This window comes from Bufo bufo, chromosome 2 (genome assembly GCF_905171765.1).
Source record: "Bufo bufo chromosome 2, aBufBuf1.1, whole genome shotgun sequence".
Lineage (NCBI taxonomy): Eukaryota > Metazoa > Chordata > Amphibia > Anura > Bufonidae > Bufo > Bufo bufo.
Genome location: NC_053390.1, coordinates 680,854,553 through 681,142,910, shown reverse-complemented (window position 1 = coordinate 681,142,910; position 288,358 = coordinate 680,854,553). Strand labels below are relative to the sequence as shown.

The 288,358-nt window shown below is 45.7% G+C and overlaps 2 protein-coding genes and 1 long non-coding RNA gene across 7 annotated transcripts; 1 reads left to right on the top strand and 2 right to left on the bottom strand.

Annotated features, from left to right (window-relative positions):
• The first annotated feature begins 93,600 nt into the window (after window positions 1-93,600).
• LOC120990107 (histone PARylation factor 1) lies at window positions 93,601-141,594 on the top strand. Of its 2 annotated transcripts, none has more exons than XM_040418660.1 (8): window positions 93,601-93,828; window positions 97,010-97,175; window positions 106,986-107,175; window positions 118,458-118,556; window positions 124,552-124,702; window positions 135,023-135,113; window positions 136,605-136,777; window positions 141,355-141,594. In XM_040418660.1, the coding sequence occupies exons 1-8, from the start codon at window positions 93,745-93,747 to the stop codon at window positions 141,484-141,486; spliced, it is 1,086 nt and encodes a 361-aa protein (XP_040274594.1). In that variant the 5' UTR covers window positions 93,601-93,744; the 3' UTR covers window positions 141,487-141,594. The 2 variants fall into 2 exon arrangements, with proteins under 2 accessions (XP_040274594.1, XP_040274595.1); XM_040418661.1 differs by having other exon boundaries at window positions 93,673-93,828; window positions 97,015-97,175.
• On the bottom strand, window positions 129,286-142,803 carry LOC120990108. Its single transcript, XR_005776371.1, has 3 exons — window positions 142,627-142,803; window positions 137,572-137,582; window positions 129,286-129,297 (listed from the first exon to the last, which is right to left on the bottom strand). It is a non-coding gene; the product is annotated as an uncharacterized LOC120990108 (long non-coding RNA).
• A 23,696-nt stretch (window positions 142,804-166,499) lies between these two features.
• Window positions 166,500-273,410, bottom strand: CLCN3 (chloride voltage-gated channel 3). 4 transcript variants are annotated; one of them, XM_040418658.1, is made up of 13 exons: window positions 273,236-273,410; window positions 228,276-228,433; window positions 223,440-223,539; window positions 220,086-220,273; window positions 219,877-219,999; window positions 195,802-196,008; window positions 195,546-195,626; window positions 191,962-192,507; window positions 190,513-190,699; window positions 187,052-187,450; window positions 184,033-184,249; window positions 175,820-175,895; window positions 166,500-168,002 (listed from the first exon to the last, which is right to left on the bottom strand). In XM_040418658.1, the coding sequence occupies exons 1-13, from the start codon at window positions 273,393-273,395 to the stop codon at window positions 167,841-167,843; spliced, it is 2,604 nt and encodes an 867-aa protein (XP_040274592.1). In that variant the 5' UTR covers window positions 273,396-273,410; the 3' UTR covers window positions 166,500-167,840. The 4 variants fall into 4 exon arrangements, with proteins under 4 accessions (XP_040274592.1, XP_040274590.1, XP_040274593.1 ...); XM_040418656.1 differs by lacking the exon at window positions 273,236-273,410 and adding an exon at window positions 248,106-248,305; XM_040418659.1 differs by lacking the exon at window positions 175,820-175,895.
• Window positions 273,411-288,358: the final 14,948 nt, after the last annotated feature.

The following is a 288,358-nucleotide window of genomic DNA, read 5'->3' as shown; positions in this document are numbered from 1 at the left end:
TCTGGACCATACAGATTGCTGTGACTGATACAGCAGCTCAGTCTGGTTCAGTTGAATGGAGCTCAACTGCATTAGCGGCCACAGCCATACTGGTACATAACGTTCAATGCTGTGCTGCAGCCCCTTCAGTATGGAGACTGAACCCTCATCTACCAAATCGCACAGTGATAGCCTACACTAGGCCATCAATATTTATGTTCCAAAAACTTCCTTAAAGAAAAACATATTACCCAAAATGTAGATTCACCCACAAAGATAGGCTATCAATGTTTAAGTTCTGGAAAACACTTTTAAAGGGAGTCTATTAAATCAATTATGCAGCCCAGGGGGGTACTGGCTTTCCTTAAGGAGACCAGCTGTGTATAAACACTTAGTGGCAATGCTCCATGGGAAATAATCTCCCAGAAAAAAAGAACCATCTCGCTAGTGCCACCTTATGGAAGTGGCTCCCTGTAAGTCAGTCTAACTTTTTTTTTTGAATCAAATCGTTTTTATGATATAATCATTTTCTGTAAACACTTATACATTTTACCATGGAACATACACAAATAAAATACAAAATACAATAATAAATTGCATCATCAGGCAAAATGCCAACTACAGCAGTAAGGAATAATCAATCATGGGTACCTGAAAATGTATACAATATACACCATCAATACAAGACATATCTCCAAACACTTTTTATGGCACAAAGCATATCCAATTAACGCTCTTCCCCCCCCCCTTCCCACCCCCTCCCCCCCTCCCCCCCATGAAAAGGAGTAAGAAAACTTCTGTCATAATTTATAACACAATATGAGTATGAGACATCCAATCATTCCACAATTTCTCAAACTTCTGAGGACAACCTCTCTTAACAAACACACTTTTTTCCATAATCAACATGTCATTCACCCTCCTTTCAAACTCTTCGATCGTTGGCGGACTCCCCTGGATCCACCTCTGCGCCACCAGTTTCCTGGCCACATATAACAGTCTTCCCACCGCCACCTTGACCAATTCACTTCCTCCTATCTCCGACACATATCCCAGCACACACACCTTAGGATCCTTTTGCAATCTCAGCTCCAATTTGCGATTGATCATGTTCAGCACCTCATCCCAATATCTTCCTATCACAGAACACGACCATAACATATGTATCAAATCCGCTCCTTCCTCCATGCACTTCGGACACCTATCATCATTCCTAACCCCGATTTTTTGTAAAAATACTGGTGTTTTGTATACTCTGTGAATAATAAACAGCTGAGACAATTTAGCCTGCTCGCTTAAAGACACTCTAGGAACTGCCTCTAATATATCCTCCCACTGATCCTTGGAAACTGCACCCAAATCGCCATCCCACTTCGTCATCCGCGACAGAGGAAACCCATCTAGAAACTTATCTAATAATAGTGTATACACCTGTGAAATCAATCCTCTTTTCCCCCCCTTGGGCAGAATAAGTTTCTGTACCACATCCATTTTAGCTATAGTACACCCTTTCCTTGCCGTGGCCTCAAAGGCATGCCTCAATTGCAAATACTGATAAAACAATCTCTTGGGGACCTTAAACTCTTGTTGTATTCCCTGGAAAGATTTAAAAACATTACCCTCGATTAGTTGACCTATCCTCAGTACCTCATAAGATTCCCAACTCCTAAATCCTGACAAGGACGTGAATTCTGGCAATAGATTATTATTCCATATTGGGGAAATCTCACCAACTCCTCCCACACCTCTGAACTGCTTCACCTTCGCCCATACTTTCTTCATAAGCTCAATAAGTAAAACTTTCTCTCTCCCTCCATGCATTCCCGCCCCCTCCAGAATACACATAAGGTCTCGACTGCCCAACCAATGCTGCAGTATCTTGCCTGTCACATCTGGAACCTGAAAATCCATCCAGCCCTTAAAGTGCTGGCACTGAGATGCCAGAAAATAAATCCAAGCATTAGGGACTGCCAAACCCCCTTCTGTCTTAGGGTATTGCAGCGTCTCTAATTTGATCCTTGCTTGACCATACTTCCATATAAGATCTCTAAATATGGAATGTATTTTCTTGAATCTGTCTAGCGGGATCCAGACAGGAGCATTATTAAGTACATACAGCAGCTGAGGCATTACTACCATTTTTAAAAGGTTCACTCTTCCCACTACTGACAGAAATAGTCTACACCAAGTTCTCACCTTGAGTCTGAAAGTAGCAAGCATGGGGGTCAGATTTAGTTCTTCAAAGTCCAGCAATCTAGGCATCATGTATATCCCTAAATATTTGAACTTGTTCACCCAGGGAATTCTATCATCCACTCTCTCCACTGAGACATCCTGTCCATCCACCGGCATCAAAGCAGATTTTTGCCAATTAATCCTTAGTCCAGAGAAATTCCCAAATCTATCTATAAGTGACATGGCAGCATCCAAGGATGACCCAGTATCGCCCAAGAAAAGCAAGGTATCGTCAGCATACATAGCCACCTTGTTCTGAACCTCACCATATCTGAACCCCACAATATGAGGCGACAGGCGTATTAGGGCTGCTAATGGCTCGATGGCCAATGCAAACAATAAGGGCGACAGTGGGAATCCCTGCCTGGTACCTCTGGCCAAATTAAAATTGTCTGACAATCCCCCATTGGCTCTAATGCGGGCTCTGGGACTTGAATATAATACCTGTACCCACTGTATGAACCGAGCTCCAAAACCCATAGCTCTCAAAACTCCCCACAAATAGGACCATTCTACACTATCGAATGCCTTAGCGGCATCCATAGAAAGCAAAGCCCTGTCTCCACCATTGTCTGCCGGGATATTCAAACTAGCATATATCCTTCTAATGTTTATAGCAGTCGACTTCCCAGGCATAAAGCCCGTCTGATCAGAATGCACAATAGTCAGAATCATCCTGGACAACCTGTTCGCCAGCACCTTTGCTAGGAGCTTTACATCAGCTGTTAAAAGCGAAATCGGCCTATATGAGTCAGGAAACTTGGGATCTTTCCCAGGTTTGGGAATGACTACAATTATAGCCTCCTGCATCGAGTGTGGTAGCGAACCCGTCTCCAGTGAGTGTTCCAGTACCTTAAGCAGTTCAGGAAGAAGCACCCCCTGTAATTTCTTATATATCTCTACAGGTAATCCATCAGCCCCAGGGGCCTTACCATTCGCCATACCACCCAGTGCAGCTTCCAGTTCCTCAAGTGTAATGGCTCTTCCAGTCTCTCTCTGTCCTCATCAGACAATACCGGCAGCTGCGCCCCTTCTAAAAAGATAGACAGAGCATCCCCAGAACTAGGGACAGTAGATTCATACAAGGATACATAGAAACCCTTCAATATATCAAGTATTCCTTTTGTATCTTGCCTACTATTTCCGATTCCATCCCTCAGTTCCTGTATGCAGGAGGAACCCCGCTGAGCCTGGGATACTACAGACAGCAGATGACCTACCTTCTCACCCTCCTCAAAAGGATCTTTGGCGGTAAAAACTACGCTTCCACTCCGCGGCCTGAATTAAGTGACATCTCAACTGCTCCTGAGCAACCGCCAATATCTCACTATTAACCATGGAGGGCCACCTACCAAACACCCTTTCAGCTTCAGCAACTTGTAAATGCGCCTTAACATCCGCTTCTCTAGACTTGGATTTGTGTTTACTGATTTCCTTTATTAATACTCCCCTCAAGAACGCTTTCATAGCATCCCAGACACCATGGATTGAGGCTGTCCCTGCATGTCAGTCTAACTTTTTAACAAGTCTTGGCTATTTTCCCTTGTTATATTCCAAGGCAAGTTCTTTTTCTCCAGAAGACTATTTTATAATAGATCTAATAGATTTCCTTCAAAGGGGTTCTCTGAGAATAAAACACTGATGGTCCATCCTTTTTGAAAAGCTCCCCAAAGCCCCTACATGTGTTAAGATAAAAAAATAAAGTCATATACTCACTACTTAATCACCTGCAGTTTCCAGTGCTGACTATCCCCCTCTCGTATGTGTTTACATGGCACGTGACCACTGCAGCCAGTCACTGGCCTTATACTGCTGAGGCCAGCCACTTTTGCAGCCTGTAAACAGGCCGGAGGTGAGAACCATAGATTCAGCGCGGTAAACTGGGGGGAATTAAGTGCTGATTATCCAATCTTTTTATCATTTTAACAAATTTAGGGGCTTTGTAGAGATTTTCAATAAGTCGGACAACTCCTTTAGCTCCAATGGTTAGCTCCAGTATTGTGCTACATTATAGCGTGGGGCACTGTAAAAAGGGAAAAATTTTGTTTTCTCTGAAAGTCTAAATTTACCAAAGGTAAGTTTTTACATGTGTTTAAATCCCCTAACTGGCACTATAATTGCCTATTTGCATAATCGATAAGACAGACTCCCTTTAAGGAATCTTACCCATTTTTAAAATGTAGTGTATATTTCATTTTAGTAACTCTGCTAGTCATCTAATTAATTTCAACACAATAAACCTTGACATCCTAAAACCTCTCGTCTTAAAAGTAGGAATTCCAGTGCATAGTGTGTATTAGTTTCTTGTAAATTGAAGCTGCTTGTAGATAGGAAGCTGCCCGGATATTAATGAAACGCAGCATATATCAAAGTCAGATTACTAAAACAGGAAAGCGCTAGTTCACTCCAAGCCGATCATTAAATATGAGATTTTAAAGGCAAAGTACAGATCTCATCTCTGTTATAATGATGCTGTACAACATTGTATGGGCATTTATCCTTTAAGGTCCCTTTAGGGTACTTTCACACTAGCGTTATTCTTTTCCGGTATTGAAATCCGGTAAAGGGGCTCAATACCGGGAAAAAACGCATCAGTTTTGTCCTAATGTATTCTGAACGGAAAGCAATCCGTTCAGTATGCATCAGGATCTCTTCCGTTCCGCCCTTGTACGGTATTTGACCGGACAAAATACCACAGCATGCTGCAGTATTTTTTTTGGCCCAAATCCCGGAACAATACCGCACTTGCCGGATCCGGTACCAAGTGTTCTGGAAATTTATGCGTTGCCGGATCCGGTTTTCCGGTCTGTGCATGTGCCGGGACATAGGAGGAGCTATTTTTGCTTTTGATCTTTGAAAAAAAATTAAATACCGGATCCGTTATTCCGGATGATACCAGATGAGACAGATCCAGCAGGGGTGTGGAATTCCTATCGCCCGACGCCCGGGACATGATGCAGTTCCGGGCGCCGGGCAAGTAGTTTGAACAGTTGTTTAGCCCTGTGCGGGCAAGTAGCAGGGACATGTCGGTTGGGCAGTAATAGGAGCGGTCATATGCTAGCCGCGAGCTGACCGCTCCTACATCTATGTCAGCCTGCCCCTGCATCGTGCATATGAGTACCGTACATACAGGGGCGGACTGACCGGTCGGGCACTTTGGACATGGTCCGAGGGCCCGGCCGGGATGGGGGCCCGCCCCAGAATAACATAACATCGGGCCCCGCTCACTGTAATACTAATATTCCGATGTGAGCAACTTGAAATCCCCTGCGATCCTCTCCCTCTCTGTACTCACAACCTCAGTAGCATAGAGGCAGCAGCAGGCTGTGTAATAGGAGCCGACAGTGGAAGCTAGCCCCGCCCCTCCCCGCCCTCCAACCAATTAGAGGCAGCCAGCACTGACTCACAGCACAGGGGGAGTCGCAGGGACTCAGAGAATCGTCTGAGAGTTTATTAGTTAAAAGAATCGAATGAGTCACAGACCGTGTCATCGAGTCCCTGCCAGGCTCCCTGCTCTGCGGCTCCCTGTCTCCTGACAAGTCCGTCCGGGTGGGGTGGTATAGTATTGCATGTAGCAGAGCTGTGTGTGTACAGGGTGCTTGCAGCAATGTAGCAGAGCTGTGTGTGTACAGGGTGCTTGCAGCAATGTAGCAGAGCTGTGTGTGTACAGGGTGCATGCAGCAATGTAGCAGAGCTGTGTGTGTACAGGGTGCTTGCAGCAATGTAGCAGAGCAGGAAGCCTGGCAGGGACTCGGTCACAGGATTATTTTAACTCAAAGAATCAAATGAGTCTCTGACTCATTTGATTCTTTTAACTAATAAACTCTTAGACCATTATCTAAATCCCTGCAATAACTATACAGTGTAATTACATCAGTCTGCTCCACTGCAGCAGAGCTGTGTTTGCCAGGAGCGAGTCCCTCCAGACCATCGGTTCACTTGAGAGCCGACTCAGCAAGTGAACCGAAGATTCGATGAGCTGAGCATGCGCATTGATCTTCAGTTCACTTGCTTCTGCCGGCTCAGGAAGTGAACCGAAGATCCGATTCATGAAAAAGATCCGAACTTCCCATCTCTAAAACTCAGTAGCAGGCCGGGCGACAGCGCAACTCACTGACGTCACGCCTGCTTCATTCATAAAGTGGGAGGAGCAGGCGCGTGACGTCAGTGAGTTGCGCTGCCGCCCGGCCTGCTACTGAGTTTGTGAGTACAGAGAGGGAGAGGATCGCAGGGGATTTCAAGTTGTTCACATCGGAATATTAGTATTACAGTGAGCGGGGCCCGGTGTAATAGAATACAGTGACTGCACCGGGCCCCGCTGCCATTACAGCACCAGATGCCGGTGTTCCGTTTACTTGACAGTATTATGTCAGTGTTATCCAATACATTCCAGAACTGTAAGGGTTACATAGCATCATAAATCAGTATAATGCAATGTGACCCCCGCTTGCAGGTCAGGCCGGGAGCTGCGATGTGGACAGGCTCCGGGAGGAACACTCATCTGCAGGGGTGTCAGAAATAAAGGTTGTGCTGTCTGTCTTCTGAGGCTCTGGCCCTGCCTGCAATCTGCACTGCACGTGGCACTTGATAAACTATAACGTCACCCTGTGGCCCCCGCCGCCATACAATATAACGTCTCCCTGTGGCCCCCACCCCCATACAGTATAACATCTCCCTGTGGCCCCCTCCCCCATACAGCATAACGTCTCCTTGTGGCCCCCGCCCCATACAGCATGACATCTCCTTGTGGCCCTGCCCCCATACAGCATAACGTCACCTTGTGGCCCTGCCCCCATACAGCATAACGTCTCCTTGTGGCCCTGCCCCCATACAGCATAACGTCTCCTTGTGGCCCCCGCCCCATACAGCATAACATCGCCTTGTGGCCCCCGCCCCCATACAGTATAACGTTAGTATAAGTTCAGGACAAGTAGATGGTCATGAGGGACAAGTAGATTGAGCCCCCACTTTAGTCCTTCGACAAGTATTTTTTTTTTTTATTTCCACACCCCTGTCCAGTATTTCAGAAATATGAATCAAAGCTCTAAATCTGTTCAGGCTTTACTAGCACTCCAATGATAAATAGGCAAAGAAGGGGCCCCCAAAGGGGGGGAGTGTAATTATATTTGTGGTCGGATCGGCTATCAGCAAGGTGAACCTAACCTATCTACAACAAGCAGTAGAGTTATGCCATAACTGCTGTGGTAGGGCAGCCTAAAGGGAGCCACCCTAATGTGAAGTGACTGTAAAAAGGTGTGGGTGGGTGGGTGAAATCAGCTGAATCGGCGTCAGCCTGGGCCCACAGGTGCCTATAAATAGCCTAGTAATCAGCCAGCCTGGGCCCACAGGTACGTATGAATAGCCTTGTGATCAGCCTCCCCTCCCACAAATGCAGCAATATCTTGCTTATACTTGTGGTCGGATCGGCTATCAGCAAGGTGAACCTAACCTATCTACAACAAGCAGTAGAGTTATGCCATAACTGCTGTGGTAGGGCAGCCTAAAGGGGCCAAAAAGAGCAGACCTTACTTTAGAGTAAATATATACATACCGTTATGACACCCAATTTTGAACAGAAAAGACCTTTCACGATGAAGGTGCGGAATATACCGTATACAGTCATGTGAAAAAATTAGGACACCCTTTGAAAGCATGTGGTTTTTTGTAACATTTTTAATAAATGGTTATTTCATCTCCGTTTCAACAATACAGAGAGATTAAAGTAATCTGACTAAACAAAGAAAACTGAAGAAAAGTCTTTTCAAGATCTTCTGTAAATGTCATTCTACAAAAATGCCTATTCTAACTGAGGAAAAAGATAGGACACCCTTGCCCCTAATAGCGAGTGTTACCTCCTTTGGCTGAAATAACTGCAGTGAGACGGTTCTTGTAGCCATCTACCAGTCTTCGACATCGGTCTGAGGAAATTTTACCCCACTCCTCAATGCAGAACTTTTTCAGCTGTGAGATGTTTGAGGGGTTTCTTGCACGTACAGCCCTTTTCAAGTCACCCCACAGCATCTCAATGGGATTCAAATCTGGACTTTGACTTGGCCATTCCAGGACTCTCCATTTCTTCTTTTTCAGCCAATCTTTGGTTGATTTACTAGTATGTTTTGGGTCATTGTCATGTTGCATGGTCCAGTTCCGCTTCAGCTTTAATTTTCTAACTGATGGTCTCACATGTTCTTCAAGCACCTTCTGATACACAGTAGAATTCATCGTGGATTCTATGATGGTGAGCTGACCAGGTCCTGCTGCAGCAAAGCAGCCCCAAACCATGACACTTCCACCTCCATGCTTCACAGTTGGTATGAGGTTCTTTTCTTGGAATGCTGTGTTTGGTTTACGCCAAACATGTCCTCTGCTGTTGTGTCCAAATAATTCAATTTTGGACTCATCTGTCCAAAGAACATTATTCCAGAAGTCCTGGTCTTTGTCAACTTTATCTCTGGCAAATGTCAGTCTGGCCTCGATGTTTCTCTTGGAAAGCAAAGGTTTCCTCCTTGCACACCTCCCATGCAAGTTAAACTTGTACAGTCTCTTTCTGATTGTAGAGGCATGTACTTCTACATCAACAGTAGCCAGAGCCTGCTGTAGTTCTCGAGATGACACTTTAGGGTTTTTGGAGACCTCTTTTAGCATCTTGCGGTCTGCTCTTGGGGTGAACTTGCTGGGGCGACCAGTCCTGGGCATGTTGGCAGTTGTTTTGAAAGCCCTCCACTTGTAGACTATCTTCCGGACAGTGGAATGGCTGATTTCAAAATCTTTTGAGATCTTTTTAAATCCCTTCCCAGACTCATAGGCTGCTACAATCTTTTTTCTGAAGTCCTCTGACAGCTCTTTTGCTCTCACCATGGTGCTCACTCTCACTTCAACAGTCAGGAGCACACCAAACTAAATGTCTGAGGTTTAAATAGGGCAAGCCTCATTCAACATGCAGAGTAACGATCTACTAATTATGTGCACCTGGTGTGATATACCTGTGTGAGATCTGAGCCAATTTAAGAGGGAATACATGTGAGGGTGTCCTATCTTTTTCCTCAGTTAGAATAGGCATTTTTGTAGAATGACATTTACAGAAGATCTTGAAAAGACTTTTCTTCAGTTTTCTTTGTTTAGTTGGATTACTTTAATCTCTCTGTATTGTTGAAACGGAGATGAAATAACCATTTATTAAAAATGTTACAAAAAACCACATGCTTTCAAAGGGTGTCCTAATTTTTTCACATGACTGTATATCACAGTGACTTCCATCTACCTTACCTCTTTGTCATGTGCACCGGCACATCGTTCTTGGAGATGGTTAATGCTGATGCGATTGAAAGTGGCCGGTAACCAGAAACAATTTACTCCTATGTTGACTAACATATGACCATATAACGAAAAGGTCTGAATCCTGAGAGCTGCAGACTGAAACAAACAATGGTGAATCTGTTGGAAGGGCCTAAATGAACTCCAACCATCCACCAAGGGCCCTGATCGGGCACCGACTGTTACTGGTGGCAAAATACTTCACCTCTACTTATTCCCCAGGCTAAATTTTTTTAAATTAATTTTTATTAAGGACCCAAAGGTTAGCACATGGCATATGCCGTTTTACTGTAATAGTAGATTAAGTGAAATGTGTAAACTCACCAGGCCTGGGGAACCATACACAGGAATACATGGCTATTTCGATTAACGAGCTAATGTTACCTGTAATGAGGACGGAACGTACACATAACACCTGCAGTTGTGACAGAAAATAAGCTTAAGGTCGTGATAAACTATGTATGCTGCGCCTGTAGTCGTGATAGGACTTGTCGTGTCTGTAGTCACGACAGACTTCGTAAACTGCGCCTTATTACTGTACCTCCTACTGGAAGACGGACCGATACCCAGGACTTAGGCCGGACACCAACACCCTCAGCCCAAGTTTGTAGATGAAGTAAGCATGCCTGGGAGAAGATGATGTCCGCCAAGGCAGGCTTGGGATGACTGCTTATAAAGAAAACAATGAAGACCCAACAACCTAGAAAATAAAAGTCAGAAAACAATAACGTGAGTGAGACTCTAATGGCACAAGCCACGCGTGCGAGCCACAGATGACCGAGCCATGCGAGCGGGTCTGAAGGCAGAAAAGACATGGAACCTACTTGTTGTGGGACCACGCAGCCGGCCTCAAATGGCGGAGTTATGTGTGTAAAATTTAAACAGAGAAGCCATGCGTGAGAGACTCTAATGGCGGAGCCATGCGTGAGAGACTCTAATGGCGGAGTCATATGTATAAAACTAAAACGGAGGAGCCATGCGTGAGAGACTCTAATGGCGGAGCCATGCGTGAGAGACTCTAATGGCGGAGCCATGCGTGAGAGACTCTAATGGCGGAGTCACATGTATAAAACTAAAACGGAGGAGCCATGCGTTTTTGTTTTTTTTCTACAACGATGGTCACCACAGCACCACCTCGTCATTGGCCTAAGAAAGACATAACATGGTTGAACATAAACCCTGATGCAACGCCAATTGATAGACATATAGTGCACCTATAAACATAGCACGGAACCGCTGACACATGCTTGCCCATAAAATAATGTTTATAGATTAAACACACTTACATACAAGAACATCGGAACTCAATTACAGATGCCTTGACCAAATCTGCTTGTGCCCCTATACACAGACCACTGATACACATTTACCGACACCTTGCATGTCCGGCGCTAACTGCGGACGTGCACCCCACATGTAAAACAGGTGACAGTTAAACATGCAATTTTTTTATTTTATTTTTTTTCCGCTCATTCCTGCCTAATTTTAGGCACCTATCATACCAATACCTATATATACCGTAGACCCCCCCCCCCCCAAGCCCCGAAACGGCCGGGCAACTATACTAGCCACCAACATCCGACTATTTGCGCCCAACCCCCCTTCATCCCAGAACACTGCAAATCGTGGACTGCAGTGCGAGTCCTGTGCAGCAAGTTTGATCCTACCGTGAGCGCCAGCATTCGCCTGGCACCTTTTGCTGTTTACCCAGGCGTGAACGTGCTGCTTTTTTTTTTTTTTAATCGACCATTGATCCACATTTACCATCACTTAAACACAGCATGCATAGCTTGAGCCAACTGCAGACACTCGCCCCGCATGTAAACCAGGTATCAGAAAACATACAATCATACCTGCTCTAAGCACGTGCTACCCCAATAACTGTATGCAATGGCCCCACCAGGCCTCTGAATAGCCGTTTTTTTTATTTATTTATTATTATTTTTTTATCTCGTCTGTAGTCGTGACAGACTAATGCCTGCAGTCGTGGCAGGGCTTTATAACGAGTCTGTAGTCATGACAGACTAATGCCTGCAGTCGTGGCAGGGCTTTATAACGAGTCTGTAGACGTGACAGACCTGGCAGTACCTGCCTAGAAAAAAAAAAAAATATATATATATATATATATATTTTTTTTTTACAAAACCCCCCCCAGTGGCCACAACAGTAGGCGCCACCACGCGGAACTAGCAAAAGTGGGGCTGCATGCCCATATGCCCAGGACGGTGGCCTCAACCACCCCTGCCAACCCCAAGAAGCACAAAAGGTAGCCCATACGTGAGAATCGCGCCTAACTCACCTGGCGGCCATGTCAGCAACCTACCCCGGCAGTGTCACAGCAGAGTAGCTGGCCGAACTGAAACCTAAACAAGTAATAACAAATAGGTGACCAAACGTATCCCTGCTGCGGCACCCCTACCCTAACCTAATAGCGCTCCTCACAACCCCTGCCGACGCTGCATGACGAAAGTAACCCACTGAACCACGCGTGTGTAAGCACCGACTGACGCCAACGCTAAGTGGCTTGTCTTAACACCCCAGATACTACTTAAAGAGGACCTTTCACCGATTCTTACCCTATGAACTAACTATACAGACATGTAGAGCGGCGCCCGGGGATCTCACTGCACTTACTATTATCTCCAGGCGCCGCTCCGTTCTCCCGTTATGCCCTCCGGTATCTCCGCTCACTAAGTTATAGTAGGCGGAGATTCCAGTCCCTAAGTTATGGTAGGCGGAGTCTGCCCTTGTTCTGCTCTAGCGCTGGCCAATCGCAGCGCAGAGCTCACAGCCTGGGAGGTTATTTTCTCCCAGGCTGTGAGCTCTGCAATGCAATTTGCCAGCGCTACAGAAGAACAAGGGCAGACTCCGCCTACCATAACTTAGGGAACGGAGATACCGGAGGACATAGCAGGAGAACGGAGCGGCGCCCAGGGATAATAGTAAGTGCAGTGAGATCCCCGGGCGCCGCTCCACATGTCTGTATAGTTAGTTCATAGGGTAAGAATCGGTGAAAGGTCCTCTTTAAGTACACGGAGGCTGCACTCACCAACAAAAGCCCAAGTATAAGTATGGCTAAACGCTGTTTTTTTTTTTTTTAAACATATGTCAATGCATTTATTTTTCCTGCTGGACAACTACCTCCCCCAAACACCCTACCACCCCAGCAACCCTAAACTGGATTTTTCTTTCTTCTTCTTTTACAACGTGAGCCAGACCTAAAGGAAAATGCATAGACATTAGTGATCCGAACCACGTGCATAAAAGAAACCTTAAACCAACCGCGAAATTGAAACAGATGGGAGAAAAACAAGAGCCAGAGGCATTGCAGTTCGCCAAGAGAAGACCCCCGTCGTGACAAACGAACGAACTACTGCGAAAACATAGTAGGAACTTACTCCTATTGGCCCACTGACCGCTAGGGAGCTATCTGGCTAACTGGGGCAGGGGACCAATCCGAGTGAACGCGAACCAGAAGCAAAGGAGACCAGTCTAAGTGAATGCATAGCAGGACTAAAGAACACCACAAAAAAAAAAAAAAAAGTTTTTTTTTTTTTTTTTCCTTTCTCTCCTTTTCGAAGTGAACAGAAAAGTAGACCTATGGAAGGCAAAAAACCACTGAGGAAAGAAACGCAAGCCTGAAAAGAAAGCAGCCATGCCTATAGGAAGAGCAGCACCAGAGCGGTGTGCTGGTTGCCCTAGTAAGAATACTGAGTAATCATAATGTAGCAATGAAAAGAAATGCAGCTTTAAGTGGAAGCAGAGTACAACACATAATGCAAGAACAAGTGGGTGCATGCAGCTCTGGATGCGAGTGGCGCCCAAAAACATGGCATGGGCACTTCTCTGAGTATGAGCATGAAGAGCATGGTATAAAGCAGATCACCTGCATGGACTAACTAACACCCTGTGCCTAAATAACCCCCTTGGAAACCTTATGTACGGCCGGCAGAAGGAAGCCAGCCACCGCCTATGATCTGCTCCCCCTGACCGAGCCTAGTACTCCTTCCCCTGATCCCTGCCTAACTAACGGCACGGCGGCCCGTGCCAGACTTTATTGAAGATGAGGAGCGGGGACACGGTGTCCCCTGCACCTTCACACACAGCCGCGTGGGAAGCTCACGCTGCTCCCTGGCAGAGTTCACCAGTGCGGGGGAGCCCCCCCCCCCTCAGCCAGGGGCCGACCCACCGCCGGCTGGACACTAGTACCGCGTGGGGAGCAGCGCAGCTCCCTGGCAATGTGCTCCGGGGCAGGGGGAGCCCTTCCTTTACCATGGGCCCCGCCCCCCGCCGGTTTGAATCGTGTGCCGACCCCCCCGCCGGCTGGGCACCCATACCGCGTGGGGAGCCGCACAGCTCCCTGGCATTGTGCTCCGGTGCAGGGGTGCCCCCCCGCCGGCCGGACTCTAATACTGCATGCTGCGGAGAAGCAGCTTCTTACCCTTGCCGACCCCAGGATCTCAAACTCTGCTTCATCCCAGAGCGCTACATGTCGCTGACCACAGCGTGGGTCCCGTGCAAACAACTCCGATCCTACCATGAATACCAGCGCCCTCCTGAGACATTCTGCCGTCGCCCAGCTGTAAGGAGCCTCCACACCATGCTGCTGTATCCTAGAGCTGACTCAGAGGTAGTGAAATCAGCTGAATCGGCGTCAGCCTGGGCCCACAGGTGCCTATAAATAGCCTAGTAATCAGCCAGCCTGAGCCCACAGGTACGTATGAATAGCCTTGTGATCAGCCTCCCCTCCCACAAATGCAGCAATATCTTGCTTATACTAAAGCAAAACTTTTAATGTGGTCTAGAAATGAAAGAATAGTATGACTCACTATAATACACAAACATACATACATTGAGGGACCAAACTTATGGTACCCTGGTTGCTGGTAGAGGAAACAAATCTGCTTCACCTAATGAAAGGTGTGAGCAGTCTTACCAGACCCTTGTAGACAATGGGGACAGTCAGGGGGGTTTCCATGAAGCGATGGATGTACACCACATGGGAAGTTGCGATCTTGCTTGGTTTCTGTATAGTAGACGCAGAACTTGCCCTGTAAAGCCCTGCCAGTTGGGAAGGGGGCTATTTTACTTCTACCTACCTATACAGAGCACCCGCCCCAAAAGGGGCGACCCCGTCCGGATACCTGCCCCTATCTTGGACCTGAGTCTAAAAAATTGCCACGTTTCTGTCCGTGTCGACTCTTCACGGGAGTAAATACAGAAGATGGAAAAAGGGATAAATAACCGCAGGTATGTAGCCTGCGGCTAGAAAAGCACTGGAAAAAACAAAAAAGCTTATGTCCGCTATCCCAAGATGGTGGGATGCGGTGTTGCAGAGGAGGGGTGGTCCTATGCTGGACGGTCAGGGGGATACAATGATCCAGTATATAGTGGATCCCCTATGGTTGGGGGAAACAACGATATCAACCAACCGCAGTTGTGTACCTGATTAGTGGACTTTAAATCGCTGCGTCTTTCCTTTGTCACGCCCCCTCTCCACATACGCCATCGGCATGCGACGCCTGGCAGGAGCGACGCGAGTCTCCCAAGCACGAAGCCCACACATGGGATCAGGCGCGCGTCACCCAGGCACAAGCATCGCGCCCGAGATCCAGCGCAGGCGCAGCCATGACATCATCAGCCGGTGACGAAGTCACGTGGGAGGGGCGGTACTGGAGGCAGTGTGGGGAGGCGGAACAAAAGATTGCCCAGCCATATAGGCAGGCCGGCAATAACGTGGGATGCATAGTGTATGCATCTCTATGGTAACAATTAAAATACATTGCCGTGACAGGCTAATGGCATTTCATGCAGGGGAGGAGACAACAGGCCATAAGTGATGCATATATGATAGGAGCAATGCGCAATCCTAGCACTCCATGGACAATATTCAATAGAACGATGCACAGTTTAAGGTGTAAATGTGCAGTTTGGAATAGAGACAGTGCGCAGATGGGGGTACATGCGCAGTTTTAGGTAGAAGCATTGCGCAATTTTGATAATCAACCCACAGTATTGGATAGAATAAATGCAAAGTTCTGAGGATATGTGCGCAGTTTTTTAAATTAAGCAAGTATAGTTTAATCTTTCATTCATGCCACATGGGGCTGACGTTTTTAGATTAAAGATCCAGCGTGCTTCACGCTGGAGGAGATTCCAGTCCCAGTTACCCCCTCTCGGAGGAGGTTTTACAAGGTCAATGCGCATGAATTTTAACTGGGCTCTGCCATTGTGTTCAGTGTGCACATGTTTGGCTACCGGGGTGTCTCTCTTGTGAGTGACGTCCCCAAGTGCTCACCGATCCTCCTCCGGAATTTACGTATGGTCTTGCCAACGTATTCCAGACCACATTCACAGAGGATGCGATATATCACTCCCCTGGATCTACAGTTGATAAAATGTGGAATGGGGTACGTCCTGCCCGTAACTGAGCTAGTGAAAGATTTCGTGGTCATAATGTTCTTACATGCTACGCAATTGCCACATTTATGGCTACCTACTAAGTTTGACCGCAGCCATGTTGAGTGTGTCTTAGTGGAGGAAAAATGGCTGTGGACCAACTTGTCACGTAGGTTAGGGCCACATCTGTACGTGATCTGTGGATAGTCCCCCAGTACATCCTCAAGGTCGGGGTCCATTTTAAGGATCCCCCAATGGCGTTGCAGAATCTTTTTGATTTGGTTAGATCCTCTGTCAAAAGTAGTAATTACTCGCAACAATTTAGTAACAGGATTACTGGGCTGCTTAGGGGTAAGTAGAGTAGATCTTTGTCGAGTCAAGGCTGCCTTGTAAGCGGATCTGAGGGCATAATCGGGGTAACCCCTCTGTAAGAATCTTGCCCTTAGGTCAGTTGCTTGTGCCACAAAATCTTTTTTGTTTGAGCAGTTTCTACGAAATCGAAGATACTGACCTCTGGGTATCCCTCTCCTGAGTGGGAGGGGATGACTACTCTCCCATCTCAGAAGAGAGTTTGTGGCATTAGGTTTTCAATGGATAGAGGTATCCAATTCCTCTCTGTCGTTTTTGGTCATTTTGATATCCAAAAATGGCAGACTGGTGGAATGTGTCTCACAAGTGAACTTCATACCTATCTCGTTCTGATTCAGATAGGGATACAAAGGACTCAAATTGAGTAGGGCTGCCATTCCATGTGATGAAAATGTCATCAATATATCGCGCCCACAGCCCAATTCTAGATAGATCATCCGGATTTCTGTCTCCGAATACCAGGGTCTCCTCCCACCAGCCCAGGAATAAATTAGCATACTATAGGGCACAAGGGCTCCCCATCGCGGTACCCCTGAGCTGGTGGTAGATTTTGTTATCAAAGGAGAAAAAATTCCTGTTGAGGGTAAATTCGAGGATTCGGACAATAAATTGGCTGTGGGCGCGATATTGACAACCACGAGATCTCTAAAAGAATTCCACTGCTGCTAACCCCAATTGATACGGTATAGAGGAGTACAACGCCTCTACATGAATACTTGACAGGAGACAATCGTTCTCAAGTGTCAGACTCTCCAATTGTTTTAAGAGGTCCGTGGTATCCTTTAGATGGGATGGCAACATGGTGACAAATGGGGCCAGGACTCGATCAATATAGATCCCCAAGTTTTGATTTAGATTATCAACCCCCAATACTATAGGTCTCTCTTTCAATGGGGATGTCCCCTTGTGGACTTTGGGGAGACAATAGAATGTGGATCTACGGGGATGTTCAGGCAACAAAAAGGTATACTCGTCTGGTGAAATGACTTTAGAGGCTTTGGCTTCATCAAGAATGGACTTTAATTCTCGTTTATAACCGTCCGTGCGGTCTCTCTCAAGGATCTCATAGGTCTCCTTATCGAACAGGAGGCTCCGACATATATTCCTGTAGTGCACCGAGTCCATGACCACAATGTTACCCCCCTTATCAGCAGGTTTAATGATGATTTGAGGGTTATTAGCTAAGGAGGAAATAGCAGTGGTCACAGACTCAGCGCAGTTGGAATAGTGTGAAGAGATCCGGAGGTCTTCCAGGTCGTTAGTGACCATATTCAGGAAGACATCTATACAGATTTCACTCGAACTAGGTGGCATTTTGTTACTTTTACATTTTAGGTCTGTAAAGGGACCAAGGCCTGAAGTCGAGTTGTCTAACACAGTGAGGGATTGCAGCAACTGTACATCCCCTAATAACTCCACCGGGATCCCTAACTCCAGGCATTGGCGTCTGTCCATATGTTTAAAATGCTTATGCCACCTTCATTTATGGATGAATAGATTCAGATCTTTAACAGCAGTGAATCTATCAAACTTAGGGGTAGGCACAAAAGAGAGTCCTAGTTCTAGAGTGTTAATTTCGTCCTGATTGAGAGGGCGTGAAGACAAGTTAATTACCTCTGGTCCTGAAGTTGAGTTGATGGTTGTTGTGTGCGACTGCGAAGAGGGTAGTCCAGAGTCCGGCTGGGTTGCCCTAAAAAATCGTTCTCACGTTCAGCCCCGAGGCCGACCTCTTCTCGGTATGCCCCTATTGGGATATTTGTTTGTCTTAGGGCCTGTTTCACGTTCTTATTCAGAGAAATCTGTTTATTATCCCTTTTGACGTTGCTCAAGGAAGAATAAATGCGATTCTCCTTGAAATCAGATAGGTCTCTTATAAACTGACAATGTTTTCTTTCCTTAAGGTGGTACTGGTACTTCTCAAGGGTAAGTTGTAACTGTTTTTCTCTGTTGGAGAACTCTGTCTCCTGTGAGAAGGTCCGTACCACCTCAATTTGTTCAGTCAGTTTTTGATTCAGAGTGTTTAATGTGCCCTTTTCCTCTTCCACCAGCAGCTTCATGAGTCTCAGGGAACTATTTGTGGCCTCCTGTTCCCATTTGGTCATGAAGCCAGGATTACGTGAACGAGCTGCTGGAAGAAGGGAAATACGGAGGCCTCGAGGGACTATACTATTTTTAATATAGTTATCCAGACTCTGGACTTCCCACCACGAAGTGATTTGTTCCTTATATACCTGTGTCAAATCAGTGAAAGCAGTATGAAAAGAGGGCAAATATTTTTTCTGGTAGAATTGTTTGTCAGAAAATATATCTTTAGCTTCATGTAGCCAGTTCTCTGCATCAAAGCCTGTTGCCAAGAACCCTGCCATGCCACAATGGAAGGAAAATAACGGAAATATTAATCAAAGCTCTAAATCTGTTCAGGCTTTACTAGCACTCCAATGATAAATAGGCAAAGAAGGGGCCCCCAAAGGGGGGGGGGGGAGTGTAATTATATTAAAACATAACTTTTAATGTGGTCTAGAAATGAAAGAATAATATGACTCACTATAATACACAAACATACATACATTGAGGGACCAAACTTATGGTACCCTGGTTGCTGGTAGAGGAAACAAATCTGCTCCACCTAATGAAAGGTGTGAGCAGTCTTACCAGACCCTTGTAGACAATGGGATCAGTCAGGGGGGGTTTTCATGAAGCGATGGATGTACACCACACGGGAAGTTGCGATCTTGCTTGGTTTCTGTATAGTAGATGCAGAACTTGCCCTGTATAGCCCTGCCAGTTGGGAAGGGGGCTATTTTACTTCTACCTACCTTTACAGAGCACCCGCCCCGAAAGGGGCGACCCCATCCGGATACCTGCCCCTATCTTGGACCTGATCCCTGAGTTGCCAGTGAAAAAATTGCCAGTGAAAAAATGCTTCCAATGACCTCCCGACGTGGCACGTTTCTGTCCGTGTCGAATCTTCAGGGGAGTAAATACAGAAGATGGAAAAAGACGGATAAATAACCGCAGGTATGTAGCCTGCGGCTAGAAAAGCACTGGAAAAAGCAAAAAAGCTTATGTCCGCTATCCCAAGATGGTGGGATGCGGTGTTGCAGAGGAGGGGTGGTCCTATGCTGGATGGTCAGGGGGATACAATGATCTAGTTTCTAGTGGATCCCCTATGGTTGGGGGAAACAACAATATCAACCAGCCGCAGTTGTGTACCTGATTAGTGGACTTTAAATCGTCGCGCCTTTCCTTTGTCACGCCCTCTCTCCACATACATCATCGGCATGCGACGCCAGGCAGGAGCGCCGCGAGTCTCCCAAGCACGCAGCGCATAACGTCATCAGCCGGCGACGAAGTCACGTGGGAGGGGCGGTACTGGAGGCAGTGTGGAGAGGCGGAACAAAAGATTGCCCAGCCATACAGGCAGGCCGGCAATCACGTGGGATGCATAGTGTATGCATCTCTATGGTAACAATTAAAATACATTGCCGTGACAGGCTAATGGCATTTCATGCAGGGGAGGAGACAACAGGCCATAAGTGATGCATATATGATAGGAGCAATGCGTAATCCTAGCACTCCATTGACAATATTCAATAGAATGATGCGCAGTAGGCAGTTCCGTTGCCGGAACTGCCTGCCGTATTCTAACAACGCCAGTATGAAAGTACCCTTAGATGGGACAATTCAGCAGGCGGGATAGAAGCGTTTCTTCCCTGCAGACGACTGCTCGTCAGTGGAGGAGACCATTGCATTTTCAAGCAACTAGCAGCCCTAATGGCTCTCATAAGGCTCTTTCAGTCTGATATATATATATATATATATATATATAGTGGAGAGATTACCAATACATTATTATTATTAAAGTGGGGAATGATCCCCTTATATACCACTCTCAGAGCTATTACACCTATAGTACTTGACTATGAGTCTTGGCCACAAATCAAATACCTTACTCAATTGTACAAATATAATTTCTGGCCATTTGTAGATCTTAGGCAGTAATTTAAGCTTTCACAAACCAGTCTTTTCAGGTATTTCTAACTTTGACATGTCTGTACTGAACAGTTTGGTATGAGTCCTGTAAGACTAGAATGTGAGTTGCTGGAATTAAGTCCAATTATGCAGTTTGTATCTGCATACTAACATTCTGCATTCTGACTCAAGAGAGCAGTAAAATGCACTGAAAGGACTCCTCTTATTATGTAATTATAATCCACGTTATTTACACTATACAGTGCTTACTCTAGTTTAGGGGGGGTTCAGAGCTGACAGATTCCCTTTAAAATCAATAGATATTGGTGTGAGTCACCAGTACTCATCCTCAAGACTGCGGCAAGCTATATCGACAGCTCGAGGCGCCATGGTTTATTCGGCTTGATGGGAATACCTGATTGATGTATTTATAGTAAGGACATTTAATGGTATAAGGAGACGGCAAAAGTGCAGTTGGTAGCTGTAATATTCCAAGATACCAAATGAATATAAAAATTGTCATACTGGTTTGTACTATGACGTGTAGCAGACATGTACAGTATATGTCAATGTACTTTTTTTTCTTCTGTTAATAAACGAGTTTCAAAAAAATCAATAGATATGTGTGCCGTCTGGATAATCACATCACACGTCCATGATTTACTCACATGTGAATAAGCCATTAAATACAAATTTTAGTTTTCCCTGGAGTCTGTTCCCCAAGGATTAATCTTCTGGGTCCAGTAAATGACTTGCTTCCCACTAAAGATAGGAGAATATCATTCTTTACAGAATTCTGCTAAATTGGAAACCCTCCAAGACACATTCTGTCTCCCACATGGGGTGCAATTAGGTGACAATGCATTAACCTTGTATAGACTGACAGGCTCGGACTGGGGTACAGGTGAATTCTCCAGAGGGCCCCTGAGCAAGGTGGGCCCCTAGTCCCTCACTCCCTGCACAAGAAGCACATAACACAGCAGACTTGCTGCAGTATATATAGGTACAGCGTCTCAACCAGACTATGTTCATTAAAAAAAACTGGGTAGAATATTTAACGGTTTATTATTATAGATGCATCAGGCGGCTGAGATGACGTCTAGACACTGAGGCAGGTCAATCAGCATCCTCGTTTCCTAGGCACCTTCCTTCTTGAAGAAGCTGCAGGGATCCTTGTAATCAATCATCTTGTGACATCTTGCTGCTGTCTGCCGCTGTGTGAACAGTTAATATTTGCATGTATCTGTGTAGTGGGCCCCCAGAAAGAATTTTACTGATGGGCTCTAGGCTCCCCTGTCCAACACTGCAACTGATGTACTCAGGTAGAGCCACCTGACTGTTGTTGTTTTTTTTTTTCTCTTTAAATTTGGGACCCTTTGCTTGAAGAGATTGTTCACCTTTCTGCACGTTTTCTACAGAAACCACAGCGTGGCTGGACCCACAGTGGTAGTTATAATAATCTGATCCCCACCATTGGGTTCCAGCTTCATCACTGCCCCACTGGCTCTGCAAGTCCCAGGTTAATGACTGGCTGTAGCGGTGAGGCCTCACCCATGTGGCACGTTGCAAAAGTACTGCCGAATATCTGATGAATGAGAGCAAAGGGATCATTTGTGTGGACACAAAAATCATTGTTTGCCGGCGGCTGATTATGCTGTGTAATCACGCTCTGCTGCCATTAAACAATGAGTCAGTATGGGACAAGCGATGACATTAGTGATTGCTCCTCCCCATATAGTGGAGGAGATCCCTGCATAGTAAATAAAGCGCTCTCCTCCTTTGACGAGCATGCGATTACCGAAAATGAATGCTTCCTTCCCAACAATCACCTGCTGTATTGTCTTGTCTAAAGGGACCTTTAGCCTCTGGTTTGATAACGCCTGTAGGTACCTCTGCATTGAATTGTTCCTCACACCTGCCTTTGGTGGCCATAAACTTCTTTGCAAAACTTACTTTGTTTACACTACAGTTATGGAGGCGTATCTGATTTAAATACAAACTGCAGAACACAGTTTTATTCCCCATTTTTTAACCCCCCTTCCCTTTTCCCCCTGGCTTGTCACCAACTGAGAGAATACCTGGTGTACAGTCACTGTACTGGTGGAAGCATACCACACTTTGCTCACTTGGTGACTAGAGTCTACTTTTCCTCCCGTTTTTCTCTCCCACTCTCTGAAACCTTCAGGGCTAATGAGATCTTTCATTTCCTGGCATCTTACATTACCAAAGACATGAATGGTTGGGTCATTTTAGGGCCTCGGATAAAGGTTTCATGTAACAGTCCTACAGGCTCACCTGAGTCAGAGGACCGCTGGCTGGAGGTAGGAGTGGAGCCCAGTGGCAAGGACCGCAGGCAGGTAGTAAGCGTGGTCAGACAATCCGGATGGCAACGGTGGTAGCAGTTCAGTAGGTAGGGATAAGGCAGAAGAGTAGTCGGTAGGCAATTCCTGGTCAGCAGTGGACTTCCAGCAGTAGCAGGAGCAACAGATGAGGAGAAGCTTGATCAAGGCTCAGGAGCTCAATAATCAGCAAGCTGGAGTGCAAGGGGCTGGACTATATAGGGAAGTACCAGGTGTGGGGAATCAAGGGTAATGAGCAAGGCTAGGCAAGACTGAGGTTAACTAATAGGCTTCAGGGAGGAATGTCCAGAGAGGACGGTAGCCTAGTAAGCAGGGCTACCGCCTGGGATGTGGCTGGTCACGGGTTCGAATCCCGACAGTACTCCCCCCCCTTCCAAGGTGACCTCCGGGCACCGCAGGGGCAGGCTTACCGGGGTGCCGTTGGTGGAACTCTTTTACCAGTCTGGGGGCGTGGACATTTTCTTCTCGCTCCCAGGAGTTATCCTCGGGAGGGTAACCCTCCCACCCAATTAGGTATTGTAGTCTTCCTCGGTGGATCCTGGAGTCGAGAATCTTTGCGACAACGTATTCTTCTTCACCCTGTACCCTCACAGGTGGTGGAGGGGGCGAGTGGCGGCCTGTGAAGGTGTTCTCCACGTATGGCTTGAGGAGAGAGCAATGGAAGACAGGGTGCACTCTAATGGAGTCCGGGAGGTCGAGCCGGAACGTGACCTCGTTGATTTGTGCGGTGATCCGGAACGGACCCATGTATCTTTGGGCAAATTTTTTGGAGGGGACCTTCAATCTGAGGTTCCTGGTGGACAGCCACACCTTGTCTCCCACATGGAAGCCCGGGGTGGGTTTGCGACGTCTGTCTGCTCCCTGTTTAAAGCGCCTCTGGGCAAGCTGGAGGTTGTCTATAATGTTCTCTTGTGCCTCCTGTAGGGTTGTTAGGCGTTCGGCCACTGCTGGGAGGGTGGAGGCAACGGGTAGGTGGGGAATGAACACCGGGTGCGAGCCTGTGTTAGCAAAGAAGGGGCTGTGCTTGGTTGAGCTGTGCTCAGCATTGTTGTAGGCGAACTCGGCCGTGGGGAGATGATCAAGCCAGTCATCCTGCAGGTGGGAGCTGAAACAGCGTAGGTATTGCTCTAGGGTCTGATTAGTTCTCTCCGTCTGCCCGTTTGACTGAGGGTGGAAAGCAGAGGACAGGTTCACTTTAACCCCGAGCGCCAGGCAGAAGTTCTTCCAGAACTTTGAGGCAAATTGTACGCCTCGGTCGGAGACCACGTCGTCCGGGATCCCATGCAGCCTGAAGACCTCTCTGAGAATAAGATCGGCCGTCTGTTTGGCTGTGGGTAGGCCTTTGTAGGGGATGAAATGGGCCATCTTGGTGAGACGGTCGACCACGACCAGGATGGTGTTCATACCTTTTGAAGGAGGAAGGTCTACCACAAAGTCCATGGAGAGCGAGCCCCAGGGGCGGGAGGGAATCGGGAGGGGTTGTAACAGACCCACTGGAGAGGAACGAGGAGTCTTATTGCGGGCACAGACAGTGCACGAGGAGATGTACCTCTTGATGTCCTCCTTGTATGTTGGCCACCAGAAGGAGCGGGAGAGAAGTTCCTGGGTCTTTCTTGTGCCAAAATGGCCGGCCACCTTGGAGTCATGAGTTTGAGCACTTCGAGCCTTGCGATTTCTGGTACATATAGTTGTAGGTCCTGATGAAACCAATGACCGTTCTTAAACGTAAGGCTGAAATTGCCTGTGGGGTGGGAGAGGAAGGGGTCATTTTCATATCCTTCTTTGATTGTGCCCAGGAGTTCTTTAGAGTAGGTGGCCCCTACGACCCTTCTCTCGGGTAAGATGTTATTTTGGCCCTTGTTACTCTGTGAGGGCTCGGAAAACATTCTGGAGAGGGCGTCAGCCTTGCCGTTTTTTGATCCAGGGCGATAGGTGATGAGATAGTTGAAGCGGGAAAAGAATAGGCTCCATCTGGCCTGTCTGGCTGAGAGTCTCTTAGCGCTGCGGATGAACTCGAGGTTCTTGTGGTCAGTTAGTACGATTATGGGGTTGGTGGCTCCCTCCAGCAGGTGTCTCCACTCGGAGAAGGCATCCTTGATCGCCAGTAGTTCTTTGTTCCCGATGTCATAGTTCTTCTCGGAGGGGGACATCTGGCGGGAGAAATATGCGCACGGGTGTAATAGCATCCTCTCCCCTGTCCGTTGTGACAAAACTGCCCCCACCGCAGAGTCTGATGCATCCACTTCGACTGTAAATGGGAGCTCGGGGTTCGGGTGGATTAGGATTGGGGCAGAAGTGAAGAGGAGTTTCAACTTGGTGAAGGCCTCCTGGGCCTCGGGTGTCCAGGAGAAGGGGACTGCCTTCTTGGTGAGTTGGGTGATTGGTGCTATGACCTTGGAGAAGTTCCGGATAAACTTCCGATAGAAGTTGGCGAAGCCAATGAATCTTTGTATCTCCTTCTCGTTTTTCGGAACGGGCCAGTTCATCACAGCTTGGACCTTCCCCGGGTCCATACTTAGGCCCGCTGGGGAGATGATGTATCCGAGGAACTGAGTGGTGGTTCGCTCAAACTCGCATTTCTCTAGCTTAATATAGAGAGAGTTCTGTCTGAGCCTCTGCAGTACCCTGCGGACGTGTTCGCGGTGCTGCTCGAGGTCTTCAGAGAAGATCAAGATGTCGTCCAGGTAAACGACTACAAACAGATCCAGCATGTCCCTGAGGACGTCGTTAATGAAGTGCTGGAAGGTGGCGGGAGCATTGCAGAGTCCGAAAGGCATGACCAGGTACTCGAAATGACCATAACGTGTCCGGAAGGCGGTCTTCCATTTGTCCCCAGGGCGGATTCGGACGAAGGTCGAGTTTGGTGAAGATCTTCGCTTCCCGGAGTCTCTCAAGGAGTTCGGAAATCAGTGGGAGCGGGTACCGGTTTTTTACGGTTATGTCATTAAGCTTTCTGTAGTCTATGCAGGGACGCAAGGAGGAGTCTTTTTTCTCTACGAAGAAAAAGGGGGCTCCCGCGGGGGAGGTGGAGGGCCGGATGAACCCCTTCCTCAGGTCCTCGTCCAGGTACTCTTTCAGAGCCTTGAGTTCAGGCTCTGAGAGGGAGTGGATACTGCCAAAGGGTATTTCGGCCCCGGGCAACAGTTCTATAGGGCAGTCGTAGGGTCGGTGTGGTGGCAGCTTGTCTGCGTTTTTCTTGTCGCAGACATCCTGGAACTCGCTGTATTGAGGGGGTAGCAGATCCTTGACGGATAGCTTTGAGATGGTGGTGTCTTCGGGTGGAAGGACGGGTCTGTGGGAGCAATTTAGCGAGCAGAACTCGGACGGGAATCGTATGCAGCGGGTTTCCCAGTCTACCGAGGGGTTGTGGGTGGCCAACCAAGGGATGCCCAAGATCACAGGGAACTTTGGGGAAGCGATCAGCGAGAAGTGGATCTTTTCGCGGTGATCGGGTTCTATGAGGAGTTGTAGTTCGGTGGTCTCGTGAGTGGCCGGCCCCGAGGAGAGTGGGGATCCGTCGACGGTTTCCAGGTCAACGGGGGCTGCCTTGATTGTCAGTGGAATGTTCTTTTCGCGGGCGAAGGTTAAGTCCATGAAGTTGCCTCCCGCCCCGGAGTCTAACATCGCTGAACAGGGGAGTTGTCGCCCCTCAATGTCGATGAGGATGGGAATGATGAAATGGGATCCATGAGCCGCCGTATTGTTATTTTCCGGGGCTGCTGACGGGGTTGGAGTCTGTGGTTGCTCCTTTAGTTCCGTGACGGCAATAGTCTTTCGGATCTTATGAGGACATTTGATGGCAAAATGACCCGGCTCCCCACAGTAGAGGCAGAGGTTTTCGGCCAGCCGTCTCTCCTTCTCAGCTGTAGATAGAGACCTACGTAGAGCGTCGACCTGCATAGGTTCAGTTGCTGATTGGGGGTCGCGCTGGGCGTTGGAAGAGAAGGAGTAAGTGGGTCTGTGGTCCGAGGACCAGAGTCTTTCTCTCTTCCTCTCGGAGAGTCTTTGATCTATCCGGATGCATAACTGAATGAAGTCATCCAGATCGTCCGGGGCCTCAACTCTGGCGAGTTCGTCCTTTATTAATTCTGACAGGCCTCGTCGGAATTGGCTCCTCTGTGCCGATGGGTTCCAGGTGGTGTCCGTGACCCAACGGCGAAACTCGGCGGTGTATTCGGCGACAGAGCGTCTCCCTTGCAGCAGACCATGAAGTCGCGCCTCAGCTGTCGCACAGCGGTTGGGGTCGTCGAAGACTTGGCTCATGGCGGTGATGAAGTTGTTTAGGTCGTCCAGGAGCTGACTGTTAGTCTCCACGTAAGGTGATGCCCATGCTAATGCTTCTTCCGTCAGGAGATTGACCATGAATAGCACCTTCTTTTTCTCGGTGGTGAAGGGGGCCGGGTACATCTGAAAATAGATGCGGCATTGGTTTAGAAACCCCCAATACTGGCGTCTGTCGCCGACGAATCTTGATGGGAGTGGCATGCGGGTGTCTGCGGCCGCGGACGTCCAGGTGTTGCCTCTGTAGTTCAATAATCTCCCTTTGCTGGCTTTGGACTACGCCTTGGAGCTGGGCAAATTTCTCCTGATATGTAGTACCAAATTTTAGAAGTTCGGAGACCTGCTTACGCAGAGTGGCCATTGCGGACTCCATAGTGTGGCTGATTATTCTGTAACAGTCCTACAGGCTCACCTGAGTCAGAGGACCGCTGGCTGGAGGTAGGAGTGGAGCCCAGTGGCAAGGACCGCAGGCAGGTAGTAAGCATGGTCAGACAATCCGGATGTCAACGGTGGTAGCAGTTCAGTAGGTAGGGATAAGGCAGAAGAGTAGTCGGTAGGCAATTCCTGGTTAGCAGTGGACTTCCAGCAGTAGCAGGAGCAACAGATGAGGAGAAGCTTGATCAAGGCTCAGGAGCTCAATAATCAGCAAACTGGAGTGCAAGGGGCTGGACTATATAGGGAAGTACCAGGTGTGGGGAATCAAGGGTAATGAGCAAGGCTAGGCAAGACTGAGGTTAACTAATAGGCTTCAGGGAGGAATGTCCAGAGAGGACGGTAGCCTAGTAAGCAGGGCTACCGCCTGGGATGTGGCTGGTCACGGGTTCCCGACATTTCATTTCATTCATCTATAGTCTTTTAAACTCCGCTCTCTCTGCCTCTAGACTCGCCTTTATGTATGGTCGGGAGGCAGATCTAGTGGAGACCCTGTAACTTGAACAGTGGCATGATTGTTGTGCTATGATTAGTAAGGGTTGTTGGCAAGTGACGTTAACGGAATCATCTTTGAAGATATTGAATAGGGTGTAATTAGTACTGTCCAAGCTACATCGTATATAACCTACAGCCTCGCCATTGTGTTTCCAGGGTTGCCAGGTGGTAGGAATGACACTCCATATTTGGTGGACCTGTCCTAAAGTCCAACAGTTCTGGACTAACATTAGGAAAGGGCTGTATGAAGTTTTTGGTAAGGATCTCCCTCTGTCGGGCAACTATATATCTGCTTGCCATTAAACCTCCTACGTTCACTCATGCATCTTATAAACTCCTCCTCTATATATTCTTATGGCAGCCAGAATCTATATTGCTTCCAGTTGGAGATCACCTTCCTAATCTGTATCTTTTTTTTTTGAATCAGATCTTTTTTATTAAACATTTTACAGTGTAAATACACATTTTAACACATTGTAAACAAGGATGACATAGAAATATACTGTCCATAAGGCTAAAAACAAAAAGGATATCAGCCTATGTGTAGTAATTAAGTACCCAACCGACCCCCCCCCCTCCCTCCCTAACCTGCAAAGTACAAAGGCACATTTTTAAACATTTCCATTCAGACGTCGAAAGGACAGCCATAAATCCCATAATTTTCCAAATTTTGCTGGGCATCCACGCTTCTGATATACCATCCGTTCATAACTCAGCATCGTGTCAACCGCGCTTAGGAATTCGCCTAGGATTGGCGGCGCTGTCTGTATCCAATGCAGAGCGATTAACTTTCTAGCAACATATAACATTCTACCTATAGCTATTTTATGTACCTGACCTGTAGCCAGTTCAGAGACATATCCCAACACACACACTTTAGGGTCAGAGGGTACTCGTACCTTGTAAACGTCCTGTATTGTCTGACGTACCAACTCCCAGTATCTCCCTAACCTCTCGCACGTCCACATCATATGCAACAAATCTGCAGAAACCACAGAGCATCTTGGACATTCATCCGTGGGCCTGAACCCTATACGGAACAAAAAAAACGGAGTTTTGTAGACTCTATGGACAATAAACAGCTGCGAGAGTTTACGTCCTTCACTCAGGGAAGAGAGAGGTATCGCCTCCAGTATATCAGACCATTGGTCATCAGTTAATTTGCCAACATCTTTTTCCCATTTACTTTTAGCCACCAGTGGATGGGACACTAGGAACTTATCAAGCAATAGCTTATATATACAGGATATCATACCTCTCCTCGCCCCTCTAGACAAAATCTGGTGCAGTGCAGCATCTCTCCCTGCCACCTCATTCGTACCTTTAAATGTGGCGTTGTATGCATGTCTCACCTGAAGGTACTTATAAAAGTGAGTTCTAGGCAGTTCATACTTCTCCTGAAATCTGGTAAATGACATGAACTTCCTTTCCTCCAAAAGGTGGCTCAACCTCAGAATACCCTTTCTTTTCCATGCCCCAAACTCAGACAAGGAGAGGAATTCCGGCAGCACGGGGTTGTCCCACAGTGGAGTGTATTCAGTATTGCCGAAAACCCCCCTCAGGAGCTTGACCTTATTCCATACGGACTGCATCAAGTGTCCCAAATCGCCCATCGGACCACTCTTTCCAGCCCCCTTAGTCTCAAGGATCAGCAGTAAGTCATTAGAGGACAAGCAATGTTTAAACAACTGACACGACATCTCACTCGACTCCAGTTCCATCCACCCCTTAAAATGTTGGCATTGTGCAGCCAGGAAGTACACCCAGGGGTTTGGCACTGCAAGGCCCCCTTCTGTTTTAGGATATTGTAACGTTTCAAGCTTAATTCTCGGTTGCCCCTTACGCCATATGAGCTCCCTGAAGATAGCATTGATTGGAACAAATTTGGACTTTGACAGCCAGACCGGGGAGTTATGTAGAACATAAAGTAGCTGAGGCATCAACACCATTTTAATGAGGTTAGCTCTTCCCGCCACTGACAGGTATAGTTTACACCATGCCTTAGTTTTATTACGAAATTTAATAACCAGCGGGTCAAAGTTAAGGCGCCCAAAGTCTCGGATTCTCGGGGATATATGGATACCCAAATACTTAAAGGTCGCTACACATGGAATACTTCTGTCTCGCACTGTCTGTGATTGTACTTGCCCGTCAAGCAGCATAATCGCCGACTTACTCCAGTTAATAGTCAGACCCGACAGGTCCCTGAAGCAATCAATGATTTTCATAGCCGCTTCCAAGGATGGACCAGTATCCCCCAGAAAAAGCAAAGTGTCATCTGCATACATCGCCACTTTATTATTAACTGTCCCGTATTGAAACCCCTTAATGTCCGTTGACTTACGAATCGCTGCAGCTAATGGCTCAATCGCAACTGCAAATAGCAGAGGCGACAACGGGCACCCCTGTCTAGTACTCCGGCCCAGACAGAACTTAGGGCGAATGGAGGGGTGTCCCCCGACACATGCTTTGGGTTTAGAGTATAGCACCCGAACCCAGGATATATACTCATCTCCAAATCCCATATACTTTATAACTCTCCACAGGAATCGCCACTCAATGCTGTCAAAGGCCTTGGCCGCGTCTAAAGAAAGAATAGCCCTATCTCCAACATTGTCAGCTGGAAGTTGAATACTGGCAAACACTCTTCTAATATTAATTGACGTTGATTTCTGAGGCATGAAGCCAGTCTGGTCAGAGTGTATGATAGACAGAATCACTTTAGACAGACGCATGGCCAAGACCTTTGCAAGCAACTTAACATCGGTGGAGAGTAACGATATCGGTCTATATGAGTCAGGGAGAGAGTGATCCTTGTCCGGCTTAGGAATGACTACTATTACCGCCTCCTGCATAGACGGAGGAAGCTCCCCCCTTTCCCTGGAATAATTGAATACCTTCAGAAGTTCCGGGAGCAACACTTCCGCGAAGGACTTATATACTTCCGCCGGAAGCCCATCCAAACCTGGAGCCTTGTCATTAGCCATAGCAGCCAATGCCGCCCTCAATTCTTCTAGCTCAATCGGCTCCTCTAACCGCATACTGTCTTCCCTGGAAAGCTTAGGAAGATCTAATGTGGCCAAAAAGGCGTCAATCTCTTCATCCGAGCATGTCACCTTGGAAGCATACAGAGAGGAATAAAAATTATTCAGTATATTCAAAATTCTATCAGTATCGCGCCTGAGGACGCCGCCAGCATCTAACAGGCCAGATATACATTGTGATCCTTGCTACGCTTTTGCGATAACTGAGAGCATATGGCCTACACTCTCACCTTCAGTAAAAAATTGCTGCTTATAAAACAGTCGTTTCCTCTCTGCTACCTCCAAGAGGTGACACCTCAACTCCTCCTGCCTAGTCTTCAAGGTATTGCTTGTTATGCTAGAAGGATTTAACACAAAAGCCTCCTCCGCTAGCTTCATGTTATCATGTTTCTGCCGATCAAGCTCTCTAGATTTAGATTTAATCCGACTGACTGTTTTAATAAAGGATCCCCTAAGGAAGGCATTCATCGCTTCCCAAACGACTAACGGAGACGCAGTCCCTTCGTTTATACAAAAATATTCCCTAAGGGATTGAAGCATATCGGACGGGTCACCCATCAGTTTTAACCAAAAGGCATTAAGTCGCCAGTATCTAACCCCCGGCCTGGCTGTCACAGAGATATCAAGGGCGATGCTAAATAAGGAATGGTCAGATAGGGTCCTAGAAAGATATTCTGAGGTCTGTACAAACGGGAACATATGAGCATTTACCAGACCCAGATCTATACGCGACAGGGAGCCATATGTCGAGGAGCAACACGAGTACTTCCTGTCCAGGGGGTGGGTCTCTCTCCATACATCCATCAGACCTACTTCCCTCAGTATTCTTGCAAACGAGGTTTCACCTGTATTGCTACCGCTAGGTGTGATCTGGCATCTATCAAGCGAACTGTCAAGTACATTATTGAAATCTCCCACTATCAACATTGGAAGTTCAGAAAATTCTGCCATAAACTCTATGAGCCTCCTTAAAGGCACCGAGGAAAATGGTGGGGGTATATAGATTGTCGCCAACACCATTCTCATCCCTTGGACCACACAATGCACTCCTATAAACCTTCCCTCTTCATCCACACATTCCCTGAGACATTCAAATATGATATTCTTATGAACTAGGATACTAACCCCCCTGGAATACGAGGAGAAGACGGAATGCGCCGAATACCCCAGCCACGGCTTTTGCATGACATGTATAGATTGTTTGGTCATATGCGTTTCTTGCAAGCATATTATTGCCGGCTGATATGTAGATAGGTAACGGAACAGACCGCGTCTCTTCGTAGCATCCGCCATTCCCCTCACATTCCAGCTAAGTATTCTCGTAACAGGTCCCATAACAATGCATAACAATGCATACATATATAAAAGTACATTTGAGATCTACACCTTTCCACCTCCCAACAGCTGCGAGGAAAAATAATGTTAATCACCAGATTGCAGACTCCCATCTCTTCTCTATTGCCCACGACAAAATATACAAGGACTGTACGTTTCAGCATTTTAGAATTGCCATCAATAGCACCTTTGACAGTATTAACCCCAGCTAAACCCTTCCCCCCCCTTTCAAGGTGGGCTCAGGGGCATTAATCACTTGCAGGCTAGAACTCGCCCCCCCCCCTCATGCAGGACTGGGGAATGCTGGTCATCATTACAGGGGCCGTCTTGCTCCCTTACTCCTTCCTCCACTTGTGCCAGGGTGCCCTCTTCTTCTCCCCATACATGGCTGGGGGACTGGTGCGATTTATGAGTGAAGCGCTCTAGCCGCGCTGCCGCTCCCTGACTCACCGCCGCTCTCAGGTCAGGCCACTCTTCCTCCTCAGCGCCATCTTGGGATCTTGCCTCCCTGTCCTGCCGGCTCGGCGTTTTGCCTCTTTTCGCAGGCATATTGTTGTCACTTGTACCGGACCGCTTCCTAACTGTGTCCCCCGCTCCTTCAGAAGTTTTAATAGTATTTCGCCACCGTTTGCGGTATTAAAGACAGGATAATCGCCGGAGCTAGTGCGGCGTGCGTCCTACTCCATGCGCCGCTAGGCTCCGCCCCCCTCCTAATCTGTATCTATGGTAATCCAAATCCTTCTCTATAAAAAGATTAATTCTACCCTCTCTGAAACCAGAGAACAATTTACTAAAATCTGGACCCGCTGGAGGAGGTGTGCTGTCTTCCAATCTGGATTCCTTTTTATCTTTATAAGGGTGCAATAGAATATCCCTTCCCTTCTTCTTCTGCCTCTATAAATAATCAATGCATCAGATGTAATTTTCTTTGTCTTTTATACAATGTCAATACACAATGCTTTATCTACACAACCTGATGATGTTGATGAAAAAAATCCTTTTGATAAGTGATTATTTATTTTTATCTTTACTGTTCATTTGGTTTGTGGTTGTTTATCTTTCAATAATACCTTTTAAAATATAAAGTGTAGGTTCACCTTTGTTACTGGGATTTCATATGCAGCAATCCCATAGAATATGGTATTACTATTACCTGAATTGCTCTCTTAATAGGGCCTCATGCTCATTTCTTGCGGATAGCACGTTGATCTATTGATTTATACAGGGAGATCTGTATTTTTGCAGATCCATGTGGCTGTCCTGCAAATTATAGAACATGTCCTATTCTGATCCGTATTGTGGACAAGAATAGCCATATCTATTGATGGGAGTGAGAAAAATTCAGAATGCACACGAAAAGTATCAGTATTTTGTGGATCTGTTGTTTGCAAACTGAAATACAATATCGGAATGTGCAACAAGCCCCTGTGGAAGCCGGTGTAGAAGATGGCAGTGGCTCTGATGTAGTGTTGTTGTGTCATGGTGTCCTACCTCAGGCTGTCACTCCCTGGGGATCGGTGCAGTGGAATTATAGTACTGAAGAAAGAGGCCAGAGTTAAACGTAACAAAGTCATTTTGAACTTGAAATACATACAGTAGCAGCAGGCTTGAAGTGCAATTCTTCTCTCACAGCTGCTGAGGAGGTATAGTGGTTGGTTGGTTGCATGGCTGCAGTTCTGCACTTAGACGATGATGGCCTAATGGCCGAGGCTTTACTCGTGGCTGTCCTTAGGGTACCTGGTTCCCGAACTTCCCTCAAAGGGGGAAATAAACGATTCATGGGAGTGCATGCTCTACGAGCTGCTTCACAACTCCCCCACTATCAGAACAGAACCCCTCTCCTCTTAGCACTACTTAGCTCACTCTCTCTACTCTGGGTTGCTTCCTCCGGGCAGGAAGTAGAAACAGCCCACTCCTACTAAGAGGAGCCGAACAGGTTGGTTAACCCTATTACAGCCATCCATTGCCAACCATTACCTCCCCTGTTGGTACATGTGAAATACATAACGTTTCATATAAAACATATAAAAAGCTGCAATTCAAGAGCACAATAGCAGTACCCCCATGTCTGGGATACTATACATGGCCGCGTGCATGAAGCCTAAGCTGGAAAGATGTGACAATGGTGAAGGAAGGGTAGGGATACAAATGAGCTCTTAACAAGCTCTGCCTCTAATGAACAAGCTCTGCCTCTAATGGCACCAGATGTAAGGCAGCTATCATATAAGTCAATGTTCAGCTCTTAAAATAAGCCTTGAGACATGACTTGGATATTAAATAAGCCAGCACCTCATCTGCAGACAGCTGTTTCAGGGTGATTGCCCCTCATCAGTGCAGAGCACAGAGTACTGGCTTAACTGGGTAAGAGTCCTGTGTCCGGGTCAGCGGGGAACTAACTCTCCTTAGGGAGAGAGTACCTTAGTCAATGTGAAGAGCTTTATAGGCCATACATGCTCCTCTGGAATTCTAGGAGAGAAGGGATGAAAATGAGCTCTTAACAAGCTCTGCCTCTAATGCCACCATATGTAAGGCAGCTGTCCTATAAGTCAGTGTTCAGCTCTTAAAACAAGCCTTGAGACATGACTTGGATATTAAATAAGCCAGCACCTCATCTGCAGACAGCTGTTTTGTTTTAAGAGCTGAAAATTGACTTATAGGATACGTGTGATGCCCGTTGCCGTATTGCGGACCGCATTTGCGGATCCACAATACACGGGCACCGTTCTGTGGCCATTCCGCATCACGGAACAGAACACTACGGAAGCACTACGGAGTGCTTTCTGGGGTTCCATCCCGTGCTTCTGCACCGCAAGAAGATAGAACTTGCTCTATCTTTTTGCGGAACGGAAGGATCGCGGAACCATTCAAGTGAATGGGTCTGCGATCCCCATGCGCGTGTCCCATGGACAGTGCCTGTGCATTGCAGACTGCAATTTGCGATCCACAGCACGGGCTTCACACGTTCGTGTGAATGAGCCCTGACTGAGAGTTAAAACCAGGAATGGATACACAGAGATAAAGTATAATAGAAAGATCTGCACCTGTGGTTTTGGCTCACAATGACTGATGGAAATCACTGACCGAACACTGACCAAATTACTAAAGTGTGAACCACACCCAATGCTTTGTCTCTTGTGTTCTCCTGATGCCAATTTACATCTGCCAGCTGCATGTACTCAGCACAAATTAATAGAAATTCTTGAAAAATACTGTGTGTCTGCTGATTCACCACCTTCTACAGAACTTAATTACGGTTAAGGATTGGGTCATTAATTCTGACACAGCAAAGTACTACTCTCAGCTGCAATGTATATGCTTATATTCCGTTGCTATTAAAAGAAACTGAACATTCTCACTTTCATCTTAAAAAATAGTAAATATACACAGTCGAGTCACATTATTCTGACCACCAGCTAATATCCAGATTATACGCTGTGTGCAGCACGGACAGTAGGTAGACGGGCTGGGAGTGACTCAATAAGGTCCTGGTAGGTTGTCACAGGTATCTGGAGCCATGACTGCAGTGCGTCCCACAGCTGCTGGAAGGTGTGTGGGAGGATCCATAGAGCAAAAATGATGATCAAGGTTGTCCCACAGATACTCAATTGGGTTAAAGTTTAACAGGTTGCTGACCTAGGACGCGAATGCTCGTCCTAACTGGCCGGTACTTAATGCCTTAGGACGAGCATCTCGTCCCAGGGTTATCCGGCTGCCCCACATGCGCCATTGCGATCATCAGCAGGGGCCCGGCTGATACTGACACTCTGACCTCGGCATACAGTGGGTTTGCAGCAGCTTGTACATCCCCATCGGGGTCCCCGTGCTGCGGTGATGGGGACCCGATAGTTGCTATGGCAGCCCCGATGCCTTGCACAGGCATTGGGACTGCCAGCTACGGAAGCCCAGGAGATCCAGCCCCAGGGCTATCAGAAAAAGGAGACACAAAAACATGATTTTTTTCAAAAATGCTTTATTATGTAAAACTGAAACATAAAAAAAGTTAAAGTAGACATATCTGATATTGTCACCTCCATAACAACCTGCTCTATAAAAATAACACATGATCTAACCTTTCAGGTGAACACCGTGAAAAAAAATAAAAAAAATAAAAACTGTGCCAGAACAGCCATTTTTTATTACCTTGCCTCACAAAAAGTGTAATATAGAGAAATTAAAAGTCATATATACCACAAAATAGTACCAATAAAAGTGTCAGCTTATCCTATAATTTCCAAAATAGGGTCACTTTTTTGGAGTTTCTCCTTAGGGATGCATTAGCAATATGGATTACCAATATGAAAGTACAACTATTGCCATGTAGAAAAAAATACCTTATTTCTTGATGTACCTGTCATTCTGTTTTCTGGCTTTCATTTTTGCGTAAATCCAAATGTTGTATTATGAAAATTAGGGAGTAAGGTGGCTGTCCTGCAAATTATAGAACATGTCCTATTCTGATCCGTATTGTGGACGAGAATAGCCATATCTATTGATGGGAGTGAGAAAAATGCAGAATGCACATGAAGAGTATCAGTATTTTGTGGATCCGTTGTTTGCAAACTGAAATACAATATTGGAATGTGCAATGAGCCCCTGTGGAAGCCGGGGTAGAAGATGGCAGTGGCTCTGATGAAGTGTTGTTCTGTCATGGTGTCCTACCTCAGGCTGTCACTCCCTGGGGATCGGTGGAGTGGAATTATAGTACTGAAAGAGGCCAGAGTTAAACATAATAAAGTCTTTTTTAACTTGAAATATATACAGCAGCAGCAGCCTTGAAGTTCAATTCTTCTCTGACACCTGCTGAGGAGGTATAGTGGTTGGTTGGATGGCTATAGTTCTGCACTTAGACGATGCTGGCCTAGTGGCCGAGGCTTTACTCGTGGCTGTCCTTAGTGTATTTGGTTCCCGAACTTCCCTCACAGGGGGAAATAAACGATTCATGGGAGTGCATGCTCTACTAGCTGCTTCACAACTCCCCCACTATCAGAACAGGACCCCTCTCCTCTTAGCACTACTTAGCTCACTATCTTTCTGGGTTGCTCCCTCCGGGCAGGAAGCAGGAACAGCCCACTCCTACTAAGAGGAGCCGAACAGGTTGGTTAACCCTATTACAGCCAGCCATTGCCGACCATTACCTCCCCTGTTGGTACATGTGAAATACATAATGTTTCATATAAAACATATAAAAAGCTGAAATTCAAAAACACAATAGCAGTACCCCCAGGTCTGGGGTACTACACATGGCCGCATGCATGAAGCCTAAGCTGGAAAGATGTGACAATGGTGAAAGAAAGCATGAAGAGGCTTATTTCCTACAGCTTCCCTGCTCTGTTCTTATTAGCAGATTGCTCCCACTCCTAGGAGTGATTCTGCTAATATGTTTAATGTGTTATTCTATTATGCTTCATTGTGTTATTAGCCAAGTCATGCCCTTATTTTCATCATAGAACAAAAACAATTTTGCTTCTCTTTTAACTTTCTTTTTAAGCTATGTCTTTAGCTGAACCATAGCAGGACAGGTTGTTCTGCTCCAGGAATACTGCAAGCTCCTGCACTATGCTGACACTTAGGCCTCATGCACACAGCCATTGTTTTGGTCCGCATCCGAGCCGTAGTTTTCACGACTCGGATGCGGACCCATTCACTTCAATGGGGCCACAAAAGATGCGGACAGCACTCCATGTGCTGTCCGCATCCGTTGCTCCGTTCCGTGGTCCCGCAAAAAAATATAACATGTCCTATTCTTGCCTGCGCTTTGCGGACAAGAATAGGCAGTTATATTAAAGGCTGTCCGTGCCGTTCCGCAAATTGCGGAACGCACACGGACACCATCCGTGTTTTGCGGATCCGCGGTTTGCGGACAGCAAAACACTCAACGGTCGTGTGCATGTAGCCTAAATCAGAAGAATCTAGCTGTAGTAATACAGTATGACAATGACAGCATGCACTCAGATACTAGGACAGTATATTTTGGTCCATGTATCTATTTTTATCCTAGTTGGTTCCAGGGCATTTAAAATCAAATGTTATTCTTCTGTTATTATTACCATTATTGCTGGAGAATATGAATCATAGAAATATGGTAACCAGGCAACATTATCTTCTGGAGACGCTAGATAATTCTGTATATTCTAAATGCAAAATCAATCTGCTATAAGCTAATGTACTTAACAGCTGTGGGCATGCTGTTCAGAGGTATGAACTATGCATATGTATGATTTTTTTTAGCAAGGTAAGACCAATTTCACACAGTCATTGTTTGGTCAGTGTGTGATCAGTTTTTTTCAATCAGTGAGAGCTCGTTCACATGAACGTGTGATGCCCGTTGCCATATTGCGGGCCGCATTTGCGGATCCGCAATACACGGACACCGTTCCATGGCCATTCCGCATCACGGATACGGACCTATTCATTTCAATGGGTCCGCAAATCCTGAGATGCGGAATGGTGCAGAACGGAACACTACGGAAGCACTACGGAGTGCTTTCTGGGGTTCCGTCCCATGCTTCCGCACCGCACCGCAAAAAGATAGAGCAAATTCTATCTTTTTGCGGAACGGAAGGATCGCGGACCCATTGAAGTGAATGGGTCTGCGTTCCCCATGCGCCTGCCCCACGGACGGTGCCCGTGCATTGCGGACCGCAATTTGTGGTCCACAGCACGGGCTTCACACGTTCGTGTGAACGAGCCGTGACTGAGAGTTAAAACCAAGAATGGATACACAGAGATAAAGTATAATGGAAAGGTCTGCATCTGTGGTTTTGACCCACACCTGGTTTTGGCTCACAATGACTGATGGAAATCACTGACCGAACACTGACCAAATTACTAAAGTGTGAACCAGGCCTAATGCTTTGTCTCTTGTGTTCTCCTGATGCCAATTTACGTCTGCCAGCTGCATGTACTCAGCACAAATTAATAGAAATTATTGGACAATACTGTGTGTCTGCTGATTCACCACCTTCTACAGAACTTAATTACGGTTAAGGATTGGGACATTAATTCTGGCACAGCAAAGTACTACTCTCAGCTGCAATGTATATGCTTATATTCCGTTGTTATTAAAAGAAACTGAACATTCTCACTTTCATCTTAAAAAAGAGTAAATATACACAGTCGAGTCACATTATTCTGACCACCAGCTAATATCCAGATTATACACTGTGTGCAGCACGGACAGTAGGTAGACGGGCAGGGAGTGACTCAATAAGGTCCTGGTAGGTTGTCACAGGTATCTGGAGCCATGACTGCAGTGCATCCCACAGCTGCTGGAAGGTGTGTGGGAGGATCCATAGAGCGAAAATGATGATCAAGGTGGTCCCACAGATACTCAATTGGGTTAAAGTTTAACAGGTTGCTGACCTAGGACGCGAATGCTCGTCCTAACTGGCCGGTACTTAATGCCTTAGGACGAGCATCTCGTCCCAGGGTTATCCGGCTGCCCCACATGCGCCATTGTGATCATCAGCAGGGGCCCGGCTGATACTGACACTCTGACCTCGGCATACAGTGGGTTTGCAGCAGCTTGTACATCCCCATCGGGTTCCCGTTCTGCGGTGATGGGGACCCGATGGTTGCCCCGATGCCTTGCACAGGTATTGGGACTGCCAGCTACGGAAGCCCAGGAGATCCAGCCCCAGGGCTAGGTCTCCTAGGCAACTGTTATCATCTTACAGTGTAAAGCACTGACAGTTCAATACAGCACAATACAGATGTATTGTGCTGTATTGAAACAGGGATCAGACCCTGAAATGTGGAAGTCCCATAGTAGGACAAAAATAAAAAATAATAAAAGTGAAATAAAAGTGTTTTTAACAATAAAAAATAAATAAATAAAGTTTCAATTAAAAAAAAGCCCCTTCGTCATAAAAAGAGACATATAAAATTGTAAAATAAAACAAACAAAAAAAAACACATTATGTATCATCGCGTCCGTAACAACCTGCTCTATAAAAATATCCCATGATCTACTCCGTCCGGTCAACACCCTAGAAAAATAAAAATAAAAACTTTGCTAAAAATAGCCATTTTAGTCACCTTACATCACAAAAAGTGTAATACCAAGCGATCACAAAGTCCTATGTACCCAAAAATAATACCAATCAAACCGTCATCTCATCCTGCAAAAAATTAGTCCCTACATAAGATAATCGCCCGAAAAATAAAAATAATATGGCTTTCAGAAAAAGTAGACACAAAAACATGATTTTTTTCCCAAAAAATGCTTTATTATGTAAAACTGAAACATAAAAAAAGTTAAAGTAGACATATCTGATATTGTCGTCTCCATAACAACCTGTTCAGATGAACACCGGAAAAAAAAATATATATATAAACTGTGCCCAGGACAGCCATTTTTGGTTACCTTGCCTCAGAAAAAGTATAACATAGAGCAATCAAAAGTCATATATACCACAAAATAGTACCAATAAAAGTGTCAGCTTATCCTATAATTTCCAAAATAGGGTCACTTTTTTGGAGTTTCTACCTAGGGATGTATCAGCAATAATGGATTAGCAATATGAAAGTACAACTATTGCCATGTAGAGTAAAATACCTTATTTCTTGATGTACCTGTCATTCTGTTCTTCTGGCTTTCATTTTTGCGTAAATCCAAATGTTGTATTATGCAAATTAGGAAGTAAGGTGCCCAGAGGGGCGTTATTATGGTTCAAAAGTGCCCAGGAACGCCCCCCTCCAGTGCCCAACCTGCCCTCCTTACGAGCCCAAGCACGCCTCTTCAGGGCTGAAACTAAACGCCCACACCAGCACTGTTTGCTACTGAAACCCCTCCCCCCGCTACATCATAGAGGCGATGTAACTCCGCCCACATGTGCCTTCTACAACGCCCCACATATCACGCATCCAGTGCCGAGATATGTCGCACAGGCAGTCCGGAGTACTGCGCCTGCGCAAGATTTCTCGGCGCTGGATTCGCGATATGTGGGGCGTTGTAGAAGGCACATGTCGGCGGAGTTACATCGCCTCTATGATGTAGCAGGGGGAGCGGCAGCAAACAGTGCTGGTGTGGGCGTTTAGTTTCAGCCCTGAAGAGGCGTGCTTGGGCTCTAAAGGAGGGCAGGCTGGGCACTGGAGGGGAGTGTTCCTGGCCACTTTTGAACGATAATAACGCCCCTCTGGGCACCTTACTCCATAATTTGCATAATACAAATTAAATCCTTATAGGATTCTAAAAAATAAACTTACATTTACAAAATGATGCAAATATGAAAGTGGACATATGGGGAATGTAAGGTAATAACTCTCTTATGATGTATCACTATCTGCCTAAGGGCTCGTTCACACAAACGTATTTAGCGTTCTGTATATGGCCCGTTTTCTGCGTTCCCTATACGGAACCATACATTTCAGGTGGTCCGCAAAAGATGCTGTCCGCAACCGTTGCTTCGTTCCGTGGCCCCGCAAAAATGACTAGTCCTGTCCTATTCTTGTCCGTTTTGCGGACAAGAATAGGCATTTCTATAATAGGCCTCCTGTTACGTTCCGCAAATTGCGGAAGGCACACGGGTGCCATCAGTGTTTTGCGGATCCTCAATTTGCAGACTGAAAAAAAGGCACGGTCGTGTGAACGAGCCCTAAGGCTTCTTGCACATGAACGTTTTTTTTTTTCGTTTACGTTCCGTTTTTTTTGCGTTCCATATACGGACCGTATACGGAACCATTCATTTCAATGGATCCGCAAAAAAAACGAAATTCAAAGATAGAACATGTCCTATTATTGTCCACATAACGGACAAGGGTAGTACTGTTCTATCAGGGGCCAGCTGTTCCGTTCCGCAAAAAAACGGAACGCACACAGACATCATCCGTATTTTTTGCGGATCCGCAAAATACTAAAAAAGCCATACAGTCGTGTGCAAGATGCTTAAGGCTGGGTTCACACGGGTGTTGCGGGCAGGGGCGTAGCTAAAAGCTCATGAGCCCTGGTGCAAGAGTTCAGCTTGGGCCCCCGTCCCTCAGTGCTTGTTGGCAAGGGGCAGGGGAGCACATATCCTTCCTGCTGCCTGAGGCAAACATTGAAAGGGCACCCCCTCATGCCAAATTCCTAACCTAACCCCTTCCCTCCAGCCAGAGGTGTAAATTGACCAGTATGCACTTTCTATAATGCCAGTGTCTTATGTGGCACAAGGGTCTTTGGGCCCCCTCAGGCTCCTGGGCCAGGTAGCAACTGCTACCTCTGCACCCCTATAGCTACGCCCCTGACCTGATACCACTAATGATTGTTAGCATTATTGCACACAAGGCTCACAGTCACTGCCTACCCCAGGGCCAGTGCCCGTGCCTGGCGCAGGCACACACACTGCCTGCCTGTGGCCTGCCCCCTGGCACACACACACTGTCATTAATTTAAGTGCCCAGCGCCAGTCAGCAACAGACAGTGGGCATCACGCTGGGGGCCTGGGCACAGTGGCATGCACCCACACTTGCTTGCAGTGCACTGCTTCTCCTGGCTCACAGTAACGGCAGTCACTGCCTGGCCTGCCCAGGCCAGGGGCCAGTGCCCCTGCCTGGTGCAGGCCCACACACTGCCTGCCTGCGGCCTGAGTCTGACCCTTGGGCCTGGCACACACACACCGTAAGTAGTGTGCCCAGTAACCACTTCAGCCACAGAGACAGATTCCCACAGAATTCAGAGTCCCAGACTCCCACTGTTCCACTCACTCCATGATCCCATCCCATTCCATTCCCATCCCATCATCAAGCTGGGCTGGGCTCTGCTCTGCGCTGCCGCCGCCTGCCACTCAGAGTAGAGACTAGTCAAAACTCACCTCGCCGCCAGCCACCGCACGTCCGCACTGCCGCCTGCTTCTGAGTGTCTGACTGGGAGCCGGAGATGCGCGGAAACCACGCTTCCGACTCCTCCTCACTCAGTCAGACCTCACTCAATGTTGCGGCCGCCCCCTCTGACACGTGAGCTGCCAACAGCCTGCGCTGCGCCATGCGCACTGCCCCCGGGGCCGGGCCCTATTAGATCACAACTTAGTGGCCTGGATTTTGAATAGGAGGCGGTGGGGGGGCCGTGGGCCCCCCTGGCTCAGGGGCCCGGTTGCAATTGCGACCGCTGCGACCCCTGTAGCTACACCACTGGTTGCGGGTGACGTGTGGGAAAATGCACGATTTTTCCCCGCGAGTGCATAGCGTTTTAATTCGTTTTGCGAGTGCGTGAGAAAAATCGGCATGTTTGGTATCCAAACCCGAACCCGGACTTCTTCACAGAAGTTCGGGTTTGGGTTAGGTGTTTTGTAGATTTTATTTTTTTCCCTTATAACATGGTTATAAGGGAAAACAATAGCATTCTTAATACAGAATGCTTAGTAAAATAGGGATGGAGGGGTTTAAAAAAAATTTAAATAATTTTACTCACCTTAATCCACTTGTTTGCGCAGCCCGGCTTCTCTTCTGTCTTCTTCTTTGATGACAGGAGGAAAAGGACCTATGGTGACGTCATTGCGCTCATCACATGGTCCATCACATGATCCATCACCATAATTGTGCTAATCTGATACTGTGCCAAGGTGCCCCCACAGTAATAGTGCTCCCAAAAGTCCCACCAGTAGGAATAATTCTCTGCTAGAGCATACATGGTAGCAATAGTGCTCCTACAGTGACCCCAACATGTCCCCACTGTGCCCCAGAAGTAATAATGTTCCCATAGTGCCCATACTAGTAATCATGTTCCCCATAGACCCCCAGTAGTAATAAAGCCCATCATAATGCCCCCCCATCGATTAGCCCATAGTACTCCTCTCTCCCCTTCCCCATAGTACCCACCATAATGTGCCCCAGTATAAAATGCCCCTATACAGAGGCCCCCATATAAAATACCCCTTCTTTGTGGCCTCAGTAGAAGTCCCCATAGTGTTCCTTTCCCCCTTCCCCTATATAAAATACCCCTACTTTGTGGCCTCAGTAGATGCCCCAAATAATGTGCCAGTAAAAGTGCTCCCATAGTGCCACCCAATAATGTGCCAGTAAAAAGTGCCCCCACAGTGCCCCCAATAATGTGCCAGTAAGATGTGTCCCATAGATGTCCCCAATCATGTGCCAGTAACAAGTGCCCCCATAGATGCCCCCAATCATGTGCCAGCAACAAGTGCCCCATAGATGCCCCCCCAATCATGTGCCAGTAACAAGTGCCCCCATAGATGCCCCCCCAATCATGTGCCAGTAACAAGTGCCCCCATAGATGCCCCCACAATCATGTGCCAGTAACAAGTGCCCCCATAGATGCCCCCCAATCATGTGCCAGTAAGTAGTACCATATAAAAAAAATAAACACTTATACTTGCCTCCATCAGGCTGGTAGCGATGCGATGCAGGCCTCTTCCGGCCTGTGTCCCGCGCTGTACGGCTCAGGCGGCACGATGATATCATTGCGCCGCCTGCACCGTCCTCTGAATGTCTCTCCCTCCCCTGCCCCGCCGCAGCACATCTATCTGTATCGCTGTCCTGAGGACCAGGGCCGCGCCGCCTGGGGCCATCGCCTCACTTTGCCTAATTGGCGGTGCGGCCCTGCTAGCACCCCCTGGAATTTTGTGCCCGGGGCAAGGCCCCCCTCCCACGCTATGCCACTGACCAGCAGGGCTCAAGAGGCAGCTGTCTTGGGCCCCCCAGGATCAACTGGGCCCGGGGCAGCTGCCCCTTTTGCCCCGCGTTAAAGACGGCCCTGGGTAGGATCTACTGGTAAGACAAACAATATGGGTATCGCCTGCAACCCATTCTTTGAGCTACACAGAGACATGATTCTCCCTACTTAGGGCTCATGCCCACGAACATAAGGGCTCCGTGCCCGTGCTGCGTACCGCATATGGCGGTTCCGCAATACACGGGTCACCATTCCGCACGGAGCCCTTAAGTTTGTGGGCATGAGCCCCTAATTGTGCTAAATTCTTGGTGAAATCGTGGCCATGGTGTGACCTCAATTGTTTGCTGTGGGAAAGAAAATTGTCAGCATGATTATTGCTAAAATTCTGACCTGATGACTATATAACCCCAGCCGTAGGCTTCATAAATGGCCACCACAAAATGGTTAATTGTTAGTTTCATGAAAACACTTCCAGGAGATGAAAAATTAATTATATGAGCTCCCTAGGGCACCAGGATGTCACGCTGTTCGGTGTTCTTCCTATACAGCCAGCTTACAGGATCTTACTACCTACTGACATTTGGACATAAATTCCATATCTAAACTGAGGAGAAAGCGAGAAGAGAGAATGAAAATAGGTAAAGGGGATCTGACTGAGCAAAGAAAAATACAACTAGACCCTGAAAACAAATCAAGTTTGCCATCATTTACCAACCCTTTCCTGACCTCTAATGATAATGTACTTCACTTACATTTTCATCATGGTGATCTTACAGGTGCTGTCAGTGCACCCACAATATCAGCAGCAGGGCAGTTTAACTCCTTAGAAGTGGCGGCCAATAGTGAGCGTGGCATCTAAGTGGTTTGACTGAATGGCTCCCAGATCAGCCATATAAACATGGCTATCAAGACCCCCATGCATGACGCCAAAGGTCTGCCATATAAACGTATCTATCAAGACCATAATACACATTATACTATTGTCAACCAAACCTCCCGACCCTCTGCTGTCAGATGAGGCAGAGCAGAAGGGTTACGTTTCAGGTGACCCAGTTGGACAGAAGATAATAGATCAATTTGCAGCATTAATTGGCACTCAGACTCCCCAGGGACACATGCTGCTGTGTCCACATGCAGCCAAAACCCTGCTCACAAGGGCAAGTACAGTAGCTGCACGAATTTGCTGACAAAATGTCTCAGCGGCACCCAGACCCTGCGATGTGCGTTGTGCGTCCCTACCTGGATGTCTTCCATTATACCGATCCGCAGCTTATGTTGCAAACAATATTGAGCCATTGACATTGCACACACATCAGGCAGCAGTAGTTTATGGTTGCGGTCTAGAAAGTTACAAACAATGTGGAGCCATTGTCACTGCACTTTCATCAGGCTACTGGAGGCTATCGTTATACTTCCTGAAGGGCTTTAAAGGGGTTGTCTTACTTTAGCAAGTGGTATTTATCAGAGAAAGTTTATACAAGGCACTTACTAATGTATTGTGACTGGCTGGATTAATTTTTCCATCACATTATACACTGCTCGTTTCCATGGTTATGACCACCCTGCAGTCCATCTGCCGTGGCTGTGCTTGCACACTATAAGAAAACGAGCCAGCCTCTCTGGTGGCCGGGAGCGTAGGAGCTTCCATAGGCTGGTGCTTTTTTCCATAGTATGCAAGCACGGCCACCACTGCTAGATTGCAGGGTGGTCGTAACCATGGAAACGAGCAGTGTGTAATGTGATAGAAAAATGAATCCAGCCAGTAAAGGAAGCAATATGGATAATAGCAATATATTAGTTAAGTGGCTTGTATTACGGTAACTTTCTCTACATGATAAATGTCATTTGCTGAAGTGAGACAACCCCTGTTTTTCTAATGGTGCCCTCAGACTGGCAGCTTACTTTGCAACCATAGTGTGTTCCCGCTTCTAGCTGCTAAAAGTCTCTCCTCTTTGTGCAGTGTCCTACTTGTGATCGTGGGCACCGCAAACTTGTTTTATTGTCCTATATTATGCCTGCATGCTGTAGTTCATCTCATGTCATATTCTCCCATGTCACTATGTGGTTCTATGTGTAAGATCCTTTATACAGGCCTAGTTAGGGTGCACTGCACTAGTTTCTCCACTAGATGGGGCAGTGTTACAGTGTGTGTATATATAGCTTAGCTCAGGCCCAGTTAGACGAGTTTAGACTAGTTTAGTCAGTGAGCAGCCATGATGTAGCTGCCTGCTGGAGGGAGGCCTCCTGCCTCTCTGCTCTCTCCCTGTTGGCTCCACAGTCCAGGCCTACAAGATTCAGCCCAGAGGTGAGAAATCCACTTCTACAGCTCGCTCCTCCGGGGTGACCAGTGACAAGTGTAACATCCCAGAGTTATGTTACGAAACTCTTTTACCCCGCTACAACCTGTTAAGTGTATTTACATTGTCATCCTGTGTAATTTTACATCACATTCTCTCAAATGTGCATTCAAATCCTTGTTACATACAGGGAGTGCAGAATTATTAGGCAAGTTGTATTTTTGAGGATTAATTTTATTATTGAACAATAACTATGTTCTCAATGAACCCAAAAAACTCATTAATATCAAAGCTGAATATTTTTGGAAGTAGTTTTTAGTTTGTTTTTAGTTTTAGCTATTTTAGGGGGATATCTGTGTGTGCAGGTGACTATTACTGTGCATAATTATTAGGCAACTTAACAAAAAACAAATATATACCCATTTCAATTATTTATTTTTACCAGTGAAACCAATATAACATCTCAACATTCACAAATATACATTTCTGACATTCAAAAACAAAACAAAAACAAATCAGTGACCAATATAGCCACCTTTCTTTGCAAGGACACTAAAAAGCCTGCCATCCATGGATTCTGTCAGTGTTTTGATCTGTTCACCATCAACATTGCGTGCAGCAGCAACCACAGCCTCCCAGACACTGTTCAGAGAGGTGTACTGTTTTCCCTCCTTGTAAATCTCACATTTGATGATGGACCACAGGTTCTCAATGGGGTTCAGATCAGGTGAACAAGGAGGCCATGTCATTAGATTTTCTTCTTTTATACCCTTTCTTGCCAGCCACGCTGTGGAGTACTTGGACGCGTGTGATGGAGCATTGTCCTGCATGAAAATCATGTTTTTCTTGAAGGATGCAGACTTCTTCCTGTACCACTGCTTGAAGAAGGTGTCTTCCAGAAACTGGCAGTAGGACTGGGAGTTGAGCTTGACTCCATCCTCAACCCGAAAAGGCCCCACAAGCTCATCTTTGATGATACCAGCCCAAACCAGTACTCCACCTCCACCTTGCTGGTGTCTGAGTCGGACTGGAGCTCTCTGCCCTTTACCAATCCAGCCACGGGCCCATCCATCTGGCCCATCAAGACTCACTCTCATTTCATCAGTCCATAAAACCATAGAAAAATCAGTCTTGAGATATTTCTTGGCCCAGTCTTGACGTTTCAGTTTGTGTGTCTTGTTCAGTGGTGGTCGTCTTTCAGCCTTTCTTACCTTGGCCATGTCTATGAGTATTGCACACCTTGTGCTTTTGGGCACTCCAGTGATGTTGCAGCTCTGAAATATGGCCAAACTGGTGGCAAGTGGCATCTTGGCAGCTGCACGCTTGACTTTTCTCAGTTCATGGGCAGTTATTTTGCGCCTTGGTTTTTCCACACGCTTCTTGCGACCCTGTTGACTATTTTGAAGGAAACGCTTGATTGTTCGATGATCACGCTTCAGAAGCTTTGCAATTTTAAGAGTGCTGCATCCCTCTGCAAGATATCTCACTATTTTTGACTTTTCTGAGCCTGTCAAGTCCTTCTTTTGACCCATTTTGCCAAAGGAAAGGAAGTTGCCTAATAATTATGCACACCTAATATAGGGTGTTGATGTCATTAGACCACACCCCTTCTAATTACAGAGATGCACATCACCTAATATGCTTAATTGGTAGTAGGCTTTCGAGCCTATACAGCTTGGAGTAAGACAACATGCATAAAGAGGATGATGTGGTCAAAATACTCATTTGCCTAATAATTCTGCACGCAGTGTATATATTGCTGTAATTTCTATGTTCACCAGCAGGTGGCAGCAATGTTTAGCAGCGACTTAGTTCAGTTTAGTATTTCTGAGCTGGAATAGTACAGTTCATCATCCCCAGCCTGAACCTTGCAGCCTCAGCTGGTAGAAGCAAGCAGCCACCTCCAGTATTCCAGGAAGAAGCATACACTGTGAAGTTAACTGTGAGTACCGTCCAGAGACCCCAGGAGAAGCCAAATTCCTCCTCAGCAAGTCAGTTCCCAAGACAGCAGAAGATAAATTCCTGCCACATTACAGAGCTCCAAAGAAGATGTCCTTTTCCTGCAAAAAGCTCCAGGCACATGATAGAGCAGGAGATAGATTCCTGCCACACATTGCCAATACCTGCTGGGACCAAAAACGATTGCTGTACCTCGCTTGGATGAAAGCTACATCTAGTAAAGACAAGTTTGAATTTTATTACATGACACGGAGGCTCATATTGCTTTCTCTTCCTTTTACTGACCACCAATAGCAGCAAAGAAAAAAAGACAACAAGTAACGATGGTAACCAAAACCCTCCCACATAACATCCCTATAATAGTCCTGCTTTGCATAGATTCCTCCTCTTTCTTTGCTGCTGACCACTCAGATAAGTTGTCATTGTGGTTTTCACATCTGTATTCTTGTGTTGAGCTCATCTTTCATTTTGTTCTTAGTTTTAAGTTTTTCTATTCTTAGCAATCGTTATATATCTATATTTATATAAGAATTGTAGTGTCCCACTAGGTAAATGTGGGCACTACACAAGGGTCAATTGGGCCACGTTGTTCTCCACCTCCTGTGGGACAGTGGCAGTGTATTTCACAGTACATTTTAATGCATTTTAATATGTATTTTATGTGTATTTTCCCTGTGATATGTGCAGCAGGCCTATTAGGGTGTAGTTCAGCATCCTAGGCGCTAGAGGTTGCTAGGGAACCCCTAGTATATATATTTAGACCCAGACAGGGAGGGGTTAGTCTGTGTAGTCAGGAGTCTGTGAAGAGACAGAAGTGAGAGGGCACCAGCCAGAGACAAGCTGAGGGCCTCCTCCTGACATGCAGCTAGACAGCCCAGGCTTTTAGTTGCCACCAGGAGGCTAGTGAAGGAGTCTAGCCTGCCTGAAGTACCTGAGCCTCTGTTAGCTCAGAAGATTTACCCCAAGAGAAGAGTTTGCCTCCTGGGAGAAACCTGCAGTTCCCTAACCAGAGCAGAGCAGAGCCAGTGTTCCAGCTAGTCAAGTAAGCTGATGGGCAGAAGGATCATTAAACTGAAGCAAGGGATATATACCTGAGGAGGATTTCTACCAAGGATAAAAGCCAGCATTAGGGCATACGGGCCTTGGGATATAGACAGCCAGGATATCTGAGGAATAGTGCAGCCTGGTCTGTGAGTTATGTTTTTACCCTCTGAGTATCTTGCAAAGAACATTACCTGCCATTGATGTAAAGCCTGCTATTGATTACTGCTGCAAAGTGGAACTGAATTCAAATTGTATAAAGTTGAACTGTTTCCAGTAAAGAAAGTTTGGTTCACCATAACAACGTGTTCCTCACTTATTACCACGATTATCAACCGGTGTGCCACCGTTACAGGCACTGGCGTCACGAACCTTAAAGGGACCTTGCCCTAGGCACATTAAACATCTGCAACATCCAGGGCACCTCATCCACCATCAGGCCTGGTCCCTATATACAGAGAGTGCCCCAGAGGACTTCTGTGCCAGCCTCTCCATCACTGCTGTACGCTGCCCAGGGTTATCCTACAAACTGTGAGTAATCCATAGCAACCCTCGTTTGCCTAAGTAACCGTGACCTCACATCGCTATACCCTGCAGGCCTACGTACCGCAGAATCTCGTATTTATATCTGTTTTTTCCCCTTTTTAGGGTATATATATATTTTTTTCCTCTCTCTCTCTCTTCATTTTGATCCTGCAGTCTTTCCTTGGTTACTTAGGTTCTTCCCCCCTCAGTCTCCGGTCCTTATCTTATTCCGGCGCCTTCCCTTCTCCGGTGGCCCTCTTAGCCGCCGTTTTTCTTCTCCCCTCTTCGGTCTCCTCGGCATCCATTGCGGCCGAAATCTTGCGCGATTTTGGCCGCCATCACCTCAGACCTTACCTTAGGGCGGGATCTTCTTCTTCTCCTCGGCTCCGCTTGCGCCCGCCCGAAGTCTCGCGAGATTCTCGTGGGATTTTGTGTGCGCCACCAGAGCCAACGGACGTTCGGTCGCATCGGCGGCTGCCCTCTGTCAGAGGACAGCCACCCCAATAACCGTACTCCTGAGGCCATGGAGGTCTCCACCCATGCCCAGGCAGCAGGTTCCAGCTAAGATCAGGCTATGACAATCCAGCGTTCAGTAGCTATGGCTATCCAGACCGCAATGGGCTCCATGGCCACTGCTATTTCGCAGTCTATTTCAGACGCCCTTATGGCGCACTCGTCTGTGTCCGGTCCCAGTAGCCGCCCTAGACCCTTGACCTCAGAGTCAGCCGATTCTGATCCTTCAGCCTCCAGAACCACTAAGACTGGTGTGTTACTTGCCACCCAAGAGAGCGCGCTGAGTTCGCGCAAAAGAGCCTATGCCCGCCAGGCAGAAAAGGCGAGGCTGTGGAAATGCGCCAGAGCACAGAATGATACGTAATCCGAGTCCGAACTCGGATCGGAAGAGGAGGCGCAGTCGGAGCCTGACATAGGTTCAGAGCCAGAGGACCTGGAACTATTGGAGATGGACCCTCCCGGGCCATCGTTGGTTCCTAATCCCCACGTTTCCAACCCCCCTAAGGTCCCTTCTAGTGCCCTTGAGGTGATTATGGACCCTTCGGGAGAGCCGCTATTCGATCCGGATGCGCTCCATCACCCGAGGTCCGCCGAGTGGCTCCCATCGGACCACGTTGCTAAATATTTGGAGTCCCGCATACGTCAGCCCCTTAGCAAGGAGGCTAGAAATAAGTTGAGGGCTGAGTGCCCTAGACCCATTGTCCCCAACAAGGTGTGTGACACACCAGTAGTGGATCCCAAAATGATCCAGTTTCTGGCCAAATCGGGGTGGAACCCACGCAAGGGTCTTGAATCAGCCCTGAAGGCCTGCCAGGACAAATTACTAGATGTCCTGGGGCCCCTTACAAAAATCTTTGAGTTGGCGGAATCCGCCAGAATCCAGAACACTCAGGTGGATCCGGAGGAGCTCCGTGGGTGGACACAGCGCGCTTTATGTCTCGCTGGCAATGCTAATACCTCTCTTTCTATTGAGAGAAGGAAGGCCATTCTATTCAAAATAGAGCCTAAATTGTCCAATTTGGCCTTGACTAAGGCGGGCAAGGATGCCCAGGGTCTCCTTTTTGGAGACTCTTTCATTAAAGATCTATCCCGTTTTGTTGGTGCCTTCACGGCGCTGGATAAAGCCCAATCGTCCATGAGACGGGTTTTTCAGGGACGGGTCTCCGCCAGGGCCTGCAGTACTAGGGGCCGTCTGTCCTGCCGGTCATCTTTCCAGACCCGCGGTTCGGGTCGAGGCTCCGTATCCTTCAGATCTTCCAACCAAGAGTTCTGCTAGCTGTCCACCTTTTTCCCCACACGAGGTGCTCCTTGGCGATCCCACGGGACCAGAGGATACTCGGGATCCAGACGCCCATTTGGTAAGTCTACCCATTCCTCTATCTTTTTCAACTGTTTGGGTAGGGGGCAGACTCTGTCTCTTTTCCCTTGCCTGGTCAGCCATCACGGCCGACCCATGGGTCCTCACTACAGTTCGAGGTTTTCACATAGAGTTGGTGGGTCCTCCCGGCTTAGTTTCGCCCCCTTATCCCATGGTCCTCCCGGCCCAAAAGCAACTCCTGTTGCACAGAGAATTGAATTTTTCTGAAGGGTGCGATAGAACCGACTTCAGACCTCTCCAATTGCGTTATAAGCAACGTGTTTCTGGTGGCCGAAAAAGGCGAGCAGATGCGTTCAGTGATCAACCTTCGGGCGTTGAACGCATTTGTCCGTTATCGCCACTTCAAGATGGAGGGCATCCACCTCCTGAGAGACATGCTCCTCCATGGAGATTGGCTAGTCAAATTGGATCTGAAGGATGCCTATTTGACAGTACCTATTGCCGAGACTTCCAGGAACCTGCTTTGTTTCCAATGGAACATGGAGATGTGGCGTTTCACTTGCCTCCCCTTCGGGCTGTCCTCAGCTCCTTGGTGTTTCACCAAATTACTACAACCAGTCGTGTCCTGCCTACGCAGCCGCGGAGTTCGGCTAATTGTATACTTAGACGATATCCTCATATTGGCCCAGGATCGTCCGACCTTGCTAGCGCACTTATCCTGGACAATGGACTTATTGTCTCACCTAGGGTTTCTCCTCAACTTGGAGAAATCCTGCCTGGTACCTTCCCAGTCCATGGAGTTTTTGGGATTCACTATCATTTCAGTGACAGAGACTCTCAGTCTTCCGTCGTCCAAGGTTCGGGCCATCCACAAGGAGATACGCCAGACGTTATCCCTTCCACAGGTGTCGTTACGCCGCCTGGCCCGCATCATAGGCCTCCTTTCATCCTCTCCTCTATCCAGGCAGTTTTCCCAGCACCGCTACATTATCGTGCCATGCAGCTCCTCAAAATATCTCATCTTCGAGCAGGGGCGTCATACGAAGACCTGATCACGTTGGACGAGGATTCGAGGGACGAACTGACATGGTGGATCCGGAACCTGGAGGGTTGGAATGGCAAAGCTATTGTCAGCCCACATCCGGACTTCACGGTGGAATCAGACGCCAGCCTGTTAGGATGGGGCGCCTATTGCGACGGAGTACACACCGGGGGACGTTGGTCCGCGGAAGAGTCCAGACTCCATATCAACTCCTTGGAGCTTCTAGCAGGATTCTTCGCGGTTCGCAGTTTTACAGGAGATATGTCCAACACCTGCATCAGGTTACGGATGAACAACGCGTCGGCAGTGCGTTACATGAACGCCATGGGCGGCACACACTCGGCGACATTATCCCATCTGGCTCGGGAGTTTTGGACATTCTGTCTGTCCAGAGGCATATCCATTGTTGCGGAGTATCTCCCCGGCCTGCACAATACGCACGCGGACTGGAGTTCTCGGTTTCTCTCGGATTCCAGCGATTGGCGATTGCACAGGACGGTATTCTCATCCATATCCTCCCGCTGGGGTCCCTGCTATATAGATCTGTTCGCATCCCGCCTGAACACCCATCTTCCCAGGTTCTTCAGTTGGCGCCCGGATCCGGACACGGAAGCAACCGACGCCTTTCTACAGAGCTGGGCCGGCAACCTCTTGTATGCCTTTCCCCCGTTTGCTCTGATTCCCCGGGTACTAACCCGAGTCCGTCAAGAGGAAGCCGAGCTGATCCTAGTGGTTCCTTTTTGGACCTCCCAGCCTTGGTTTCCTCAACTGCTGAAATGCCTGATCCAATGTCCTCTCCTTCTCCCAGTTTTTCCGGATCTTTTGGTAGACCCATCAGGTCTGCCTTATCCTCTCGTCTTGGAAGGAACCCTCCAACTCCTAGCCTGCAGGATTTCAGGGAACCCTGGGACGTCGCAGGAGTTTCTGAATCTACTAGACGCCTCCTAAGGGGCGCATGGGCCCCCGGCACCAGACGGGCTTATCGAGCGGCCTGGAAGTCTTGGGCTGATTGGTGCGTGGCTAGACACATGGATCCCATTTCAGCTCCTGTAACGGAGATCCTTCAATTCCTCACTTCACTGTTCGAGGATGGTAGAGCATATCGGACCATTAATGTTTTTCGCTCTGCCATTTCTTCTTCTCATCAGGGATTTGACGAGTGCCCAGCCGGTCAGCATCCCCTGGTGTGTCGCCTTCTTAAAGGCGCTCGCCTCTCCCGTCCTCCTAGACCCCGTTTCTCAACCACATGGGATGTGGCATCTATTTTGTCCTTATTCTCTTCTTGGCCTCCAAACGCGGAACTTTCTTTACGCCAACTTTCGGCCAAGTTGGTCTCCTTATTCTGTTTTGATTTCTTGTAAAAGAGTCTCAGATGTCCGAGCTTTGGACCATGATGCCCGTTCATTTACTCCGATTGAGGTCGTATTCAATATTACGCGGCGCAACAAGACCAACATTAAATCTGTGGCATATCCCAGTTTTCCGAATACTCCAGTTCTCTGCCCAGTCGCCTGTCTGAGGGAATATGAGTCGCGCACTGCCTCTCACCGCGATACTTCGCACCCTCAGCTTTTTCTGTCTTACCGACGCCCCTTTCTTCCGGTTTCTAGCATCACTCTGGCTCGTTGGGTTAAGTGGATTATGTCCTTGGCAGGTGTGGATACTTCGGTGTTTACTGCACATTCCACTAGAGGTGCTTCAGCGACATCCATGGCTGTTGCAGGGGCCAGGTTAGAGGACATAATGAAGCTGGCAGATTGGTCACTAGCATCTACGTTTCGTGAGTTTTATTTTCGTCCTCCTGTTCATGTTTTTTCTTCGGTGGTAAGTCAGCTTTAAACTCGCAATATGAGCCTCCGTGTCATGTAATAAAATTGCATGATTTTCCTAACATATGACGTAAAGTCATGATTTTATTAAAGACACGGAGGCGAGTATTGCCCCTCCCTGGTTTTTCTGCCCTCCCTGTTTTTGGTGGCATCTTGTTTACCTTCATGTTTATATTGTAATTTATAGATACCTGTATATGCATTTTTTCAGGTTTTGTACTTGACCCATGGTTCCGAACAGTTCCGATGACCGTTTTTTTTCTTTTTTCTTGTTTTTTCCCGCAAACTACGTCTGACACCTACAGTCGTTTTGAGTATCTCCCCAGTTTCGTTCTTCAGTTGGAGAGTTCGGAGGCTGTTCCAGTTCAGTTTTTTTCGTGAGAGTTTAGCGTTTGGATCTTCAGAATCTACAGTGGAGTGTCACCACCAAAGAAAGAGGAGGAATCTATGCAAAGAAGGACTAATATAGGGATGTTATTTGGGAGGGTCTTGGTTACCATGGTTACTTGTTGTCTTTTTTTCTTTGCTGCTATTGGTGGTCAGTAAAAGGAAAAGAAAGCAATACTCGCCTCCGTGTCTTTAAAAAAATCATGACTTTATGTCATATGATAGGAAAATCATGCAATTTTATTCCAAGTCTGGATCTCAATTATTGCTGCAAGTTCCTCAATTACTCCTACTAGCACCACACTCATTTTATTGCAAGTGAGCCAGGATCCAGGAGTCCAGACGTATCCAGGTAGGAGACACCGTTGACACCATTACTACTACCACACAGAGACATTATATATATTGGAAGGCAGATTTAGCTGGACTGGTTTATTTACACCATGTCCCATTTGAAGCCCCCTGATGCACCCCTAGAGTAGAAACTCCAAAAACGTGACCCATTTTGGAAACTACGGGATAAGGTGGCATTTTTCTTGGTACTATTTTAGGGTACATATGATTTTTGGTTGCTCTATATTACACTTTTTGTCAAGCAAAGGAACAAAAAATAGAAATTCTGAAATTTCACCTCCATTTGCCATTGACTCTTGTGGAACACTTAAAGGGTTAACAAAAAAGTTTGTAAAATCAGTTTTGAATACCTTGAGGGGTGTAGTTTCTTAAATGGGGTCACTTTTTGGAGTTTCTACTCTAGGGGTGCATCAGGGGGGGCTCCAAATGGGACATGGTGTCAAAAAACAAGTCCAGCAAAAACTGCCTTCCAAAATCCATATGGCATTCCTTTCGTATTGGGCCCTGCTGTGTGCCCGTACAGAGGTTTACGACCACATATGGGGTGTTTCTGTAAACTACAGAATCAGGGCAATAAATATTGAGTTTTGTTTGGCTGTTAACCCTTGCTTTGTTACGGGAAAAAATTGATTAAAATCGAAAATTTGCCAAAAAATATCTGTTTTGGCACCGTTTTTATTTTTTATTATTTACAACGTTCATCTGACAGATTAGATCATGTACTATTTTTATAGAGCAGGTTGTTACGGACGCAGGGATACCTTAGGGCTCTTTCACACTTGCGTTGTTCTTTTCCGGCATAGAGTTCCGTCGTCGGGGCTCTATGCCGGAAGAATCCTGATCAGGATTATCCCCATGCATTCTTAATGGAAAGAAATCCGTTCAGGATGCATCAGGATGTCTTCAGTTCCGGAACGGAACGTTTTTTGGCCGGAGAAAATACCGCAGCATGCTGCGCTTTTTGCTCCGGTCAAAAATCCTGAACACTTGCCACAAGGCCGGATCCGGAATTAATGCCCATTGAAAGGCATTAATCCGGATCCAGCCTTAAGCTAAACGTCGTTTCGGCGCATTACCGGATCCGACGTTTAGCTTTTTCTGAATGGTTACCATGGCTGCCAGGACGCTAAAGTCCTGTTTGCCATGGTAAAGTGTAGTGGGGAGCGGGGGAGCAGTATACTTACCGTCCGTGCGGCTCCCGGGGCGCTTCAGAGTGACGTCAGGGCGCCCCACGCGCATGGATGACGTGATCGCATGGATCACGTCATCCATGCGCATGGGGCGCCCTGACGTCATTCTGGAGCGCCCCGGGAGCCGCACAGACGGTAAGTATACTGCTCCCCCGCTCCCCACTACTACTATGGCAACCAGGACTTTAATAGCGTCCTGGGTGCCATAGTAACACTGAACGCATTTTGAAGACGGATCCGTCTTCAAATGCTTTCAGTTCACTTGCGGTGTTACGGATCCGGCGGGCACTTCCGGCAAATGGAGTACACGACGGATCCGGACAAAGCAAGTGTGAAAGAGGCCTAATATGTTTACTTTTTAAATTTATTAAAGTTTTACACAATAATATCATTTTTGAAACAAAAAAAATCATTTTAGTGTCTCCATAGTCTGAGAGACATAGTTTTTTTTATTTTTTGGGGGCGATTGTCTTAGTTAGGGTCTCATTTTTTTCAGGATGAGATGACTGTTTTAATGGTATGATTTTGGGGTGCATATACCTTTTTGATCGCTTGCTTTACACTTTTTGTGATGTAAGGTGACAAAATTATGGCTTTTTATACACCATTTTTATTTTTTATTTTTACGTTGTACATCTGAGGGGTTAGATCATGTGATATTTTTATAGAGCAGGTTCTTACGGACACGGCAATACCTAATATGTGTACCTTTTTTTATTTATTAAGGTTTTACACAATAATATCATTTTTTAAACCAAAAAAAATTGTTTTAGTGTCTCCATAGTCTGAGAGCCATATTTTTTTTTATTTTTTGTGCCATTGTCTCATGTGGAGGCTCATTTTTTGCGGGATGAGACGACGGTTTGAATGGTACTATTTTGGCGTACATACGACTTTTTTGATCACTTTTATTACCTTTTTCTGGAAGTAAGGTGAGCAAAATTTCTATTTCATCATAGTTTTTATTTTTTATGGCGTTCACCGTACGGGGAATGTAACATGACCGTTTTATAGATCGGGTCGTTACGGACGCGGTGATATATAACATGTGTAGTAATTTTTTTTTATATATTTTTTTAATTAGGGATAAAAAAAAATTTTTTTTACTTTTTTTCACTTTTTACATTTTTTTTTTTACCCAGATCCACTTGATTCTTGAAGATCCAGTGGGTCTGATGTCTGTATAATACAGTACAGTACACTATATATAGTGTACTGCACTGTATTTCACTCACACTTTATCTGAACAGATCTCTTCCTTTAGCACAGATTTGTTCAGTACCATAGACAGCAGGATGCCTGAGAAGGCGTCCTGTTGCCATGGGAACCTTCCTCGTCTGCCACAACTGAGCAGACGGGGAAGGGGAGAGAGGAGGGCACCCTCCCTCTGTCACCCCATCCTGTCCGGGGGCTGCAAAGGCACAGCAGCCCCCCGATGGGAGAGGAAGGGAGCCCCCCCGATGGGAGAGGGAGGGAGCTCCCTCCCTCTTCACCTCTTCCATACAGCGGTCCCTATGGACCACGGCATGTAAGGGGTTAAAACGGCGGACATCTGCACAGATGTCTGCCGTTTGAATAGGAGTGTCAGCAATGAGCTGACACTTTGATTCAACTGCTCTGCCATCCTGAAAATGAACGGGGGGTGGGCGGAAGATCGCGCACCCACCCCCCACACGCCTTCCGCCCGCAATCCTCCCCCCCTCTGCGCCCGCAGGCACAAAAACACAGACTGCTGCAGGGGGGGGGTTAACTTTCAGAAATATGGGCACTTTGAGGTTTCTGATCCCTGCGGTCACGGACCGCAGGGATCAGAAACTTGCATAAGCGTTAAAAACCGCAGGTCTGAATTGACCTGCGGTTTGAAGCGATCGGCAATGCGGGGGAGTCACAGGACCCCCCTAGGCATTGTCACAGGGTGCCTGCTGAATGATTTCAACAGGCACCCTGTTCCGATCACTGCCGGCCGTGCGGCAGTGATCAAAACTACACAGGACGTATCGGTACGCCCTGGGTCCTTAAGGACTCGGGAAACAGGGCGTACCGGTATGCCCTAAGTCCCTAAGGGGTTAAAGGGCCCTGTGACAGTACCCTGCGCATGCTACAATTGGCGTCACGAACAAAACTATTAACTATCATTTACACCTGACCCAGCCATTGCATATTATTGGCGTCAGAGTGCATACCCCAATCCGGCTTACTGCATATTTTGGCGTCACTGGAACAGGATCGAGCTGTGTGCCAACAGAACCGGATCCAATTGTGTGCCTAACTGGATCAAATTGCATGTTTCACAGTATTGCAGAAACTGAGAATTGTGCCAAAATCCTGAAAATTTACTTTATTGCTTTGTTGCTATGCCAGAAAGCGCTAAAACGCGCGCTCCAGCACTCCAAGGGTTAATTCGCTATATTCGCCTAATGGCGGTGCTTCTTCATGCCCAGAAGCGGGAAAACTCAAAAAGAGCGCGAAGATGCCGAATACGTCCCCCTAGAAGCGGGAAATCTAAAGCCTGCTCACCAAGAACTTTGCATTGTGAGCCAAGGGAGTGCAGACTCCCCCCTCACTTCCTGAACGCACCCTGACAGAGGAGCCAAGGAAGATGGCGCTCCCTTCTCCAAAATGGGACCAGGTGGCGATCCAGGGAGAACTTGTCTATGAGACCACTGTACCTGAGATCCGGGTCTCTCAGCTTGTAAAGAGAGCTGGCCCCTGTGCATTCAAAGTGTCCCCAGAGCCTGCGCATGCTGCAACCAGAGAAGAGAACATCGCGACTCCAGTCCGGACCTCAGAGGCAGTGGATCCCTCCGCCGCTGTCGACTCAGCAAACCAGACTTTTGCCAGCGCCGATGACCAGGCATCCCCCAATATGGCCACCGACGCTAAGCCTGCTCCCGCGGAAGACGCTGCCGACACAGACGCCCAGGCATTGGACCAGCCTGCACCGCAGACGGCACCTGGACCTCGCGATGATCACCAGGAGGCACCGGGGCCGCGACATCAGGTAGGAGCAGACGTGCTCCCTGAGGCCCAGGCCCGTAGCTGCCCCTGCACCGCTCCCTGTGGGTCCCGATACCTCTAACAGGCCTTGGCCTGCTCCACTAATGACACCTACTGGTGCGGCGGAGGCGGCCGGAACTTCCACTCCGCCGCCCAGTGCTGCTACTACTGCCAGAGCGGGATGCCTTAACCCTGAAGTCCCATGGCAGATCACTGCTTATGCCCAGACGGCCTGGGAATACAAGTCAGCCGTTGAAGAGTGGGTGAAGCAAGTGGTAGATGACCCCCAGCCAGGAGACCCCAAATTGACCAGACGCACTGGGACTGTGCTCTGGTTCTCAGTCGAAAGAGGAGTGGGATTCCTACAAGATTGCCATTCCGGTACAGAAATATTTGTGGGCCGCCGCTCTGTAAAGCGTCACTACCTACCCCAGGCCCGTCACAACCTATACGCAGGGGATCAAGTGGAATACATCCCCATGCGCTCAATACAAGGCCCCTTTGCTGCCGGTGTGACCCTGCTGGCTAAACCTTTAACTCCTGCAGTTACCCCAGAGACCTGGCAGGAGGACCCAGGCTCTGCAGGAAAAGTGATATGCCTTCAAGAAACTCAGGATGGCAGATTGCGTTTCAGAGAACAACCCCAGCCAGAACCTGAGCCACTCATCCCTGACCTGGCCGCACCACCAACACTACGGGTGGGCCAAATCAATAACTCTGTCCTCACATTTAATCCCAGAGTGCAGCCATATGTTTTGCCGTGGAAGCAGCCATAGGCACCCTCAAGTTGCCTACCAGAACCCCTTTAGCCGGAGGTATTAACCGCCTCTGCTTTTCCAGGCTGTCTGCTCAGCCAAATACAAAAGACACCACTAGAGGGCAGTGGCGCACTACTACAGCTGCAACCCTGAGCTACCAGAGGCAAGAGCGCCCCCTGATGCGCTTCAGTAGCTCGAGCAGCGAGGAGGACATGGACGTCCTTCTCTAAAATGCATCCTTCTAAAAAATAAGGACTAATGGGAGCCACGTCGTGGACTGTTCCTGACGGGTGAGGACCCGTTGGCATTGTGTTTTAACGTTTTCTCTTCCAGGTTGCCCTATTTTGTCCTCACCCTGATGGTCATGCATTGTAAGGACTCCCTCCATCATCATTTAACCCCTTGCATCCAAGTTCTCATTGTTTTACCCCCTTTATCAGGTTACTTGATAGCTTTGTGTAGTGGTGTCGCTACAGGGGGGTCAGGGGGGGCAATTGCCCCCCATGTTATTCTTTGCCCCCCCAGGTGCCCCCCCCCGCTGATTACCCCCAAAGCAGGCCGGTGAATACTAATGAGCGCTTCCATTATGGAAGCGCTCATTAGTACCGAAGGACCAGGAAGCGGTAAACGCTCTGTACTTACCACTTCCTGGTCCTCGGCTGTCGGCTGTGCAGGGCTGCTTAGAGACATAATGGGGGCTAATTAGGCATATGGGAGCTAATTAGGCATATGGGGGCTAATAAGAGGCATAATGTGGGCTAATGAGGCATAATGCCTTATAATGGGGGCTAATGAGGCATATGGGTGCTAATAAGAGGCATAATGTGGGCTAATGAGGCATAATGGCTTATAATGGGGGCTAATGAGGCATATGGGTGCTAATAAGAGGCATAATGTGGGCTAATGAGGCATAATGGCTTATAATGGGGGCTAATGAGGCATAAGGGCTGATATGGGGGCTAATGAGAGGCATGGGGGCTGATATGGGGGTGATAAGAGGCATAATGGGGCTAATAAGAGGAATAATGGGGGCTAATAAGGCATAAGGGCTTATAATAGGGGCTAATGAGGCATAAGGGTTGTTATGGGGGCTAATGAGAGGCATGGGGGCTGATATGGGAGTGATGAGAGGCATAATGAGGGCTAATGAGAGGCATAATAAGTGTCATCCACAGATGCCCCCATAACAGTGTGTCTTCCACAGATCCACCATAACAGTACGCCTGCGCACTGACGAGAAACATAAAGAAGGGGAAAGAATCCGCAGAAGCAAGCAGAGGACGGCACAGCAGACGACTGAATAGCTTCTTTCGTAAGTAAATTGTTTTATTATAAATGTATTTTGTAATCTTATTTATATATACTTATTTTGTTTTTGCCCCCCCATTTTTGACTGTGGTATCTTTGTGCCCCCCCCCCCCCTATATATTGTTCCTAGAGTCGCCACTGGCCTTGTGGAACTACAGTTCTAAAACTATGCTGCTATTTTATGTGCTTTTACATAACATTTTATACCTTCCATTGGATTGCAATTAACTTTTATTATCCCTGTGGATTACAATTGACTTTTGCCCTGTTTCCAGAGGATTCAACATTAAGCACTTCAAGAAGCAAAAGGACTCAAGTTATTTTTGAGCATACTCTTGCATTAATAAAATTGCACTACTTCTTAATTTTTTTTTACTGCAACGTTAAAAGCTTGCACCCAAAGAAAAGACTCAAACGCCTACCTGAGCTCTTTGTGATTTCCATTGTAATATTTTTGCACTAATTACCAGTTTACAGGTTATGTAACGTTCAAGTATTACATGCCCATTGTGTGCATTCTCTTTTAGATGCCGCAATCTGACCTCATGCCCTATTTGTGATGATTGCACTTAACCAGAAATGTAGCAACTTACTCAGTATGCCTTATTTTACAGCTCATGTCCTCTCACCTCTTTAAATGGACTGCCTTTATGCGGACGCTTAATATTAATGGCCTACATCTGGTGTCATATATCCAGGGTACCCAGGTAGGACCAAGTGGTAAGTCCCGGCAGGTCCAGAAACTACACGGGTAACCCCGCTGCTTCGGGAATGGTTAGAAGTCATAGACCGCTCCTTCCCGTTTGTTATATGTTCAGGATTGCTCCCATCCTGAGGTTTTTCTTCCAGGAGTTCCATGGGATTATAATACCCTCCTCCTGTGACATTGCCAGAAGTGCATGGAGACGCTAAATACCTCCCCTTCTGAGCCTTTGCCTAAGGTATGGTACCTCAAGCCTAAGAGCCTTTTAGCTACCTATAGTCACCATAGTGATCGTGCTATAAGCCATATTTTTCAGACTTTGGTGCAGGGAAGGGAATACAGGATAAAGCCACCCTTTCATTTGCCGGCATTTTATTGCATAATGGCGGGATTACAGAGTAAAGACACCCCATGCTTTCTTTGGTGTTTAAAGGATCCAGAACACTTCAAAATCAGTCAGTAATGTTTGCTTAGTGCAGTACTTTGGTTCACTTAAATTTACTGAGAGAGGGAAACTGTTAAATAGGACACCCTACTCATGCGGGCAGGAACCTTGGGATAGCTATTATATGTTTAGTCTTTGTATGTCTTTATATGTAATTCATGCAGCACTCTGTACTTATTTGGGTACCCCAGAGCTGGTTCCTCTCCCTCCTAAGCATAAGCCGAGGGCGGCTTAACTCGAAGTAAGGGGGAATGTAACATCCCAGAGTTATGTTACGAAACTCTTTTACCTCGCTACAACCTGTTAAGTGTATTTACATTGTCATCCTGTGTAATTTTACATCACATTCTCTCAAATGTGCATTCAAATCCTTGTTACATATATATTTCTGTAATTTCTATGTTCACCAGCAGGTGGCAGCAATGTTTAGCAGGGAATAGTACATTCCAGTTCAGCCCCCCTCTATGAGCAGAAGTGGGCTCGCCCACATCCTGCCTCATGGGGAGGGAAGGAAGTTAAAGTTAGTGTGCCAGCCACCCCGGCTAGGGGAAGGCTGTGCGAGTAGGAGCTCCCAGATATAGGGATCCAAAGCCAGGATCTTGTCTCGGCTGAGACAATTGATCATCATCCCCAGCCTGAGCCTTACAGCCTCAGCTGGTAGAAGCAAGCGGCCACCTCCAGTATTCCAGGAAGAAGCATACCCTGTGAAGTTAACTGTGAGTACCGTCCAGAGACCCCAGGAGAAGCCAAATTCCTCCTCAGCAAGTCAGTTCCCAAGACAGCAGAAGATAGATAGTGCAGAAGATAAATTCCTGCCACATTACAGAGCTCCAAAGCAGACGACCTTTTCCTGCAAAAAGCTCCAGGCACATGATAGAGCGGAAGATAGATTCCTGCCACACATTGCCAATACCTGCTGGGACCAAAGACTATTGCTGTACCTCGCTTGGATGAAAGCTTCATCTAGTAAAGACAAGTTTAAGCTTTATTCAAAGTCTGGATCTCAATTATTGCTGCAAGTTCCTCAATTACTCCTACTAGCACCACGCTCATTTTATTGCAAGTGAGCCAGGATCCAGGAGTCCAGCCGTACCCAGGAAGGATAAATTCAATTTTTGGAAGGCACACCGTTTCTATGAGGGAAATATAAATCCCAGAGAGAGGTGCTCAATGGAGGGACAGTCACGTCACTATATCAATTAAAGTATATATCCACGGCACACTCGTTTTTGCTGGTCAAAAAATAGAATTTATTGTATAATCGGCACCAACTGATTGTAGTACATAACAATAGGGATAGGGCCAACGTTTTGGTCCAACCTGGACCTTGATCACGGCCTATAAACAATATAAAGAAGATATATATATATATATATATATATATATATATATATTACAACAATCGAGTGCTGAAAAGTATAAAAAATAAGAATTGTAGAAAATGAGTAGTCCACATTTATATAGAAATACAGTAATGGTCCACAAGGGTGGGATAGTCTGGCAAGGAACAAAGTAGAAAAAATAATCATAAGAAAGATAAGCAAAATAGAAGCTGAAAGAGGAGTCTAGTCGAATGTATATCATGTATCATATCAAAACTTAGTAGAAAATCCCAATCGAAAATAGGGGATTAGATAAAATCTAATCAACAATGATAGCGATTCTAGTTGTAGTGTAATCACATAAAGAGACTGACTCCAATTGCAGCTCCAATATTCTATCATCAATAGAGTATGCATATAACTAATGGGTCCAGTGAGAGTAAGTTAGCATGTAAAAATAAATAGAAGGTAGATCAAAGTATCAAAGCAACCAAAAGAAGATTAAGCAAGAGACATTAGCTCATAATATCAAGAGTATTACCTGATATGTCCGAAGCGATGTGTACTCGTTGGTGGTATAGGGAGAACTGACTGAGAAGCGCCAGTTATAGTAAGTTTCCCTCGTGTTAATCGGCGTCTGACGTCACTGTTGGGCGCCGGATGTTGTATTTGGAACGCAAGCATGCGTCGAACTTGTCAGTGGAACGCAAAAGCGGCCCGCGCGCATGTAGATGACGTCAGAGTGATGCGTCTAATAGCGGAATGCAGCGCTAGTCTCTATGTTTGAAGAATTGGCCTCTATATCACCAACGAGCATTCGCTTCACTAAAGAATATAATAATAACTATAGAATTGTTGCAGGTTAAAGCATCTCATGTGGTCTAATGAGGAATAAATAGATAAATAATATGAAATGAGCATTGTGCTCTCTTCAGGTCTCACCAAAGGATCTATATATCATAGATCACATGTCATAATGACAATCATCATTCTTCTGATTATAACATTATCCATCTTTGTGGATGTTGAAATACATGATGTTGATCTTCTGTCAAGTTGCGTTTCATACTATCAATTATCATCCATCTTGTTACATAGAAACATAGAATGTGTCGGCAGATAAGAACCATTTGGCCCATCTAGTCTGCCCAATATACTGAATACTATGGATAGCCCCCGGCCCTATCTTATATGAAGGATGGCCTTATGCCTATCCCATGCATGCTTAAACCCCTTCACTGTATTTGCAGCTACCACTTCTGCAGGAAGGCTATTCCATGCATCCACTACTCTCTCAGTAAAGTAATACTTCCTTATATTACTTTTAAACCTTTGCCCCTCTAATTTAAAACTGTGTCCTCTTGTGGTAGTTTTTCTTCTTTTAAATATGCTCTCTTCCTTTACTGAGTTGATTCCCTTTATGTATTTAAAAGTTTCTATCATATCCCCTCTGTCTCTTCTTTCTTCCAAGCTATACATATTAAGGTCCTTTAACCTTTCCTGGTAAGTTTTATCCTGCAATCCATGTACTAGTTTAGTAGCTCTTCTCTGAACTCTCTCTAGAGTATCTATATCCTTCTGGAGATATGGCCTCCAGTACTGCGCACAATACTCCAAGTGAGGTCTCACCAGTGTTCTGTACAGCGGCATAAGCACTTCACTCTTTCTACTGCTTATACCTCTCCCTATACATCCAAGCATTCTGCTGGCATTTCGTGCTGCTCTATTACATTGTCTTCCCACCTTTAAGTCTTCTGAAATAATTACTCCTAAATCCCTTTCCTCAGATACTGAGGTCAGGACTGTGTCAAATATTCTATATTCTGCCCTTGGGTTTTTACGCCCCAGGTGCATTATCTTGCACTTATCCACATTAAATTTCAGTTTCCAGAGTTCTGACCATTCTTCTAGTTTTCCTAAATCCTTTTCCATTTGGCGTTTCCCTCCAGGAACATCAACCCTGTTACATATCTTTGTGTCATCAGCAAAAAGACAAACCTTACCCGCGAGGCCTTTTCCAATATCACTTATGAAGATATTAAACAAAATCGGTCCCAGTACAGATCCCTGTGGAACCCCACTGGTAACATGACCTTGTTTTGAATGTTCTCCATTGACTACAACCCTCTGTTGTCTGTCACTCAGCCACTGCCTAATCCACTCAACAATATGGGAGTCCATGCTCAATGACTGCAGTTTATTGATCAGTCTTCTATGTGGGACAGTGTCAAAAGCCTTACTAAAATCTAGATATGCGATGTCTACTGCACCTCCACCGTCTATTATTTTATTCACGTAGTCAAAAAAATCTATAAGATTTGTTTGACATGATCTCCCTGAAGTAAACCCATGTTGTTTTTCATCTTGCAATCCATGGGATTTTAGATGTTCCACAATCCTATCCTTTAATAGGGTTTCCATTAATTTGCCTACTATTGATGTCAGACTCACTGGTCTATAGTTGCTCGATTCCTCCCTACTACCTTTCTTGTGAATGGGCACGACATTTGCCAATTTCCAATCTTCCGGGACGACTCCTGTTACTAATGATTGGTTAAATAAATCTGTTAACGGTTTTGCCAGCTCACCACTAAGCTCTTTTAATAATTTTGGGTGTATCTCATCAGGCCCCTGTGACTTATTTGTCTTCACCTTAGACAGCAAACTTAGAACATCTTCCTCTGTAAAGATACATGCATCAAACGATTTATTAGTCATTCTTTCTAGTGGAGGTCCTTCTCCTTTTTCTTTTGTAAAAACTGAACAGAAGTATTCATTAAGGCAGTCGGCTAGCCCTTTATTCTCTTCTACATACCTTCCGTCCTTTTGTTTTTAATTTAGTTATTCCTTGTTTTAATTTCCTTTTTTCATTTATATATCTGAAGAATGTCTTATCCCTTTTTTTCATAGACTGAGCTAGTTTTTCTTCTGCCTGCGCTTTAGAAGTTCTTATAACTTGCTTGGCCTCTCTCTGCCTAATCTTGTAGATTTCCTTATCTTCATTGCTCTGGGTTTTTTTATAATTACAAAATGCTAGCTTTTTATTTTTAATGATTTGGGCCACTTCTGCTGAGTACCACAGTGGTCTCCTCCTTTTTTTGCTTTTACTGACAAGTCTAATGCAATTTTCTGTTGCCTTCAATAATGCACCTTTTAAGTAGTCCCATTTCTCCTGGACTCCATGTAATCCGTTCCAGTCTGATAAGGACTCATTTATGACTAATTTCATTTTTGAAAAGTCTGTTTTTCTAAAATCTAAAACTTTTGTTTTTGTGTGGTGGGACTCTTTCACAGTTCTTATATTAAACCACACTGACTGGTGATCACTAGATCCCAAGGTTTCGCCTACAATGACATCATATACCGAATCCCCGTTTGTGAATACCAAATCCAAAATGGCCTCCCTCCGGGTTGGCTCCTCAACCACTTGTTGTAGAGATAACTCCAGTAGGGAATTTAGAATATCTGTACTCCTGGTAGAACTTGCTATTTTGGTTTTCCAGTTTATATCTGGAAGATTGAAATCTCCCATAATGATAACTTCTCCTTTCATTGTCATTTTAGCTATTTCTTCAACTAGTAGATCCTCTAGTTCTTTAACTTGACCAGGTGGTCTATATATCACACCTATACGAGTTACTGCATGGTTAGCAAACTGCAACGTAACCCAAACTGACTCTATGTTGGCCTCACCAACTTGTATTAGGTTAGATTTAATGCTATCTTTCACATACAGGGCCACTCCTCCTCCTTTCTTGCCTTCTCTGTCTCTTCTGTATAAAGAGTACCCTGGTATGGTTATGTCCCAGTCATTTCTTTCATTAAACCATGTCTCCGTAACAGCCACTAAATCTACATTCTCAGATGCCATTATTGACCCAAGTTCATTGATTTTTTTACCTAAACTGCGAGCATTTGTAGACAGGACTCTGAGCTTATCATTTCTTAACCTCTGTGCTTCTGACCTGTTCTGGCATTGTTTCGGGGGGCAATTGGACTCTTTTATTTTCACTCTTTTGCCCCCCCTTCCTAGTGTTAGTCAATCATAATTAGTTACAAGATTCAATATAGACGAGATTAGTATGAATTAGAACATGAAGAATAGTGAATTAATAAGCATACCTGAACCTATAGTTCAGCGTGTCTGAATAGAGAGAAAAAATAGATTTTTTGAAAAATTAATAGTTGATCATAGCATAGAGATAATATAGTTATTACAATTGTTGTAATATTATACAGTATAATGAGTCATGACTAACATTATAGAGAAAGACATCATATTTACAAATTATATTCATAATAGTAGATCAAAATCACGGTTTAATCCATATGGTGAGATCGTTTTGAGCTCATAGATCCAGAAGGACTCTTTTTTGTAATAGAAGCTTACGATTGCCACCACGTCTTGGCATAGGTACATGGTCTATAATTTGAAATTGTAACTGGCTAACAGTGTGGTGCATTTGCAAAAAATGGTGGGGAATAGGAAGTTCTGATTTTTTACATCTAATATCGGACTTATGCTTACTTATCCTATCACGGATAGATTGAGAGGTTTCACCGATGTAAGCTTGCCCGCAGGGGCATTTAATCATATACACCACATAAGATGTTGCACAAGTGTAGTATCCTTTGATATTATAAATTTTACCAGAGTGAGGGTGAGAGAAGGTGTTACCTTTTTTGACATTAGTGCATTGAGCACAATTTAAACATGGAAACGTACCATTTTTCAAAGGAGCTAGAGTAGGTTGGATAAATTTGGGTTTAAATGAGCCGACATCGGCATGTACTAGAGAATCCTTCAGATTGCGTGGTCGTTTATAACACATTCTCATAGGATGTGAAAATTCCGAAATATTGGGATGAAATTTATTGAGGAGAGGCCAGTGTTTACGAATAATTTGGTGTATTTTAGGTATAAATGAATGATAAGTAGTAATAAATGGTAGACGTGGAGGAGAAACAGGTTTAATCAATTTGTCTGTGCTACTGCTAGTAGTTACTTTTTTAAGCTCGGTGTCTAGGAGTGATTGTGGATAGCCGCGTGCACGGAATCTTTGAGACATTTCTCGTAGACGAATCTCCCTGGTGTGGGGTTCACTCACGATTCGGCCGACCCTCATAAATTGAGATTTAGGCAATGATGTTTTAGTGTTACGAGGATGGTTACTTGAAAAACGCAGGAGAGTATTTCTATCGGTTGGTTTTTTATAAAGATCTACAGTAAGTCTGCCATCCGAATTTTTGGTTATTACCGTATCTAAGAAATGGACGGTATGTTCACTGATAGTTACAGTGAATTTGAGGTCAGGTATGATATTATTCAAAAAATAAAAAAATTGGTCGAACGAATCGCGAGAGCCCTCCCACACCAGGAAGATATCATCAATATAACGACGCCATGTTTTACAGTGTTGTTTAAAGACTGAATGAGGGTATACATGTAATGTCTCAACGTTTGCCATATAGGCATTAGCATATGGGGGGGGGCTACATTAGCCCCCATTGCTGTGCCCTTCTGCTGAATATAATAGTTGTAGCCAAACATAAAGTAATTCCGCCGTAGTACCAACTGTAATAATTTGATACAGAAATTCTGTTGTTCAATTGATAATGTCGAAGATTGGAGTAAACTGGATACTGCCTGTACACCCCCATCATGAGGTATGGAGGTGTACAGGCTAGAAACATCCAGTGTCACCAGAAAGGCCTCGTCCGACAATGGGCCAATTTTGGAAATAATATTTAGAAAATGGCTCGTGTCTAGCAAAAATGAATCTGTTTGTTTAATCAATGGAGTTAGAATTTTTTCAAGATAAATCGATAGGGGTGATAATAATGAATTAGTAGAGGCCACAATCGGTCGGCCAGGTGGCTGATCTAGATTTTTGTGTATTTTTGGCAGTGTATATAGTACTGGCATTATAGGATGTTCATTATGTAAATAATTGAATGTGGTTTTATCAATAATACCCTGCTGTAGTGATAAGTCTAGAAAGGAATTAATTTCCTTTTGAATTTTAAAAGTGGGATTAAAGGAAATTGGCTCATAGGTTTCTGTATCTGAAAGTTGACTCTCTATTTCGTTAATATAGTATTTAGTGTCCATAACGACTATGGCGCCGCCCTTATCGGCGGGTTTAATTGTAATATTGGCATCCTGCATTAGCATGCGGAGGGCTGTAGTTTCTATGCTAGACAAATTACCTGTTGTTGGAAATGTACCTTTCTTCTGTGCATCTAATGTTTGACGTATTTCTCTGTCAACTAAATCAATAAATGCTTCAACACTATGATTAAATTTAGGAGGCATAAAGTTGCTTCTGGATCTAAGGCCCAAATTCGAAATGGATAAGCTATCTTGACTAGTAACTCTATCAGTAGAACCAGATGAACAGAAGTGGACTTTCAACCGAAATGAACGATAAAATCTATTTAAATCTTGCATTAGGTCAAAATGATGTAGAGAGGCAATAGGACAATAAGAGAGTCCTTTGGATACAACCATTATTTCAGCAGGAGATAGAGTTCTAGAAGAAATGTTGATTACGAGATCACTACCTGTGACCGGGTCTGCATGGGAGGTGTCTCTGTTTCGATTGGAATGTCGTCCCCTCCGTATCCTCTTTGTTTGCGACGGGAGCGGTTGCCTCGCCGATTGAAAAAACGTTGTCTGCGGTATATTGGTTTCTCGCTGCCGGAGGAAGAGGACGCATAGTCCGCATATGAGTAGTGTCCGTAAGTATTCGGTTCTTGCCATTGCCACCTATAGACACGGTTCAGTTGATAGTCTTCTGTATCACGAATATATTTGGATCTTTTGATCTGTTCTATATATTTGCGATGATCCTCTAAGATTTTTTCAGTTTTGTTTTTGAGGTCAGTGAGGTCCTGGGGAGAGATGGTTGCTGAAAGTTGGGTTTCAATGGCCACAATTTTCTCTTTTGATTCAAAAATAGATTTCTGTAAAAAATCAATGCTAAGGACAATGATGTCCATAGAGCATTTGTTTAAACCCGCCGATAAGGGCGGCGCCATAGTCGTTATGGACACTAAATACTATATTAACGAAATAGAGAGTCAACTTTCAGATACAGAAACCTATGAGCCAATTTCCTTTAATCCCACTTTTAAAATTCAAAAGGAAATTAATTCCTTTCTAGATTTATCACTACAGCAGGGTATTATTGATAAAGCCACATTCAATTATTTACATAATGAACATCCTATAATGCCAGTACTATATACACTGCCAAAAATACACAAAAATCTAGATCAGCCACCTGGCCGACCGATTGTGGCCTCTACTAATTCATTATTATCACCCCTATCGATTTATCTTGAAAAAATTCTAACTCCATTGATTAAACAAACAGATTCATTTTTGCTAGACACGAGCCATTTTCTAAATATTATTTCCAAAATTGGCCCATTGTCGGACGAGGCCTTTCTGGTGACACTGGATGTTTCTAGCCTGTACACCTCCATACCTCATGATGGGGGTGTACAGGCAGTATCCAGTTTACTCCAATCTTCAACATTATCAATTGAACAACAGAATTTCTGTATCGAATTATTAAAGTTGGTACTACGGCGGAATTACTTTGTTTGGCGACAACTATTATATTCAGCGGAAGGGCACAGCAATGGGGGCTAATGTAGCCCCCCCCCCATATGCTAATGCCTATATGGCAAACGTTGAGACATTACATGTATACCCTCATTCAGTCTTTAAACAACACTGTAAAACATGGCGTCGTTATATTGACGATATCTTCCTGGTGTGGGAGGGCTCTCGCGATTCGTTCGACCAATTTTTCTCATTTTTTGAATAATATCATACCTGACCTCAAATTCACTGTAACTATCAGTGAACATACCGTCCATTTCTTAGATACGGTAATAACCAAAAATTCGGATGGCAGACTTACTGTAAATCTTTATAAAAAACCAACCGATAGAAATACTCTCCTGCTTTTTTCAAGTAACCATCCTCGTAACACTAAAACATCATTGCCTAAATCTCAATTTATGAGGGTCGGCCGAATCGTGAGTGAACCCCACACCAGGGAGATTCGTCTACGAGAAATGTCTCAAAGATTCCGTGCACGCGGCTATCCACAATCACTCCTAGACACCGAGCTTAAAAAAGTAACTACTAGCACAGACAAATTGATTAAACCTGTTTCTCCTCCACGTCTACCATTTATTACTACTTATCATTCATTTATACCTAAAATACACCAAATTATTCGTAAACACTGACCTCTCCTCAATAAATTTCATCCCGATATTTCGGAATTTTCACATCCTATGAGAATGTGTTATAAAGGACCACGCAATCTGAAGGATTCTCAAGTACATGCCGATGTCGGCTCATTTAAACCCAAATTTATCCAACCTACTCTAGCTCCTTTGAAAAATGGTACGTTTCCATGTTTAAATTGTGCTCAATGCACTAATGTCAAAAAAGGTAACACCTTCTCTCACCCTCACTCTGGTAAAATTTATAATATCAAAGGATACTACACTTGTGCAACATCTTATGTGGTGTATATGATTAAATGCCCCTGCGGGCAAGCTTACATCGGTGAAACCTCTCAATCTATCCGTGATAGGATAAGTAAGCATAAGTCCGATATTAGATGTAAAAAATCAGAACTTCCTATTCCCCACCATTTTTTGCAAATGCACCACACTGTTAGCCAGTTACAATTTCAAATTATAGACCATGTACCTATGCCAAGACGTGGTGGCAATCGTAAGCTTCTATTACAAAAAAGAGTCCTTCTGGATCTATGAGCTCAAAACGATCTCACCATATGGATTAAACCGTGATTTTGATCTACTATTATGAATATAATTTGTAAATATGATGTCTTTCTCTATAATGTTAGTCATGACTCATTATACTGTATAATATTACAACAATTGTAATAACTATTATCTCTATGCTATGATCAACTATTAATTTTTCAAAAAATCTATTTTTTCTCTCTATTCAGACACGCTGAACTATAGGTTCAGGTATGCTTATTAATTCACTATTCTTCATGTTCTAATTCATACTAATCTCGTCTATATTGAATCTTGTAACTAATTATGATTGACTAACAAGATGGATGATAATTGATAGTATGAAACGCAACTTGACAGAAGATCAACATCATGTATTTCAACATCCACAAAGATGGATAATGTTATAATCAGAAGAATGATGATTGTCATTATGACATGTGATCTATGATATATAGATCCTTTGGTGAGACCTGAAGAGAGCACAATGCTCATTTCATATTATTTATCTATTTATTCCTCATTAGACCACATGAGATGCTTTAACCTGCAACAATTCTATAGTTATTATTATATTCTTTAGTGAAGCGAATGCTCGTTGGTGATATAGAGGCCAATTCTTCAAACATAGAGACTAGCGCTGCATTCCGCTATTAGAGGCATCACTCTGACGTCATCTACATGCGCGCGGGCCGCTTTTGCGTTCCACTGACAAGTTCGACGCATGCTTGCGTTCCAAATACAACATCCGGCGCCCAACAGTGACGTCAGACGCCGATTAACACGAGGGAAACTTACTATAACTGGCGCTTCTCAGTCAGTTCTCCCTATACCACCAACGAGTACACATCGCTTCGGACATATCAGGTAATACTCTTGATATTATGAGCTAATGTCTCTTGCTTAATCTTCTTTTGGTTGCTTTGATACTTTGATCTACCTTCTATTTATTTTTACATGCTAACTTACTCTCACTGGACCCATTAGTTATATGCATACTCTATTGATGATAGAATATTGGAGCTGCAATTGGAGTCAGTCTCTTTATGTGATTACACTACAACTAGAATCGCTATCATTGTTGATTAGATTTTATCTAATCCCCTATTTTCGATTGGGATTTTCTACTAAGTTTTGATATGATACATGATATACATTCGACTAGACTCCTCTTTCAGCTTCTATTTTGCTTATCTTTCTTATGATTATTTTTTCTACTTTGTTCCTTGCCAGACTATCCCACCCTTGTGGACCATTACTGTATTTCTATATAAATGTGGACTACTCATTTTCTACAATTCTTATTTTTTATACTTTTCAGCACCCGATTGTTGTAATATACAGTACAGACCAAAAGTTTGGACACACCTTCTCATTCAAAGAGTTTTCTTTATTTTCATGACTATGAAAATTGTAGATTCACACTGAAGGCATCAAAACTATGAATTAACACATGTGGAATTATATACATAACAAACAAGTGTGAAACAACTGAAAATATGTCATATTCTAGGTTCTTCAAAGTAGCCACCTTTTGCTTTGATTACTGCTTTGCACACTCTTGGCATTCTCTTGATGAGCTTCAAGAGGTAGTCCCCTGAAATGGTTTTCACTTCACAGGTGTGCCCTGTCAGGTTTAATAAGTGGGATTTCTTGCCTTATAAATGGGGTTGGGACCATCAGTGGCATTGAAGAGAAGTCAGGTGGATACACAGCTGATAGTCCTACTGAATAGACTGTTAGAATTTGTATTATGGCAAGAAAAAAGCAGCTAAGTAAAGAAAAACGAGTGGCCATCATTACTTTAAGAAATGAAGGTCAGTCAGTCAGGCGAAAAATTGGGAAAACTTTGAAAGTAAGGGCTATTTGACCATGAGGGAGAGTGATGGGGTGCTGCACCAGATGACCTGGCCTCCATAGTCACCGGACCTGAACCCAATCGAGATGGTTTGGGGTGAGCTGGACCGCAGAGTGAAGGCAAAAGGGCCAACAAGTGCTAAGCATCTCTGGGAACTCCTTCAAGACTGTTGGAAGACAATTTCAGGGGATTACCTCCTGAAGTTCATCAAGAGAATGCCAAAAGTGTGCAAAGCAGTAATCAAAGCAAAAGGTGGCTACTTTGAAGAACCTAGAATATGACATATTTTCAGTTGTTTCACACTTGTTTGTTATGTATATAATTCCACATGTGTTAATTCATAGTTTTGATGCCTTCATAGTCATGAAAATAAAGAAAACTCTTTGAATGAGAAGGTGTGTCCAAACTTTTAGTCTGTACTGTATATATACACTGCTCAAAAAAATAAAGGGAACACAAAAATAACACATCCTAGATCTGAATTAAATAAATATTTTTCTGAAATACTTTGTTCTTTACATAGTTGAATGTGCTGACAACAAAATCACACAAAAAAAAATAAATGGAAATCAAATTTTTTAACCCATGGAGGTCTGGATTTGGAGTCACACTCGAAATTAAAGTGGAAAAACACACTACAGGCTGATCCAACTTTGATGTAATGTCCTTAAAACAAGTCAAAATGAGGCTCAGTAGTGTGTGTGGCCTCCATGTGCCTGTATGACCTCCCTACAATGCCTGTGCATGCTCCTGATGAGGTGGCGGACGGTCTCCTGAGGGATCTCCTCCCAGACCTGGACTAAAGCATCTGCCAACTCCTGGACAGTCTGTGGTGCAACGTGACATTGGTGGATAGAGCGAGACATGATGTCCCAGATGTGCTCAATTGGATTCAGGTCTGGGGAACGGGCGGGCCAGTCCATAGCATCAATGCCTTCGTCTTGCAGGAACTGCTGACACACTCCAGCCACATGAGGTCTAGCATTGTCTTGTATTAGGAGGAACCCAGGGCCAACCGCACCAGCATATGGTTTCACAAGGGGTCTGAGGATCTCATCTCGGTACCTAATGGCAGTCAGGCTACCTCTGGCGAGCACATGGAGGGCTGTGCAGCCCTCCAAAGAAATGCCACCCTACACCATTACTGACCCAATGCCAAACCGGTCATGCTGGAGGATGTTGCAGGCAGCAGAACGTTCTCCACGGCGTCTCCAGACTCTGTCACATCTGTCACATGTGCTCAGCGTGAACCTGCTTTCATCTGTGAAGAGCAAAGGCTGCCAGTGGCGAATTTGCCAATCTTGGTGTTCTCTGGCAAATGCAAAACGTCCTGCACGGTGTTGGGCTGTAAGCACAACCCCCATCTGTGGACGTCGGGCCCTCATATCACCCTCATGGAGTCTGTTTCTGACCGTTTGAGCAGACACATGCACATTTGTGGCCTGCTGGAAGTCATTTTGCAGGGCTCTGGCAGTGCTCCTCCTGTTCCTCCTTGCACAAAGGCGGAGGTAGCGGTCCTGCTGCTGGGTTGTTGCCCTCCTACGGCCTCCTCCACGTCTCCTGATGTACTGGCCTGTCTCCTGGTAGCGCCTCCATGCTCTGGACACTACGCTGACAGACACAGCAAACCTTCTTGCCACAGCTCGCATTGATGTGCCACTTGTTTGGGTTGTAGACTCCGTCTCATGCTACCACTAGAGTGAAAGCACCGCCAGCATTCAAAAGTGACCAAAACATCAGCCAGGAAGCATAGGAACTGAGAAGTGGTCTCTGGTTGCCACCTTCAGAACCACTCCTTTATTGGGGGTGTCTTGATAATTGCCTATAATCTCCACCTGTTGTCTATCCCGTTTGCACAACAGCATGTGAAATTGATTGTCACTCAGTGTTGCTTCCTAAGTGGACAGTTTGATTTCACAGAAGTGTGATTGACTTGGAGTTACATTGTGTTGTTTAAGTGTTCCCTTTTATTTTTTTGAGCAGTGTATATATATATCTTCTTTATATTGTTTATAGGCCGTGATCAAGGTCCAGGTTGGACCGAAACGTTGGCCCTATCCCTATTGTTATGTACTACAATCAGTTGGTGCCGATTATACAATAAATTCTATTTTTTGACCAGCAAAAACGAGTGTGCCGTGGATATATACTTTAATTGTACCCAGGAAGGAGACACCGTTGACACCATTACTACTACCACACAGAGACATTATACCACTCTGGCATTCCTTAACCTGGTACGTGAGTTATAACATCCTTAAAGGGCCCTGTGACAGTACCCTGCGCACGCTGCAATTGACGTCACGAACAAAACTATTAACTATCATTTACACCTGACCCAGCCATTGCATATTATTGGCATCAGAGTGCATACCCCAATCCGGCTTGCTGCACAAGCTGCAAGTATTCAAAGGGATTAGTATATTTTATTTAAGCCAAAGGATAGCAAACAGCCGTACTCAAAGGCTTTCCAGGCACCTTTGCAATTAGGTGTAGGACACAGCTTCCGGCATCCACACCTCCAGTTTAAATCCTGAGGGCAGTTAGGCCAACTGTCAGAAAAGCACTGGAAATAGAGGTTCAAGGATTCTGAAAAACACCTCCTCAGTTAACACTACAGTAAATGGTTGTACCACCACAAAAGGTACTGGTGCCATGACTACAAGGGACCTTGCCATAGGCACATTAATACAGACCATCAAGGGCACCTCGAACCACCATCTGGCCTGTGTCCCTTACACCAGAGTGTGCCCCAGAGAATTCATGTGCCGTTCTCCTCATCACTTGTGCAGGCCTGCCCGGGGACGACATAACCAGAACTGTATTTCCCTCGGCCCACCTAATGTTCACACCGTGACCTCACACATAATTCCCCTGTCGGTCTGGCATACTGCATTTGCATCCTTTTCAAGGAAGTGTGCTTTGTTGTAGATATTCAGCACTAGGGGCAGGAATGGACTAGCCATAACCCCTACTGGGAAGATTCCCTGTGGACAGACCTATCTAAACACACAGTGGACCACCGGCACCCACTCAGTAGGCTCAGCATTATTTATTACTTACTAATACTGCAAAATCTGGCAGCCAGACAGGTACATAAGGTACTGACAGGCGACAGGTCCTTGTGTATCTGTCTGGCAGCGAGCATATTTATGATAGTAGTTTTTTACTACGATCATTAAGGGGCCTTTTTATGGCGGACATGTTTAAGCACTGCACAGGTGTTCAATGCAGTGAAGAGCGGGGGCTTGTCTAACATTAGACAAACTCTCCTTCTCTAAGGCCAAATGCACACGGCCGTGGAACACGGATGTGAGTGGTCCGTGGTATCCCGTATATGATCTATACGAGTGTATTACTGTACTGCAGCGGCGACACGAAGCGCACAGCGTCATAGCAAACAATGACGCCGTGCGCTCCTGCTCTCAGCATGATGCCAGGCCAGGATACCACGGACCGCATTCGGCCTAATGGCACAGACAACCAGGTGTGCCAATCTGGGCCGTTTAACCCCTTACATGCCACAGGCAATAGTGCCCGCAGCATGTAAGCGGTTACAGCGATAGCAGACTACCTCTGTCTCCCATCCCTCCCCCGGAATAGCTCCATTAGAAACTACAACTTGTCCCGCAAAAAACAAGACCTCATACGGCTACATAGATGGAAAAATAAAAAAAGTTATCGCAACAATGAAAAAATAAAATTGCTTGGTCATTAAGGCCCAGAACAGACTGGTCACTAAGAGGTTAAGAGATCAGGATGTGACAGTGTTCACAAGTCCTGATGCCTTGACGCTAATTGCAGAGGCAGAACCACAACGGCCCCATTCACATGAACGTATTTTTTGTTCGCATCTGTTTCGGCTGGTCTGTCTACATCTAGGGGTCCGCAAAAAAAAACAACGGACAGCACACCAGGTGTCCATTCCGCAGTCCTGCAAAAAGATAGAACGTCCTATTCTTGTCAGTTTTGCAGACAAGAATAGGCATTGTTACAATGGGTCCACAAAAAAAACAGATGCAACACAGATGTCACCCGTATTATTTGTGGATTTGCGTTTTGCAAAGCACAAAATACATATGGTCATGTGAATGACCCTGGGGGCTCATTCAAATTTAAATTTTTCTCTGATGAGTGCTGTCTGCATTTTCCAGGGACGCCACATATACCCATTGCTTTGAATGTGTCTGTTCACACATCAGTATTAGTTTTACTGACTGTGGATGCACTACTACTTTGGTCCATGATGCGTTTCAAACTCGTCCATTATAGTCTATGGCTCTATGAAAATCATGGACACAATACAGACGATATACGTGTAGCGTCTGTTTTTCACTGACCGTTAGCAGGAGATGCTTTGGAAATTCATTTTCAGCTGAGCAGCATTCGTGTTGTACAGATGACACATGGAGGGTAAAAAAACAGACACATGGGCCAAAAACGGATCCTTCACCGACATTATTAGTCCCAAAAGGGGACTTTGATAGGCAATCTTCTGATCACTTCTGTAATACACTGTACTGGATATGTAGTATAGCGTATTATAGCAGGCTTTGCCAGCAAGGTGCAGCATACACTGTAAGCAGACCTGGCCACCTTCATTAGGGCCCAGCTGCCATATTAAGACATGGGCACCATGCAATCACATTTGTGGTGGTGTCGATGCCTGAGAGAGGGAGCTCCCTCTAAACCACTTATATGCCGCAGTGGTTATTAACCGCAGATTCCAGATGGTTAAGCAGCCCGGACTGGAGCTTCTGCCAATCTGGTCATTAGATCAGGAGCCCAGCTGTCATATGAGAGCAAAGACCCCTGCATTGCTTAGACTAAGCTGCCGTTGGTGGCCTAGCCTAAGGCACACTATGGCCTCTGTAAAAAGTTGTATTGGTGGTCATTAACAGGTTAAATGTGTTTTTACAAAATCAATTTGTTTTTGGTTACACTGCATCACCTTTATATACTGCTTGAAAATTTGCTTTCGATTTTTTTCACTATTAAAAGTCTTGCACACTTTGGGTTTGGTTTAAAAAACTGCATCTAAAGAACTTGAACATGTAAACCCAGCCTGAAGGTACAGAGTTAGGGGGAGCCAATCTCTCGCAGACTGTTGACAAGAGCTGCCAACATAAACTCAAGTCTGGGTCCATGTTGAACAGACTGCTCTAACTTTCCTGGAAATTCCAAAGGAAAAGCAGTCTTCAAAGCTATTGATTTCCCTTTTTAATTCTTTTTTTTTTGTCATATTATTCAAGACTGTCTAGAATCTAGATGATCCAGAAGAGGAGACCCGAAGAGAAGTGCTGGAAGAGCTAGCGGGTGCCCAGTTCCTGGAGAATTTACCACACCACATTGCACCATCCAGAAGCCATAGTTCTCTGCCTCTGCCTGGTGGAGAAAATGGAACAGTGCTCAAGAGCTGTGGGCAGAGCTGCAGACGATGAGCTGGTGCTGCACCAGCTCCAGAACTGGGCATGTGTGCACAGATACCCACTAGGGTTCTGCATTACTGGAATTGAACTATCGTTTGCAGGAGTCTGCTAAGGAGACTTTCGGCTGCAGCCTTCGTCTACCTTTACTGCATATCCCCACGACTTCGTCTCCACTGCAAGCATGCACTTATGTCCATGTTAGAGACTATCATACTCCCAAATGACTCCTCCATGATATACAGTGCCATTGATCAGTGGCAGACAAAGTTGGGTCACACTGTGCCTATTACACCAGGACCACCACCACTAATTCCACTATATTATAGGGTCCATCCTACGCAACCCATGTCAAGGGTCCCCATTTCCTTGCAAGTCACTACTCTAAACTGAACATTATAACTAACTGGAATACTATATTATTAGACAGCTTGAAAGTCTGAATTAAACTAATGACCACCAGCTGCCATGGAACAACTCCCTCCGGGGTAAAGGAAGTAGTCAGCATACCATTCCCCAGGTCTTCCTTGTGGTTTTTGGCCCATAGCAACTGGTGAGGTATCTATGTTCCGGTCGGGATCTCCATCCACCGCAGCATCATGGATTCTTCTAAAGTTATGAAGAATGATACAAGCTGGTATCACCAGGTTCACGCTGTCAGTATCCACCTGGATGTAAGACAGGATCATCCTCCAGTCAGTAGCCGTAAATTCAAAAGCGCACTTAAAAGACTGACGGCCTGCAGTTGAATATGTATCACTGGACGTCCAAAGCTCATTTCGGAAATGGTTGCAGCTCATCGATGGAGAGCTAAAACCCCTCATCAGCAACAAGTATGAAAGGTGCTAGTAGTCCTGAAGATCCAGGGGTTCGCTCACTTCAAGAAATGGCTTTTACCATATAGACAAAGTTAAAGGGGTTATCCCATGATTAATGTAAACAATTAAAATCAGACATCATATAGTACATGACAACATATTTCTAATAAAGCTAGTACCAGCCCTGTACATCACATAGATGCAGAGATCTTTCCATTCATTGCTCCAATTGCTCTGCTATACTTATATCAAGCTGGCAACTCAGTTGGTAGGTCCTTTCTGTTGCAGCTCTCTCCCTATCACAGCTCGAGGAATTTAAAGAATGGAACTGAGCATGTGCGACCACTTTAGTGAGATGGACAGAGAAATAAAAAACAAACAAACAGCAGGTGGTGTTATACAGATAGATTTCAATGAATAACTCAGCGGCTATACAAAATTTTTAATTACATGCAATTACAAAAGTGTTCAGATCCAGGTGCTGGTTTGAAAACTGCAGAATATTTTTAATAGAAGCCACTTACTAATGTACATTTTGTGATTCTCCATATTGTCTCCTTGCTGGCTTTATTAATTTTTCTATCACATTATACACTGCTTGCTTCCATGGTTATGACCGCCCTGCAATCCAGAAGCAGTGGCCGTGCTTGCACACTATAGGAAAAGGTGCCAGACTCTTTGGTGGCCTGGACCGCGGGAGTGTTCAAAGGCAGCATCTAAAAAAAAAGTTTTTAGCCCAAAATGACTAAAATACAACGATAAAAAAAATTGCTTCCGAAGGTAAATTCCTAGTAATTCTGGGCTTTGAAGTCAGAGAGGCGGTCTTATCAGTGATTGACAGCCTCCCCTCTATGACAGCATACAGAGATAGCTGTCATCACTGATAGGACCGCGTCCTTGCCTTCAAAGCCCAGAATGAGCAGGAATATAAATTAAATATTTTCCCACAAACCTACATATGGATCTGCTCAGCTCCTCCTGCTCTATAACATGCTGCCTGTAGCTCAAACACCATGTTCAATGTGACAAGCTTCCATTAAGGTGAATTGCAAAGTCTCAGGCTTATGTCCTAGAATTTGAGTCTAGGAGGCAGGTTCACCAGCAGTTGAAGGTAGTAATTTTGGAACTTCTCAGAGTGCTGTCATAGTAGAGTAAAAATGGCCTTTCCTTGATCATTGGGGGACAAGGGGGTGAACCCAATGCCTCCTCCTCTTCCTTGATTCTTCTTCCAGCATCTGTGTATACTGTCTAAATCAGAGGAACCTAACAGAGCTTTCTAAAATGTAAAAGCAACGGCGCTGGATCGATCATGTGACATTCCTAGGGGTGTTTCCAAGGGTTAAACAAATCACGGAAAAAAACCAAAAACATCCTGCATGATATGATAACGAATGTTGCGGATGTACATGGCTACATTTATACAGTCACAGAAAATAATGCACTCTAATAATAGATGAAAGCATAACATATTGACTAAGCCCTCACTCTATTGATAAAATCTGAGACGCTTGGTCAATACGTTTTGATCAAAACACATCTAAGCCATCCTACCAAGCGACAAGGTGGTCTCAGTTCAGGCAGGTTCTACGCTAAACCTGCCTATGCCGTTATGCATTTATGTTCAGGAGTGCAAATCCCGCACATATAGTGTGTTGCTCCTAGTTACCTCCATGTGCAACAGCAAACGGTGGGAGGAGGCGCACATACCGGTTGCTGTTGCACATGGAGGTAACTAGAAGCAACACACTATATGTGCGGGGTCTGCGCTCCTGAACATAAATGCATAACGGCACAGGCAGATTTAGCGTAGGACCCGCAATTTACGGAATGGACAGCCCATTATAGAAAAGGAGGTTTTTGTATAACTTACCAGTAAAATCTCTTTCTCACTCTTCATTGGGGGACACAGGAACCCAGGGCCAGCACCACCTGTGAGGCGACCTAGGCAGCCGCCTAGGGCGCAATTTAGCAGGGAGCGCCGGCCCCGTGCGGTTTTAAAAAAAAGCGTTGCCGCAAGTTGTTTTTTTTTAAAAGTACGGCGGGCCCTCCCCCGCACCGGGTGACTGCCACACTGCCCAGATAGAGGGACTGACAGTAGGGAAGCGCCTCTAATGTAGCGTGGCCGAGCTTTGTTCGGTCCGCGGTACAGGAGCATTTGTTTTCTGTACCTGGCCGGACTGACAGGAAGTGCTCACTTAGTGTGCACTTCCTTTCAGTCCGGCCGGGTACAGGAAACAAATGCTCCTGTACCGCGGACCGAACAGAGCTCGGCCACGCTACACTAGAGGTGGGGGGGAAATGGAATGAGAGTGAAAAGAGAGTGGGGGGAAGGAGGAAATGATGAGAGTGACAAGGGAGTGGGGGGGGGGAATGAGAGTGACAAGGGAGGGGGGGAAAGAGAGTGACAAGGGAGGGGGGAGAAATGATGAGAGTGACAAGGGAGTAGGGGGGGGAAATGATGAGAGTGACAAGGGAGGGGGGGAAATGATGAGAGTGACAAGGGAGGGCGGGAAATGAGAGTGACAAGGGAGGGGGGGAGTAAATGAGAGTGACAAGGGAGGGGGGGAGTAAATGAGAGTGACAAGGGAGGGGGGGAGTAAATGAGAGTGACAAGGGAGGGGGGGAGTAAATGAGAGTGACAAGGGAGGGGGGAGAGTAAATGAGAGTGACAAGGGAGCGGGGGGAGTAAATGAGAGTGATAGGGGGGGGGGGGGAATGAGAGTGACAAGGGAAGGGGGGAAATGAGAGTGACAAGGGAGGGGGGGGGGGAAGAGAGTGACAAGGGAGTCCCCAGAGCCAGACCAAGAGCCATAGACCAGATCATCTTATTGTCCTGGTGGTAAGTAGACAATGCAATATGTTTATTATTTAATTGTTTAGTTATTAATACTACATTGGAAACAAATTTACCTCACATTAAGGCTCCATTCACACGTCCGCAACGTGTTTTGCGGCTCCGTGTATCCGCAAAACACGGAAAGCGGCAATGTGCGTTCCCCATTTTGCGGACCACACATTGCCGGTACTAATAGAATATGACTGTTCTTGTCCGCAATTGCGGACAAGAATAGGACATGTTCTATTTTTTTGCGGAACGGAAGTGCGGATCCGCAATTCCGTGTCCGGGCAGCACATCATTCTGCCCCATAGGAATGAATGGGTCCGCAATTCCGTTCCGCAAAATTCAGAACGAAATTGCGGATGTGTGAATGGAGCCTAAAAGGACACTATAGTCCCAGAACCACTACAGTTTAATGTAGTGGTACTGGTGTCTATAGCCGGTTCCTGCAGAGAAAAGACACTGTGCAGTACTGGTGGTAAAGGAGCACTATAGTGCCAGGAAAACAAACTCATTTTCCTGGCACTATATAGTTGTTAGGAGTGGGGCACCCTCGTGTCCCCCTCCCACTGGTTTTAACCCCTTCAGTCACTTACCTTTCTCCAGCGCCAGCACTGGGAACTCTTCTCCCCGATCCTCCTCTCACGCACGCATTCAAAACTATGTTCCGCGTCTTCCCACTGTAATTTTCACAGTGAGAATCGCGGAAGCACCTCTAGCGGCTGTCAGGGAGACAGCTACAAGAAGCTGGATTAACCCTAAGGGAAACATAGCAGTTCTTTTAATTTAAATGCTGAGAAAGGGGTGGAACATGATATGGGCAGATCATCTGATAAGGGGGGGCCAATTTTTATCTTGCCTAGGGCGGCAAAAATCCTTGCCCCGGCCCTACAGGAACCGTGGGTATAGCTATGTCCTCTAGGAGGCGTTGACACTAGCAAAAGCTGTTAGCTCCTCCCCTGACAGCAATACCCCCTCCAGCCTGGAGAGAGAGCTTCAGTTTGTGTACAAGCAGTAGGAGAAGCAAGCCAACCAAGAAAAAACATGGAACACCAACCATGCCAAAAAACCCAACGGGGTGCTAACCAGCAACTGTGGTCAAAAAATACTGGGTGGGTGCTGTGTCCCCCCAATGAAGAGCGAGAAAGAGATTTTACTGGCAAGTTATACAAAAATCTCCTTTTCTCGCCCATATTCATTGGGGGACACAGGAACCGTGGGACGTTCAAAATCAGTCCACAGGGAGGGAAAAAAACACAGCCCCATGGAACCAGCGTCCCTGTTGGCATCTAGGAAACTGCCGTTTGCAAGACCATATGGCCCAAGGCAGCGTCCGCCGATGCATAAGTATGCACCTGGTAAAATTTAGTGAAAGTGTGTAAGGAGGACCAAGTGGCCGCCTTACACAACTGCGCAGCCGAAGCGCGATTCCTTCAAGCCCCAAGATGCGCCCACCGCTCTGGTGGAGTGAGCTGTGACATCTAGAGGCAGAACTCTGTCCCGGGCGCGGTAAGCATCCGCAATTGCAGCCCGAATCCAAAGTGCGATTGCCACCTTGGAGGCCGCCAATCCCTTGCGAGGCCCCTCCGGAATGACAAAAAGGGGGTCCGTAAGGCAGAAGGAACCGAAGGCTGCCAAATAGATCCTTAGAGCTCTGACAACGTCCAAGTGGTGCAACTCCTTTTCCTTAGGGTGTGAAGGAGATGGACACAATGAGGGAAGGACAATTTCCTGGTTGATATGGAAGTCAGAGACCACCTTCGGGAGAAAGGAAGGAACGGGCCGGAGAACCGCTTTGTCCTTATGGAGAACCAGGAAGGGCTCTCTGCAAGAGAGTGCCGCCAACTCGGACACCCTTCATATGGAAGTGATGGCTACGAGGAAAACCACCTTCAAAGACAGGAGTCGGAGAGAAATTTCCCGCAATGGCTCAAAGGGAGAGGTCTGGAGCGCTGAGAGGACCACATTCAGATCCCAAGATGGTAAGGAAGGACGGTAGGGGGGAACCGTATGCGTCACACCCTGAAAAAAAGGTCCTTACAGGCCCCAGGGGGGCCAGAGGGCGCTGGAAAAGGATAGAGAGCGCCGTTACCTGACCCTTCAAGGAACTAAGGGCTAGACCAAGGTCCAATCCTGATTGAAGAAAGGACAGGACCGTGGGGAGAGAAAAACGAAGTGGTGGAATACTTCTGCTTTCACAGAAACCCAGGAAAGACCTCCAGGTTCTGTAGTAGATCCTGGACGATGTAGGCTTCCTGGCCTGAATCATAGTGCGGATGACATCTGGCGAAAACCCTCTGCGTGCTAGAATGGCAGTCTCAATGGCAACGCCGTCAAACGGAGAGACCTTAAATGCGGGTGGAAGACGGGTCCCTGCGAAAGAAGGTCGTCTCTGAGGGGCAGTAACCAGGGGGCGTCTCCTAGAAGGAAAACGAGGTCGGCGTACCACGGGCGACAAGAATCGTTGGAATGCCCTCCATCCGGATTTTCCGCAGGACCCTGGGCAGGATGGAGAAGGGGGGAAACACATAAAGGAGGGAGAACTCCTGCCAAGAGGAGATCAGGGCATCCACGCCGCAAGCTCCCGGATCTCTTGCGCGGGTGAGGAAGGTGGGAAGCTTCTGATTGAGTCTCGAGGCCATCAAGTCCACGTCGGGGCGACCCCAGCGGAGACAGATCGCCTCGAATACCTCCGGGTGGAGGGACCACTCGCCCGGGTCTATCGTAGTCCTGCTAAGGAAGTCCACAGTCCAGTTCTCCACACCGGGGATGAAGATTGCTGAAATTGCCGGTACATGGGCCTCCGTCCACCGTAAGATCTCGGCAGCTTCCTGCATCACCACAAGGCTGCGTGTTCCCCCCTGGTGGTTGATATACACCACCGCTGTGGCGTTGTCCGACTGGACTCTGACGGGGAGACCCTGCAGGAGTTGGGTCCAGTGCCGGAGGGACAGAAGGATCGCTCTGAGCTCCAGGACATTGATCGGGAGCTTGGACTCCGACGGCTTGGACTGTTCTGGGGGGAAGCACTCCTCCCCAACCCAGGAGACTGGCGTCGGTGGTGACGACTGTCCAGGAGATCGGAAGGAAGGACCTTCCCAGAGCTGGGACCGACAGCCACCAGGAAAGGGACGACCGCACCTGAAGAGAGAGGCGGATGTGATAGTCCAGGCTCTCAGAGGATTTGTCCCAGGAGGACAGGATCGCTCTCTGGAACGTGCGAGAGTGGAACTGGGCAAAAGGGATCGCCTCGAAACAGGCCACCATCTTCCCTAACGTCCTCATGCAGAGTCGAATGAACGGAAGTCTGCAGTCGAGGATAGCCCTCAAGGAACGGTGTAAGGCCAGACGCTTGTCCGGAAGAAGGCGAATCTATGCCGCATCCGTGTCTAGAAGCATACTCAGAAAGACCAACTGTCTGGAGGGCGACAGAGAAGACTTCTGAAGGTTGACCAACCACCCAAAGTGAGCCAGGGCTTCCAGCGTGATTTGTACGCTGCTTGATGCCTGAGCAAATGAGGGGGCCTTGATAAGGATGTCGTCCAGATAATGCATAAGGAATATGCATCTGGAACGGAGCAGGGCGAGAAGAGGGGCTAGAATCTTCATGAAGACCCGAGGCGCAGTTGCCAGCCCGAACGGGAGGGTGACAAACTGGAAATGACAGTCTGCTATCGCAAACCTTAGGAAACGCTGGTGACTCTGCGCGATGGGGACGTGGAGGTATGCGTCCTGGATATCTATGGCTGCAAGGAATTCCCCCTGCTCCAGAGAAGCAATTACGGAACGAAGGGATTCCATCTGAAACCGTTGGAGACGGAGGAACTTGTTCAACAGTTTGAGGTCCAGGATAGGGCGCACTGAGCCCTCCTTTTTGGAGACCACAAAAAGGTTTGAATAGAACCCCTTGAACCTTTCTGCCGGGGGAATGGGAGAGATGATTCCCCGGTCCAGGAGGGACTGAATGCCGGGCGGGTGGGGGCGCACCTTCAGGCTGAGGACTGCTTAGCCACAGGGAACCTAGCGGCCTGAGGTCTGGGACGCTGTCACGGATGATGTTGCAGATAGCTGGAAGTTATGAATAAACGTCCGACTGGCTTGATCCCAAACTAAGCAGCATCTAGGTGACCCCTATAAAACCCTAAGAGCTCACCCTGACTGCTAAGCACATACAAGGGTCTCAGAGGTAGACGATTGTATGCCCACGTACCTAAGACTGTGTGACACCTGAAAACCCTATAATAGTGAGGGGACACGACCACCGGCTCCCTGCACTACATACGGAGGGAGTCAGGGTCACCTAGAATCAAGCCAGCAAGGAAACACAATACATGAAAGGACTTATCTGAACAAGCAGCAGCAGAAGCCTCCAGCAGTGAACACTTCAATCCAGGAAGTAGTATAAACCGCAAAGTGAGGCAGTATGGGAGGGAATATAAAGGAAAGAGGATTAGTCTAAATACACTCACCTAAAGAATTATTAGGAACACCTGTTCTATTTCTCATTAATGCAATTATTTAGTCAACCAATCACATGGCAGTTGCTTCAATGCATTTAGGGGTGTGGTCCTGGTCAAGACAATCTCCTGAACTCTAAACTGAATGTCAGAATGAGCGTGGCATGGTTGTTGGTGCCAAACGGGTCGGTCTATTTCACAATCTGCTCAGTTACTGGGATTTTCACGCACAACCATTTCTAGGGTTTACAAAGAATGGTGTGAAAAGGGAAAAACATCCAGTATGCGGCAGTCCTGTGGGCAAAAATGCCTTGTGGATGCTAGAGGTCAGAGGAGAATGGGCCGACTGATTCAAGCTGATAGAAGAGCAACGTTGACTGAAATAACCCCTCGTTACAACCGAGGTATGCAGCAAAGCATTTGTGAAGCCACAACACGCACAACCTTAAAGGGTTTCTATCACTTGGTATGACATAATTAGCTGTCAGACACTAGCGATCTGCTAGTGTCTGCTCTGGCCAACCATCCTACTATAATCGCTTGTGGGGCAGCGGTTTTGCTAAAAAACTAACTTTTATAAATATGCTAATGAGCCTCTAGGTGCTATGTGGGCGTCATTAGCACCTAGAGGCTCCGTCTACCTTCATACACAGCCGCCGTCCAGCGCGTCCCTCCAGCCCGCCCATGTCCTCCTCCGTGTGACGCAGCGGACGAGTTCTCGCGCATGCGCCGTGCGCGGCTGTATTCGGCGCATTTGAGATCTCAGCTCGGAGCGGTCAGACATTCAATGCGCATGCGCCGAATACAGCCGCGCATGCGCATTGAATGTCTGACCGCTCCGAGCTGAGATCTCAAATGCGCCGAATACAGCCACGCACGGCGCATGCGCGAGAACTCGTCCGCTGCGTCACACGGAGGAGGACATGGGCGGGCTGGAGGGACGCGCTGGGCGGCGGCTGTGTATGAAGGTAGACGGAGCCTCTAGGTGCTAATGACGCCCACATAGCACCTAGAGGCTCATTAGCATATTTATAAAAGTTAGTTTTTTAGCAAAACCGCTGCCCCACAAGTGATTATATTAGGATGGTTGGCCAGAGCAGACACTAGCAGATCGCTAGTGTCTGACAGCTAATTATGTCATACCAAGTGATAGAAACCCTTTAAGGCGGATGGGCTACAACAGCAGAAGACCCCACCAGGTACCACTCATCTCCACTACAAATAGGAAAAAGAGGCTACAATTTGCACAAGCTCACCAAAATTGGACTGTTGAAGACTAGAAAAATGTTGCCTGGTCTGCTGAGTCTCGATTTCTGTTGAGACATTCAAATGGTAGAAGAAAAGATTGTTTCCAGCTTCAGCGTATAAAAGTTTTCTTTATTTCAGCTTGTAGTATAAAATCCGACACAAAATCACATGGAGAGACACGGACAGATTGTGACGCATTTCGGGCTGTGGTATTGAGCCCTTCTTCAAGTCTTGAAGAAGGGCTCAATACCACAGCCCGAAACGCGTCCCAATCTGTCCGTGTCTCTCCATGTGATTTTGTGTCGGATTTTATACTACAAGCTGAAATAAAGAAAACTTTTATACGCTGAAGCTGGAAACAATCTTTTCTTGTGCTCTTGGACTAATCAAGTGTGGCTAGGTTCAAGCCACTCCTTTTCCGTGCTTCACACAGGTGACTAAAGGTGAGAGCTGCTAAAACCCCTTTTCTTATCATACATTCAAATGGTAGAGTCTGAATTTGGCGTAAACAGAATGAGAACATGTATCCATCCTCTGATGGCTACTTCCAGCAGGATAATGCACCATATCACATAGCTCGAATCATTTCAAATTGGTTTCTTGAACATGACAATGAGTTCACTGTACTAAAATGTCCCCCACAGTCACCAGATCTCAACCCAATAGAGAATCTTTGGGATGTGGTGGAACGGGAGCTTCGTGCCCTGGATGTGCATCCCTCAAATCTCCATCAACTGCAAGATGCTATCCTATTAATATGGGCCAACATTTCTAAAGAATGCTATCAGCACCTTGTTGAATCAATGCCACATAGAATTAAGGCAGTTCTGAAGGCAAAAGGGGGTCCAACACCGTATTAGTATGGTGTTCCTAATAATTCTTTAGGTGAGTGTAGGTGACACCTGGGAGAAGGAAATGAGTTGAGAAAGTGAAACCAAAACAAAGAACATCATGCAAGAGGTAGAGAAGGACGTCTGTCAGACCTTCTCACAGAACTGGCGGTGACAGACGCCAGGAGGGTTGTGCCCGAAAGGACGTTTTTTTGCGTTGATCTTGGGAAGTAAAACCGTCCTGGTCTAGCTGGCTGCCCCACTCAGAGATTGCCTTTGCCACCCATGCGGAGGCGAATACAGCCCTAAGGGCTGAACCCGTAGCTGCGAAAAGGGACTTTGTCAGGGATTCCATCCGACGATCTTCAGCGGACTGAAGGAAGGCTCCATCGGCTACAGGAATAGCCGTATTTTTGGCTAGCTGTGCCAATGGCGGGTCGACCTTGGGAGGGGATGCCCACGTGGACACAAAATCTACTAGGAAAGGATATAAAACATCCAGCTTCTTAGGGGTGGTAAAGCGCATGTCCCAAGCCTTAGAAACCACTGCTGAGAAATCATTATGGCGAGGAAACACTCTTGAGGTCTGTTTGGGACGGAAGAAGGATACCCCTTGTTGGTCAGTGGGGGGAGGATCATCCTGCACCCGGAATGTGTCGCGGATAGTAGCAATGAGGCTATCCACGGTGGAGGCCAACTTAGAAGGCTGCTCCGTATCCATGGATATGGGAAAGCATTCAGGTCACTTGGATTCACTTTCCCCTCTCCTTTGTGAACCTCTGTGAAAGATCAAGGTTTCCACAAATAGTAAAGCACGGTCACATGGGTTGAACTGCGAATGTTTTATTGTACTTACAGGATACCCTGACGAAGCTTTCTGAAGCGAAACCCAGGTCGGGTAATTGATTTTTATACTCCGCTTGTTACCTTCTTTTATCCTGTAAGTACAATAAAACCTTTGCAGTTCAACCCATGTGACTGTGCTTCACTATTTGTGGCAACCTTGATCTTTCACAGAGGTTCACAATCCAAGCGACCTGAATGCTTTCCCATATCCAAGGAAGTCTGTGTGATTTGGAAGGGAGGAGCAGCGCGGTCCATTTGAACAAACGCACCTGTATATGTGAACAGTACCCACTTCACAATTGGAACTCGCAAGGCAATGTACTAACGGCTGTTATCTTTATTTTTATCTCTGCTCCGTATCCATATCTGAATTCTCAACCTCTCCTTCGGATAGTACATCCCCAGGAGAAGAGAATCCTGAGTGTGACCGTACATGGGGCGGAGAGGGAGACGCGTCAGAGGAAGAAACATGGTCCACTCTGGAGCGTTTGTGTGAATGCCAGGCACCAACGGAATCACCGGAGGGCAGTGACCTAGGCGGGTCGCCCGAGCAAGAGGCTCTGGAGGGTGCCTCTGATGGAAGTGCAGCCTGCGGAGGTGGCAGATTCTCAACCAAGCGACCCACTATAGATAGGGTGGATTGGGAGATTTTTGCGAGATTTTCCACCGCCTGAGAGAGAAGTATCTACTCATCTGTCCAGCCGTCTGCACCCTTCCTCTGGTCCAGCAGGGTCACCCCTTTAGCTACTGGCACAGTGGTGGCAGGAAGCTCTAAGAGGGGCTTGGACGGGTGACCCCTTGGCTGGCGGGATGCAGGGAGCGAGGCTGCCCTGGTCCACCTTGTCTTCTTGTGGGGGGAGGAGGCAGTGTGGACCAACGCTGGCGTGCTTCCCCAGGGGAACAGGGAGGCGAGGCGTCCGCTGTTTCCCACCTGTAAAAGAAGAAGAGTAAAATAAGAAACTAAAATAAAAAATCTTCAGGAGCTACCCTGCAGATCAGGGAAGTCTTGCCTCCTATTGACACTAGAAAAAACTGAAGCTCTCTCTCCAGGCTGGAGGGAGGTATAGCTGCCAGGGGAGGAGCTAACAGCTTTATCTAGTGTCAACGCCTCCTAGAGGACATAGCTATACCCACGGTTCCTGTGTCCCCCAATGAATATGGGCGAGAAATGCCTATTCTTGTCCGCAAAAATAGGACATGCACTATAATTTTTGCGGGGCCGGGGAACGGAACAACGGATGTGTATCTTTTGTGGCCCCATTGAAATGAATGGGTCCGCACCCGTTCCGCAATTTTGCGGAATCATTCATACGGTCATGTGAATGAGCCCCTATTGTGAGCCGAAACCAGGTGCGGGTCAAAAAACATGAAAAATGAAAAGTGTAATCTGATTGGCTGCTATGGGCAGCTACGTCAGTTTTGATAAATCTTCCCCAACATGGCTTACAGTGTATAGATCTCTCTACCGTATTTACGGTACTTCACATGTGAACGCACATAAGTGACAACCTATAAGCATCGCTCTATCGCCCTCTAGTGGCAGGAGAGTGCACAGCATTGCCCTATTAGTAAGGGTGTGTGGTAATCACTGTCGTCACCGCCTCTGTGCACGGCAATGACATGTGGTAGGTAGAAGCCGCAGGGAATCACTGTATACTGGTCTGAATACTACACCAACTCAGATCTGCAGTGCGCGAAGAACACTAAGAAACCAGCCTCAGCCTTCCTTCCCTCCCTACAGGCGCCAGTGCGGCCCGCATACTAGGACGCCGTGCGTGCGCGCTCCTGAGTAGAGGCGGCGAGAACGCTAGTGATGACGTCACGAAAAACAGGCGCGTCAAGCAAAAAGTCTGACATGGCGGGAGGCGGGAAAAGAGCACCGCAAGCCGAGCAACAGGTGAGGAGATGCTGAGAGCACCGGGCACGGAGGACGCGGGGGAGACAGCTACTTCACTTCAGCTGTAGCATGGCGTGGAAGAGACTGACAGGACATGCTCGGACATGTTGTTCCCCACCCGCTGCGCGGGATGTCATGGGGGCAGCTTGTGAAGAAATGTGTCCTTACTGATCTCGCGAACTTGCACGGGATGTGTGTGAGGAGACATGGTCGTCTTGTAGGGTAGCTGCGCTAGGGACTCATAGCAGCCAATCAGATTGCTGCTTTTTTTTGCCCAGTGCATTTTAGGAAATTGAAGAAGTGATCTGATTGGCTGGTGCTGGCATCTACCCTAGTTCTGTGTGAGGGTTAGGGCCAGTGAGGTGACGTGTAACAGAACCTGAGGCAGGCCTCCTTTATTTTACTGACTTCATCACTCACTGGGGGAGATTTATCAAAACTGGTATAAAGTAGAACTGGCCTAGTTGCTCATAGTAACCAATCAGATTCTAGCTTTTATTTTCCAAAGCTTCTTTGGAAATTGAAAGGTGGAATCTGATTAGTTGCTATAGGCATCTAAGCCAGTTCTATTTTAGGCTACTTTCACACTTGCGCTTTTTGCCTCATCCGGCAGGGTTCAGCAAAAGCGCTTCCGTTACTGATAATACAACCGTCTGCATCTGTTATGACCGGATCCGGTTGTATTATCTTTAACATAGCCAAGACGGATCAGTCATCCAATGACGGAAAGAAAACCGCGGCTTGCTCTCCGGTATGGCAATGCAACCAAATGGAATGGAATGCGTTTTGGAGCGTTCTGCAGTTATGTTTTGTCCCCATTGACAATGAATTGGGACAAAACGGAAGCGTTTTCTCCGGTACTGAGACCCTATGACGGATCTCAATACCGGAAAATGTAAACGCACGCTCACAATCTAAGCTCCCTATCAGTATGTCATTGGGGTGTGGGAGGAAACCGGAGTACCCGCAGGAAACCCACACAAACACGGGGAGAACAAAGTCCATGCAGATGTTGTCCTTGGTCGGATTTGAACCTAGGACCCCCCCAGCGCTGCTAACCACTGAGCCACCGTGCTGCCCCTTGTCCTTCCATCAGAAGTGACTTGATCTCAGGGGGATCACAGTATAGGACACACTTTTGAAAAGAATAGATAAAGCTAGGCTACACTATGGTCCTAATTTATCAAATTGGTGCACAGGAAACCGGGCTCAGGCTACTTTCACACTAGCGGCAACCTCCTCCAGCGGGTGAACAGCTTGCCGGATCCGTGCTGCCGCTAGTGCAGAGGTACGCTCCGGCCCCATTGACTACAATGGGGGCGGACCTGAGTTCCGGCGGCAGCACGGCAAACATGCTGAGAGGAGGCCGGAATAAAAGTACGTGTCCTAGTTTTATTCAGGCCGGATCCGGTAGGCTGTTCACCCGCTGGAGAAGGCTGCCGCTAGTGTGAAAGTAGCCTTAGTTACCTATAGCAACCAATAAGACTCCACCTTTAATTTTCCAAAGGAGCTCAGAAAAATGAAAGGTGGAATCTGACTGGTTGCTATGGGCAACCAAGCCAGTCTTCCTTTGCACCAAACATGGCGCAGGTGCTGTGGAATTTGGCGCCGTACCAGCATTGTGGAGGAGATTGTAAGAAGATTCTTCCACACACCGTGAGGCATACGTTGACCTTCGGTGTGGCTGGTAACCCGACAGCATGTCAGTCATGTCGCTGACGTCACCTTGAAGTGTCAGCTCCACAGCCAAATCTGCAGTGGGATTTCCACTATGGAATTGCCGGAATATGCGCCCTGTGTGGCCGCACTCTATCACCATTCCTATTGATGTCCGCACAGATGTATGTGGATGTCAGGGTGCAACTAGTTTTATATTTTTTTGGGACCCGGTAATTTGAATGAGCTGGTACACGCTGGGAGCTTCTCTGCATGGACCAGCCGTTAGCTTAGTGGCTCCATTAAGCCCCTTGTGGGCTGCCGATTATTGAATCCTTTAGAGCAGGGTTTCTCAACTCGAGTCCGCGGGACCCACCTACCGGTCAGGATATGAGAATATCCCACAGAATGAATACCTGTGGTAAGTCCTGATGCATGGACACTAATTATATCACCTGTCCAATACTAAGGAAATCCTGAAAACATGACAGGTAGGTGGGCATCTGTGTTGGTCCCATATTCATATGTGCCCTGCATTGCAGAGGAAAGTGATGTTTTGCAAATGAGCCTCTAGGAGCACCGGGGGCATTGCCGTTACACCTAGAGGCTCCGCTCTCTCTGCAACTGCTGCTCCCTCTGCACTTTGACAGGGCCAAGCATGATCACATTTTCATCTCTTGATCCTGTCAAAGTGCAGAGGATGCAGCAGTTGCAGAGAGAGCGGAGCCTCTAGGTGTGACGGCAATGCCCCGGTGCTCCTACAGGCTCATTTGCAAATATTAAAGGGATTCTGTCACCTGGATTTTGCCTATAGAGCTGCGGACATGCGCTGCTAGATTGCCGCTAGCACGTCCGCAATATCCAGTCCCCATAGCTCTCAGTGCTTTTATTGTGTCAGAAAAACGATTTTACATATATGTAAATGAGGCGAGTAAGGTGCCCAAGGGGCTGTTACTAACGTTTCTGGTGCCCAGCCATGCCCACTGTGAAGGAGCCCAGCACCGCGTGCATACTCCGAATCTTCTCCTTGCTCCCCGACGTCACAAAATTAGAGCGCCGTAATCTCGCGTGTGTGCGAATACGCCGCATGTCAGTGTCAGCGTAGTGTTCCTTCCCTGTGCTGGCATCAGCCTCAGGGAATGAACTGCGCATGCGCTAGTTGCGAGATTACGGTCTTCTAGCTTTGTGACATCGGCGAGCGAGGAGCAGATTCGGAGGAGACAGGACTCATCTAAGGTTCATTTACATATCTATAAAATCGTTTTTTTCTCAGCAATGCGGGCACATATGAACATGGACCAACACAGATGCCTTCAGCTGCCAAGCGCACATGTAACAGGTCAGCCGGTTTCATAGGTTCAAATCTGCTGACAGATGCCCATTAATGTCTAGGAGGAATAATAGGAGCTGTACAAAGTATTTATTGGTAACGATTCTTCAGAATTATTACATGGAGAATACTAGACTGTACTAGAACAGACCTGTCAGGAGAGGTGACAGATCTATAATGTGCTTTATTCCGCAGAATAGCGGTACAGTGACAGAGGATGTTAAGAAGAGACGCTCTGATCCGTCAGATGTCCCGGCCGGCCTGCGGCAGGAGGTGGAGTCCGTGTACAGGCTTACTATGCCAGACGACTTCTATAGATTCTGGACATTTTGTGCAGAAATCAATCGAGATGAACCGTGCGGTAAGACAAGTGATATATTGGTTTTTGGTATTTGTAACATTTAGTGGTAAATGGAATGTTTCACTCCTCCTGCTGCTATAAGTAAGTATCATGTTACTATGTTATCAGCCATGTCTGTCCCCTCCAAGGCCTTTATGTAAACTGTGAAAAATGTCTGAAAGACATTTGGGGTCATTCATCAAACTGGTTTAAAGGAGAACTGGCTTAGTTGCCCATAGCAACCAATCAGATTCCACTTTTCATTTTCCAAAGGAGCTGTCCAAAATGAAAGGTGGAATCTGATTGGTTCCTATGGGCAACTAAGCCAGTTCTACTTTACACCAGTTTAATGAATCCTCCCCCATTGTCTTTAAATTGTATTTTCACCAGGCGATTAATGTAGACCAGCCTACACGGACTACTGTTACTGAGAATGCACTATGTGCCTCTCGGATAGTGATGAAAGTGCATTGCTGGCTTAATGACCTTCCCCCTGTCATTACATTTTTCTCTAGTAAGGAAATTGGAACAAGTGTACTTTGAGTTCTCACGTGCTTCAGAATGGCACACCACTTGGCACAGCTGGCCGGCAGCAGCTCAACCATTTGCAGATTTTAACAGTGAGTAAGGCTACCTTCACCTCAGCGTCTTCCTTTCCGCTATAAAGATCCATCATAGGATTTCAATAGCGGAGGAAACGCTTCAGTTTTGTCCCCATTCATTGTCAATAGGGACAAAACTGAACTGAAGGGAACGGAGTGCAACAGAACTCATTCTGTTTCATTGCCTTCCCATGACGCACACAAAAGCGCAGCAAGCAGCATTTTTGAGTGCATCCTGGGATGCGGAGCAAGACAGATCCAGTATGAAACACAATGTAAGTCAATGGTGCTGGATCTGTTTTCTCGGATACAAAAGAAAACTGATCCGTCCCCCATTGAGTTACAATAGCCATGACGGATTAGTCACTAAAACTATTTTAGAGATAATACAACCGGATCCATTCATGACGGAAGCCTTTTTACTGATCCCTGCCGGATCTAGCAAAAACGCAGATGTGAAAGTAGCTTAACCAATATGGAATGTTGTAATCTTTACAATGGAAAAGCCCTAAACCGTACATGGAATAAAGGGCATGTTTTGTTCTTTAAAAAATAGCCTCAAGATCTTTAAAAACGTATGTGTCAGTCAATGCTAAAAGCGGCATCTAACTAGTTAGAGACACTGATTGCAGGGGTGTTGAGGGTTTGCCTTGGCAGCTAGGGGTCTAACAATTGCCTTCAGGCAGAGCCTAGTGGGCATCCTGTGTTTTTTTTTTTTTTTTTTTGTTCTTTCCACCTCCCAAAAATGCATACTCTGGAGGGCATATAGTATGTCTCTGTACGCCAGAAACACAGGTGGTGTTTCTATGCTGCCCTTGCCACTTTTTTCAAAAGGAGGGTTGGGGCTATTTCCCTCGTTCATTTACTCCAGTTTTAATTTCTAAATGAGCAGCTGGCGTAGACTTTATTCTAGGGTCACTGACTGCCAGGGGATGTGACTAGTTTTTGACGATCTCTGCACCTTGTCATAAATTAAGCGCAATCTCCAGGATATCAAAGATCGGCATACAAGGCTAGTCTTTGATAAATAATCTCCAAAGTGATCAAAAAGTTCTATACACCCCAAAAGGCAAAAAAACAAAATTCTATAACTTTGGTATAGCTGTAATTGTACTAAGGCCTCTTTCACACTTGCGTTGTTGGGATCCGGCATGCACTTCCGTTGCCGGAGGTGCCTGCCGGATCCGTAACAACGCAAGTGTACTGAAAGCATTTGAAGACGGAACCGTCTTCCAAATGCTTTCAGTGTTACTATGGCACCCAGGACGCTATTAAAGTCCTGGTTGCCATAGTAGTAGTGGGGAGCGGGGGAGCGGTATACTTACAGTCCGTGCGGCTCCCCGGGCGCTCCAGAATGACGTCAGAGCGCCCCATGCGCATGGATGACGTGATCCATGTGATCACGTGATCCATGCGCTTGGGGCGCCCTGACGTCACTCTGGAGCGCCCGGGGAGCCGCACGGACGGTAAGTATGCTGCTCCCCTGCTCCCCGCTACACTTACCATGGCTGTCAGGACTTTAGCGTCCCGGCAGCCATGGTAACTATTCAGAAAAAGCTAAATGTCGGATGCGGCAATGCGCCGAAACGACGTTTAGCTTAAGGCCGGATCCGGATTAATGCCTTTCAATGGGCATTGATCCCGGATCCGGCCTTGCGGCAAGTCTTCAGGATTTTTGGCCGGAGCAAAAAGCGCAGCATGCTGCGGTATTTTCTCCGGCCAAAAAACGTTCCGTACCGGAACTGAAGACATCCTGATGCATCCTGAACGGATTACTCTCCATTCAGAATGCATTAGGATAATCCTGATCAGTATTCTTCCGGCATAGAGTCCCGACGACGGAACTCTATGCCGGAAGACAATAACGCAAGTGTGAAAGAGCCCTAAGACGCAGAAAAAAGATATAATTTCATTTATACTGCATGATTATTGCCATAAAAACAGTAGCAGAACTGCTGGGTGTGTGTCTCCATTCTCTCTTCTCCTTGCCATAGACATAGTAGCAGTGAGCAGGAAGGGAGAAGGCATGAGCGCACTGCGTGCATGTGCAGCCACCTCTCCATTCCTAGCTGGGCGCAACAGGTCCCGTTTTGCAGATGCTCCTATTGGACATTTATGGCATTTCCTGTGGATATGCCATACATTTCCCAGATGGAAAAACCCCTTTAACCCCTTCTCTACCATCGCTGTACATGTACGGCGCTGGAGTAATGGGCAAACAGCAGAGACCTGCGGCTAATGCTGCGGGTTGCAGTCATTAAAGCCTTTAGATGCTATGATCAAGTGTGATCACGGCATCTAAAGGGTGAAAAACCTGGAAGCTCGCGCTTCTATGCTTCTTACCGACATCCTCTGCGGCCAATGAGGATGCCGGTAATTGATTTTAATACGCTGGGTCTCTCTAAATAGACCCAGGTTATTGAAGCTGCAGTTAGCTGCCAACATAAGAAATGAGCAGTTCTAGTACCAAATTAGCAATTCTAGTATCGTACAGAGCCTCAACGCGGGCTACAAAACCCATAAAAAGTATAGAAAAACCTGTTAAATATATAAAAAATATAAAAGTTTAAGGCTCCGTTTATCATTGACCATCAAAAAAACTGCAGTGTGAATAACCACATAGACTACCATGTGTCTTAAAACGGATGTGTGATGGGCGTTAAAAAAAAGTCCATCACATGTCCGTTTTTCACGTGTAGCCTAAATCATCCCCTTTCCGTCGAATAAAAAAAAATACATAAATAACAAAAAATATAAACATCATGGGCATTACCGTGTCCGAAAACGCCCATACTATTAAAATATAAAAATATTTTCTCGCCCAGTTTCCTTGGGGGACACAGAAGACCTTGGGTATAGCTCATCTCCCTAGGAGGCGTGACACTAAGTGAAGACTGTTAAGCCCCTCCTCCACAGCTATACCCTCAGCCTGGAGAGAGAGACTGCCAGTTTTTGCTTAGTGTCCAAGGAGGCAAGACACTCCCTGCTCTGCAGGGCTGCTTTCTCCTTGTTTCAATTTTAGTTTTTTTACTTTTTTATTTTATTTTTGTTCCAGATCATCAGGGATAACAGAGACGCACTAGACCTCTCTGTTCTCCCGGGGTTGAGCTGCGCCAGTGCCGGTCACCCGCACTGCTGCCTCCCCCACAGAAGGCAAGGTGGATCAGGGCAGCCTCGCTCCCCTACATCCCGCCAGCGCAAGGGTCGCCCGCACGCCAAGTCCCTCTCCCAGCGTCCTGCCACTACGGTGCCAGTAGCTGAAGGGGCGACCCTGCTGGAACGGACCGCGGGTGAAGACGACTATGGTGAGAGAGAGGCTTCTCCAGCCCTACGTCCCCCGTCCCCCCCCGGTCTCCTGCGTGCCTGACCCTATACTGGGCCTATGGACCCTTCTGCCCATGCTAGACCTAGGCTGGCTCCTGGGCTGTCGCAGGGCGACATTCTGCTCCCTCTCTCCTGGCCTCCAGGACATTGGCACCCTTCTCCCTACAAGAAGAATGCCTAGGGAGCTGCGGAAGTCCGCAACTAGCTGCCCCTGATGGAGGGGTTATGCAGGCGTCCACCCTCACAGACCCGGTCTCAGGGTCCCCCTCCCTCTTACCGGCCACTACTTCAGGGCCAGAGGGCCCGCGCCTTGCTGCCACTGACCCTCCCTACTCTCACGGACACCGTTCCAGGGGAAAGGAGGTTGTAGCTGCCGGCCATATGGAGCGCTGTTCTAGGCAGGTGCCCGCTCCAGGGGTGAAATGGCTGCCGGGTGCAGGGTCCTCACTTCCGGACAGCTGGGTGGGCACCGCGGCCTGCAAAATGAGCGCTTCAACAGCCCCGGCCGACCGTCGGAACAAAACTTGTGTTCCACTTCAAGGCCGCGATCCCGCTCTATCCGGGTCCCCGGCTCGCGGGGTGGGCACCCGCGGCCGGTATGTGCCGCTCCGTAGGCCCGGCTGGTACTTTAAGTACTGTGCGGCCCTGGTCATCCGGGCGCCGCTAAAAATTTAGGCCCCGGCTCTTACGGCCCGCGGGGTGGGCACCCGCGGCCGGTATGTGCCGCTCCGTAGGCCGGCCGGTACTTTAAATACTGTGCGGCCCCGGTCAGCCGGGCGCCGCTAAAAATTTAGGCCCCAGCTTCACGCTACTAGGCCGCAAATTCAGGCCTCTGTTGGAGGGGGCTGGAACTTCTCCAGGCGCGAATTCTTCCCGCCTGGAGGTTCCCCCGCCCCCAGAGGATCGCAGTGCCGCCCCCCAGGCCGGATCCCTGTTAACCCTTTGGGTACAGGCCGGCTTCCGATGGGCCTGTATGGGTGGATCTGTGCCCTGTAGGTGGCCCCCCCTTTTATTTTATTTTTTTTCTGCCTCAGTGAGGCTGTGTGTTAAAAAAAAAAAAAAAAAAAGAAAGTTTTTATTATATATATGACTTGTGGGCTGCGCAGGACGCTGCAGCCTCATCTCAGAGTGCTGCCTGTATACATGCCCCCCTTCCATAGGCGGCATGGTGTCGCGCTCCCCGGCTGCGGCGCTGCCAGGGTCTTTTTTCCCCTTCTAGGTGGTTTTCTTGCCCTTTCCGCGCTACGGCGCTGGTCAAGTGCATGCCTTTTCTGTAGGCAACATTCGTCACCCTCTCCAGTTATGGTGCCTGCCATGTGCAGGACCCCCCTCCTGGGCGGGATACTGCACTCTCCCTAACTGCGGGTTGGCCTTGTGCATGATCCCCCTTTCATTGGCGGCCTACTGCAGTTTCTCCGGATACAATGCTGGCCATGTGCACGACCCCCTTCCATAGGTGGAACACGGCACTCTCACTGGGTTCGCTGCTGGCCATGTGCGTGCCCCCCTTCCATAGGTGGAACACGGCACTCTCACTGGATTCGCTGCCTGCCATAGGCATGACTCCCTTCTGTGGACGGCATTCGGCACTCTCACTGGATTCACTGTCAGCCATGTGCATGACCACCTTACATAGGCGGTATGATGTACTCTCATTGGATTCACTGCCGGCCTTGGGTATGCCTCCTTCCCGGGTGGCGGCATACATACACTCCCTCGGTCGGTGGTTGTTCTCTCGCCGGTACATTGTCGGCCATGTGCATGACCCCTATACATAGCGGGGTGCTTGCACTCTCTCTGGATCCGCGGCCGGCCATATGCATGACCCCTCTTCTGTGGGCGGTGTACGCACTCTCACTGGATTCGCTGCCGGCCATGGGCATGCCTCCTTCGGTGGCATACACACTTTCTCACCGACTGCTCGCATTCTCCCTGGATGCGATGCTGGACATGTGCATGACCCCCCCCCCCCCCCCTTCCTTTTCTGGGCGGCATACTACACTCTCACCAGATACGTTGCTGGCCTTGAGCATGGCCTCTAACATGGGTGGAACGCTTGCGCTTCCATTGGATACGGTGCTGGCCTTGTGCGTGACCACCCCTCATTCCATGGGTGGAATTTTGCACGCTCACAAGATTCAAGGCTGTCCTTGTATGTGCTGTACTGGACTTGCACATGTTCCCCTTCATTGGCGGAGTAGTTACACTCTCACGAAATTTCGGGTTGGGTGAATTGTTGCACACTCACTTAATGCTAAGATAGCCCTGTGCATGCCCCCCTTTTTCACTAGGTGGACCTCCTGCGTTCCTGCTGGATACTGTGTGGCCATGTGCATGGCGCCTTTCTGGGCGAAGTATGGTATGCCCTACTTCTCTGACGTAGGTACGGCCTTGGGCATCACCCCCTTTTTGGGGCAGGCCTTTGCATTCTTGCCCACTGCAGTTTGCCAGGTACATTTCCCCCCTTTTTCGGGGCGGTCAGTTTGCGTTCCATCGCATACCATACTAGTCTTGTGCATAACTCCTTTCAGTTTGCACTCCCGTAGATACTGTGGCACTCTGTGGCTGGCCCTCTTCGCTGAGTGATATATTTTTGCAGTGAGCGGACGTTCTTGTGCGTTGTTTCCTTCTCGTCCCGTAGGTGGGTTGGCCTTCTCACTGCTTACGGGGCTACTCGTACGTATGCCTCCTTTCCTCCTGCGACATACTTTTTCTCTTGGGATACGATGATTGCCGCAAGCCTTGCACTATTCTCTAAGGAGATCATTCTGTCCATCTGTGTAAGCCTAAGGTGTTGTCCAATAAACAACAAATGAATACCTTATATTTAAGTAGACGGGCTCTACTGTTCGCTACTGCACAGAGCTGGGTGGTACTCATTCATTTCGTTGGCCCATTTGTCCTTCCGCGGCATTGTTTCCCTGTGCTAGTGGTCGCATGGTCGAGAGCGCTGTCTGCAGCGCCCTTCGCATTTTATGTTGGCTCTGGCGGGACTACGGTCCCCTCGCCTAATACCATTTCCTCCTCTTCGGGTGCAGTGTGGTATGATTCTTTCCGGATTGGCGCCCTCGGTGCTTCAGTCTGATCTGCTACCAGGTTCGGGCCGCTATTCTTGGGAAGGTCACCCAACTTCTCTTGGGTGCTCGCTTATACAGGTCTGGGGGACCTCCACCTTGGGTTCTTCAGGGTATTCGCCTTCTGCGAGGCGGTGAACCGGGCGTCTCTGTGTAGCGGTGTTCTGCTTTTGAGCTGTCCTATGGCCTCTCTGTTGCCCACTCCCCCTTTCGGTTGGAGGGTGTTATACCGGCCTCTGTCTCGCCTGCCTTTTCTCGCCGGCTCTGTTTGGCTCCCACTCGGTACAGATCATTCCGATGTGGCGTCTGTTCCGGCCACGCTTCAGAGGCTGTTCCTTCACTGCCCTTCCCTCTGGGGAAAGCATGGTTGTTCATGTGGATGGTTCTGGTGTTCCTTTTGAGTCTCCCTTGTCCACACTGGCTGTACTAGCTGTGTGCCTAGTTACCGGGTCTACCGTTTTCTGTCCTCCCGCTGGGTGCAGATGGCGTTTTTTCCATTTTAGGCAATGTTTCTGCTTTGGATTCACCTTCTCGGTAACTTGGGAGGACTACCATTTGGTCAGGATTGTCTTTTAAATCTCCCACACCGGAACTGTAGTCCGTCTTCCTGTGGTGGCTACATTGGCTTCGGCTTTAGCCTGTCTTGTCCTGGCGGTTGCTGGGCGGACCCTTCGGTTCCTGTCCGTTTGTCCTTCTGCTTCCCCACTCTGGGGGGATACGGGACAACCTTGCTCGGGGGCCGACGGGACCAGTTCTACCGACTGTTCTACCCGTGTTACGGGTCTGCGCCTGATCATTGGGTTTTCACCCGCTTGCCCAGGCAACTCTAGTGGGCTCGCTAGTGTTCGCTTCTAGCCGAGTTTTTCGTCCAGGATCTGTGGTAGGACTTAGGGTTTTACCTGGGGTTCTGTGGGAAGCTGGGCGTTCCCCCACTCTGCCTTTTCTCCATGGTTCTGTCTTTCTCCAGTCCGGCCTGGACCTGGGGCTGGGACTCTGTTGCTTGAAGTATCAAGTGTCATTCCTGTCCTTCCTCTTTCAGCGTTCCCAGGCCCTCTGGGCCTGTCAGGAACTTCTTCCATGGAGCGGCTCTTGGGTTCCTTTGTACTGTCCTCCGGTACCGTCCTGGGAACTACATACTAGGCTCTTGGCGCTCCAATTTTTCCTTGGAGCCGTTACAGAAGTTCCCTCTACTAACAGTTGGGTTTCTGTAGCCATCGTGTCTCTGTTGGGTGCCTGAGTGGCGGCCCTTCTTGTTCCGAGCCTTCTGTCTTCCCCCAGGACAGGGCTGTTCTCCATTCCGTCTCTTCCTTCCTTCTGAAGATGGTGTTTGTCTTTCATTTCATTGAGGCAGTCGTCCTCCCCTTCCCACCCCAGGGAACGTTGGAGATCTCCGACTCTTGTCGACATTCGGTCTCTTGTGTTTCCAGGAGGTCCGTGCAAAGGGTTGACGGCCTCCAGGGTGGCTTTCCTCCGCTTTCTCAGAGTGGCTCTTGTTGTGGTTGCCGCACCAAGGGCAGGGTTCTGCTTTTGGTGTCACCATTCATTTGGCCAGAGTTGTCGGTTTTTTCCTGGGCCGGAGGCATTAGGCTTCGGCCATGCATTTGTGCAAGGCGGTCACTGGTCTTCCTTGCACACCTTACCGAGTTCTACAGGGTGCATACTCGGGCTTCGGCGTATGCTGTTTCGGGCCGCCTGGTCTGCAGGCGGCGGGTTTTTTGATGCCTTCGGGTGCTTCGCCTTGGTGCTGTGGTCCCTCCCCCTTTGGACTGCTTTTGAACGTCCCAAGGTCTTCTGTGTCCCCCAAGGAAACTGGGCGAGAAAACGAGATTTTTGTATAACTTACCAGTAAAATCTCTTTCTCGCTCTTTCCTTGGGGGACACAGCACCCACCCATTCTTTGTTCTTCTCTGACTGTTTCCGAGTTTGTTTACCCTTTGGGTAGTTGGCTTGTTGGTTCCAATTTTTGGACTTTGCCTTTTCTCACTACTTGGACACGCAACTGGCAGTCTCTCTCTCCAGGCTGAGGGTATAGCTGTGGAGGAGGGGCTTAACAGTCTTCACTTAGTGTCACGCCTCCTAGGGAGATGAGCTATACCCAAGGTCTTCTGTGTCCCCCAAGGAAAGAGCGAGAAAGAGATTTTACTGGTAAGTTATACAAAAATCTCGTTTTTCCAATACGGCGAATAGTGTAATGGAAAAACGGGTCAAAATGGCCGATACGGCATTTTTTTTCATAGCTTCTTACCCCAAAAAATGTAATAAAATATGATCAAAAAGTCTAACACGGTTCAAAATGGTATCAATGCAAACCACAGATCGTACCACCAAAAAAGCCTCCACACAGCTCAGTAGATAGAACTATAAAAAAAAGTTATGGGGGGTCAGATTATGGCGATGAAAAAAAAAAAAATTTGTTCTCAAAGTTTTACCGTAATTTATTTTTACACTATTTAGACATAAAAAAAAAACTATACATATGTAGTATCGTTGTAATCGTACTGACCCAGATAATGAAGGACACAGGTCAGGTTTGCCTCAAAGGGAACACCATAGCAACAAAATCTGTAAAACTGTGGAGGAATTGAGTTTTTTTCCAATTCCACCCCATTTGGATTTTTTTCCGCTTCCCACTACATTGTATGCCATAATTAACGGTGGTATTAGAAAGTACAACTTGTCCCGCAAAAAAATAAGCCAAAACGAAAAAACCTAAGGGTTAGGGATACGATTGGTTATATTATTTGGGTTTGTCTCTATGAAATATTATTCTGTATTTTACACCTTGAACAGCATTATAGAAAATAATTCTGTGCATTTCTTTGTTCTCTAAGATGCCCTGAAATCCAGCCTTGGCCTCCAGCTTGTTGGCCCATATGATATTATTTCTGGCAAACACAAAGTGACCAAGAAATCATCAGATATTAATTACAATCTGCACTGGAGGTTCTTCTATGACCCCCCTGAATTCCAGACCATCATTGTGGGGGACAGCAAGACACAATATCACATTGGCTACTACAGGTGAGCTGTAGCATTAAACTGAAGTTGCCCTGTACCCAGTATGTATTCTGGTTAATGGTTTAATCATTCCAGCAAATGGTTGTTGGTATTGCCACCCTCTGCCCGCATGGTAGAGGAGACTGTGCTGCTTCTGTGGTAGCAGTTTCTTATAGCCGATCCCCCTTAAACCTCATGGGGAGAAGCAGGAGTCTTGACATATGGCAATCTTTGTCACCATGACTATATGTCCAGGCTGAATTCAGCTACTGAGCTCCAGGGCACCTACCACTGGATGGTTGCTTTAAAGAGGACCTTTCACCACTCCTGACGTGCATTCCCCACGTACTAACAATTCTGAAGCATCTATTCTTATGGCTCTATGTTGTAACATAGTTGGTAACATAGTTTATAAGGCCAAAAAAAAATACATCTGTCCATCTAGTTCAGCCTGTTCAGGGGTGTGGAAATAAAAAAAAAAAACTACTTGTCGAAGGACTAAAGTGGGGGCTCAATCTACTTGTCCCTCATGACCATCTACTTGTCCTGAACTTATACTAACGTTATACTGTATGGGGGCGGGGGCCACAAGGAGATGTTATGCTGTATGGGGCGGGGGCCACAAGGAGATGTTATGCTGTATGGGGCGGGGGCCACAAGGAGATGTTATGCTGTATGGGGGCGGGGGCCACAGGGTGACGTTATGCTGTATGGGGGCGGGGGCCACAGGGTGACGTTATGCTGTATGGGGGCGGGGGCCACAGGGTGACGTTATGCTGTATGGGGGCGGGGGCCACAGGGTGACGTTATGCTGTATGGGGGCGGGGGCCACAGGGTGACGTTATGCTGTATGGGGGCGGGGGCCACAGGGTGACGTTATGCTGTATGGGGGCGGGGGCCACAGGGTGACGTTATGCTGTATGGGGGCGGGGGCCACAGGGTGACGTTATGCTGTATGGGGGCGGGGGCCACAGGGTGACGTTATGCTGTATGGGGGCGGGGGCCACAGGGTGACGTTATGCTGTATGGGGGCGGGGGCCACAGGGTGACGTTATGCTGTATGGGGGCGGGGGCCACAGGGTGACGTTATGCTGTATGGGGGCGGGGGCCACAGGGTGACGTTATGCTGTATGGGGGCGGGGGCCACAGGGTGACGTTATGCTGTATGGGGGCGGGGGCCACAGGGTGACGTTATGCTGTATGGGGGCGGGGGCCACAGGGTGACGTTATGCTGTATGGGGGCGGGGGCCACAGGGTGACGTTATGCTGTATGGGGGCGGGGGCCACAGGGTGACGTTATGCTGTATGGGGGCACTAGGGCGGCCCCTTGGTGACGTTATGCTGTATGGGGGCACTAGGGCGGCCCCTTGGTGACGTTATGCTGTATGGGGGCACTAGGGCGGCCCCTTGGTGACGTTATGCTGTATGGGGGCACTAGGGCGGCCCCTTGGTGACGTTATGCTGTATGGGGGCACTAGGGCGGCCCCTTGGTGACGTTATGCTGTATGGGGCACAAGGAGACGTTATACTGTATGTGGGCAGCCCCAAGGTGGTGATATACTGTATGGGGGCAACAGGGAGACGTTATAGTTTATCAAGTGCCACGTGCAGTGCAGATTGCAGGCAGGGCCAGAGCCTCAGAAGACAGACAGCACAACCTTTATTTCTGACACCCCTGCAGATGAGTGTTCCTCCCGGAGCCTGTCCACATCGCAGCTCCCGGCCTGACCTGCAAGCGCTGACTGGGGTCACATAGCATTATACTGATTTATGATGCTATGTAACCCTTACAGTTCTGGAATGTATTGGATAACACTGACATAATGCTGTCAGTGTTATCCAACACATTCCAGAACTGTAAGGCCTATTGCACACGACCGTATGGCTTTTTCAGTGTTTTGCGATCCGTTTTTCACGGATCCGTTGTTCCGTTTTTTGTTTCCGTTGTGTTTCCGTTTCTGTTCCGTTTTTCCGTTCCGTTTTTCCGTATGGCATATACAGTATACAGTAATTACATAGATAAAATTGGGCTGGGCATAACATTTTTAATAGATGGTTCAGCAAAAAACGGAACGGAAACGGAAGACATACGGATGCATTTCCGTATGTGTTCCGTTTTTTTGCGGACCCATTGACTTGAATGGAGCCACGGACTGTGATTTGCGGGCAATAATAGGACATGTTCTATGTTAAAACGGAACGGAAAAACGGAAATACGGAAACGGAATGCATACGGAGTACATTCCGTTTTTTTTGCGGAACCATTGAAATGAATGGTTCCGTATACGGACCGTATACGGAACGCAAAAAACGGCCAGTAAACGGGGAAAAAAAAACGTCCGTGTGCAATAGGCCTAAGGGTTACATTTACATAGCATCATAAATCAGTATGATGCTATGTGACCCCAGTCAGCGCTTGCAGGTCAGGCCGGGAGCTGCGATGTGGACAGGCTCCGGGAGGAACGCTCATCTGCAGGGGGCCGTGGGGTCTCTCACTCCTCTTCTCCCATCTTGGCCTGCAATTACTCAATCTCTGGAGACGGTGTGCTGACTTACTGTGCGCTCCTGTGCTGGCAGGTGGGCGGAGACTTCGATACAGGAGCCGGGAGGAGCGGGGACCGCCTGCAGGAAGTGATATGTACGGTACTCATATGCAGGGGCAGGCTGACATAGATGTAGGAGCGGTCAGCTCGCGGCTAGCATATGACCGCTCCTATTACTGCCCAACCGACATGTCTCTGCTACTTGCCCGCACAGGGCTAAACAACTGTTCAAACTACTTGCCCGGCGCCCGGAACTGCATGTCCCGGGCGTCGGGCGATAGGAATTCCACACCCCTGCTGTTATCCTGCAAGTTGATCCAGAGGAAGGCAAAAAAAAAAAAACTGTGAGGTACAAGCCAATTTTCCCCACTTCACAAAATTCCTTCCCGACTCAGGCAATCAAAATAACTCCCTGGATCAACGACCTCTCTAGTAGCTATAGCCTGTAATGTTATTACACTCCAGAAATACATCCAGGCCCCTCTTGAATTCCTTTATTGTACTCACCATCACCACCTCCTATGGCAGAGAGTTCCATAGTCTCACTGCTCTTACCGTAAAGAATCCTCTTCTATGTTTGTGTACAAACCTTCTTTCCTCCAGACGCAGAGGATGTCCCCTCGTCACAGGGGATAAATAGATGATGGGAGAGATCTCTGTACTGTATGTTGTGCCATTACTTTATTATTTGCACTAGAAGTTTTGAATGAATTGCTATTAGCCTTCAGTAAGGGTACAGAGGGGAGGTAACCAGTTGGGGGTGTGTACCTGCACAATCTGAAAACAACAGCACTGATTGGATAGAGTGAGTCTGTGCAGGTACACCCCCCGCCCAACTGGTTACCTCCCCTCTGTACCCTTACTGCAGACTGCCAGCAATTCATTCAAAACTTTAGGGAGAATTCACACTGCATTTACAGTATATATTGGGTTCATGTACTGGGAAAGCACCCAACATATATACATTGACCCCCCCCCCCCCTCCATTGAATTTGTGACCAAACAAGTGTGTTCTTTTCTTTCTTCTCGAGCTAATATCTGTCAGTATACCCTTTTTTACCACACGCCTCCACAACGGCACTTCTGGAGGGTACCCGCCTCTTCCGGGACATGAAAACAACGAAGATCAACGTATAAAAAGCCCCCTCCCTTTAACCTTCACTAGTTGTTTTCCTATCCCTCAAAAGGCAGGTGGAGATCGATGGTGCGCAGGGCCTTTGGTAAGTTGTCCCGGTTTTTCCAGAGGGATCCTGCAGGGGAAAGGATCCCGGAGCATTTCGATACTGCTCCTCCTTCCCCTATGGCGTTAGTCCGGCGTGTGCTGGCTGCCCTGGGCTCCCCGCTATAGAAGAGGGCCATGTGTTGGGTATTCGGTGGCTGGGGGGCGTTCCCAGGCAGGGAGCGCTCCGATCCTACTTCTAGCTGCGGCATGCTGCGTTCCACCGCTGGAACGCAGCGCTGGAGTGACGTCATCATGCCTACCCGGAAGTCTTCCGACGGCATATTTAAAGTGAATATCTGCGTCCTATCAGACAGCAGCATGCTAAGAAGGAAGAAACAACACCACAACATCTGCCCCTGGAGAAACTGAGTCTGCAAAAAAGACCACTGAGGCCCTCCAGCCTGGTAAGCCTCCTCCCTGAGGACATTAATTTTGCCAAATTCACCCTATATGTGCACAGGGTGTTTGTCTTATCTTCTGGGTGACTGCTCTCCTATAAAAATAAAAAATTCCATTATTATTTATTATTAAAGCACCATTCATTCCATAGCGCTGTACATATGATAAGCAGTGCACATAAATAATACAGACAATTGCACTAATCATAAACAAGACGAGTTACAAACTGGTACAGAAGGAGAGAGGGCCCTGCCCGTGAGGGCTTGCATTCTACATGGTATGGGAGAAGGACACAGTAGGTGCGGGTGAAGTTTGTCATGGCGGTATAGAGGCAGCAGGGTCACTGGTTGTAGGCTTGTCTGAAGATGTGGGTTTTCAGGTTTCTTTTGAAGGATTCCACTGTAGGTGAGAGTCTGATATGTTGGGGTAGCGAGTTCCAGAGTATAGGGGATGCACGGGAGAAATCTTGGAGTCGATTGTGGGAAGAGGAGAGAAGGAGGTTTTGTGAGGATCGGAGAGTGCGTGTGGGGGTGTATCGGGAAAGTAGCTCAGAGATGTAGGGAGGGGACAGGTTATGGACGGCCTTGTATGTATTTGTTAGTACTTTGAAGTGAATTCGCTGGGCAATGGGGAGCCAGTGAATGGATTGGCAGAGGGGAGAGGCAGAGTAGTTATAGGGCGAGAGGTGGATTAGTCGGGCAGCAGAGTTGAGGATAGATTGGAGGGGTGCGAGAGTGCTAGATGGAAGGCCACAGAGGAGAGTGTTGCAGTAGTCTAGGCGGGAGATGATGAGGACATGTACAAGCATTTTCGCAGATTCCAAGTTAAGGAAAGCACGGATGCTGGAGATGTTTTTGAAGAAGGATTCTTGATAGTAAGGTGGTGATGTCTGGACCACAGAGGTAGATTTGTGTGTGTCGTCAGCGTAGGAGTGATACTGAAAGCCATGGGACTCTGAGCTGTCCCAGGCCAAAAGTGTAGATAGAGAAGAGCAGGGGTCCTAGGACAGAGCCTTGCGGGACACCAACAGAGAGAATATCCAAAGTTCTGATTCTCCACCCTCCATTTTTTTTTAGGGGAGAGATAGTCTAAGATCATCTGGAGAACCGTCACAGAAGAGAAAATGTCAAATATGTAAAAAAAATATCCTTTGCCACGAAAAAAATCTCTTTGCCCAAAATGTATAAATAGAGTGATAGCCGAGGAATCTCCGTCAATTGTGGACAGTCTGAGATCCTTAAATAAGGAAGAGATTGGGGCAGCTATCGAGACGAGACTAGCGGCAGTCTCTCCTAAGCCATCCACCTTCTGTGACTGAAGAACAGGGATCCGATCTGGATGAACAATTACAAAAGGTTTCTTCAGATATGGATTCTAGTGTATCTGAGGGCTCTTTGTGTTCCATTGAGGAGACTGAAACCTTACTTAAGAACATCAGGGCGACAATAAATTTGGAAGAATCGAAAGAACCTTTGACCATCCAGGATCAGATGTTCCTAGGACTAGGGGGGAAAAAAAAGAAATGGGTCTTCCTGGTTCACTCCAATATAAAAAATTTAATCTTGAACGAATGAAAGGATCCAGAAAAGAGACAGGCGGCATCTAGAATGTTCAAAGGGAAGTATCTCTTTGCTGAGGAGGATTCCAGCTCTTGGGATAAAGCCCCAAGAGTAGATGCACTAGTTGCTAAAATTTCTAAAAAGTCTGCATTACCCTCTAAAGACTTGGGAATCCTTAAGGATCCTTTGGATAAAAAGTGCGAATCCCTGCTTAAGAAGTTTTGGGAATCTTCTATGGCTACGTTACGTCCAGGCATCTCAGCTACTTATACAGCAAGAACTGTCATTATGGCTGACGCAATTAGAAGAGCATGTTTAGTCGGACACTCTAAGAGAGGACATTCTAGCCTCCGTTCCGGTTGTGAAAGAATTTTCCAAATTCCTGGCAGATGCTTCAGCAGATGTCGTGAAATTATCTGCAAAGACTGCAGCTTTATCAAATGCCTCTCGTAGGGCAATTTGGTTAAGATCATGGAATGGAGATGCGGCATCAAAAAATAGACTTTGCCATCCCTTGTGAAGGGGATAGTTTATTTGGGAAGACTCTGGATAATATCCTAGAGAAGGTCTCCGATAAGAAAAAGGGCTTCCCTACTGAATCGAGATTCTTCCATCAAAGATGTAATTTTCGCTCCCAGAGACGTCCTGGATTTGATCAGAAAAAGAAGAATCGGGGATCCTCATGGCAATCGTCGAAAAGCAAGAATAGGGGATTCCTCTTCTCTGATAAGTCCTCCCGTCCTAATACTACACAATGACGCCAGAAGTCCAGTCGAGGGAAGATTAAAAAATTCAACCAGGCCTGGGTACAAATAACATCAGGGGACAGGCTGGAGCTATCAAATGTTCCCCCTGACAGGTACCTGGAAAATTCAAGGTTAAAAAAGGAGAAACAAGCAAATTGCACTTCTACTTCAGAAAGAGGCAATAGTCCAAGTAGAGTTGTTGCGATACCAAATTTTTGATTCGGTTTCGATACCATGAAAAAGTATTGCGATACTCGATACCATTCGATACCACGCGAAAAAAATAAACAAAAAAAGCCACGTGCATTCCTCATTTTTAAAAATGGCGAATCGCGCAGTTTTTATTTTATTTTTTCTGTTCCGGCATTCACCACCTAGATTTTTTTTTTATATTTTAATAGTTTGGACTTTTCTGACGTGGCGATGTAATATGTTTATTTATATATTTTATATGTGAAATTGGGAAAAGGGGGGTGATTTATACTTCATATTTTAGTGTTTTTTTTTTTTTCACTTTTTATTTAATAACTATTTCCCCCCTTAGGGGCTAGAACCTGGGATCTTTCATCCCTTTTCCTATTCACCCTGATAGATCTCTATCAGGGTGAATAGGACTCCACACTGTCCCTGCTGCTCTGTGCTTTGTGCACACAGCATCAGGGATGTTACCATGGCAACCAGGTCTTCTGTAGCGTCCTGGCTGCCATGGTAACCGATCGGAGCCCCAGGCTTACACAGCTGGGGCTCCGATCAGAAGCTGCCACTGCACCACCAATGAGGGGGAGGGGAGAGGTCCCTGTGGCCACTGCCACCAATGATTTTAATACTGGAGGGTTGAGAGGGGCCGGCGCACTGTGCCACCAATGATTTTAATGGGATGGGGGGATTGAGGGGGGGGGGCACACTGCACCACCAATGATTTTACCCCTTTATACAGGAGGCGGGTACTAGCAGATCAGCGGCAGTTAACTGCCGCTGATCGCAGCTCCCTGTCAGGGGCAGGGTGCCGGCAATGCGATTCTGCTGCCGGCACCCGCCTCCTGTATGTGTTAAAGACTGACTACTGTATATGAGTCCAGACTTTCACTATTAGGCCACACAGAGCGGCGCCCAGCGATGTCTCAGCACTCACCATTAGTCCTGGGCGCCGCTCCGTTCGCCCGCAGTGCCCCATTACTGTCTCCTCTCCTGCTCCACATGCTGCTGATTACTATCGGAGCGATGGGAGGAGACATCAGCTTCACTAGTGGGCGTTCCTTCTCCCTGGCTGTAGCGCTGTCCAATCGCAGCGCAGGGAAAAGGAACGCCCACTAGTGAAGCTGATGTCTCCTCCCATCGCTCCGATAGTAATCCTATCATTGGTGGCGCAGTGCGCCCGCCCCTCCTCCGCCCCTCTCTTCTCATTGCCGCCCCTCCTCCACCCCCTCTCTTCTCATTGCCGCCCCTCCTCCGCCCCTCTCTTCTCATTGGTGGCAGCGGCAGCAGCACAGGGGGAGGGAGGACAGCTTCCTTCTCCCCGTGCTGCTGAGAGAGAACATGAGCGCGCCGATAGCAGCGCGCTCATGTTCAGAGATACTAGACTGCGCAGAAGCGCAGCCCAGTATCGAAAAAACGGAAATCCCGGTATCGTATCGATACCGGGACAAAAGTATCGATTGGGTATCGAAATTTCGATACCCGCAACAACCCTAAGTCCAAGTTCCTTCAGAGGAAGAAAAAAAGGGGCTTCTATTCTTCAGTCTTTTTGGTAAAGAAACCAGACGAGTCATTCCGACATTTGAAGAATTTAAACAAATTCGTAAGATACAAACAAAAAGTTCAAGATGGAAACAGTCAGGTCCACAATCAACCTAATATCCAAAGACTGGGTAATGTCTACAATAGATCTCTCCGATGCTTATTACCACGTTACAATCCATCAACATTACCAGAAATATTTAAGAATTGCAGTCTGGATTCGGGGGAGGATCAATAATTTCCAATTCCAGGTGCTTCCCTTTGGCCTATCCTCTGCCCCAAGGGTATTTACAAAAGTTATGGCAGAAATTTCAAGCTTCTTCCATCTATCAGAGAGTCTTGATTCCATACCTAAAACGACTTGTTGATTGCAGCCCCGACGACAGAATCTCTTCTCTCGCACATACAGACTGTAGTCCAGACATTGTCAAATTTTAGCATGGATCATCAATATGAAAAAGACCTGGTTCCAGAATATCGGAAGAAATTCTTAGGTGTACTTCTAGATTCTCATCTAATGTCCTCTTTTCTTACAGAAAGAAAAAAGGAAGTCCTGATCCAAAGAATAGCAAGGTTTCAACGTTTACGCAAGACCTCTATAAGAGAGATCATGATGATTCTGGGAATCATAACTTCCACAATATCATCAGTGAAATGGGCCCAAGCTCTCTGAAGAACGCTTCAGTCCTTCCTGTTAAGGTCCTGTGACCGAAAACAAATATCTTTTAAATATAAAATTGGAGATTCCTTTCCATTTAAGGCAGAGATTAAGGAGATTCCTTTCCAATTTCTTATTTAAAAGACATTTGTTTTCTCCTGGTGGCTCAGAAAAGAGAACCTTTCCAGAGGTGTGGAATGGCGGCTGTCGGAGCTACTAGTGGTCACGACGGATGCAAGCAGCCAAGGCTGGGGAGCTCACCTGAACGGCAGGACAGGTCAGGGTCTATGGCAGAAAAGCCCTATCCGGCCATCTTCCAACATGCGAGAGTTTCAGGCAGTCTGGCAAGCTCTAAAATTTTTCGCTCCATCCCTGGTCCAGAGTTATGTAAAGATAATTTCATACAACTTGACCACGGTTGCTTACGTGAACAAACAGGGAGGGGACAAGAAGTAGTCTCCTCTCGGCGGTGGCAGAAAAGATATTTGTTTGGGCCGAAGCAAACCTAAAATCTGACTGTGGTCCATATAAAGGGAAAAGAAAATCATCTGGCAGACTTCCTGAGCAGAGAAAAGCTGAGACAGGGAGAATGGAGCTTGAACCAGACAGTATTCTACCAGATTTCGGCAAGATGGGGGATGCCGTTAATTGACTTGTTTGCTTCAAGAAAAAACAAAGTCAGCAAGTTTTATTCCCCCTCTTACAAAGACAAACCTGTGCAAGTGGATGCTTTAGCCGAAGGGTCTCATGTACGCCTTCCCACCCTTCTCGCTTATTCCAAAAGACCTGAAAAAAAAAAAAAAACTATAAAAGAGAAGTCACAGATAATGCTAATAGCGTGGTTTCCGATACTCAAGTCTCTGGCAGGGGAGAATTATTGGATCCTTCCCCTTCTTCAGGACCTTCTACTCCCGGGTTCGGTTCCTTATCCCAGCATCCCTCAGCTCCATCTGACAGCCTGGAGATTGAGTGTAACATCTTGAGAAGGGACTCTCTCTAAAAAAGGTAATAGATACTTTAATGCACAGCAGAAAACTAGTTACTTCAAAAATATATCTAAAGTCCTGGAAAGCCTTCCTGGCCTTATCTAAGACTTCCTGGGACCCGTTCAGTCCCCCAGACCTGGGACTAGTTCTAGATTTTCTCTAATCAGGACTAGACGGAGGTCTTAGAATAAGCACCTTAAAGGTACAGGTGTCAGCATTAAGTGCTTTTATGGGAGAAAAACTGTCTGAAACAGACCTAGTTAGAAGGTTTTTTAAGGGCGCTAGTAGATTACACACAAATTTCAGATCCTCCGTCCCTCCATGGGATTTAAATCTAGTCTTTCCGTCTTCTCGGATTCTCACTTTGAACCCATTGGAGATTTATCCATGAGGCTTTTGACTCTTAAAACAGTCTACTAGCAATTACGATAGCTAGAAGGGTTGGGGAGATTCAGCCTTCTCTATTCAGCCACCCTACCTTACAATACTGGAAGATAGGATTGTTTTAAGATATTCTCCTGAATTTCTTCCTAAAGTGGTATCTAAATTTCATTGCCGTCAAGAAATTTCTCTCCCTTTTTATTCTGTCCTTAGGCTACCTCTGAAGGGGAAAAGAGATTCAGTAACCTTGACGTGAGAAGATGCGTTTTTCAGTATCTGGAAATTACAAAGGACTTCAGAAGGACAAATCAGTTATTGGTCCAGTACCTGGGCACTAACCGGGGTAGAGCAACTAGCAAGGCTTCTATAACATGTTGGATTAAGTCCTGTACATTTCTATGTTACAATGAGAAAGAGGTGACTTCCCCCGTCTGGACTGAAACCCCATTCTACGCGAGCTATGGCTGCCTCTTGGGCAGAGGGGGCCCTCTGCCTCTCTTGAAGATATTTGCAGAGCAGTGACTTGGTCAAACCCTTTAACTTTTTATAAACATTAGAAACTGGATTTGCTAGAGATCTTTCTTTTGGCAGGAAAGTTTTATCTGCCGTGGTCCCCCCCGAGTGGATTTCTTTGTTTTTCCCCCAGGAAGTGCTGTTGTGGAGGCGTGGGGAAAAGATGAAAATTACTCTTACCGGTAATTGGATTTTACCTTAGCCTCCACAACGGCACGGGGAATTCCCACCCATTTTTTGTTTGATTTGATATTTGGTCGGCAGTTGACCCTTTTTTCATTTGTATTGTTATGTTACTTAACCTTATTAAATGATGCATCTACTTTGGAGTTCTAGGTCATTAACTGGTGAAGGTAAAGGGGGGGGGGGGGGGGGGTTTTATACGTTGATCTTCGTCGTTTTCCTGTCCCGGAAGAGGCGGCTACCCTAGGGAAAATTAAATTACCTCAAAAACCTCAAAATTCAATTACCTCAAAAATGTGCATTATATGTGCATTATTATGCCACTGTCAGAGAAATGACCCTGATCTGTACCTTTAATGTCTGTCCCCTATTACTCCAGAGACTCTCCAGAAGAATTGCCTGTATTCCTGGGCTCGAATGATGCTGTTAAAGGATATCTCATTACTCCAGCTGGGGATAATGTATTTTCTGCTGTCAAGTAAGTGTCTGGCACCTTTATTATTCATAGTTTCTGTAAAGGAAAATTTTTCTGTATGTATTAGTAGGTGGTTAAGGTATTTGTCATAATTGCAAACATTTCCTGTTAAAGGAGTATTCCGGCCAAAAGCATTTATCACCGATCCACTGGATAGGTTATTACAGCTAGATCAGTGAAGAGTGTCCCCCTGTTCCCTCTGAATATAACCAAGCAGTAGTCTTTGAATTGGAAAGTCACTCCATTCAAAGTTCTCATACCTGTGATCTTGTGGCTGATGGATTTGAGTACCTCGGAACCCAATTCTGATAGTTGGGGGTCAGAATAACAGAATAAAGTGGTCTTAAAAGGCAGAAAATGCTCAAAACCCAATATGCTGTTGCGCATTTCTAATTGGGGGATCAAATCCTGCACATGTGGTCCGTTGCTAACAGCAATCCCCAGCAAAAATGCATACAATGGAGGATGCCCGCAGCGGACCACGTGTACCACAAAGACATCCTACACAGGATAGCCAAATGTGTGGATGTGATATAAAACAGAAATTTACAAAAAATGGTTCACTGCACTGGTAAATGCAATTGACAATGTATGGCTAAACCCTCACACTGATATTTAAAATGAGACTTTTGTCAATATATTCCTGTATCAAGAACATACTGGAGCCCGCGCACCCCATCAAGGTCTCTCAAAGTGGCACGGGACCTGAGGCTAACCTACCTATGCCATATGGCCAACTATTTATAGGGGCATAGAGTCCGACAGCCAACTAATCCCCAGTTACCTCCAGCGTGAAATCACACACACAATGGGAGGAGTGAGGAGGCTCTGTTTCCTACCTATCACTGACTCATGTGACGCAGGCCGCACAGGTGTAACTAATCAAAATCAAGGCACATTCAAACCTGTGCGGCCGTGCATGTACAAACAGAATAAAGTGGTCTTAGAAGGCAGAAAATGCTCAAAACCCCATATGCTGTTGTGCATTTCTAACTGGGGGAGCAAATAATTTCACGCTGGAGGTAACTGGAAGTTGTTCGCTGTGTGTCGGACCTTATGCCCCTGTAATTGCCCATACGGCACAGGTAGGTTAGCGTTGGGTCCCATGCCACTTTGAGATACCTTGACTGGGTGCGTGGGCTCAGGTATGTTCTTGATATAAGAATTTATTGGCAAAGTCTCATTTTAATATCAGTGTGAAGGTTTAGCCATATATTGTCAATTGCATTTGCCAGTGTAGTCCACCATTTTTTGTAAATTTCAGTTGGTGGGGGTCCCAGCAGTCAGATCCCCACCAATCTAGCAGTTCTCATTTGCCGACATCCACGGTACATGTACTGTATGTCTCCGGAGCTGGACAGGCACCATAGCTGATGGGTGCCTGCGGTTGTACACAGCAGACACTCACTGGCAGAGTCTTTAAAAACAAATGGTAACGCTGTGTCCGAAAAAGCAAAACTATATTTACATTTTGTTTTAGGAAAAAAATCTGGTCAAATCAACATTTATTTATTTTTTAAAAATTTTGCCTTCAAAAAACCCAAATGGTAAAAAAAACGTAAATAAAACTACAGATCACCCCACAAAAGACAGGGGTTTGTAGTTACAAATATAAAACAGCAGTGGTCCTGAGAATATGGAAAAAAATAAAATAAAATTTAAGTATAGAATCATAAGAACTATGTAAATTTGGTAACGTTGTAATCGTACTGACCTAAATAAAGGTAAAATAATTTTTACCGCATAGTAAACACTGTAAAAAAGAACCCATAAAACGACAGATTACCGTACATTTTTCTTTTTTTTTCACTTCCACCCCATTTAGAAATTTTACAGCTTCTGCATCCAGCTTACATTTTATGAAATATTAATTGATGCCATTAGAAACTACAACTTGTCTCATAAAATACAAGCCCTCAAGTGGCTATGTGACTGAAAAAAATAAAGTTTTGGCATTTGGAAGGCAGGATGTAGAAAGTGAAAATACAGGAAATGACTGATAATAGAAGATGGAGGGTTCTACTTAGGGCTGGGCGATATGGCCTAAATGTGAACTATGTGCTATAATGATATATATCACGATATATTATTTTCTTCTGTGTATACAAATTACAAAACTTTTCAAGAAAACTTTGCCATCAGCCCCATGCCATTGCCATCCTCCAACCCAACCTCCACCATTTTTTGTCACCTTACATCACAAAAAGTACAACAGCAAGCGATCAAGAAGGCGTTTGCCCACCAAAATAGTACCAATCTAACCGTCACCTCATCCCGCAAAAAATGAGCCCCTACCTGAGACAATCGCCCAAAAAATAAAAAAAACTATGGCTCAGAATATGGAGACCCTAAAACATGATTTTTTTTTGTTTTAAAAATTATATTATTGTGTAAAACTTACATAAAAAAAAAAAAAAAATTATACACATTATGTATCGCCGCGTCCGTATCGGCGCTATAAAAATATCACATGACCTAACCCCTCAGATGAACACCGTAAAAATTTAAAATAAAAACTGTGCTAAATAAACAATTTTTTGTCACCTTACATCACAAAAAGTGTAATAGCAAGCGATCAAAAAGTCACGCACCCCAAAATAGTAATAAAACCGTCATCTCATCCCTCAAAAATCATACCCTACCCAAGGTAATCGCCCAAAAACTGAAAAAATTATAGCTCTCAGACTATGGAAACCCTAAAACATGATTATTATTATTTTTTGCTTCAAAAATGAAATCATTGTGTAAAACTTACATAATAATAAAAGTATACATATTGGGTATCGCCGCATCCGTGACAACCTGGTCTATAAAAATATCACATGATCTAACCTGTCAGAGGAATGTTGTAAATAACAAAAAATAAAAACGGTGCCAAAACAGCTATTACTTGTTATCTTGCCTCACAAAAAGTGTAATATAGAGCAACCAAAAATCATATGTACCCTAAACTAGTACCAACAATACTGCCACCCTATCCTGTAGTTTCTAAAATGGGGCCACTTTTTTGGAGTTTCTACTCTAGGGGTGCATCAGGGGGGCTTCAAATGGGACATGGTGTCAAAAAAAAACAGTCCAGCAAAACCTGCCTTCCAAAAACCGTATGGCATTCCTTTCCTTCTGCGCCCTGCCGTGTGCCCGTACAGCGGTTTACAACCACATATGGGGTAGGGGTGGGCGATATGGCCTAAAATTTATATTGCGATATAATTTTAAGCATGTGCGATATATATTGCGATATATTGTTTTCTATATTGGGGGGGGGGGGAATGTTTAAACTTTTTTTTTTATTTGTTTTTTATTTAATAACTATTAGCCTCCTTAAGGGCTAGAACCCTTGTCATATTCACCCTAATAGAGCTCTATTAGGATGAATAGGACTTTACACTCTCCCTGCTGCCCTGTGCTTTGTGCACACAACAGCAGGGAGCTGACCATGGCAGCCAGCCTCTGATCTGCCCCCCCCCCCAGCCTCTGATCTGCCCCCTATGGTAACTCAAACTCACCCACCCCTCCCTCCCCAGTATTAATCATTGGTGACAGTGGCCACAGGGTCTCTTCCCCCCCCCCCAAATCATTGGTGGCAGTGGGCAGTTCCGATCGGAGTCCCAGCAGTGTAATGCTGGGGCTCCGATCGGTTACCATGGCAGCCAGGACGCTCCTTCTTCTCATAGGTCTGTGCGGCGCATTGCTAATGCTATAAGCATTAGCAATCCGCCGCACAGACAGAAGGAGCGCCCGGCGGCCACGGCGCACGCGAGTATAATGCTGCTCACTAACATACCATTGCAGCCAGGACTTCAGTAGCGTGACTCCTGGCTGCCATTACACTGCTGGGACTCCGATCGGAACTGCCCACTGCCACCAATGATTGGGGGGGACCCTGTGGGATATGGCCGGCACATTCATTGGTGGCGCAGTGGCCACAGTCCCTCCCCTCCTTCTCCTACTCTGTCCTCATTGGTGTTCAGCGGCAGCCGCGCACAGTGGGGAGGGAGGGACTCCCTCCTTCTCCCTCCACTGTGCCGGCCGGCTCAGGAGAAAATGGTGCGCGCGCAGAGAGCGCGATGATATCGCGGTCTGGCGATATGGCGAAAATCCATATCGTGGCCCAAATTTATATCTCATATCGCCTATACCGCCCACCCCTAATATGGGGTGTTTCTGTAAACTACAGAATCAGGGCCATAAATATTGAGTTTGGTTTGGCTGTTAACCCTTGCTTTGTAACTGGAAAAAAATTATTAAAATAGAAAAATCTGCCAAAAAAGTGAAATTTTGAAATGGTATCTCTATTTTCCATTTAATTCTTGTGGAACACCTAAAGGGTTGTAAAATCAGTTTTGAATACCTTGAGGGGTGTAGTTTCTAGAATGGGGTCATTTTTGGGTGGTTTCTATTATGTAAGCCTCGCAAAGTGACTTCAGACCTGAACTGGTCCCTAAAAATTGGGTTTTTGAAAATTTTTCTGAAAAATTTCAAGATTTGCTTCTAAACTTCTAAGCCTTGTAACATCCCCAAAAAATAAAATATAATTCCCAAAATGATCCAAACATGAAGTAGACATATGGGGAATGTAAAGTAATAACTATTTTTGGAGGTATTACTATGTATTATAGAAGTAGAGAAATTGAAACTTGGAAATTAGCAATTTTTTTATTTTTTTTGTAAATTTGGTATTTTTTTTATAAATAAAAATTATTTTTTTTAACTTCATTTTACCAGTGTCATGAAGTACAATATGTGATAGTTTTTTTCATCTCAGAATGGCCTGGATAAGTCAAAGCGTTTTAAAGTTATCAGCACTTAAAGTGACACTGGTCAGATTTGCAAAAAATGGCCTGGTCCTCAAAGGGCTTCTGTGACCCCACTAAAGTGATTTTTTTTTTTTTGGGCTAGGTAAATTAGTTATATTGCGATATATGAAAATATAATTGTGTTACTTACTTTGATCCAGCAGTTTCTGCAAAAAACGAAGTTTTATAATATGTAAATTCGGTCTCTACCAGCAAGTAGGGCGGCTACTTGCTGGTAGCTGCTGCAGAAATCCGCCCCCTCATCGTGTTGATTGACAGGGCCAGCCGGGATCTCCTCCTCCGGCCAGCCCTGTCGGCATTTCAAAAATCGCGCGCCTGTGTTGATTCGGCGCAGGCGCTCTGAGATGAGGAGGCTCGTCTCCTCAGTGCCCCTGCGCCGATGACGTCTTCTATTTCGGTGATGTCATCGGCGCAGGCGCACTGAGGGAGTTCTGAGGAGACGAGCCTCCTCATCTCAGAGCGCCTGCGCTGAATCAACACAGGCGCGCGATTTTTGAAATGCCGACAGGGCTGGCCGGAGGAGGAGATCCCGGCTGGCCCTGTCAATCAACACGACGAGGGGGCGGATTTCTGCAGCAGCTACCAGCAAGTAGCCGCCCTACTTGCTGGTAGAGACCGAATTTACATATTATAAAACTTTGTTTTTTGCAGAAACTGCTGGATCAAAGTAAGTAACACAATTTATATTTTCATATATCGCAATATAACTAATTTAACTAGCCAAAAAAAAAAAAAATCACTTTAGTGGGGTGACAGAAGCCCTTTAAGGTGAAATAGGGCTGAGTCCTTAAGGGGTTAAGCAATTGGTAATTTAGAGATAAGGGCTCATGCACACTAACTTAGTTTTTGTGGGTCAGTTGCGGATCCATTCACTTCAATCTGTATTTCTGTTACACGGCATCTGCAAAAATATACAACGTCCTATTCTTGTCCGCATTATGGACAAGGATAGGACTGTTCTGTTATGGGCCAGACTTTCCGTTCCACAAAATGCGGAACACACCAGGCCGGTATCCGTGTTTTGCGGACCGCAAAACAGGTTACGGTCCCGTGCATGAGCCCTATGGGTTATTAGGTGAGCACAAAGTGAAAGTATGATTCTCATAGCATAGCCTTTGAGTATGTCTGCATAAGCTGTGCTGCCGAGTTATATATTACCTCTCACCACCTTTTTTCTTCAGACAGTTTGCAGTAAAGAAGCTGAAGGACATTTCTGACAAAAAGACAGTGAACGTTGTGAAAGACTTGGTGGAGAAGCTAACGGCAGCAGCAGACAATCTTGGGTACTCGCTGGAACAGAAAACAGCGTCCATGAAACGCAGATACAAGAAAGTTAGTCTTCTATGTTTCATTCTTCCACAGCCCCCCATTAGGAAGCCTTAGAAATTGTTTAAGGTCACAGATATTCACAATGTCTGTTCACAAATCCTGCATATTTTGACTTCGCTATATAGACCATGGCTAGACTTTCACATAATTTAGGAGATCCCAGATTGACATGCATCATGCTGTTTGATCCACGTGTTGCAACTACTCCATGATCCTAAGTGCACCAGTTTTTCTTGTTTGACCCATAAGAGCTTAGAAGTGAATTGCTGTGTGACATTTAGGTGGCCTGATGGAGCAGACTATTATTGGGAAGGGACCGTTCCTTCCTGATGACTGCTGCTCGTCAGTGGAGATGAAGTTCTACATTTACATGCAGCAATCTCCTCTACTGTATGAAGAGGAGTAATGGCTACTGCCTTTGCTCATCCTCCTACAGCTCCATTGTGTCTGGGCAGCAGATCACTGATCATACAGCACAATCTGCTGCCCAGCAATGATGATAGAGGTGTCTGATAAATGACAATTTTGCTTGTTCATCGGGTGAACTGCTGCACCTTTACCGGGGAATATTATTCGGAACGAGCGTTCATAGTAACATTTGTTTCTGATAATCTGTCAAACAATTGGGCAGTGTAAATCCACCATAAAGCTAATAGCAAAGTGATATTTTTTATGTGGCTGTCTGTGATTGCTTAGTCTTGTTTATGGTGACTACCACTTAACTCTTTCTACTCCGGAGGTTTTTTTGTTTTTGCGTTTTCGTTTTGCGCTCCCTGCCTTCCCAGAGCCATAACCTTTTTATTTGTCTGTTCACATAGTCATATGCATTTGATGTGGGGAAAGCGAGAAAAAAATTCCAAATTGGGTGAAATTGCAAAAAAAAAAGCTATTCCACCATAGTTTTAAATTTTTTTTTTTTTATTTACGACGTTCGACGTGCGATAAAACTGACCAGTTACTTTTATTCTACATGTCAGTACGAATCCGGTTATACCTTATATGTATGGTTTTTCTTGCGCTTTGATAGTGATAAAATAATAAAAAATGGGGGGGGGGGGGGAGAGAATCAGTAATTTCTCGCTGGTATCATTGGGAGGCACAGGACAGTGGGTATAGCTTGCTGCTGCTACTAGGAGGCGACACTAGGCTGAAAAAAGACTTGGCTCCTCGCCTGCAGGCTATACCCCCTCCAGCCTGGAGAGAGTGTCAGGTTTTTAGCTTAGTGTCATAGGAGGCAGACCTCCCTGCTTTATGCAGGGTGGCTTTCTTAGTTGATTCTTTTTTTTAATATTTTTCCTTTTAGGTTTGGGAAACCGAGTCGCCCAGCCTCTCTGTTATCCCAGGGAGCAAGACCGGTGAGAAAATCCACAGCTTACCTCCCACAGAAGCAAAAGGAGGACCAAGGCAGCCCAGCTCCCCTGCTTCCCGCCAGCCAAGGGGTCACCTAGGTCCACCAAAGAAGACCCTCCCGCCATACCAGACTCCTGCCACTCCGGTGCCAGCTGCTGAGGAGGTGACCCTGCTGGAAAAGGTGACCTTGCTGGTCCACTTAGGGAGGGTGAAGAGAAGAGGTGGAAGATGGGGTGAGTACACGGGACTAGGAAAGTAGGTTTAACCCTCTCCCTGCCTCCCTCCCTCTTTGGACAAGTACCGGGCTCCCTCTCCCCCCCCCCCCCCCTTCCTCTCTCTCTCTCTTTGGCAGACACCGGGCTCCAATTTTTGTGCCCAGGACTTCTGAGGGCATCCCTCCACTACCCATCACGGCACATAGGGGGTCCCACAGACACTGTCCGGACACAGCGCGCTGCTGAGGTCCGGACCTTACTGCTAGCGGTCATGTGGGGAGGGGAGCGGAGGAGGCTTCCCTCTCCCCAGCGCTATTATCCACCCTTCTATGCAGCAGGCGCCATATGTGCCGCTCCGGAAGGGTTAAAGCCCCCACGGACGACCGGGCCCTGGCTTCACATGAGGCTACCTCCGTTCTCTTTCCGGTCCCAGCCGCTCCAAGTCACTCTGTACTCCTGCCGACCAGCAGTGACATCCCGGTCGGCCGTGTTACACAACTTTAGGACCCCGGGTCGCAGCTCTCTTCCAGCTATGTGGGGGGGGGATGGTGGTCTGGCGCGAATCCTTCCCTCCTAGCTTCCCCCTCCCCCAGTAGCTCGCTGAGCCCCACCCCTGGTCCTCCAGGAAGTTAACCCTTTCTGGCCAGCCATCTCTTTGAGACTGGCACATGATTATATCTATCTGCGGTGCAATGGGTTTTATTGTTGCGGACTTTAACCCTTCCTGCCTCTTGTGCACTTGAGGCTGGGCATCCAATAAAAAAACAAACAAAAAAAAACAACCTAAAGTGCATCCCAGATAGAGGAGGACCTCTGTGGTTTCCCAATCCACCATCTTGGGTTGTTTGGTTGATGAGCACCGCCTGCGCAGTACCTTCCCACTCACCCTCCGGGGTCGTTTGGTTGATAAGCACCGCCAGCGCAATACAATGGATGACCTCCGGATCTTCCCAATCCACCTTCTGGGGTCGTTTGGTTGATAAGGCACCGCCTGCGCAACCCGGTGAGTAAACCTCTGGAAGTTCCCATTCCACCCCCCAGGTAGTTTGGTTGATAAATCCCACCAGGGCAGCCTGCGGCTGCCATGAACAAGACTCTGAGAGTCGAGACTGCACACAAGCAGGCCAGCGCAGGATGTAGTTCCTCCTCGGTCACTCCCACACCCCCAACCTTCCTCCCCAGGGTCACGCTTGGACGCGCCCTTCCTCCCTGGAGAGGTTCTGTCTGAGGAAGGGGGGGGGGAGGGATCACTTATTCGGCCGTGAACCCGGCGCAATTTTCCAAGTTTGCGTTCACGGTAGACAGCAGTATTTGTCGTATGCATTACCCCTTTCCTTAAGTGGCATAATTTCTCTGCAATTGGATTCAGTTCCTGCCGTATGCATCACCCCTTTCCTTAGGTAGGGTGCTTGCACTTCCTCGAGATACAGTTCTAGCCGTATGCGTTGCTCCCCCTTTGGGGCGGAGTGGTTGCACTACCACTGAGGCAGTGCTCGACGTAGGCATTGTCAAACTCCATTGGTGGGGTACTTCCAGTACCGTTGGATACGGTTCTGACTGTTGCGCTACCCCCTTCCTTAAGCGGGGTATTGCACTACCACTGGAGGTTATTTCTTCAGTTACATTGACATCTCCATGCTTACTGTTATATTGCCATTTCGTTAGTGATCGCGAACGGGTGGATAACTAAGCATCTTGGGATGCTGCACCTCCACTGTGCCACGGCTCTAGATGCCTTAGCTTCTTTTGGTGCCCTGTACTCTTCACCTAGTGACTATGGATGCCTCCAGTGGATACCGTGGCTATTTCCCCGTTGTAGCCTCTTTTCTTGCTGGTGCTGGTTTCAGGCATGAATGTCACCCTCTGTCCTCTCAGGGAGTTACCTGGCAACACTTCAGTGTCCTAGAGACCCACATCTCAGTTGGTCATGGTATTTGTCCTCAACAATGTGGAGTGCGTACGCCATTGCACATCATATTGTGATTCCGCTCCAGCGAGTCAAGGGTTGCACTGACTGTATTATCTAGCTCCACTCCTCCTTATCTGGGAAAGTGGTTATGCTGACACTCTGGTTTAGTTTCTGCAGTGTGTTCTCCTCCGCATGTGCAGCTTTTACGCTGGGGCTAGGGGTCGTAGTGGTTGCAGTGGGGCATCCCCCTCAGGTAGGGGTTCTTCCCTGACGCTAGCTTGGCGGTTATTCCTGTTCGGCGCCCTTGCCTGGTGGGGTGTTTTAGGTTAGCTCTATTTAACTGGGGCAGTAGGGTTCCATGACTTCTACTGCAAATCCACAGGCCTCCCCCTCAGCATTGACTGGGCATGCTGTGGCTACAATGGTACGAGGGGTCTTTGCGTTGTCACGACATACTATGGTTCCTCCTCCACAGCTCCTTTGTTTGGTGCGGATTCTTGTAGCGCTGCATTCGGTGGCCTCTGCCGCGTGGCCCTCTCCTCAGCTGGAATATGATGCTAGCAATAGACTTGTGGCTCCCCTTGCATGGTTTCCTCCTTAGGCAGAGTATGGCACCGCCACTATAATCCTGTGGCTTCTTATGTATAGTGCCAGTCCCAGATGGGGAATGAGCTTTTGCCCTGGCCTTTTCTCTCCTTCCATCTTTTTCCCTCTCTGGCATCGGGTTCACGGCCACCCCGCATGCCTTGGTGGCTCCTACGTTACTACTTTCCCCTCATCTGCATTGGTACGGGGTATTGGTTCCGGTCCCGGCTGGTGGGCTGTGGCACCCTCCTTCTACAGGTGGATCCTTCCTATTGGTCCTGGGTGTGCTACCTGTATCTACAATTATCTCTCTTACTCCATGAGTAATGTCTGTCATGTCAGTTCGAACACCTTTTCTATTTCTTCTTCCTCCTCGAGCTGAATGTTGCTTGTCTCTCCCTTCTGTCTACCTGACCAGTAACCATGCCTGGCACTCCTCTGGACTCCCCTCACTATTTTTTTCCTAGGTGACCAGTGTTTCTCTGGTACGGGTGGGGGTTGGATGTCGTCATCGCATTCCATCCAGCAGGAGTCTTTCTCTTATCTTGGCCTGGTCGAAATTTCCATCAAGCAGCGTTGCCACGCTGTCAATATATGGTCGCTGATGGAGCACCTCACCGCCGGTGATTCTCACATCGGCTTTACTCTACCTATCTCACATGTATTGGCTCCTTGGCCTGCTTTTGGGCGTGTCTGATTCAGGCGTTTTTCTCTGTGGGTTATCAACCAACTTCTCAGTCTCCCCGCAAGCCTCTGCGGCTCTGGGGGCATTGGTCTGCCAATTGACCGCTTCAGTGGAGCGTCTCTCTTTAGCAGAGGTGTATCCTGTGGCCTGGGATTTTGGTTCTGCTTCCAGTGTTAGGGCCAGGTACCTGGTTTCGTCCAGACGACCGATGGGTCGTTTGGCGTTTCAGTGAGGAACATATGACCCCTCTCTGCAAGTCGTCTCCCCCCCCCCCCCCCCCCCCCCCCCCTTTTTCTTTTTGGGAAGGTGGCATTCCTGGTGGCAGGCTTTTCCACCCAGCGAATTTGGGAGTTGGGAGCTCCTTGCTTGTACGTACGTTTTTCTTGTCAGGTACCCACATAAGGCAGTCCTCCGACCATTACCTTCTTTTTTGCTGAAGGTAGTCGCAGCCTTCCACGTCGACAAGGACATTGTTTTCCCTTCTTTTTCCTTCTCCCTCGCACTCGAGAGAGTGAGCTCTCCATCAGAATGAATTCGGGCTCTGAGGTTTGCTTGTCCATGACTAGCTTTTTCCGCCGTGCGGATTCTTACCTGGTTATTCCTGGAGGTCCTTGGAAGGGCTCCATGGTCTCCAAGCTGTGTTTCCAGGTGGAACCGTTGGCAGTTGCTTAGGCATTCTGCTCCCGGGGCAAGGCACCGCCCAGCGGAGTTCGGGACACCTGACCAGCGGTCAACTCTTCGTGGGATACATGTTTCATCCTGCATCAGCTTCGCGGTTGTATAAGGCAGCGCCTGGGTCTTCCTGGTGCACGTTTACCAAGTTTTTTGCCAAGTGCTTCCTAGGCATCGCCAGTGCTGCTCCGGGCCGCAGGGTCTCGCAGGCAGCAGTGCATTACGCATTCTCGAGGGTGCTATTTCCATGGGCGTGGATTTTTTTTCCCTCCCCGTGGACTGCTTTAGGATGTTCCACGGTCCTGTTTCCCCCAATGATACCAGCGAGAAAACAAGATTTTTTTGTGAACTCTCACCTGTAAAATCTTTCTCGCATGGTTCCATGGGGGACACAGCACCCACCCAGTATTTTTATTATTGTTGATGGTGGTTTGGTTGCCGGTCGGGTGTTTAGCGGGTTCGCTTCGGTTTGGTTGCCGGTCGGGTGTTTAGCGGGTTCGCTTCCGCCGGCGTTTGTTGCAGGGGAGGAGCTAAGTCTTTTTTCAGCCTAATGTCGCCTCTTAGTGGCAGCAGCAAGCTATACCCACGGTCCTGTGCCCCCCCCCTCCCTCCCCAATGAACCATGCGAGAAAAAGATTTTACAGGTGAGTTCACAAAAATCTTTTTTTTTTTTTTTCGTCGCCATATTTTGACCCCAATAACTTTTTGGTAATTATGTTTACGGAGCTGTATGCGGGCTAATTTTTTGCATGGCCATCTGAACTTTTCATTGATACCATTCTGGGGTGTCTATGACCTTTTTGATCACTTTTTATAAAAAAAAATTGTAGAAAATGAAACTACCATTTTGACGTTTTTTTCCGTTTTGCTGTTTGCCGTATGGGGAATATATTTTTATACTATGGGCATTTTTGCACATGGCGACACCCATGATGTGTATTTTATTTTATTTTTTGTTTTATTTTTTTGACTTTTTTTATAGTTCCGATAGGGAACTATAACAAGCAATCATTAGATTGCTATTCTCATATACCCCAATGCACTAGACCCCCCTGTGTGTGATCAGATCACATATCTGAAGCATAGCATATCGGATGGAGGAGGAGGAAATAGTTTTAGGATTCGGCTTTATTCCATTTTCAGATTACAAGTAATGGAGATTTCAGCGTTGGACCAGACAGCATGGCTGCAGAACTCGCTGAAACATCAGCCTACTTGCTATATACACATATAAAAGTTAGAACTACATGGAAGAGGGAAGTCACTGGAAATGACATGCTGTATGTATACCCAGGCAACCTATGCTGACCTCTATCTGGAACCTGCATTTTGTATGAGATAGTATAGAGAATTGTGGGAGCAGAGATCATTTCAGAAAATATTAGTTTCCTTTCTATTTTCGATAAAGTGGTATATTTTTCCTGGCTGTACCGTGATGAGAAGTTACCTACACATATATTGGAACAGCTTAAAGGGACACTGACAGGCCGTTAGAGCATATAAAGTGACATATTCTTCTATTGGTCTTAATATGATAAATTAAACTATACCATTATCACCCCTCACTGCCTTTCCGTTACTTATAAAAAGTGTTTTTATCAAAATGCAAATTGCCTTACTTTGCGCCCAAGGGGCTGTCCCTCATTCAGTGCTGTGCCCAGCCGTGCCCCAACTGCCGTCTCCTAGTGCCGCCCAGCTCATTAGTATTCACTGCACTGGGCGACTTTTTCTCCCGACGCGGCGAAATCCTGCGCATGCCCAGTACTATCTTCCTGGCATCAGCCTCATCTTGTCGCTCCGTGCCTGCGCCGGATAAGGTCCCCGGCACCCTCTAGCTCCAGTAGAAGATAGTACTGGGCATGCGCAGGATTTCGCCGTGTCGGGAGAAAATAAAGCCGCCCAGTGCAGTGAATACTAATGAGCTGGGCGGCACTAGGAGACGGCAGTTGGGGCACGGCTGGGCACAGCACTGAATGAGGGACAGCCCCTTGGGCGCAAAGTAAGGTAATTTGCATTTTGATAAAAACACTTTTTATAAGTAACGGAAAGGCAGTGAGGGGTGATAATGGTATAGTCTAATTTATCATATTAAGACCAATAGAAGAATATATGTCACTTTATATACTCTAACGGCCTGTCAGTGTCCCTTTAAATTGTGTTGTGCAACATGGTATTGAAGTTCATTAACACGTAGCCACCAGATTTTTAATCTTTGGTCTGTTGTATATTACAATGTCTTCATTAGTAAATTTACCTTTGGACGCCCTTTAGACATACTCGGTGCAATAAGTTCTTCCGTCACTTTAAAAGGGTTGTCCGACATTTTTAATACTGATGACCTATCCTCAGGATAAGTAATCAGCATCTGAGCGGTTAGGGTTCGACATTTGGGACCCCTGCTGATCAGCTGTTTGAGAAGGCAGCGACCTTCTCTCAGCTTTTCCTAGGCCAGTAAGAACACTTTCATCGGTCACATGGTCTAGGCGCAGCTCAGCCCCATAGAATCATGACATAACCCCTTTAAACCTTTTTCCCTTTGGCCATTGGATCAGCCCAGTTAAAAGGGGTTGTCTGAGATTTTGATATTGATGGCCTATCCTTAGGATAGGTAATCAGATCGGTGGGGGGTCCAAAATCTCAGACAACCCCTTTAATTACAATAGACTTTTTCACACCAGACAATATTTTTTGCAGTATGTAGGCACAGGTATGCTGCTGTACAGGTATATATCGTATTTCCTGGACCTTAAGACACACCTAGCCTTTAAGAAAAAAACTCAAATCGGACCCCCCAATTTCTCATCAGACCCCCGTGTGTGACGTCAGGTCCCCAGTGCATGCTGGGATGAAGATGTCGCACTGGAAGATGATCATAAAGTTAGCAGAGGCAGCGGTGGGGGGGGGGGGGGTGGGGTGTAATGGTGGCACCTGTGATTTGGCATGGGGAAACGGGGGCACCTGTGATTTAATATGGGCTGGGGGAAATGGGGGCACCTGTGATTTGGCATGTATAACGTTAATGGGGTTGTAAATGCACCCCGGGCATAAAAGGGGTTAAAAAGGTTTGGGCGATCTTCCCCTTCCAGAGCTACAGGCACAGCTACTTACAGAACACCAAACTCCCGAACGGCATACAAGGGAATGCTCCAAACTCCCGAATGGAACCTCACGAATAGCTGCTAGCAGACGAATAGGAAACGCACCCAAGCGGCTTACACTCCTAGCAATCAGTCTCTAACAGCATACAGTGAATCCCCCCCCCCCCCCCCCCAAGAACGAGACCAAGCTCTGTGTTTCAACATGGAGCCATAGTCTAAGGGAAGCAGGCGGGCAACCAGGCTTCTCCATTGCAATGTGGCGAGATTGGTCTCGTCACAGGGGGCACCTGTGATTTGGCATGTATAATGTTATTGGCGGGGGAGAGGGATTAATGGCACCTGTGATTTGGCATGTATAAAGTTATTGGGGGGGGGGGGGGGATTAATGGGGGACACCTGTGATTTGGCACATGGAGGGGCTGATCTGGGGGAGTGGGGGACATGGTGGATGGCATGGGGGCATCATGTCAGTCTGGATGGAGGGACTGATGGCAGTGCCATGCTGGGGGGACATGGCATGGAGGGGCTGCTGTTGATCTGATGGCACTGGGGGACATGGTGGATGGCATAGGAGGCACTGGGAAAGGGGGACATTTTTATAAAGCAATATGTTATTTTAAGAAGGTTTTTCTTATTAGATTACTCGATTAATCGTAAAAAATAATCAATAGAATACTCTATTATTTAAGTAATCGTTTACTGCAGCCCTACTCTCCACTGTGACCTGACATAACACAATGTTAGATCATAGTGCATGCTTACACTGTGAGACATCAGAGCACAGCACAGCTCGTAGCGCCGGTATACCAGGAGCGGTGAGTACAGCCAGCACAAGGACCACTGTATTCACCACTCCCCAGTCCTACTGTGTACTAGTGGAGTGCTTCCGTAATGGAAGCGCCCATTATTATTCGCTTTATAAGATGCACTGCCATCTTCCTCCCACTATTAGGGGGGGGGGGGGGGGGGCGGTGCGTCTTATGGTGCATGAAGTATGCTAGTTAGTGTACAGACTGTTCAATGAGATCACTATTTGCAGAGGGGAACATACAATTTGATTAAAATTAGCATCAAGAGCTTAGAAGATCTACTTGGAATACAGCAATGTAATTATATATAGAGAAAGGGGGTACTTCTGGCAGTGGTTAGCACTGTTGTCTTGCAGGGCTGGGGTCCTGGGTTCTAATTTGTCCAGGGACTTCTGCATGGAGTTTGTATGTTCATCCTGTCTCTACGGGGGTTTTTCCCTGGGTACTTTTGGTTTCCTCCCACACTCCAAAGACACACTGATAGGTTCATTTGGAATTTAGATTGTGAGCCTCAATGGGCAAAGTAAGTAATGGCTATGTACAGCGATGTGCAATATGATGGCACTATATACATGAGTAAGGCCTCTTGCACACGAACATTGTGTGCTCATGGCCATATTGCGGCCCGCATACGACGGGTCCGCAATCCACTGGCATGTGTGCACTCCGCATCACGGATGCGGACCCATTCACTTGAATGGGTCCGCAATTACAGAGATGCGGAACGGAAGCACGTATAGGAACCCCACGGGTTCCACTACAGAGTGCTTCTGTGGAGTTTCTCTCCGTGCCTCTGAACTTGTTCTATTTTTTTGCGGTGCGGACGGATCACGGACCCATTCAAGTTGAATGGGTCTCGATCCGTCCTGGTCACGGCACGGATGTTGCCGGTGCATTGGGGACCGCAAATTGCTGTCCCCAATGCACGGAACGGATGTACAATGTTCGTGTGCAAGAGGCCTAAAAGAAATACTTGTGTTTTACCCATTCTTTTCATTAGGTGGTGACAAGGTCATTCCATGGTGCAGGCTTGGTTGTCCCTGTAGATAAGAAGAATAATGTAGGATACAGAGAACTGCCTGAAACAGATGGTAAGTTAGAAGCATGTTTGCAAAAGAAAAAAATAGGGGAATACAAAGATTCAGCAAATTGCATTTATTATGTAGACAGAGTTAATACAAGGCACTTACTGATGTATTGTAATTACCCATATTGCTTCCTTTGCTGGCTGGATCAATTTTTCCATCATATTATACGCTCATTTCCATAGGTATGACCACCCAGCAGCCGTGGCTGTGCTTGCATACTGCTGGATTACAGGGTGATCATAACCATGGAAATGAGCAGTGTGTAATGTGATAGAAAAAATGAATCAATCCAGCAAAGGAGGCAATATGGACAATCACAATACATTAGTAAGTGCTTTGTGTAGATGATAAATGCCACTTGACGTGACACAACCCCTTTAAATCAGTCTTGAGAGAAGAGACAGATGATCAGCTCAATGAGTGGTTAGGTTACATGTGTCCCATAGATGTATAGGTTGCTGCCGCTGGCTCCAGTAAGTTTTCTATATCACCGCAGGACTATTCATAGCTGCACTGCTTATTATTGCTGTATTTTACAGTCTATGCTGCTGTTTCTGAGGGTGTGCTACATATGATCTTATAAGTGCGGGACAATACCACCGTGGGCGGCCCGACGTCCACAGCATCCAGTGCGCACGATCAATGCCGCTACGGGGCATATGGCCCGCTCACGGACCGTATATCTCGGAGGGCATACGGTCGCGGGCAAGAGGCCTTAGACAGAAGGCGGGAAGACAGTACAATATACATAAGAATTGGATAGTGTGATAGTTAGGTGGTGGGTGCCGGGATGGAAAGTTGTTTTATTTCTGTAATTTATCTCATTATGGGAAAACTGATTCCAAAGGACTCACTTCTTCCTCATGTTCTTATCACGTCCAGCTTCTAACCACACACATCATGTGAATTTAGCCTAACCAAAGTTCTGACTGCTTGTTACTCTTACATTCCCTGTAGTACAGGGTGAGGCAAAAGATTGGACACAACATTTCAGCTAGTGTCATTTGTAGGAAATTGGCTTCCAATGTGTAGAAGTATTAATTAGAAGGGATACTGCATTATTTGGTGGTGGAAACGTTTTTGCCCGCCATTTTAAAAGCCATATTTAATTCAGCCCAGGTTTTTATAATGGGAAGGGGGTCATGTGATATATCAATCTTGGCTAGAATTTACTCAGTGTCAGTTTAGACCTATCTTTACCTTTTATGAGCCAAGTGCTTTACATGGCGAGTTCTGTGTGCTCACCATTCTGCCGGATGCACATGGTTAAACATTTAATCCAGTCTTCGTGAACACGCTGAAGAACCGCAGGTGATACTACTTTATTACTCAATATGGATCACCTGAAATGGTGAATCTTACAGTGCTGTGAAGAAGTATCACCTGTGGTTCTGCTGCCTTCTCAAATCAACTGATCAGCAGGGGTCCCGGATGTCAGACCCCCCCCACTGATCAGATACTGATATGTTACTTGTAAGTTGTTTTGTTTTTAAGGAAACCTAAAGAAGATTTGTAAAGCCATAGTGGAAGCTTCAGATGATGAGAAGCGAATGAAAGCTTTTGCTCCCATTCAGGAAATGATCACTTTTGTCCAGTTTGCAAATGATGAGTGCGATTACGGTATGGGATATGAGCTGGGAATTGACCTGTTTTGTTATGGATCACATGTAAGTAAGCAAGCTCCACGTTATTTTGACTTTTTAAAGGAACACTGATCCTAGAAATAAATATATATAGTGGCTCACCCCTCTCAGCTATTGGACCTAGGTTCTCTTGTTAATAGACTACCTCACAGTCAAAGAAAATCTGTAAAAATGGTAATAACAGGCACTCTACCACCCGGGACTGCACTAAAAACTGTATTTTATTATGCAGATAAATACAGATAAAATATTATAAACCAATGGAGAAAAAGAGAAGAAAACTGGTAGTAAAAATGTCATAGAATTATAGTATTCTGCACCGCATAGAGCTCAGTTGCAGTGTGCGCACTCTGTTTCTTAAAAAATACCTTAAAAGATCAAGATAAGACAGAGAGGTAGTTGCAGTTTATATAGGTAGAGAGTTCAATGGATCTTTCATAGCAAGTCCCTTAAGGTTAAAAAAATCTCACAATTCAGTGTCTTTATATATGTCCAATTCATCCAAGAGTTCCACTGTTCCTCTTGATTAAATAATGTTGTATCCAAATGTCAGTTCAATAGTATTATATCCAGATATCAATTTGTAGGTATCTACTGTGTCCACATGGTAGCAAATATAGGTGCTGTTCAAAATAGTATAGGATTCATATATGATTAAATGTATGAATTAGTGATTGTAATCGATAGTCATGGAGTCAAACAGTTAATCCCATGTCATAAGTCATTGTCCATGAACGTACAAGCTGGATAATTATTAATCACCGTTCATGGTTCTTCATGTATAAACCTGTTATATTTCACACATGGTAGATGATGACATACTGTACCTCTAGGTTGTATTTTATTACATTTTACTGTGGTGACGGCTTCTGAGCTTGTGAAATGGGATTAACTGATTCCATGACTATTGATTACAATCACTAATTCATAAATCTAATCGTACATGGACCCTATACTATTATGAACAGCACCTAGTGATATTATATGATATTCTATGAACTGCCATGTGGACACGGTAGATACCTATGAATTGATAACTGGATATAATACTATTGAACTGACAAATGGCTACATCATTATTTAAGTGGAACTATTGGATGAATTGGACATATACGAATTGTGAGATTTTTTAACCTTGAGAGACTTGCTATGAAAGAGCCATTGAACTATGGTATCTACTTATATAAAATGCAACTACCTCTCTGTCTTATCTTGATCTTTTAAGGTATTTTTTAAGAAACATAGGAGAGTGCGCACACTGCAACTGAGCTCTATGTGGTGCAAAATACTATAATTCTATGACCAATTTTTACTACCAGGTTTCTTCTTTCTTTTTCAATTGGTTTATTATAATTTAAAATACTGTTTTAGGGCTCTTTCACACTTGCGTTGTCCGCATCCGTCGTGCACTCCATTTGCCGGAGGTTCCCGCCGGATCCGGAAAAACGCAAGTGAACTGAAAGCATTTCAAGACGGATCCGTCTTCAAAATGCGTTCAGTGTTACTATGGCACCCAGGACGCTATTAAAGTCCTGGCTGCCATAGTAGTAGTGGGGAGCGGGGGAGCAGTATACTTACAGTCCGTGCGGCTCCCGGGGCGCTCCAGAATGACATCAGAGCGCCCCATGCGCATGGATGACGTGATCCATGTGATCACGTCACCCATGCGCGTGGGGCGCCCTGACGTCACTCTGGAGCGCCCGGGGAGCCACACGGACGGTAAGTATACTGCTCCCCACTACACTTTACCATGGCTGCCAGGACTTGAGCGTCCTGGCAGCCATGGTAACCATTCAGAAAAAGCTAAACGTCGGATCCGGTAATGCGCCGAAACGACGTTTAGCTTAAGGCCTGATCCGGATTAATGCTTTTCAATGGGCATTAATTCCGGATCCGGCCTTGCGGCAAGTGTTCAGGATTTTTGGCCGGAGCAAAAAGCGCAGCATGCTGCGGTATTTTCTCCGGCCAAAAAACGTTCCGGTCCGGAACTGAAGACATCCTGATGCATCCTGAACGGATTTCTCTCCATTCACAATGCATTGGGATAATCCTGATCAGGATTCTTCCGGCATAGAGCCCCAACGACGGAACTCTATGCCGGAAGAAAAGAACGAAAGTGTGAAAGAGCCCTTAGTGCAGTTCCGGGTGGTAGAGTGCCTGATCCTAGAAATGTTACAGTATGTTCAAGTTCACGGATGAAAGGCAGGGAGAATGCTGAAATAATAAAATAAAAAAAAGTGTTACCAGTTCAAACCACCACTGCAGAGAGAATGTACTGGTATACCAGTTTGACCCAGTGAGTATAACGTCTTTTGTTAGGGGAGCTGACATCACTGTTGATTTCCCATTCTTCTGATCCGTCGGAAGAACAGGTTAAAAAAAACTGAACCTGTGCCTCAGTTATGCACATTTGGCATCTGTTTGAGACATTTCCGTCTGAGATTTGTTTTTTTTTAGGCAGAAAAAGTACTGCATGCAGGATTTATTTCCATGGCTCAAATGGTTGTGTATAACTGATGTACAGGATCGTTTTTTTTTTTTGTTTGTTTTTTAATGTTCAAAGAATTAGAATGGAAAAATAATGGTGACCTCCCCCTTATTTTAACACCTTCCCTGCCTTTCACCACTTCTGTTTTTAACTGTCCCCCTTTTATCAATACAGAAAAAAACGTTCCCATATCCACAGGGTTTTGTCCAGTATTTCTCCCATATTCTGCTAACCGGCAGGGCTAGCATTCCAGAAGTCTGTCAGTCAGACACAGGATTGCCAGAAGGAAGGAATAATCCCGTCTTGTATCGTTTTGACAGCAGTATTGAGACAAATACAGTACTTATAAAAAGTTAGGGATATTTGGCTTTTGGGTAAAATTTATGGAAAACGTAAAAAGTTCATTCTACAGTGATATCATATCATGAAAGTAGGGCATTTAAATAGAAGCATGCAATGGAGATTTACTCATCTCAAACCATTCATTGAAACAAAAGCCAACAGTGGTGGGTATACCCCCACAAACATGTCAATGTCTCAATAACTTGTCATGTGGCCTTGAGCATCAATTATAGTTTGACAACGATGTCTCATGCTGTTCACAAGTCGACTTATTGTCTGCTGAGGCACGGCATCCCACTCTTCTTGAAGGGCGGCCCTCAGGTCATTGAGGTCCTGGGGTACAGTTATGAGCCTCTGCATGGTGACTCAGTTCATAAGTTTTCAATGGGATTCAGGTCTGGAATAAGTGCAGGCCACTGTGGTTATGTACACTTGCAGGTCGTTTAGCACGCAGACCACGTTGATGTAAACAGTTTCGAATGGTCTGGTGTGACACTTGGGTGCCTCACACCTCCCTTAAATGTGTCTGGAGTTGTTAGGTGTCGTCTTGGTTTCATGATGTCAAATTGTGAACAACATGATGAGGAGGACTGTTTAAATACCAATTCTAATTGAACCTGGAAATTTATTGGGCGATTTATGGATCAAACACTTGTTGTGAATTTTGCCGTTAAGCTCCTTGTTAGAGAACAGCAAGTTGTGCAAAAAAAGGACTGAAACATTGAACAACTGGAAATGTGCATTCAAAAGCTGAGAAGGTGACATTAAGTTCACCTGTAAAAGTTAGCGTGAAATTTCACCCACAAGCCAAATATCCCTAACTTTTTGTAGTAGTAGTATATTAGTGTATATTAAAACATCATTTTTCTCAGTAATGCGGGCACATATGAAAATGGGACTTAGGCTGAGTTCACATCAGCGTTCAGCCTTTCAGTTCTCCTGCTCCGTTATAGGAGCAGGAGGACGGATTCGGCATATAACTGAGCGGAACGGAGCCTGCGGACCCCATAGGCTATAATGGGGTCCGTTAGGTTTACGCTCAGAAGATGATTTTGGAGCAGAGACTAAAGTCCTGCATGTACAACTTTAGTCTCCGCTCCAAAATCATCTTCTGAGCGTAAACCTAACGGACCCCATTATAGTCTATGGGGTCCGCAGGCTCCGTTATGTGCCGAATCCGTCCTTTCCGTTCTATAACGGAGCAGGAGAACGGAAAGGCTGAACGCTGATGTGAACTCAGCCTAACACAGATGTCTTCAGCTGCTAAGTGCACATGTAACTGGTCAGCCAGTGTCATAGTATAAATAAGGTACAAATCTGCTGACAGATGCTCTTTAAGGGGATCAGTCACCCCAATTCTCGACTATTGTCTGCAGTAATCCATGAGCAGTACTGCAGATAAGGAGTCCAGATCACCATTTTTTATTTTCCTGCTGCCCCCGGTCCCCGCCCCCCTGTCGGCGCTCAAAGCTTCACCGAAATACGCAGTCCGGGCTGCTGTGCTGTTCTAACATAATGGAGAGGACTCGTGTGCGCAGGCACGGCACTCCTGGCAATGCATTTCAGTGCGGCTCTGAGCGCTGACAGAGGGGAAACAGGGGCAGTAATAAAAAGAAAATGGCGATCTGGACTCCTTATCTGCAGTACTGCTCATGTATTACTGTAGATAAGGATCCAACAATGGGGTGTTGTTTTCTCTGTAGCACAAAGCAATATTATCAGCTGTTGCTAGGATATTACCACAATGTGACTTTAATATTTTATTTTTCAGTACTTCCACAAAGTTACGGGCCAACTTCTGCCCCTCGCATACAAGCTTCTGAAACGGGATTTATTTGCAGAAATAATTGAATCTCACCTGGCAAACCGATCCAGAGAGAATGTCAGCCAGCTAGTCACATAATCCAGACCAAGGGCACAGTTTAATAGGTTGCATATTTGTTATCTTACTGTTCTCATGCATTATGCTATAAAGATAGTTTTGTAATAAATGGTTGTCTTGCGTCTGCAATTAGTAAGAAGATGCAACGATTTAACCCCTTAGTGACTAGCCTTTTTTGGGCCTTAAAGGGGTATTCCGGTTAGAGAAAGTTTTCCCCTCTCCTGTGGTTAGGGGATCATTTTATTTAACCAGAATTCTCATTGACCAAGCCATATTATTTTTTTTTTTTTTACATTTTTTCCTTGTCACATTTTTTGCCGGACAAGGTGACATTTTTAATTGCACTATTGTGGGGTACACAACTTAGTGATTTACTTTAATTAACTCTTTTTGGGGAGATGTTTGAAAAATCAGCAATACTGCCACTGAGTTTTTAGATTATAAAATTTGCAGTGTTCATTTTTTGGCATAAATAACATGCTAACTTTATTCTGTGGATCAGTATGATTACAGCGATACCAAATGCATGTAGTTTTTTTAAAGTTATTTAATAAAACTTTTTTTTTTTTTTTTTAACCTATTTACTTGTCCCACAAGTAGACTTTAACATGCGATCTTTTGATCACTTCTATAATACCCTGTGCTTCTTATGCAGTGCTGAGTATTATGCTGTCAATGCTATACTGAAAGTCACCAGCAGACTGCACCACAGAGACGCAGCCTGATGGAGATACACTGCAGGCAGGCCTGGGGCTTTAATTAGGCCCTAAGCTGCCATGCCAAGACATTGGCACCCTGCAATATCATTGGTGGTGGTGATAGGAGACCAAGTGAACCCCCTCCCTCTAAGCATCGTAGATTCTGCAGTCGATATTAACTGAGGCATCTAAGAGGGTAACAACCTGGATCAGCGCTTCTGCTTATCCGGGCCATTAGAGCAGGAGCCCACACTCTCCTGTGCAGCACTTGGAGTAGGCTGCTGTGAAAAGGTGGCTGTCTAGCCTTAAGACCCATTAGTGACCATTGTAAAAAAAAAAAAAAAAAAAAAAAAAAAGTGTATGGGTGGCTAATAAACCCTTTCTGACCACCCAACATAATTTTACGTTGGCAGTCGGGTATTTAAAAGTGGCGCCCGCTCACAAGCACAACAATGAAAACTACAGATTAGAGTTGAGCGAACCTGCCTTTTGGCAGGTTCAGGGTTTAAGTGAATTACGTAATGGATTCTGTTCTCACAGAATCAATCACGTAATTCAATGCCAGCATGCTGCATAATACAAGTGTATGGCCAGCCCGGAGGGTTCCGTTCTGCTGGCAATACACTTGTATTATGACGACATACAAAATGGAATTCCTCAAAAGGCATTGAATTACTTTATGGATTCTGTGAGAACAGAATCCATTATGTAATTCACTTAAATCCCAAACTCGAACCTGCCAAAAGGTCCAGTACAGATCATCCCGCCAAAAATTTGCCCTCACATAGCTCCATGCACATAAAAATAATAGTTATGGGGTCAATGCAGAAGAAAAATTATTTTTTTCCAAAGATTTACATATTTTTTTTTCAGTATTTAAACTATGCATGTGCGGTATCGTAATGACTCGGAGAATAAAAGGAACAGGTCAGTTTTACCACATAGGAAATGGTGTAAAAAATAAATAAATAAAAAACACCATTTTTTATATAACTTCACCCCATTTGGAATTCCCCCCCCCCCTCTTCCCACCACTTTGTATGCAATTGTATATGGTGTCATTAGAAACTACATGTTGTCCCGCAAAAAAACAAGCCCTCATACGGCTATGTGAATGAAAGAATAGAAAAGTTATGGCTCTGGGGAGGGCTGGGAGTAAAATATAAAAACCTGAAAATCACCTGGTCTTGAACGGGTTAAATACCTTGGGCATTTTTTATTATTGCATTTTGCTCATATTTGGTTCAAGATCATTTTTCAATTGGTCTTTATTAAAAATTTTCACCAGTTTTTGTCCCCCAGCGTTAGGCCTCATTCACACATACGTGGATTTTCACAGACCACGGTCTGTGAAAACCCATCCTGCTGAGTGCACAACGTCACTAGTTGCTATGACGCCGTGCACTTCGTGCCGCCACTGTACAGTAATACTCGTATAGATCATACAAGTGTATTACTGTACAGCAGCGGCGGGACAAAGCATACGGCGTCATAGCAACCAATGAAGCTGTGCCCTCGGCAGGATGGCAGGCGGGGTTTTCACAGACCATGGTCCGTGAAAATCCACGTATGTGTAAATGATGCCTTTAAGGGGTTTTCCCAATAATCTGTTTACTGTATTTTGCCTATTTTTAACATCTGTTTGCCCTAGGAACTACTTTCCCATCATCATCAAAAAAAATGCCTTTATTTGTGTTTCTGCTTTCACACATGAAAGACTCCTTTTTCCACATTTCACTTTTCCAAAACTGTGCTGGCCCAGTGTGATCTCCTGTGTGCCTCTGCTGACCCATACTCCCCAGTGCAGCCCAAACGTGCACTCTTCTGTCATTACACCGGATACCACAAACCAGTTTGTAAACACTTAGTCCAGCACACTAGGCTCAAATCACTCCGCATGGTACAGGGAGTGTATGAGCAATGTTAAAGCACAGGCAAATTGAAATGAAACCGGAAGAGCAGGTACGGGGAGTAACACCGCAACGAAGACAGAGATTTGTGTGCATGTGTGACAAGTGCTCACAGTAAGGCCCCTTTCACACGAGTGTGACTGATTAGGTCCGGGTGCGTTTAGGGTGCGTTCATTTAAACTCGCACTATTTTGCAAGCAAATTCAGTCAGTTTGGTTGATTGGATTGGCTCACCCTCTATTAGCATGGAATGGGTGCTCCCCCTAAAAAAGATATCCCCAATCTTTTAAAATGGTTTGATTATCTAAAATAAATGGATAAGAGGGGCACACCAACAACTAGAATCACATTGGAGACCAGCCAGTAAGTGAATAAGCTATTTATTAGCAACTATAAAATAAGGTGAGGATCCTCAAAAATCAATAATTAAAACATGCACATTAAAAGACATATAAAACCATGAGGTGGTGGTATCGTTGGATACAACAATATCACTGATGGGTATATTGGCTGATTGTAGCAGGTTTATATAGACGGTCTTTTTAGGAAACAGTTCAGATGCGCAATGACTCTCTTGTTAATAAGGGTTCAGGCTAAGCCGATGATTGCAAGTACATGCGGAGTCTTTGTAGTATTAAATCTTCACAGCATATAACAAAGAATCTGCTGCTAGACTGTACTGTGTATGGACACACTACTCACAGTTTCGATGTAATGGAGCGGCCGATCACTCGTGCTTAGCGTGGCGTCCCACGTGGTACAGCACCGATGGTCTGATTTTGGATCCGCTTATTTAAACTGATGAGTAGATCTCCAGGACAAAGCAAACAATAGGTTTAGGCGCCGGGGTCAAGTAGGTCAGGACCCAATATGCTGTTCGGCGTTACTGTGTGTCTTTTATAAAGACACAAGAAATCCTAACGCCGAACAGCATATTGGGTCCTGACCTACTTGACCCCGGCGCCTAAACCTATTGTTTGCTTTGTCCTGGAGATCTACTCATCAGTTTAAATAAGCGGATCCAAAATCAGACCATCGGTGCTGTACCACGTGGGACGCCACGCTAAGCACGAGTGATCGGCCGCTCCATTACATCGAAACTGTGAGTAGTGTGTCCATACACAGTACAGTCTAGCAGCAGATTATTTGTTATATGCTGTGAAGATTTAATACTACAAAGACTCCGCATGTACTTGCAATCATCGGCTTAGCCTGAACCCTTATTAACAAGAGAGTCATTGCGCATCTGAACTGTTTCCTAAAAAGACCGTCTATATAAACCTGCTACAATCAGCCAATATACCCATCAGTGATATTGTTGTATCCAACGATACCACCACCTCATGGTTTTATGTCTTTTAATGTGCATGTTTTAATTATTGATTTTTGAGGATCCTCACCTTATTTTATAGTTGCTAATAAATAGCTTATTCACTTACTGGCTGGTCTCCAATGTGATTCTAGTTGTTGGTGTGCCCCTCTTATCCATTTATTTTAAATTCAGTCAGTGTTGTCTGCGATTGGGTTCAGTTTTTTCCCCCGCGGGTGCAATGCGTTTTGATGGATGCATTTTTCAAGCACGTGATGTTGTTGTTTACAAACAACATCTCTTACCAACCATCAGGAAAAAAAACGCATTGCATCCGCACTTGCTTCTGAATGCAATGCGTTTTTCACTGAAGCCCCATTCACGTCTATGTGGCAAGGGCTGTGTGAAAAAATGCAGAATATATGATTTGTTGCGTTTTTCACGCAACGCAGAACTGATGCGTGAAAAAAAATCACTCATGTACACAGACCCATTGAAAAGAACGGGTCAGGATTCAGTGCGGGTGCTATGCGTTCATGTCACGTATTGCAGCCACGCGCAAAAATCGCTCATGTGAAAGGGGCCTAAGAGTACATTCACACGATGTAAGTGTTTTGTGGTCTGCAAATTGCGGATCCTGCAAGACACTGGTACCGGCCAGTAGTGATGAGCGAGCATGCTCGGCTGAATACCGGTTCGGCTCGAGCATTGCTATGATCCTCCTTCCTCCCACCATGTAGAGTCAGGAGTCGGACAAACCGTTGATACCACACTCGGACATTCTGAGGACCTATTTTCATCGCCATCACTAGATTTGGCCCTCTCGCCAAGCATGCTTGAAGAGGCACAGATCTTGTGCCCTGATTCACAACCTCTTGACCTATGACAGGTTCAAGAAGATGAGGGTGGTGAACGTCAATTATTTGTTCACGAGGTGGATGAGAATGAGACAGCTGTCAATCACTGAGGTTGTGGTTAGGTCAAGTCAGGAGGATGGTGATGAGGAATTGGATGATAAGGTCACTGACCCAACTTGGGAAGGTAAATAGCCGAGCGAGGAAAGCAGTACAGACGAGAAGGGATCTGCAGCACCGCAACAAGCTGTAAGAGGCAGTGGTGTGGCAAAAGGGAGAAGTTGGCCCACACCAAACAGGCCTGCAACTGTTACACGGAGCACCCACATATGTAAATCTCCTTTGCCAAGGGGTAGGTGTTCTGCAGTATGGTGCTTTTTTGCGGAAAGTGCAGATGACAAAAGAGTGGTAGTTTGCAACCTGAGCCGTACCAAAATGAGCTGGGATGCGAACACCAGAAACCTCACCGCCACATAGCATCCGAGCACCCTAATCAGTGGGCCGAACAGCTGGGTCCACAATCTGGGTCTGCGGGCCACCCCAGTGCCTCCTCTTCCCCTGTGTTACGCACTGCTGGCCAATCCCCTGTCGAAGGTGCAGGGCTGGATGCCCCTTGCCCTGCACCTGGGCCTTCGCATGCACCATCAGAAACTACATCCACTTCCCTGTCCCAGCGCAGTGTCCAATTGTCCTTACCCCAGGCAAGCGGAAATACCCAGCCACCCACCCACTGTCCATAGCACTAAATGCGCAACTTTCAAAATTACTGGCCCTTGAAATGTTGCCATATAGGCTTGTGGAGACTGAGGCCTTCTGCGGCCTGATATCGGCAGCCGTCCCTCGGTACGCAGTCACCAGCCTCCACTATTTTTCACGGTGTCCCAGAACATCACCCGTGCCCAGACCAACGCAGTTACTGGGAAGGTCCACTTGACCACAGACACATGGACAAGTGCTGGTGGCCAGGGATGCTACATTTCCCTGACCGCACACTGGGTGAATGTTGTGGAGGCCGGGAGTGAGTTGTACCCTGGGATGGCACAAGTGCTACCCACGCCCAGGATTGCGGGCCCGACGTCCATCAGGGTCTCCGCCAGCAGCTATGTTACTGGCTCCAACCCCCACTTCTCTTCCGCCGCTACCTCCACCACTTCTACCTCCAGCAGTCAGCCATCAGTCGGTAGCTGGTAGCAGTGTAGCACTGCTGTGGGGAAATGTCAACAGGCCGTGCTGCAGCTGATCTGCCTAGGGGACAAACGGCACACTGCTGCAGAGCTGTGGCAGAGTATAAGGGACCAGACTGTGCTATGGCTCTCGCCACTCAACCTACAACCAGGCATGGTTGTTTCGGACAATGGCCGTAACTTGGTGGCGGCTTTTGAGCTCGGCACCTGATGCACGTGCCATGCCTAGCGCACATTTTAAACTTAGTGGTTCAGCGGTTTATTAAAACATACCCAAATTTGCCGCATGGGTGCCCATTTCCGCAAGTCGTCCACAGCTTCAGCCTCTCTGTCAACACTGCAGCAGCGCTTGGGGCTTCCAGCTCACCAACTGTTGTGCGATGTGAGCACGCGCTGGAACTCCACGTTCTACATGTTGTCCAGGCTTTGTGAGCAGCAGAGGGCAGTTGTGGAATACCAGCTGCAACATGGTCATCGCCTTTCGAGTCAACTTCCACTATTCACAAGCGAGGAGTGGGCATTGATGGCAGACCTCTGTGAGGTTTTAAGAAACTTTGATTAATCCACACAGATGGTTAGTGGTGATAATGCATAAGCATCCCACTTCTGTGTCAACTCAAACGATTGCTGCTCACAATTAAGGACGACGCTCTGAATGTGGCAGATGTGGAAATGAGGGAGGACTTTAGTGTGGGTGATAGCCAGACCACCCACATTTCGTCTTCTCAGTGCGAATTGGACCAGGAGGAGGAGCTGGAGACAGTTGCCTCTGCTACAGAGGGTACTACCGACGGAACTTTAATTCCATTGGTTCGACGTGGATGGGCACAAGAGAATGAGGAGATGGAGAGTCATCCTGACGTCGACATAGACGTCTTGCCTGTTGGTACTCTGGCACACATGGCTGACTTCATGTTAGGCTGCCTTTACCGTGACCCTCGCGTTATACGCATTTTAGATAACACAGATTACTGGGTGTTCACCCTTCTCGACCCCTGCTACAAAAAAAACTTCTCATCTCTCATTCCTGTGGTGGAGAGGGCAAGTAAAATGGTGCAATACCAGAAGGTCCTTGTTGAGAAATTGCTCCAAACATTTCCATCTGACAAAGCTGGCGGCAGAGTCCGTACTTCCATAGGCAAACGAGGAAGGCAGACAACCGGAACACACTCCAGTTCCAATAAAGGCAGGGCAACACTCTCCAAGGCATGGGACACATTCATGACACCCCGCCAGCAACCACACCCTGAAGCGCGGCCAAGGAGGGAAAAGTTTTGGAAGATGGTGAAGGAATACATAGCAGACCGTGTCAGCGTCCTCAATAATCCCTCGGTGCCTTACAACTACTGGGTGTCCAAGCTGGACACGTGGCACGAACTTGCGCTCTATGCCTTGGAGGTGCTGGCCTGCCCTGCCGCCAGCGTATTGTCTGAGCGCGTATATGTATACTTTTTCTTGCGTTTTGATGCTGGAAAAAAACCTTAAAAATATATATATATATATAATTTTTTTTTTTTGCTGTCATTTACTGATCCCTATAACTTTTTTTTGTAGTTATGTGGGCGGGGCTGTATGAGGGCTCATTTTTTGCCGGGCAATCTTTAATTTCATTGATACCATTCTGGGGTGTGTACAACTTTTTAATCACTTTATATTTAATTGTTTGTGGGAGGAGAAGCAACCAAAAAATGGCAAATCGGTCATTTTGACAAAATCACAGAATAAAGTGGTCAAAAGACAAAAGATGCTCAAAACCCCTAATGCTGTAGCGCATTTTTATCTGGGGGAGCAAATCCTGCCCATGTGATCTGTTGCTAACAGCAAAAATGCTTACAATGGAGGATGGCGGCAGCGCACCACATGTACCACAAAAACATCCTACACAGGTCTTAAAAGCACTAACCGGGGGAGCAAATCCTGCACGTGATCCGTTGCCAACAGCAAAAAATGCATACAATGGAGGATGCCCGCAACGGACCACATGTAAGACAAATGTGCAGATGGGACTTATAAGAAACAGAAAATCACTGAAAATGGTGCACTACAACAGTGCTCCAGGCAAAAAAATATCAAGGAGCCATTGGCTCCTAACCTGAAAAATGTAGGAGCCAAATGAAATTTTTAGTCTCCAAATTTAAAATACATATACAGCTACAACATGGTTAGCACTCCTTTTTTTCTGAGATTTCTGAGTTTGGTTATCAAATCTAAGCAAACACCTTCAATTGCTTTTCAATGGCTTTTGTCTCAAGATAATGAAATGAGTTAAGAAATTTGAGTTAACAGAGGGAGTGCTAACCATGATACATCTGTAATATGGCTGGGATATCATTTGGGGTTTTCTAAGCTACAGCCTACACAGTTAAAGGGGTTGTGCACTCATTTCCATGACCTGTCAGACTAGCCAGATTCGCATTAGTAATCCGTATCCGTGTGCTCTCTGCATCTGTATGTCTGTTCCACGGCCCCTAAAAATATAGAACATGTCCTATTCTTGTCCGCACTACGGACAAGGATAGGATTGTTCTATGATGGGCCAGGCGTTCAGTAAAACGCAGAATGCACATGGCCGCTATCCATGTTTTGCGGATCACCAATTTGCGGACTGCAAAAAATCCAACGGTCGTGTGCATGAGCCCTTACAAAGTGTGACTTTTGCAAAATAAATTGACATCATGTAGATTTTCTTGTGGAAAGTGTCTGCAGAGAGTGGATGAGATTTATTAAAGGTTAAGTAAACTTTCCTAAAATCCCTAAAATGTATTTTCGCAATGTGCTGCAGGAAGACAGTTGCGCTTATTACAGGAACAGGTGCCAGTGTCTGCTCAGTCCTGGCGGAAGCACATCGTTGCCCCTGCCCACTCCATAAAGCCTGGCACAGCACTTTAGCTCAGGGTCTCCTGTACTGACAGCTTATGCAGAGATTTAAGAATAAGCGCTTTTTTACACACTGGCCCAGATTTACTAATACTGTAGATGGCGTGAATTTAGACCAGCAGCCCAGACCTGCACCGATCAGGCTGGAGGATAAATCTGGTGCATGGACAGACCCTTAAGGGTCCATTCACATGTCCGTAATCCGTAAGTGTATTGTGGATCGGGAAAACACGGATACTGGCTGTGTGCGTTCCGCATTTTGTGGAGCACACATGGCTGGCCCTATGATAGAAATGCCTATTCTTGTCTGCGATTGCGGACAAGAATAGGACATGCTCTACCTTTTTTGCAGGATGTGTGAACGGATGTGTGAACGGACCATTACTCTGACTCTGTACCAGCTACTGATTAGCTTATTTTGAGTCAGAATTTTATGCCAGAACTGTGGCACAATGTTGGCACTAAGTGGCGCATCTAAGGCTCCATCCATTTCCGCTAAGCCACTTCCCCTAGGTATAGAAGACCTAGATGCACCACTTTTTAGACAGATCTTTGGCGCAGACACATTAGAAAATCTGGGCCAGTGTGTCTTCCTCCTATATGGAAAAAAAAAAAAAAAACATCCACTGAAAACCCACATGTGAAAGCATCCTCAGGCCCCGCTCACAGATTCTGCACCAAAAAGCCACCAGCAGCAGCTCATCTGCCTCCCACTGTTTTCAATGGGAGATGGCATGTAACGTGGCCACGGTTTATAGCGGCTAAACCACAAGTGGGTCTGCAGTTTGAAACTGAAAAACTGCACCATGTGAACCAGCCCTTAAGGAGATTTTTTTTGACTTGCTGGCACTGACCTATTAGATTCTGCCTCTCTCTGAAATGACCAATAAAAGAGAATGAAGTGAATATTTGTGCGGGTCCCTTTAAGAGTAAAACGCTAACATTGTAAGACGCAAATATTCCCAGCCCCCGTGGTACTACAAGTACCACAGAGCCCGGCGCGAGCCTAGCTAATCACATGTAAAATCTGACTGACTGTACAACCCCCACTAGTCGCCCAGCGGCAGAACATGTGCTACTAAACTGTGACCGCCCCGGCTCCCTCACCTTCACACAAGTGCCCCTGATAGTGACCGGATACTGCAGTCTATCAGCGCTGTCCATCAAAACACCCTCCATCCTAAGGCACGCCCACCCAACAGCCTATCGCAATGCAGGAGTGCCAGATTAGCCAATCAGTGAGCAGAATCCAAAGTCTTTCGTCTGCATGTGACCGGACACCTGATTGGAGGATGAGGTTTGTTGCTATTCCGGGCTGGTGATGGAGATTGGATGTGTGAAGTGCAATGTTTACTCGACCTGGAGTAGCAAGATGGCCCCGACTAAAAAAAAGCATGTGGTGGTCAGAGGATTTGCCCTCGAAGTGTTGAAAATGAAAACATACTGAAAAAACAAGATGCGGTAACCCAAGCCACGCCCACCATCTATGCCAGGTAGTGTGAGGGGCGGCTCTTCACCCAGCAGATGTCGGCAGTGTGTGTCTGCTGAATGAAAGCCTTTTTTTCTTAAAGAGGCAGAGCTGCGGAGGGTGTAGGCACAAATGGTGACAAGACTACAAAGTCTTGTCGCCATTTTGAAATTCTAAGTCGCATTGGCGACCATTTTGGTCGCCATCTGGAGCCCTGTACAATGGTAGATGCAATTGACAATACAGTTGCAAGAAAAAGTATGTGAACCCTTTGGAATTATATGGATTTCTGCACAATTTGGTTATAAAATGTGATCTGATCTTCATCTAAGTCACAACAATAGACAATCACAGTCTGCTTAAACTAATAACACAAAGAATTTAATGTTACCATGTTTTTATTGAACACACCATGTAAACATTCACAGTGCAGGTGGAAAAAGTATGTGAACACTTGGATTTAATAACTGGTTGAACCTCCTTTGGCAGCAATAACTTCAACCAAACGTTTCCTGTAGTTGCAGATCAGATGTGCACAACGGTCAGGAGTAATTCTTGACCATTCCTCTTTACAGAACTGTTTCAGTTCAGCAATATTCTTGGGATGTCTGGTGTGAATCGCTTTCTTGAGGTCATGCCACAGCATCTCAATCGGGTTGAGGTCAGGACTCTTACTGGGCCACTCCAGAAGGCATATTTTCTTCTGTTTAAGCCATTCTGTTGTTGATTTACTTCTATGCTTTGTATTCTCCTGCAAAATGTCTTGATTAACTTGGGAATTAATTTTTCCTTCGATGATAGCAATCCGTCCAGGCCCTGACACAGCAAAGCAGCCCCAAACCATGATGCCCCCACCACCATACTTCACAGTTGGGATAAGGTTTTGATATTGGTGTGCTGTGCCGCTTTTTCTCTACACATAGTGTTGTGTTTCTTCCAAACAACTTACTTTGGTTTCATCTGTCCACAGAATATTTTGCCAGTACTGCTGCGTAAACATCCAGGTGCTCTTGTGCAAACTGTAAACATTCAGCAATGGTTTTTTTTTTGGACAGCAGTGGCTTCTTCTGTGGTATCCTCCCATGAAATCCATTCTTGTTTAGTGTTTTACATATCGTAGATTCGCTAACAGGGATGTTAGCATATGCCAAAGACTTTTGTAAGTCTTTAACTGACACTCTAGGATTCTTCTTCACCTCATTGAGCAGTCTGCGCTGTGCTCTTGCAGTCATCTTTACAGGACGGCCACTCCTAGGGAGAGTAGCAGCAGTGCTGAACTTTCTCCATTTATAGACAATTTGTCTTACCATGGACTGATGAACAGCAAGGCTTTGGGAGATACTTTTGTAACCCTTTCCAGCTTTATGCAAGTCAACAATTCTTAATCGTAGGTCTTCTGAGAGCTCTTTTGTGCAAGGCATCATTCACATCAGGCAATACTTCTTGTGAAAAGCAAACCCAGAACTGGTGTGTGTTTTTTTTTTTTTATAGGGTAGGGCAGCTGTAAGCAACACCTCCAATCTCATCTCATTGATTGGACTCCAGTTGTCTGACACCTCACTCCAATTAGCTCTTGGAGATGTCATTAGTCTAAGGGTTCACATACTTTTTCCACCTGCACTGTAAATGTTTACATGGTGTGTTCAATAAAAACATGGTAACATAATTTTTTTTGTGTGTTATTAGTTTAAGCAGACTGTGATTGTCTATTGTTGTAACTTAGATGAAGATCAGATCACATTTCATGACCAATTTGTGCAGAAATCCATATCATTCCAAAGGGTTCACATACTTTTTCTTGCAACTGTATATGGCTAAACAGTCACACTGATATTAAAATGAGACTTTCTCCAATATATTCTTATATCAAAAATATCTGGAGCCCGCACACCCAGTCAAGTTATCTTAAAGAGGACCTTTCACTAGAATAAAACATCTAAACTAACTATACAGACATGGAGAGCGGCGCCCAGGGATCCCCCTGCACTTACTGTTATCCCCGGGCGCCGCTCCGTTCGCCCGGTATAGCCTCCGGTATCTTCATAGTTAGGCTCCACCCAGGGGAACCTCCAGGCGTCTCATTCTCCCATGCTGTAGCGCTGGCCAATCACAGCGCTCAGCTCATAGCCTGAGAGGCTTTTTTTTCTCTCAGGCTATGAGCTGAGCTCTGCGATTGGCCAGCGCTACAGCCTGGGAGAATGAAATGCCGGCAGGTTCCCCTGGGTGGAGCCTAACTATGACGATACGGGAGCCTATACCGGGCGAACGGAGCGGCGCCCAGGTATAACAGTAAGTGCAGGGGGATCCCTGGGCGCCGCTCTCCATGTCTGTATACTTAGTTTAGATGTTTTATTCTAGTGAAAGGTCCTCTTTAATGTGGCATGGGACCTAGCACTAACCTATGCCGTATGAACAATTTATGATAGGTGCATAAAGTCCGACACACAGCCAGCAGCTCAGTTACCTCCAGCGTGAAATCACACATACAATGGGAGGAGGCTGTGAGTCAACTAGGTCACGTGATGCAGGCTGCCCAGGTGCACCTGAATATTACCCAAAATGAAGGCACATTGAAACCTGAGGTTGCCTCACCGCCAGGCATACATATACAAACAAAATAACTGAATAAAGTGGTCAAAAGATGCTCAAAACCCCTAATGCTGTAGCACATTTTTACCTGGGGGAGAAAATCCTGCCCATGTGATCCGTTGCTAACAGCAATCCAGAGCAAAAATGGAGGATGCCGGCAGCAGACCACATGTACCACAAAAACATCCTACACAGGTTGGGCACCCTGCATCACATGACCCAGTTATAGGTGGGACTCACAGCCTCCCATTGTAAGTGTGATTTCACACTAGAGGTAACTGGGAGCTGCTGGCTGTGTTGGATTTTATGCACCTATCATAAATTGTTCATACAGCATAGGTTAGCGTTAGGTCCCGTGCCACATTGAGCTACCTTGACGGGGTGCGCGGGCTCCGGTATGTTCTTGATATAAGAATATATTGGCGAAAGTCTCATTTTAATATCAGTGTGAGAGTTTAGACATATATTGTCAATTGCATCTACTATTGTAGTGCACCATTTTCAGGGAAATCGGTCATTTTGACCCTTTTTTCATTTCGCCTTTTTCAGTATGGAGTTAAAGAGGACCTTTCACTAGAATAGAAAATCTAAACTAAGTATACAGACATGGAGAGCGGCGCCCAGGGATCCCCCTGCACTTACTATTATCCCTGGGCGCCGCACCGTTCTCCCGGTATAGGCTCCGGTAGCTTCATATGTTAGGCTCCACCCAGTGGAGCCTGCCGGCGTCTTTCTCCCATGCTGTAGCGCTGGCCAATCGCAGCACCCAGCTCATAGCCTGAGTTTTTTTTTTCCTTCTCTCAGGCTATGAGCTGAGCGCTGCGATTGGCCAGCGCTACAGCATGGGAGAAAGACGCCGGCAGGCTCCACTGGGTGGAGTCTAACATATGAAGATACCGGAGCCTATACCGGGAGAACAGAGCGGCGCCCAGGGATAATAGTAAGTGCAGGGGGATCCCTGGGCGCCGCTCTACATGTCTGTATACTTAGTTTAGATTTTTTTTTATTCTAGTGAAAGGTCCTCTTTAATACTTCTATATTTTGATAGTAAGGGCATTTTTGCACGGAGCGATACCCATGATGTGTATTATATTACAACATTTTTTATTCTCATTTTAGGGAATGGGGGTGATTTGATTTTTTTTTTTTACTTGTAACAACTTTTTATTTTTTTATTTTTATTTTTTTATAGCTCCCATAATGAACTATAACAAGCAATCATTAGATTGCTCTTGTCATAGACGCCAATGCACTAGCATTGGAATCTATGACTATTTTCCTGTTACATGCAAGGGCTCCAAAGGAACACAGTGCAGCTGCCTCCTGTCATTCACTATGACGGGCTGCCCCATAGAAGCCCTGGCTTGGGAGAGCCGGAGCATCACCGGCAGCGCACACTTTTGGTATTTAGCGCACTCAGGTGCCTGCTGTATGAAATGGCAAGCACCCGGTTAAAGATGGCGCCCGCTCCTAAGAGGAGTTGGCGCCATAGCAAAGATCTGACATGTAGCATAATAGTACGTCACAAGTCGGGAAAGAGTTAATGTGTCTTTCCTGTAGCTGTCTGACTTCCACAGCTACAGGAAAGCCTTTTGGTCTGACTAACAAGCCAGCAAATGTATGGGAGAGGACCAGCTAATTACATCACCTCTGGACGACATTAGCCCTCTCCCTCCTGCTGTGTATTAGGAGCTGTTCAGCCTGTCTGGCTGAAGGGGAAAAGCTGTGTCATAAGAATGACATACAGTCGGATTGAACTGACAACCAATGATGACACAGCCACGCTTATCTCCCTCCAACCCTATGGGGGCCAATGCACTGAAATGGCAGCTGATGAAAATAAAAGGGCGGATGCCCCTGTCATCAGCAGCTATTTTACAGAATGTCAGCCTAGGGACTACGGTTCCAGCTAGTGGACTTCAGAATTGTTCTTCTGCCCAACATCAAGCCTAAGGCCCCTTTCACACGGGCGAGTTTTCCGCGCGGGTGCAATGCGTGAGTTGAACACATTGCACCCGCACTGAATCCGGACCAATTCATTTCTATGGGGCTGTGCACATAAGCGGTGATTTTCACGCATCACTTGTGCATTGCGGGAAAATCGCAGCATGCTACTCTTTGTGCGTTTTTCACGTAACGCAGGCCCCATAGAAATGAATGGGGTTGCGTGAAAATCGCAAGCAAGTGCGGATGCGGTGCTATTTTAACGCACGGTTGCTAGGTGACGATCGGGATGGGGACCCGATCATTATTATTTTCCCTTATAACATGGTTATAAAGGGAAAATAATAGCATTCTGAATACAGAATGCATAGTACAATAGGGCTGGAGGGGTAAGAAAATTAAATATATATATTTTTAAAACTCACCTTAATCCACTTGTTTGCGCAGCCGGCATCTCTTTTGTCTTCTTTTGTGAGGAATAGGACCTTTAATGAAGTCACTACGTTCATCACATGGTCCGTCACATGATCTTTTACCATGGTGATGGACCATGTGATGAGCGTAGTGATGTCATCAAAGGTCCTATTCCTCACAAAAGAAGACAGAAGAGATGCCGGCTGCGCGAACAAGTGGATTAAGGGGAGTTAAAAAATGTTGTACTATGCATTCTGTATTCAGAATGCTATTATTTCCCCTTATAACCATGTTATAAGGAAAAATAATACAATCTACACAACCTTGAACCCAAACCTAAACTTGTCTGAAGAAGTTCGGGTCTGGGTACCACATTCATTTTTGTATCACGCACGTGCAAAACGCATTGCACCCGCACGATAAAAACTGAACAACGGAACGCAATCGCAGTCAAAACTGACTGCAATTGCGTACCTACTCGCGCGGGTTTGCCGCAATGCACCGGGACGCATCTGGACACGCTCGTGTGAAAGAGGCCTTAGGGTTCGGTTGGAGAGCCAAGGTTGGGGCGATTGGGTCACCTGGCCACATGCCTCACTGTGCACGGCTGGCTCCCTAAGCTTGTTGCTAACTCCTCTCGGTATGTGCCCGCCCGAAGTCAGGTGCTACTTGGCTGGGGTAGTTGGTCCTGTGTCTGCCCCCCAGTCTTATCAGTGATTGACAGCTGTATTTGTATACAGTCAAAGAGGAGAGGATGTCAGTCACTTATAGGACCACCTCCTTGACTTCAACATCCAGAAAGAGCAGGAATTTAAATGCATAAATTACAAGTTTTTATGACTCTTTTCCCACTAAACTATATATCAATCTGCTTAGCTCCTCCTGATCTATAACATACTGCCTGTAGACTGCAATGCAACTTTCAATGTGACAGCTTTCCCTTCACTGGAACTAAGGAACCTAAGCCAACCTGAAAAACTACCCCATAACATTATCCTTTCTCCACCAAACTTTACAGTAGGCACAATAGAGTCGAGCAGATAACATTCCCATTGCATAGACTTGCCAGATAAAGAATGATTTGTCAGATTACTAAAAACACATTTCCACTGCTCAGGAGTCCAGTGGCAGCATGCTTTATACCACTTCAGCTGACGCTTGGCATTGGGCTTAGGCTACTTTCACACTCGCGTTTTGTGCGGATCCATCATGGACGGATCCGTTTAGATAATACAACCGTCTGTATCCGTTCAGAACGGATCCGTTTGTATTATCTTTAACTTAGCCAAGACGGATCCGTCTTGAACACCATTGAAAGTCAATGGAGAACAGATCCGTTTTCTATTGTTCCAGGGAAAACGGATCTGTCCCCATTGACTTACATTGTGTGTCAGGACAGATCCGTTTGGCTCAGTTTCATCAGACGGACTCCAAAACGCTGCAAGTAGTGTTTTGGTGTCCGTCTGACGAAACTCAGCCAAACGGATCCGTTCTGACACACAATGTAAGTCAATTGTTTCTATGACACAATCTGGCACAATAGAAAACGGATCCGTCCTCCATTGACTTTTAATGGTTTCCAAGACGGATCCGCCTTGGCTATGTTAAAGATAATACAAACGGATCCGTTCTGAACGGATACAGACGGTTGTATTATCTAAACGGATCCGTCCATGATGGATCCGCACAAAACGCGAGTGTGAAAGTAGCCTAAGGCTTGCATGCAGGTGCTTAGTCATGGAATTCCAAGCTATTATGTTAATGCCAGCGGAGATTTGGAACTATGCAGTTGATGCAGAAGAGCACTGGTGACCTGTGCACTATGGGGGAGACTTATCACAAACCAGCAGTTTACGCTGCAGGACGATGTGACTAATTTGTGAAAAAGAGACGCTAAATGTGGCAGATCCGTTGGCCCTGCATACTCCCATCTCCCTTTTCAGACAGTGGCGAGGACAGCACAAATGCAAATTGTGAAAATATTTGTCTCAAGTGCTGTTCAAAAAGTCTTTTATACACTAAAAAAGAGGTGCAGGAAGATAACAGGTGGACTTCAATCAAGGTTTAAAACCACTACATCGCAATCCCACTCTTTTTGTGTACACTTTGTGGCCGAGTTGCTATGGCTCCAAAATAGGGATGAGCGAATCGACTTCGGATGTTAGAATACTGTACTGTTGTCTTGGCTATGTGCTTAAAGAGGACCTTTCATGGGTCCAGACTTTATAAGCTAAGTATCAGGGTATGTAGGGCATACAGCGGGGATCTAATAGCGTCACAGCCAAGGAGACGGTCTCCTCTGCGATTAGACAGTGCTACAGCCAAGGAGAAGGAGACGCCCATTGAGAAACAGGGCAGTCTCCTCCTCCCTGTTCCGATGCGAGAATTAGCATACAGGGCGGGAGAATTAAACGGGGGCCACAGCGGGTGAACAGAGCGGCGCCCAGAAAAAAAAGTAAGCGCTATTAGATTCCCGCTGTATGCCCTACATACCCTTTTAATTTATAAAGTCTGGACCCATAAAAGGTCCTCTTTAACCACCTCAGCCCCTATGGCTTAAACACCCTGAAAGACCAGGCCACTTTTTACACTTCTGACCTACACTACTTTTACCGTTTATTGCTCGGTCATGCAACTTACCACCCAAATGAATTTTACCTCCTTTTCTCACTAATAGAGCTTTCATTTGGTGGTATTTCTTTGCTGCTGACATTTTTACTTTTTTTGTTATTAATCGAAATTTAACGATTTTTTTGCAAAAAAATGACATTTTTCACTTTCAGTTGTAAAATTTTGCAAAAAAAACGACATCCATATATAAATTTTGCTCTAAATTTATTGTTATACATGTCTTTGTTAAAAAAAAAATGTTTGGGTAAAAAAAAAAATGGTTTGGGTAAAAGTTATAGCGTTTACAAACTATGGTACAAAAATGTGAATTTCCGCTTTTTGAAGCAGCTCTGACTTTCTGAGCACCTGTCATGTTTCCTGAGGTTCTACAATGCCCAGACAGTACAAACACCCCACAAATGACCCCATTTCGGAAAGTAGACACCCTAAGGTATTCGCTGATGGGCATAGTGAGTTCATAGAACTTTTTATTTTTCGTCACAAGTTAGCGGAAAATGATGATTTTTTTCTTACAAAGTCTCATATTCCACTAACTTGTGACAAAAAATAAAAAGTTCTATGAACTCACTATGCCCATCAGTGAATACCTTGGGGTGTCTTCTTTCCAAAATGGGGTCACTTGTGGGGTAGTTATACTGCCCTGGCATTCTAGGGCCCAAATGTGTGGTAAGGAGTTTGAAATCAAATTCTGTAAAAAATGGCCAGTGAAATCCGAAAGGTGCTCTTTGGAATGTGGGCCCCTTTGCCCACCTAGGCTGCAAAAAAGTGTCACACATGTGGTATCTCCGTATTCAGGAGAAGTTGGGGAATGTGTTTTGGGGTGTCATTTTACATATACCCATGCTGGGTGAGAGAAATATCTTGGTCAAATGCCAACTTTGTATAAAAAAATGGGAAAAGTTGTCTTTTGCCAAGATATTTCTCTCACCCAGCATGGGTATATGTAAAATGACACCCCAAAACACATTCCCCAACTTCTCCTGAATACAGGGATACCAGATGTGTAACACTTTTTTGCAGCCTAGGTGGGCAAAGGGGCCCATATTCCAAAGAGCACCTTTCGGATTTCACCGGTCATTTTTTACAGAATTTGATTTCAAACTCCTTACCACACATTTGGGCCCCTAGAATGCCAGGGCAGTATAACTACCCCACAAGTGACCCCATTTTGGAAAGAAGACACCCCAAGGTATTCACTGATGGGCATAGTGAGTTCATAGAACTTTTTATTTTTTGTCACAAGTTAGTGGAATATAAGACTTTGTAAGAAAAAAAAAAAAAATAATTCTAGGAACTCGTCATGCTCCTCACAGAATACCTTGGGGTGTCTTCTTTCCAAAATGGGGTCACTTGTGGGGTAGTTATACTGCCCTGGCATTTTCCAGGGGCCCTAATGTGTGGTAAGTAGGTAAATGACCTGTGAAATCCGAAAGGTGCTCTTTGGAATGTGGGCCCCTTTGCCCACCTAGGCTGTAAAAAAGTGCCACACATGTGGTATCGCCGTACTCAGGAGAAGTTGGGGAATGTGTTTTGGGGTGTCATTTTACATATACCCATGCTGGGTGAGATAAATATCTTGGTCAAATGCCAACTTTGTATAAAAAAAATGGGAAAAGTTGTCTTTTGCCAAGATATTTCTCTCACCCAGCATGGGTATATGTAAAATGACACCCCAAAACACATTCCCCAACTTCTCCTGAATACGGAGATACCACATGTGACACTTTTTTGCAGCCTAGATGCGCAAAGGGGCCCACATTCCTTTTATGAGGGCATTTTTAGACATTTGGATCCCAGACTTCTTCTCACGCTTTAGGGCCCCTAAAATGCCAGGGCAGTATAAATACCCCACATGTGACCCCATTTTGGAAAGAAGACACCCCAAGGTATTCAATGAGGGGCATGGCGAGTTCATAGAATTTTTTTTTTTTTGGCACAAGTTAGCGGAAATTGATTTTATTTATTTTTTTCTCACAAAGTCTCCCTTTCCGCTAACTTGGGACAAAAATTTCAATCTTTCATGGACTCAATATGCCCCTCACGGAATACCTGGGGGTGTCTTCTTCCGAAATGGGGTCACATGTGGGGTATTTATACTGCCCTGGCATTCTAGGGGCCCTAAAGCGTGAGAAGAAGTCTGGAATATAAATGTCTAAAAAATTTTACGCATTTGGATTCCGTGAGGGGTATGGTGAGTTCATGTGAGATTTTATTTTTTGACACAAGTTAGTGGAATATGAGACTTTGTAAGAAAAAAATAATAATTTCCGCTAACTTGGGCCAAAAAAATGTCTGAATGGAGCCTTACAGAGGGGTGATCAATGACAGGGGGGTGATCAGGGAGTCTATATGGGGTGATCACCCCCCTATAAGGCTCCATTCAGACGTCCGTATGCGTTTTGCGGATCCGATCCATCTATCAGTGGATCCGTAAAAATCATGCGGACATCTGAATGGAGCTTTACAGGGGGGTAATCAATGACAAGGGGGTGATCAGGGAGTCTATATGGGGTGATCACCACAGTCATTGATCACGCCCCTGTAAGGCTCCATTCAGACGTCCGTATGTGTTTTGCGGATCCAACCCATCTATCAGTGGATCCGTAAAATTCATACGGACCTCTGAATGGAGCTTTACAGGGGGGTGATCAATGACAGGGGAGTGATCAGGGAGTCTATATGGGGTGATCAAGGGTGAATAAGGGGTTAATAAGTGACAGGGGGGGGGGGTGTAGTGTAGTGGTGCAACATATTACTGAGCTAGCTGTGTCCTCTGGTGGTCGATCCAAACAAAGGGGACCACCAGAGGACCAGGTATATTAGACGCTGTTTTTAAAACAGCGTCTAATATACCTGTTAGGGGTTAAAAAAAAATCACATCTCCAGCCTGCCAGCGAACGATCGCCGCTGGCAGGCTGGAGATCCACTCGCTTACCTTCCGATCCTGTGAACGCGCGCGCCCTCACAGGAAATCTCGCGTCTCGCGAGATGACGCATATATGCGTGACTGTGCGCAGGGCTGCCACCTCCGGAACGCGATCCTGCGTTAGGCGGTCCGGAGGTGGTTAAGGTTCATTTTCTTGTTGGAAGGTGAACCTTCAGCCCAGAGCATTCTGGATAAGGTTTTCATTAAGGGGAAAGGATCACCAAATTTTCTTTCTGTAGTCTGGAGGGGACTTGTACATGTACAGCAGATGGGAGTTCTTTAGCTGCCGGGTGTATGCTGTTTTACACAGCAGACACCCGGGGCTCATGTCTGCGACTGGCGATAATGTTTATATAAATACATATTTTTTCAGTCTTAAAACATAAGAAAAACTACATATATGTGGTATTGTTATAATCGTACTGACTTGGAGAATGAAGCGAACAGATCAGTCTTATTGCATACTGAATGCCTGAAAACACCCCCCCAAAAAATGGAAGAATTGCATTTTTTTTCCCCATTCCACCCCACTTGGAAACAAGCCCTCATACAACTATGTGAAGGTAAAAAATAAAGTTATGGCTCAGGGAATCCAGGGAGCAAAAAACAAAACCGCAAAAAGTACAAAATCGCCATGTCAGGAAGGGGTTAAACAGATATTGACATGCTCCATTCATCTTGCCCTCAACTGTGACCAGTCTTCTTGTCCTAGCAACTTAACAATAAACCCAAAGCATGATACTGCCACTACCATGCTTTATTGTGCAGATGGTATTGTGCAGGTGATGAGCAGTGCCTGGCTTCCTCCAGACATGATGTTTAGAAAAGTGGCCAAAAAGTTCCATCTTCGTTTCATTAGACCACAATCTTGTTTCTCACCATCCGAGTCTGCTTTAGGTGCTTTTTAAACTCCTGTGAGACTCCTTTCACGCGTCTTTTACTGAAGAGAGGCTTCTTTCTGGCCACTCTATCATAAAGCCTAAATTGGTGGAATGCTGCAAAAATGGTTGACCTTCTGGAAGTTACTCCCATCTACACACAGGATCTTCAGAGCTCAGCCAGAGTGACCATTGGGTTCTTGTACACCTTTCTTACCAAGGCCCTTATCCCCAGATTACTTAGTTTGGTGGGGGCAGCAGGCTCTAGGAAGAGTCCTGGTTGTTTCAAACTTCTGCCATTTAAGAATTATGGAGGCCACTGTGCTCCTGGGAACTTTCAGTGCAGCAGAATTTTTGTACCTTTCACCAGATCTGGCTCTGAGCCTTACAGACAGATCTTTTCTTGGAATGGCTTGTTTTTTGCTCTAATATGTATTGTCAGCTGTGAGACCTTATATACAGTCGTGGCCAAAAGTTTTGAGAATTAGATAAATATTGGAAATTGGAAAAGTTGCTGCTTAAGTTTTTATAATAGCAATTTGCATATACTCCAGAATGTTATGAAGAGTGATCAGATGAATTGCATAGTCCTTCTTTGCCATGAAAATTAACTTAATCCCAAAAAAAACTTTCCACTGCATTTCATTGCTGTCATTAAACGACCTGCTGAGATCATTTCAGTAATCGTCTTGTTAACTCAGGTGAGAATGTTGATGAGCACAAGGCTGGATATCATTATGTCAGGCTGATTGGGTTAAAATGGCAGACTTGACATGTTAAAAGGAGGGTGATGCTTGAAATCATTGTTCTTCCATTGTCAACCATGGTGACCTGCAAAGATACGCGTGCAGCCATCATTGCGTTGCATAAAAATGGCTTCACAGGCAAGGATATTGTGGCTACTAAGATTGCACCTCAATCAACAATTTATAGGATCATCAAGAACTTCAAGGAAAGAGGTTCAATTCTTGTTAAAAAGGCTTCAGGGCGTCCAAGAAAGTCCAGGATCGTCTCCTAAAGAGGATTCAGCTGCGGGATCGGAGTGCCACCAGTGCAGATCTTGCTCAGGAATGGCAGCAGGCAGGTGTGAGCGCATCTGCACGCACAGTGAGGCGAAGACTTTTGGAAGATGGCCTGGTGTCAAGGCCAGCAAAGAAGCCACTTCTCTCAAAAAAAACCATCAGGGACAGATTGATCTTCTGCAGAAAGTATGGTGAATGGACTGCGGCAAAGTCATATTCTCCGATGAAGCCTCTTTCCGATTGTTTGGGGCATCTGGAAAAAGGCTTGTCCGGAGAATAGGTGAGCGCTACCATCAGTCCTGTGTCATGCCAACAGTAAAGCATCCTGAGACCATTCATGTGTGGGGTTGCTTCTCATCCAAGGGAGTGGGCTCACTCACAATTTTGCCCAAAAACACAGCCATGAATAAAGAATGGTACCAAAACACCCTCCAACAGCAACTTCTTCCAACAATCCAACAACAGTTTGGTGAAGAACAATGCATTTTCCAGCACGATGGAGCACCGTGCCATAAGGCAAAAGTGATAACTAAGTGGCTTGTGGACCAAAACGTTGACATTTTGGGTCCATGGCCTGGAAACTCCCCAGATCTTAATCCCATTGAGAACTTGTGGTCAATCCTCAAGAGGCGGGTGGACTAACAAAAACCCACTAATTCTGACAAACTCCAAGAAGTGATTATGAAAGAATGGGTTGCTATCAGTCAGGAATTGGCCCAGAAGTTGATTGAGAGCATGCCCAGTCGAATTGCAGAGGTCCTGAAAAAGAAGGGCCAACACTGCAAATACTGACTCTTTGCATAAATGTCATGTAATTGTCGATCAAAGCCTTTGAAACGTATGAAGTGCGTGTAATTATATTTCACTACATCACAGAAACAACTGAAACAAAGATCTAAAAGCAGTTTAGCAGCAAACTTTGTGAAAACTAATATTTGTGTCATTCTCAAAACTTTTGGCCACGACTGTAGACAGCGGTGGGTCTTTCCAAATCATGCCCAATCACCTGAATTTACCACAGGTGGACTCCAATCAAGGTGTAGAAACATTGCAAAGATGATCAAAAGAAATGAGGCTACCAAAGCTAAATTTCAAGCATCATAGAAAAGGGTCTGTATACTTATGCAACATTTTATCTCTTCTTTTTAAATTAGCAAACATTTCTTTTACTTTGTCATTATGGGGTACTGAGTGAAGAATGATAGGGAAAACATTTTTTTTTTTTTTTAGCACAAGGCCACAACATAAAATGTGAAAAAAGTGGAAGAGTGAAGATTTTCCAAATGCGTTGTAGGTCATTTGGAAGTCTACAAGACTTACTGCAGCATAAAGTCACAGAATATTTAACCCCCTAAAGGCTCATGCACACGACCGTATGCCCTCCGAGACATACAGTCCGTGAGCGGGCCATATGTCCCGGAGCGGCATACATCGAGCGGACAGGAGTGCACAGCATCATAGTAATGTAATATGATCTTATGAGTGCAGGACGGGGCAGCCCAATGCGCACAGCATCATAGTAACCTATGATGCTGTGCACTCCCGTCCGCTCGATGTATGCCGCTTCGGGACATATGGCCCGCATGTCTCGGAGGGCATACGTTCGTGTTCATGAGCCCTAAAGCTTAACTAATTGAATTTTGGCAGTATTCAAAACTTCAGTAGATGGTGTCTGGTTGTGTAACAACAAATATTTTTCATGTGTGGCCACATTAATCCTAGTGCATGGCTGAAGAATGCAGTGACTTGGTGGTGACAGTGGACATCACCACAATTTTGTCTGAACATCAGGTGGAAAGATACAAGCTTGCATGAAGACACAAGAAACAAGGCAAGACAGTACAGTTTCCCCAGTAAGTTTATTGAATTTTGCACAACACCTCTGCTTCTGTAGTCTTTCCAGTTGATTTGTCATGTAGATTCTATATCATATCAGAATTCCCATACAGTAACTCCCTCTATAACATGCTTTTCCTTGGTTCTAATTTGTTGCTCAAGAGAATCCTATTATGGAGAATCACATTGTGTCCTTAAAATTTTTAAAGTCGCCATACACTTTAGAAAGCGGCCAGCCAAACGTTAGTTTCTTTTGAACATTACATACACGCTTGGCTGAGTGTGTGTGTTCTCAAGGGCGAGCTTCTGGCAGCAACTTATTTCCCATCCCCCTCCTGACATCATGCCATTGTGGGAGAGCTGGGCACTTCCATACACATTAGATAGTTCGAATCGGCTGGCATTCACCTAATGTCTTAGGTTGGCAACTTAAGACAACAGACTTAAGGTTCCTCAGAATATAAATGCACTAGTCCAGGGATTTTCAGATTTTGTTATATTAACATCTTTTATTGGCTAGTAGTTTCCCATTTCGTTCAGATTCCCAATTCAGTATAGGCTATCAAATTATTGCTTATTTAGAGGTATGTTACTGCTTTTAGGCCTTAGCATTACAAGCAGGAGGTGTAGCTGTGCTTTAAATATGGTTCATGCATACTGATCAAAACTAAGAGATCTTTGAAATTCCATAAGCTAAAAAGGTTTTTCCAAAAAGTTAAGGGGGTTGGCTAGGCTTTTCTCACTTTTGTTCTTTAGATTACTTCTAGTTGTCTTCACGTTAAACAAATACAATTAGCGTCCAGTGTCTAGCAGATTTAATAAGGACTCATTCTAGGGAAGGTATATGATCACACAAGTTAGAGATGTGCAATTAGTGCAATTAGGAATCACGTTTTTTCCCCCCCATTTGCCTGAAACGGTCATAACTGGTTGAACAGCGAGCAGAATATAAATACAGATGAACATTTCCACTGTAACGTTATCATATTTCTACTATCATGTACAGTAGGTAGAGCAGTAGAAACAGTTGTCAGAAGGTAATAGACTTGGGTAGCTATTCCACGATTTTCCTAAAGCGTCATACCGTGCAAAGGCTCCACAACAAGAAATAAAATGGTCTTCACAGCTCATTATCAAAGTGGCTCTGTCCACTCTAGGGCCTGTCTAACAATGGCCCCCAACACCACAAGACATTAGTGGATTAGAGGGTTCCAGCATACAAAAATAAAACTGCATAATCACTTCACACCATGGAACGGAGCAGAAAATAACAAACAGGTCCACTTTTGTAAGCTGTTCAGCTGAAGAGTTGTCGGCCCCTTGCACGCGTCAGCACTTCTGTACCAAGCTAAGCGCTATATGGCACTTTTTCGATGTTACTCATGAAAATGGCAGTATATCTCAATATGAGACATTGCTGCTTTAAGGGTCTCCTCGTGGAATATAACAGAGGAGTGTAAGGAGGAGAGGAGAAACAAAGAAATGAAATCTGTCCTGGAATGTATAAAAGTGTAATCTGACAGCATGAACACCTTCTATCCCCAGTGACAATAAAAAGGGCAGCACATCTTGAAGGAGGATGGCTCAATTCTGGACTAGTTCCTGCTCTCAACAAGCACAAACTAGTCTTAGACCCTCCTGTAACAGACTTGCCCTTTACGTTGCTTCCTTACACTGAATAAGGATATTACACTGCTCTCTACTGGCAACATATGATCTGCCCAGACTGGCACCTCAAGTTAGATCTTCCCTTGAATTTGTACAATAAGGGAAGCGACATGTTGCACTATAGAACACCTTTATAATTTTTTTCCGTTTGTCATACAACTCTTCCATCAGGGCAGAGAGTCCTTCAGTAGGCTGACCTCCTCTTCAGTTTCTTCTCTGTCTTCTTCATAAATATCGTTTAGTTGAACATTATTGACTCGGGGTCGTGGTTTGCCATTTGGGCCATATGGCGGAGGATATCTTTTTTTGTGATAATGCCAAGGAGGCGTCTGGGAAGAAAGAAATATTAACAGTTAGAGGCAGGAAAAACAACCGCTGAGAAAGTGGAGGCACAGCACAACTTCCATACCCATGAGTGACATAAAATGAGACCTCCACCAAATGCACAATTTGATTGCCAATAGCGTTGCTGATAAAACGCGGCAGGACAAGCTGATTAAAGGATGAAAGGAGTTTACATTTTCAGAGTATAATGATTAAAAAAATACTTATCCTGATGAAGTGAGCTCTTTATGACCTGAAATACCTTATTAGGGTTGGCTCATGGAGAATCAATATGCGTGACGGTATTGTATGTGCTCCGAATAAATGTTTTTCAGATAATAAAGAGCTCAGAACGCATAGGTCATTTCCCTCCTGAAGGTGCAGACATGAAAATGAAGAAATTCTGAATGAGAATCAACAGAAAGAACATTAAACAGGTGAGTAACGTGACTGTTATCCTGGTACAGTATGTCATATGGCGATATTAAACAGCCAATTTACTAGCATCAAGAGTGTACATTATCTGGTGTTAGTCACAAGGCTCTGTTCACAATGGTGTCATGGTTTCTAAGCTTAAAGGGGTTCCCTAGGAATAATGAAAATTTCGCAAATGCCAGCAGCCTGCCTCTCTGACCATACGTACCTGCTCCCCGCTGCTACGATGTCTCCATCGTCTGGTCCCTGCAGTATTGACATCTGGCGCAGCATGAGCATGGTCATATGTTCTGCTGCAACCAATGACTGGCTTCATCGGTGATGTGCCTGCTGTGGCAGGGAGCATACAAGTATGAATCTTCTGGTCAAACAGGCAGGTTGCTGGCATTTGAGAAAGTGTCATTATCCCCAAAGAACCCTTTTAAGTGCATGTTTATACGTGGAGGATATACTGCATATTTTCCACTGTGGAATTGTGGGCTGAAACACGACCATTTATGCTGTGAAGTTTCACCCAGATTTCAGTTTGAAATGCACAGGGTGAAATCCGCTGCAAAACGTGAGAAAACCAGCACTGGAATCCACTGCATAAAGTCCATAATGCTTGGCCATACCCAAAGGGGTCTTCCAGCTTTTTGATATTGATGACATCCTACGGATAGGTCTTTAATATCAGATCGTAAGGGTCCAACACCCAGCATCTCCACCCATCAGCTGTTTCGTGCTCCCGCTGGCACTAGAGACTGAGCAGTGGATGAAACCAGAATCAGAAGGCTCGGTCCACTGCGTAGTGTCCATGCTGGTGTATTGCAGCTCAGCTACCCTTCAAGTGCTGGGTGTCGGACCCCTACTGACAAGATATTGATGAACTATCCGTAAGATAGGCTTACAGCTGAAATACCTCTTTACGGATCAATGACAAATAGAATGGAAATTGCCTGTATTGTAGGATGAAGACTGTGCTCTGTCTGGTACATTGAAACCTTACAGACTTCACCTAGTGAATCAGTGCTGCATGTGAGTATGGCCTGAGATAAGACTGCATATGTGCTGCAGGCAACTGCTATCTGCCAAATGTGCAAAATGTAAAATACTAATGGAAACACCTCTACCAGGATACCACCACAGAGTGGGACGTATTGAGCGGATGCCCTTGTTATTCTGGTTAGTACTTCCACTTGTGAGAGGATGCATGAAATTCTTCTGTATTAGAATGGGACAACGATTCTGGTCAGAGAGAAATGAATGATTTACAGCTGCAACATAATCAAAGCAACCAGCATACGGAAAGCTACAGCAAAGCTTCAGCACCTAAGGCTCAAGGCTAGCTTTTAGGGCACCGATTCTAATTCTACATATATTATTTCAGGAAGGAGAGCGGGATTTTTCGACTAGCGCATATAACCCAAGGAATTAGCACAGAGGTCATGAGGTGAGGGATGATGGCGCTAATGCCAATTCTATGAAATACTGGGGATTTCAGTAAAGGAGAAACTAACAAAGAAAAGGGGTCATATACCTTTTAAATTCTTGTAGTCCCATCCATCATGCGTGAAACTCTTTCTTTGGTGCGGATTAAGGTAATCAGGACTGAGGGCATACCATCTGCTTGCACTAGAACATGGCCAATACTACAGTGTAACCCGGCACCCTTTCTAATGCTGCCAGCCAATAGGAATCTAATGAATAGTGACCATAATGGGTGCAAATACAAAAAAAACTTCTCGAGACTTCAATCTTCTCATTGTGACCCATATCACATGCTAGGATTGGAATAAAGGCAACTGGACAAGAAGTGACTACAATATTGTTGGCTTGTCAGATTCCCTTCATGTGAAGAATCATCAGTATCTCTTCAGTCGGGGTCAGACACCCAGGACCCCCGACGTTCAGCTGTTTAAGAAGGCACCACTACTCGCAGTAGAGCCACGGCCTTCTCTCACCTTTCCTAGGCCAGGTGAAGTCACGTTCATCAGTCACAAGGCGTAGGCACAACTCAACCAGTAATGAAATAAAGACTAAGCAATACCCGGAATATGAAGTGCTGGAATCTTTCCTTTTTTTTTGCATGTTGAGAGGACTTGTCCGGTTCGTTCCGTGAATGGGGAGGATTTGGTGAGCTGGAATTTAACTTTTTTGTAGGCACAGCTCAGCCCCATAGAAGTGAATGGGGCTGAGCTGCAATACCAAGCACAGCCACTATACAATGTACGGTGCTGTGCTTGGCGAGCTGAGAGAAGGCTGCGGCGCTATTGCGAGTGCCGCTGCATTCTCAGACAGCAGATTGGGGGGGGACCCCATGATCAGATACTATCCAAAGGATAGGTCATCAGTATAAAAGTATCAGAAACCCCCTTTAAGAGGGTGTCTGTCACAGTTTTTTCTGCATGGTTTTTGATTCAGTTCAAGCCATAAGTGGCTTCAGCAGGAAGAAGTAGAAAGCCTTCCTCTGTATTTCCCCTACCCTTTCAATCCATTTCTGGGTTTATTTAATAAAAAAAAGAAATGCATGAAGAACTGCCACAAAAATGAGTTTTTTTTCCCTCCATATACAATGAACATTACGGTATATCCCATAAATGTCCGATAGCTGCAGAAACCCAGATGGATGAGGGACCGGTGTCATAGTCGAGGTTAGGGTGAGAGGTGGTGTCCTGTGGATACTCCATTAATGGCCAGATGGGAATACACCTTTAATGACCTATCTGGAGGATATGCCATTAAGGTCCTAAACCTGGAAACCCCCTTTAAAAGAAGTGTAGGTTCACAATTGCATTTCTTAATATGGATTGTTCTATAACCTGTATAAAATCTAAATGGATATTTTTATCAGTTCACTAATGGATTTTTCAAACCATTATACTGACCACAAGAATAATGAAAAAATTGATCACGTTGGATCCTACACCACTATCATTGCATGAGTTGAAGACTGAAAAGGTACTGCAGCCTCCGGGTCTTACTAAGCTTAAGGAAATGTGTCATCAGAAAATGGCCTATTGTTTAAAACACATTTTTGTGTTGGCAAAAAATCTTTAAAAATGTGTTTATTTTAAATTTTCCATGTTAATAAACATATTTAAACATAAACCAAAAATCCTGCAGTTCTTGCACTGGCCTGTAAGCCTAATAGGCGCCACTTCTTGTTCTGTACAGATCACTTTCCTGCAGTTTTCTCCTGATCATGATATCACCTCTGTGCACATACAACACAGGATCCACCATTCACAGTAGGCGATATCACAGCTTATCAGCTGCCTCCTGACCTCTGCACAGGTTAGAGCATGCCTAGAAAACTCTCCCATAGAAGTCAGTGAGGTCCCTCCAGACCATTTTTTAATGCTTTGTAAATGCTGTAAATTAAGAGCTCAGGCAAGATGGCCGCCCCCATAATCATGTTCATAAACTAGAATAAATAAATCTGCAATCAGAAAATAAAAACAAATGAATAAAAATTTTATGTGTTGCTATCTGGTTTTAACTGGCATGTAACATTTTTGGTGACACATTTTCTTTAGTAACTAGCTGCCAACAAAGAGAAGCCAGGTAATGCTACTTTCACACTAGCGTTTTAGTTTTCCATTACTGAGATCCGTCATAGGGTCTCAATACCAGAAAAAAACGCTTCAGTTTTGTCCCCATTCATTGTCAATGGGGACAAAACTAAACTGAACACTTCAAAATGCATTCCGTTCCGTTTAGCTGCGTTCCCATACCGGAGAGCAAACCGCAACATGTTGTAGTTTGCTTTCCGTCCTGGGATGCAGAGCAAAACAGATTCGGCATGACCCCCATACTGTCACAATAAAAAACGGATCCGTCCCCCATTGACTTTTAATGGAGTTCATAACGGATCCGTCTTGGCAATGTTAAAGACAATACAACGGGATCCGTTCATAACGGATGCAGATGGTTGTATTATCAGAAACTGAAGAGTTTTTGCTGAACCGTGGCAGATCCAGTAAAACCGCCAGTGTGAAAGTAGCCTAACAGGTGAAGAAAACACAATTCGCAGTCTGTCACCAAGACAGTACAAATCCCTGATGTCTAGTCTAATTAACAATATGGGACGGAGGCAGGGAAGACGACATTTAGTAGGTGCACTTGTACTCATATTTAGAGTGCTGATGCCTAATCTACAGGACAGGGCACCCTTCCCCACCCCCTATAATGTGAGATGATCTGATAAGAAAGAAATCTGTTATTGGAAACAAAAATGTAGTCAACAGGAGGCCACAGCCCTACAGATGGGACAGTTCTATTAGTTTAACCACTGAGCTCTTTGACAGCTATTCTCTAATGTGATACACATCTGACAATGGAAATGAAACCTACTGTTCTAATTCTAGATGTGGATATGTGAAACATAGTAATATCTAATCAGGAAAGACATCAGCGAAGCCCAGTCTCCCTGTCTGTGCTCTTTGTAGGGGTTCAGAAACCTCCTTTGGGACAGATCAGGGAGGAGAGGGGAAGGGGGATGCAGCTGCAGTTTCTCCTCTCTGTGAGAACAGCTGTTTCTAGACGAGCTGGGGAAGAATGGAAGCGGCTCCGAGTGCTGGGATCACATCACAGGAGCCTACCCATAGGGACAGAGAAATCTATAGAGCATTTCTGGCAGTGTTACATGTACAGCTAGAGCATGATCTAGATTGGTATCATAATGATAGGTACGCTTTAACCCCTTCAAGAACCTGAGTGTAACTGTACGTCCAGGTGAGCACTAAGTTTAAGTACACCAGAACTCTTACCAGAGCCTGTGAAACAAGAAAGTGTCACAGCTCCGGAGCCTCCATTCTCCCCGACAGATCCTGTCTGTGAAGATCACAGCCTGTAAGGAGGTATGGCCCTGACACCCCACTGCGGCATGTGTGTCCCATTCCATGCCACCATCCCTCAAACTCCCCCACTCAGCCCCCATGTGCCAGGAATGTTTGATGGCAGCAGCTCGGGTTCCCAAGCCGCCTTTAGCAGTGGGTGTCAACAGTAACATACAGTTGGCACTCTGCTGCAACGGCCGCAATCGGTGCTGGCCCATATAACCCCTTAAAAGCCGCGGTCAGTAGCCACCCGTGGCATCCATGGGGTTAACAGAGGGAGGGAGCTCCCTCTCTCCCTCATCGGGCCGCCGCACTGCCATGCCTTACAAAGGCATCCATGCCATGTATCGAAGCCTGACAGACCCTGAGGGTCTGATCAGGCTTAGGGTCAGTGTAATACTGACAGTACAGTGCATTTCAATAAATAACTATTTTAGTGCAGTGTAGAGCCATCAGCCCCAATGGATCATATCTGCTCATTTATAATTGATAGAAAAAAAATAAAACCACATTATTGGTAACGCTGCATCCACCACGACCTAATCTATAAAGGGATCACGTTACTTATGCTGAGTGGTGAACTCCGTAAAAAAATAAAAAATGATGCAGTTTTTGTCACCCCACTGCCCAAAAAATTGAATAAAAACGCAACCAAAAAGTCATATGTACCTCAAAATGGTACTAATACAACCCATCCCGCTAAGTTGATGGAAAAATAAAGTTATAGGTTCTTAGATATGGTGATGCAAAAGAAATGTTTTATATGAAAAAAAATAAAGGATTAAAATTCCGCACAAAAAGTATTAAAATTTAAAATTGTACCTCCATTTTTCTTGAATTCATGTGGAACACCTAAAGGGTTAACAAAGTTTGTAAAGCCAGTGTTGAATACTTTGAGGGGTGTAGTTTCTAAAATGGGGTCATTTATGAGTGGTTACTGTTATGTAAGGCCTTCAAAGGGACTTCAGAACTGAACCTTAAAAAAGTCAGTTTAGAAATTTTTATTGAAAATGTGAAAAATGGCTTCTAAAATTCCAAGCCTTCTAAGTCCCCCCCAAAAAATGACGGCATTTACAAAATGATGCCAACATAAAGTAGACATATGGTGAATATTAATTAAAAACTAATTTATGAGGTATGACTGTCTTCAACGCATAGAAATTCAGTATTGCTGTCTGATTTGTATAGCAGAAACCACATTTAACTCCTACTTTGCCTTTGTGTGTAATAGGTAAGCAAATCCCAACCCTGCAGCCTAGACCAGCCATGACACAAGAAATAGACGGTACCCTTTAATCTACTGCTAAATAATGGACTGCATATAGGACTTCACACACAGGAGGACGTGTGTAAATAGCTTTTATTAACACTTGATACTGGAATATTAAGACTTCAGAATGCTCAGAGTCTCAATGGTTTCTGGTCCTAGCAGTATAGACCTCTGGGTTACATTTTCGGACCACTATGCTAGATGGGATACATTCAAGCTCACCCCTGCAAGTGCTTGCACACACAATACAAAGTCTAATAGTACAAAAATGTCCCTGTCTAATCAGGAGTCATACCCTATAGTGCCCAGTCATCATGGTCTGTTCCTCACTGTATGTAATGTACTGTTGCTGATGTATAAATTACCTTTGTCCTTGTTCCCTCTTTTGTGGCTTCTTACTTTGGCGCAGCCACAGCTGTTAACAGTGGCTGTGCTGGTTTTCGGCACAGCGGCACGTTTTTACGACGTCATACATTGGATAGCTAGCCTCACCCACCAGTCCATTCAGCACTGTGCCCTCCCATACTTCATTCTACTGTGCCAACTCTACGAAATCGTCCTGTGCAGTGTAATCTAGTCTTGTGTCATCACCTGCACTGCGCAGGCGCTGGAAGAAGCACCCGGCACTTGCCCAGTCTGCTCCTGCTCTGCTAATTCATATGCAGTCTCTGTTATATGGTCTATTGTGCTGACCCAATATGAAGCGCCTGGTGAATCATCATTTCCACTGCACACGCAGAGCAGGATTAGCCTGGGCATGCGCAGGACACTTTCTCCAGCGTCTGCGCAGTGCAAGTGATGTGAGACTAGATTACACTGAGCGTGAAGTGCCAAAAAGACGGGTGGATGAAGCTAGCTATCCACTGTATGATGCCATAAGAACGTGCCGGGCAGCACAGCCACTGTCTACAGCTGGGGCTTAAAATAAAGCAGCAAAAGAAGAAACAAGAACAAAGGTAATTTATACATCAGAAACAGTACTTTACAAGAGAGTAACAGAAAATGATCTAAAAGTGGCCAACCCCTTTAACATCACTTAAAACCAGCTGCCCTAATTCAAGGAGTTTAATGGTCCGCAGGCTGGAGGTTACCGAGCTGCTTTGCTAATCATATGTCACAGTAGAGAGGAAATGCTGAGCAGACGTTTCTGCTGCCTGCCGCTCCCAGGGACGACCTTTAACCTAGGCGGCAGCTATCAGCTGGAATTGACCTGATGACGTGTGTGAACAGTTGACAAATTTCATGCTTCCTGCCTTCTAAGAAGTGACTACAAGTTACAGGCTCTTTGACTAATCACCAAGGGTTCCACGTGCTGCTTTAGATGATCGATATGTTCTAATATGTTCTTCTTTGTGATGATCCCCAAGACAGTCCTGAAACAGATCATGTTATGCTAATAACTGAGTTTGAACTACAAATGGAGAAAACAAAAAGAATGAAGCAACATAAAGTAATGGCAATGTTATGGGGTAATGGGTGGAATGGCCACATTGTCACAGATTACAAATAAAATCCAAAATCAATACAAAATCAGACATTTTCAGTGATCAAGTAAACCTTAGTATTAACAGCTCAGCATACGAGTCTTGTAAGATGATACATACAGTATGTATGGTGAAAGTAAGAGCAGAATAAAGTCACCACCTGGATGTAGCTGGCAGTATGTGAGACTATAGACCATACACCTTAGATAAACGTCAGCTCGACATGACTGGTTGGCCATGGGATAGAAGGATCAGACATGGAGATATGACACTGCCCTCAGGACAGAGGCCAAGCTGAACAAGTGTTCAGCCCATCTAACGGGTATGGCCAGCCTTAGAATTAGACCGGTATGCCAAGTACAGCCAGCACTAGAACCAGTAACAATTTGTCCCCCACACACACTGTGCATGTTAGCTGGGAGTCCTCCATTCGCTTTAGAAAACTCAGATAAATGATGGAACTCTCTTTAAACAAGAAAGCTTTACCTACAATGGATCATAAGCAAAAAATAAAATAATAAAAAGACACAATCTGTCTAGAATTTTAGGATTTCCCAAGTATTTACTCCCCATGTTCCCTCTCTTCCTGCCCACACTGACCTTAATAACTCTCTATTTCAGGATATCCCAGAATAAAAAAATTAAATAATCTAATTTACTTATCCAGCAGTAATTTGAACTTTGCAGAATGTTTTCTCCCTACAAAAATCTCATTCACTCGTCAGTGTTTGGTCAGTGATTTCCATCAGTGACTGTGAGCCAAAACCAGGATTGGAGCCTCCACAGACATAAGATATAAAGGGGAAAGATCTGCTCCTGTTCTGTGTTTAGAGCCGCACCTGGTTTTGGCTCACAATCACTGATGGAAATCACTGACCAAACACTGACGTGTAAATGAGGCATAAGGTCGCGGTCACACAGCTTTTTGAGCCAATGCCAGAAGAGGGTTATTAGGGAATGAGAAATATAGAGGATTTCTTCCTGCTGGATCCATTTCTAGCTTTGGTGCAAAAACTTACCAGAAAAATTAGACCAGGATTAAAGGGGTTCTACAGGCTTTTTCTATTGATGACCTATCATCATGATAGGTTGTCAATATCAGATAGGCACACGCCATTTCCCCTCTTTCTTCCTGTCTGCTGCTGTCCTGTAGACATAAAGCAAGATGAGATGAGGGAGACTGCACATGCACACTGCGCGCGCTGTCTCCTCATACAGCTGAACGGCGGGGGTGCCGGGAGTCTAACACCCCCCCCCCCCATCTAATATTGATGACCTATCCTGAGGATAAGTCAACAGAAAAAGCCTGGAGAACCCTTTAGTAAGTGGTGTGGTGGAAAGCTTTTATAATGGCAGAACAGGAAATACTGTTAATCAAAAATGCACAATATGGAGGCATTACTCGCATGGACACAAAATTCAAACTTGTATATAGTGTATTAAATCAAGAGAACAGTAAAGCAATGGTGCAGACAGCAAGCCATTAGTAGTGTTAACAAGCCCAATGCCAAAGCAACGAGGACATCTGCTCCAATCTGTTACACGACTGAATGACTATCCATCTCTCATGAAGAGCACAGTCACACTCCTGAGCACGAATGTGTGCAGCCTGAAAGAGGCAACCTGCACTGAACGCAACGCATCAATGTGATGTTTTACCAACCCGCATACTACATGTCCCAAGGAAACCAAGCGGAAATGTTATATCATTTGGAAGATATTTTTCTAAAAAATGTTCTGATCATTGTAGAACGAGTAGTTTGTCTTCCTCGGCGGGAACATGCTTGTATACGTTTTAAGAAGATGGAAACCATGGATGACCGTGGAGGGGATGTGTGGATGACACACTGTTGTGGAGGGGATGTGTGGATGACACACTGTTATGGAGGGGATGTGTGGATGACACACTGTTATGGAGGGGATGTGTGGATGACACACTGTTATGGAGGGGTTCTGTGGATGACACACTGTTATGGAGGGGATCTGTGGATGACACACTGTTATGGAGGGGATCTGTGGATGACACACTGTTATGGAGGGGATCTGTGGATGACACACTGTTATGGAGGGGATGTGTGGATGACACACTGTTATCGGGGATCTGTAGATGACACACTGCTATCGGGGATGTGGCAGACACTGCTATGGGGGCATCTGTGGATGACACATATATAACATCTTATGCTATGTGCCATCCACAGATCCCCTCCCCCCTCCCATAATAGTGTCCCTGCAGTGTGAAGGGGCTGGGGGCCGGCATCTGTATTAGGAATGACAGTGGGGACCGGTGCACTCCCTGTATTCTAACGCACTGGCCCCGCTCACTGTTGTATATTATCTAACATGTAGGCATTGTTAAAATATAATAATCCTGTATAATCCAGCTGTATTACTTACAGCTAAGTTCCGTAGAAGATATATCGTGCAGGCCTAGCCTTATGCCATAAATTAAAAAAATCTGAAAACCCTTTAAAAGGACCCATCACCACTCCTGCCATGTTTTTACCCCTATTAGGTCCAGCCAGACACTACCTCATTGCATCAACAACCATAAGATGACATGTTCAAAGGGCTTCTGTCACTCCACTAAACTCATATTTTTTTTTTGTCTCCTTAAAATCCTTATGCTGCGATTTCTCTATATATAATGCTATTACTCAGTTTGGTTCAGTAGTTATATAAAAAAAAATGACTTATAATATTATATTACTCTCTAGCAGCAGGTAGGGCGGCTACCTGCTGCTAGCAGCCGCATCCTCCATTCATAATGACGCCCCCTCCTCATGTTGATTGACAGGACCAGCCAATGCGCTCGTCCTCTGACTGGCCCTGTCTGCGTTTAAAATTTCGCGCCGGTCTTCAGTTGGCGCAGGCGCACTGAGTAGAGGATGCTCGCTCGGCCGCTCCATCCTCAGTGCGCCTGGTGTACATGTGACGTCATCGGCGCACTGAGGATGGAGCGGCCGAGCGAGCGTCGTCCACTAAGTGCGCCTGCGCCAACTGAAGACCGGCGCGAGATTTAAAACGATGACAGAGCCAGTCAGAGGACGAGCGCATTGGCTGGTCCTGTCAATCAACATGAGGAGGGGGCGTCATTATGAATGGAGGATGCGGCTGCTACCAGCAGGTAGCCGCCCTACTTGCTGCTAGAGAGGTAATTTGCATATTATAAAAGTCCATTTTTTTATATAACTACTGAACCAAACTGAGTAATAGCATTATATATTGAGAAATCGCAGCATAAGGATTTTAAGGAGAAAAAAAAAATGAGTTTAGTGGAGTGACAGAAGCCCTTTAAGACCCCAACTGAGACTAAAAGATAAAAAAAAAAATATTCTATAAAAATGTTTAAAAATATAAAAAATTGTCATTCTCCCATTCAAATATACTTCTGCATCAAAAAATGCCATAAATAGTATTCAAAAAGTCTTGGGTACTACTGAAAACTAGCGTTCATTCTGCTAAATAAAAAGCCACACAGCCCTGTTGACGGAAAAAGTTAAGGGTCTCAGAATATGGGAACACAAAAATATATCATCATTTATTTTTTGTAAAAAAAATCAAACCATAGATGTCCATAAATTAAGTTATGTGTAATAATGAGAAACGACAGGGAAAAAGTATTGAACACGAAGAAAGATTGGAGCAAAAAGCCATGGAAAGTCATGACACCAGCGGAAATCTATCAGTAATTAGAAAGCAATCCTGCCACTTAGCGAAAATTATCAGCTGGTACAACGGATGGCCTATAAAAAGGTGCCACACAAGAAATATCTTATCATGGGTAAGGCTACTTGCACACTAGCGTTTCTATTATTCAGTATTGAGATCCGTCATAGGGTCTCAATACCGGGAAAAAAAACGCTTCCGTTTTGCCCCCTTTCATTGTCAATGGGGACAAAACTGAACAGAAAGGAGTGCTCCAAAGTGCATTCTGTTCCGTTCTCATACCGGAGAGCAAACCGCAACATGTTGTAGTTTACTTTCCATCCTGGGATGCGGAGCAAAACGGATCCGGCATGACCCCCAATGCAAGTCAATAGGAACGGATCAGTTTTCTCTGCCACAATACAAAATGGATCCGTCTCTCATTGACTTTCAATGGAGTTCATGACGGATCCGTCTTGGCTACGTTAAAGATAATACAACGGGATACGTTCATAACCGATGCAGATGGTTGTATTATCAGTAACGAAGCGTTTTTACTGAGCCCTGCCGGATCCAGTAAAAACGCTAGTGTGAAAGTAGCCTTAAACCAATGAGCTCTCTCAAGACCTTCACAAACTTATTGTTGCGCTAAACTTACTGATGGCATTGGTTACAGAATAATTTGTAAACTACTGAAGGTTCCAGTGAGCACTGTTGGGGCTATAATCCAAAAGTGGAAAACAATTGCACCATAAACCAGCCACAACCAGATGCTCCCCGCAAGATTTCAGACAGAGGAGTGAAAAGAATTATCAGAAGAGTTGTCCAAGAGCCAAGGACCACCTGTGGAGAGTTACAGAAGGACCTGGGATCAGCAGGTACAATTCTTTCAAAGACAACAATAAGTAAAGCCCTCAACCTGCATGGCCTGTATGCACGCTCACCCGGAAGACTCCATTGATGAACAAAAAGCATGTTCAAGCGCGATTAAAGTTTGCTCCATAACATTTAGACAAGCCTGTGAAATACTGGGAGAATATAGTTTGGTCAGATGAGACCTAAATAGAACTCTTTGGATGCCAAAATACACTACATGCTTGGAGGCCCAAGGGCACTGCACATCACCCCAAAAACACCATACCAAGAGTGAAGTTTGGCGAGGGGCTGTCTTCCAGCATACAGCACTGGCAAACTTCATATAATTGAAGGAAGGCTGAATGGATAAATTCTTGCTAAAAACCTGCTGCCATCTACAAGGATGATGAAGATGATCCCAAACAAGCAGCCAAGGAAACACTCAATTGGTTTCAGAGAAAGAAAATCAAGCTGCTAGAATGGCCAATCACCTGACCTGAATCTATGGAAGGAACTAAAGCTCAGACTTCATAGGAGTCAGAGTGTTTGTGTGGAGGAATGGGCCAGAATCCCCCCTGAGCAATGCAGGTAAATACATTTCAGTAAGCGTGTTCAATACTTTTTCCCTGTGTCATTTCTCAGTATTACACAGAATTTTTGGACATCTATGGTTTGATTTGCCTGTGTGGATTGGATGGGTTGTTACTGACATCTGGTGAGAATTTTATGTTAACAGCAACTTTCCAAATATATTTACATGGAAAAATGGTGACGTGTTCAATACTTATTTAACCCGCTGTATATATGTGATTATATACTAACAGTTCAAAATACTAGCAAATACATACAAGGCCGTCCACAACCTGTCCCCTCCCTACATCTCTAAGCTACTTTCCCGATACATCCCCACACGCACTCTCCGATCCTCACAAGACCCCCTTCTCTCCTCTTCCCACAATCGCCTCCAGGATTTCTCCCGTGCATCCCCCACACTCTGGAACTCGCTACCCCAACATATCAGACTCTCACCTACAGTGGAATCCTTCAAAAGAAACCTGAAAACCCACCTCTTTAGCCTACAACCAGTGACCCTGCTGCCTCTATACCGCCATGACCAGCTTCACCCGCACCTACTGTGTCCTTCTCCCATACCATGTAGATTGTAAGCCCTCACGGGCAGGGCCCTCTCTCCTTCTGTACCCGTCTGTAACTCGTCTTGTTCATGCTTAGTGCAATTGTCTTTGTCTGTATTATGTATGTGCACCGCTTTTCATATGTACAGCGCTGTGGAATGAATGCCGCTTTAATAATAAATATATTTATTATTTAAATATTATTTATTATTAAAGCGACATTCATTCCACAGCGCTGTACATATGAAAAGGGGTGCACATACATAATACAGACAATATATTTATTGCCATTGAAAAAAATAACATAATAATCATCCAGGGAAAAAGGTAAAAAAAAAAAAATTATAGCTATAAAGTTATGGCTTCCAAAATGTGACAAAGTAAAAAAAAAGCAAAACACACTACCCCCGAAATGCAGTTTCAGGCAGCTAGCAGAGGCTCTGTCCGCTGTAGGGCTGCAGTAAACGATTATTTTAGTAATTGAGTATTCTATCGATTATTTTTTACGATGAATCGAGTAATCCAATAAGAAAAAATGAATTAATAGACTGTTTTCCTTTATAAAAACTCATAAGACCCCCTGCCATTAGTCCCCCAACACCCTTCGTTCCCCACTGTGCGATCAGCCCAAGTGCATCAGCTCTCCCCACCCAGTGCCTTTAGCTCTCCCCCACCCCAGAGCCATCAGCTCTTCCCCCACCCCAGAGCCATCAGCTCTTCCCCCACCCCAGAGCCATCAGCTCTTCCCCCACCCCAGAGCCATCAGCTCTTCCCCCATTGTGCCATAAGCTCTCTCCCCATTGTGCCATCAGCCCCACTCCACCACCCCAGTGCCATCAGCCCCACTCCACCACCCCAGTGCCATCAGCCCCACTCCACCACCCCAGTGCCATCAGCTCTACTCCACCACCCCAGTGCCATCAGCTCTACTCCACCACCCCAGTGCCATCAGCTCTACTCCACCACCCCAGTGCCATCAGCTCTACTCCACCACCCCAGTGCCATCAGCTCTACTCCACCACCCCAGTGCCATCAGCTTTACTCCCCCCCCCATTGTGCCATCAGCTTTACTCCCCCCCCATTGTGCCATCAGCTTTACTCCCCCCCCCATTGTGACATCAGCTTTACTCCCCCCCCATTGTGACATCAGCTTTACTCCCCCCCATTGTGCCATCAGCTTTACTCCCCCCCATTGTGACATCAGCCTTACTCCCCCCCATTGTGCCATCAGCTTTACTCCCCCCCCATTGTGCCATCATCTCTTCTCCCCACTTGTGCCATCATCTGCCGCCCCCCCCCCCCCCCCCACTTGTGCCCTCAGCTCTCCCCCCTTGTGAAAATATCTCCCCCACCCTGCTCCTCCTGACACCCGGAGTGCACAGCTGGTTGCTATGACGCTGTGCACTCCAGGCGCCCGGCCTTAGTACTCCATTGTTCAGCGCTGCTCTGCGCCTGATGTCACACAGCGCGTCAGGTCACAGAGTGCGTACGTCAGGAGGCCAGGGCAGTGCCGGACCTTGGACGTGCTGTGAAATGTCCGGAGGCCCCCTGCTGGAAAGGTGAGAATTCCATGCGCAGTGGGAGACCTCGGAGCGGGAGTAATAGCAAGCGCTTCACTCCTGCTCCGTGGTCACATGACACAAACAAATTATGGTAGTGAAGCTGCATTACACTTGTGCTGAAAAATACACAGCGGACTACGGCTGAAACGATTACTCGATTAAATCTAATAATTCGACACACAAAAATCCTCGATGCAAATTTTTGGCATCGAAGATTTTTGTGTGACGAATTACTCGATTTAATCTAGTAATCGTTTCAGCCGTAGTCTGCTGTGTATTTTTCAGCACAAGTGTAATGCAGCTTCACTACCATAATATAGGTAATAGGCAACATTTAACATGTATGTAACCTGCATTAAAGAGAATTTGCCACCACTTATCTAAGATACTGATAATATTGTCTTCAGCAGATATTCAAAAGCCTGCACCGTGTGGCATCTACTGTACCTCTTGGCATGATAGGCTAAGAGAAATTATGTGGTCAGTGCCTCTCGGCCAATCAGGTTGGGAGGTGTTATACTTGGCATACAACACATGTTTTTGAATGATGCCACCGCTGAAGCACCATACTATGAGAATCCTATAGACCAGGGATGCCCAACCTGCGGTCTTCCAGCTGTTGCAAAACTACAATTCCCAACATACCTGCACAGCCTACAGGTATTAAGAAATGCTGGGAGTTGTAGTTTCGCAATGGCTAGAGAGCCGCAGGCTGAGCATCCCTGCTATAGATGGTCACCGGTTTTCTTTCTGAAAATAACTGCTAAAAGCCTGCCATCCAGTCTATTACCAGCAGTTCCAATAAAGTGAACACACTCAGAAACTCACCCCTTGTGTGTGACAAGACACTGCCTGAGCCCCAGCTTGCGGAATATATCCACCACTATCTCCATTGGCGTGTGGTCAGTCACAGTAAACGGGCTCATGTCCAGGATGCTGCGGAGTTTAAGGGGCCGAGGGCTTTCTGCAGGAAGGGATGGGGTGTGCTGGGCGAAGCAAACGCGGGAACTCCCAACGATGCCTTCCTGCTTCTTTCTTGCATTTTCTATAAAACCCAAAAGAGAATTCCTGATTAAATGCCTCTGCCCAGCCTAAAACGACTCCATATCCACAACAAATGTCTTTTCTTCACTGGGCATACAGCTCAATGCAGCCTACAGGTTAAGTGTCAATTAAAGGGGTTCTCCGGGAAACTAAACTAAAAAAAAAGAAAAGAAATATTATATCATAGTAAAAACATTCATAAGTACCTTTATTTATCAAAAGATGCTCGTTTTCCCTAGGGAGTTATCATTGTGGAACCCTAAAATGGCTGCCATCAAGTCAGAAACACGTCCTAGAATGCCCAGTACACTCACTAGGACGGGCTGCGTCAGCACCAGCAGCTCGGGACACTGTTCAGCCTGAGGTAACAGCTACTTCCTGGTTGAGCCTGACTGCTAGCGATACGTGAACCGCCATATTAGAGCGTGCGCACTGTGCTTAGGCAGTTCCCAGTGAAGAGGAGGGGAGAAAACAGTTCCCTGGAGACTGTGTTTGCGATCCGTCTCGGGCACCCGGCAGGGCTCTGAAGCGGCAATTTTACATTGTCACAAATCATTTCTCTGCAGCAGTTTTTGGCTCTGTGCTGTGCCCTGTCAGCCTGACAGGAGTGAGGGAGGCCGGCTACATTGTCACAAATCATTTCTCTGCGGCACAGTTGTCGGCTCTGTGCTGTGCCCTGACAGGAGTGAGGGAGGCCGGCTACATCGTCACAAATCATTTCTCTGGCACAGTTGTCGGCTCTGTGCTGTGCCCTGTCAGGAGTGAGGGAGGCCGGCTACATCGTCACAAATCATTTCTCTGGCACAGTTGTCGGCTCTGTGCTGTGCCCTGTCAGGAGTGAGGGAGGCCGGCTACATCGTCACAAATCATTTCTCTGGCACAGTTGTCGGCTCTGTGCTGTGCCCTGACAGGAGTGAGGGAGGCCGGCTACATCGTCACAAATCATTTCTCTGGCACAGTTGTCGGCTCTGTGCTGTGCCCTGTCAGCCTGACAGGAGTGAGGGAGGCCGGCTACATCGTGTGTAAGCTAGTAATTTCAGGCAACTTTCTGAGGTTTCCTTGTCACAAAGCTCTCAAAATAAAATGGTATGTAAATAATTATAATCCAATATAGAAGAATTATATATAGATTACTAGACTGTACTGTGACTGTACATTTATTTATATAAGTTTCTCTATATACATTACATATATTTGTAAGGCTGTGTTCACATCACACAAGCAGTTGTCGCTCCCTCTCTACAAACACATTTATATTGTGCTGTATTCACATCAACTTTTTGTTTTCTGTTCTTCTGATCCGTCAGAACAGAATAAAAAATAATCCTCTTATTTTGTATCCGTTTTTGTCAGAGATCCCTTATTTTGGATGGGAGAAAAAGTCTTTCACTTTTTCTCCTATCCCAAATAAGGGATCTCTGACAAAAACGGATACAAAATAAGAGGATTATTTTTTATTCTGTTCTGACGGATCAGAAGAACAGAAAACAAAAAGTTGATGTGAATACAGCACAATATAAATGTGTTTGTAGAGAGGGAGCGACAACTGCTTGTGTGATGTGAACACAGCCTTACAAATATATGTAATGTATATAGAGAAACTTATATAAATAAATGTACAGTCACAGTACAGTCTAGTAATCTATATATAATTCTTCTATATTGGATTATAATTATTTACATACCATTTTATTTTGAGAGCTTTGTGACAAGGAAACCTCAGAAAGTTGCCTGAAATTACTAGCTTACACACGATGTAGCCGGCCTCCCTCACTCCTGTCAGGGCACAGCACAGAGCCGACAACTGTGCCAGAGAAATGATTTGTGACGATGTAGCCGGCCTCCCTCACTCCTGTCAGGGCACAGCACAGAGCCGACAACTGTGCCAGAGAAATGATTTGTGACGATGTAGCCGGCCTCCCTCACTCCTGTCAGGGCACAGCACAGAGCCGACAACTGTGCCAGAGAAATGATTTGTGACGATGTAGCCGGCCTCCCTCACTCCTGTCAGGGCACAGCACAGAGCCGACAACTGTGCCACAGAGAAATGATTTGTGACGATGTAGCCGGCCTCCCTCACTCCTGACAGGGCACAGCACAGAGCCGACAACTGTGCCACAGAGAAATGATTTGTGACGATGTAGCCGGCCTCCCTCACTCCTGTCAGGGCACAGCACAGAGCCGACAACTGTGCCACAGAGAAATGATTTGTGACGATGTAGCCGGCCTCCCTCACTCCTGTCAGGCTGACAGGGCACAGCACAAACTGTGATAAGAGTAGATTCCTTTTAAAATTGCCGCTCCAGGGAACGTTTTTTTCCTCTTCACTGGGAACGGCCTAAGCACAGTGCACACGCTCTAATATGGCGGTTCACGTATCGCTAGCAGTCAGCTCAACCAGGAAGTAGCTGTTACCTCAGGCTGAACAGTGTCCCGTCCTAGTGAGTGTACTGGGCATTCTAGGACGTGTTTCTGACTCAATGACTTGATGGCAGCTATTTTAGGGTCCCACAATGATAACTCCCTAGGGAAAACTAGCTTCTTTTGATAAATAAAAGTTACTTATGAATGTTTTTAACTATGAAATAATATTTATTTTTTTAATTTAGTTTAGTTTCCTGGAGAACCCCTAAATAATTCAGATACATACAATCTAGAAGCCAAATGTCACTTGGGAGAAAGCGAGGGTTCATATAATTCTAGGAGCATACACAATCAGGCCACTGTGATAACTACAGCATCGACCAGAAAGTGGCACAGATGGCAAATATGATAATTACTGTGAAAATAACCTGTTAATTACCTATTGCTAGTGTTAAATCTCTCCTTAAAGCGAAGCCAACAAGTCGCTGTGACTCTTTAGACATGATGACAGGGAAACCATTGTAGCTAGTTTCATTGATCAAGCTCTCAATGTCATCGACAGTCATGTTATCCTGTGTGAGCACGGATAGTGGGGGGTCACTTCTCCTTGGTCTCATTACATCACGAGCCAGTGTTGTGTGCGTGAATTCCTCTTTCGCATCCAAAAACGGATATCCATTGAGTCGTATGTGTGATTCATAGATGCCCTCGCGTCCAAAAGCATCTCCTACCCACTTACTGGTCATTACAGCCGCCATCAATGGCACAATGTATTCCAGACCTCCGGTCAGCTCGAATACAATAACAACGAGTGACACGGTCATCCTGGTGACACCACCTAAACAAGAAACAAAACGTCAGACAAGCTTCCATTTCGCATCTCAAAAATACAGTCAAAATATTCAAGGGTAAAAGTAATTTCATAAAAGTTCGGTGCAGATTTACAAAGACTAACATTTCTGCAGCAAGTTTTAGTCCATTGATGTGAAAAGTTCCAAAATTTATTAAGAAGCTCCCGCCTCATAATAAATCTGATGCATCCTCTGGCAGTTTATGAGTCCGAAATCTACGCCAGACATGAAAAATGGTGAGAAGAGTAAAAATAAAAAGTTATATATGCCAAAGTATTTGTTACATAAATTGTAAGATAAATCTGCTGCTGTGCGTCATAGTGACATGTGAAAAGGTTTCATTTCTTAGGAGCCAGTACACATATAGGAATGCTGCTTTGTGTGAATATATTGGATTACCCTAATAAGGATTAACACTCGGATTAAGTGCACACAGGTTAATCCGTTACAGAAATGTACGAAATCAATCTGAATGTAAATGTCTTTACATCGGTGCTTTGCTTCGCAGTCATGACACATTCTAAGAGGGTGAGAACCTGTAAAATACAGTACTGTTACAGTAACCAGTTCGATGTCAGAATTAGTGAATACATGTATTAAAAAGCTGGAACATCTTTTCTAATAACTTTACTTTGTGCTGTTCCACCATAATCACTCTTAGAAATTTATGAATACATTGACAACTGATAAAAATCAAAGTAATGTCGGCTGCGCTCACCTGAGGGGACGCCACTCCGGAAAGCACGGACTGCAGCTGGAAACAAGAACTCTGCACCAGTAGACTAAAAATATAGCTTCTCCAAAAAGTGACAATCTTTATGTATTGTAATACAGTGCAGATAAAATCCATTATCCAAAAACAGTGTCTACGCCAGGCCTCCAGATGGCGACCAAAATGGTCGCCAATGCGACTTAGAATTGCTAAATAGCGACAAGACTTTGTAGTCTTGTCGCCATTTGCGCCTAGACCATCCACTGCTCTGCCTCTCACACAGGAGGAACTGACATGAGACGCGCTGCTGTCAGCACATGCCATGTTCTCCTCAGCAGCACAAGGGAGAAGGAGGCAGTCCCTCCCCCCTGTACCGCTGCCACCAATGGGCTGATAGAAGCGAGGAGGAGGGGAGGCCACTGCACCACCAATGAATATAGTTTATGCCTGAATACAAATGCAGGCTGCGCTGCGGGTGTCGGCCATGGTCCCCACTACTCAGTGCGGCACCTGACGGGTTAATAGTGGCGGATCACAGCGCGCAGTCATAGAGGCTGGGTGCCGGGTATGGGATATGGCCGGCACCCGCAGCGCAGCCTGCGTTTGTATTCAAGCATAAACTATATTCATTGGTGGCGCAGTGCGCCCCCAACCCCTCCAGTATTATAACTATTATAATCATTGGTGGCAGTGGCCACAGGGTCCCCTCCCCCCTTCCTTATTGGTAGCAGTGACAGTTCTGATCGGAGCCCCAGCAGTGTAATCCTGGGGCTCCGATCGGTTACCATGGAAGCCAGGACGCTACTGAAGCCCTGGCTGCCATAGTAATCTCCCTGTAGCTGTGGGTACTATGCACAGGGCAGCAGGGACAGTGTAAAGTCCTATTCACCCTGATAGAGCTCTATTAGGGGCAATAGGACAAGGGATGAAAAGATCCCAGGTTCTAACCCCTAAGGGGGGAAATAGTTATTAAATAAAAAGTAGTAAAAAAAAAAAAAAAGTTAAAAACAAACAAACACCAAAATATTAAGTTTAAATCGCCCCCTTGCCCAGACGTTCCATAAAATGTGCTATGCACGCAGCTTTTTTTTGCGTTTTATTTTTTTTTTTTCACGTGGAATCGAGTATCGCAATACTTTTTTTATGGTATCGAAATAGAGTCAAAATTTTGGTATGGTGACAACCCTAGGTAGGACGTGTTTTTTTTTTTTATTATACCGTAATTCTATGTATTTTAAATTTGGCTCCTAAAAATTTAAATTTGGCTCCTAAATTTTTCAGGTTAGGAGCCAATGGCTCCTTGATATTTTTTTTTTAGTCTGGAGGTCTGTACGCGTTTCGGACCTGGACGCTTTTATATATTTTTTGCCTACATTGACAGCCAGCTAAGGGTGAGTCCCTACACAGTCCTTGTCCAATCAGTACTGACAGAGCCAGGATGGGTGGGACAAAGAATGGCATCACCGGGTTATCAATGTATTCATACATTTCTAGGAGGAATAATGGGAACAGCACAACACAGATCAATCTAAGAAAAGATGCTTCAGAAATGTTATTTTATGGGGAAGTGAATATTTACTAAAATGGACACCGCAAACAAGGTGAAGGATCCTCTTTAAATAACATGCCTCCCCCCCCAATAATTTGTATGATACTGCTGTGAAAAGCCTTCAACCAAACTAAAATGACATCTTCTAACCAAGTATTGCCTTTTCATATTGACTAAATTTGGCAATTACCAAAATAGAAATATGTGAATGCCACAAATAAATAGAACTTACGGCCTGGAAAATGTTTTTTTCAAGGTTAGGTTATCAATATCTGATTGGTGGGGGTCTGATACCCAGAACAGCCAATCAATCAGCTGTTTGTGGTAGCCGCAGTCACCAGAAACTATACAGCGGATGGACACGGAAGCAGAAGGCTATGTTGGGGTACTGCAGCTCCGCAGGTGAATGGATGTGGAGCTCCAGTGCGTGGTACAGGTGGACAGAGCTTGAAAAATAATGTTCCATCCACTGTATAGTTTACGGCGCAGGCGGCTGCCACATATAGTTGATTGTGGGGGTGCCAGGTGTCAGACCCCCCAACCAATCTGATATTAAGGGGGTTATCCAACCCCTATAATGACTTATGAGAATAAATAAGTGCTGGAAAACCCCTTTAATACAAACTCCACTGACAACCTTTTTTGGAACGAAATTAAAAGTAAATCTAAATGATCAAACAAATGCAAATTATCATGAATGGTCATTATTATCTACATGGCTGTAATTCTATGCTGCCCTTGTGATTCTTGGAACAATTACTAGGAGGCACAGCTGCTCTGACACTTACCCAAACATGCTGCTGCACCAACCATAGCATACAGTCCTGGCGTGATGCAGTCCGCTCCCACTTCACACCACTGCTTGAATATAAACCAGTCGTGGTGGTAGTACGCCAGCTGTTCCACAGCAATGCCAACAATTCTTCCTGCTATAGCTCCTATGGCCATGCTGGGGATAAACAATCCCGAGGGCACCTGCAAAGAAATGACAACCACAAGCCACCTTAGAGTCATTGTAGTAAAAGACAGGACAATTCAAGGCTGTGGACACAATGGCGCTACGCTCAGTCTCCAAACTGCTTGCCATTTATGCTTCTAAATTTTTCTTCTAGCCTTTTGCATGGTCCCAGAAAAATAAATGAGAGGCAATGTGAATGCACAACATTTCATATCACACAAAAGCTTTGTACCTGTATCTGTTGAGGAAACCCATACTCACCTGGTCCCCGCTGCTCAGTTCCAGCTCCTTGGCTGTATTCACTGGACACCCAGTCCCTGTCAACTTCCTGCATGGAGGGCACATGCGTCACTGCAAGCAATAGCTGGCCTCAGTGGTGGAGTTTCCCCAAGAGGCATAACCCAGCAGCGACTTCCCATTTGGGGACACATCAGCCCATTTCTGCAGGAATTTGACAGAGGGGGGCTTTAAGTCCTGTGACGCTGCTAGGAAACTGGAACTGACCAGGGGGGGACCAGGCGAGTCTGGACTTCTCACAAGTCCCCATGTCGGAGGGTTAGGTTTACAAAAAAATAAAATAAAAATGTGATAACCCCTTTAAGTAGTAGCTACTGTTTTCCTCTACAGGGCATACAGAAAATCACTTGGAAATTTCTTGCTTAATAAAAGGTTTCACTTTGTACAGAAAAAGGCTGGGACAACATTTCGACTTCTTGTAGTGACGATTAATTATAACTATTAAATCACATCTGCAGTCCAAAGGAATAGGATTAGGTTGTGTGCAATCCTATGGACTGCAGCAGGCAATAGTTAAAGGGAGCCTGTCTCCAGAAAATGCAATGTAAGCTGCAGGAAGCATGTTATTGAGCAGGAGGAGCTCAGCAGATTGATATATAGTTTTAGGAGTAAAGATATAGTAAAACTTGTATTTCAGTCATTTATATTCCTGTTTATTCTGGGCTTTGAAGTCCAGGAGGCGGTCCTATCAGGGATGACAGCTATCTCTGTAAGAACAGTCATGGAGGGGAGGCTGTCATCACTGATAGGACCTCCTCCTTGACTTCAAAGCCCAAGTCTCAAATTCCCTCTCCATTCAGCAGGCGCTATACCCCCGTGCCTACACTGCAACATTCTCCAAATTGCTCCAGTTAAGAAAAATAATGGAACAAAGAACGTGTGTAAATAAGTCCCTGATTTACATGTAAAGCGTCACCAAAGCGGCGTGTTCCTCATCCATTACTTGGATAGGAAACAACTTTCCAGTGTCGAAATTATTTACCTTGATGCCAAATGTAAAGACAGTCATGACGATCTTAAACACAAGGGCCAAGCATAGCTGCCAAATGGCTGAGTATACCCCATTGCCAGCAGGCCGGTCTGGGATATCATCCACAATGTTGCTAGCATTCATGTCATTTCTGTAGTCGCACAGGGAGGAGGACTCCAGAGGCCCGCAGTCTGTGAACAGTTCTTTAATCAGCTGACTTGTGTTGAATCGCGTATACGGATTTGGAAATGCGATGACTGCTGTGATGGCTGCCACCACAATAACCTCTAGTACTGGGTACTTTCCAAATTTTGTAGTCTTGCGTCGTCGGCACCAGGCAATGTTTGCACGGATGAAAAAGGCTCCCCAAAGCCCACCAAACACACCAAGCAGAATAAAAGGGATGAGTTCAAAAAGGTACCAAGGGGTGTGATATTCCACATAAAAAAGCACAAGACGGCTGTTTCCAAATGGGTTGATTGACCTTAAAATGAAAGCAGCTACTAAAGCTGCAAAGAACGATCTCCACAAAGTCTTCAAAGGAAAGTAGTAACTGACCTAAGAAAAGACGACAGACAGTTAATGTGGCAGTGAGGTACTCACACAAAATGTACTTTACTCCAAACCCAAATAAGGTTTATATTTAGGCCCCCTTCTGCACAAACTATACGGATTGTGTCCAGATCTGTTCAGGAAAAAACTGAAGGTTTCGAACGCAAGTTCAGTCAGTTTTGTCTGTGTTCCGTGTTTCAGTTTTTTCCATGCAGGTGCAATCAGTTTTTGATGCGTTTTTCACGTGCATGAAAAAAAAATCTGAAGAATAACAAATGTACATCTAGCAACCATTAGTGAAAAACGCATTCCATCCAGATGCAATGTGTTTTTTCACGGGAGCCCCATTCACTTCTATGGGACCAGAGCTGCGTGTAAAAGAATATAGAACGCAGAGATAATGCGTGAAAATCAACGCTCATGTAGAAAGACCCATAGAAATGAATGGGTCAGGATTCGGTGCAGGTGCAAGGTGTTTAATTCATGCATTTTACCCGTACGGGAAAACTCACTCGTTTGAAAGGGCCCTTTACTGTTCTGAAAGCAGAAGTGCAGTTATACGGATGCGGATGGCACACAGTGTGCTGTCCGCATTTTTTGCACCCCCATTGAAATGAATGGGACTGCATCCAATCCACAAAACCTTTCGATCGGATGAGGAAAAAAATTAATAGGTCTGCATGAGACTTTAATCTTGGCGTTTGTATTTTTTTTCATCCACTGTTTTAACGTTTTGTTTCTGAAACGTATTTTGATGACTATACACAAATCCACCATACTGTCTATAGTCCTTACACTGGCTGAGTGGCAAGCCCAGTAATTTCCTGCAACATCAAAACAGAAAAAGGAGTGCAGCGACCCTGGCACCGGAGTGGCTGTGGATAAATAAGATCTGTATATACGTTTTTTTTAAAAAAATAAATACCCCTTTAGGGTACTTTCACACTTGCAGCACTGTGATCCGGTGGGCAGTTCCGTCGTCAGAACTGCCTGCCGGATCCGCCGGTTTTGATGTGACAAAGCATTTGCGAGACGGATCCGGATCAGTCTCACAAATGCACTGCAAGAACGAATCCGTCTCTCCGCTTGTCATGCGGACAGACGGATCAGTCTTGTATATTTTTTCACATTTTTACCGGTCTGAGCATGCGCAGGCCGGATCCGGCATTCCGGTATTTTGAATGCCGGATCTGGCACTAATACATTCCTATGGGGAAAAATGCCGGCATTCAGGCAAGTTTTTTTCGCCGGAGATAAAACCGAAGCATGCTACGGTTTTATCTTTTGCCTGATCAGTCAAAACGACTGAGCTGAAGACATCCTGATGCATCCTGAACGGATTACTCTCCATTCAGAATACATGGGAATATGCCTGATCAGTTGTTTTCCGGTATAGAGCCCCTAGGACGGAAATCTATGCCGGAAAAGAAAAACGCTAGTGTGAAAGTACCCTTAACATCACTAAAATGTGAAAAATTCCTTCTAAGTTTATGCATGATAAACCCAATGCAAGGAAAGGAACATACTGTATATACTCGAGTATAAGACGAGTTTTTTGGCACATATTTTTGTGCTCAAAAAGCCCCCTCGTCTTAAACTCGAGTCTAGGTCTGTATTATGGCAACTTACATTGCCATAATACAGACCAACAGTGGCGTAGCTATAGGGGTCGCAGCGGTCGCAATTGCGACCGGGCCCCTAAGTCAGGGGGGCCCACGGGGCCCCCCAGGAGATAATGAGTAAAGCCCTGGATTATTTATTTGATTATCTTACTTTGTTTTAGTTCCGGTAATAGCAGGCGGGGCGGCGCTCACTCACTGACGTCACACGCCTGCGCCGCCTAGTGGGAGAAGCAGGCGCGTGACGTCAGTGAGTGAGCGCCGCCCACCAGCACTGCCTGCTATTACCGGAGCTAAGACAAAGTAAGATATCCAAATAATCAGAGTAAAGAGCTCAATTAGCAATGATTAAAGTTAAAGTAGTTACTGATTATTTTATAAATATACTGCTGTGAGCGGCGGGGAGGGGGGTCTGTGGTTGGCACTGTAGGGGGATCTGTGGATGGCAGTGCCATCCACAGATCTCCCCCCTAAACAGTGCCATCCACAGATCTCCCCCTAAACAGTGCCATCCACAGATCTCCCCCTAAACAGTGCCATCCACAGATCCCCCCTAAACAGTGCCATCCACAGATCCCCCCTAAACAGTGCCATCCACAGATCCCCCCTTCCCTAAACAGTGCCATCATGGCACTGTTTAGGGGAGGGGGGATCTGTGGATGGCACTGTTTAGGGGGGGATCTGTGGATGGCACTGTTTAGGGGGGGATCTGTGGATGGCACTGTTTAGGGGGATCTGTGGATGGCACTGTTTAGGGGGGATCTGTGGATGGCACTGTTTAGGGGGGATCTGTGGATGGCACTGTTTAGGGGGGATCTGTGGATGGCACTGTTTAGGGGGGATCTGTGGATGGCACTGTTTAGGGGGAGATCTGTGGATGGCACTGTTTAGGGGGAGATCTGTGGATGGCACTGTTTAGGGGGAGATCTGTGGATGGCACTGTTTAGGGGGGAGATCTGTGGATGGCACTGTTTAGGGGGGAGATCTGTGGATGGCACTGTTTAGGGGGGAGATCTGTGGATGGCACTGTTTAGGGGGGAGATCTGTGGATGGAACTGTTTAGGGGGGGATCTGTGGATGGCACTGTTTAGGGGGGATATGTGGATGGCACTGTTTAGGGGGGAGATCTGTGGATGGCTCCCTGTATTTAATGCAGAGTGTGTGTGTATATAATGCACACACTCTGCATTAAATACAGGGAGTCAGACTCCCATCAATCTGAGTCACCCTCTTGCAGATGTGTGTATATAATGTAGAGTGTGTGCATTATATACACATACACTCTGCATTATAGCTGCATTTCCCACCCTAGTCTTATACTCGAGTCAATAATTTTTCCAATTTTTTGGGGGTAAAATTAGGGACCTCGGCTTATATTCGGGTCGGCTTATACTCGAGTATATACGGTAATCGGAAATTTCTCACCTCTTCCAAGCTAAAAAGGACTCCACCAATAGGAGCCCCAAAAGCTACAGAGACACCAGCTGCTGACGCTGCCGAAAGAACCTGCAAGAGAAATAGTGAATGTAGATATGGTGATGATATATAGCAAATAATAGAAGAGGTGCAACACTAGTGTATATATATATATATATATATATTCCCTTCACCGTGGATATGTTCAATAGTACAGTCACACAGTGCAATGTCAGAATACCACAGTATATAGCACATCACTCACCTCCCTTTTTTTCGCTTCATTTGTGCTGTATTTAGGAAAGAGGTAGGAAAATATATTTCCACAGCAACAAGCTACATGTACTAAGGGTCCTTCCTTCCCTAAGCTTAGGCCTGAAGCCACGGCAAGTACCAGGGTGACAGTTTTGATCATTAAGGTCCATTTTCCTAAATAACCTCTGATGATGAAGCCACTTAAAATGGTTTTAATCTGTAAATAATAAAAATAACGCTTAATGATGCATTTTAAAATATGACGTGATGAATGAAAAGATATGTTGTACCATTTTTCTTTAGCACTTCTATATGGCAGGAACACATGCATATAGACAACATAAATGACAACAGCACAGTTGAGAGAAATCATTACCTACTGGCAGGTTTTATGCCCAACACAGACTACTGTTCCTGTGCCAGTTGTTGCCCAATGGATCAGAGTTCAGCATCTCATAATACGGATGAATCAATTCCAGTGACAGAACCAAGACAGATAACAGCAGTATATCTAGCTAGTGTATTAAGTACACAGATCTGTCATGGCCAAAAGTTTTGAGACGGACACAAATTTTGGTTTTCACAAAGTTTGCTACTTCAGTTTTTATGACTGCAATTTCCAAGGACTGCAGATTGGTGTGACAAATGATCAGATAAATTGCAATTAATTGCAGTCATTCCTTGCCATAAAATCAACTTAATCACGAAAACCCTATTTCCACTGCATCTCAGCCGTAAAATGACCCAACATTTCAGCGATCTTCTCTTTAGCTCAGGAGAAAGTGATAACCAGGACAAGGCAGCTGATATCACTGTCATATTGATTGGATTAGAAGAGCAGAAAGGTTGCTTTGGAAGGGGATGATGCTTGAAATAATTTTCCAGGGCTCCAGATAGCGACCATTTTGGTCGCCAATGCGACTTAGAATTGCAAAAAGGTGACAACACTTTGTAGTCTTGTCGCCATTTGCGCCTAGACCTTGCGCTGCTCTTTCATCAAACATTGCGCTTCACACATCGAATCTCCATCGCCAGCCCGGCCAGAATAGCAACAAACCTCATCCTCCAATCAGGTGTCCGGTCACATGCAGGTGAAAGACTTTGGATTCTGCTCACTGATTGGCTAATCTGGTACTCCTGCCCTGTGATCGGCTGTCGCCGATGGATGGGCGGGGCTTGGGATGGCAGGCGTTTTGATGGACAGCGCAAATAGACTGCAGTATCCGGTCACTATCAGGGCGCTTGTGTGAAGGTGAGGGAGCCGGGCGGTCACAGTTCCTGGGCTCTCAGTGCCTGGAGTGGGCAGGTTTGGACGGAGCACAGTGCTTGATCCCATGCTGAAACTTCCTAAGGCAGCCGTTGGCTTGTGCAGGTACATGTAGTGTTCTCCTGGGCAGTGCCCTGTGCAGGGGGTGGGCAGCAGGCTGTAGTGGCAGCACATGTCTGCCCAGTCACCATGGCAGGGGTCACCAAGGCATTCACCTGGCACTTTCATGGCATGCTGGGGGAAGGATCTTTAATTCTATGTATCTGTGTGACCAGGCTCTGAGGCTGCTGCAGTGGCGAGTCCTCTGCCTCAGCGTGACTTGTGGAGGAAGAGTACTGGACAAGCAGGCGGGGAGGAAAGCTCAGTGACATCATGTGCACTATGTCAGGGAGCGAGTGACATTGCTCTGGCCTTGTGTGGAGAGCCTCTACTACGAAGTATGTCATTGCCCTTCTTTTCCATCACACGCCCAGCTCCATGTCTGTACAGATGTGCCGTCACTAACTACTGTATACCTTATTATAGAGAAGCCATGAGGGTAATGTGCCTAGTAGAGGGGCTCCTGACAGTCACAGACCACCTGGCACTGACCCCCACCCCCGCCCCACTTGTGCCGTTCCTTTCACCATAGTTATGCCCCAGGTCATTTAAGGACTGGTGGAGATATCTTCATGTATAGACTGCTAGGTGTCTGGGAACCCCTTCAATAAATGAAAAAGTCGCCCCATACCCTATGGCAGGGATGGCCAACCTGCGGCTCTCCAGCTTTTGTAAAACTACAATTCCCACCATGCCATGCTGATAGCTGTAGACTTTCTGGGAGTTGTAGTTTTGCAACAGCTGGAGAGTCTCAGGTTGGCCATCCCTGCCCTATGGAGCTCCCTAAAATAAATGCAGCAGCAGGTAGTGTATGCACCTGCCACCCCATTCATTCTCTATTGGACTGCTGGGGATAGCTGAGGACAGGGCTTGGCTATTTCTGGCGGTCGCATAGAGAATAAATGTAGCGCCAAGGCGCATGCTCCACCAGCCTCTCCATTCATTTCGGGGTATGGGGCAGTCCCAGTGGTCAGAAATATAAAACTATCCTGTGGATTATCAGATTACCAGAAAACCCTTTTAACCCCTTTAAGGACACAGCCTTTTTACACCTTAGGACCAGGCCATTTTTTGAAAATCTGACCAGAGTCCCTTTAAGTGCTGATAACTTTAAAACGGTTTGACTTATCCAGGCCGTTCTGAGATTGTTTTTTCGTCACATATTGTACTTCATGACACTGGTAAAATGGAGTCAAAAAAAAATTTTTTTTTGCACCAAAAAATACCTAATTTAACAAAAATTTGAAAAAAATTTGCAAATTTCAAAGTTTCAGTTTCTCTACTTCTGTAATACATAGTAATACCCCCAAAAATTGTGATGACTTTACATTCCCCATATGTCTACTTCATGTTTGAATTGTTTTGGGAATGATATTTTATTTTTTGGGGATGTTATAAGGCTTAGAAGTTTAGAAGCAAATCTTGAAATTTTTCCGAAATTTACAAAAACTCAATTTCTAGGGACCAGTTCAGGTCTCAAGTCACTTTGCGAGGCTTACATTATAGAAACCACCCAAAAATGACCCCATCTAAGAAACTACACCCCTCAAGGTATTCAAAACTGATTTTGCATGCGTTGTTAACCCTTTAGGTGTTGCACAAGAGTTATTGGCAAATAGGGAGGAAATTTGAGAATTTCATTTTTTTGTCTAATTTTTCATTTTAACCCATTTTTTCCACTAACAAACCAAGGGTTAACAGCCAAACAAGACTGTATCTTTATTGCCCTGACTCTGCCATTTACAGAAACACCCAATATGTGGCCGTAAACTACTGTACGGCCACACAGCGGGGCGTAGAGTGAAAGGTGCGCCGTTTGGTTTTTGGAAGGCTGATTTTTATGGACTGGTTTATTTACACCATGTCCCATTTGAAGCCCCCTGATGCACCCCTAGAGGAGAAACTCCCTAAAAGTGACCCCATCTAAGAAACTACACCCCTCAAGGTATTCAAAACTGATTTTACATACGTCGTTAACCCTTTAGGTGTTGCACAAGAGTTATTGGCAAATGGCGATGAAATTTGAGAATTTCATTTTTTTGCCTAATTTTCCATTTTAACCCATTTTTTCCACTAACAAAGCAAGGGTTAACAGCCAAACAAGACTGTATCTTTATTGCCCTGACTCTGCTGTTTACAGAAACACCCCATATGTGGCCGTAAACTACTGTACGGGCACACAGCGGGGCGTAGAGTGAAAGGTGCGCCGTTTGGTTTTTGGAGGGCTGATTTTGCTGGACTGTTTTTTTGGCACCATGTCCCATTTGAAGCCCCCCTGATGCACCCCTAGATTATAAACTCCATAAAAGTGACCCCATCTAAGAAACTACACCCCTCAAGGTATTCAAAACTGATTTTACAAACTTTGTTAACCCTTTAGGTGTTGCACAAGATTTAATGGAAAATAGAGATACAATTTCAAAATTTCACTTTTTTGGCAGATTTTCCATTTTAATATTTTTTTTCCAGTTACAAAGCAAGGGTTAACAGCCAAACAAAACTCATTATTTATGGCCCTAATTCTGTAGTTTACAGAAACACCCCATATGTGGTCGTAAACAGCTGTACGGGCACATGGCAGGGCGCAGAAGGAAAGGAACACCATATGGTTTTTGGAAGGCATATTTTGCTGGACTGGTTTTTTTGACACCATGTCCCATTTGAAGCCCCCCTGATGCACCCCTAGAGTAGAAACTCCAAAAAAGTGACCCCATTTTAGAAACTACGGGATAGGGTGGCAGTTTTGTTGGTACTAGTTTAGGGTACATATGATTTTTGGTTGCTCTATATTACACTTTTTGTGCGGCAAGGTAACAAGAAATAGCTTTTTTGGCACCGTTTTTTTTTTGTTATTTACAACATTCATCTGACAGGTTAGATCATGTGGTAATTTTATAGAGCAGGTTGTCACGGACGCGGAGATACCTAATATGTATACAATTTTTTTTATTTATGTAAGTTTTACACAATGATTTCATTTTTAAAACCAAAAAAATGTTTTAGTGTCTCCATAGTCTAAGAGCCATAGTTTTTTCAGTTTTTGGGCGATTATCTTAAGTAGGGTCTCATTTTTTGCGGGATGAGATGACGGTTTGATTGGCATCTATTTTGGGGTGCATATGACTTTTTGATTGCTTGCTATTACACTTTTTGTGACGTAAGATGACAAAAAATGGCTTTTTTTACACCGTTTTTATTTTTATTTTTTTACGGTGGTCATCTGAGGGGTTAGATCATGTGATATTTTTATAGAGCCGGGCGATACGGACGCGGCGATACCTAATATGTATACTTTTTTTTTATTTATGTAAGTTTTACACAATGATTTCATTTTTGAAACAAAAAAAATCATGTTTTAGTGTTTCCATAGTCTAAGAGCCATAGTTTTTTCAGTTTTTGGGCGATTATCTTGGGTAGGGTATGATTTTTGCGGGATGAGATGACGGTTTGATTGTTACAATTTTGGCGTACATGCGACTTTTTTGATCACTTTTATTACCTTTTTTGGGAAGTAAGGTGGGCAAAATTTCAATTTCATCATAGTTTTTTATTTTTTATTTTTATGGTGTTCACCGTTCGGGTAAAGTAACATGACCGTTTTATAGATCAGGTCGTTACGGACGCGGCGATACCAAACATGTGTAGGGAATTTTATTTTTTTCATTTTTTATCAGTGATAAATGTGTTTTTTGATTTTTACTTTTTTTTCACTTTTATTCACTTTTTTTTGACCCAGACCCACTTGGTTCTTGAAGATCCAGTGGGTCTGATGTCTGAATAATACAGTACAGTACAATATATATTGTTCTGTACTGTATTTTACTTACACTGAACAGATCTATGCTTTCAGCACAGATCTGTTCAGCACCATGGACAGCAGGACGCCTGAGAGGCGTCCTGTTGCCATGGGAACCTTCCCCGTCTGCTCAGTACTGCTCAGAACTTCGCAGACGGGGAAGGGTAAGGAGGGGATCTCTCGGGGGGCTCTCTGGGGGCTCTCTCCCTCCCCATCGGGGGGCTGCAAAGGCACAGCAGCCCCCCGATGGGAGAGGGAGGGAGCTCCCTGCGCTGTTAACCTTTTCCATACAGCGGTCCGTACGGACCGCTGTATGGAAAGGGTTAAACGGCTGACATCGCATCGCAGATGTCAGCCGTTTATACCAGGGTGCCAGCAATGTGCTGGCACCCTGGTATCCCCACTAGACACCAACGATTATACAAGGGGAGGCGGGCGGGGGATCGCGATCCCGCCTGCCGCACCGCCCGCCTCCCGCACCGCCCGCAACCCTCCCCCTGCACCTCCCGCCACCATAAAAATCATTCGGGGGTGCAGGGGGGGGTAAATAAAACTTTTTTTTTGGCATATAAAGTTTCTGATCCCTGCGGTCAGGGACTGCGGGGACCAGAAACTTCAGAAATCGCAGCAAACCGCAGGTCTGAATTGACCTGCGGTTTGCCGCGATCGCCGACATGGGGGGGTCACGGGACCCCCCCGCGCATTTAGCCTAGGTGCCTGCTCAATGATTTGAGCAGGCACCGGGTTCCGATCACTGCCAGCCGCACGGCAGTGATCGAAAATACACAGGGCGTACATGTACGCCCTGTGTCCTTAAGTACCAGGGCACAAGGGCGTACCTGTACGCCCTATGTCCTTAAGAGGTTAAAGGGGTTGCCCCATTTCGCACTTTGGTGGCATAGGATAGGTACGGCCCCCAAAGTGAACGAGGGCGCACCATGTATGCACGCCCACTCTGTATTGACTTATGGGAGTTCTGAAACTTCCATATAGGTGAATGGAGAGGTGATCATGCTTGCGTAGTTCACCATCCATTCACTTCTACGGGAGTTCTGAAAATAGCCGAGAGCACCTGCCGCACATGCGTAGTGCTCTCCTCTTAATTTTGGGGGCCCTGTTCTAGAGATAGGTGAGAAACTTAGTGGGCTGTAGCTTAGAAAACCCCATGCTCCTGAGCATCCCAGCTATATTATATGGATTTAAAATTTGGCGACTAAAAATTTCATTTGGCTCCTAAAATTTTCAGGTTAGGAGCCAATGGCTCCTTGAGATTTTTTTTTTTAGTCTGGAGCCCTGTTTTCTGTTAGCCATTGTTACCTCCAAGGAAATATATGCAGAAATCATTGCTTTGCATGAAAAGGGCTTCACAGGCAAGGACACTGCTGCTTGTAAGACTGCGCCTAAATCAACCACTTATAGGATCAAAGACTTCAAGGAAAGAGGTTCAATTGCTGTAAAGAAGGCTTCAAGGCCCCCATGAAAGTCCAGGAAAGTGCCAGGACAGTCTTCTAAGGCTACCTGCACATGTGTGGAATACATATGTTTTTTTCTGTGCAGATTCCTGTGAGGAAAAACTGCAGAGTAGTACAGTACCACCAAAGTGTATGAGATTACACATGTGCATGCATTTTTTCTGTGCAGGAATTTACCTGCATTGCGGAATTCCAAATCTGCAGGGTGTCAATTATGTTTGTGGTTTTACTACCAAAATAGATACCGTAACCATCAATTGAATACACATAAAAGTGCTAACCTAGCCTATGGCATAAATATAAATAGACAACCTACATAGAAAATGCCAGACCGCTGGTACTGAATTATGTCCTTTATTACAAAATTACATTATACAACATACATGATTAAAAGAATCAGTGCAGGAGATAAAAGCAACATCACTGGAGGAGACATACGTGAGACGGAGTCCCCATCATGGAAAAATGTACAAAAAACATGGTCATGCATATAGAAATTCATACATGCTGAGATAAGGGACATTTACCCGTGCAGAAAGTCTCCTCCAGGATGGCGCCAACCCCAACGCGCGTTTCGGCGTACTTTCGGCGCGTTTTGTACATTTTTCCATGATGGGGACTCCGTCTCACGTATGTCTCCTCCAGTGATGTTGCTTTTATCTCCTGCACTGATTCTTTTAATCATGTATGTTGTATAATGTAATTTTGTAATAAAGGACATAATTCAGTACCAGCGGTCTGGCATTTTCTATGTAGGTTGTCTATGTTTGTGGTTTTAGTTGCGGATTTGACCCTTTTCCAATGAAGGGTGAGATCTGCTGCAAAAACACATTAAAGCCGCACAAAAAACTGCTTTTAGAAATTGCTTGGATTTTGATGCAGATACAGTGCAGAAATGCACAGAAATTAGTGTGGATCTTATGTGCGTTCACCCATGCTTGTGTGCATACGGCCTTGTTCAGAAATGGCAGCAGGCAGGTGCGAGTACATCTGCACACACAGGGAGAGAAGGCTTTTGGAGGACGGCCTGGTGTCAAGAAGGGCAGCAAAGAAACCACTTCTCTTCAAGAAAAACATCAAGAACAGACTGACATTCTGCAGGACTGGACTTCAGAGAATTGGGGTAAAGTTATCTGCACTAATCAAGCCCCTTCGCACTGTTAGGGTCACCTGGAAAGTGACTGCCGAGAGCAGAAAAGGTGAGCGCTACCCCAAGTCCTGTGTCATGCCTACAGTAAAGCATCCTGAGACCATTCATGTGTGGGGCTGCTTCTCAATCAAGGGAGTGGGCTCACAAACTGCCATGAATAAAGAATGGTATGAAAACATGAAGAGCAACCTCTCCCAACCATCCAGGGGCAACTGAGTGATGAACAATTTTTTCCCCAGCAAGATGGAGCACCATGTCACAAGGCAAAAGTGACAAGGAAGTGGCTCGGTGAAGAAAACATTGAAAATTTGGATCTATGTCCAGGAAACTCCCCAGATCTCGATCCGATTAACAACCTGTGGTCAATCCTCAAAAAGCTGGTGGACAAACAAACACAGAAATTGTGATAAACTGCACTGATTAGGGTGGCCGTCAGTCAGGGCTCACTGCAGAAGCTGAACTCCAGCATGCCAGGGCGATCAGCATAAATCCTGAAAAAAAAAGGGTCAGCACTGGAAATATTGAGGCTTTGCGTAAACTTGATGTATTTGTCAATACAAGTAAGACCAAACACTTGTGAAATGCATGTACTTCAGTGTACCATAGAAACATCTGACAAAAAGATCTAAAACACTGAAGCAGCAGACTCTGTAAAAGGCCTCTTGTGCAGTCCGCAATGCACGGGCACCGACCGTGGGGATGCTGCATGCGGATCGCGGCCCCGTTCACTTGAATGGGGTCCGCGATCCGTCCGTTCCGCAAAAAGATAGGACAAGTTCTATCTTTTTGCTGAACGGAAGCGCGGAACGGAACCCCACGAAAGCACTCCGTAGTGCTTCCGTTGCGTGCTTCCATTCCGCATCTCCGGATTTGCGGAATGCACATGGCCGGTGACCCGTGTATTGCGGACCCACCGTATGCAAGCCGCAATACGGCAAAGGTCCCGTGCAAGAGGCCAAAACCAAAACTAGTGTCAGTTCAAAAACTTCTGGCCCCAACCACAGTAGTCTGTAACATTAGAAAGTGTGTTATGGTACGGTCACTTCTGAACTTAAAGGGAATCTGTCTCCAGCAACCTCATTATGCAGCTGACGAACAGACAGAGGCTAAGTTCCAGTTATGTTTTATTTTCTTAATGCATTTCTTGTTGCACCAAAGCTCCAAGAGCCCCTCTCTGGATGCTTTGATTGGCAGGGCCAAGCAGTAGCAAAGCAGCGAGGGAGCAGCTGGCCACAGAAACGAACGGTGCTCGGGGACAAAAAGAGCAATGTGATGCAGTCATTGCACCAAAGGCCTAACTTGCTTATTAAGAAAAAGTATAACAACTCAGGAAAGGAGCCTCGAACCAACAAAAGAAAAACAGCGTTTTAATCAGGTGAACCACAGCTATGTGTCTATGCAAACAGCTTGATGGGAAGGTCACTTGTGACAAATTCCCATGATAACACATGTTGATTTCTGCGTTTCATGATCTATGTTTTAGAGGGTAAACTTGACCAAGTATGTCCAATTTTTTAATGTACATGTTCTTGTTGCATTGCCATATTTGGTAACAGATGGATAGATTTAATCATTCTGTCTACAGGCTTGTTCACAAAGCTTACGCCCTGGAATTTTGCGTCGGACTCTATCCTGTAAGTTTTATGAAATAAAGCGGGAGATCCTATCCAGCAGTCCCTTCTCTCCCCTGTTCTGGGTATCTTTTGGCTTCCATGGAGTGGTATGGCTTATGGAGTGTGAACGCTGAGAACATCTGTGTCTAGAGACTAAAAAAAACGTGGTGGATTTAAGCTATAGGAAGAATTAGGCATAGTCTGTGGAGTCCCCGATACAGGAGAAGAAGTGTGGACATACTGTGGACAACCTTGAGGTACCATACTGTGCAAGTAGCTTTGCTTTTTAAAGACAGAAGTGACTTCTCAGCTCTGGGACATTGTTTTTCTATTTTTGTGACACTTGTTTTAAAGCGAACCAAGCTGACCCAGCTTTAAAACAAGACCAAGATTGGTTCTAGCTGTGATAATTCAGCAATTAGAGCACTTAGAAATCGGGTCAGGAATGAAAGCTGCAGACATTTGCAGCTTCACCGAGACCCATTCGAAGGGCTCATGCACATGAACGTATTTTCTTTCCGTGTCCGTCCCTTTTTTTTTTTTGATGACCGTATGCAGAACCATTCATTTCAATGGGTCCACAAAAGAAAGGAAGTTACTCCGTGTGCATTCCGTTCCCGTATTTCCGTTCCGCCCAAAAATTTAACATGTCCTATTATTGTCCGCATTATGGACAATGATAGTACTGTTCTATTATGGGCCAGCTGTTCCACAAGATATGGAATGCACATGGACGTCATCCGTATTTTTGGCGGATCCGTTTTTGCGGACTGCAAAATATATACGGTCATGTGCATGAGCGCTAAGAGCTCTAACCTGTAATTTAACGTGACTAGAGCCTTAACCTTGGTCTTGTTTTAAAGCTGAGATTGTCAAACTTCAATCTCTAGCTGTTACATAGTCTGAGATCCTGCCCTCAGCAGCAAGGATGTATGAGGTAAATCCTTGGCTACTGAATTGCCACCCTACGTCCTTGGCAGGGAGAAGATTAATATACACAGATACCTTCATGCAACTTTGCACCCAAGTGTAATTTTCAATAATAGACATTAATGGGTTAAAGTGTGACCCAAGTAGAAAGTTGCAGTATATGCATACTATTTATGCTGCTAATTTGAATCCCTATGCTGCTAATTTGAATTTACATGCTGCTTTATGTACGAAATCTTATGTACACAATATTATATTAACTTGCTATATATTTAATTTATCTTATATGTGTGGGTTTATTTTAATTGGTTTAATATATAATACGTTACTCCAACTGCAAGTGTGCCTGCTAACAATTTCAATAATTTTTATATGCATAAATCCTAAAACTTTCAATTAAATTTCATGTACAGAGTTCATACATACCACACATAAGCCTACTGTAAATGTACATGCACTGGAAAGACCAAATATCAGTTTTTAAGCTGGATATTTTAAACCGTAACCTACAGAATACAGGATTACACTCCTTGAAAAGTAATTGTACCCCAAAACCTATATGTTTCCTGAAAGCAGTCAACTTCATGACTGAAGATGCCTTCATGGGCTTTGGACAACCATGGCCACCTCCACATAACTGTTATGGCAGTGGGTTTGGAAACACTGTGTCAACTAACAGATTTGTTACAAAGTTGTACTTTTTAATGGCACTATTTTACCATAGTTTGTATTGGAAAATGGGGGGAAAAAAACGTATAATTCTGTCAAGGTTTTTTGGGTTTTGATATTATGCTTTGTTCACTGTGCGCTACAAATGACATCATGACCTTATTCTGCAGGTTGTATGATTACGGCAATACTAAATTTGTATAGGTTATAATTTGTTTTACTTTTTAAAAATAGTGAAAAAAAGGAGACTTTTGTATTACTTACCAGTAAAGTCTCTTTCTCGCTCTTCCTTGGGGGACACAGGAAACCATGGGTATAGCTCTGCTCCCTAGGAGGCGTGACACTAAGTGAAAGCTGTAAGCCCCTCCTCCATCAGCTATACCCTTCAGCCTGGAGAGAGAGACTGCCAGTTGCGTGTCCAAGTAGTGAAAGATAACCACCAACCGGAAAAAGAACTGTCGAGCCCCAACGGGGGCAACCAAGCCGGAACCACAACTGTAACCCAAATGAAGGGCGGGTGCTGTGTCCCCCAAGGAAGAGCGAGAAAGAGACTTTACTGGTAAGTAATACAAAAGTCTCCTTTTCTCGCCCATATTCCTTGGGGGACACAGGAAACCATGGGACGTTCCAGAGCAGTCCCAGAAGGGAGGGACCAGAACAAACTCAACCAACACCAGAGGCATCAATCAACTGCCGCCTGCAACACCAGACGGCCTAAAGCAGCGTCAGCCGACGCATGAGTATGCACCCTGTAGAACTTGGTGAAGGTGTGCAAGGAGGACCAAGTGGCCGCCTTGCAAATCTGCTCCGTAGAAGCCCGATTCCTCTGAGCCCAGGAAGCCCCGACCGCTCTAGTGGAGTGAGCGGTAACACCAAGGGGCGGAACCTTGCCCTTGGCGAGATAAGCCTCAGTAACAGCCATCTTGACAAAACGGGCGATAGCAACTTTGGATGCCGCCATCCCTCTGCGCGACCCCTCCGGGACCACAAAGAGCGAGTCAGTATGCCTGAAAGAGCTGGTTACTTCCAGGTAAATCTTGAGCGCCCTGACAACGTCCAGGCGATGAAGCTTCCTCTCCCGCGGGTGGGAAGGGGAAGGACACAAAGAGGGGAGAACGATGTCCTCGTTCAGATGAAAGGCGGAGACCACCTTAGGAAGGAAGGAAGGGACCGGACGAAGAACCACCTTGTCCTGGTGGAACACTAGGAAAGGTTCCAGACAGGAGATTGCAGCCAATTCGGACACCCTCCGAAGAGAGGTGACGGCTACAAGGAAAATAACCTTGCAGGACAGAAGTCGCAAGGAAACCGTCCGCAGAGGCTCGAAAGGGGAAGCCTGGAGCGCTGAGAGAACCAGGTTCAGGTCCCTGGGCGGTACCGGAGGGCGGTACGGGGGAACCGCGTGAGCCACGCCCTGAAGGAAGGTCTTGACAGGACCAAGAAGGGCCAGTGGGCGCTGAAACAAAATGGACAGCGCAGACACCTGACCCTTCAAAGAACTAAGGCCCAGACCTTGGGCCAGTCCGCTCTGCAGGAAGGACAAAACGGTGGGGAGAGAAAAGCGGAGCGGAGGAATCCCCAGATCGGCACAGAACCCCAAAAAGGTCCTATAATAGATCCTAGAAGAGGACGGCTTACGGGCGCGGATCATGGTGCGGACGACGTCCGCAGAAAAACCCCTACGTGTCAGGACGGTGGTCTCAACAACCACGCCGTCAAACGTAGGGACCCTAAACGCGGGTGGAAGATCGGTCCCTGAGAGAGAAGATCTTCCCTGGCGGGCAGCGGCCAGGGCGCGTCTGCCAGGAGCAGCATGAGGTCGGCATACCAAGACCGGCGGGGCCAGTCCGGAGCGACCAGAATCACCGAGACGCCTTCCGCCGCGATCTTCCGAAGGACCTTGGGCAGGAGAGGGATGGGAGGGAATATGTATGGGCGCGCGAAGCCTCGCCAAGGAAGAACGAGGGCGTCGGCTCCGCAAGCTCCCGGATCCCTGGCCCTGGACAGATAGGCGGGGACCTTGTGATTGAATTTTGAGGCCATGAGGTCCACGTCCGGTATGCCCCAACGAAGGCAAATGGCCTCGAATACCTCCGGGTGAAGAGACCACTCGCCGGGGTCGACGGTGGTGCGACTGAGGAAGTCCGCCGCCCAATTGTCCACCCCTGGAATAAAAATTGCAGATAGGGCCGGGACGTGGGCTTCCGCCCAACGGAGAATGCTGGTGACCTCCCGCATTGCTGCAGCGCTGCGAGTGCCCCCCTGGTGGTTTATGTACGCCACAGCCGTGGCGTTGTCCGATTGTACACGAACTGGATGACCCTTCAGCAGATGAGTCCAGTGTCGTAGAGACAGAAGGGCCGCTCTCAGCTCCAGGACATTGATCGAGAGTTTGGACTCCGATGGAGACCAAATGCCCTGGACGGATCGGGGAGGAAACACGCCTCCCCAGCCCAAGAGACTGGCATTGGTTGTAACCACCAACCAGTTGAGTGGCAGAAAGGACCTGCCCAGAAGAGGGGACTGTAACCACCAGCGGAGAGATGACCGCACCGGAGGCGATAGATGGAAGGGATGATCCAGAGACTCCGGCGATTTGTCCCAGGAGGAGATGATCGCCCGTTGGAGAGGGCGGGAGTGAAACTGCGCAAATGGGATCGCCTCGAAGCAGGCAACCATCTGCCCCAAGACCCGCATGCAGAAGCGGAAGGACGGTCGACGGTGGAGAAGGAGACCCCGAACCGCCCCACGGAGGATCAGACGTTTTTCCAAGGGAAGACGTACCTCCGCCGCTCCTGTGTCAAAGCATTCCCATGAAGACTAGTTGTCTGGAGGGGGGAAGGGAGGACTTGGGGAAGTTGATGACCCAACCGAACCTCGCCAGAGTCTCTAGAGTGAGATCCACGCTGGCAACCGCTTGAGAAAGGGACGGAGCCTTGATGAGGATATCGTCCAAGTACGGTAGCAGAAAAACACCCCTGGAACGGAGTAAGGCCAAAACCGGGGCCAGGACCTTGGTGAACACCCGGGGGGCTGTTGCCAGCCCAAAGGGAAGGGCGACAAACTGGAAGTGGAGGTCCCCCACGGCGAATCGGAGGAAGCGATGGTGACACCGGGCTACCGGAACATGGAGGTAGGCATCCTGTATATCGATGGAAGACATGAAATCTCCCTGCTCCAGGGAAGCCACCGCGGAACGGAGGGACTCCATCCGAAACCGTCGAAGAAGGAGAAAACGGTTGAGCTTTTTGAGGTCCAAAATGGGCCGCACCGAACCTCCCTTCTTGGGAACTACAAAGAGGTTCGAGTAGAACCCTTGGAACCTTTCCTCTAGAGGAATGGGGGTAATCACCCCCCTGTCCAGTAAGGCTTGAACGGCCGCGGAGAACGCAGCCGCGCTTTTCGGGTCCCGCGGCGGGCGGGAGCGAAAGAACCGATCTGGAGGGAAGGATGCAAATTCGATTTTGTATCCGGAGGACACAATTTCGAGGGCCCAGGCGTCGGAGACGTGAGCCATCCAGACGTCCCTGAAAAGGAGGAGCCGGCCCCCCACCCGGGTAGGTGAGGGCGCGCCTTCAGGCAGAGGACTGCTTTGCTGCGGGTGTGCGGGCAGCCTGCGGCTTGCGCCAGGAGGGCTGCGCCCGAAAAAACGGCTTCCTACGCTTATCCTGGGGAGGAGCCGAAGCGGCAGCTGTGGTGGGAGCCCCAGAGGTCCTGCGGGAGGACCGAAAACAAGACGCACCAGGGCGTCCGCGGGGGGCGCCCCTGGCTTGGGGTTGAGGAAGATGGGTGCTTTTACCACCCGTGGCCTCCGAAATAAGTTCGTCTAGGCGGACCCCGAAAAGGCGGGAACCCGCAAACGGTAGCCCCGCCAAGGAACGTTTGGAGGCAGCGTCCGCTTTCCAAACCTTCAGCCAGAGCTCCCTCCTGACGGAAACTGCCAGGGCGGAGGAGCGTGCAATAAGGGCTCCCGCATCAAGGGAGGCCTCACAAACAAAATTCCCGGCCCGAATAATAAGCTGGGCCAAGGAACGTAGGTCCTGGATGGGGACGTCCGAGTCCAACTCCTGTTCCAGCTGCGCACCCCAAGCAGAGATTGCTTTCCCTGCCCAAGCAGAGGCAAAAACCGGTCTGAGAGCAGAACCGGAGGCAGCAAAAATGCCCTTGGAAAGGGTCTCCATGCGACGGTCCTCCGCTGACTGAAGAGAGGACCCGTCGGGAACAGGGATGGCCGTGTTCTTTGACAGCCGGGCCACAGGGGGGTCCACCTTGGGTGGGGAAGACCATGTGGCCACGACATCGGCTGGAAAAGGATAGCAAATGTCCAGCTTCTTGGGGTTGACAAAACGGGCGTCCGGGCGAGCCCAAGCCTTAGACACCACAGAGGAGAAATCAGAGTGGATTGGAAAGACTTTTGAGGCCTGCCTGGGTCTGATAAAGGAGACGCTAGCTGCGTCAGAGCTAGGGGGGTCATCCTGCACCTTAAAGGTGTCACGAATATCAGAGATGAGTTGACCCATCGCTGAGGCTAGCTTGGACGGCAGGGCCGAGTCCATTTCCAAATCTGAAACCGCCAATTCACCTTCAGAGAGCGAATCCTTTGGAGAGGAGAGGCCCGTCTGGGTGCGCACGCGTGGCGGGGAGAGTGAGGCCTCAGAGGAGGAGGCTCGCTCTACTCTAATACGCTTCTGAGAGTGCCTAGCTCGGGAGGGGTCACTAGCAGTGGCATGTAGCAGTGGCCATGGGGGATGTAGCAGCGGCCATGGGGGATGTAGCAGCGGTGGGAGGGAGGAAGGGGAGGCTGGAGCAGCCACTCTCACCATACGCTGTCTTCGCCCTCAGTCCATCCAGCGGGGGTCGCCCCTTCAGCTCCTGGCACCGCAGTGGCAGGAAGCCGGGGGAGGGACTTGGCGTGCGGGCGACCCTGAGCTGGCGGGACGCAGGGGAGCGAGGCTGCCCTGGTCCACCTTGTCTTCTGTGGGGGAGGCGGCAGTGCGGAATTACCGGCACTGGCGCAACTCAACCCCGGGAGAAACAGAGGGGTCTAATGCGCCTCTGTTGTCCCTGTAGGTAGAAAAAAATCGAATTAAAAACAACAAATAACGCAAAAATAAAAAAATCATAGGAAAACAACCCTGCATAAGCAGGGGGTCTCTTGCCTCCTTGGACACTAAGCAAAAAACTGGCAGTCTCTTCTCCAGGCTGAAGGGTATAGCTGATGGAGGAGGGGCTTACAGCTTTCACTTAGTGTCACGCCTCCTAGGGAGCAGAGCTATACCCATGGTTTCCTGTGTCCCCCAAGGAATATGGGCGAGAAAACTAACATTTTCTTTGCATCTTCATTTTATGACAGCCATAACTTTATATTTCTGTCTACAGAGCTCTATGTGGAGATTTATGCGGGGCAACAGTAGTTTTTACTGGTACCATTTTTGAGGAGTGTACAATTTTTTGAGGGGTGAAGGTGGCCGAAAATGTTGAAATGCATGTTTTTATATTTTTTTCTGTTACGGTGTTCACCACACAGGAAAAACCATATTACTTACCGGTAATTTCCTTTTCATGAATCCTCCATGATGGCATACCATGAGAGATGACCCGCCTCCAACCAGGTAGGGACAGGAAGTATAAAATAGACCCTCCTCCAGAATGTCCTCAGTGTCTTCTGGACCGACAGCCTAGAGAATCTATTCTTCTAAGTCATATATAATGTATATGTCTTTTTTTTGGGGGGGGGGGGGGGGGGGGGGGGGGGAATCCCTGTCGTTATGGAGGATTCATAAAAAGGAAATTACCGGTAAGTAATATGGTTTTTCCCTTTCATCCTCCATGACGGCTCATATCAGATCAATATTATCCTAGGGAGGGATGATGGCTTCTAAAACTCTCCTACCGAAGGAAAGCTCCTGCTTTGACCGCGTATCTACCCTATAATGCTTTATAAAGGTGTGAGGGTTGGACCATGTTGCTGCCCTACAGATCTGTTCTATTGAAACATTAGCCTTTTCTGCCCATGAAGTGGAAATCGATCTTGTGGAGTGGGCTTTGAAATTTTTTGGTGGAGAAGCCCCCATAGAGTTGTAAGTTTCTAGTATTGCCGATTTAATCCATCTGGCTAAGGAGTCTTTTGTGGCTCTATGGCCTTTAAATTTTCCCTGGAACTGTACAAACAAATAGTCAGATTTTCTGAAATCCTTTGTAGCCTCCAAGTAAACTGAGATTGCTCTGCACACATCCAGTTTGTGAAATTTTTCTTCACCTTCAGTTTTTGGATTGGGACAAAAGGAAGGAACCACAATCTCCTCCTGTCTATGAAAATTTGTAACCACTTTAGGTAGGAAGGAAGCACCCAACCTAAATACCATTCTGTCTGGAAATATCATGAGAAACGGTTCCACTATCTTCAGTGCCTGGATCTCACATATCCTGCGAGCTGATGTGATAGCCACTAAAAACAAGACCTTTTGTGTGATATTTTAAGGACACATCTGACAATAGTTCAAAGAGTGCTATCGTTAACCCTGAAAGGACCAGATTAAGATCCCAAGGAGAGACATAAGGTCTAGTAAAGGGTTTCAATCTATCCGCTCCTCTCAAAAACCTGATAATCCAAGGGTGGTCTGCGATTTTAATATCAAAGACTGAGCTCAGTGCTGATACATGCACCCTTAAAGTATTAGAACGTAACCATTTATCAAACCCAGATTGTAAGAATCCTAATACCGTCTGAATGGAAAAAATCTGGCATGAATTTTTAGATTGAGAACACCAAGCACAAAATTTTGACCAGACTGTGGAATAAATCTTTGAGGTCACCACCTTCCTGCTAGCTGCCATTGTATTTATTATATCATCTGAAAGACCCTTGGCTTTTAAAGTTAACCTTTCAGATTCCAGGCAGCCAGGTGTAGTTTTTCTACCTGGGGGTGAAAGATTGGACCTTGGACTAGTAGGTTCTTTGTCCAGGAAAGAATCCATGGACTCTCTAATGACAGAATTTTCAACAGAGGGAACCATGATTTTTTTGGCCATAGTGGGGCTATCAGTATTACATGAGCCCTTTCTTGTCTGATCTTCCTCAATACTCTGGGAATTAACGCTAAGGGAGGAAATGCATATGCTAGGCGGAAATCCCACTTTTGTGCTAGCGCATCCACGCCTATGTTTCCGTCGAACGGATTTAAAGAGAAGAACTTCTCGAGTTTTGTATTTTGTGCTGTGGCAAAAAGGTCTACTTGCGGAATCCCCCACATTGAGGTTATTTGTGTAAAGACCTGCTTCTCCAGACTCAATTCTGTGGATTTTAGAGGAACCCGACTTAAGAAGTCCGCTTTTACATTTAAAGATCCCTTGAGATGTACTGCGGATAGGGAATTTATGTGATTTTCTGCCAATTGGCCCAGACTCTCGCTCCTTGTTCCTCCCTGATGATTTAGGTAGGCTACTACCGTTGTATTGTCGGATCTTATTTGTATATCCTTCCCTATTATCTCCTGAGACAGAGCTTTTAATGCTTCCCAAACTGCCCAGAGTTCCCTCTGGTTTGAGGATTGACTCATCTGATCCATGGACCACCGTCCTTGGCAGGTATGGAGGGAGCAGTAAGCTCCCCACCCCCACAGACTTGTGTCGGTGGTGATTGTTTGAATCTGATCGGGAAACCAATCTACTCCTCCTCTTAGGTGGTCTGGGTTTAACCACCACTGGAGGGAGTTTTTTACCCAAGGAGGAATAGGAATTATTTGGCTCCTAACCTGAAAAATTTAGGAGCCAAATTAAAATTACATATAAATTACGGTATAATAATAAAAAACAAAAAAACAAAACAACCGGTCTTATCTAGGGTTGTCACGATACCAAAATTTTGACTCGATTTTGATACCATAAAAAAGTATTGCGATACTAGATACCACGTAAAAAAAAAAAAAAAAAAAGCCGCGTGCATACCAGATTTTATGGAACGTCTGGACCATAATAGAACAGTCCTAACCTAATTTTTGTCGGGACAAGGTGACAAAAAAAAAAAAAGGCATATTGCAAGTTTTTGTTTTTTTTCTGTTACGGCGTTCACCGCATAGGAGATATTTTTAAATATTTTAATAGTTCGCACTTTATTCAGGCGTGGCGATATGTTTTTTTTGTATTGTTTATAAATTTTATATGTAAAATTGGGCAATTTAAACTTAATATTTTGGCGTTTGTTTTTTTTACTTTTTATTTAATAACTATTTCCCCCCTTAGGGGCGAGAACCTGGGATCTTTGATCGCTTGTCCTATTCACCCTGATAGAGCTCTATCAGGGTGAATAGGACATCACACTCTCCCTGCAGCTCTGTGCATAGTACACACGGCACAGTAGGGGCCATCCCTTGCGGCTCTTCAGCGTACGGTGCCCCAGTGAACACTGAACAGACGTGTCCACTCTGGGGTTCACCTGAACCCCTACTTCTTTAGTGTAAGAGCGGCTCAGTCAGCCCCAACTCCGGTCCCAGCTGGCTGAGCAAGGCCTACAACTAAGCCCATCGGTAGTTATCCAGGCAGTCAAAGGGAAGGGCAGATTTCATTGGCCCTGGGGCCCCCTTGTAGGGAGACTTCCAGTAGGGCCCCTTGGGTTTGTAGTAGGGGGGCTGTAGCCGGTAAGTGGGCCCATAGTTTGGGAAGGGCGGATAGGGAGGGTGCATGATCAAAGTCCTGCAAGGAGTAGATGGGCTGCGCGGCTGCCCCTTATATCAGCCTGTTATACCAGGCTCGTTACTTTAATGACCTGCGGCCTTAACACCTTCACTGCCAGCCACACTTGAGCCTTCCCAGCGTGGTGGCATCTCCGCATCGTAGGGTGTACAAATGGCGGAGTGCTCCCTCATACTGCCGCACGAGCGCCAACCGATGGAACTGGTCACAATCGCACTTATCGGGCTCACACCAGAAAAGCCCCCCTTCCCCCCCACACTTCAGCATAAAATAGGAAAGTCGCAGAGAGAGTTAGGTAGGTGGGGGGATACTGGGCAGCGGCAGCCATTAGCAAGTGGTGAGGTGATCATCAGTCATCTCGCCACTTGCTAATGTTAAGTATGTAAAGGGTTAATAGGAGCCCCGCGCTGGTCAAGACACTAAAAAGCCAGTGAACCATATATCTCTAAATAGTCCGTGCTTAGTAGGAGGGGAGGTTATCTCCTCCTACTAAGCACGGAGTATTGAAAGATATATGGTTCACTGGCTTTTTAGTGTCTTGACCAGCGTGGGGCGGCTCCTATTAACCCTTTTCTTCCCTTATTAAAGATAATTTTTGTGAGCCCAGGCAGGGAGCTCACACGGAGCACCAGCAGCGGCCCCCTGAGTGTTATCAGGGTCGTAAAGACATAAGGAGTAGCCTTTAGTAGCGGCAGCGCAGGGGTGACTGACTCTTTGTGGAATGTTAAGTATGCGCTGAAAAACTTCAAGCTAACCTGTTCTGTGGAGCAGTCGGCATGGAGCGGCTCCCTGTTCTCATGACTGAAGAGCAAGCTGCTACTGTGTTCAGAGCGGGAGAATGGGGGTGTGAGAGGAGCAGCCAATGGCAGGGCAGCCCACGGATACTATGACCAATCAGCAGCCTCCTCTCTAATAACAGAGCTCTGTACTGTGCGGAGCTCTGTACTGTGTGGAGCTCTGTTATTGGATTGCAGTCTGGCTGCTGTATGAAATCCCGTTCTTCTTAAAGTGGCGGAGCGTCTAGGCGCAAATGGCGACAAGACTACAAAGTCTTGTCGCCATTTTGCAATTCTAGGTCGCATTTGCGACCATTTTGGTCGCCATCTGGAGCCCTGATGGAGTCTAGACATAAGCCTAAAAAGATTAGTCTTTGTGAAGGGGAGAGTTTTGACTTTTCCCGGTTTACGATCCACCCTAATTGGGACAGAATCTGACATGTTTTTGATATATTTAACTCTAGATCTTCCTCTGAGTTCCCTACCACAAGAAGGTCGTCTAAGTAGGGCATTATTAAGATATTTCTTCTTCTTAAATGTGCCATGACCTCTGTCATCACCTTCGTGAACACTCTCGGCACGGAGGTGATCCCTAAGGGAAGAACCTGAAATTGAAAATTACACCTTTTCCCCAGAAATACCGCAAACCGCAGATACCCCTGGACTTCTTTGCATATTGGTACATGGTAATATGCGTCTCTTAGATCTATGGATGCTAAGAAATCCCCTTTTTTCAAAAAAGGTTTATGGTTGACCTTAGGGTTTCCATCTTGAACCTTTTGTATTTTATGAATTTGTTAAATTTTTTTAGATTTAGGATCAACCGGAACTTCCCACTGGGTTTTCTCACCAAAAACACTGTTGAGTAGTATCCCTTCTCTTGTTGAGAATAGGGTACTGGAATAATAGCTCTTTGAGACAGAAGATTCCGGACACCATCCTCGAGAGATTCCTGAAGAAGGGATGTCTTTTGGATGGGTGTTACCCTGAAAAAAAATTCTGGGGCAAGAAAACGGAATGAAATATCTAGACCTTCTGCTATGATGTTTAGCAACCATGTATTTTGGGTGATATTTTCCCAGTTTTCTAGAAAAAAATTGTAGCCTTCCCCCCACTTGAATCTTGGCGTCATTGTTTAGAAGCCTCCGTATTTTTGGGCATGAAACCTCTGTTCCTTCCCATATTTTGATTTTTCCCTTTGGACCACTGTCCTCCTCTATCTATTTTTTTAGACTGAAATGGACCCCTTTTCTTTGCCTTAGAAAACGGAAATTTTCTTTTATTTGTTTCTTTTGGAAAGGATTTTTTTGAATCCGCTGCTTTCTCTAATATAGTTTCCAAATCCTGCCCGAACATCAAACTGCCATGAAAGGGCAAATTACATAATTTTATTTATTTTAGATGCAACATCCCCCATCCAGGATTTTAACCATAGGGCCCTCCTTGCTACTACTGATAGACTAGAGGTTCTGGCGGCTATCCTAACTGACTCCGAGGTTGCATCAGATAAAAAGTCTACCACTTTTAATAAAAGGGGAAAGGAATCCTCTAGGGTATCGTAAGGTCTCCCCTTAAGTAGGACTTCTAACTGCGGTAACCACTTTTTTAGAGACCGTGAAACTGAAGTTGCCGCTAAATTAGGTTTAAATATGGCCGTAGCAGCCTCCCAGACTTTTTTTAAGCGTGGAATCTACTTTCTTGTGCATAGGATCTTTTAATGATCCCATATCTTCAAAGGGAAGAGAATTGGATCCCGTAACTAATTTTGAAAGGGAAACATCGACTTTAGGGCAAGAGGTTAACAGAGTTTCATCCTCATCATTAAAGGGATATCTACATCTCATGGTTCTGGAAAAAAAAAATTTCCTATCAGGAGATTTCCATTCTCTTTTAATCATTTCTAACATTTTTATGTACTGGGAAGACCCGTTTTTTCCTGTGCTCGAGACCCCCCTACATTTCGTCTTGAACCGACCTATGAATTTTTTCATCGGACAGATCCATAGTCGTCCTAATTGCTTTTATCAACTCGTTTGTATCTTCTGAAGAGAATAGAAAGCTTCTAAATTCTGTGTCTGAGCCTGAAGAATCAATGGAATTATCACTGAATCTGAATCCTGATCTGGGTTTGAGTTAAAGGATTCGTAACTTTTACCCCACGACTTAGTTTTATGTATTGTTGGGTTAAGGTTAGATGTGGACTGTTCCGCAAAAACTGACCGCATCTCCTCTCTAATCACATCCCTTAGTTCATCTCTAATGGATGGAACTAAATCTTTGGCCATGTTAGCCGTGCAAGCTTTACAGAGTTTTTTGGACCCTTCTGACAGTTTTTAACCGCCTCTTTTTTACTCAACAGGCACACAGGAAAGAGAGGGGGAGAGAGAGAGAGAGATACACAATAAGGGAGGAAGACATTAGTAGGGTAGTATAATTCCATAGTCTCTCTCCTCCCCCCCCCCCGATGTGACTTACTGCAGCTGCACCCCCAGAAGTCTCCATCTGCATCCCTCTTTTTAAATCTCTCCTTAACTGCAGACCTCAGATCAGTGACCTCCGTCTTGATCTGCTGTGCCAAATTAAGCTCTGCCCCCTTACGGCCATCACACAAACCGGAAGTCCCTGTGGAACGCATCAGCACTTCCTGTGACGTCATCACTAAGCACCAGAGGAAGCGCTGTGATGAGGAGCGTCTTTCTGAGACCGGAGGAACTAAGTGTCCGGTCAGCACATGGCCCCTCCAAGCCGGCGCAAGCAAGGAGGTAAGGAGCAGGATACTTACTTCCCCTTTCCAGCACCAATACAACTCCAATATAGGAGGTTGGTGCTGCCTGCCCCCTCATATGTAATAAGGCATCCTCGACTTTTCCCCACCTCTGCCTGCCTACACAGAAGTGGACCCCCAGCAAATGCCATGAGTGTTGACCCATCTCCCACCTGGAGGGACAGGAAGACACTGAGGATATGATGGAGGAGGGTCATCTCTCATGGTATGCCGTCATGGATGATGAAAGGGAAAATTATTTTTATATTTTAATAGTTTGGGCATTTTGGCACGTGGCGACACCTATTAAGTTTACTGGGGGGGGGGGGGGGGGGGGGGGTGGTGATATGATTTTTTATATTTTGTGTTTCATCCATAATACGTGTATAAAACAGCCCCTGTAATAGAGCAGACTGAAAAGAGGCCAAATAAAAACTATGGTAACATCTTTTCTGACTGATGATAATCTGAAATGCATTAGAATCCTCTCTGACATCACTGTAACAGTATAGCTAAGAAATCATGTGATGTAAACCGTATTAATTGTTTAAAAAAATCTAACATCCTGTCGTTCCTGTGAAACAATCTCGTTTTATAATTCAATAGTACTACATAAAAAGTAAGGCAAGGCCCATGTGCACACAAACACTGTAGAAATAAAAATGTTCTTGAAGAGCGTTAGAACTGGGATAGTGGATATCAGGGGTCCAAGATCCAAGGTATGAACACTGATGGGGCTCTAAATTTCACTTACACAGGCTGACACTTCTGTAGGGCTTGTTTCTTTCATTTACATGACCTATGATGTTCCAGGAATAGAAGAATACAGTAAGGGATTTAAAACTTAGTCATACGCACCTCTGGAATTCCTGAGCCGCAAGCATATGGAGCAAACACTTTGACTAGACTGACCGCTAAAAAGGCAAAACTCAGTGCCCAGAAGATGTACATTATGTAGTTCATAATATATGATCCAGGACCCTGCAAAATGAATACAGGGTCATTACCAGTTCTGAACAGTTGTTATAATGATGTAGTAATACGTGAATGGAACAAAACCAACTTACTTCTGCCTGGCCTATTATGAGATCTGCCCATGTATTCCACTGAGGACACTTGTCTCGCTCCTCAAATGTGGCTTCATCTGACCTCCAGCAACACTGTTCATGGTTAAACCAAAATGCAGTCATGCAAATGCCTTCCTTTAAATCTGCCATCCAGTCTGCAGCAATGTCTATTAAGCCTGCCAGGGCACCTGTGGTACAAATCAACCATGTTACCAGATTTAAAAAGGGGGGTATGTTCTTATTAATTTACAGACTACTGTTCTGTCACATTTATAAGGTGTTGCAGGGAGTGTCAGCAGTTCTCATCATACAAGACTGCTGACTGCACTAGGTCGGGGCTGTGGAAAGCAGGATAAACTTACTTTGTTGTCGCTATTAGTAGTGCAAATGGCAACATTTATTCTGCTGGGCGCCATCCCACAAGCGCCCCAAAGGTGGTCCCTGTCAGGCTAAAGTGCTTTACATTCCCTTCCCAATTCTAATCGATAGGTATAGTAGTCTCCTAGTTGGACGTACAGCTGAGAGGGGAGAGGCCGTAAAGCAGGTTACTGAAGAGCGCAAATTACAGTGGCAGACCACATGGAGGAAAAAGAGATCCTCAAAAGTACAGATAAAAGGTTAGCCCCGATTTCCATGGCCACTACCGAGCGCAGTCAGCAGTTCTGCAGACTTAAAACTGCTGAGAGACTCCCTTTACCTCTTACACCAGGTGTAACTGGACGAACGTTACAGGAAGTAAATATGGACTATGGAGGCCCCACAGGTCAAAGTCTCTTCATAGAAAATGAAGAATAACTTCTGCATTCTCCCTGGCTGCCAGTTCTATACATATATAGTAGCTGCATGATTCAAGTGTCCATTTGTCAATAACTGGAGACATTATAGCACAGCGCCTCAGAAGAAAACCATATAGTCATTTAAGGGTTAACATGCAAGCATTAAAATCATATTACCATTTCAATTATTCTTACATCCAATCATTGGTAACGATCAACTCTCTAAATTTTAACATCTATGAAAACAAAACATACTGGATCCTGGAAGCACTATCTTAATCACTGCTAGGGACTATACACACGCCGAGAATCCGACAGATAATCACTAACAAGCATTCACAGGAACATTCGTTAGTGACTATCTGCCGATGTAAAGGTGCTGCCGAAACGCTGGTTCATCGGGTAATCGAATCTTTCGTGCAGTGAACTAAATCGCTGTTTGCCGGAAGCAGATAGTGATGTCTAAACAGCCTCTGATTCAGTATAGGGACAAGCGAGGACATTGGCAGTCATTCCTCCACATACTGTGGAGGGGATCGCTGCATGTATTAGCAGCAGTCTCCTTTACTTACAAGCAGGCGCTTGTCAGTAAGGAATGCTTCCTTCCCGACAATTGCCTGCTAAGGCTACTTTCACACTAGCGTTTTGAATTCCGTTTGTGAGATCCGTTTCAGGGATCTCACAAACTGTTCAAAACAGATCAGTTCAGCCCCAATGCACTCTGAATGGATAAGGATCCGTTTAGAATGCATCAGTTTGGCTCCGTTCCACCTCCATTCCACTCTGGATGCGGACACCAAAACGCTGCTTGCAGCGTTTTGGTGTCCGCCTGGCGATGCAGAGCCAAACTGATCCATCCTGACTTACAATATAAGTCAATGGGGACGGATCCGTTTTCACTGACACAATATGGTGCAATTGAAAACTGATCTGTCCCCTATTGACTTTCAATGTAAGTCAGGACGGATCCGTTTTGACTTACTTTTTTTTTATAAAAAGAATATTGCAAACGGATCCGTTCTGAACGGATACAAGCATTTGCATTATAGGTGCGGATCCGTCTGTGCAGATACCAGACGGATCCGCACCTAACGCAGGTGTGAAAGTAGCCTAAATTGTCCTGTGTAAAGAGACCTTTAGGGTGTGTTCAGACAGGTCGTAAATTGAATTGATACGATTTAAAGGGGTTACGACCACCCTGCAGTCCAGCAGCGTGGCTGTGCTTGTATACTATAGGAAAAAGCACCAGGCTATGTGCACTACCACGGTCCCGTCCACCAGAGAGGCTGGCATTTTTTCTTAGTGTTCAAGCACGACCACCACTGAAGGATTGCAGGGTTGTTGTAACCATGGAAACAAGCAGTGTATAATGAGATAGGAAACGAACCAAACTGGTAAAGGAAGTAAGATGGACAATCTCAATACATTAGCAAGTATCTTGTATTAACTTTCTATACATGATAAATGCCACTTGCTGAAGTGAGACAATCCCTTTAAGACCGCCCCCGGTCAACTATCAGTGTCTGAGAGCTATGTACATATGTATACACACTTAGGCCTCATGCGCACAAATGTATTTTCGGTTTGCATTTTTTTACGGATCAAATCCGGACCCATTCATTTCTATGGGGCTGCAAAAAAAATGTGGACAACACACGGATGTTATATGTCTGCTGTCCGCATCCATTTATCATGTAGAGAAAGTTAATACAAGGCTCTTACTAATGTACTATTATCCATATTGCCTCCTTTGCTGGCTGATTCATTTTTCCATCACATTATACACTACTTGTTTCCATGGTTACAACAACCCTGCAATCCATATAAGAAATAATGCCAGCCTCACGTAGGCTGGTACTTTTTTCTATAGTGCACAAGCACAGCCAGGCTGCTGGACTGCAGGGTGGTCATAACCATGGAAACTTTCTCTGCATAATAAATGCTATTTGCTGAAGTGGCAAAACTCCTTTAAGGGTCCATTCACACGTCCGCAAAATGGGTCCTCATCCGTTCCACAATTTTGCGGAAGAGGTGCGGACTCATTCATTTTCAAAGGGGCCAGAATGTGCTGTCCACGTCCGCATTTGCGGATCGGCAAAAAAATAGAACATGTCCCATTCGTGTCCACAATTGCACACAAGCAAAGGCATTTTCTATGAGCGTGCCGGCGATGTGCGGTCCACAAAATGCGGAACGCACATTGACGGTGTCCGTGTTTTGCGAATACGCAAAACACATACGGACGTGTGAATGGACCCTAAGGATTTACAATCCAGATTTGCAGATTACAGTACAACAAAGCACCCTCGAACAAAATGACATGTGGTCTGATTTTAAAACCGCAGCATGTCAATGCATAGGGTGAAGCCTGCAGCAAATATGCATGTACCAAGCAAATTTTACCAGACGTCTCGCGGGTCCACGGATGAGTTTTTCCACTGAATTTACGTCCTTTGTGGAAGTAACTGTAAAAGCTGGTAACTTGGCAGTTTCAAGTCACATCCATTTACCTGTATGTATCCAAGTCTGTAAATCTATATTCTACAAAGGTGACATTCAGGTCTCACATGAACTTTACCTGAAGCTAAACCAGTTAGTGTTACAACCAGCCATCCCGACCAAGCGTCATACAGACTTTTTGATAACTCCCATGCGGATTCTTTTTTCTTACTGTTAATCTAGTGCAAAAAAATAAAGTAAAGATTTTTAGTAACAAGTATCAATATCAACAACACAGGTCTCTTCCATGGAAATATTGGGCAATGTCTTTACAACAAATTATGCAGTCCTGCCTGAAACATTTCCCAACCTGCATTGATATAGAACAAAAACATCCCAACACTACTTTTATTTGAGTTGCCATACCACCGTCATAATAAAAGATATACAATGCATTAGTCATCAAGGAGAAGCCATCCTTAAATGGCCAGTAAACCCTGAAGCTACCTGCTCTGGAACATTACTCCATACACCTGCAGAAAGCAGGTAAATGGACATCCTGCAGTCAGTGATGGGTCTCCATTCTATCTCCAACTGTACATGAAGTCCAGCCAGGGGGCGGGGATGAACTGCATTCACTTTAACAGACCACAAGACACTGTGAAAAAGCGTGGAAGCTGCAAAACTTCAGATTCTCACAAAACTTCCCACACTTTTTAACTTTTTCACTCCAGCCAATTTCATTTCACCCCATTTACACATGACAAAGAGCTCAGCAGTACAGAGAAGTGGTGAAGGACCTGTAAGGACCAGAGATATATGTCACCATGTGGGCAGAGCACTTGTGTGAGGTTTCCTTCTATAAGTAGTCCTATTTCATCCCTCTCCATATAATGGCCACTGATGCCCTATAAGTCTGGACATGCTGGAGTTGTAGTTCTCTCCTTATACCACTCTCCCTATAAGGTCCACTAAGCCCAACAACAGTCTGGACATTGTGGGAATTTTAGTTTTCTCCTCTTATACCCCTCTCCCTATAATGTCTGCTGTTACCCCACAATAACAGCCTTACACGCTCGAGTAATAACGACTACCACTACAGAGGAATACCTGATAGATCTGACAGATGGGAAATGTTTCCATCAGAACAGGCGTTTTCTCCCACTGTCACTACAGCCCTTGTCTGGGTTATGCTTGTATATATTTGAGGGAGGGGAGATTTATTGTGGTAGCTTTAGTATTCAGTCTAATACAGTTCCACGTGGTAGTAACCAAATCTGCTTTTGCTAATATTAACAAGGAGCCACTCTCGCTGAGTGTGACAAAAGTTATCCAGACTACACCCAGCCCCGCACTCCTACACTTCCTGCCTTACATGCACAAGCATAAGAGGGAGAGGAGGGGTGATAGTGATGGCTGCATCCTGAGACAACAATGCACTGCTTTTCTACTTTATTTTTCATGGTCTGCAATTGTGATATCTGACGAAACAAGAGCAAAGACACAAAAGGAGATTATGTTACATTGTGTTGGTTGTTCTTTTTTGTGTTTGTATTTTGGATTTTAATTCCCCTTTAAAGGGAAGCTGTCACCATGTCCAGAGAAAACTTGTGGCTAAAAGCCAATACACATTCCACTTTTTTGCTTGAAACATTTTGTCAGAAAGGAGCCACGAAAAAAATAAAATAAATGCAACTATATGATTGTGTAACAAATATCATTCATGTCTACTATCCCTATGCAGTCTGGATCAACAGTAATCTTTTACTACTGCCTAATACAATTGCTTAGAAGCAAGTGGTAACTGTGGGCCTTAAAGATATGTATGTGAGCAACCTACTAATATTACATATTGAAGCTGGTCCAATTCAGAAACTAGGGTGTGCAATGCTGGATTTACACAGCCCAATGTACCAGGAAAGAATGAACTCTCCGGAAAATCGGCCGCAGATCACCGCATGAACGAGCGAAACACTCAGGTAAACACTTGAGTTCACACAGACAAGAGGTGTACACCAATGGATGTGCCTTTGGCATGTTAAAAAAGATGTCCAATCTTGGGGTTTGGACCCGCTCCATCGCTTGGGTAGGGAGGAGGGGGGGGGGGGTACTGGGCTTTAGTTGGGTAGGGAGGGTGGGTTTCCTGTTGATAAATTATTGAATGGGAAATGTGGTTCTGTACCAGATATATTTTGTAACTAGAATACGTTATTTTATGTGCTTCTTGTACCATGGATTATGTTACTTGTGATACTTATGTAAGTAACTATCTGTCCGATCATGTAATGCTATGGTATTTTTGTCATCTACTGTTGCATGTATGCTGTACAGACTGTCTTCCTTTGTTTTTTTGTGATTTTTTGAAAAACCAAATAAAAATATCTGATTTAAAAAAAAACACTTGAGTTCATCGGGTGAAATGATCTGAGGTTTGGACACCTCAATCATCATTCCCAGGCAGGAGATTATGCCATTTTGTATGAGAACAAGCAGTTTTTTCAAACTGCCCATACATGTTCAATAAGGCTGGGCGATGGACGAAAGTTCTCTCTTCCGACTATCGGACAAAAATATTAAACATGGCTGTGACGAATACCGAACCCCTCGTGCCCCGACGGACATCAGACGTCAACTACGCTGAGCTCACGAGATATGGTATGGTCACTGGTTGCCAAGGCATGACGTTACACCCTCCTGGAGGAGCGGGTAAGGTCAGCTTGATACAGTTTTCACAGATTCCTCCTGCCCACACGGGCACAGAGAGGCAACAAGCTGAGAGAGCCTTTTCACTGCCCCAGTGAAACAGCGGGTTCTCAGCCCGGCAAGACCACCACCAGTTTCTTGTTTGATATAAGCCTGATCCGCTAACGGGATTATATAGGGTAAGAAACCAACCCGCGGTAGCGTATTACTAGGCAGAAACATGGACGTGGGGATTCGTGATCGAAATACCAGACAGCAAAAGATTAAATTATATATTTAATCGCCTTAAGGGCTCACTAGACAATACACTATACACACACAAGGATATATACAGTGGTCTGAGGTTACAACTACAGGTGGTATGGTACAAACAGGATTAAACAGAGCAAAAGTCAGTTTACCAGATGGATGAGTCCTTTTGGGTTATGATGAGTCCTTTGCTGTAGTCACATGGAGGGCACTGATGTCAGCAGGTCCCTCTAAACACATGGCACGATGTGACCCTCCTTCAGAGAAAGACACGCCCGCTTGCTGGCACAAGCCTTTTAACCTGTAGCCGGCCCCTCCACCTGCTGGGCTGGAAGCATATGAGCCACAAAACCGATTAGGGCTCATGGCTCCAGACCAGAATGCTGCAGGGAGGTGGTTCTGGGAATAATGGATCCGCCTGGGTTTCAGCTAACAGTCTAACAGTATGTTGTTTCTGTGGGGAGATAGATATCTCTCCCCTCCCTGGCATCCCACCGCCAGACTATGACCACGGGCCTGTTTGTGCCTGGGATGGCCGGGCGATTCATAATTCCTTATAAATAGCCGGTTCCATGTTGTCTACTAAAATTCATTGAGCTGGGGAATTGCCCAGACCCCTGCAGAGAGGTTTTTCCTGTTCCATTAGCTGGGTTCCTGGCTGGCTGAATGGAGGTGAGAAATTGTAAAAAAAGGTGGCCTGCAAGAAGTTCTCTGCCAGATGGCTGGGCTTGAAGCAGGGCCCTCCAGTGGAGTTCACTACCTCTCCCATGTTACAGGTGATGGCTGGTGTGGGAACATGGCTGACAATGAACAATAATCCATATTCCTCACAATGGCCGACACAATAATGGTCTGCCTGAGAAAATGATTGTTTGTTTTGGTTGAAATCATCTGTTCTCGTCAACTTTAATGTTTATGACCACCTCTAAACCAGTATTACTGCACAATTCCCAGTAAATATCATTTCCCTCTCCATATTGTTTTTTCCAGTTTGACAAGCACTTGGCTATTGTATTGAGTGAGGAAACAACTGAATAGTGATTAGGAAGAGGAGAGAGGAAGAAGGTGGAGCGGTCCTGAACCACAATGAAAGAATAAATGTCATCTTAAGATGTGCTTTACCAGCAAAAACCTGCATTTTCTTAGATTAGGTTCACATCTGCGGCCAAACTTCAGTTTCCTATTCCAGTATATAAAAAAAAAAAAAAAAAAAAAAAAAAAGTGTATGCCTGACACCACTGACTATGATGGGCCTGTCACGTTTTTTGTTTGGATTCCAGTATGTTGCAAAGCTAGCCTAATTCTTCTTCCATAAGTCCCCCACATAAGGAGTATTATCAGCCACCCACACCACAAGCACGGCTGATTTTGCAAAGCATGCATGTGTTGTCAGATACAGCAATGCTTCACATCTCTGGCAGCATCTTAACTTCCTTAACAACAAAAGGATCAGACGTGCTGAAATGAAACAGTCCAAGCCTTCTCATCCCCGATATCCAGTATTATTCAGTTAAGGGCTCATTCACACGACCATATGGCTGCGGTGCATGTATTGTAGACCGCAAACATTTGGAAGCGCTTCCGTGGGCTTTTGGGTCTGTGCCTCCACACGGCAAAAGATAGGACATGTGCAAGAAAAGTATGTGGGCCCTTCGTTATGCAGCAGTAAAATCTATGACAATAGATAACAGTACTTTACATGCAATGTAAGCATTGGCGGTTTCTTGATTAGATGGTATTGAGCCCATTTTCAGTCAGTCCGCTGAGCCTTAATCCAGCGCTGTACATGTATGGTGCTCCAGATGAAAGCCCAGCGGTTGTTATCAGGCCAAGAAGTTTTTTATTTTATTTTTTTAAATCTAAGATCTTTACTGCCAACCAGTATTGTGCCCACATATACAAAGGTAAGCACTCTCAGTGAGGCCCTCACTATATCTTTTAATGTAGTAAAAAAATAGGTCAGCTAAGACATAACGCAGGAATAATAAAATGAAGCAATGTATATAATTAACTGACAGCTTACCCTTCGATGGCGCTCCCGATCTTTGCACTTCTCCCGAACCCAATCAATGGTATGGAAATCATCATATGTGCCAACCCCAGGAATCGGCTCATCCAGCAAGTCCAGCAAGTGTGTAGAGCTGCTGACGCCGCCTCCGTTTGTCATGGTAGAATGTGTTCCTATGAAGCAATTCAAAGCATTTTATCAGTATGTTACGAAAACAAAAAAGTTACCACGAGCAAAGAAATGGAGGTAAGATATATTTCCTTATCCTTGTACAAATATCTACAAGACAAATGCATAAAATATAAAACTACCAGTCACATGTTTGGCTTTCTTGCCTTAGGAGAAATAGTATACGACGCAACCATTATAAAGGTTTTCTACAGATTTCTACACATTAAATTTGAATTGATGCCTAGTGTTCCTGTTGAATAACGTATACTACTCACCTGCTCCTCAACCACTCTGTTCCAACACAAAATGCAGTGTAATATGCAGGCAGCAGCATAGGGAACAGGAGGAGCCGAGCAGATTGTCAGAAAAGATTCAGTAAAACTTGTAATTTAGGGCTCTTTCACACTTGCGTTCTTGTCTTCCGGCATAGAGTTCCGTTGTCGGGGCTCTATGCCGGAAGAATCCTGATCAGGATTATCCTAATGCATTCTGAATGGAGAGAAATCCGTTCAGGATGCATCAGGATGTCTTCAGTTCCGGAACGGAACGTTTTTTGGCCGGAGAAAATACCGCAGCATGCTGCGCTTTTTGCTCCGGTCAAAAATCCTGAACACTTGCCGCAAGGCCGGATCCGGAATTAATGCCCATTGAAAGGCATTGATCCGGATCCGGCCTTAAGCTAAACGTTGTTTCGGCGCATTACCGGATCCGACGTTTAGCTTTTTCTGAATGGTTACCATGGCTGCCAGGACGCTAAAGTCCTGTTTGCCATGGTAAAGTGTAGTGGGGAGCGGGGGAGCAGTATACTTACCGTCCGTGCGGCTCCCGGGGCGCTTCAGAGTGACGTCAGGGCGCCCCACGCTCATGGATGACGTGATCACATGGATCACGTCATTCTGGAGCGCCCCGGGAGCCGCGCGGACTGTAAGTATACTGCTCCCCCGCTCCCCACTACTACTATGGCAGCCAGGACTTTAATAGCGTCCTGGGTGCCATAGTAACACTGAACGCATTTTGAAGACGGATCAGTCTTCAAATGCTTTCAGTTCACTTGCGGTGTTACGGATCCGGCGGGCACCTCCGGCAAATGGAGTGCACGACGGATCCGGACAACGCAAGTGTGAAAGAGGCCTTAGACATTTACATCTCTGCTATTTTTTATTTCATTCTACACGACGGAGGTGTTATCAGCGATTGATAGTATTTTCTGTGTAAGTGTATATACATAGATAGCTGTATACAGGGGAGGTGTTAACAGTGATTGATAGCATTTTCTGTTCAAGTGTGTATACAGAGACAGCTGTCAGTCAATGATAGCTATACACAGGGGAGGCGTTATCAGTGACTGATAGCATTCTCTGGGTAAGGGCTCTTTCACACCTGCGTTATTGTCTTCCGGCATAGAGTTCCGTCGTCGGGACTCTATGCTGGAAGAATACTGATCAGGATTATCCTAATGCATTCTGAATGGAGAGAAATCCGTTCAGGATGCATCAGGATGTCTTCAGTTCCGGAACGGAACGTTTTTTGGCCGGAGAAAATACCGCAGCATGCTGCGCTTTTTGCTCCGGCCAAAAATCCTGAAGACTTGCCGCAAGGCCGGATCCGGGATCAATGCCCATTGAAAGGCATTGATCCGGATCCGGCCTTAAGCTAAACGTCGTTTCGGCGCATTGCCGGACCCGACGTTTAGCTTTTTCTGAATAGTTACCATGGCTACCGGGACGCTAAAGTCCTGACAGCCATGGTAAGTGTAGCGGGGAGCAGGGGAGCAGCATACTTACCGTCCGTGCGGCTCCCCGGGCGCTCCAGAGTGACGTCAGGGCGCCCCAAGCGCATGGATCACGTGATCACATGGATCACGTCATCCATGCGCATGGGGCGCTCTGACGTCATTCTGGAGCGCCCGGGGAGCCGCACGGACTGTAAGTATACCGCTCCCCCGCTCCCCGCTCCTACTATGGCAACCAGGACTTTAATAGCGTCCTGGGTGCCATAGTAACACTGAAAGCATTTGGAAGACGGTTCCGTCTTCAAATGCTTTCAGTACACTTGCGTTGTTACGGATCCGGCAGGCACCTCCGGCAACGGAAGTGCATGCCGGATCCCAACAACGCAAGTGTGAAAGAGGCCTAAGGCTACATGCACATGACCGTATGCGTTTTGCTGTCCGCAAAAAAAACGGATGACATCCGTATGACCAACCGTTTTTTTTGTTTTTTTTTTGCGGATCCATTGTAACTGCCTAAAACAGACAAGAATAGTACATTTTCAATTTTTTTGGCGGGGCTACGGAACGGACATACTGATGTGGACAGCACACTGTGTGCTGTCTGCATTTTTTTGTGGACCCATTGAAATGAATGGGTCCGCATCCTATATGCAAAAAAAATAAATGGAACGGACACGGAAACAAACAACGTTCATGTGCATGTAGCCTTACACAGAGAATGCTATCAATCACTGATAACACATCCCTCGTGTACAATGAAATCATAAATAAAATGGGGGACATTTATCAACAATGGCTTAAATTTGCAGCACATAATACTAACATTACAAATCAAAAGTGGTGATTTGTTTCACCTCATATATAAAAAGGCGCACACCACTTTTAAAATGTGACTTTATAAAATATTAACTTGATTATCTGCCTATTTCTCTTAATTTGCGACATTTTAACACCAATAGCACGAAAATGCGACTTTTTAAAACCGAAACGCGCCATTTCTGCCACCCACTGCCAGACTGCACTTGCGACTTTTAAAACATATTTGTGACATTTACATGGTAAACTGCGACTTTTGTCTCAGACTCGGGACGTTTTTGTTATTATTTTGTTTCCATGTCAATTTACTGACAGAACAGTTTTTTGCTCATTTTTGATAAAATAAATGCACGCTGTTTTATTACCTATCACTTGTTCCTACAATAAGTCCGTTTTCTTTTCATAAATGCGACTGACAAAAAGTTGCATCTTTCTGCCATAAATGTGACTTTTTACACAAAACACTAGCACATAAGTTGGCTTTATTGTCTGCAACAATTTGAGCTATTTCTGCCGATAAGACGGTGACGAGGTGTAATATGCGCCAATTTGATAACCCCGCCCACTTTGACATTTATAACTCATTTCTTTATGGTGAAAATTCTGGAGAAAACAGTTGATGTATTTGGTGCAAATCAAAACGCCATTCTTTTTGGCACATTTTTCGCCATAATTCTGGTGCAACATGCTTAATAAATGTCCCCCAATGTATCAATCTGCCCAGCTTCTACTGCTCCAAAACATGCTACCTACAGATTGCACTGCATTTCGTGGCGGCAAGTCCTCATTAAGGGCTCTTTCACACCTGCGTTGTTGTCTTCCAGCATAGAGTTCCGTCGTCGGGGCTCTATGCCGGAAGAATCCTGATCAGTTTTATCCTAATGCATTCTGAATGGAGAGAAATCCGTTCAGGATGCATCAGGATGTCTTCAGTTCCGGAACGGAACGTTTTTTGGCCGGAGAAAATACCGCAGCATGCTGCGCTTTTTGCTCCGGCCAAAAATCCGGAACACTTGCCGCAAGGCCGGATCCGGAATTAATGCCCATTGAAAGGCATTGATCCGGATCCGGCCTTAAGCTAAACGTCGTTTCGGCGCATTGCCGCATCCGACATTTAGCTTTTTCAGAGTGGTTACCATGGCTGCCGGGACGCTAAAGTCCTGGCAGCCATGGTAAAGTGTAGTGGGGAGCGGGGAGCAGTGTACTTACCGTCCGTGCGGCTCCCCGGGCGCTCCAGAGTGACGTCAGGGCGCCCCAAGCGCATGGATCATGTGATCACATGGATCACGTCATCCATGCGCATGGGGCGCTCTGACGTCATTCTGGAGCGCCCCGGGAGCCGCACGGACTGTAAGTATACCGCTCCCCCGCTCCCCGCTCCTACTATGGCAACCAGGACTTTAATAGCGTCCTGGGTGCCATAGTAACACTGAACGCATTTGGAAGACGGTTCCGTCTTCAAATGCTTTCAGTACACTTGCGTTTTTCCGGATCCGGAGTGTAATTCCGGCAAGTGGAGTACACGCCGGATCCGGACAACGCAAGTGTGAAAGAGGCCTAAGCTGTCGTCAGCAGCGAATCTCCATGTGTAATCAGGGATGCACTGCCGTTAATCAATAGAAATGATTAAGGGAGAAATCTGTGCTCGAAATCGTTCCTCCCTAAGGCCTCTTGCCCACGAACCTAAGGGCACCTTACCCGTGCTGCGGAACACAAACTGCAGTCCGCAATGCACGGGCACTGAGCGTGGGGACGCCGCATACGGATCGCGACCCCATTCACTTGATCCGTTCGTTACACAAAAAGTTCTAAAAGTTCTATTTTTTTGCGGAACGGAACACCACAGAAGCACTCCGTAGTGCTTTCGTGGGGTTTTATTCCGTGCTTCCGTTCCGCATCTCCGGATTTGCAGACTCCGTGATGAGGAATGCACACGGCTGGTGACCCGTGTATTGCAGAACTGCCGTATGCGGTCCGCAGCATGGGCACGGAGCCCTTTCGTTCGTAGGCAAGAGGCCCTCTGTTATCAGGCCGGTGCCAACAAGCACTGGTTAATGTGTTGTCATGGTTTGGCGCTCGCAGCAGTGTAATACGGCCCTTAGCGGACATTCAATGTATTTTAAAAGAGAAAACCAAACTGACAAACATATCCAATCTACAGGCAACCAGATGAAAAGCTAAATGAAATCATGAGCCCCCGAATAAAGCATATTTCCATAGGAAATCACAAGACAAGAAAAACCCATGACCAACAAGCTCTCACAACAGCAGCGAATCTACTGAGATAGCGCTCTCCGGGGCGGCAGGTGGCCTTATCTTCAGTGAGCAGGTCCTTGACAATACGACAGGAATAGATGCCATCTACCCTATAAACCCACTGAAAATACATGGTTAATCATTACCTTTAACAGGATGTAGAACAAAGTTCGGACGGCCACATTCACATACATGTATACACACTCCTACACTTCCCATTTACACGCACACAACTTCTCACATAGGAGATGACCATGAATATATCTGTTGTAGGAATAGCATGCAGGCAAGTCCCAGTGAACACAAGAGACAGGAGGCATGGTGTGCCATTTTAGACACTTCCATTATTCTGTGGGTCAGTAAGATTAGAGTCTACGTTTAGATACCAAGTTTAGTTAGTCTATAACTTTATGATCACTGTAATTTTTTGTTTTTGGGAGGCTATTTTCCAGTTTTTATTTTTTGTTCCTGCAACGCTGCCCACAGTGCAGGACAAATACTTTCATATTTTAACTGTTCTTACATTTTCAGACACGATGATGCCATCAATGCTCATATATGTTGTTGTTTATTTCATTTTGTAAAATGGGGTAGATTTTTTTATTTTTCAAAAACTACTTTTTCTCTTTAACTTTGCATGTTCCATTCCCCTAGGGGGAACTAAAAAGAATTGTTAGATCATTTATACCATACCAGGTCCTTAGGGTCTGCCAGGTATAGAAGCCTATTAGGCCCATAGGCAGGGTCTAACAGGCAAAGCATCAATACTGACAGGTACAATGGCATTACAACGCATCATACCAGCAATTACAAAAAAAAGTTTTAGAAAAAATAAAAAAATTGAATAAAGGCTATACATACGTAATACATACATGTTGCCATGTCTGTAACAACAAGCACTATAAAAATGATTATTCTGTCCGGTGAATGCCACAAAAAAAAAAATAAAGAAAAATGCGAGAACTGACCTCACCTCCCCCAAAAATTCATGTGCCTCAACAAGCCCTAACACAACACCATCAATAAAAAAAAAAATGGCGACAAATAGTAAAAGTAATTAAAATATATATATATATTTACAACAGAGATTCCTGATACCTTTTAAAAGGGGTTATCCGGGCTTTTAAAATTGATGACCTATCCTCCTGCTATGTCTATGGCAAAGCACCAGCAGCGAGCTTCATACAGCTGATCAGCAGTGGTGCCGGATGTCAGCCCCTAGCAATTTGATATTGATGACCTGCCCTGAAGATAGGTCATCAATATTAAAGCCCCTTTAATGGCTAACTGAAAAAGATGACAAAATAGCAAGCTTTGGAGACTACTCAGGTCTCTTCATCAGGTCTACTTTTAAGACCCGAGTACTCTCTAAACCTTGAAATTTTATTTTTGATTGATCCATCACTGCTTCTCAGTAATTAAAGGGGTTCTCCAGGAATTAGGAAAATGAAAATTCTGTCACCTCGTTTTAGCTTATAGAGATGCGGACATGCACGGCTAGATCACCGCTAGCATGTCCGCAATATACCGCTCCTATAGGGCTGTGTGCTTTTATGGTGTTAAAAAAATTATTTTATAGATATGTAAATGAGCCTGGTAAGGAGCCCAAGGGGCTGTACTAACCTTCTTGGAGCCCAGCCACGCCCCCTGTGAAGGAGCCCAGCACCGCCTGCGTCCTCCGAATCTCCTCCTAGCTCACAGTTAGGCTACATTCACACGTCAGTATTTTTCTATATCCCAATTTTCGGTCCGTTTTTTGCTGATCCGCTGTTCCTGAAAATGTTTCCGTATGTCATCCGTTTTTTGCGAATCCGCAAAAAACGGAAACATGTATAAATTTCAATAAGCAAATAAAGTTGTTTGGATTTCTTTGAAAAAAATAAAAAATAAAAAAAATAAAATAAATTAAAATGTAATTTCCAGGAACGGAATCCGCATAAAACGGATGACATACGTAATGACATCCGAATGTCTTCCGTTTTTAGCGGATCCATTGACTTTGTATTGTACCAGGATCCGAATTTTGCAGAAAAGAATAGGACATGTTTTATATTTAAACGGACATGCGGAAAGGAACGGAAACGGACAGCACACATTGTGCTGTCCGATTTTTCCAGGAGCCATTGAAAATGAATGGGTCCAGATCTGTTCCGCAAAAAACGGAACAGATCAGGAAAGAAAAAACGGACGTGTGAATGGACCCTTAGATTGCCGTAATCTCAGCGAAGTTCCTTCCCTGAGGCTGATGCCAGCACAGGGAAGGAACACTATGCCGGTACTGCGCATGCACGAGCTCGCGAGATTACGGCGATAAAACTTACCAGGAAAGATTAAAAGGACCTTAACATGTATAGCTTGGAAGAAAGAAGAGACAGAGGGGATATGATAGAAACTTTTAAATACATAAGGCTACTTTCACACCAGCGTTTCGGTGTCCGCCTGTGAGATCCATTTCAAGGCTCTCACAAGCGACCCCAAACGGATCCGTTCATCCTCAATGCATTCTGAATGAATAAGGATCCGTTCAGAATGCATCAGTTTGGCACCGTTCCGCCTCCATTCCGCTCTGGAGGCGGACACCAAAACGCTGCTTGCAGCGTTTTGGTGTCTGCCTGGCCATGCGGAGCCAAACGGATCCGTCCTGACTTACAATGCAAGTCAATGGGGACGGATCCGTTTGACGTTGACACAATATGGTGCAATTGTAAACGGATCCGTCCCCCATTGACTTTCAATGTAAAGTCAGGACGGATCCGTCTGACTAAGAATTAGACTTAGACTTTTTTTTTTTACACAGAATGCAGACGGATCTGTTCTAAACGGATACCATTGTTTGCATTTATAGGTGCGGATCCGTCTGTGCAGATACCAGACGGATCCGCACCTAACGCAGGTGTGAAAGTAGCCTAAAGGGAAGCAACAAGGTAAAAGAGGAGAGAATATTTAAAAGAAGAAAAACTGCTACAAGAGGACACAGTTTTAAATTAGAGGGACAAAGGTTTAAAAGTAATATCAGGAAGTATTACTTTACTGAGAGAGTAGTGGATGCATGGAATAGCCTTCCTGCAGAAGTGGTAGCTGCAAATACAGTGAAGGAGTTTAAGCATGCATGGGATAGGCATAAGGCCATCCTTCATATAAGATAGGGCCGGGGGCTATCCATAGTATTCAGTATATTGGGCAGACTAGATGGGCCAAATGGTTCTTATCTGCCGACACATTCTATGTTTCTATATGTGTAATCTTTTGGGTAAATAAATTCCATTAATCCATTCACAATGTCATGCTCTTCCAGAGGTTTTTGTAAGATTATTGGGCAGTTTCTCTGCCTACAAGATATTATCACAGATGCTTGGTTTACTTTTGCAGTTCTCAGAACTGAATTTGACTCAGCAGAGATCACATGCCTCTTCTTCACAGCAAAAATGTTATAACATGAACAGAGTTGAGAAAAAGACCCTAATCCTAACTTCTACAAACCTATGAATGCAGAATCAACCTAATCAAACTAATATGAAAAGTTGTTATTCTAAAAATATTCATCTACTTGCATATTATAAGTTATACCAGCAAGAATTAGTCATTTATGTAGAAAACTATGATTTAAATCAAGCCTTACTGACTAGTGATTTAAATCAAATCCACCCTGTCCTGAATACAGCTGATAAGATCTTCAGGTTAATCTCTCTAGGAATGAAGTTCACGAGGAGACATGAAGTACAGAGAGGACAGGTAATGTGGAGCTGTGTTAATGGAGACTGCATACAAGTGCTGCTGTTCATTATCTACACCCCCACTATCCTCGCTGTACTTCATGTCTCCTAATTTCTAAAGAAATTCATCTGAAGATCATATTAAAATGTATTCAGGATTAGGGATCGACCGATATTGATTTTTTAGAGCCGATACCGATAATCTGTGAACTTTCAGGCCGATAGCCGATAATTTATACCGATATTCTGTGAATTTTCATTCCTACACAAATCTGCTGAAAAAGAATATGTTTATTGTTAACGTGTAGGTATTTTTTGTAAATCTTTCTTTTTCATTTACACTTATTATTTTTTTTATTTTTATTTTTTTACTATTAGCCCCCTTAGGGACTAGAACCCTTGTCCTATTCACCCTGATAGATCTCCATCAGGGTGAAGAGGACTTCACACTGTCCCTGCTGCTCTGTGCACACAGCAGCAAGGGAGCGGACTATGGCAGCCAGGGCTTTAATAGCGTCCTGGCTGTCATGGTAACTGATCGGAGCCCCAGGTTTACACTGCTGGGGCTCCGATCTGAACTGCCACTGAGGAGGAGGGGAGAGGGGACACTGTGGCCACTGCCACCAATGATTAATACTGGGGGGCGCACTGCGAAACCAATGTCTAAAACTGGGGTTGGGGGGGGGGGGGGGGGGGCGCACTGCGCCACCAATGAAGATAACTCTCATTCATTCATATACAGGAGGCGGGAGCTGGCTGCAGAATCACATAGCCGGCTCCCGACCTCTAAGAGCGGTAGCTGCGATCCGCGGCAGTTAACCCCTCAGGATCGCAGCTACCACTCATAGAGGTCGGGAGGCGGCTATGTGATTCTGCAGCCAGCTCCCGCCTCCTGTATATGAATGAATGAGAGTTATCTTCATTGGTGGCGCAGTGGCCATAGCCCCTCCCCTCTTCTTGTCCTCCCTCCTCTCATTGTTGGCAGCGGCAGCACAGGGGGAGGGAGACACTGCTTCCTTCTCCCCTGTGCTGCTGAGGGAACACGGAGAGCGCTGTCAGCAGTGCGATCCGTGTTCCTGATAAGTTATCGGAATATCGGCAAAATAGATGCAGATACCGATAACTGTCAAAATCCTGAATATCGGCCGATAATATATCGGTAAAACCGATGATCGGTCGATCCCTATTCAGGATCATAATCCCTGACACGTAAGAGAGGAAGATGGCGCAGCTCTTTAACTTGTCCTCCTGTGTAATTAGGACAGGTTTTGTGTGGACTAGTAGGATGGCGGCCATTTTATTTCTCCTAATGACTGCTCCCCTGACAAAACAAGCCATTATAACTAATTAAAGGTATTTGGGAATATATTTATAATGAAGTAATATTTAAGTATTTTAATTTTCTTAATTCCCGGTGACCCCCTTTAATAGTATACAGCCCCATCATCTACATACTGTACAGGGGGTATTCATATACCTTTCGATCAAAATGCATAAGCTGCCTCTTCATGTCAAGGCTGTCTCTACGAGTGGGTACCTACTATAATTTGGAGCAGCCCCGCGTGGCAACCACCGACGCTACAGAACTGCACCAGCAGGCGACGTTTGCAGTATGTATATTATGGGGATGCATAGAATTTATTATGCTGAGAAGCAATGATAGATCCGTGCATAGCGTGCGGATCCATGATTTTCTCTTGCTGTTGGATATTTATTTTGATTGTTTTGTTTTAGCAGCTCCAACCTCTGCAAACCTGACATGATGCCTGAAAAATATTCTAATAAAATCAAGGCCCTAAAACCCATAAGGCCCCTCCTTTCATTTCTGAGGCCTGTGTTTGACTCAAGTGGCACGCTACGACCACAGCTGGGATATTTCTGGGAAGTTCAGCATCAGGGTTAGGGTGCACTAGGGAGTGTTGTATGAATGGGTCCACCTCATGTGAATGAGGTCTAATAAATAATGAGGTTTGCTTTGCTATTAACCTTTGCTGTGAATTAAAATGGAAAAGCTGCAAATAAAAGAATATACCGTATTTTTCACCCTATAAGACGCACTTTTTCCTCCCCATAAATGGGAGGAAAATGCCCCTGCGTCTTATGGGGCGAATGCTGGCAGTTTTACATCGCTGGATGCGATGTACGGAGCGGGGGCCGGGAATAGCGGTGGGGCGGTGCGGTCACTGTACTATAGCCCCGCCCCACCGCTCCAGTATTCTAATATAAAATGTATTATTGAATTAAAAGTTATTAAACATGCCCCCCTCACTCCTAATAGTACCGTATATCCTAATTGCTTCTGTATAATGCCGGCAGGCAGGCCGGGGGGCAGCGTAACTCCCTGATGTCACGTGCCTGCGCCACCTGCTTTATGAATGAAGCAGGCGGCACAGGCAAGTGACGTCAGTGAGTGACGCGCCAGCCGCCCGGCCCGCATTATACAGGAGCAATTAGGACATACAGTACTATTAGGAGTGAGGGGGGCATGTTTAATAACTTTTAATTCAATAATACATTTTATATTTGTATACTGGGGGCGGGGGGCACACTGAATCTGTGGATGGCACAGTTAAGGGGCGGGGGTCTGTGGATGGCACATATATAACAGTGCCATCCACAGATCCCCCCCCTGTAACAGTGCCAGCCACAGATCCCCCCCATAAGTGTCCGTCATCCACAGATCCCCCCCATAAGTGTCCGTCATCCACAGATCCCCCATAAGTGTCCGTCATCCACAGATCCCCCCCATAAGTGTCCGTCATCCACAGATCCCCCCCATAAGTGTCCGTCATCCACAGATCCCCCATAACAGTGTCCGTCATCCACAGATCCCCCATAACAGTGTCCGTCATCCACAGATCCCCCCATAACAGTGTCCGTCATCCACAGATCCCCCCATAACAGTGTCCGTCATCCACAGATCCCCCATAACAGTGTCAGTCATCCACAGATCCCCCCATAACAGTGTCAGTCATCCACAGATCCCCCCATAACAGTGTCAGTCATCCACAGATCCCCCCATAACAGTGTCCGTCATCCAAGGATCCTCCCATAACAGTGTCCGTCATCCAAGGATCCTCCCATAACAGCGTCCGTCATCCAAGGATCCTCCCATAACAGTGTCCGTCATCCACAGATCCCCCCCATAACAGTGTCCGTCATCCACAGATCCCCCCCATAACAGTGTCCGTCATCCACAGATCCCCCCCATAACAGTGTCCGTCATCCACAGACCACCATTAGTTCCAAACCCACCAAAAGCACACCTTTTGGTTAAAAAAATTTTTTTTCTTATATTCCTCCCCAAAAACCTAGATGCGTCTTATGGGCCGGTGCGTCTTATAGGGCGAAAAATACGGTATATATTTTTTTAATTTCACCTCCATCTTGCTTTAAAGGGGTTGTTCACCTTTGGGGGGGCCTTTCTGCCAGACCCCTGTGAAGAGAAGCATACATACCCGCTTCTCCACCACTGGATTATTTGCTCCCTCATCACAGCTGCCTAGCTCCGATCCCTGCGTATCAACATCCTGTATGACCACAGGTGACACCCCCGCCCCATGCATCACATGACCCAGCTATATCCATCACCACAGTGGGAGCAGCGCTGCAACTGTAACACACTGTGCTTTTTCTGCACGGGAATCCACACAGAAAAATTGCTCGTAGTTTGTAACGTGTGCAGGAGGCCTTGAGACAGAGGGAGGCGTATTCGTGCTGAAATGCACAATTCTGTTTCTTCCTTGGGGGCTGAAAGGGTATTCCAGAACAAACAAAATGCTGTTTAATGGCCTGCAAATGGTATATAAAAAATAAAAAATAAAGATTTTCATACTTTCCTCACTAATTTCTACTGCTGCCGCCATGAGACTGCCAGCGTACCCTGCTGCTCCCACTTCCTGCACCTCTTGCCGACTCGACAGGCTGCAGTGACGACAGGCTGTTGACTGTCCGAGTGGCATTCCACATTTTTGCCACCGGTGTTTATTTCAATAGCTGCATTTTGAGCTTGAGGTTTTTGAAATGGACCTGCGCCAAAAAACGCACACAAAAAAAACAACGCATGGACTTACATGGCGACGTTCATGGGAAACCCTGCTCCAAACCACATATTGACACAGCAGAGCTCAGCTTCTATCATATCCTTCTATCAGACAGAAGAAATCTCCATGTTTTTATGGAAATGTTTTAAAATAATTTTTCCATGTCACTATATTTAATAAAAATGTATATAACCCTGAAATTTTAACACTGGCCACTAGGTCTAATAGGTGACTTACCACCCGCAGAATGACCATGTCAAGTAACAGCTCTAAATAGTTAAAGGGGTTGTCTCATCACAGACAATTGGGGCATATTGCTAGGATTTGCCCCTATTATCTTATATGTGTGGGTCCCACCGCATATCGAGAACAGAGCCCCTAAAGTGGTGGAGGATGCACGGTGTATGTGCAGCCACCCTCCATTTATTTTCTAGGGGGCCGCCGAAAATAGCCAAGCACTGGCTCAGCTATTTCCGTCAAGCCCATAGAAGTGAATGGGAGCGGTGGCAGTTTATGCGCCGTGTGCCGCCATTCTCTTCCAAGGTAGCGCGCTTGGTGGTGGCCGGAGCGGAGTCCTCCAGTCTCCACTTTGCGGGGCTCCGTTCCTGATATGGGTGTGGGTCCCAAGGTAGGGCCTGTACCTATAACACAATGGGGGCATATCCTAGCGATATTCCCTTATTGTCTGTGATGAGACAACCCCTTTACAGAATTATCAGCTCCCTCCTGACCTCTGCACAGGCAATACCTAGAAACCTCTATCATAAAAGTCAAGGGCGTCAGCTCCTGTCTATTGTCTTAAAGGGAAACTGTCAGCAATTTTATGCTGACGTCACTTAGTGGCACAAAGTAGTGACAGAAATGCTGATTTCAGCGGTGTGTCACTCATGAGCTAAAAATAAGTGGTTGCTGAGAACCAGCATCATAACCATTGCAGCCCAGGCCTTGAAGAGAGTCAGATCTACTTTATAATAGTCATGGTTATTCATAATCTCCTGCACTCTCACCCATCTGCTGATGATTGGCAGTTCTCTCCTAGAGAGAAAGGGAGAAAACTAGGTAGAAGACTGCCAGTCATCAGCAGGTGGGCAGGAGAGCAGGAATTCATGTATAACCAGGACTCTTCTCAGGGGGCCAGGACTCTTTTCCAGGCCCAGTCTGTAATGATTGTGATGTTAGTTCTCGGCAACCACTTACTTTTAACTTATAAATTACAGACCTCTGAAACCAACTCACCTGTCCCTACTTTATACTGACGTTAGTATTTAATATATGTTTGGGCCAGTGTGAAAATTGCAGGATTATAGACATTTTTAAAATATAGATCGTGAGATGGAAAAAGTAAAAGTTCAAAAAACAAACAAAAAAAAAAACAAAGTCAATGGAGGACGGATCCGTTTTCTATTGTGTCATAGAAAACGGATCCGTCCCCATTGACTTACATTGTGTGCCAGGACGGTCCATTTGGCTCAGTTTCTTCAGACGGACACCAGAACGCTGCAGGCAGGGTTATGGTGTCGCCTCCAGAGCAGAATGGAGGTTGATCGGAGGCAAACTGATGCATTCTGAGCGGATCCTTTTCCATTCAGAATGCATTAGGGCTAAACTGATACGTTTTGGACCGCTTGTGAGAGCCCTGAACGGACCTCACAAACGGACACCAAAAGGCCAGTGTGAAAGTAGCCTTAAGCAATAGGTTGTTATCGGATGACACGTTCACTTTTTATATAACTAGTCTATTCTGGTTTACAGATCCAGAAAAACCACCTGAACTGGTCCTTCAGGTTGGGGACACCACACATTGCCAAATGTCAGGAATTGGAAGTATGTGAAATAAATAACTTTCAGTCCTCAATAGTCCATGCTCAAATCCGTGAGAAGGTGGTCAGTGATGCCTCCGTGTCTGTGTTTTGCTGTTTATCCATGAAACGGATGCAACACAGATGGCATCCGTGGCTTTCACGGACCCATAGACTATAATGGGCGTGATGGATCCGTCACCACGTACAAAATAGAGCACGGACTGTGGTGAAACACAAGTGTGAATACACACATTCAAATGAATGCGGACGTGTGCTGTCCGTGGAGAACACCGACGTGTGAATGAGGCTTAAGACGGATTCTTATTTTTTTTTTCCTCCTTTCGCTGCGAAGGTACATTCCTTAATCTGACGTGTGGGGGAGGGTAGACAGTTTGTAAAAAGACGTTACACTGTTTCCACCTGGCTTTGTGGCTACTTCACAGAGCAGAGGCTACTTTAAAGGGGCAGTCCGAGATAAACCACACAACGTCACAAAATAAAACAAAAACTTATACAATCACCTGGTTTTTCTCCACCACTGTTCTCTGTTCACTACTTCCATCTCAAATGCGGTGGGACTCGCACCTATCAGACAATGGGGGCATATCCTAGCGATATGCCCCCTATGTCTGAGACAGGAATACCCCTTTAATGCTTTTAAAGCAACATGCGTTGCTGTTACCAGCATATGTGCAGCTAGTAGTGGCAACCCCTTTAGAACAGCGCACACAAGGGACAATCGGGGTGTGTGGGGCGGGCTGAGACAACTGGATACGAGGCGGCTGCAGGCAGTGTAATACAGACGACACCTGCTCGCAGTTACAGATTAGAGAGAACGCTAAATCCGGGTAATTTAAAAGGGTACTCTGGTTGTGCAATTTTTAGTTGACAGAAAACACATTATAGCTTCTCAATAGTGACTGTAGGGCTGGGCGATTATGGCCAAAATCTAAAAATTGTGGTCAACTGAACATTTTACCTTGATTATGATTAGGGATGAGCAAATGGACTTCGGATAAAACATCAGAAGTCGATTCGCATAAAACTTCGTTCCAATACTGTACGGAGCGGGAGCTTTTCTGCTTATCCTTTCCAAGGTTTCATCTGAAGTCGATTTGCTCATCCCTAATTACGATTAATGAATGATTATTTTGGATTCCCCCCCCCCATCCCATATGTAATTGGCTGCAGTTGGAGCGGGCGAGAGGAGGCAGCAGCGGCTGCAGCCGGCGAGAGGAGGCAGCAGCGGCTGCAGTTGCAGCGGGCGAGAGGAGGCAGCAGCGGCTGCCCTGTAGACGCTACGTCAGCCATGATGCTGTCTTAGGGCCTCCTTCCCACATGCTTCAAGCAAGGCTTGGATATGTGATGTCACAGGCAACAGCAACTTCCGAGAGATTAGTCAGACAGGGGACTCGCTTTGACCTCCAGTCCCCCGACCCCCAAAAGTAAAATAGTTATGACTCTTGGAAGGCTGAAAGCGTTGAGAAAAATAAATATGTGCCCTGGTCCCAAAGGGGTTAAACATTCAGCTAGGCCATTAACAGCACAATTAACGATGCCCTGTGTTGGTATTTGGACACACAGATTACAAATGTGCTGACATATTCCTGTTGTGCAGATTATCACACCTAGGTAGATATGTTTGTACAGCACACAGGGGCAGGGTCTACAGCCTGCCATACATCCTGGAGAGGCCAGCCAACAGCCATGTCTTCCCATCCATGTACCCACACACATGCATGCTCAGCGGGGAGACGGGAAAACCTGGAAACTTCTGGCTGCAGCATCTCTCCCCTGAGACCAAAAGGAGTGGGCATGCTGAAACCCAGGACGTAATCTCCCCCAACATCAGCTGTCAGGGCAGGAGGCCACATTAAATGTAATAATTCTGGAGCGTCTGTACTTATGACTATGTTGTGCCATTCCTTTATTATTCCTGCTAGAAGTTATAAATTAATTTCAATGAATGTCCAGCTGGGTGTTACTATTTCGGGGTTTGCCCTTGCACAGTCTGACACTGGCTGGACTGATGGATAATATGATGCATGCAGCTTACCACTGCAGGTTCCATCCTTTTCAATGCAGAAGGCGAAATCCGTGGAAAATCTGCAGTGAGGACAAACCCTAAGGGCTCTTTCACACTAGTGGATCCCATGCGTGAAAGAGAGCCAAGACCCCTCCCGGACAGGACAGACACGCAGCAGTAACATGACTGATAATAATGCTCCGTGCCTCTCTGTGACCTTTTTACTACAAAATCACGGTGACAACTTTATCTCACTGTGATTTTGTAGTAAAAAGGTCACAGAGACCAATGAAGCGTTATCAGTCATGTTACTGCTCCGTGTCTCTGCTGGCCGGAGCGCGGCTTGGCTCTCATTGATGCTGCAGAATACCCGCATGGCACCCGCTCGTGTGAAGGAGCCCTAAGGGTAGGTTCACAAATGTCTGCTACTAAACGCCCTGGAGGTTCCGTTTTAGATGGAGTTCAGAGGTTATTCTGCAGCAGTCACATCTGTGCTCCATTGATTTCAGTTGGAATCTACATTTCTGTTTATTTGGAAATCTGTTCTCAGTCACATTTGCAATTTGTGTCAAAGATTCTTGTAGCAGAAAATCTGCAACATAAATTAACATGATGTGGAGTTAAAGGGTTTCTTCCACCAGAAATACTGTTATGTAGCTGTCTGACATTGGCGATGCGCTGATGTCAGCACTACATAACAGTGTGTTTCTAACATTAGTCCCTGCAGCCGTTTTTGTAAAAAAAAGCACTTTTATAATATGCTAATGAGCCTCTAGGAGCAATGTGGGCGTAGAATCAGCACCTAGAGGCTCCGTCCACTCGCACTTTATCCCGCCTAAGTCCCCTGTTCTGCCCGCCCCTTTCCTCTTGATTGATGTCACGGTTCGCAGCATCGTTGACGAAATCCCGCGCCTGCGCCGTTCACTTCTGTCTTCGGCGCAGTGAGTGAAGGCCGCTCTTCTGGAATCCGGCACCAGGAGCGCATCATTCACTCACTGCGCCGAACACAGAAGTGAACGGCGCAGGCGCGGGATTTCGTCAACGATGCTGCGAACCGTGGCATCAATCAAGAGGAAAGGGGCGGGCAGAACAGGGGACTTAGGCGGGATAAAGGGTGAGTAGACGGAGCCTCTAGGTGCTGATTCTACGCCCACATAGCACCTAGAGGCTCATTAGCATATTATAAAAGTGCTTATTTTATCAGAACAGCTGAAGGGAGAAAGGAAAAAAACATACTGTTATGTAGCGCTGACATCAGCGCATCGCCAATGTCAGTCAGCTACATAACAGTATTTCTGGTGGTAGAAACCCTTTAAGGACACTTTCACACTGGCGTTTCTGGGTCCACTTGTGAGGTCCGTTCAGGGCTCTCACAAGCGGTCCAAAACGGATCAGTTTAGCCTCAATGCATTCTGAATGGATAAGGATCTGCTCAGAATGCATCAGTTTGCCTCCGTTCAACCTCCATTCCGCTCTGGAGGCGGACACCAAAACGCTTTGCAGCGTTTTGATGTCCGCCTGACGATGCGGAGCCAAACGGATCCGTCCTGACTTACAATGTAAGTGAATGGGGACAGATCCATTTTCACTGACACAATATGGTGCAATTGAAAACGGATCCGCCTCCCATTGACTTTCAATGTAAGTCAAAACGGATCCGTTTGCATTATCATGAACAAAAAAAAATATATATTTTTTGTTTTGTTCATGGTAATGCAAACAGATCCGTTCTGAACAGATGCAATCGTTTGCATTATAGGTGCGGCTCCGTCTGTGCAGATACCAGACGGATCCGCACCTAACGCAGGTGTGAAAGTAGCCTAATATCTGCACCGCACGTCAAAAAGGACCCAGGTAGGTGAGGGTCTAACCTCTATGGCTCAGCCAAACAAATCATATTATCAACAGTATACACCAATATAAAACATAAGTAGTCATGAAATTCCCTGAAAACTCTTAGGGTTCAATATCAAATGAATGTGCCATGGGTAGGGCTCTGCCAGCAGGTAAAGTGGAAGCCAGCAAGTATACAGTTAATAAGACCTACAGAACACTGGGAGCTGTCTATGTCCCCCGGTATGTGTCACTGTACTGTAATGCCCTATGGATGTTTGCAGCATACAATCACTGTGAACTCAACAGACACAGCAAAGAAACTGGAAAATGCATCAACGTGACGGAGAGGACCACTCAAAAGGGGACATGTATCCCAACTGGTGTGATGGAAAACTGGCTGGGTTGCCCATAGCAACCAGATTCCACCTTCCATTTTTAGTGCTCCTTTGGAAAATGAAAGGATCAATCTGATTGGTTGCTATAAAATGTGACCTCACTACAGCCGAGATCCACCTGTAATCACGTGACCTCACTACAGCCGAGATCCACCTGTACCTGGCATCACGTGACCTCACTACAGCAGAGATCCACCTGTACCTGGCATCACGTGACCTCACTACAGCAGAGATCCACCTGTACCTGGCATCACGTGACCTCACTACAGCAGAGATCCACCTGTACCTGGCATCACGTGACCTCACTACAGCCGAGATCCACCTGTACCTGGCATCACGTGACCTCACTACAGCCGAGATCTACCTGTACCTGGCATCACGTGACCTCACTACAGCAGAGATCCACCTGTACCTGGCATCACGTGACCTCACCACAGCCGAGATCCACCTGTACCTGGCATCACGTGACCTCACCACAGCCGAGATCCACCGGTACCTGGCATCACGTGACCTCACCACAGCCGAGATCCACCTGTACCTGGCATCACGTGACCTCACTACAGCAGAGATCCACCTGTACCTGGCATCACGTGACCTCACTACAGCAGAGATCCACCTGTACCTGGCATCACGTGACCTCACTACAGCAGAGATCCACCTGTACCTGGCATCACGTGACCTCACTACAGCAGAGATCCACCTGTACCTGGCATCACGTGACCTCACCACAGCTATAGTCTATAAGTGATATTACGGTATTATATACTACGCATTATATATGACACAACATAGTCTATAAATAGTCTCTCACCCTGTGTCACACAGGTTACCGCTGGACTCCGCTGCTCTCACTCATCGTCCCACTAGAACTCATATACTATATATACACATTACACACACTATATCCATTACATACACACAATGTATATACACTAGGCCTTCTTCTCCATACATAACTCAGCCTACACGGCGGGGAAGGCGCTGCTGCTGCTGCCGCCTCACAAGAAAATGGTCTCCTCCCGGAGAATGACGAGGCGCGCTCGGTAGAGCCATACCTCTCTTGTGCAGCTCCCGTAGAGGAATACTGTCCCCTCCCCCGTCGTAGGGAAGGTAGGGATCAGGTGGGGTCTCCATGGAGGATCCACCGGCGAGCTCACCAGTCCAGCAGCGGGATCAGGAGACGGCGGGCTCGGGCTGCAGAGCTACCATGTCGTGAGGCGCTCGCCTCCGTGCACTGACGGCTCGGTGACGTCACCACGTGACCAGAGGTGGGCCGCTGTAATCTGTGCGCACAGCCTCTCCCACACGTAGGCGGAGGAGGACATGGCCGCCAGGCTGAGCTCTGCCCCAGAGACAGCCGATGGGTCTGAAGCAATACTGGCTTAGTTACCCATAGCAACCAAGGAGCTCTGAAAGGTGGAATCTGATTGGCTGCTAGGGGCAGCTAAGCCAGTTTTCCTTCACCCCAGTTTTGATACATGATACAATTTGGGCAGGTTTCTTCCATGATTTGGTACAAGGGCTGGGCAGGTAACAGACACCCAGGTGCCTGGCTAGGAGAGGATTCTCCAGAAGGTCCAAGTTCTGACACAACCAGACCCAAAGGCCATTTGTAGCTGACTCTACAGTCAATCACTTCCCACAAAGCTCTTGGAGGATATGTCCACACGTGGCAAGTCCACGTCCTCCATCGCTTTCAACCTTTACACTGCAAAAGGTTAAAAACACGGTCATGATGCGAGTCCACGGTCAGATAGGAAATGATGATGAGGCAGTGTGCTCGGGTCAGGGGATGCCCTCTGGGTATGTTCACACAGGGGTTTTATGTGGATTTGGTGCAGATTCTGCACCCAAAAAAATTGGGCTGAAAAGGCCCACAAAATGTAAAAACCGCTTGTTGTTTGCTTTAGTTTTCCACCCTTGAGGTTTTAAGAACCACGGCAAGGAAAACGGAAGTGACGCGTTCATTCTTGGTGCAGATTCCTTATCAAATCCACATTCAAACTTCCCATTGAAACGGGCAGGATCAAAAACCGTGTCGGAATATTCGTTCAAACACTTTCATTTTTAAAGGGGTTGTCTCATCACAGACAATGGGGGCATATCGCTAGGGTATGGTCCCAGCAGTGGGTCCTGCACCTATATCGAGAATGGAGCCCCGAAAGTGGTGGAGGAACCCCTAGAATACCGGAGGTTTTTTTCATTTTTGCGTTTTCATTTTTCTTCCCTATTTTCCGTGAGCCATAACTTTTTTATATTTCCAGTCACATAGCTGTATGAGGGCTTATTTTTTGCAGGACAAGTTGTACTTTCCCAGTCACCATTAATTATGGCATAAAATGTAGTGGGAAGCGGGAAAAAAAATCCAAATGGGGTGGAATTGGAAACAAAAAACGCAATCCCTCCACCATTTTACAGGTTTTGTTCCTGGCAAAACTGACCCATGCCCTTCATTCTCTGGCTCAGTACAATTACAACAATACCCTATATGTTTAGGTTTTTTATGTGCAAATAGTGTAAAAATTAATTTAAACAGAGAAATTTTTAATTTATTTTTTTACGTCACCATATTCTGACCCCCACTTTTTTATACTTTTTTTATACTACTGAGCTGTTTAGGGGCTCATTTTTTTCAGCACAATTCCTAGTTTTTATTGATACCATTTTGAAGTGTGCATGACTTTTGGATCACATTTTATTTCATTTTTTTGGGTAAGAGAAGCAATGAAAAATTTCAAACCAGCCATTTTTACCCTTTTTTCCGTTACGCCATTCGCCCTATTGGATTTTTATTTTAATATTATAGGCGTTTTCGGTCGCAGTGATACCCAGGATGTTTATATTTGTTATTTAGTTAAGTTTTTTTTTTTTTATTATACAGTAAGGGCGATTTAAACTTTTTTTTTAAAAAAATTGTAAATATTTTTAAACTTTTTTTTATTATCATTTTAAGCCTCATAAATGACCTTATGAATGATGTTTTAGTATTTTTTATTTTGACCTATAAAGGGATTTAAAAAATGACAATGCATTTTGCTCATTTCTTATGTTGGCCTGCCATCTGGTTGCAGCATTAATGCTCTGAATTTCTTAATAGAGACTCAGAGCATTCAGCACATGTACTATAGTCTCGATTGGCCGCACAGGGCTTCACGCTTCCGGGTTTTTGCGCATTCAGGTGCCGTGATCTCACTTGATCACGGCATCTAAAGCATTTAATTACCGCGATCGGCATTATTGCCGGTTGCAGTAATTAGCAGCAGGTCTATGCTGTTTAAAACAGCAGAGACTTGCCGGCCATGACACCCGCTGCACGTGCAAGCGGGCGTCATGCTTGTACGGCGCTGGTAGCAAAAGGGTTAAAGTTTTACACAGTAAAAGCATTTTTGGAAAGAAAATATCTTGTTTTTGTGTTGCCATTTTCTGAAAGCCATATTTTTTTTTACATTTTTTGGCCTATTGTCTTAGGTAGGAGCTTAGTTTTTGTGGGTTGAAATGACGGTTTGATTGGTACCGTTTTGGAGCCCATACGACTTTTTGATCGCTTTTTGGGAGGCAAGGTGACCAAAAAATGGGTGTTTTGGCCCTTTTTTTTTTTTACGGCGAGCACCCGACAGGTTGGGTCACCAAATATGTCTTTTTTTTTCGTATTTTTATTTTACAATTTTATGTCAATTATGGGAAAGGGGTGTTTTTTTTACTTGAGACTTATTTTTATTATGTACACTTTTTTTTTTTTAAACTTTTTTATAACTGTCCCACTGTGCGACTTTTAGGGGTCTGATCCCCTCTACAATGAATTACAATACATGTGTCCTGCAAAACACAAGAGCAGCTCCTGCACCTGCCCGATCAGAGCACCGTACATGTACAGCGCTGGGCAGAAAGTCACGTCCCGCAGTGATGTACATGTACGGCACAGGTCGGTAAGGGGTTAAATGGTGCTGTTAGAGACTACAAGTTGTCCTGCAAAAAAAAATAAAAAATTATGTTACAAGCCCTGATATGGGGATGTAAATTTTTTTTTTTTATAAAGTTATGACTCATGGAAAGCAAGGAATAAACAATAAAATGAAAAAATAAAAGATAACCACCAGGAAGGGGTTAAATGGCCTATAATTTATTTTTTTTATCTACCAAGGGTTGTGACAACTCACAGAGTGGTGAACTGCAGCACCTAATGTAGTATGGAATGGAGTGAGCTCGGCATGTCCACACCCAACCAGGAAAGACACGGTTTCATATCCTCTGACGCGTTTCAATTGATTTATAGCTCTAGGGCTCATGCACATGAACGTATTTTCTTTCCATGTCCATTCCATCTTTTTTGCGGACCGTATGCGGGACCACTCATTTCAATGGGTCCGCAAAAAAAACCCACGGAAGTTACTCAATGCGCATTCCGTTTCCGCATGTCCATTCCGCAAAAAAATAGAACATGTCCTATTATTGTCCATATTACAGACAAGGATGGGACTCTATTAGGGGCCAGCTGTTCCATTCCGCAAAACATGGAATGCACACGGACGTCATCCTTTTTTTTGCTGAACGCAAAATACATACAATCGTGTGCATGAGCCCTTACTGCCAGACTAAGGGTCCAATCACACGTCCGTAGTTCTGGGTCTGCATCCGTTCCGCCAAATGAATAGCAGAACATCAACGTATCTGCCGTACCATCTTATGTTGTCCAAAAACGGATTCTGGACATTGTAAATTACTTTCGTTTCCCAATACGCCATTGAAAGATTGGCTAATATTTAGCTCCCATTGAGATAACTCTTTTCTGCAAAACATAGCAATTACCAAATGTAAAGAAATGTTGTTTCATAAGAAAAGCTGTCACCTCCAGGATATAATGACACAAATCTGGTGTATAGCTGCCATGTTGAAATAAATGGTAAGTCAACGCTTCCGATGCAACATGGCGCGGTACGGAGGGATGTAATCGCACTACTCCCTATTAGGTGTATACCAGACTGTAGAGAATAAGTTGCAGCGCACTTCTTTAGAAGCCTGGTATATAATAAAATCAGACCAGCAAACCACCCCTGAGATAATAAGGCTAAAGGCTCATGCACATGACCGCTTGTGTTTTGCGGATCCGCAAAATACAGATACCGGCTGTGTTCTTTCCACATTTTAGGCTACTTTCACACTGGCGTTTTGGTTTCCGTTTGTGAGATCCGTTTAGGGCTCTCAGAAGCGGTCCAAAACGGATCAGTTTTGCCCTAATGCATTCTGAATGGAAAAGGATCCGATCAGAATGCATCAGTTCAGTCTCCATTCCGCTCTGGAGGCGGACACCAAAACGCTGCTGCTTGACGAAACTGAGCCAAACGAATCTGACGCAATCTGGCACAATAGAAAACGGATCTGTCTCCCATTGACTTTCAATGGTGTTTATGACGGATCCGTCTTGGCGATGTTACAGATAATACAAACGGATCCGTTCATGACGGATGCATGCGGTTGTATTATCTGAACGGATCCGTCTGTGCAGATCCATGACGGGTCCACACCAAACGCAAGTGTAAAAGAAGCCTTACAGAAAAGAAGGCCCCTAACAGAACAGTCCTATCCTTGTCCGTAGTGCGAACAATAATAGGACATGTTCAATTTTTTTGTGGAACGGCCATGCGGACACGGAAATACAGAGTGATTTACGTTTTTTGGAGGACCCATTGAAGTGAATGGTTCAGCATACGGGCTGCATAAAAAAACGGGACAGACAAAAAATACGTTTGTGTTAATGAGCCCTAAGGGGGGAGGTGTAATCCCTTTGTGAATTTTAGGAAGGCCATATATTATGGAGGTAATGGGATCCTGGATTTGCATCTATTCCACTTGCCTAAATTTAAGCACTCCCAAAGCCAAGCCCTCCTCCAATAAAGAAATGGGCTTACTTGGCAGTATTTCATATACATCCTGATCATTCAATATAACATACATGAGCCACCGGCACCCATCAGACACTAGCGATATGCCCCCCAATGTATGAGGTTACACAACCCCTTTAAGGTTCTTTTGAAGGAAGCGCCATTTCCAAACTTACTGTAAACTTAATGCGTCACCAAACATTTTACCTGTCAGTTAAAACCAGATATTAACACTTTTTTTTTTTCTTTTACTAATCTCTATTTTCTGATTACAGAACATGATTATGGGGCTGCCGTCTTGCCTCAGGATAGGTCATCATTATCTTATCTGCAGGGGTCCGTCACCGCCGCTGATCAGCTGTGAGACGAGGAGGCTCTGCGCAAGTGCAGCTTCCTCTTCATTACACTGCCCGTCATCTCGGAAGTGCAGGGTAATTAAATGTACTCGCTCTATTCACTTGAAGGGACTGAGTACTTGTAATTACACTATGCCTCTGCAGTGTTAGGCCTCTTTCACATGACCGTATGGCTTTTGCGGTCCGTTTTTCACGGATCCGTTGTACAGTTTTTTGTTTCCGTTGTGTTTCCGTTTCTGTTCCGTTTTTCCGTATGGCATATACAGTATACAGTAATTACATAGAAAAAATTGGGCCGGGCATTACATTTTCAATAGATGATTCCGCAAAAACGGAACAGATATGGAAGACATACTGATGCATCTCTGTATGTGTTCCGATTTTTTTGAGGACCCATTGACTTGAATGGAGCCACGGAACGTGATTTGCAGGCAATAATAGGACATGTTCGATCTTTCAACGGTACGGAAATACGGAAACTGAACGCATACGTAGTACATGCCATTTTTTTTGCGTAACCATTGAAATGAATAGTTGCGTATATGGACCGTATATGGAATGCAAAAAAACTGAAAAATAAAACGGTCGTGTGAACGAGCCCTTAGGAAGAGGAAGCAGCGCTCGCATGTCGCTCCTCCTCCTCTTCAAACAGCTGACCAGCGGGGGTGCTGGGTGTCAGACTCCTCCAGATCAGATAGGTCATCACTACATACTGCCTGCACCACCCTTTAACAGCATTTAGAAAATTGCTTTACGGCAGCCCCATGGGCCATAGACACAATGGTCTGGAGGGATCTCACTGACTTCTATGGGAGAGTTTTCTAGGCATGCTCTGTGACCTGTGCAGAGGTCATTGTACAAGGAAAGATTAGATAAGATTTGACAATCACCTATTATAAATGGTGGATCCTGTCTCATCTGTCATTCTAAGGCTACTTTCACACTAACATTTTTGCGGATCCGTCATGGATCTGCAAATATGCTTCCGTTACAATAATACAACTGCATGCATCTGTCATGAACGGATCCGGTTGTATTATGTGTTCTATAGCCAGGACGGATCCGTCTTGAACACCACTGAAAGTCAATAGGGGACGGATCTGTTTTCTATTGTGCCAGAGAAAACTGATCCGTCCCCATTGACTTACATTGTGTGCCAAGACGGATCCGTTTGCCTTCGCATCGTCAGGCGGACACCAAAACGCTCCAAAGCGGAATGGAGACTGAACTGATGCATTCTGAGCAGATCCTTTTCCATTCAGAATGCATTAGGGCAAAACTGATCCGTTTTGGACCGCTTGTGAGAGCCCTGAACGGATCTCACAAACTGAAACCAAAGCGCCAGTGTAAAAGTAGCCTAAGGCCCCTTTCACACGGGTGAGTATTCCGCGCAGATGCGATGCGTGAGGTGAACGCATTGCACCCGCACTGAATCCTGACCCATTCATTTCTATGGGGCTGTGCACACGAGCGGTGATTTTCACGCATCACTTGTGCGTTGCATGAAAATCGCAGCATGCTCCTCTTTGTGCGTTTTTCACGTAAAGCAGGCCCCATAGAAATGAATGGGGTTGCGTGAAAATCGCAAGCATCCGCAAGCAAGTGCGGATGCGGTGTGATTTTCGCGCATGGTTGCTAGGTGACGATCGGGATGGGGACCATGGTTATAAGGGAAAATAATAGCATTCTGAATACAGAATGCATAGTACAATAGGGCTGGAGGGGTTAAAAAATTAATAAATTATAATTTAACTCACCTTAATCCACTTGTTCACGCAGTCGGCATCTCTTCTGTCTTCATCTGTGAGCAATAGGACCTTTGATGACGTCACTGCGCTCATCACATGATCCATCACCATGGTCCTATTGCTCACAGATGAAGACAGAAGAGATGCCGGCTGCGTGAACAAGTGGATTAAGGTGAGTTAAATTATAATTTATTTATTTTTTAACCCCTCCAGCCCTATTGTACTATGCAGTCTGTATTCAGAATGCTATTATTTTCCCGTATAACCATGTTATAAGGGGAAATAATACAATCTACACTACAGGGTGGGCCATTTATATGGATACACCTTAATAAAATGAGAATGGTTGGCGATATTAACTTCCTGTTTGTGGCACATTAGTATATGTGAGGGGGGAAACTTTTCAAGATGGGTGGTGACCATGGCGGCCATTTTGAAGTCGGCCATTTTGAATCCAACTTTTGTTTTTTCAATAGGAAGAGGGTCATGTGACACATCAAACTTATTGGGAATTTCACACGAAAAACAATGGTGTGCTTGGTTTTAACGTAACTTTATTCTTTCATGAGTTATTTACAAGTTTCTCTTTGTTTACAGCCATTGACATGTCGCAGAGGTTAACACGTGAGGAGCGGATAGAAATTGTGCTGATGTCTGGTGAACGCAGTAACCGGGTCATTGCAGCAGATTTCAATGCAAGACACCCTACGAGACCACCCATCTCTCATGCTACAGTTAGCAAACTGCTTGCTAAGTTTCGTGAAACTGGTTCAGTGTTGGATTTGCCAAAATGTGGACGCATGAAATCTGTCTCTAATGAAGAAACATCAGTGGATGTCCTAGCTTCATTAAGCAAGAGCCCACAGCGTAGCACTCGCCACATGTCACTGGAGAGTGGCATTAGTCGAACATTCCTTCGGCGGATATTAGCTACTCACAAATGGCACCCTTACAAACTCCAGCTACTGCAGCATCTCAACGAGGATGACCCAAATCGGCGCACTGAATTTGCAGAATGGGCAAAACAAAAATTGGAACAGGACCCTCAGTTTACGCAGAAGATTTTGGTTAGTGATGAGGCAAACTTTTATGTGAATGGTGAAGTTAACAAACAAAACCACCGCTATTGGTCTGACACTAACCCACATTGGATAGATCCCTCCAAGACTGTTGGAACAAAAAAACTGATGGTATGGTGTGGTATATGGGGTACAAAGATAGTGGGGCCATTCTTCATCAATGGAAACCTCAAGGCCACTGGATATGCGAAATTGCTACATGATGATGTGTTTCCCTCTATGCACTGAAGCTGGCACGTTCCCTGAGTTTTTCCAGCAAGATGGTGCTAGGTCCGAGCATTCCTAGATGAACAGTTTCCTGGAAAGTGGATTGGTGGTCGTCGTGGGCCAGTTGAATGGCCCCCAAGGTCTCCCGATCTGACCCCCTTAGACTTTTATCTTTGGGGTCATCTGAAGGCAATTGTCTATGCTGTGAAGATACGAGATGTGCAGCACCTGAAACTACAGATACTGGAAGCCTGTGCTAGCATTTCTCCTGCGGTGTTGCTATCAGTGTGTGAAGAGTGGGAGAAGAGGGTTGCATTGACAATCCAACACAATGGGCAGCACATTGAACACATTTTATAAGTGCTCAGAAACTTGTAAAGAACTCATGAAAGAATAAAGTTACGTTAAAACCAAGCACACCATTGTTTTTCTTGTGAAATTCCCAATAAGTTTGATGTGTGACATGACCCTCTTCCTATTGAAAAAACTAAAGTTGGATTCAAAATGGCCGACTTCAAAATGGCCACCATGGTCACCACCCATCTTGAAAAGTTTCCCCCCTCACATATACTAATGTGCCACAAACAGGAAGTTAATATCACCAACCATTAACCCTGTACAACTAACCCAAACCTGAACTTCTGTAAAGAAGTTCGGGTCTGGGTACCACAGTCTGTTTTTTATCACGCGCATGCAAAACACATTGCATCCACGCGATAAAAACTGAACATCGGAGCGCAATCGCAGTCAAAACTGACTGCAATTGCGTTCCTACTCTCGCGGGTTTGCCGCAATGCACTGGGACGCATCCGGACACGCCCGTGTGAAAGAGGCCTAAGCCTGCCTGCAATGATATCACCTCTGAGTACTGATAAGTAGTAACTGCAGTAATGTGATCTGTACAGACCAAAAAGTGGCGCCTATTATTAGGCTTAGTGGGCAGTGGAAAAACTGCAGGATTTTATGTTTTTTGTTTAAATGTAGATATCGACATGGAAAAATAAAAATAACATCAAATATTCTTCAAAAATATGTCACACATAAAAACGTGATCTAACCAGCAGCCGTACGAATGCTGGTTTGCGATAATCTGCCCGTGTAAGGCTACATGCACACTATCAGGATTGCGTGCTGAAAATCCGGACCATAGGTCATGTATATTGTATTCTATGAGAATTTGAAATTCTCATGCACAGGATGCAGATTTTTTCCGCGTGGATTCTAGGCTAGGTCTATACGATGACATTTGTCACGTGACAATAAGTCGCGCAACAGATAGGGCACAACTACACTGCAACATTTGTTTCACCAATGTCGCGCGACAATTTTTATAATGGTAGTCTATAGTGTTGCACTGCAACATGCGACATGCTGCGACTGCGACACGACAGTCACAGAAAAATCCATCTTGAATAGATTTTTTGCGACTGCGTCGCAGCATGTCACATGGTGCAGTGCGACACCATAGACTACCATTATAAAAATTGTCGCGCAACATTGGTGCAACAAAATGTTGCGCGACAAATGTAGTCGTGTAGACCTAGCCTAAAAATCCGCAGCATGTCAATTTATTCTATTTTTCCTGAACGGATTTTCTCCATTCTCTTCAATGGGGAGAGTAAAATCCGCACCAATTGATGCGGATTGACCACACGGATTTCCCTGCGAACACCTGCGGATTTCATTGCAGACTATCTGCATATAAATCCTGAACGTGAATGAGATGCAGAAACCTAAATCATTGTTTGCCGGCAGCAGATCACGTTGTCTAAACAGCCTCTGCTGCTGACAAACAATGATTCTGTATGGGTTATAGAGATTGATGTATAGTGTTATGGGAAAAGATTCAGTAAAACCTGCAATTTATATCTTTGCATTTTTCAGTTTCTGTGAATACCTATCGGTACAGGAGGGAGGTGTTATCAGTGACTGATGGCATTGTGTGTATATTGTGCATACAGAGATAGCGGTCAGTCACAGATACCGCCATGCTGTACCGATGGCTCTTCACAGGACTGCAGATATAAATGTAAAAACTACAAGTTTTCCCAGAAACTATATATCAATCTGCTCAGCTCCTCCTGCTCTATAAACACGATGCCTGCCCTCTTTAAGTGGCTGGCTGGCAGTGTAAGTGCATTGCATAGACATGGATGAGAAGACAGAGATGGCTGGATGCAGTGCTAGTGGTGTAGCCTGTGGGAATATCCACAAAACTGATACAAATACAAACATTACAGTCTGATTAAATGGGTACAATGTTTTTTATCCTCAGAATGAGGTGTTTATCAGGTAAATATAATGTTAGACAAACATCCCTACTGACATAGTATTTACCTGGGGGGCTAACTGTTTTGCTGACGTAAATTAAAACGTAGGATAACTTACAAGGAATCTAGCTACGTTACCAGTACAGTATGTAAAGTATCTGCATCTATTCAATGAAGCAGGAACGCTGTGCGCTGCTGGTCTACAAACGGCTGAGGACAGTGATTGGCTGCAGCGGAAGCAGCAGACCAGTGCTGGAGAAAAGAACTTATATAATGTTTTATTTTAGGCTATTGTGGAGTTTATAAAGGGTTTTTACATTACACCCCGTGACAGCACCTGTGAGAGATCCTCCCCCATCCGGACAGGAAACAGGAACTTCCCAGATCATTAAAATGATCCTCCTCTCTCCATTCCTCAGTTTTCTTCCCGTTTCCTGTCTATAGGAGAGGGGAATGGATCTTTCCTGGATCAGTTAGGAGGCTGCAGGGTCTCTGGGTCGTCTTCACACCTGATGGAGATTACCAGACGGCGTAAGTCTCCACTAGAAGCCGCTGTGCAAGTCCGGTCTGTTTTCCTTTTGGCCATGTGGGAGGACACAGGGGGAATCCTCATACCCCTTCATGTCTGCGGCTGGGCGGTGTTCCGGTGGGGGAGGAAGATCTCTCCTCTCCCTGTATGTCGGCTGGGCATGCACGGCAGGCTCTGTTAATAACTTCGGCTCATCAGAGCCAATACATTCTAATACTGTACGGAGCTCCTGCTCTGTACAGTATTAGAACGGAGTTTTGTGCGAATCGACTTCGGATGTTTCATCCGAAGTCGATTCGCTCATCCCTAATCAGGATGTGTCTGCTTGGCAAGACGTATCTCGGGTTGATGCTTCTGTAGCAAAAGTATCAAAAAATCATCCCTCCCTTTTGAAGATCTAGGTTCCCTGAAAGGCCCTATGGATAAAAGAGCTAGCACTTATCTTATTAGAACTGGGAAGCGATTACTTCTTCTTTTAAATCTAATATTGCTACTACGCAGGTGTCTAGGTCACTTAAGATATGGTTGGGGGAATTACAATCCCACATTGCTAATAAAACCCAGAGGGAACAACTGCTGGAAGCAATTCCTACTAAGCTGAAGGCGGTTGATTTTATTTCTGACGCGTCAGCTGACACTTTAAGATGATCAGCAGCTTTGTCTTATTCAGCCAGGAGATCCCTTAGGATTGAAAGGGTGGAAAGGAGACATTGCCTCAAAATCCAAATTATGCGCCCTTCCTTGTCAGGGTAGTTTTCTATTTGGTCCTGCGCTGGATGATATTTTAGACAAAGATTCTGACAAAAAGAAGGGTTTTCCAGTGCAATCCTTTCCTAAACAAAGAAAGCCATTTTGTTTAGGGAGAAAAAAAGAGGAGATCAGAGACCAAAGAAAAAGCACTGACTGGAGGAGAAATAAATCAAAAGGACTGTTGTTTAAGCCCAAGGCCCAGTCTTCAAACGCGTCTTTCTTTCCGCAAGTCTGGCAAAATATTACAGCAAGCCCCTGGGTAAGAAGTATAATAGAGGAGGGTTATCAGTTAGACTTTAAAAAATTCCCACCAAAAAGAATGAAAGTCACACACTTGCGACAGCACTCTACAAAACAGTTAGCTTTATTAAAGGGGTTACCGAAATTATAGACTGCCCCTCCCCCATATGCCGGGCCCCTCACACGGGGAGGAGGGGGCTTGGCAGCCAATGGCAGGCGGGACGGGGACTAGCCTTCCTAGCATCCCGGGTGACGCTAGGGAGGTTCGTCCCCGCCTGCCATCGGCACACGGGAAGAAGCTGCAGCGGCGGTGGGTGATACGGGGACCAGGAGCGGCGCAGGGAGCATGGACCCAGGTAAGTATATTCCATGTGAGGGGCACGGCATATGGGGGGCAGTTTATAGTTTCGGATAACCCCTTTAAGCGAGATAAAATCTAATTGGAAACCAGTTTTAATTCTGGTTCAAACAGAAGTACCGTAATCTGAATTCATATCTTGCCTATCAGAAATTCCGGATGGAATCAATGGCATCATCAATCCTCTACCTTTTTCCCAACTGTGTTATGGCTTTAACCCCTTCAACCCCAGGCCTGTTTTTACCTTCCTGCCCAGGCAATTTTTTGCAAATCTGACCAGTGTCACTTTATGTGGTGATAACTTTAAAACGCTTTTACTTATACAGGCCATTCTGAGATTGTTTTCTAGTGACATATCGTACTTCATGACAGTCGTAAAAATTACTTAAACCATTTTTATTCATAAAAAAATACCAAATTTCCATTTCTCTACTGTTATAGTAGATAGTAATACCTCCAAAAATAGTAATTACTTTACATTCCCCATTAGAGTTGTTGCGATACCAAATTTTTGATTCGGTTTCGATACCATAAAAAAGTATTGAGATACTCGATACCACGCGAAAAAATTAACCAAAAAAGCCACGTGCAATCTGCATTTAAATAAATGGCGAATAGCGCAGTTTTTATTTTATTTTTCTGCTCCGGCGTTCACCGCATAGATTTTTTTCAATATTTTAATAGTTTGGACTTTTCTGACGTGGCGATATGTTTATTTATTGTTTATACATTTTATATGTGAAATTGGGAAAGGGGGTGATTCATACTTAATATTTTGGTTTTTTTTTACACTTATTTAATAACTATTTCCCCCCTTAGGGGCTAGAACCTGGGATTTTTTCATCCCTTGTCCTATTCACCCTAATAGAGCTCTATCAGGGTGAATAGGACTTCACACTGTCCTTGCTGCTCTGGATGTTACCATGGCAGCCAGGGCTTCAGTAGCATCCTGGCTGCCATGGTAACCGATCGGAGCCCCACTGCTGGGGCTCTGATCAGAAGCTGCCACTGCACCACCAATGAGGGGGAGGGGAGGGGACCCTGTGGCCACTGCCACCAATGATTTTAATACAGGGGGGTGGGGGGGGGGGGGGGGTCACTGTGCCACCAATGATTTTAATGGGGTGGGGGGGTTGAGGGGGGCGGGCGCACTGCGCCACCAATGATAATTACCCCTTAATACAGGAGGCGGGTACTGGCAGCAGATCAGCTGCAGTTAACCCCTTAGGTGCCGCACCTGAGGGGTTAACTGCCGCTGATCGCAGCTCCCTATCAGGGGCAGGGTGCCCGCAATGCGATTCTGCTGCCGGCACCCGCCTCCTGTATTATGTGTTAAAGTCTGGACCTATATAAAGTAGTCTTTAAGTATTAGGCTACACAGAGCGGCGCACAGAGATGTCCCTGCACTTACTATTATTCCTGGGCGCCGCTCCGTTCGCCCGCTGTGCCCCATTACTGTCTCCTCTCCTGCTCCATATGCCAGCACACCACAGGGAGAAGGAACGCCCACTAGAGAAGCTGATGTCTCCTCCCCATTGCTCCGATAGTATTTGGCATATGGAGCAGGAGACAGTAATGCGGCACAGCGGGCGAACGGAGCGGCACCCAGGAATAATAGTAAGTGCTGGGACATCTCTGGGCGCCGCTCTGTGTAGGAAAAGTCCTATCATTGGTGGTGCAGTGCGCCCGCCCCTCTCTCCGTAAATTGGCGGCAGCGGCAGCACAGGGGGGAGGGAGAGACTGCTGAGAGCAGCATGCTCATGTTCCGTGATACTAGACTGCGCAGCCCAGTGTCGAAAAAATGGAAATCCCGGTATCATATCGATACCGGGACAAAAGTATCGATTGGGTATCAAAATTTCGATACCCGCAACAACCCTATTCCCCATATGTCTACTTCATGTTTGGATCATTTTGAAAATGACATTTTTATTTTATCTGTCGCTCCATACAGCAAGCTGGTTTAAATTTCACGGGAGTTCCAAAGATCGCGGGAGTTGCCACTCTGTTCCGCAATTTCCTGGGAACCACTGAGGAAGGGAGAGTGAATCTACCCGTAACGCGTATGGTGAAACAAGTGATGTACCTGCATTGAAAAACCTCCGATAATACTGTATGGCCATACGGAAGAAAATTTCTACAGTAAAGGATTAACTATTCTTATCGTCGAAAGCTGCACCAAAGGAAATTGCGGAACAGAGTGGCAACTCCCGCGATCTTTGGAACTCCTGCGAAATTTAAACCAGCTTGCTGTATGGAGCGACTGAATAAGTCGGCAAATATTTAAAGCTCCATTGAAGCAATAGGGAGACAGCAGACGCTAGACGGTAAGCCAAATATCGATTTAAAGTAGGGGTGCACCGAAATTCCGGCAGCCGAAAATATCGGCCGAAAATGTACCTAATCCATTTCGGCCGATATTGTTACATATCAGCCGAAAATATGGGGTGTGGGATTTGTCACCCACCAAGTAGCTCACCATCTGCGGGCGGGCGGTTTACTTTAAGTCACTGCATCTTTATTTTACCTTACAATCGTGACGCTCCAGTACAACTCTGCAGGCAGAGCGGAGGGCGGCGTAACGTCACTTACTCACGTGATGCGCCTGCTCCGCCTTCTTCATTCATAAAGTGGGCGGAGCAGGTGCGTCACGTGAGTAAGTGACGTTACGCCGCCCTCCGCTCTGCCTGCAGAGTTGTTACTGGAGCGTCACGATTGTAAGGTAAAATAAAGATGCAGTGAGTGATTAGTCTGCTGTGAGCAGCAGGGCCGGGGCTGTTATGGGTAGGGGGATCGGTCTATGGCACTGCTATGGGGAGGGGGGATCTGTGCACTGTTATGCCCATAACAGTGCACATATCCCCCCCTCCATAACAGCGCCACCCACAGATCCCCCTCTCCATAACAGCGCCACCCACAGATCCCCCTCTCCATAACAGCGCCACCCACAGATCCCCCTCTCCATAACAGCGCCACCCACAGATCCCCCTCTCCATAACAGCGCCACCCACAGATCCCCCTCTCCATAACAGCGCCACCCACAGATCCCCCTCTCCATAACAGCGCCACCCACAGATCCCCCTCTCCATATATAATATGATTTATTAAATTCATGAAAAAGAATTATTAATAAAATCATTAAAAAAAAGTATTTTAAAAGTATTTGGGCAAAAAGGCAGTTTCGGTTTCGGTTTTCGGTCAAGGGCATCCTGAATTTTCGGTTTCGGACCAGAATTTTCATTTCGGTGCACCCCTAATTTAAAGTTTTCTTCAATTCAAAGCTCATATCGACCTTAAAAGGATTTTCTATAAGAGACTTTTCACATTATCAGGATTCCTGTGGACTTTATGAACATATTGCCCTCCCAGTGAATATACCTACAACATTTTCAGTGACATTCAGTTTCCCAAATTGGGATTGAGCGCTAGAAGATAATACCCCCTCTTTCCCAAATAACAGCATATACTTGAAGTTTTTTGGTGTGATATATATTATTGAATTTATCGACACTATTGAGTGGTATCGAATATTCTATCGAATATTTCAACATTGAATTTTCTACCATTCAATTTATCGAATATTTCTATCGAATATATTTTTATTGAATATAGTATCGATCAGATCTACCACAATATATGTGACTGTAATGTTGTATATTATTGCTACATTGTTCTTATAAATTTTATTACTTGTATTTTATGGGGATTTAATAAATATTTTCTGCACATGTCAATCTGGTTGCCAAGTGTATGAGTGCTCGCTCATTTTCCTATTACTACATTTGCCTTTTAAGAGAGGGTGGGGTGATTCCCTCTATATGAGCTTGCAGCACCATACATTAACTACTTGCTAGTGAGCCACCACAACCTACCACTATTTTTTGTAAAAACTCAATATTTATTACCCTGATTCTGCGGTTTACAGAAACACCCCATATGTGGTCGTAAACTGCTGTAAGGGCACACGGCAGGGCGCAGAAGGAAAGGAACGCCATATGATTTTTGGAAGGCAGATTTAGCTGAACTGGTTTTTAGATGCCATGTCCCATTTGAAGCCCCCCAATGCACCCCTACAGTAGTAACGCAAAAAAGTGACCGGATTTTGGAAACTACGGGATAAGGTGCCAGTTTTATTGGTACAATTTTGGGGTACATATGATTTTTAATTGCTCTATATTACATTTTTTGTGAGGCAAGGTAACCAAACAATTGATGTTTTGGCAGAATTTCAATTTTTTTATTTTTACAGAGTTTAGGATACTTTCACACTTGCGGCAGGACGGATCCGACAGGCTGTTCACCCTGTCGGATCCGTCCTTCCGCTATTTCGCCGTGCCGCCCCCATTGACTATAATGGGGACAGGGCGGAGCTCCAGCGCAGTACGGCAGTTCGTGGTGAGAGGCCACCGGACTAAAAAGTCGGACATGCAGGACTTTTAGTCCGACGGCCTTTCGCCATGGTGCGCCGGAGCTCCGCCCCCGTCCCCATTATAGTCAAATAGCGGAAGGACGGATCCAACAGGGTGAACAGCCTGTCGGTTCCGTCCTGCCGTAAGTGTGAAAGTACCCTTACCTGAGGGATTAGGTCATGTGACTTTTTTATAGATCAGATCGTTACGGACGTGGCAATACCTAATATGTCTACTTTTTCTTTTTTAAGTTTTACACAATAATAGCATTTTTGAAACCGAAATAATGATATTTTAGTGTATCCATAGTCTGAGAGCCATAGCTTTTCTTATTTTTTGACAGATTCTCTTAGCTAGGGTCTCATTTTTTTGCGGGATGAGGTGACGGTCTGATTGGTACTATTTTGGGGGGCATACGCCTTTTCGATCACTTGCTGTTGCAATTTTTGTGATGTAATGTGACAAAAATTGCTTTTTTTTACGGTGTTCATCTGAGGGGTTAGGTCATGTGATATTTTTATAGAGCTGGTTGTTACGGACGTGGCGATACCTAATATGTATATTTTTTTAATGTATTTCACTTTAGCACAATAATAGCAGTTTTGAAAATTTTTTTAATTTTTTGGGCGATTGTCTTAGGTAGGGGCTCATTTTTTGCGGGATGAGGTGACGGTTTTATCGATACCATTTTGTGGGACATACGCCTTTTTGATCGCTTATATGTGTGTTTTTTTTCTGTTTTCTATTATAAAATAGGGGGAAAGGTGCGTTTTTTCTTTTTTACTTTATTAACTTTATTTAAAAAAAAAGTTTTTTTTAATACTTTTTTTTCTTTACTTTATTTCTGATGTTTGGGGGTCTGATCCCCTCTGCAATGCGTTACAATACATCTGTATTGTAATGCATCGCCTGTTAGTGTATGACACTGAGTCATACACTAACAGGTTGCCTAGGAGACCAAGCCTGATGCTGGATCTCCTCGGCACCCGTAGAAGGCAGTTCCCGATGCCGTGCAAGGCATTAGGCAGCCTCTGCACGGCATCGGGCTGCCTTGTGATGCATTGGGTCCCCGCCACAGCAGCGCAACACAAACCCCTTCTATGTCGCGGTCAGCGCAGACCGCGGCATAGTAGGGGTTAATCCGCCAGCATCGGCTTTTACAGCGATGCCGGCAGATACAGAAGGGGCCCGGCTACCACAGACTGCTGGGCCCCTGCAGTGATCGCAGGCACACCTCTCCGGTGCCCGTGCAATCACCATGACGTACTATTAAGTCAAATTGCGGGAACGCAGTGGTTCCCATGACCTAGTAGTACGTCAAAGGTTGGGAAGGGGTTAATAGACATCAAGGACGCCTATTACCATGTACCTATACATCCCCTCATCCTAGAGGTTTCACATGGTCCATGACATGATCCATCACCATGGTGATGGATTATGTGACGGACCATGTGATGAGCACAGTGAAGTCACCACAAGTCCTTTTCCTGTGCACAGCAAAGATTAAGACAGAAGAGAAGCCGGGCTGCGCGAACAAGTGGATTAAGGAGAGTTAAATTATTTTTATTTTTTTTAACCCCTCCAGCCCTATTGTACTATGCATTCTGTATTAAGAATGCTATTATTTTCCCTTATAACCATGTTATAAGGGAAAATAATAAAATCTACACAACACCTAACCCAAACCCGAACTTTGAAGAAGTCTGGGTTCGGGTCTGGGTACCAAACATGCAGATTTTTCTCACGCGCGTGCAAAACGCATTACAATGTTTTGCACTCGCGCAGAAAAATTGTGCATTTTCCCGCAACGCAGCCGCATCTTATCCAGGCCAAAAACATGACGCCCGTGTAAAAGAGGCCTAAACTGGAAAAAGTCATACCCGACTCCAAGTTACCAATGTACTTTCCTAGGGATTCAGCTAGATTCTACATACCAAAAGTCATTTCTTCCAGAAAGGAAAAGGCTTCTTATTCAACAAAAAAATCCTCAAGTTCAGCGAATCCAAGGTAAACCCTTAGTAATGGAAGCCATATCAGTCCTAGGGTTGGTGATGTTGTGTATTCCAGCTGTAAAATGGGCTCAACACAGGTCCCGTACCCTTCAGTCTCACATTCTGTCTTGCTGGAACGGGGATCAGTCCTCCCTAGACAGCAGGATACTGATACCCGAATTAGTAGAGAATTCCCTGCATAGGTGAACGAACCCAGAGAACCTGAAATCGGGTAGAATGGGTAAAAGACAATCCCATAATTATTATTACGACAGACGTCAGCCCAAGAGGGTGGGGAGCTCTTTCAGTTTTGGGGTTCTCCCAAGGTCAGTGGTCCCTTGCCCAGAGTCAGCAGTCCCAGAATTACAGAGAACTGAGGGCAATATTTTGTGCTCTGAAAGAACGCCTTTCCTTTTTGATAAACAGGCACGTGAAGATCTTTTCGGACAGTGCAACAGCAGTAGCCTATGTCAACAGACAAGGGGGAACAGAGTCCCCACAATTAATGAATCTGGCCTGTATGCTTTTTCATTTAATGGAAGGAAGGGGTTCTTTCCCTTTCTGCAGTACATTTGAAGGAGTTGGAAAAACATCCAGGCAGATTTTCTAAGCAGGCACAGAGTCAAACAGGGGGATTGGTGCCTTTGTCAAGAAGTGTTCAACCAAATAGTACATCTTTGGGGGTCCCCTTGATAGATCTGTTTGCTTCCTGGGAAAACAGGAAGTGCAAAAGGATTTTTTCCCTCAACCCAGCAGATCAGTCTCAGGGGATAGATGCCCTATCTCAACCATGGTGGAAGATATGTGTGTTACGGGGTTCCCCCTCTTTGCCTATTACACAGAATGATTTAAAAAATCAGGAGGGAAGAAGCAACAGTAATTTTGATAGCCTCCTCTTGGCCGAAAAGAGTGTGGTTCATGTGGTTGAGGAAACTGTCCCCATTACTTGGGTGCTTCTGGAGAGGGAGGATTTGTTATATCAAGGGCTTCTCTTTCATCTGGAAGTAGTAAAACTGCATCTAATGGCTTGGAGATTGAGAGGGATTTCCTTAGATCCAGGGGTTTGTCAGAGCAGGTGATCAGCACTCCTCAAGCTAGTAGAAAAATAATCACTTCAGACATCTATATGAGGATCTGGAGGGCTTTTATCCAACTTTCCAAATCAGATTTGGATTTCTCAGTACCTCTGGAGATTCCATTGATTCTAAATTATTTGCAGGAAGGGCTTAATAAAAAAAAATTGAGACCTAGCACCTTAAAAGTTCAGGTTTCTGCACTTAGTGCTTTGTTTGATGTTAGATTAGCAGTTCACCCTTGGATTAAGAGGTTTATAAGAGCTTTCTCCAGACTAAAGCCAACTATTAAACCTAAATAGTCTCCTTGGGATTTCAATATTGTCCTTTCTAGTCTAACACAAAGTCCTTTTGAATCTAACTGTTAGATGACAACCTGTTAGGCGGTTGTCATACAAGACTGCCTTTTTGGTGGCCATTACATCGGCTAAGAGGGTGGGGGAGATATCTGCTTTGTCTGCTTCCCCTCCTTATACTTCTATTTTAGATAATAGGATTGTGTTGAAACCAGATACAGCCTTCCTTCCAAAAGCAATCTCAGACTTCCATAGGTTGCAAGAGATTATTTTATCTTCCTTTTGTCAGAATCCCAAAAATGAAGGTGAAGAGAGGTTTCATATGCTTGATGTAAGAAGGTATGTGTGTCAGTACTTAGAGTCAACTAAAGATTGGACAAAAGCCTCTCAGTTGTTTGTTCAATTTCAGGGACCAAATAAGAGATTGAGGGTTACATGTCGTACTATTGCTAGGTGGATTTATTAGAGCAATAGGTCTAGCATACACATCGGCGGGCCTTCAAGTCCCTAAAGGATTTTCAGCACATTCCAAAAGAGCTTTAGAGGCCTCCTGGGCAGAAAGGGGCTGCACTTCTCTTGATCAAATTTATAGGGCTGCTACCTGGAGCTCTCCAAATATGTTTTTTAAGCATTATAGATTGGATCTTTTGGCTAGTCAGAACTTAGCTTTTAGAAGAAAAGTTGTGCAGGCTGTGGTCCCTCCCTAAGTTCATCTAGTTTAGTCTCTCACAGGTGCGGTCATGGGGCGTAATGGAAATACATAGATTACTCTTACCAGAAATCCGTTTTCCATGAGCCCATGACAGCACCTACATTATTCCCAACCTTTTAAGTGCTTCACTGTATATAGAATTCTTTTCAGTCCTTTGGATCTTGTCACAAACTGAGGAATGGAGAGAGGAGGATCCTTTTAATGATCTGGGAAGTTCCTGTTTCCTGTCCGGATGGGGGAGGATCTCTCACAGGTGCTGTCATGGGCTCATGGAAAGTGGAGTAATATATGTATTTCTCAACAAAGGACATTTATCACACTATAGGTGATAAACATCTGATCCTTAGTGGCCTACAAATAGGGGTCCCAGGCCCCTCAAGACATCACACATGTGCACTGCCACTATTCAGTGACTATGGGGCAGCCATAGAGAGCAGAGTACAGCTCTTTGCTCACCTCGTCCTGTGGATTGGTGTCTGTTGTGCACAACCCCTTTAACTCCTCCACTTCCCAAGATCGCAAAACGAAAAAAAAAAAAAAGAGAAACAAGCACTGTCTAGTATGCCTCTAATTATCACCTTTTTGCCGGGAACAGACGGTAAATAAGGCTACTTTCACACCTGCGTTCGGGGCTCCGCTTGTGAGTTCCGTTTGAAGGCTCTCACAAGCGGCCCCAAACGGATCCGTACAGCCCCAATGCATTCTGAGTGGATGCGGATCCGCTCAGAATGCATCAGTTTGGCACCGTTTGGCCTCCGTTCCGCTCACCAGGCGGACACCCGAACGCAGCTTGCAGCGTTTTCGTGTCCGCCTGGCCGTGCGGAGCCAAACGGATCCGTCCAGACTTACAATGCAAGTCAATGGGGACGGATCCGTTTTACGTTGACACAATATTGGTGCAATTGCAAACGGATCCGTCCCCCATTGACTTTCAATGTAAAGTCAGGAGTCCCTATTAATATACCATCGGATCGGAGTTTTCTCCAATCCGATGGTATATTTTAACTTGAAGCGTCCCTATCACCATGGGAACGCCTCTATGTTAGAATATACCATCGGATTTGAGTTAGATCGTGAAACTCAGATCCGACAGTATATTCTAACACAGAGGCGTTCCCATGGTGATGGGGACGCTTCAAGTTAGAATATACTAAAAGAACTGTGTACATGACTGCCCCCTGCTGCCTGGCAGGTGCTGCCGGGCAGCAGGGGGCAGACCCTCCCCCCTCCCCTGTATTTAACTCATTGGTGGCCAGTGCGGGCCCCCCCCCTCCCTCCCCTGTATTTAACTCATTGGTGGCCAGTGCGGCCGACCCGCCCTCCCTCCCTTCCCTATATTTAACTCATTGGTGGCCAGTGCGGCCGGCTTCCCCCCTCCCCCCCTGTTTTTAACTCATTGGTGGCCAGTGCGGCCGGCCCCCCTCCCTCCCCTATATTTAACTCATTGGTGGCCAGTGCGGCCGGCCCCACCCAAATTAAAATGACCGACCCCCCCCATCATTAGTGGCAGCGGAGAGTTTCGATCGGAGTCCCAGTTTAATCGCTGGGACTCCGATCGGTAACCATGGCAACCAGGACGCTACTGCATTCCTGGCTGCCATGGTTACTTAGCAATTTTAGAAGCATTATACTTACCTGCGATGTCTGTGACCTGCCGGGCGCTCCACCTACTGGTAAGTGACAGGTCTGTGCGGCGCATTGCTTATAGCAGCATTCTGAATACAGAATGCATACTAAAATAGCGCTGGAGGGGTTAAAAAATGGTAAAAGCTTATGTGATGGATCATGTGATGACCGGAGTGACGTCACCACAGGTCCTGTTGCTCCACACAGCTAAGATGAAGACAGAAGGAGATGCCGGCTCCGCGATCAAGTGGATTAAGGTGAGTTAATTTTTTATTTTTATTTTTTTTAACCCCTCCAGCGCTATTTTAGTATGCATTCTGTATTCAGAATGCTATTTCCCCTTATAACCATGTTATAAGGGAAAATAATACAATCTACAGAAAACCGATCCCAAGCCCGAACTTCTGTGAAGAAGTTCGGGTTTGGGTACCAAACATGCGCGATTTTTCTCACGCGAGTGCAAAACGCATTACAATGTTTTGCACTCGCGCGGAAAAATCGCGGGTGTTCCCGCAACGCACCCACACATTTTCCCGCAACGCCCGTCTGAAAGAGGCCTAAAAGGAAAAGTCAGCAGCATTTACAGTAGCAACAAACTGACATTTTGGTAAATGTTATCCACATGCTGTACAAAAAGTACATGTGCAAAATCTGCAGCACGTTAAGTCGAGTTACAAAGTTTCACCACAGATTTCACTGTCTGCAATGTATAATGTCGATTTCACAGCAGAATACAAAGCAAATTCTGCATCAAATCCACATGAAACACAGAACCGTGTGCCCATGCCCTCATGCACGCATTGTCTCAGATACACTGGGTGGCCCAATTTTGGATTAACATGTTTTTTTGCAAGGTAACCAATGGTCTGCGTACAGCCCTGCCTCCTGTGATCACAGGCTTCAGTCAGTTAGGGCAGTGTTTCCCAACCAGTGTGCCTCCAGCAAAACTACAACTCCCAGCATGCCCGCACAGCCAAAAGCTGATAATACTCAGGCCAAACAGTTTTAGTAATCCACGGTTCACTTACCTTTTTATTGCGACTCTATCCCTGTGATAAAGCACACAATGGAAAAACTTCTATGTGCCTAAAGCTGGAGGCATACATAGGTTCAGTATAGGCCCAAAGATTCCTGTGGGTGCCGCATGGTGAACTTCAGCGTGCTGTAGTTATTTATTTTTTCAATTAGTTACATTTTCAGGACAAGGAGTGAGCACATGAGAAAAAGTGATGCACAGCTGCCCCCTTCTGGTGAAAGAACAATATCATTTTTAAAGAACACAAACCCTATTCTATAGATGGCCACAATTAAATTATCCTATTAAAAAAATAAAAAATGTTAGGCCTCATGCATAGAACTGTGTCCACAAATCACTGATCCGCAAAAGGGAGGCACTTGCATTGGAATCTATGATCATTTTACTAGTTTTCTATGGAGCCCTATTACAGGCAAGGGCTCAATAGAATTTATTATGCAGCAGCCTCGTCATTCATAAAGACAGGGGCTGCTGCGTGTCCGGCTCCTCCGATCGCCACATGGGGGAGCCGGAGCAAAGCCGAAAATGCGCACTTTTGGTTTCAGCGCGCTCAGATGCCGTGGTCAGGATTGACCACGGCATCTGAGGGATTAAATGTCCGCAATTGGCATTACTGCTGGTTGTGGACATGAGCCACGGGTGTCTGCTAAAAGAAGCAGACGGCCACCAGCGGCTATGGCGCCCGCAGCAAGCGCCATCTTTAAAAACCTGCAGCGCCGTACATGGTCGTGAAGGGGTTAATGAGTTTGCCTCCAGAATTATTACTCAGACTTTTTTTTATTTTTTTTTTAAGTTGCATTCTTATTCTACTAGCAGGAACTAGGACTAGGACAACTAAAGTATTTTTCCAGACAAAATGTTTTAGGCCCCATGGTCATCTGAATGGACTGACTTCACATATTACCATCATGATAAATTCCCCCCATGGTTCTAGAGACGAAGCAATGATCAATGGGCAGACATTTTGAACTACACCACCCAGCCTCAACACACTGGGGCAGATCTATTAATTGTAGCTAAGATGTAGGCAGTGTAAACTCAGTGGGGGTCATTTACTAACAGTGTTACACCTCTTTTCAGTTGTACTACCTCTGTTTTGCAACTTTTTAAATGCCCATGCAACAATATTTGCTGCGTTTGACATTGGAACGTCGATGGCGGGGGCAGGGCCATTGGCCCAGGCAAATTTACGCCAGAAAAAAATTGCTGAAGAACTACTAACAAAGAAGCACCTATTTTATGATGATTAGGTGCATCTTCAAGCAGCAAAGCCGGCGTAAAAGGAGCTAAAAAGATCTTAATAAATGACCTCCAGAACGTTGAAAATTCACTGCAGTGGCTGGTTCATCCATATACACAGATGTTACATGGCGTTCTGCAGAATATACTCTGTGATCTGCATGGTCCTATAATGAACATTTGCCTCCTGGCTGTGAACAAATGATACAAAAAGGCTGGGTAGCCAAAGCCAGGAACGGATCATAAATGGAGGACACATGTAAAGACTCTTCGACTCTCTATGGATCCTCCATTGAATTTGGCTTCAAAAACTGCATAAAAAATCCTGAATGTCAAACCTGAGCCTTAACATTTACGTCCACATCAAGTTCAATAATGAAGACTCACCCAAAGAGCCGTCACCATCCAACAAGTGGTCATCTTCCAAGGTATGGAAGTCCATCATTCCCCCAGCTCCATCAAGGAGCTCCTCGTCACTGCTTGCACTGGTAATACTGTTGTAGCTGTTGCGGTAGTAACTTCGCTGAAACAACTGTTCAGACTCCATTTAGCTGCTGGACAACCTTAGCAGAAGCAGAAAGCAACTATCAGAAATGACATGACAATACAGCATTTACAATGGAAGATGCAGACAGACAGCAGTTCATACTTCCTCTTTGCAACTTTTTTTTTCATTTTTTTTTTCCAGGGAAATAATAAAAAGTCTATGCAGAAAGGGATATGCAGTGCAGATTTTCTTTTATAACGGCGGATTTCAATCTTTGCCATGCACAGGGTGAAATCTGCAGAATATCTGCTGTGTATTTAATGGCAAATTCTGCCAAATATTGGCAACTGATTATTTTGGTGTTCAGTTTACACCCTGTGTGGACACAGCCTACACATTATCACAATGGGGGTTCTGTGGCGACCAGTAGGTTAGGAGTCAATAGCCAAGATCTAGGCTCAATGGGGGGTATTCATCACACCCTGCATTCCAGATTCTGGCTTCAGAGAGTCGACAATTAGGAGTTTTTCATGTAACTTGCACAACTGTGCTGCTACTTTTTGAATTTTTACACCACTCACTCCAGTTCATAGCAGGGTGGATTTGATTTAAATCACTAGTCAGTAAGGCTTGATTTAAATCATAGTTTTCTACATAAAGACTAATTCTTGCTGGTATAACTTATAATATGCAAGTAGATGAAGATTTTTAGAATACCGTATTTTCCGTCCCATAAGACGCACTTTCTCCCCCCCTTCCCAAAAGTGGGGGGAAAATGCCCCTGCGTCTTATGGGGCGAATGCTGCCATTTTACATCGCAGACTGCGATGTATCAGCTGGAGGGGCCGGTGCAGTCACTGTACTCCGGCCCCGCCGCTCACTCACTTCCTTATTGCCTAAACCTTTTATAATAATAACTTTAATTGAAGTTCCGATCCCCAGCCCCATCTGTACTACTTACTAAATGTCCTGTAGCAGGCAGAGCAGGGCGGGCGGCCGGAACACACTGATGTCACGTGCCTGCGCTGCCTACTTTATGAATAAAAAAATAAAAAACACACGTCTTACCTAGGGTTGTCACGATACCAAAATTTTGACTATTTCGATACCATAAAAAAATATTGCCATACTTGGTACCACGTAAAAAAAATAAAACACCAAAAAAGCCGCGTGCATTCCAGATTTTATGGAACGCCTGGACCATAATAGAACAGTCCTAACCAAATTTTTGTTGGGACAAGGTGACAAAAAAATGGCAAATTGCACGTGTTTTTTTTTTTTTCTGTTACGGCGTTCATCGCATAGGAGATATTTTTAAATATTTTAATAGTTCACACTTTTTTGGGCGTGGCGATATGTAATTTTTTTTATTGTTTATATATTTTATATGTAAAATTGGTCAAGGGGGTGATTTAAACGTAATATTTTTTTTTTAACCTTTTTTTTTTTTACCTTTTATTTAATACCTATTTCCCCCCTTAGGGGCTAGAACCTGGATCTTTTCATCCCCTGTCCTATTCACCTTGATCGAGCTCTATCAGGGTGAATAGGACCTCACACTCTCCCTGCTGCTCTGTGCCTAGTACACACAGCAGCAGGGAGCCGACTATGGCAGCCAGGACTTCAGTAGCGTCCTGGCTGCCATGGTAACCGATCGGAGCCCCAGGCTTACACTGCTGGGGCTCTGATCAGAACTGTCACTGCCACCAATGATAATAGTTGGGGGATGGGGGGTTAGGGGCCGACTGCACCACCAATGATTTTACTTTATAATACTGGGGTTGGGGGGGAGGGCGGTGTTCGGTGCACTGCACCACCAATGAATATCGTTTATGCGGGACCTTTCATTACGATAAAAAATCTAAACTAAGTATACAGACATGTAGAGCGGCGCCCAGGGATCCCCCTGCACTTACTATTATCCCTTACTATTATCCCTGAGAGTTTTTTTTCTCCCAGGCTATGAGCTGAGTGCTGCGATTGGCCAGCACTCCAGCCTGTGCAGTTGAGAAGAACATGGCACGCGCTGACAGCAGCACGTGCCATGTCAGTAATGTGAAAGCGGCAGTCTTGTCGCCATTTAGCAATTCTAGGTCACATTTGCGACTATTTTGGTCGCCATCCCTGTCTGCTGAGTCAAATTCAGTTTTGAGAACTGCAAAAGTAAACCAAGCATCTGTGATAATATCTTGTAGGCAGAGAAACTGCCCAATAATCTTACAAAAACCTCTGGAAGAGCATGACATTGTAAATGGATTAATGGAATTGATTTACCAAAAAATTACACATATACAGCCTTATTCTCATAATTAAAAAAATAAACTTTATTTCATGATGGAATAACCTTTGGATGGTAATATATTTTCCTCAAAAAGCATTTTATATTAAAAAAAATCTGATCAAAAAAATCTTTTTTTTTTTATTTATTTTTTAAAAATCATAGATTTTTATCCACCCTGGTTCATAGGGCTCATGCACAGGAACATATTTTTTGTCCACATCCGATCCACATTTTTATTTATTTTTTTCATTCGGATGCGGACCCATTCGTTTCAATCATGTGCTGTCTGCATCTGTATGTCTGTTCTGCAGCCCCACAAAAATAGAACATGTCCTATTCTTGTAGTTTTTACGGACAAGGATAGGACTGTTTTATAGACAGCAGGACATTCCACAAACTGCACAATGCACACGGCCAGCACCCATATTTGGGGATCTACAATTTGCAGACTGCAAAAACGGCAACGACTGTGTTCATGAACCTTAAGTGGCTGCGGTTAGCTATTAGTAGGGATGAGCGAATTTCATATTTTTAAATTAGTTTTTGGTTCGTGTTGTGGTATTTACTGAATTGCTTATGGATTCCATTACCAGGGACCATAACGCAATTCCATGACGGAATGCATAACGGATCCGTTATGCAGCCCATAGACTTCTATTATGACGGAATGAATAACTAAATGCCTATAAAGTCACTCCGTTATGCATTCCGTCATGGAATTGCGTTATGGTCCGTGGTAACGGAATCCATAAGCAATTCAGTAAATACCAAAACACGAACCAAAAATTAATTTCAAAATATGAAATTTGCTTATCCCTAGCTATTAGGTACACACCAGATTTTATCACTAACAGTTTTAACCTCTTAGTGACCAGACTGCTTTGGACCTTAATGACCATAATAACTTAAAGGGGTTCAGCTCTGAACCCGGACATACCCATAATTTCACCCAGGCAGCCCCCCTGATGTTAGCATCGGAGCATCTCATGCTCCGATGCACTCCCTTGCCCTGCGCTAGATCGCGCAGGGCACGGGCTCTTTTGTTTACAATAACACACTGCCGGGCAGAGGCTTCCGCCCGGCAGTGTGTTCGGTGACGTCACCGGCTCTGATGGGCGGGCTTTAGCGCTACCCTAGCCGTTTTACTGGCTAGGGCAGCGCTAAAGCCCACCCATCAGTTCTGGTGACGTCACCGGGCTTCCTGGCAGCCCCATGGAGAGCCCGGTACGTCACCAGAACTTCTGAAAATGCCTTTGCCCTGCGCAATTTAGCGCAGGACAAAGGAGAGCTACGGAGCATGAATTGCTCCAATGCTCAAGTCAGAGGGGCTGCCTGGGTGAAAATGGAGGTATTTCCGGGTTCAGCTCTGAACCCAGACAACCCCTTTAAAGTTTTCTATCTATGCAGCCATACGAGGGTTTGTTCTTTCTGGGACAAGGTGTAATTTTTAACCCCTTCTACCCCAGGCCAGTTTTCACCCTCCCGCCCAGGCCATTTTTTAAAAATCTGACATATGCCATTTATCTGGTAATAACTTTGGAATGCTTTTACTTATCCAAGCCATTCTAAGACGGCTTTCTCGTGACATATTGTACTTCATGACAGTTATAAATTTGAGTCAATATATTTCCCCTTTATTTATGAAAAAATCCCAAATTTACCCCAAAAATTGCAACTTTCAATTTCTCTGATTTTAAAACAAAGCATTTCAGTTATGAAGTCATTTTCAGGGACTTACATAGTGAAAAAAAAACATAAATCACCCCATTGTAGAAACTACACCCCTCAAGTTAGTCAAAACTGATTTTACAAACTTTGTTAACCCTTTAGGTGTTCCACAAGAATTAAAGGAAAATAAAGATGAAATTTCAAAATGTCACTTTTTTGGCAGTTTCTCCATTTTAATCCATTTTTTTCTGCAACACATCGAGAGTTATCAGCCAAACAAAACTCAATATTTATTACCCTGATTCTGCAGTTTACAGATGTGGTAGTAAACTGATGTATGGGCACGCGGCAGGGCGCAGAAGGAAAGGAACACCATATGGTTTTTGGAGGGCAGATTTTGCTGGACTGGTTTTTAGACACCATGTCACATTTGAAGCCCCCCTGATGCACCCCTACAGTAGAAACTCCCAAAAAGTGACCCCATTCTGGAAATTACGGAATAAAGTAGCAGTTTTATTAGTATTATTTTGGGGTACATATGATTTTTGATCGCTCTATATTACTTTTTTTGTGAGGCAATGTAACAACAAAAAAATGGCTGTCCTGGCAGAGTTTTAATTTTTACAATGTTCATCTGACAGGGTAAATCATGTGCTATTTTTATAGAGCAGGTTGTTACGGACACGACAATACCAAATATGTCTACTTTCTTTGTTTCAGTTTTACATAACGCATTTCTGAAAAAAAATATGTTTTTGTGTCTCCATTTTCTGAACGCCATATTTTTATTTTCTGCCGATCGTCTTGTGCTGGGGCCCGTTTTTTGCAGGAAGAGTTGAAGTTTTTATTGGTACCATTTCTGGGTACATATGATTTTTTGATCATTCAATATAGAGTGGCCTCCTGACTCTGCACCGGCCAGGGCCTTGCGTGCACACAACATCAGCGCGCTGGCTGATGCTGTGTGTGACGTCAGGTCCCTCCCAGTGCATGCTGGGAAGAAGACGCGGTCCGTCTCCTGCGGATTCCATCAGCCAGCCGTGCACCCTGCAGGAAAGGTAAGTATATTAGCAAGGGCCCGAATCTACCGGGGGGTGGGTGAATGGCTATGGCATGGGGATGATGGTGCTGGATGGGGGACATGATAATGGTGGCAAACTGGCAATGGCACGGGGCTGATGGCGCTGGCTGGGGGACATGGATGATTGCAAATGGCAATGGCATGGGGCTGATGGCGCTGGCTGGGGGACATGGATGATTATGGCCATGTAATTTGTATACATACAGAAGAAAATAATATATCTCGATATATCGTTATATCGCACATGCTTCAAATTATATGGCAAAATAGATTTTAGGCCATATTACCCAGCCCTCAAGACGCCCCTTGAGAAAGCGGAGCCAAACGCACGTCAGGGTGCGCTCCCTAGAGGTTTAGGCTCTATCCCCCTACTCTACACTATCACGTATTGATCCGGTATTTGCTGTCATTTGGCTGTATATGGGTTGTAATACATGCAATTGGTTTTTCATGCTATTATTTCTTATACCCTTTTGGCTTATGCAACCTTTGAAGTTTTTAACTGCATTATTTGGAATGGACTTCCTCCTTCGGTTCTTGAGGAGTCCCTTATGCAGGGCTCCAGATGGCGACCAAAATGGTCGCCAATGAGACTTAGAATTTACAAATGGCGACAAGACTTTTTAGTCTTGCCGCCATTTGCGACTAGACCCTTTGCCGCAGCTCTGCAGTTGACTACAGCGGGGGGGCCGCCAATGTTCTTCTCAGCAGCACAGTCGAGAAGGAGTCTCTCCCTCTCCCCTGTGCTGCTGCCGCAGCCACCAATAAGAAGAGAGACGGGAGGAGGAGGGGAGGGAGGGGCTGTTGCCACTGCACCACCAATGAAGATAACTGACCTGTTAATACAAATACAGGAGGCGGGTGCAGGAATTAAATAGCCGGCACCCGACCTCTATGACAGGGAGCTGCGATCCACTGCAGTTAACCCCTCGGGTACTGCACATGAGGAGTTAACTGCAGCGGATCGCAGCTCCCTGTCATAGAGGTCGGGTGCCGGCTATTTGATTCCGGCACCCGCCTCCTGTATTTGTATTAACAGGTCAGTTATCTTCATTGGGGGTGCAGTGCCCCCCCCCCCCCCCCAACACCCTAGTATAATAAACATTGGTGGCGCAGTGCCAATGAGGGTTAAAACATTTTTAAAAAATTCACTCACCTCCTCCAATTGATTGCGTATCTGCCGATCTCCTGTTCTTCCTTCAGGACCTGTCAAAGGACCTGTGGTGATGTCACTGAGCTCATCACATGGTCCATTACCATGGTGATGGACCATGTGATGAGCGCAGTGACGTCACCACAGGTCCTTTTCCTCGCAGATGAAGACAGAAGAGAAGTCGGGCTGCGCGAACAAGTGGATTAAGATGAGTTAAAAAAAAATTTTTAACCACTCCAGCCCTATTTTACTTAGCATTCTGTTTTAAGAATGCTATTATTTTTCCTGTTATAAGGGAAAATAATGACATCTACACAACCTTGAACCCAAACCTGAACTTCAGCGAAGAAGTTCGGGTCTGGGTACCACAGTCAGTTTTTTATCACGCGCGTGCAAAACACATTGCACCCGCGCAATAAAAACTGAACAACGGAACGCAATCGCAGTCAAAACTGACTGCAATTGCCTACCTAATCGCACGGGTTTGCCGCAATGCACCCGGGACGCAACCGGAGCCAAAACGTGACGCCTGTCTGAAAGAGGCCTATATTAAGTTTAGTTCCCCCCTTTCCCAATTTTACATATAAAATATATAAACAATAAATAAATAAACAAATTACATAGCGCTGCGTCCGAAAAGTTCGAACTATTAAATTCTTAAAAAATATCTCCTATGTGGTGAGCGCCTAACAGAAATAAATAAATAAATAAAAACCATGTGATTCTCCATTTTTTAGTCACCTTGTCACGCCAAAAAATAGATTAGGACTGTTCTATTATGGGCTGAACGTTTCATAAAATGCGAAATTCACGCGGCTTGTTTTGGTGGGGGTTTTTTTCCACGTGGTATTGATTATCGCAATACTTTTTTATGGTGACGAAAGCGAATAAAAATGTTGGTATCGAAACAACCTTATGTCGATCTGATTGGCGTAGCATTGTCACGATCCCAAAATTTTGATTCGGTTTCGATTTGGCGACTAAAAATTTAATTTGGCTCCTAAATTTTTCAGTTCAAGAGCCAATGGCTACTAGGTATTTTTTTTTAGTCTGGAGCACTGTTATGTCATTTCATGCACTTTGCTGTTTAGCCATAATGATTATTTCCGAGGGAGAATTTTTTTACCTAGTGTACCTACTGGGGAGCTGCTTATGCGCAGCACTGACTGTATTGCTGCTATATATTCATTCATACCTTCATTTTATTTATATATATATATATATATATATATATATATACATATACACATACACACACACAAAAAGTTCAGTGGCAGCACCGTCAATGGTATAGAAGCGGGTGCAGCTGGCCCAGTGTGGATATAAGCCAATCCAAATAGACAAAAATTACGAAAAGGGCAGCACTCCAGAAAGTAAAAAGTGAAAAAAATTCTTTATTTACCCATATGGGACAAGAGTCGTTTCGGCTCTGTATGTGAGCCTTTCTCATTGAGAAAGTCTCACGTACAGAGCCGAAACGTCGCTTGTCCCATATGAGTAAATAAAGATTTTTTTTCACTTTTTACTTTCTGGAGTGCTGCCCTTTTTCGTAATTTTTATATATATAAATAAAATCACAAATAACGCAGCAGCACAGTCAGACCACGTACACTGGGTGCAACTCCTCACAGAGGTCGGCTTCTCCTCCACGATATGTACTCAACAAATAACGAGGCAGCACTTCCAGCTTTTGGTGACAGGGTAACGACCCCAAAACTTTATAAAGTTTTGGGGTCGTTACCAAGTCACCAAAAGCTGGAAGTGCTGCCTCGTTATTTGTTGAGTGTATATATATATATATATATATATATATATATATATATATATATATATATATATATATATATATATATATACACACATATATACACATACATATGTCTTTTCTGATGTCATTCAATAAAATATGTCATGATTATACATGTGTGTTCTTGGTTTTTTAGTAATATCAAATAATGTGTTTTCTTTTTTATAAAATCAGGGGAAAGGGGCATTTTTTTTACTTGAAGCTTTATTTTTTATTATTAAAAATCACTTTTTTTTTATACTTTATTTCTGTTTCACTCTGGGACTTCAACTTTTGGGGATCTGATCCCCTCTGAAATGCATTACAATACATCTGAATTGTAATGCATTGCCTGTTAGTGTATTACACGGAGTCATACACTAACAGGTTGCCTAGGAGACCAAGCCTGAGGCTTGATCTCATGGGAACCCGTAGAAGGCAGGTCTTCACACCCATTGGGTCCCTGTCACCACGGAGACCCGATGGGATCCCTCACCCGCCGCAAACACTTTCTATGCCGCGGTCAGCGCTGACCGCGGCATAGAAGGGGTTAATCCACCAGCATCGCCTTTTACACCGATGTCGGCAGATACAGGAGGGGCCCGGCTATCAGTGCCCGCCCGATCAGCATGACGTAATAGGGCGTCAAATTGTGGGAAGTCACCTCCCACTATGACATACTATTATGTCATATGTCAGGAAGGGGTTAATGGTGCCATTTTGTCAGGGGTGGAGTGGGAATGTAAAGTGGCCCTGGAAAAAAACTAAAAGTGGCCCCATGTTGTGGGCAGGTCCAAATTGACAGAAAGCAGGGCCAAAACAATTAGGTGGGGCCAGCATTACCATACTGTGACACCTAATAGGACCCCAGAAGAGCTAAATACCACAGTGCAGCACAATATACCGCCCCAGCAGAACCAAATACCACAGTGCAGCACAATATACCGCCCCAGCAGAACCAAATACCACAGTGCAGCACAATATACTGCCCCAGCAGAACCAAATACCACAGTGCAGCACAATATACTGCCCCAGCAGAACCAAATACCACAGTGCAGCACAATATACTGCCCCAGCAGAACCAAATACCACAGTGCAGAACAATATACTGCCCCAGCAGAACCAAATACCACCGTGCAGCACAATATACTGCCCCAACAGAACCAAATACCACAGTGCAGCACAATATACTGCCCCAGCAGAACTGAATACCACAGTGCAGCACAATATACTGCCCCAGCAGCACCAAATACCACAGTGCAGCACAATATACCGCCCCAGCAGCACCAAATACCGCAGTGCAGCACAATATACCGCCCCAGCAGAACCAAATACCACAGTGCAGCACAATATACTGCCCCAGCAGAACCAAATACCACAGTGCAGCACAATATACTGCCCCAGCAGAACCAAATACCACAGTGCAGCACAATATACCGCCCCAGCAGAACCAAATACCACAGTGCAGCACAATATACTGCCCCAGCAGAACCAAATACCACAGTGCAGCACAATATACTGCCCCAGCAGAACCAAATACCACAGTGCAGCACAATATACTGCCCCAGCAGAACCAAATACCACAGTGCAGCACAATATACTGCCCCAACAGAACTGAATACCACAGTGCAGCACAATATACTGCCCCAGCAGAACCAAATACCACAGTGCAGCACAATTTACTGCCCCAGCAGAACCAAATACCACAGTGCAGCACAATTTACTACCCCATCAGAACCAAATACCACAGTGCAGCACAATATACTGCCCCAGCAGAACTGAATACCACAGTGCAGCACAATATACTGCCCCAGCAGCACCAAATACCACAGTGCAGCACAATATACTGCCCCAGCAGCACCAAATACCACAGTGCGGCACAATATACTGCCCCAGCAGCACCAAATACCACAGTGCAGCACAATATACTGCCCCAGCAGCACCAAATACCGCAGTGCAGCACAATATACTGCCCCAGCAGCACCAAATACCACAGTGCAGCACAATATACTGCCCCAGCAGCACCAAATACCACAGTGCGGCACAATATACTGCCCCAGCAGAACCAAATACCACAGTGCAGCACAATATACTGCCCCAGCAGCACCAAATACCGCAGTGCAGCACAATATACTGCCCCAGCAGAACCAAATACCACAGTGCAGCACAATATACTGCCTCAGCAGAACCAAACACCACAGTGCAGCACAATATACTGCCTCAGCAGAACCAAATACCACAGTGAAGCACAATATACTGCCTCAGCAGAATTAAATACTTCCCCAGTAACTCTGTTGTGTCCAGCACCAGCTGCCATGTTCTGTCCTACTCCAGTTACCTCAGGATGACAATACAGTTGAATTCAAGAGTCAGGAGGGGAGCGTTAGATCATTACTTAACCACCTCAGCCCCCAGTGCTTAAACACCCTGAAAGACCAGGCCACTTTTTACACTTCTGACCTACACTACTTTCACCGTTTATTGCTCGGTCATGCAACTTACCACCCAAATGAATTTTACCTCCTTTTCTTCTCACTAATAGAGCTTTCATTTGGTGGTATTTCATTGCTGCTGACATTTTTACTTTTTTTGTTATTAATCGAAATTTAACGATTTTTTTGCAAAAAAATGACATTTTTCACTTTCAGTTGTAAAATTTTGCAAAAAAAACGAGATACATATATAAATTTTGTTCTAAATTTATTGTTCTACATGTCTTTGATAAAAAAAAAATGTTTGGGTAAAAAAAAAAAATGGTTTGGGTAAAAGTTATAGGGTTTACAAACTATGGTACAAAAATGTGAATTTCCGCTTTTTGAAGCAGCTCTGACTTTCTGAGCACCTGTCATGTTTCCTGAGGTTCTACAATGGCCAGACAGTACAAACACCCCACAAATGACCCCATTTCGGAAAGTACACACCCTAAGGTATTCGCTGATGGGCATAGTGAGTTCATAGAACTTTTTTTTTTTTGTCACAGGTTAGCGGAAAATGATGATTTTTTTTTTTTATTTTTTTTTTTCATACAAAGTCTCATATTCCACTAACTTGTGACAAAAAATAAAAAGTTCTATGAACTCACTATGCCCCTCACGAAATACCTTGGGGTGTCTTCTTTCCAAAATGGGGTCACTTGTGGGGTAGTTATACTGCCCTGGCATTCTAGGGGCCCAAATGTGTGGTAAGGAGTTTGAAATCAAATGCTGTAAAAAATGACCTGTGAAATCCGAAAGGTGCTCTTTGGAATATGGGCCCCTTTGCCCACCTAGGCTGCAAAAAAGTGTCACACATCTGGTATCTCCGTACTCAGGAGAAGTTGGGGAATGTGTTTTGGGGTGTCATTTTACATATGGGGTCACATGTGGGGTATTTATACTGCCCTGGCATTCTAGGGGCCCTAAAGCGTGAGAAGAAGTCTGGAATATAAATGTCTAAAAATTTTTACGCATTTGGATTCCGTGAGGGGTATGGTGAGTTCATGTGAGATTTTATTTTTTGACACAAGTTAGTGGAATATGAGACTTTGTAAGAAAAAAAAATAATAATTCCGCTAACTTGGGCCAAAAAAATGTCTGAATGGAGCCTTACAGAGGGTGATCAATGACAGGGGGGTGATCAATGACAGGGGGAGTGATCAATGACAGGGGGAGTGATCAATGACAGGGGGGGTGATCAATGACAGGGGGGGTGATCAATGACAGGGGGGGGGTGATCAATGACAGGGGTGGTGATCAGGGAGTCTATATGGGGTGATAACCACAGTCATTGATCACGCCCCTGTAAGGCTTCATTCAGACGTCCGTATGCGTTTTGCGGATCCGATCCATCTATCAGTGGATCCGTAAAAATCATGCGGACATCTGAATAGAGCTTTACAGGGGGTTGATCAATGACAGGGGTGTAATCAATGACAGGGGGGTGATCAGGGAGTCTATATGGGGTGATCACCACAGTCATTGATCACGCCCCTGTAAGGCTTCATTCAGACGTCCGTATACGTTTTTGCGGATCCGATCCATCTATCAGTGGATCCGTAAAAATCATGCGGACATCTGAATGGAGCTTTACAGGGGGTTGATCAATGACAGGGGTGTAATCAATGACAGGGGGGTGATCAGGGTGTCTATATGGGGTGATAACCACAGTCATTGATCACGCCCCTGTAAGGCTTCATTCAGACGTCTGTATGCGTTTTGCGGATCCGATCCATCTATCAGTGGAGCCGTAAAAATCATGCGGACATCTGAATGGAGCTTTACAGGGGGTTGATCAATGACAGGGGTGTAATCAATGACAGGGGGGTGATCAGGGAGTCTATATGGGGTGATAACCACAGTCATTGATCACGCCCCTGTAAGGCTTCATTCAGATGTCCGTATGCGTTTTGCGGATCCGATCCATCTATCAGTGGATCCGTAAAAATCATGCGGACATCTGAATGGAGCTTTACAGGGGGTTGATCAATGACAGGGGTGTAATCAATGACAGGGGGGTGATCAGGGAGTCTATATGGGGTGATAACCACAGTCATTGATCACGCCCCTGTAAGGCTTCATTCAGACGTCCGTATGCGTTTTGCGGATCCGATCCATCTATCAGTGGATCCGTAAAAATCATGCGGACATCTGAATGGAGCTTTACAGGGGGTTGATCAATGACAGGGGTGTAATCAATGACAGGGGGGTGATCAGGAAGTCTATATGGGGTGATCAGGGGTGATCAGGGGCTAATAAGGGGTTAATAAGTGACGTGGGGGGGTGTAGTGTAGTGTAGTGGTGCTTGGTGCTACTTTACTGAGCTACCTGTGTCCTCTGGTGGTCGATCCAAACAAAGGGGACCACCAGAGGACCAGGTAGCAGGTATATTAGACACTGTTATCAAAACAGCGTCTAATATACCTGTTAGGGGTTAAAAAAAGCGAACGATCGCCGCTGGCAGGCTGGAGATCAACTCTCTTACCTTCCGTTCCTGTGAGCGCGCGCGTTCACAGGAAGTCTCGGCTCGCGCGAGATGACGCGTGACTCTGCGCAGGGCTGCCACCTCCGGAACGCGAATCTGCGTTAGGCGGTCCGGAGGTGGTTAACGGGCTAGCCCCCTTGGCATAGGCTGACAGGGAAGTTTCCCTGTGAGGTCTATGGCCAATCCGCCCTGCATTTTGTGGTACATATAACTTACTGATTAACTTTTAGTGACTCTTTCTGGGAGGAGGGATGGGGAAAAAACATCAAGACCGTCACTGAGTTTCTACGGTATAAATTTTGCAGTGTTCATTATTCAGCATAAATAACATGAGGACTTTACTCTCTGGGTCAATACAATTACAGTGATACCAAATACATACAGGTTTTTTTACTACTACTTTTACACAATTAAAACCTTAAAAAATGTTTATGCATTGCATAGTGCGGGTCGTTACAGACCCAGTGTTGTCATATATGTGGAGATTTGACTTTTTGCTATTTTTTCCATTGAAAAGCATTTTTTCAATGGAAAAAAGGTGTATTTTTTAATTGGAATTTTTTATTTAATAAAATTTTTTGATTGCTTCTAAAATACATTGCAGTGTTCATGCAGCGCAATGTATTTTACTGTCCGTGCTATAATGACATCCACCAGAGAGGCGCAGCCTGCTAGGACACGGTGGAGGCAGACCTGGGGCTTTCATTAGGCCACAGCCTGCATGCACCGACATTGGCACCCCACAATCTTATTTGAGGGGTGACAATAAAAGACAAAGGGAGCTCTACGCTGCATGGGAGACCTGTGCAGCGCCTAGACTGGGCCGCCATAAACTGGGCCCCTTAGTGACCACTGTAAAAAGGAGTATTGGTGGTCACTAAGGGGTTAAAAAGTCACACAAAAAAAAGTCGCAAGGTCACTGCAATAAGGGGGGGTGGGGGTGTATAAAACTGCAGCAGCATTTGCAGACAAAAGCGTAAAGATGCATTAAAGAGGTTGTCTCACCTCAGACACTGGAGGGCATATTGGTATGATGTCTGATAGGTGCTGGTCCCACCTCGGGACCCACACCTAACTTTAGAACGCAGCCCACAAAGTGGAGGAGGAGACTCTCCACAGGTTCAGGAATTATCTGTCCAATCCATTCAGTATGGGTCATACTACCCAGACCCATGGATGATATGTACAGGGTGTTAATCCCATCTCAACATGCTCCAAGATCTGCAGGAAAACCAATACAAATCACCATACGTACCATGCAGTCTACTGGAGGTCACAATACCGGCTGCTCTTCTCCGCAGCACGAGAACACAGATAAGTGCTTCCAAGTGAATGAAAGCTGTAATCCAGCCTCATGATTTGTGCTGGGCACGTGCTTCACATCATGTGAGCACACAGTGATTTGCAGACAAACTACATCCATTTATAAAACTTGGTGACTGACCGTGAATGTAAAGGAATGCACTTACATGAGCTAAATTTATAGACAACGGCTTAGGGTACTTTCACACTAGCGTTTTTCTTTTCCGGCATAGAGTTCCGTCACAGGGGCTCTATACCGGAAAAGAACTGATCAGGCATATTCCCATGTATTCTGAATGGAGAGTAATCCGTTCAGGATGCATCAGGATGTCTTCAGCTCAGTCATTTTGACTGATCAGGCCAAAGAGAAAACCGTATCATGCTACGGTTTTATCTCCGGCATGAAAAACTGAAGACTTGCCTGAATGCCTGATCCGGTATTTTTCCCCATAGGAATGTATCAGTGCCGGATCTGGCATTCAAAATACCGGAATGCCGGATCCGTCCTTCCGATCTACGCATGCGCAGACCGGTAAAAATATGAAAAAAGATATAAGACATTACAAGCGGAGAGATGGATCCGTTCTTGCAATGCATTTGTGAGACGGATCCGCATCCGGATGCGTCTCACAAATGCTTTCAGTCACATCCAAATTGGCGGATCCGGAGGGCAGTTCCGACGACGGAACTGCTTGCCGGATCACACTGCCGCAGTGTGAAAATAGCCTTAAACAGCAATTCCCTGAACATTACTGGCATTAACTCCCATGGCGACCCCTTAACAAGCTGAATT

What these genes read in the sequence shown, in the direction of transcription:
- LOC120990107 (XM_040418660.1), top strand. Translation starts at nt 93,745, where the DNA reads ATGACGTCACGAAAAACAGGCGCGTCAAGCAAAAAGTCTGACATGGCG. An exon ending in AATGTATTTTCTGCTGTCAA is followed by an intron (nt 118,557 to 124,551) that starts GTAAGTGTCTGG and finishes TTTTTTCTTCAG; the next exon opens with ACAGTTTGCAGTAAAGAAGC. An exon ending in TGTTTTGTTATGGATCACAT is followed by an intron (nt 136,778 to 141,354) that starts GTAAGTAAGCAA and finishes TTTATTTTTCAG; the next exon opens with TACTTCCACAAAGTTACGGG.
- CLCN3 (XM_040418658.1), bottom strand. Translation starts at nt 273,395, where the DNA reads ATGGAGTCTGAACAGTTGTTTCAGCGAAGTTACTACCGCAACAGCTAC. An exon ending in TCATAATAGGCCAGGCAGAA is followed by an intron (nt 220,000 to 220,085) that starts GTAAGTTGGTTT and finishes TTCATTTTGCAG; the next exon opens with GGTCCTGGATCATATATTAT. An exon ending in AGATTTAACACTAGCAATAG is followed by an intron (nt 184,250 to 187,051) that starts GTAATTAACAGG and finishes TGGGTTTTATAG; the next exon opens with AAAATGCAAGAAAGAAGCAG.